Consider the following 288,358-nt stretch of genomic DNA (forward strand, 5'->3'; position numbering starts at 1 on the left):
GGAAAAACAGACTGGTTCCATATCAGGAAAGGAGTATGTCAAGGCTGTATGTTGTTACCCTGCTTATTTAAGTTATACGTAGAGTGCATCATGATAAATGCTGGGCTGTATGAAGCACAAACTGGAATCAAGATTGCCAGGAGAAATGTCAATAACTGGAGATAGGCAGATGACACCACCCTTATGGCAAAAAGTAAAGAACTAAAGAGCCTCTTGATGAAAGTGAAAGCTGCTGCTGCTGCTAAGTCGCTTCTGTAGACTCTCTGTGACCCCACAGACGGCAGCCCACAAGGCTCTTCCATCCCTGGGATTCTCCAGGCAAGAACACTGGAGTGGGTTGCCATTTCCTTCTCCAATGCATGAAAGTGAAAAGTGAAAGTGAAGTCGCTCAGTCATGTCCGACTCTTCACAACCCCATGGACTGCAGCCTACCAGGCTCCTCCGTTCATGGGATTTTCCAGGCAAGGGTACTGGAGTGGGTTGCCATTGCCTTCTCCGGAAAGTGAAAGAGGAGAGGTGAAAAAGTTGGCTTGAAGCTCAACATTCAGAAAACTAAGATCATGGCATCCAGTCCCATCACTTAATGGCAAATAGATGGAGAAACAATGGAAACAGTGACAGACTTTATTTTCTTGGGCTCCAAAATCACCACAGATGGTGACTGCAGCCATGAAATTAAAAATGTTTGCTCCTTGGAAGAAAAGCTATGACCAACCTAGACAACATATTCAAAAGCAGAGACATTACTTTGCCAACAATGGTCTGTCTAGTCAAAGCTATGGTTTTTCCAGTAATGTATGGATGTGAGAGTTGGACTATAAAGAAAGCTGCGTGCCCAAGAATTGATGCTTTTGAACTGTGGTGTTGGAGAAGACTCTTGAGAGTCCCTTGGACTGCAAGGAGATCCAACCAGTCAATCCTAAAGGAAATCAGTCCTGAATGTTCATTGGAAGGACTGATGGTGATGCTGAAACTCCAATACTTCGGCCATCTGATGAGAAGAACGGACTCATTTGAAAAGAACGTGATGATGGGAAAGATTGGAGACACGAGGACAAGAGGATGACAGAGGATGACATGGTTGGATGGCATCACCGACCGGATGGACATGAGTTTGAGCAAGCTCCAGGAGTTGGTGATGGACAGGGAAGCCTGGCCTGCTATAGTCCATGGGGTTGCAAAAAGTCGGACACGACCGAGTGACTGAACTGAACTGAACTGATAAAAGAGAAATAGAATCACAGATGCAGAAAACAAATTTATGGTTACCAGAGGGGAGAGAGGGAAGGATAAATTGGGAGACTGGGATTGACATATATACCCTACTGTATATAAAATAAATAACTAATAAAAACTTACTATATAGCACAGGGAACTCTACTCAATGCTATGTGTTGATCTATATGGGGAAAATATCTAAAAGAGAGTGGTTTTGAGTGGTTTCTTAAAAGGAACCAGCTATGTATAATTGATTCACTTTACTGTACACCTGAAACTAATATGCTGTTGTATTAAGTCAACTATACACCACTAAAAGTTAAAAAATATAACTTGCTCTAGAAGTAGGTTTATTGCCGGGGATTGTAAACTTCATTCAAGGTTCTCATATTATAGGATATGGTTTCTGTATGTATGTGAAATCCTAAATATATAAAATATCAAGCTAATTTTTTCCCTACCCGCAGTGCTCTGACAAGGTAGGGAAAGGAAACTGAGAAAGACCAAGTCATTTCTCAATGAAGATATACAGAAGTGGCCTGCAAATTTCCCCTGATCAGGATGGATGTGTGAGCTGCAATTCTCTCCTCTGGGGTACTCAGCTTGCTGAAATCATCCTGAATTATACAAGTTACCACCTCATATTCTGTTTCTCACCAAGGGGGAGACCATGGAAGAGTCATTTACAAAGCCTTGTTCTGAGTGTGATCCTTTCTGCGTGGATGTGTGCCGTCAAGTCAATCACGTGTTCCGCAGCAATAGAGTCTTTTCAGCTGGAGACTGGATCTGTGTTACGGAATTCTGGACTAAAAGTGTTTTGCACCTGGATGGACTGTGTACCCATATATCTCATAAATCTCTCAAACACTATAAGCCAGAGAACTGTGAACTCGAAATCTTTACTATGTCAAAATGACCTCAAAAAAAGAGGTGAATTTCTTTAAATCACAGATAGAACTTAAGATTTGGAAAGCAGAAAAGGACTCTGAGTTTTTAAACACTTGGTGCTGGCCTCGTATTTAAAATGGGAAAAGGTGAGCATCTTGCAGCCTTTGCCTCTTTCCGAGGGGAGGCCACAACATAGTCTCAAGGATTCAGAAAATGATGGGCAAATAACCTCAGGATTACTGCTGCAAACTAGAAATCCACTTGGTTATTCTGTGGCCTCCAGTAGGAAGGTCTTCTTTTCTTGGCTCGACTGTGTTCACCACCCTCAAGGGACATTTAGAGATAATGAGCAATTACAAGCTTTGGAAAGGCAGATTTATAGCCTGATAAACATCCAAGTAAAAACTGGCGGGTTCATTTATCCTGAGAGGGTGTATGATGTGGAACTCACCCCCTCCATGGTCAACAGGAATTCTTGCCGCATGCTCTAACGGTTAAAAGCAAAATCTCAGTTATCAAAAAAAATCCTTGACTTTATACATCTCTGCACAAGTAGTTGTGATCCCTTGATGCTCAGCTGTGTCCGACTCTTTGTGACCCCAGGGATTGTAGCCCACCAGGCTTCTCTGTTCACGGGGTTTTTCCTTAGGAAGCCTAAATATTTTACCAGATAAATACTTATAGCAGATAAAGACCTTTCAAAGTCCATCTTTATCTCCCTTGCTGGACATCAAAGTGTCTCATTTGCTGTGTCTGACCAGCAAGAGACCCTTCCTCTCCCTGCTGACCCCAGGGCAATGTTGGAAGGGGTTTTCAGATGTAAATGAAAACCTTTTTTATATGTTGAGCTATAGATATGTGGTAGTCTCTAGTCACAGGGTGATGAGACCTCTTCTTCCTTCTAGTAATATAATTCTTAAGTGTAGTTGCATGTTGTATTAAAATTCTTAGTCTGTGATTTTCTTTTCTATAGCACTTGTCTCCAACAATAGTTAATAACCCCCTTTTTCCAACTCCCAACTATTGCTATTACACTTCCGTCTCAGATGCTTGTAGATTTCACCTTTCAAACTCTCCCTTTCAGACTCTTCCTCTTTTATCTCTGTGTAAATATTTTCTTCTCCTTCCAGATTTCCCTTCTGGCCTTTGATTATGGAAATCACCATGAAGTCCTTTCCCTCTAACACTATGTCAGTCCCTTCTGTCCTTTTCCAGGGTGATTTTAAACAAAACTCTTGGGACTTCCCAGAGATTGAGACTTTGCCTTCCAATGTGGGTGGGGTGACGGTTGTGGGGTCTGAAAAGCTAAGATTCCACATGTCTTGTGGCAAAAAAAAAAAAAAAAAGAACATAAATAACAGAAACAATACTGTAACAAATTCAATAAAGACTTTTAAGATGGCCCATTTCAAAAAAAATCTTAAAATAACAAATAAGTAAAATAAGCAAGTGAAATTCTTTGAGGATTTTTGGACTGCCCATTTATAAACACCTTGGGATGCAGACCAATGTCAGAACTGGTTATGGTTAAACCTGTCAGGAGTGTGTTTCCCTTTTAGAGGTAGACTTCAGACAGGCAGTTTTTCTTGTAGATCCCTAAGGATATGTAATGAAAGTTTTATTTCTAGCTTATGATTCAAGATGAGGCCTTTTGGGCTTCCAGCTTTGGGAGAGAGTATTTCTTACCATTCTCCTTACTTTGGGTGGCCCTTGCTTTATTGACTATGCCAGAGCCTTTGACTGTGTGGATCACAATAAACTGTGGAAAATTCTTAAAGAGATGAGAATACCAGACCACCTGACCTGCCTCTTGAGAAATCTGTATGCAGGTCAGGAAGCAACAGTTAGAACTGGATATGGAACAATAGACTGGTTCCAAATAGGAAAAGGAGTACAGCAAGGCTGTATATTGTCACCCTGCTTATTTAACTTCTATGCAGAGTACATCATGAGAAACGCTGGGCTGGAAGAAGCACAAGCTGGAATCAAGATTGCTGGGAGAAATATCAATAACCTCAGATATGCAGATGACACCACCCTTATGGCAGAAAGTGAAGAGGAACTAAAAAGCTGCTTGATGAAAGTGAAAGTGGAGAGTGCAAAAGTTGACTTAAAGCTCAACATTCAGAAAATGAAGATCATGGCATCCGGACCCATCACTTCATGGGAAATAGATGGGGAAACAGTGGAAACAGTGACAGACTTTATTTTTTGGGGCTCCAAAATCACTGCAGATGGTGACTATAGCCATGAAATTAAAAGACGCTTACTCCTTGGAAGGAAAGTTATGACCAACCTAGATAGCATATTCAAAAGCAGAGATATTACTTTGCCAGCAAAGGTCCGTCTAGTCAAGGCTATGGTTTTTCCTGTGGTCATGTATGGATGTGAGAGTTGGACTGTGAAGAAGGCTGAGTGCCGAAGAATTGATGCTTTTGAACTATGCTGTTGGAGAAGGCTCTTAAGAGTCCCTTGGATTACAAGGAGATCCAACCAGTCCATTCTGAAGGAGATCAGCTCTGGGATTTCTTTTGAAGGAATGATGCTGAAGCTGAAACTCCAGTACTTTGGCCACCTCATGCGAAGAGTTGACTCACTGGAAAAGATTCTGGTCGTGGGAGGGATTGGGGGCAGGAGGAGAAGGAGATGACAGAGGATGACATGGCTGGATGGCATCACTGACTCAATGGACGTGAGTCTGAGTGAACTCCAGGAGTTGGTGATGGACAGGGAGGCCTGGCGTGCTGCGATTCATGGGGTCGCAAAGAGTCAAACATGACTGAGCGACTGAACTGAACTGGGCCTTGTTTCCTACACTTGCAAGGCTGTGATAAATCAAGGATTCATTTTCTAGGATTAAGTGAATGCTCTCAGATGTAAGGCTAGCTCAAGTTCCATTGCTCAGTGGGTGCCCACTTTCTCTTAGTTTCTGGTTGGAGTGTTACTCACTTTCCATCTAGTCCTTTGAGGCTTGGAAGATGATTTTAAAAATCTGTTATCTTGAATTTTCAGTTGGTTTCGGAGGAAGCATCAGTTGGTGACCCTTATTACCTGCCTACCTGCCCAGCTCACCATCTCATCAGAAATAATTCCTGACAAGATTTTCTGAAATTCAACCAAACTCTTGTCCAAAAAAAACCCACCTTGGTCATGATGTTAGGGGAAGCACAGTGATTGAAACTGCCTACCCTGGCCAGGCACCATAGTAATCATTTGCATGAGTTGTTTTATGACAGGAGATCCTGATAAGGAATACAGAACTAATAAGCCACCACCAACTGGAAGAGTTCGGGAAAGGTCGAAAGGAGACACCCCGTGTCCGTCCACTTCCCAGAATCCCTCTCGCTAGCATCGATCTTGGCTGAGCAATGCGTGCGCCACCAGGAAAGACTCTGAATTAGAATGATTGGCCAAAGACCACCCGGAAACTAATCCCATCGCCATAAAACCCGACACTGCGAGCCATGCGGCAGACCAGTTCTCCTGGGTTCCTTTACCCTACTGCTTTCCACCCGGGTGCCCTTTCCCAATAAAATCTCTTGCTTTGTCAGCACATGTGTCTCCTCGGATGATTCATTTCCGAGTGTTAGACCAGAGCCCAGTTTCGGGCCCTGGAAGGGGTCTCCCTTCCTGCAACAATGATGTCTTTTTAAAAAAAAAAAAAATTCATTGCTGTATTTGATTTGCCATCATTTTGTTTGGGATTTTTGCATATGTGTTCGTATGTGAGACTTGTCTAGAATTTACCTTTCTTGAATTGTCCATGCCTAGGAGAAGGCAATGGCACCCCACTCCAGTACTCTTGCCTGGAAAATCCCATGGACAGAGGAGACTGGTAGGCTGCAGTCCATAGGGTTGCTAAGAGTCGGACACGACTGAGTGACTTTACTTTCACTTTTCACTTGCATGCGTTGGAGAAGAAAATGGCAACCCACTCCAGTGTTCTTGCCTGGAGAATCCCAGGGACGGGGGAGGCTGGTGGGCTGCCGTCTATGAGGTCACACAGAGTCGGACACGACTGAATCGACTTAGCAGCAGCAGCGGCAGTATTTGTGTCAGTCATTTAGCCTCACAAAATGATTTGGAAATTGCTCCCACTTCTTTCATTCTTTCACAGATTTTGTGTAAGATTGAAGTAAAAATTTGATAGATGATTACTGTAAAACTGACATAGTACTTCTTTGTGAAAAGATTTTAAATGAGTGATTTTATTTATTGGATTTAGATCTTCTATTTCTTTTCCAGTCAGCTCTGTCTGATAATTCAATATTTTCTAAAATTTATCTTCTCACTTGTCTTAAAATTTGTTGGTCAAGAGTTTTTAAAACCTTGTGGTGTTTTCATCCGTAATGCATCTGTGGTTGTGTCCCCTTTTAAATTTCTAGAATTATTTATCCTTTCTCTTTTTCCTGGACAATCTTTCCAGTGGTTTATCCTTTTAATTAATCTTTTCATGTAGCTTACTTTTAGCTGAGTTGAATGCCACTATTATATATTTTTCTATTTTACTAATTCCTTCTGCTATCTTTGATATTTTCTTTTCTTTTTAACTTTTTTTTTTGGCATATAGTTGATTTAAAACATTGTGTTCGTTTCAGGTGTACAGCATATTTTCTTTTTTAAAAAATTCTTTTGGGTTTATTGTAGTTTTGTCTTTCCTTTCTTATTTTAGATGCTTAAAACCTACTTTTTCAAGTTCTTTGTTTTTCTAATAGACTTGCAGTTGGGCTATTGCTATTGCTATGTCGCTTCAGTCGTGTCCGACTCTGTGCCACCCTATAGTTGGCAGCCCACCAGGCTCCACCGTCCCTGGGATTCTCCAGGCAAGAACACTGGAGTGGGTTGCCATTTCCTTCTCCAATGCACGAAAGTGAAAAGTGAAAGTGAAGTCGCTCAGTCGTATCTGACTCTTAGTGACCCCCTGGACTGCAGCCTACCAGGCTCCTCGCCCGTGGGATTTTCTAGACAAGAGTACTGGAGTGGGGTGCCATTGCCTTCTCCGAGTTGGGCTATAAATTCCCTCTAAAAACCACTTTAGCTGTATACTTCAACTTTTGATCATTGGAAGCAGTATGTTTAAATGTTTATTCATTACCATTTTTATTTCTTTTTGTCATTGTGGGTTTTATCTTAATTACATTCTTGTCAACTAATGCATCTTGTATGGTGTTGTTCATTAAAAAATATATATATACATATATTTTATGATTTGGTGCCTGGGAATTTGTATAAGCATTTCATGTCTTCTCCAATTGTTAAGTACAAAGTTTTACATGTATCCATTAGGTCCAGCTTGCTAATTGTGTTGTTTAAATGTCCTATACTTATGCAATTTTTTTATTTTGTTCTGTTTTGTTTTGCCTACTTTAGGTATTGTGGGGGAGGACATAGTCTTTTCCTTCTACCCCTCTTGGTTCCTTGGCTGGGGCTCTGTAAATTAGACTAACAAAACACAGATTAACAAGAGAAAAAGAAATTAATTAACATGTGCATTATACCTGTTCCCTGGTAGCTCAGTGGTAAAGAATCTGCCTGCCAATGAAGAAGACACAAGAGATGACAGTTGATCCTTGGGTTGGGAAGATCCTCCGGAGGAGGAAATAGCAACCCATTCCAGTATTCTTGCCTGGAGAATTCCATGGACAGAGAAGCCTGGTGGGCTATCATCCGCAGGGTCGCAAAGAGTTGGGCATGACTGAGCATGCACCACTACATTATACATATATTTGGGAGCTTTCAGCGATGAATAACTTAAAAGGGTGATTAAAATTTGGGGTCTACGTACCTAACTTAGTAGGGGTAAAGGAAGGGGGAGAAAGGGCACTTATGGAAAGGCAAATGATTTTTTGGCAGGATAAATGCACCCTGGAAAATGAATAGAAACATGACAGCTTGTAACATGTCAGTCTAGGTGTGGTCGTCACTTTCTCTAAGGAGAGACGACTAAGAGTTACTCTATGAAGGGTGTTTATGACACTTGAGCTCTTTTGGGAAGCTCTGCTTTTAGACATACGAGTGATTGAAGAAACTCAAAAGCCTTCAGAACAAAATAATTCTTATGTCAAAGTGTCATATTTTGAGGTGACAAATCCTGATTCTCTTTACAATCAATCATTGAAAAAGATATTTTAAAATCTTTCACTGTGACGGTGTACTTGCCAATTTTGTAAGGTAGTTGTGCCTTCTTTTACAAAAAGATTTTATAAATCTTTATTTTTCCAACTACAATAGCAATACATAATTGTTATAAAAACTCTTCAAACAATACAGAAATATATAAAAGTTGAAACTGAGTATCCCCAGTATCTTCACACAATCATTTTAACCATCTGGTGTATAATTTTTCCATAATATTTTCAAGGTATGTCTATGTTTGTGTGTGTGTGTTTTCCTGGAAAGTGCTATTATTATTTTTTAATTGAAAGGCTACATTGGGATGATGTTTTAAAAGGAATGGCTATTGCCATTATTTCATAGAGAAAGGTAATTTTATTTTTAAATTAATTTTTATTGAAATTTAGTTGCTGTACAACACTGTTAGTTTCTATTCTACAGCAAAGTGAATCAGCTATACATATATTAACACATATAGCCCCTCCTTGAATTTTCTTCCCATTTAGGTCACCACATAGCACTGAGTAGAGAGCCCGGAGCTGTACATGCCTGACCATAACACTCTCATCCCCAGGCCATGGTTCTCCTCTATCAGCCCCTTTCCTTTCTCTTGGCCTCATAATTTCCACTGATGGCTTGCACTGCAGACACTTTGTGAATGGCCTGTTGACTTCTCTGATATTCTCTCACATTCTATTTCTGGTATAGGCAGTTTTGTTTCTTAGTGTCTGGGATCCTTTGACATCTAATGCTCTCCTGAAGTGACACACAACAGAAAATCCATTTTCCTATTCTCAAAGGCAGGGCTTCCCATTCCATCCATGGAGTCTCATAGTGACTTTAATTCTGAGTCACAGAACAATTTGTCCCAGAACACATAGTTTTGCTCAGTCACATCTTTTTACTAAGTTTGGTGGTGGACAGCACCCTGTCCTAGAAAGGGAAGGTGAGCTTAAAATTGTGCTATTGGAAAGAACTGATGAGGGGTTTTCAAATGAGAATAATATGTGACATAGCAACAATATGAGGCCAGAAAATTGCTGTATAAGAAAATGTACAAACTCTACAATAAAGATTAGGTACTAACATATACCTACATATATAACCACCTAAGTGGTTTCAAATGCATTATCTAATTCAATTTTCCAAATGTAAGAGCGCATTGTGTGGAGAATTTGTTTTGTGTTAAACTGGCTAAGTTGGAGCTATGTTTCCAGAATTTCCTTTCTGGTATGTAGCCCTGCATGGGTCATAATAGATTTACATATTAATTTTATCTTATCTGTAATTGTGAGTATAAATACATAACATTAAATTAACCATCTTAAACTTTTTTTTTTTTTTGCTGCAAAAAGCTTTATTGTTTCCATTTGCTCCAAGGCTTGAGAGAGGTTTCCAGTGTGTTAAATAGCTGCCCAGTGGCAGCAGAGAGGGGTTTAGGCACAAGCTCTGATGTTAGTGGGGCTCCTCAAAGGCCACTGGGCTCCAGGGGTTCCTGGTCGTGCTTGAGGGTGCTTTCAAAGAGATATTCACCCACTCCAGCCTGGGGAGCAGCCAGCCTGTGGAGGTTGGTCAGGTGGTAACTCATCAATTTCACCCCCTTGTCTAGGAAGTGGCTCTCCAGGAAGTCACAGAGGTGGGGGTCTGTGCGGGCAGAGTGTAGGCCATGCAGATTCAAAAGGCCTGGTTCGGGGTCTTCTTCATGAGAAGGATGGCTTCCATGGTGTCCTGGGTTTTACCCCACTTATCTTGAGATGGCTTTTGCATGTCCAGAAAGAGGGCACAGCTGCTGTGCTGGTCTTGTATTTTCAAGAGAAGCTCCATGCCCTTGAACTTCTCCTTGGCCAATTTGCACAAAAAAGTGGTCCACACCCTCCAGAGTCACATCGTCGTGGTTGAAATAGAAGCCCAGAGAGAGGTAGGTGTCGAAGGCCCTCAAATGAATGTTGACAGTGGCCTCACCTTGGTGGGATAATTCTGATGAATTTGGGAGCTCATGGTTGATCAGTAATAAGGAGTTAAGCTCAAAAAATGGTGTTGGCTGGTCCCAGTGATCTTGGACAGCTGAGTGGCTGATTTCAAATGTTGCGGCTAGAAAAAAGCTGGAGGGTGGTCGGAGGCTGGAGCAGGGGGCATCCCTGTGTCTGTTCTGACCAAGCACTGTTGAAGCAAGATATGAAGCAAGAGACAGACCTCTGAGTGCACCGCCCATCTTAAGCTTTTTTTAAGTGTACAGTTCAGCAGTGGTAAGTACAGATCTTCCGCCACTTATGATGGGCTTAACATCCCCGTAAACCCTAATCTAAATTGAAAATGCATTTAATACACCTAACCTAGTGAACATTCTATTATTAGCTTAGCCTAGTCTGCTTTAAAAGTGCTCAGACACTTAGCTTAGACTATAGTTGGACAAAATCATCTAACACAAAGCCTATTTTATAATAAAAATGTGCTGAATATCTCATGTACTTTATCGAAACTGTTATTGTACTGAAAGTGGAAAACAATGATCGTATGAATACAGTATGGTTGTAAGCATATTGCTTGTTTATTCTCATGATCCAGTGGTTGCTGCTGCGGGGTATTGTGAGATAGGAATGTAGTGCATATTGCCAGTCCAGGGGAAAGGTCAAAGTCCAAATTCGAAGTATGGTTTCTGTTGGATGCATATCACTTTGGCACCATTGTAAAGTTGAGAAATCATAAGTCAAACCATCATTAAGTTGGGGAACGTCTGTACATTCATCTTGTTGTACAACAGCTCTCTAGAACTTCCTCATCCTGTGAAACTGAAATTCTATTCCTTTTAAACACTAACCCTCCTCCCCTCCCCCAGTCCTTGGCAATTACTTTTCTACTTTCTATTTATATAACTTTGACTACTTGAGACATCTCATATGAGTGGACTCATACAGTATTTGTTCTTCTGTGACCAGAGTATATCATGTAGCTTAATGTCCTCAAGGTTTATCCATATTGTAGTATGTGATAGAATCTTTTTAAGGCTGCATAATGTTCCATTGTGTGTATATAAGACAGGTTATCCACTCACATATCAAAGGACATTTGAGTTGCTTGTCTACCTTTTGGCTCTTTTGAGTAGTGCTGCAACAAACACAAATGTGCAAACATTTCTATGGGAACTTGCTTTTGACTTTTTTTGTTATATATCCAAAAGTGCGATTGCTAGATCATGTGGTAGTTCTATTTTTAATTTTTTTGAGGAATCTCTGTACTGCTTCTGTAGTAGTTTGTACCATTTTACATTTCTAGCAGAGTTTTTGGAGAAGGCAATGGCACCCCACTCCAGTACTCTTGCCTGGAAAATCCCATGGACAGAGGAGCCTGGTAGGCTGCGGTCCATGGGGTCGCTAAGAGTCGGACACGACTGAGCGACTTCACTTTCACTTTTCACTTTCGTGCATTGGAGAAGGAAATGGCAGCCACTCCAGTGTTCTTGCCTGGAGAATCCCAGGGATGGCGGAGCCTGGTGGGCTGCCATTCATGGGGTCGCACAGAGTCAGACATGACTGAAGCGATTTAGCAGCAGCAGAGGCAGCAGCAGCAGAGTTTGAGGATTCCAATTTGTCTCTATCATTACCAATATTTGTTGTTTTCTGTTCTCTTGATGGTGGTCATCCTAACTGATTTGAGGTAATGTGCTTATTTTGGTTTTGATTTGCCAAAAGAGAATTTTTGTGTGTAATTTGGAAGGTAAAAGTATAGTAGCAGTCATATTTTTATACTCTGGCAGCCAGCACATGTAGAGTTACCAGTAAAATACAGGATGCCAAATTAAGTTTGAATTTCAGATAAACAGAAATAATTTTAGTATAAATATGTCCCCATGCTGCATGGAACATATTTATATTAAAAAGGGATTTGTATGTAATATTTGGCACATATTTATAACTAAAAAATTCGCTATTATTTGCTGTTTATCTGAACTCAAATTCAACTGGGCACTCTGTGTATTTTACTTGCTAAATCTGGCAACACTAAATTCAGGGCACCCAGTACTGTTGTAGGTCATACACATTGCGGAGGTTACATGGGTTTATTCTTTGATGTGGGAATAGGTCAAATTTGCAGAACCTCTGACAACTGCCATATCACTTCCTTCAATTTTGCTGATAGGTGTATACTTAGCTCAAGTGTTGAAAATTTCTTTCAGCTTCTCAGCTTGTATGTATGGGTAATATGACACATTTGGGAGAACCTCTATTTCTTTCATAAATGAGGTGTTTATGAAAGATCAAGTTTTTTGTGCAGAGAACAGTTTAAATACCCTCACATTCTTCAGGGGCAGTTGTAATACTACACACTCATATGACAGTGTAACTTCCAATCCTACACTGTCTTATCTTTATTTTGTATGAGAAAGAATGGTGGGAAATCAGAGTATTTTGGTGGTCATTCTTTCATTGGTTTGGCAGTGGGAGCTTGTTGTTTGTTGTTCTTTAGTCTCTAAGTCATGTTGGACTCTTTTTAGATCCCATGGACTGTAGCCCACCAGGCTCCTGTGTTCATGGGATTACCTAGGCAAGGGTACTGGAGTGGGTTGACATTTCCTTCTCCAGGGGATCTTTCCTACCCTGGGATCAAGCCCCCCATCTCCTGCATTGACAGGTGAGTTCTTTACCACTGAGCCATCTGGGAAGTCCCTGCTGCCCCCGGCAAGGAGGCAGTGCTAGCAACAGCTTATCTCTGCATGGAAGGACAGACAGTCCCTGACATATGTGTCCATTAGTGGATGAATGGAGAAAGAATATGTATCATATATAGCCAGTGGAATATTGAGGCAGCATTTTAAAAAGTGATAAAGGAGGTGGCTTATCCAGCAGGATATTCCTATCATTGATGCTGGAGGCTTGGAGACAGTGAAAGACCAGTGTTGGTTCCAGAAGGACTCGTGGATTTCCCTCAGCCTTAATGGTTCCTATATGTCCTTATTTCCCAATTTTATGCTTATCTCCTTTTCTAAACTGCTGAACTTGCAGACTTTGGGCCACAGCAGCATGTACAAAAGCAACAGACCCACTTAGATAGTCTAATCAGCTCCCACAACTGTATAAGATCAAATCTCTGAAATAAATCACCTGTCTATCTGTATATCTATATCTGCAGCTCTATCTCTATCTCCCTCTGGTAATTCTGCTTTTTTGAACAAAACCTGAATGATACAGACTGCAATGTGTTTGTATACATTTTTATATGAAGACACTGATCTTAAGATGTTAAGTATCTTGTTCAAGGTTATACAAATATCAAGTGGCAGAAAGAAGCAATATCTGATCTGGGTCTCTCTATCTCTAAAAACCATAGTCAGGCTAATCTATTTTAGGGAATACAGTGGGGCAGTGACACATATGTGGTATATTAATTGATTGATGAATGTCACATTCCAAACAAGCAAGGTAATTAATCTAATTCAGCACTAGTGATTAGGTCTCGTTAATACTATATTTAGTAAGTGAGCATCTAATTTCTTTTAAGAGACATAGATAAATTGGAGAAATTTTTAGAAGATCAACCAGAGAGGGCTTTAGAAGGAAGAAATGTTAATGAAATAATGCAAGCAATGAAGTATACAGCAAAGAATAGAAGTCCTGGTTGGAGCAAAAGGATCACAATACAGTTCACAGAACTGGGCAGAGAAAAGATTTAAATCCCAGAGCACTAATAAAGGATTTTTCAGAGGCTCAGGCTCCTTACACAACATCTGCCATTCTAGAGAGCTACAAAAGGTGGCTACCTTGTACAAATTATCAGCTGAATACTCAAGTGCCTTAAATTATTTCAAACAAGTAAAATGGCCAGCCCCAAGACCCAGTCCCACAACCTCTTTATTTTATCAGTTCTAAGATACATTCCCTCTTTTTCATATTTTTTTAAAATAGATTAATTTTAAGAGCAATTTTAGGGTCACAGAAAAGTTGAGGGGAAGGTACAGAAAGTTCCCACATGCCCCCTCTCCCTACACATGCAAGGCCTCTACCTCATTGTTTCCCACCAGAGTGGTATTTGTTACAAGTGATAAGCCTACATTTTCACATCATAATCACCCGAATACCATAACCTACCTTAGTGTTTATTCCCGGTATTGTACATTTTCTAGAGCAGTTTCAGAGCCCTCAACTCCTCTGTATTTCGTCTGCTCATTCTTCTCTCTTGCTGCTAAGTCGCTTGAGTCGTGTCCGACTCTGTGCAACCCCATAGACGGCAGCCCACCAGGCTCCCCCATCCCTGGGATTCTCTAGGCAAGAATACTGGAGTGGGTTGCCATTTCCTTCTCCAATGCATGAAAGTGAAAAGTCAAAGTGAAGTCACTCAGTCGTGTCCGACTTTTAGCGACCCCATGGACTGCAGCCTACCAGTCTCCTCCATCCATGGGATTTTCCAGTCAAGAGTCCTGGAGTGGGGTGCTATTGCCTTCTCCATTCTTCTCTCTTAGAAACTACCAAAACATGAAACCATGAAAACTTTTTCATGTTTTGTCATCTTGGAAACTAGAATGTGTCTTATTTTAAATTGTACTCCACGTTTCTCAGTGGAATATAAAATAATGGTGCCTCTTGCAATTGGTGATGTCTTATAATATGTTAAGTATAGTCGTTTTGTGATCTTGGGCAAATTAAACCATCTGTGCCTAAGTTTCCTTATCTCTCTCATATAAGGCTATTGTGAGGAGTAAATGAGAAAACCATATGAAGTGTTTGCAGTAGAGTAAATTATCTATTGTCACAATGATGCTGTAAGACAGACCACACCAAAAATTGGTGGCTTAAAGTAATAACCTATTATTATTTCAGCATAGTGGTTGTGGAAAGCCAGACTCCTCAAGGCTCACTCCTGCGTCTGTGGTGAGCCGTGGGTGAATTGGGAAATGGTGCTAATATCAGCTGGCCTATCTCACATTTTGAGCCTTGACTAGGACAGCTCTCTGCTTCGTGTGTTCATTCATCTTCTGGCTAGTAACCTGGGCTTGTTCTCCTGGTGGCAGTGGAGATCCAAGAGTAAGCACAGAAGTCGAGGCTCAGAGCTGGCACGTCACTATGCCTCTCGAAGTCTGTGGGGTAAAGTATGTCACAAAGCAAACCCACATTCCAAGAGGGAGGAGATAGACTCCACCTTGGGACCAGAGCTCCAAAGAGCTCCAAAGTCACATCACAAAGAGCGTGGATATGGGGTGGGGTAGAGAAACTGGGGCTGTTTGAGGGAACAATCTATAACAGTCAGAGCCTGGCACATGAAGTGAAGTGAAGTGAAGTTGCTCAGTTGTGTCTGACTCTTTTCGACCCCATGGACTATAGCCTATCAGGCTCCTCCATCCATGGGGTTTTCCAGGCAAGAGTACTGGAGTGGGGTGCCGTTTCCTTCTCCAGGGGATCTTCCCTACCCAGGGATTGAACCCGGGTCTCCCGCACTGTGGGCAGACGCTTTATCCTCTAAGCCATCAGGGAAGCCTGGCACATAGTGAGTGCTGAATAAATCATACCTGTCATTACAATCGTCTTCATTAATGAAGGACATCAATAATTATAAATTGACTTGAACTGATTTAGTCCAACTTGGTCAAAGGAGAGAGCACAAGTTTACCTTATGATGAGTGCTGGATGCAGCCCAGGCTGTTGATGTGCCCATCAGTCTCAGAAGCATGTTGTTGTTTGGTCGCTCAGTCAAGTTGACTCTGTGTGACCCCATGGACTATAGCCTCCCAGACTCCTCTGTCCATGGGATTCTCCAGGCAAGAATACTGGAGTGGGGTGCCATTTCCTTCTCCAGGGAATCTTCCCAACCTGGGATCAAACCCGTGTCTCCTGCATTGCAGGTGAATTCTTTACCACTGAGCCACATGGGAAGCCCCTCAGAAGCACGAGGTGTTGGAATATAAAAGATGGAATGATATTCAAGTCCAACTACTCTCTCTTTACTTCATTGTGGGCAAAAAGGAGCTCAAAGGAGATAATGCTCTGAGATGGCACAGCAGGAAAGCTTGGATGTCCAAGTCCCATACCAATGCTCTTTATCACAAAATGCTGCTTCCTTTCCAAGTATAATGGTGAGAAACAAAAAGTTCTATTTCTTTTTAAATCCACAAGAAAATAAAATGAGATAAATACAAAATGTGATAAAATAAGCTCTTAAACATACAATCACAAGTATATATTTGTTCTTTTTACCATTTGCAATGTAAGCTTTTTGTTAGAAATTGTGTTCTTTTTAATGATGTATAAATATCGTATAAATACAAAAATAATTTTCAATTTTAATGACAGTTATTTCCTATTTCATATATACGCAATAAGTAGATTTTTTATTGGACTTCAATAAAAGTGGGTAGCACATGAAATTCAGACACACTTTTAGTGGAGGAGGCAAGGATAAATTTTTCTTCATTTAGAGACAATGAAATGAACCATTTAGTATTTAAATACTTAGTAAATCTGATTTACCATTTCAAAGGACAAAGTCTATAAGAACACTTGAAATGACTGGTCATCAAAGATTCTGAAAATACCTTTTTGTTTAAAAATAAATTGGTTTAAAATTCACAAACCCAAAATAACACTAAAATGCTCAGCAAAATGCATTTATTACTTTGTCCCCTAATAAAAACCGCACACACCATACTTGTATTTGTGTGACTGTGTATATGTTACTTCCTTTACATATTCTCAAGTGTACATTAATCAGAGTTAATGGAGGGAACATTGGATTTGAATTCAAGAGACTCTGATGTGAAGTTGGAAGTTATAAAGCCCTGGTAGTCACATAAATTAGAGAAGCATATATTTTAAAGGTTTCTGTGAAGGAGTTGTGTGCGTAGAGACAAACAGAAGTTCCTTGTCACTCTATAAGATGTGTTTTGTTTTTGTTTTAATCTTAATTTTTTAAAAATTGTAGTAAAATAAACACGATAGAAAAAGTATCATCTTAACTGCGTTTGCGTGACTGTTCAGTGATATTAAGTACATTCACTTTGTTGGATCATCGCCATGATCCAACCATAGAACACTTGTCATCTTGCAAAACTGGAATTCTGTGCCCGTTAAACAACAATTCCCCTTTCCTGTTCTCCTAGGTCCTGGCAACTACCAGTTTGCTTTTTGTCTCTATAAATCTGACTATTCTGACTATTCATATAAGTGGAATCATACAGCATTTGTCCTTTTGTGACTGGCTTATTTCTTTTAGCATAATGCCCTCAAGGTTCCTTCATGTGGCATGTGTCAAAAATCCCTTCTTTTTTTTTTTTTTTTTTAAATTCAAGGCGGCGCCCAGGGGGCGGAGGGTCCGCGTCCCGCCCAGCTCCGCCTCTCCCGCTCCGCCCGGCCCGCAAAAATCCCTTCTTTTTAAAGCTGAATAATCTTCTATTGTGTATATTTATCACATTTTGTTTGTCCATTTGTGGACACTTGGGTTGTTTCCATCTTTCGGCTATTGAGAATACTAAATATTTTTATCTGTGACATATTAAGAGTATTCAAATTGATGTTATTCTCAGTCAATATATCCATTTTTCAATTCATTGTGATGAAACTTCCAATTCATTTTAGCAAATCTAGAGAGGCTTACAGACTGAAAACCACAATCACAGAAAACTAACCAATCTAATCACATGGACCACAGCCTTGTCTAACTCAATGAAACTATGAGCCATGCCATGTAGGGCCACCCAAGACAGACGGGTCATGGTGGAGAGTTCTGACAAAATGTGGTCCACTGGAGAAGGGAATGGCAAACCACTTCAATATTCTTGCCTTGAGAACCCCATGAATAGTATGAAAAGGCAAAGCTGGGGTACATATACACAATGGAGTATTACTCAGCCATTAAAAAGAATGCATTTGAATCAGTTCTAATGAGGTGGATGAAACGAGCCTATTATACAGAGTGAAGTAAGCCAGAAGGAAAAACACCAATACAGTATACTAACGCATATATATGGAATTTAGAAAGATGGTAACGATAACCCTGTATACGAGATAGCAAAAGAGACACTGATGTATAGAACAGGCTTATGGACTCTGTGGGAGAGGGAGAGGGTGGGAAGATTTGGGAGAATGGCATTGAAACATGTGAAATGTCATGTATGAAACGAGATGCCAGTCCAGGTTCAATGCACGATGCTGGATGCTTGGGGCTGGTGCACTGGGACGACCCAGAGGGATGGTATGGGGAGGGAGGAGGGAGGAGGGTTCAGGATGGGGAACACATGAGAAATAAAGGAATAAAAAATTAAAAAAAAAAAAAGCGCATATTATGTTTTTCTTGGTCCTGCACAGCACGGCACTATGTCAGACAGCCTATGGGAAGAATCCACAGCTTTTGTCTCAGATTTTCTGAATTTCCACAAAGATAACAAGACATTTTTTTTTCCCTTGAAGCCTCCTAATATAAGTAAAATGGGGTTGTTGTGCTCTATTATATCGTTGTCATTTTTTTTTAAATGTCGTTACCATGTTTGTTAGGGTGAATAAAATACACGTTTGAAACTTCCATCAAGAGACTTATGATTAAAAAAAGAAAGAAAGAAAAGGCAAAAAGAAAGGACACTGACAGATGAACTCCCCAGGTCGGTAGGTGAAAGATTGAAGGCAGGAGGAGAAGGGGCGACAGAGGGTGAGATGGTTGGATGGCATCACCGAATCAGTGGACATAAGTTTGAGTAAATTCTGGGAGTCAGTGATGGACAAGGAGGCCTGGCATGCTGCAGTCCATGGGGTCACAAAGAGTCAGACACGACTGAGCAACTGAACTGAACTGAACTGCTGCTGTTGCTGTTTAATCGCTAAGTCTCTCAAGATCAAGAAACACTTTTGGAAGCTTTCATATGCTCCCCAGAGCTGAAGAAATCTCTGTGGGTTGACTTAAGTCTTCTCTGCCAAGAAATAGCCTGCCACCTTCTCGGATGCTGCTTTACCACACAGGTGCTGCCCCTGGGTGTGGTGGTGACATCTTTATAAGTATCATTGCCAAAGTGTGCTGCACTGGCTGAGGTCCTTTTACCCTAGTGAAAAGTGAAGGTGTTTGTTATTCAGTCAGGTCCGACTCTTTGTGACCTCATGGACTGTAGCCTGAGGTTACAGGTTCTTCTTTCTGTGGGATTCTCCAGGCAAGAATACTGGAATAGGTAGCCATTCCCTGTGGTTCTCACTAAACCCATCCGTAATTTCTGTCATACCTCCTTTCTACTTTCCCAGCTGTGAAAGTGAAAGTCGCTCAGTCGTGTCCGACTCTTTGCGACCCCATGGACTATACAGTCCATGGAATTCTCTAGGCCAGAATACTGGTGTGGGTAGCCTTTGCCTTCTCCAGGGGATCTTCCCAACCCAGGGATCGAACCCAGGTCTCCTGCATCACAGGCAGATTCTTTACCAACTGAGCTCTCAGGGAAGCCCCTTGTCTGCCCCAATTCCTAACAGACATATACCAACAGTTGAGAGTATTTTCTTCTTTCAGAAGACCACACCTTCTATCCAGATTGGATTCTGGTTCTTCCACTACCTGTCTTCCAATCTAGTGCTAGACATATAATCTGTGACTCAATCTTTATGAAGTGCAACTTTCTATACGTAAAGTCAAATTTCTGTGGGTTTTTTTTTTTTTTTTGGAGAGAGAAGAAAAAATCCTTGGACTCATAAATTAAAAAAATATAATTTCAAGTGTATTATTTAAACTATGAGGTTCAGGAGCAAATTCTGAAACTCCAAAACCAGGATAATTTTTTGTTCTCTGTATTCTTGTAATCCTCCCCCTCAGGCAATGCATATGGTTGACTGCATAGCGGTAAGGTCAAAGGGAAGAAGAAAAATGGATCCAAGATTTTCACTCAGACCAGAAAGACCTGTAGGTAGCTACAGAAGGGGAAGGGCAGAGATGATGAGAAATTGTGCAGCTGGGAGTTTGAACTGGGTGACTGGGACTGGAGGTTGGGGAAGGCTGACAAATGCAACACGAGGATGCAGCACTTGTCGCTTCAGTGCAGTGAGGAAGGAAGTGGGAAGGAGAGCTGATGAGTGTATGTGTGGAGGGGGAGGGAGGGTGACTAAAAGTCATGTTGGTCTATGTCCATGCACACTGGATAAATTAGTTGATTAATCCTCATAACTATACAAAGCAGTATGAAAGCTGATGTTTGATTTCACATAAGGAGAATAAAAGGATTTTGAGTTAGAATTTTAAAACCCTAATTAAGGATTCTTACTTTGAAGCAGCTTAAGTATCCATTGATAAATGAATGGTTAAAGAAGATGTGGGACATATATACAGTGGAATACTACTCAGCCATAAAAAATGAAATAATGCCGTTTGCAGCAACATGGATGGACTTGGACTTGCTGTATAGCACAGGAAACTATATTCAATATCTTGTAACAACATAATGGAAAAGAATATAAAAATGAATACATGTATGTATATGTGTAAGTGAATTACTTTGCTGTACACCTGAAACTAACATAATATTGTAATCAACTATATTTCAATAAAAAATTTAAAAAATGAAGATAAAAGAAGAAAAGCATTCCTGTTTTGTATTCACAGAAGACAGTTCCAACACAGGGTTGTTCAGGAATAAAATAAATCAAGAAGGATGGATATTATTGATTCTTTAAAATGTGTTTATGGCTTCCTTATATTTCCATCTTTATTTATTCAGAGGATAAACCAAGAGACAGGAAGGGCTGAAGGAAAAAAGTTGCAACCTTTCTTTGGGTTAACTGGTGATCACCTGGTTTTGCCTCTTGATGCTGCTGCTCATCACAGGTTCCTATGGAGCTGCTCCTGCTGCTGCTAAGACCAAAATCTGCACTCTGGGTCCCAGCTCCTACTCCTATAGTCAGGGTGGACTCCCATCTGCCTCCTTCTTCCAACTTCTTGGTTCTCTGTATCCCTGCCTTGATAAATGGTTTTAGGGATGAAATTATATTCTGACAGTTAGTTCAATAACTAATGTATGCTTGGTATTTTAAGCTAACATTGTTATTTAGCTATCTATAAGATAATTTACAATAATGAACTTAGAATATTTACACATATAAGCCTATAAATTCTTACTAGTGCAATTATCTTTCTACTTTATAATTTTTACACAGACTGGTGCTTGTTAAAAATATTTTCAAACTACCTTGGAAAAAGAATTCAAGTCAGATCATTGTGTTAAAATTGTGAGAAGATGAGAGGAGGAAGAACAATAAGGAGTTTGAATCAAACCCCTCAGTTAAAAAATCTAAGGTTCAGCCACTTAGTGGTAGATGCTTGGTCTGTCTGTCCACATTTGTGCCCAAAGACCATGTGTTCTCATAGTAATCCTGTAAGTTCCTATGATACTATATATTGGCCCAGAAGTCCTTGAGCAAATTGCGTAATCAGAATTTCTTAGCTGGTAAAACATAGATAAAATAGTACCTAACACATAGAGTTGCTGGAGCATAAATAAGAAAATCTACATCAATTGCTTAAATAGTAAATGTTTTCATAAAGAACAGGACATGAAGAGTATGGATCCTGTGACTAGATTGTCCACATTCAAATTCTGGAAACACTACTTACTCTCTGGAAAGACAACTTCTCACAGGAATTTACAATTATTAAATTAGCCAGTCTATGTAAAATGCTTAGAAAAGGGCTGACCTGTAGTAAATATTTAGTAAATGTTAGCTACTACTATTCATACTATTAGCATTGTAATCTACCCCCCAGGGCGTTTTTGGATTGTTTTTAATGCCTATAATCTCTATTACATCACTGAAACAATGTTCATAAGGTTCCATTACCAGAAAATCTTGCAACCTTCCCCATGCAGTGAAAAGATACAATTAGAGAATAGAAAATAATTTGAGGAATTCTTGGTATGCCCATATGTTAATTTCTCATTATTTAGTTCATTACTTGCAATTAACAGCATTTTAATCACAAGTCTCTCAGTTTCAAGCTTGTCCTTCTGCATTTGGTAAATGTCTGTTATTTCTAATAGATATTTGTATCATTTCATTATTTTCCCCTATTTAATTTATTAATGTTCTTCACAAAATTGGTTCATTTCATAGAAGGCTCCTTAGAGTTTTATTAGTTGATGATTTCTTTGTTTTTGATAGTTGCTTTTTCATCCTTGGAGAAAGTTTCTACACTATTAATGGGAATCTAAATTGATCTTCTAACCTTCCTAGATGTCTAGGAACAAGCTTTTTGTAGAAGGATAGTGATTATAGAACCTTTCTCAATTTTGCTAGTCAGACACCTTGAAGAAATCAATTAGTAGGCAAATTATTAACTAATTGAGCATTTAGAGTGTTCTTACTTTTGAAAAATCAATTAGGCCTTTGCCCTTAGTTTTCCAGCATTACTTCATTATTAATTGTTTTAAACAGCAGTTCATCAGCTATGGACCAGATCAGTTGACAGTTGTTTTTTGTTTATATTCTGTGCTTAATTGATTAATACAATGAGCTGAAAACCTTTAACATCATTGATCATGTCACGGAATGCTGAGTAATTGGCTGGCAAAATGCGATTTTTTAAAATTAATGATTCGATGGTTCAAAGGTTCAATTCAACAGCAGATTGCAGTCAGCAAAAAGAGAAGATTTTCAGTATTTCTTCAACGTGGATGATCTGAATGATAGGCCCACCTCATTCTTGGAGCCAATACTATTTTTCTATCTTCATTAGTGATAATTTCTCATTCTATATAAAGCCTAGGAGGTTGCATTTATTATCTTAATGACACTATTTCATTATCACTGGGTAAACAGAGCTTCAATTCAAATTTTATAGAAATTGCCATTGCTGTCAGAGGTACATAAAAAGAAATAAATTTGTAGAATGCAATTCCGTGCTTTATAAGATCTTCAAATGAAGGCAGTAGTTGGAAGTGGGTCTCAATTCAGTAATTTACTCTTCTAGAAAGTCTTTCATGGAGCAAATATATTCAAACTTCTGGGTCCCTTATCTCTGCTCCCATGGCTATCTAGACATACTGTTTGCTTGTTATCACCATATCGGGCTTATTTGCCTGGCTGCCACACCAAAGACTACAAACCCTCAGAGGTCATGGACTCACCTAAGTGTTTTTGTATCTTTAGTGTGACTCCTGTTTTGAGAATAGAATGGCATAGAAACGGTTGATGAATTGAAAGGAAAACACACATACATACACACGGTTTTTCATACAGTTAGGGAAATATATTTTGGTTATGTGTGTAAAATTCATTATCATCATTATAAAAATATATCTATCTTTCCTGGACATATGAAAACAAAGTCCCTTGATCCGCCTGCAATGCAGGAGGCTCCTGTTTGATTCCTGGGTCGGGAAGATCTGCTGAAGAAGGCTACCCACTCCAGTGTTCTTGGCCTTCCCTGGTGGCTCAGCTGGTAAAGAATGTGCCTGCAACATAGGAGACCTGGGTTCGATCCGTGGGTTGGGAAGATCCCCTGGAGAAGGGAATGGCTACCCACTTTGGTATTCTGGCCTGGAGAATTCCATGGGCTGTGTAGTCCATGGGGTTGCAAAGAGTCAGACATAGCTGAGGGACTTTCACTTTCACTTTTTGATTTCCAAATTGTCACTGACTCAGTCAGGGTCTTAGCTGCTGCTGCTAAGTCGCTTCAGTTGTGTCTGACTCTGTGCGACCCAATGGATGGCAGCCCACCAGGCTCCCCCGTCCCTGGGATTCTCCAGGCAAGTGTGTTGTCAAACACTTTCTAAGCTAAAAATTTAAACCAATGTTCTCCAAAGTATATTTGGTAGAAAAAATGCCCCTAAGATATTTCTAATAAAAAATGGTCAAACAAATTTGGTGAAACACAACAAATTCATCTCTTTTGGGAATGTACAATGTGCATTAGAATATTAAAGGTCGTGAGAAGTTCAATCACAACTTTATAGATCCTAAGGTTTTTGACCCTAAAGCTTTCTTTCTTTTTTTTTTTGTGGAGCATTCATTAACATATCTAGAAACTAATGGTGTAGTTTGAGAAGTGCCACTTTAAACAATAACGTGAGTCAGAGAATGTGATTGCGGTTGTGCTTCAAAGTGGAAAAAAATGTGGTGAGGAAAGTCAGGATCTCAGCGACTGCTCACAGGCATTCTACACCACCAGTGTGGCAACTTTAATTATTTCACTTTCTATTGGTTGTTTTCTTTTCTACTGTTTCTCATTGCAGAAAACTCAGAAAACAGATAAAAGTAAAAAGGGAAAAGTCTTTATGGCTGTTTTGCTTAAAATATTTAATGCTCTAAATTTGGAAAGCAGTATGGAGTTTCCTCAAAAAACTAAAAACAAAGCTGTATGATCCAGCAATTCAACTTCTAGATATTTATTTAAAAAAAAAGATGAAAACACTAATTTGATAAGATCTATGTACCCTTATGTTCATTGCAGCACTATTTACTAGAACCAACTTATGGAAGCAACCTATATAAATCTCTCTCTCTCACACACAGACACACAGACACACACACACACACACACACACAAACAATGGAATATTATTCAGTCATAAAGAAGAATGGAATTTTGCCATTTGCCACAGCATGGATGAAGTTGGTGAGTATTATACTAAGTGAAATAAATCAGATAGAAAAAAATGAATACCATATGATCTCACTTGTAAGTGGAAACTAAGCAGAACAAAGGAACAAACAAAACAGAAAGAGACTCATAGATACAGACAACAAACTGGTGGTCACCACGTGGGGTGGAATGGTGGGGGGTTGGGGGGAGAAAGGTGAAGTAGGTGAAGGGGATTATGAAGTATAAACTTCTATGTATAAAGTAAATAAGTCAGGGATGTAACACAAACTCAGGGAATATAGTTAGCAACACTCTTAACAAGTCTGAATCGTGACAGATGGTAACTAGACTTTCTGTAGTGATCATTTCACAGTGTATAAAAATATCGAGTCACTATGCTGTACACCTAAAGCTAATATTTTATGCTAATCATGATTCAATAAAGACAATACCATACCTAAAAAATAATTGGGGAAACTTTGGTTTAAACGAAGTTAGACAAACATTTTCATGCCTTCTCAGAGCCTTACTATGATCCATAATATGAAAGGTGAACCTATTTACAAAACAGAAATAGAGTCACAGAGGTAGAAAACAAACCTACGGCTACCAATAAATTTGGGGGTGGGGTGGGGTGCTAAATTGGGAGACTGTGATTGACATATACACGCTACTATATACAATATGGATAGCAAATAAGAACCTACTGTATAGAACAAGGGGCTTTACGCAGTTTTCTTTTCTACATGGGGAAAGAATTTAAAAAAGAGTGGGTGTGTGTATATGTAAAACACCTGAAACTAAAACAGCCTTGGAAGTCAGCCATGTGCACCTGCTCGGTTGCTTCAGTCGTGTCCAACTGTTTGAGACCTTATGGACTGTAGCCCACCAGGCTCCTCTGTTTGTGGGATCCTCCAGGCAAGAATACTGGATTGGGTTGCCGTTCCCTCCTTCAGGAGATCTTCCTGACCCAGGGATTGAACCCATGTCTCCTGCATTGCTGGCAGATTCTTTACCACTGAGCCTCCTGGGAAGCCCAAATCAACTATACTGCAATAAAAATTAATTTTAATAAAGTTGGCTCTCCATTGGAGTTGTAGTATACAGCTCTAAAGGAAGAACTACTTCCTAAAGAGCTACATTGGACCACTAACTTTTAGGCATTTGGGGGCTAGTGTTGGTTGGGATTTACTGCCAATAGTGAGGAGACACATGAAAAGCCTTCATTGCTTGCTACCCAGTATCCCTCACTGAATGGAAGAGCACTAGCCCAGGATGGTCAAGGTCTCTGAGAGTTACCCACTTACTCTTGGAACCCATTTCTCAACTTCCCATAACTTATTAGAGCTGTCTTTATCTGAGGGCTCAGGGCACAAGGACCTAGAGAGATTAGAGCTAAAAATAACAAAAATACAATTAATATGCATTTGGGAAACAATTGCTCAGGCAAACCAGCACACACAGATAATGGATTCTGTCTGAAACTTCATTTTCCAAACTAAGGAACAATAATATGCATATTAACCCAGGTGAATGTCTAAACAGATTCTTGGCAGCCTATGATTAGATAAAGGAGCTCATGTATCCTGAATGCAATTTACGTAGTTAAAATTAAGCACTATCACAAAGGGAGGCATTTAAGTTCAACCTGAACAAATTGTTACTTTTATGATATGTTTTCTCCATCCTCTTACTTTTAATCTAAATACATTTTAAACTATATGTATCTTTATATTTGGGCTTCTACAGTGGTGCTAGTGGTAAAGAACCTGCCTGCCAATGCAGGAGATGTAAGAGATGCAGGTTTGAGGCCTGGATTGGAAAGATCCCCTGGAGGAGGGCATGGCCACCCACTCCAGTATTCTTCCTGGAGGATCCCACGGACAGAAGAGCCTGGGAGGCTACCGTCCATAGGGTTGCACAGAGCCAGACAAAACTGAAATTACTTGGCATGCACCCACACATCTTTATATTTAAGGTGGGCTTATTGTAGCAGACAGAGTTGGGAAGTGTTGGTCACTTAGAATTTTTCCTACTCACTTTCTTAATTCCAACTGACTTTGAGGTTTTGACATAATTTCATTTTCTTTCCAAAATGTTTATTAAATCTGAGTTTTAACTAAATTGTTCATGGGCTTCTCTAGTTGGAGAGCACTGGCTCTAGAGTGTCAGAGCTCTAGTAGTTGTAGGGTGCCCTGTTACACGTGGGGTCTTAGTTCCCTGACCAGCGATGGAACCTGCATCCCCTGCAATGGAAGGAGAATTCTTAACCACTGGACTACCGGGGAAGTCCCTTAATTGTTGATTGTTCAGGAGGCTTAGGGTAATCGATGCTTTTAATTTCTTCAAAACAAAACCGAGGAATCTGCAAAGAAAATGAAATCACATAACCTTATGTTCTCATGAATTCACAGTTTAGGAAAAATGCTACTGCCATTTAGAGATGCAGTAGTTGCTAGTAACATAAAACTACAAAGCTCTTCCTTAAACAAAAACAGTTGTGCATCTGATGAAAAATTATGTTTAAAGGAGAGGAACTTGGTTTCAAAACATGCTTAGTGAATAAATAAAAATCTGAACACATAATTTTGGAATGGAAAGAAAAGAGTGCTTCTTATGATTATAAATTTAAAAGCAAATGAATAGTAAAATTAAGAGGAATTATGGAAAAATGATAATAAATATTTTATTAAGGTAATGTATATTGTTAGCATTTTGCAGATGGGAGCAAGGTATAAATTTTCAAGAGAAGGACATTTCTTGTGAGAGATGGTCAGAAAGTTATTTTTTAAAACCTGATTTTTAAATAGGAATTATCATTTGCTAAGCACTCACTAAGTAACAAACATTAGCTAAATATTTCATGTGAATTTTTTCACTGAGAACTGTCATCAATATAGAAAAACGTATTTTCTTCATTTTGTTTTTAACGTGAAACATGAGTCAAAGAAGGCACAGCACAGTAGAGAGAATTAGGATTTAACACAGTTAGTGACCGGATCTCATCCATTTTGCAATAAAATGATCACAGTACTACCGTATCACACTGTATTCTTCCTTTTGCATCAATGAATGAATCAGAATGCTGTATTTGATTCTTTGCAAGGAAGAATTTTCCTTGCCACTAACATAATTCAAGACTTTTAATTCTTCATTTCTTAAAAAAGACATACTTCATCACTTAGAGTTCCCTTCTTTATGTCATCAATAAGGAACAGGATAGACTAAAGCTTTTTTTATCATGTGAAAGTATAATAATTCAAATCATAATCAATCTCTCCATTCTCTACTTAGCGTAGCCTGGATAAATGAAGTTGAAAAGTCTTTTGTGTATAAAATTGCTGTGAAGAATGCTACCTTCTGGGAACACAAATCCATACCTGGTGGGTGATATGGTCCAGGTGTCGTAGCCTCCATGATGGTAGTGGGCAGATGGGAAAGAGTCTGTATATTTTATTTTCTTCTTCTAATTCATAAGGGGAAAAAATTTAAAAAGAAACTAACTCAAATACAAAAATCATTTCTTTTATGTAGTTGTGTTTAATATATTGTCTCTCAATATTATTGTAATTTGAGGGGAAACCTTTCCCCCATAGAACCAGAAGTGTAAACACACACACACAGACATGAAACTAAGTACATGAAAGAGCTAGAATATAATTATAGATGACCTTCATTTAAAACTCACATTTTATATTCACGTTTATGCAGGTGAGGTTTAAAAACACAAAAAAGCCATTCAATTCAGAATTATGGTTTCCTCAGAAATTGCAGTATAATTCTAACTCACATTTATTCATATGTGAATAAAACATATGACCATTTCCAAAACCTCTGGGTACCATAACATATTTAAAAATACCAGCACAATTACCAGGCTGAAAAAGACTACTAACCAGGCATTTCCCCATAGAAAACCGTTTCGCACACCTACTCAGAATTATATATGTAGCCAAGGATTTAATATTGTAAATATGTGAAGAAATGAGTTATCCTTTCTTTGGGAGTCGTAACTTTGGGTTTTAAACTCCTATTTATTATTTCCAACGTGGCATCTCATTTATGTAATGTTGGGGTGGGTACTGAATGTAAGCTTTGACAATAAACTGGCTCACCTTCACTTCCTTGAAACCAACACAGAAGTGTGTACCTGTTTTAATGTGCGTTGTGTTTTCTGCATGCAAATGAAGTATTACTGAACAATTCCAACTTTGTTTTTAAAAAGTCAGCACAGTTCACCGTTTCCCTCATTCTCTGAGTCTGGAGAACATAAATAGTCATTCTAATTCTCGGGTAGACACCGAGTTACATATTCTATCAAGACTATGGAAATTCTATTTTTAAAAATTTGCATATTCCTTTTATATGAAGAACCTGAGCTATGAATCAACTCAAAATGGTATTTAAAGTTTTGACTAAAATTAACTGTAGCACTTAAAATAATTCTTAATATTTTAAGGAAAAAACTCTTGAAGCTGTTTGAAAAAAGGGTTATATTGAAGAAGAGAGAGGCAGAGAGAAAGAAAGATAATTAATAGGATATTTGAGAGTTGAATAACTAAATGAAAATATACAGATCTGCCAGAACCCAATGCGGTCAGAATAATATTAATCAAATCTTACCGACTCTTAGTTGAAATAATGAGAAAACATTCTTAGCCTGCTTGATCATGTTGGCATTTTAATTAAACTTTCTTGGATCCTAGAGAAAACAATAGTTTTTTTGTTGGAACTCTTTTTAAAGTGTTATCAAAAATACTTTTGAAGGCATTAACCAAGTAGTATAATTGGGGTCTTTATGTATAAAAACATGGCAGAACGTGATGCCATTGATTCTTAACTTTTTTTTTTTTTTTAAGCTGTTTATAAATCTGTAGGGCTTCCCTGGTGGTTCAGATGGTAAAGAATCTGCCTGCAATGCAGGAGATTTGGGTTCGATCCCTGGGTCAGGAAGATCCCCTGGAGAAGAAAACAGCATCCCACTTCAGTTTTCTTGCCTGGAGAATCCCACGGACAGAGGAGCCTGGTGGGCTACAGTCCAGGGGGTCACAGAGTTGGACAAGACTGAGTGACTAATACTTTCACGTTCCTCATAAATCTATAACTACAAGAAATCCGAACAATGAAATGCAGACTTAATTAGAACAAACTTCTCCCATTTTCAGAGATAATGTTACAGTTATTCTTCTGTAGCTTGTACCTAATAGAACAGTTCTGGTCTAGTGCAATAAAGATTTTCAGTAAACAAATAGTTGACAATTTAATATACTTATATAGCACACTTTGTGCCAAAGGTATCATTCTGAGTGCTTTGGAAATATTACCTCATTTAATCTTCATATCTACTTTATAATACAGGTACCATTTTTATTTCCATTTTAATGATGAGGACATGGAGATACAGAGAGGGAAAGCACTTTGTCCTGAATCATACAGGTAAATAGCTGCAGAGCTAGGATTTAAATCAGGTGATCTGATTTCAGAGTCTGTGTGCTCACCCCCTACACCAAATCCCCAACACTTTTCTAGATGCCTTTTGTAGCCTTAGTCCCATGATTCATTGTTATATGTATCTCATCTTACTTCATCCTCAGTGTAATTCTGCAAAGTAAGTATTATTAGCCTCATTTTACAGATGAGGAAAGTAAGGCCCAAGGGAATTGAATAACTTGTTTGAGTTTAAATTACTAAGAGGAAGGGTATAAACTCATTTCTATCTGAATCTGAAGTCTATGCTTTCCCGCAAAACTTTCTGATATACCAAAGTGGTATTTAGAGATTGAGGAATTTAATTCACCATCTTAACTTGAAGTTTTTTAATAAAATTGAGCACCAAACATTTACTGAATTTTTATGAAGAACATGTTAGGATTTTATGGGGTCAGAACCTTATATAATTTTGGATATCTTTTTCTTAAAATATAATTTTATTTATTTTTGGCTGTGCTGGGTCTTTATTTTTATTTATTTATTTTTCTTAATTTTATTTTATTTTTAAACTTTACATAATTGTATTAGTTTTGCCAAATATCAAAATGAATCCGCCACAGGTATACATGTGTTCCCCATATCACTGTGTGAGCTTTTCTCCAGCTGTCGCGAGTAGGGGCTGCTCTCCAGTTGCGGTGTGAAGGCTTCTCACTGTAGTGGCTTCTCTTGTGGAGCACAAGCTCTAGGAAGCAAAGGCTTCAGTGGCTGTGACTCGTGGACTCAATAGTTGCAGCTCCTGGGCTCCAGAGCACAGGCCCAGTAGTTGTAGTGCATGAGTTTTGTGGCTCCACGTCATACGAGATCTTCCCAGACCAGGGATCTAACCCCTGTCTCCTGCAATGGCAGGCAGATTCTTTATCACTGAGCCATCAGAGAAGCCCCAGGAGATCTTCTCAAGGATAAAGAATACAAATTCATACATGTAAAATTAGGTATGTAAGTGACTACTCATCATGAATGAGAAAAAAACCATCACAAATGATAATAACATCATTCCTTCATGCAGTCTCTTACTCTGACCTTTGCATTGATGTGCTGGGTGAGTTTGCACAGGGATCAAAAGGAGAATTTGTTCACTGGAAAGCTAGTACGAGACTGATTGTAGATGGAGATGATTGCAAATCATGCAATTATATCTCACGAAATACAAACTAGAAGGAGCCCACGTCAGATTTTCCCTAGCTAGATTTTTTTTTTTTCTTAAAGTCCATAGCTATTTCAACATTACCCTGTGTTATTAAGAGTATGTGCAATGGGAGAAGTCAAATTGGAGGGGTGGGGCCTCCCTTTTGCAAAATTCAGAAAAGCACATCACCATGAGAACATGTTGCTAGGGCCCCTTCTAGGGCCTCGTAGTGGATGTGTGCAAGTGAGGGCTTCTGAAGCAAGTTTCCTTAGCTTCACAGTAAATCCAACATCTTCTGGCACCCACTCAGTCATGCCACTCAAGAAACGTTGAACTTGCCAGCCTAAAGTAGTACTATTAAACCAGCAGCATAAATGTGTGGACACGGTGGGGTAGGAACGTAGGCAACAAGAGAGAGAAAACTGTTCCTCATTCTTGGTCAGATTATACAGTTGTAGAAATTTGGAGAAAATTCACAATGAATTACACTTAAAATTGAGAAAATAAGTCTTTGTATTGTGCTTTCCCACCAGTTCATAAAGAACATTGGTAGGTAGAAAGCCTGCTCAAGAATTTGATCTAGATCAAGATAGAAGATAACAACATTCCAAGCTTCTCAGAAAGCCTTCTAGAATTAAGAATGGTGAGTAAGGATAAAGCAGAAGTTACTGTAAAGGTCCCAATTTCTTATGAACAGGAAAAAACCATGGAACTTTTCAGCAAAATCACTAATTATATTGTTGTAATCAAAGTTATACATTATTTATGTTCTCTTGACAGTGATGGTCTAAAGTAACTTTCTCTTACTGAACTAAATATATAAGCCTTAAAAACTTTAATCATATAATGCACCAGCTACTTCTTTTGTTGGCTTCTGTGTGTACACGAAAAAAACATTTTTCTGTTAATCTATCTTTTGTCTAATTTGCAGGCCTCATAGACAAAACAGAAGATGGCAGAGGAAGAGCTTTTCCCCTAGATATGTGTTTACTTTGTCAGTGCTGAGCACCAATTACTGAGTGGCAGACATACTCATCATTTTAAATGGAGTAAAATCTGGATTTTGATAATTTTTTCTTACAGTTAATTTTTTAATACAAACTCATTCAATAATGCACCACTTGGTATAATAAAATGCAAGATTTAGGTGTAAAATTAGATAACTTTTGACAAATGTGTACTTTTATTTAACCACTATCTCACTCAAGATATTAAAAATTTCATCATGACAGAACACATTTTCTGTCTCTTTGTTTAGTTGATCCTTAGAAAGCCAGAGGCAACCACCATTTCAATTTCTGTTTCTGTTGATTCATTTTATCTGTTTTAGCATTTAATGTAAATGGTGTGTACAATTTCATGTTTTTTTTTTGCTAGATGTAATAATGTTTTTGAGATTAAATCATTTTACTTTGTGTAGTGTGTAGTTGTTTATATTGCTGAAAAACACATCTAAAATATATTTATTGTAGTTATGTAACCTTTCTCTTCTTGCTGAATATTTGGTTGTTTCCAGTTTGGGGCTATTATGAATAAAGCTGCTGTAAACATTCCCATACAATTCATTGTATGGACATATGTTTCCATTTTTCTATGGTAAATACCTAGGAGTGGAATTATTTGATCATACGGTTGGACCCATAGGTTTAACTTTATAAGAAACTTCCAAACAGTGTCCCAAAGTGATATTTTGTATGAGAATTCCAATTGCTGCTCATCTTTGCTGAAACTTGGAATTTCTATCTACTTTATTTTGGCCATTCTTCTGGGTGTAAATTAGTATTATATTTTGGTTTTAATGTTCATTTCCTTGATGATAAATGACATTGAGCCCCTTACCATGTGCTAATTGGCATTGTCTATTTTCTTTTATGATGTGTTTTTTCAGGTCTTTTGCCCACTTGAAAACAATTGAGCTAGTTGTCTTTTATTCAATACTAATCTATGGAAATTCTTAATACATTCTTGCATATAAGGCTTTGTCTGATATAAGTATTGTGCATATTTTCTCCCACTCTCTGTCTTTTTGTTTTTGTAAGGACATCTTTTAATAAAGAGAACTTATACATTCTGCTGACCTATGTGTTCTTTCAGACACTGTTGGGAGGATGAGTTTACACCATAAGGGGTTCTTGAAAGTGAAGGGCCAGGTTAGCAATCCCTTTTGCCCACACCTAACCCTGTCCTGGCTCCATTATTTATTGACAGTTCTCAGAGGAGACACATCATGCTGTTGGAGAATCTCTAAACTCTGTTTTTTCTGATAACATGCTTTTCATACTAACAAAAGGCTGTGTGTGTCTGTATGTGTCAGTCATTCAGTCGTGTCTGACTCTTTGTAGCCCTGTGAACTGTAGCCTGCCATGCTCCTCTGTCCATGGAATTCTCCAGACAAGAATACTGGAATGGGTAGCCATTCCTTCCTCCAGAGGATCTTCCCAACCCAGGGATCGAACCTGGTGCTCCTGCATTGCAGGCAGATTCTTTACCATCTGAGTTACCAGGGAAGCCCAATAAAAAGCCATATATTAATGTTATTTGATTGGCCAGAATGAGACTGGGGAAGAAGAAAGAGTCTTTCTTGCTGTGATGGCTCCTTCTGGATATCCTGTGTATGGAGATTGGGGGCGGGGTGCGGGCGGTCAAGGTATTTGAGCTCTCGTACGTGGACTATCCTTTCTTTACAAAGACCTGCAGTATGTTTTGGAGAAGGCACTGGCGACCCATTCCAGTACTCCTGCCTGGAAAATCCCATGGATGGAGGAGCCTGGTAGGCTGCAGTCCATGGGGTCGCTAAGAGTCGGACACTACTGAGCAACTTGACTTTCACTTTTCACTTTCATGCATTGGAGAAGGAAATGGCAACCCACTCCAGTGTTCTTGCCTGGAGAACCCCAGGGATGGGGGAGCCTGGTGGGCTGCTGTCTATGGCGTCGCACAGAGTTGGACATGACTGAAGCAACTTAGCAGCAGCAGTAGCAGCAGTATGTTAGGGGGCCCCATATCTGAGTCCTTTTAGTAAACAATTTCTTAGTTTCCTCTGGAGTTGTTCTTCCAGAAGTCTCAGGCATGAGCAATTTGAGGGTGATCGGCTATCATTATTATCATTAACCTGGAAGCTAAGACCATTGGTAAAGAAGATAATGGTGACCTCCTGCAAAAGATCCCGTGCATGTACTGCTACACTCAGTGCCCCCAACCCTGCAGCAGGCCACCACCAACCCACGCTTCTGCTGGAGACTCCTGGACACTCACAGGCAGGTCTGGGGTCACTGCTCCTTTCTCCTGGGTCCTGATGCACAAGGTTCTGTTTGTGCCCTCCAAGAGTTTATTTCCCAGTCCTGGCAGTGCTATGGTGGGGTTAATGGCGACCTCCTCCAAGAGGGCTTATGCCATACCCAAGTCTGCTGCACCCAGAGCCCCTGTCCCTTTGGCAGCCCACTGATGACCCATACCTCCACAGGAGATCTCAAACACAGTTCTGTCTCAGTATCTGTGAGGTCCATTCAGGTATGACCTAAATCAAATCCCTTACAATTATACAGTGGAAGTGAGAAATAGATTTAAGGGACTAGACATGATAGACAGAATGCCTGATGAACTATGGATGGAGGTTTGTGACATTGTACAGGAGACAGGGATAAAGACCATTCCCAAGAAAAAGAAAAGCAAAAAGGTGAAATGGCTGTCTGGAGGCCTTAAAAATAGCTGTGAAAAGAAGATAAGTGAAAAGCAAAGGAGAAAAGGAAAGATATACCCATTTGAAGGCAGAGTTCCAAAGAATAGCAAGGAGAGATAAGAAAGCCTTCCTCAGTGATCAGTGCAAAGAAATAGAGGAAAACAATAGAAAGACATACAGGAAAACAATGGGAAAGACTAGAGATCTCTTCAAGAAAATTAGAGATACCAAGGGAACATTTCATGCAAAGATGGGCTCAATAAAGGACAGAAAGGGTAGGGACCGAACAGAAGCAGTAGATATTAAGAAGAGTTGGCAAGAATACACAGAAGAACTGTACAAAAAAGATCTTCAAGATGCAGATAATCACAATGGCGTGATCACTCACCCAGAGCCAGACATCCTGGAATGTGAAGTCAAATGGGCCTTAGGAAGCATCACTACAAACAAAGCTAGTGGAGGTGATGGAATTCCAGTTGATCTATTTCAAATCCTAAAAGATGATGCTGTGAAAGTGATTCGCTCAATATGCCAGCAAATTTGGAAAACTCAGCAGTGGCCACAGGACTGGAAAAGGTCAGTTTTCATTCCAATTCCTAAGAAAGGCAATGCCAAAGAGTTCTCAAACTACCGCACAATTGCACTCATCTCAAATGCTAGTAAAGTGATGCTCAAAATTCTCCAAGTCAGGCTTCAACAATATGTGAATTGTGAACTTCCAGATGTTCAAGCTGGTTTTAGAAAAAGCAGAAGAACCAAAGACAAAATTGCCAATATCCGTTGGCTCATTGAAAAAGTAAGAGAGTTCCAGAAAAACATCTATTTCTGCTTTATTGACTATGCCAAAGCCTTTGACTGTGTGGATCACAATAAACTGTGGAAAATTCTGAAAGAGATGGGAATACCACCAGACCACCTGACCTGCCTCTTGAGAAAGCTGTATGCTGGTCAGGAAGCAACACTTAGAACTGGACGTGGAACAACACACTGGTTCCGAATAGGAAAAGGAGTACGTCAAGGCTGTCTATTGTCACCCTGCTTATTTAACTTCTATGCAGAGTACATCATGAGAAATGCTGGACTGGAAGAAGCACAAGCTGGAATCCAGATTGTCTGGAGAAATATCAATAACCTCAGATATGCAGATGACACCACCTGTATGGCAGAAAGCAAAGACGGACTAAAGAGACTCTTGATGAAAGTGAAAGAAGAGAGTGAAAAAGTTGGCTTAAAGATCAACATTCAGAAAACGAAGATTATGTCATTTGGTCCCATGACTTCATGGCAAATAGATGGGGAAACAGTGGAAACAGTGTCAGACTTTATTTTTTGGGCTCTGAAATCACTGCAGATGGTGACTGCAGCCATGAAATTAAAAGATGCTTACTCCTTAGAAGGAAAGTTATGACCAAACTAGACAGCATATTAAAAGCAGAGACATTACTTTGCCAACAAAGGTCCATCTAGTCAAGGCTATGTTTTTTCCAGTAGTCATGTTTGGATGTGAGAGTTGGACTGTACAGAAAGTTGAGCGCCAAAGAATTGATGCTTTTGAACTGTGGTGTTGGAGAAGACTCTTGAGAGTCCCTTGGACTGCAAGGAGATCCAACCAGTCCATCCTAAAGGAGATCAGTCCTGAATATTCATTGGAAGGACTGATGTTGAAGCTGAAACTCCAATACTTTGGCCACCTGATGTGAAGGGCTGACTCATTTGAAAAGACCCTGATTCTGGGAAAGATTGAGGGCAGGAGAAGAAGGGGACAAGAGAGGATGAGATGGTTGGATGGCATCAATGACTCAATGGACATGAGTTTGGGTAAACTCCCAAATGACTGGGAGGCCTGGTGTGCTACAGTCATGGGGTTGCAAAGAGTCAGACACAACTGAGTGACTGAACTGAACTGAAGACCATTGGAGGCATGAAATATCTCAATTAGATGAGGGGAGGGCTGAAAAATGGAAGGATGAATTGGCAAGGTAGGACTCGTTTGAATAATTTTCTGTCCCTAAAACACTGTCATTGTGTGTGTGTGTTTTAGTGGGAGCTGAAGAGAGCAGCTGCACACGCCTCCCCTACCCTCATTCTGACTTGGGTGCTGAGAATTCCAGTGTATTAGAGTGGGTCTTGGAAACCTTGCTGAAATGCCTCTGTATTCTGCTAGAATACTGTGGTCTCTCCTGGGTAGACAAGAAGCAGTCTCCTTGCTTTTTGCTTCTCTTTACTGTGTCTTAGCCCTATCACAGACAGGGGTATACCTTCTCTGTATTCCCAGCTTAGTCATCAGAGCAGGAAAGACAGGGTGGGCAGTTTGGAACACAGAGCAGAATTACAAAACTTCGACAGAAGAATAAGGGGGAAAAATGTCTCGTATCATAAACCATAGGAGGCAAAGGGAAAACTCGCCTGGCAAAGCTAATGGCATGGCTCACCTAAGCAACTCAGACATTTGGGAGAAATGAACACATGCATGCAAGCTCCAACGTGCATGAAAGGAGATTCCATTCCTCATTAGTGATGTTTTCTAGCTTTAATCTCTCATTTCACTTCAGATTCCTTTATTCTCATAGCTCCACTTTCCAGCAACCAATTTATATTTTTTCTGATAAATGTTCCTTTTTTAAGAGTAATTTGGTTTTGATGTTTAAGAATGTTCAACATTCTTCTAACTTCTAAGAGAAAAGAAGCTGCGTAAGAGTAACGAGCTGGAGGAAAATTCGGCGTGTTTCCTGCCTGGATCCTGTAATATGAGCACCAACTTGTTGGATTTAAACACTTCTTATTTTTTCTCTTTTATTTATGACAGCCCCTCACAAAGTTAGTCTGAATTTTAATGTATGCCCATATAGGGTAAAACAGAAAGGACGTAGTTTGGAATCCACATTCATACATGGTTTTGCCTAGAGAATGAATGTTTAGCTATGCTCAGTGTTCTCCAGGAAAATTTAAACAGAAATATAAAAAGAGATCTGAGAGGACACAGAATAAATCTGTGTATTGTGCTGATTAAAATCAGTGCATGTTGCAGGGCAAACAGTGGGCTATAATACATCTAGCATTTAAAATAACTTATGGTTTTGTTAATGTTTGCAGACAGAGTTTGGTCTCACCATATTTCAGCCTTGAATTCAGAAAAGAGTTGTTAAAATCATTCCCAAATTAATTGTGAGATTTTCTGTTCTTTTCTATTTGAAGGAGGATGCCGCTGCTTTGTTTGGTTTTCTCTGCAAAGCAGGCACTGCTAGCCACTGGACTAGCCTGTTTACTGAAGATGTTGGGTAAGATGAATAACTTTGTCCTGCTCTCATTATGAGAATTTTAGTGGGTTACATCATTAGAGATAATGGTAACTCTGCTTAATCCACTGTAGTACAGATTACAGACCAGGACGACATTCATTATTTTGTTTAATGATATGCTGTAGGAGTTATATCAGAACTACTCTGTAAAACCCTCTGCTCTTATCTGCTTTTTGTTAATATGCTTCTAGAATTAATTTTGCAGTTTATATACAGTCTTGCGGAGAAGGCAATGGCACCCCACTCCAGTACTCTTGCCTGGAAAATCCTATGGATGGAGGAGCCTGGTAGGCTGCAGTCCATGGGGTTGCTAGGAGTCGGACACGACTGAGCGACTTCACCTTTCACTTTTCACTTTCATGCATTGGAGAAGGAAATGGCAACCCACTGCAGTGTTCTTGCCTGGAGAATCCCAGGGACGGGGGAGCCTGTTGGGCTGCCATCTCTGGGGTCACACAGAGTCGGACACGACTGAAGCAACTTAGCAGCAGCAGCAGCAGCAGCATACAGTCTTGACTTAGAAAACTGTGGAGTTAGACACGTTTTCCAGGCTATGAGACAATCAGGATGTGTCCCAGTGATCTTGATACAGATCTGTTTAGATTTTCCAGGACACTTTATCATTTGCATCTCATCAGAGACTTTTGATATCTACTTTCAGTTGTTCTCAATGGACTCAAGAATAAAATCCTCCAATATTGGGGTACATAAGGTGAGTCCCCTCTATGATTTGGCCCCTGTGAGGTTCTTCACACATTTTAAAAATAAGATGCAAGTGTTTGTATATTTCAGAGCTAAGAAAGAAAAAAAATTAGACCTTCTTATCTGCTCTTTCATTCCTTTGACTTTCTATTCTGTGGGCCCAAATTAAATTCTGTTTGTATATCTTTAATGATACAAGCATTCAGGGCACAATGAAAAATAAAGGCCTTATTACTTCATAATACGTTTGGAATTCTGCATAATTACGTTTAGTTGATTAGTTGGCTACAGTAATTGCAGGACCATAGAGTGACTGAAATTAGAAATGAAAAAGACCCATTGGGTGTTATTATCCTTCTTCCTGTCAAGACAAGATTGTTTTCTAACATGCAGTGTGTGTGTGTGTGTGTGTGTGTGTGTGTGCACGCGCATGCTTGAGAATTCTCTTAGCTACACAAATACACAATGCGATACACTTGTTTAGCAAAAATTTTACAGGAACTGAGCACCAGACCAAGTAAAATAGAACTGATAAAGTGCTGAGTTAAAGAATAGAAAATGACCGTAATAGTAGTAGTAGTAGCAGGAAGGGGAGTAGTAAATACTTATATAACAACTATATACCATTGCTAATATAAGTATCAATTATTCCAGTCAGATATTATCACTCCGTTTTATATATAAAAAAATGGCATAAATAAGAACACATGATTTAAATCAGCACAAGGAATTCCTTGGTGGCTGGGACTTAGCTCTCATTGTTAGGGACTCAAGTTTGACTCCTGATTGGGGAACTAAAATCCTATAAGATGTGAGGTTCAACCAAGAAATAAAATAAAATAAACCAGGACAGATGATTTGCAAAAGATCCTACAGCCGTTAGTAGCAGAACCCATATTCAAACTCCGGTCAGCCAGGCTCTAAGCTCTGTGCTCCCCCCTCCCCGAGCCCCGCCTCCCACAGTGGAAGTGAGGGGAAAGGAATGACTTTAGCAGCAATAGCTCCTAGGTAGGTCCACTACCTAACTCAGGCAGAGAGTGAGAAACAGAGTGAAGTTGGATGACATCACCACGATGGCAGAGTAGGAGACTCCAGCCCCTGTCTCCCCACAAAGAACAATAATTAGGCAGCTACCCATGAATGAAAGTATCTCTGGGAAAAGTCTGGAGTCCACTTAAGAAACTTCAGTGTCACAATGGAGCAAAACACCCGGGAATAGCCACACAAATGGAGAAGGAAATGCCAACCCACTCTAGTATTCTTGGGGAATCCCATGGACAGAGGAGCCTGGTGGGCTACAGTCCATGAGGTTGCAAAGAGTCAAATACAACTGAGTGACCAAGCAACAACAACAACAGCCACACAAAAAAGGTAGAAAGAACAGTTCCACTTTGCCTGCACCATCCCATACCCAGACCGGCACCATGCAGTGCCAAGAGGAAACTCCCTGGACAGAGAGACCTCCCCTCACCAGGGTAAGCATCCAGCCTCCCCAGTTATTTGGGCACTGCCTGAAACCTGCTTTGGCTTTTCCATCCTCAAAGATTGGCAGACCGAGACATCTAGAGATGGATAGAACAAGGACAAAGGTCATCATTCACCGTTCAGTCACAGGGTGCGAGTGACTGCAGCTCCCAGGGGCCCGCTCTGCAGAGCACCCGGCAGTCTTCACCACTGAGGACTTCAGCAATCCCTGTGGATGCTGAGGGTCCCTTGCAGATTTCACCCCTGAGGGCTCCATGGGTTTTTGCATTTGTAGACTTCAGCTACTTGAGTCCCTCTCTGCCCTCACCTCCTGCTAGAGCCCCCTGTCAGCCAGTGCTGCCAGAGGGGCCCCTGGCTCTGGATCCTGGTATTTACTTTGCTGCAGTTAGCCAGCCACGGCTCTGCAGCGGTGTGTGTGTGCACAGTGCCAGTCCAGGCTCCCTGCAGCCAACCTTCACCATAACACGTGTGCCTGTGGCTAACCCCTACAGCCACACAGGTGCACATCAAGAGCCAGGCCCCCACGGCTGCTCATGAACCGGAAGCTGGCCTTGACTCCTGACATAAGACTTTCCTGCTGCATGCCTGAAGCGAACTCCTACAGCAAGAGACTTGCATGCTGTTGGCCCTGGCTATCATATGATCCCATTTCTGGGTATATATCCAAAGGAAATAAAATCATGGAAAGATATTTGTCTTCTTATATTCATTGCAGCATTATTCATGGTAGACAAGATACAGAACAATGTTAGTGTCCACTGATAGATGAGGGCATAAATAATATATATGTTCAGTTCAGTTCAGTTGCTCAGTTATGCCTGACTCTTTGCGACCCCATGAACTGCAGCATGCCAGGCCTGCCTGTCCATCACCAACTCCTGGAGTTAACCCAAACTCACATCCATTGAGTCATTGATGCCATCCAACCATCTCATCCTCTGTTGTCCCCTTCTCCTCCTGCCCCCAATCTTTCCTAGCATCAGGCTCTTTTCAAATGAGTCAGCCCTTCACATCAGGTGGCCAAAGTATTGGAGTTTCAGCTTCAACATCAGTCCTTCCAATGAACACCCAGGACTGATCTCCTTTAGGATGGACTGGTTGGATCTCCTTGCAGTCCAAGGGACTCTCAAGAGTCTTCTCCAACACCACAGTTCAAAAGCATCAATTCTTCGGCGCTCAGCTTTCTTTATAGTTTAACTCTCACATCCATACATGACTACTGGAAAAACCATAGACTTGACTGGATGGACCTTTGTTGGCAAAGTAATGTCTATGCTTTTTAATATGCTGTCTAGGTTGGTCACAACTTTCCATCCAAGGAGTAAGCATCTTTTAATTTCATGGCTGCAATCACCATCTGCTGTGATTTTGGAGCCCCCCAAAATAAAGTCAACCACTGTTTCCACTGTTTCCCCATCTATTTGCCATGAAGTCATGAGACCAGATGCCATGATCTTCGTTTTCTGAATGTTGAGCTTTAAGCCAACTTTTTCACTCTCCTCTTCCACTTTCATCAAGAGGCTCTTTAGTCCTTCTTTGGTTTCTGCCATACAGGTGGTGTCATCTGCATATCTGAGGTGATTGATATTTCTCCCGGCAATTTTGATTCCAGCTTGTGCTTCTTCCAGCCCAGAATTTCTCATGATGTACTCTACATATAAGTTAAATAAGCAGGGTGACAATATACAGCCTTGATGTACTCCTTTTCCTATTTGGAACCAGTCTGTTTTTCCATGTCCAGTTCTAACTGTTGCTTCCTGACCTGCATACAGCTTTCTCAAGAGGCAGGTCAGGTGGTCTGGTATTCCCATCTCTTTCAGAATTTTCCACAGTTTCTTGTGATCCACACAGTCAAAGGCTTTGGGTGTGTGTGTATATATACAGAGAGAGAGAGAGAAAGAGAGAGAGAGAGAGAGAGTATTATTCAGTCTTAAAAATGTAGGAAATCTTGGCAATTGCATCAGTGTGAATGAAACAGGAAGACATTATGTTAAATAAGCTAGAAACAAAAACAACTGTTGCATGAATTTATTTATATGTGGAAAAAAAATGGTCAAACTTGTAGTAACAGAGAGTAGACTGGTGGTTACTGGGAGATGTTGGTCAAAGGCTATAAACTTTCAGGTAGAAGTTAAATAAATTCTGGAGACCTACAGTATGGTGACTACAGAGTTAATAATAATACATTGTATACTTGAAATTTGCTAAGAGCAAGGATTTCAGATCTTCACCACACACACAATAGTAGGTATGGAATGATGGATATGTTGATTAGTTTGACTGTGGTTATTTTTTCACAACATATACCAGTACCAAGATGTCACATCATGTGGCTTAAATATATATACTCTTCATCAAAATAAATACATAGAAATTAGAAGAAATAAAGAGGAGAGTGAGGAGCACTTAACAAAGACTCGTTTTTGAACAAAGTTGAGTCAGGCTCCTTTCAGTATGCTTTTTCACTTGACTTTGTTCTGGGGATCTGTCCTTAGCCTGCTTAGCCCTGTTTTAGCAAGAGTTCTCCTGGGTCGGTTTAGCAAAAAATTCCCCACCTTTGATAACTTATCACATTTCTTATTTCCCACCCTCAATATCTTATTACCTTGGCTTACCTTCCCCAAGGATCCTGTCAAGTTGGACTAGCCTTAATGTTTCCTGTTATAAGTATCCATCCATTGCCCTCCACTCTGCATGTTGGGCTGTCTCTGGCTGGTCCTAGATTGGAAGCAGAGGAAATATTTGGGAAGACATCAGTTATTAATCAAGACCTGGCCACTTGGGGCTGATTGTTACAGATGTTTTTGTTTAGCTTCTTGGATTGTCCCTGGAGATAACCATTTGGCTTTCTCCAAATCTGACTTACAGCCAGCTGGCTTCCTGGGCTGTTTATTGTAGTAATAGATAAGGGGATTGACTCCTGGACTGATTGCTGAGGTGTGTGGGGTCAGAATTCTATTTTTATAGCTGGTCTGGCTGTTGTCCATTGGTATAGTCAGTCTCTCAGTAGTAGGTCTAAGGAGAAGGGAAGCAAGGGGTGGCTATTTGTGGGGGTGTAGATGGAGCTGGAATGTATCAGCTATGGTGTCTACACGCATTAGCATGAAATTTTCTTGGTCTGGGATGAAGCTAGAGGTGGAAAGAAAATGAGATCACATCACAGCTGGGAACTGGGGACCAGAGTTGGCAAGCCTTACATCTTCACATACCAGAACAGAATTCTAAGATGTCTTAGACTCACCTTTCAGTTGTAAGAAAGGAGTATTTTTTTTTTTCAAGGCTAGAGGGTAGAACATATTTTATTTAAGAATTTGTTAACCTTTTCAACAACTTTTAATATTCAGCCATGTCATATATCATCCTCCACTTCTACTCTTGTCCTGTAATCTGCAAATATAGGGAGTGGAACTGTGCATAAGTCTCAGCCAGAGTCTTTGGTAAAAATCATGATATTGAGGCCCCTCTCATGTTATCAGTAACTGATCTCTCTTGTACGTTAGCAACACTGTCCTAATCAAAATGGTACCTTCAGGTTATGGCCAGGTCCATAATTTATGGGGTCAAATGAAAAATGAAAAGACAAAGTCTTTGTTGAAAAAGCTAGGAAAAAATGTTAAAGGTGATAAAATAGGAAGTTTTTTCCTCACTTCCAGAGACTTTCTCTTGAACCTTTATGATGTTTTTTATTTTCCAGTTTATGTCATTGTAAGTAAGGGGAAATTGAAAAATTTAAAGTTCTAGCATAGATTTTGCCATTCATATTGTGCAATATCATTTATATTGTATAATATCAATTTTAAAAGTAGCTATAAGAGCATTAATCTCATGTGTAGAATCACTAAAATGACATCACATTTTGATTGAAGTATAGTTGATTTACAATGCTGTGTTGGTTTCAGGTGTACAGCAAAGTGATTCCGTTATACATATATATATATATTCAGATCCTTTCCCACTATAAGTTATTATAAGATACTGAATATAGTTCCCTGTGCTATACAGTAGATTCTAGTTATTTATCCATTTTATACATAGCAATGTATATCTGTTAATCCCATGCTCCTAATTTATCCCTCCTTCCCTGTTTACCCCTATGGTAACAATAAGGTTGTTTTCTATGTCTGTGAGTCTGTTTCTGTTTTGTAAATAAGTTCATTTGTATTATTTTTTTAGATTCCATATATAAGTGACATGGAAGCTGGGCATGCTGCCAGCCCATGGGGTCGCAAAGAGTCGGACATGACTGAGAGGCTGAACAACAGCAACAACAATAAGTGATGTATATAATATTTGTCTTTCCTTTCCTGACTTACTTCACTTAGTATGGTAATCTCTAGGTCCATCCATATTGCTGCAAATGGCTATATTTATCTTTTTATGCTGAATAATATTCCATTTGTGTATATATACACCACATTTTCTGTATCCATTCATTTATTGATGGACTTAGGTTCATTCCATGTCTCATAATTTGCTTCATAGCTCATGCTATGCTATGCTAAGTCACTTCAGTCGTGTCCGACTCTGTGCGAACCCACAGACGGCAGCCCACCAGACTCCCCCGTCCCTGGGATTCTCCAGGCAAGAACACTGGAGTGGGTTGCCATTTCCTTCTCCAATGCGTGAAAGTGAAAAGTGAAAGTGAAGTTGCTCAATTGTGTCCGACTGTTAGCCACCCCATGGACTGCATCATAGCTCATACATGGATATTAACAAAAGGAGCTAAACAATGAGAAGAACACTGTCTTCTAAATGATCCCATGAGATAATTCTGTTTGAGAGGTTAGTTTATGATGTCAGTGAGATACTGATACGGACTTCTTGAATTAACTATGGAAGACTGCAGAAAGTAGGAAACCCCATAGGAAGAGATAGTTCTAAAATTAGAAACAGTGGGCCATCTCTTAGTATGATGTCCTTTTTACTCAATGGGATATGAAGACTAAGGGAATTTTGAATAAATGTGAAAAAAAAGTCAAATTATAACCACTTCTTTATATTAATATTTCTTTCTAGATTCATTGTCAAAGATGTCATGCTAGATGTCACATTTCATTTTTGTTCACTTATTTAATATGCTTTTTGGTTTCCTTATGTTTTAACAGCCTTATTGAAGAATAATTTACATATCATAAAATGTTCCCATTATAACTACAATTTATTGATTTTTTAATAAATTTATAGAGTTGTGCAACCATCACCACAATCCAGCTTTTGAACATTTTCATCATCCCAAATACTTCCCTTGTGTCTAACTGCACTGCCACAATCCAATCCCAGGGAACCATTTATCTGCTTTCTGTGTCTATGAATTTGCTTCAAATATTATACAATATTTGAAGCCATTTGTGTCTAGCATTTTTCACTAAGCACACTGTTTTTGAGGCTCATTCACATTGTAGTATGTAAAAATAATCCATTCTTTTTTGTTAGTGACTAGTGTTTGATCATATGGATATACCACATCTTATTTGTCTATTTATCAATTGATATATATTTGAATTGTTTCCAGGTTTTTGGCTATTAAAAGTAATGCTGCTACGGTCATTTAAATCTTTGGGTGATATAAGTTTTCACATATCTCAGGTAAATACCTAGGGATAGAAGCACATCACATTGGTTTCCAAAGTTTCCAGATTGTTTTTCCACCAGCAAACATAGAAAATCCAGTTTTTTTTGTATCTTGGCTAATATTCAGTAGTATTTTTGATTACAGGCAATCTGTTTGCTCTGTACTAGTAGCTCATGTACTAGTACATGATGATTACTAGTACATGATGATTTGCTTTTCCCTGATGTTTACTGATGTTGAACACTTTTTCATGTGCTTGTCAATCATGTATGTATTTTTCTTTGCATCTATTCAAATAGTTTATCTAGTATTTTGGTGGATTGTTTGGCATCTTATTGAGTTTCAAAAATCTTTTTTAAAACCTGAATAAAAGTCTTTCATCATATATGTGTTACAAATATTTTATCCCAGTCTGTGTGTTTCCTTTTCATTATTTAGCTGCATATTTTGAATAAAGGTTTTAATTTTGGTGAAATTTATTTAAAAAATACTCAATTTATCAGTTTTTTTATTTTATATATTCTACTTCTGGGTGTCGTATCTAATCCAAAGCCATAAAGATTACCTTCTATGCTTTCCTCTAGAGCCTTTGTAGTTTTAGTGCTAACATTTATGTCTGTATTGCTTTCTTGGTGGCTCAGTGATAAAGAATCTTCCTGTAAAGCAGGAGACTTGAGTTTGATCCCTGGGTTGGGAAGATGCCCCAGTGTAGGAAATGACAATCCATTCCAGTATTCTTGCCTGGAAAGTTCTGTGAACAGAGGATCCTGGGGGGCTACAGTCCATGGGATCACAGAGTCCAATATGACTGAGCACGCATACATGTTTATGTCTGGGATCCATTCTGAGGTAGTTTTTGTGTATGGTATGACTATGAATCAAAGCTTATATTTTTAGCATGTGAATATCCAATTGTCTTAACACTTTTCTTTCTCGATTGATCTGCCCTGATAGCTTTGATTACTTGACCATAAATATGAGTATGAGAGTTCAGCTCCTTCTATATTACATTACATTATATTACATTTAGTCTCCTTTCTTCTGCATTAAGAATTCTAGTTCGTAAGGACAGAGAAGATAGCTGAATATCCCAAAGTACACTCATTCTTTATCCCGTACTATACTAACAGTTTTATAATAACAATACTTTTAAATTGAAGCATAGTTGATGTATCAACATTCAGAAAACGAAGATCATGGCATGTGGTCCCATCACTTCATGGGAAGTAGATGGGGAAACAGTGGAAACAGTGTCAGACTTTATTTTTCTGGGCTCCAAAATCACTACAGATGGTGACCGCAGCCATGAAATTAAAAGATGCTTACTCCTTGGAAGGAAAGTTATGACCAACCTAGATAGCATATTCAAAAGCAGAGACATTACTTTGCCAACAAAGGTTTGTCTAGACAAGGCTATGGCTTTTCCTGTGGTCATGTATGGATGTGAGAGTTGGACTGTGAAGAAGGCTGAGCACCGAAGAATTGATGCTTTTGAACTGTGGTGTTGGAGAAGACTCTTGAGAGTCCCTTGGACTGCAAGGAGATCCAACAGTCCATTCTGAAGGAGATCAGCCCTGGGATTTTTTTGGAAGGAATGATGCTAAAGCTGAAACTCCAGTACTTTGGCCACCTCATGCAAAGAGTTGACTCATTGGAAAAGACTCTGATGCTGGGAGGGATTGGGGGCAGGAGGAGAAGGGGAGGACAGAGGATGAGATGGCTGGATGGCATCACTGACTCGATGGACGTGAGTCTGAGTGAACTCCGGGAGTTGGTGATGGACAGGGAGGCCTGGTGTGCTGCGATTCATGGGGTTGCAAAGAGTCGGACACGACTGAGCGACTGATCTGATCTGATACAATATAGTGATTCACAGTTTTTAAAGGTTATACTTCACTTATAGTCATTGTAAAACATTGGCTATATTCCCTGTGCTGTGCAATATATCCTTTTAGCTCATTTTATACCTAGTAATTCATACTTCTTACTCACCTGTCCCTATATCAACTTCTATCCTTCCCTCTCCCCACTGGTAACCACCAGTTTGCTCTTTGTATCTCTGAGTCTATTTCTTTTTTGTTATATTCACTAGTTTGTTGTATTTTAGATTCCACATATAAGTGATATTATACAGTGTTTGTCTTTCTCCGTCTGACTTATTTTGCTTAGCATAGTACTTAGCACAAAAATAATAGTAGTAATATTAATGTACCAACACCAATATGATTTTATGTTTATTGTTTAAAGTGATGCACTAAAATGCTGACTGAAGGCTCTGGGGCAAGAGTGGAGCATCTTGATTATGGGCTTCACTTTGGTGTGATGTGGTTGCTGTGTTTCACTGAGAAACTCCCCCAATGCCCTGTCTATTGATCTTTCTGCTTGAGTTTCAGTTTACTCATAAAGGATTCTCCCATCTCCAGCCAAAAGGAAAAAGGGGCTGTAGCATAAAAAACATGTCCACATAGCCCTCCTTTTGAGTGCTGCGCTTCTTTCCTCTCTGAGCCTCAAGTATCTGAGTCCTAGGTCTCTCTGGAACATCTCCATATAATAGCTGCTGAAAAAGAATGCTAACACCTCTACTGCTTAATTGGCTCTAACCAGAGGTGTGCTGGAGCCTGCTTGAATCATCTCTCTAGAAATGGTGGGCTCATCTCATCCCAAGTCTGTGTTTGCTAACATTATAGTAGAAGCTTGAAACCACCCATGGTGGGAGTGTTTATGCCATGGGCTGGCTTCTATGTTTCTCTGTTTTGTGAAGTCTGTTACGACTTGTCCATTTGCTCTCTTCTTAAAATTTATTGCTGCTATCACTTTCCCCATTCCTTTTGACATTGTGAGCTTATCCCTACATTGTTATTTTATAGGATATTGAAAAGAAGCATGCATTGAGCACAAAGTAAATAAGTATTCACTGCACCATATTTAAAGTCTTTTTTAGTTTTAAAATGTTCTGTTTGACTTCTGCACACATGCAATTACATATGGGTAGTAGGTCCTGTCTTTTTGCTCCCTTAGATCTACTCTGTAGTTATTAAAGGTAAGTTTAAAAAAGTCATTTTATATTTTATGGAAGAGCACTGTGGAGAAAGATGTGAGGAGAAGGACTTCTTAACTAAGGGACAGGATGTATTTTGAGAGGTTAAATGTTAACTACCTCCAGAAGTGGGATTTTTCTCTTATTTCTAATTCTCTATTCTTTCTCATATATCTACAAAAATTCTTTTTTTTTTTAGAAATAAGTAAAAAGTAAAAGTTATTTTAAGTTAGATGGCATCACAGACTCAATGGACATGAATCTGAGCAAACTCCAGGAGACAGGGAAGGAAAAGGAAGCCTGGCATGCTGTAGTCCATGGGGTCACAAAGAGTTGGACACGACTGAGCGACTGAACAACAACAACAAAATTTTAAGTTCATAAACTCACACACACACAGACACACATTCAGAAGAAACTGACAAATGTTATCTTAGAATTATTTGGGGGTTTATTGAGCTCAGAAAGGCAGATGTAACATTAGAACATAACATGATTCTAAAAGGTTTAATTCCAAGGCATGTTTCTTATTTCTGGCCTGACCCTCATTCCTCACACATACATACTTGTGAAAGTTTCTAAAAGTAGAATATTGTAACTCGGATTGTGGTGGTAAGTGACAAGTTACAAACTGTTTTCACTTTGAGTTTCACATTTCTCAGAGTAAATAGAAGAAGACATTATTTCTCTTCCTTGCTGTTTGGTTGCTAAGTTGCGTCCGACTTTTTTGCAACCCTGTAGATTGTAGCCTGCCAGGCTCCTCTGTCCATGGGATTTCCCAAGCAAGAATATTGGAGTGAGTTGCCATTTCGTTCTCCAGGGGATCTTTCCAACCCAAGGATCGAACCTGCATCTCCTGCATTGGCAGGGGGTTTCTTTACCTGCTAAGCCACCTGAGATGCCCCATTTCTCTTCCTTGCCAGGTTAAAATTCCATGAACATTGAACACACATGTATACAGTAACACAAAAACTTTCCATGTGTCATTATAAATGCTTAGGGTGGCAATATCATTATCTCTTTTTTTTCTGTAGAAATGTGGGGTTTTGAAACTCAAGACTTCTTGTTCTGAGGAAAATTAGGAAGAAAAAAAAGCTGAAAGGGACCATTTAGTTTTCTGCTAATTCCAATTTTCTAGTCCCTGTCCCTTCTAGGGATGCCTAGTGTTTTAATTGTAGTAGAATTTTCTAAGCATTTCCTATTGGCTATAGTTCTAATGACTAGGCTGACAGCTTTCTCCTTACTTGTTAGTGTTAAGAGCACATTAAAGTACATTTGAACTGACTAAGAATGAGTAGCCAGAGTCTATTTTGAATGACAGCTTTCAAATGCTGACAAAGATATAAAACAGACACAGAAGCATGTAGGATTTGTAGAAGTCAGGGAGTACAGATCTGTATGTCATTTGTCCCTAGAGGACCCATCCCTGACATCACCCCAGAGGAACAGTCTTGGCATCCTTTCTAGACTACACTACTGACACCAAAAGCCAGACCATCAGCTACTGGGCAGCACTGGCCGGAAGCATATTGTGTTTAGAGGAATCTGGACAGTTAGCCAAGAATGCCACCAACTAGGAGCCTGACATATAGTAGGTTAAGAATAATAATTATCTTGTTTAAATGAGGTGGTTGGGGTGGCTACTTGTTCTCAGCAAATCTCTAAGGAGAGAAAAAATTAATTCACAGGGTTGAAGGAGTGGGACTAGGTACTACGATTAGGGTCCAAGTCCTGAGTGGGCCAGCAAGAGGCAAGGTAAGCAGGGAGGCTGTGTGATTCCACTGGGGACCTGCAGGCTCTAAAGAGGCTCGAAGTTTATTAAAATGACAGCTAAACATGGGCACGCTTGGCCTTGGGCAGGCTGACAATGCACACTTGTGCTGTGATTGCTATGATTAAAGGCATTGTCAGTATAAAGGCCTTGTGCTCTGTGCCAATGAGCAGCTGCTCTCTGCTTTTCCGGTGTCTTTGGGTTCCCTTTAGTGGCTCCCAATCTTAATCTTTTCTTTTTCCTCTGAGCTTTTAATTTTTCTATAAAGTCAATCTTAATCTAACTTCTTAATCAGGCTAGCTTCTCTTCTTTGAAATTACTTCCCTTTGACAGTATCTTAATAGTAACTAAGGCATCCATGCAGAAAATTAGAAATTCGTTGCCCACCCACTTCCCATATTCATCCCCCACGTAGTGGGTGGGCACTCTTGGCTGGAGCCTAAGGTTTTGAGAGAAGCATAGGGATGCCTTCAAAAAAGAAGAAGCTATCATAGTCACTGTTTCATTCTTGGAGTCCGTTTCCCCCTCCCCTCCCTCTGCTGCCTCGTCTTCCTCTTCTCCTCCTCCTTCTTCTGAAGTTATTAAGCAGCTACTAGGCAAGGGATTCTATGCTGGGTATTAGAGATACAAAAATCAGAACAATATATTTGTTTCTGTTCTAAAGAAAGACTCAGTCTGGGGAGAAAGCTGCTGAGACATAGGAATGAAAGATTTATGATTTGGAGTCAGAGAAACCGAGTTCCAATCTTGCTCTTGTACTTTCTGGCTGTAGATCCTTGGGAAAATTACATGCTGTAATAAACCTGTTTTCTCAGTTGTGAGATGGGGCACATTCTTATATGGTTGTTGTGTGAAGTTACATGATATAGAGTGGTGTCTTATACATATTAAGCACTTAAAAATGCTGGTTGTTTTTAAGGAGATAGGTCAAAGGTATAAATTATTAAATAATATAAAATTAATATTAAGTAAGTGAAAAATAATAACAATGAAAGAGCGACGATATATCAGTTATTTAAGAAAAATTTCAGGAAGGCACACAGTAACATACTTTTTTTTTTAATTGGTAATTTAGAGTTTAAAAATTCAAAACTAAATTAAGTGTCCTAAAAGCTCTCTTTGCAAGAGTCAATAATAATAATATGATTCTTCATTTCCTTTTTAACACTAAAACTCACTGTTACTTTTAAGTGTTGCCATATTTGAAGCATGTGAACAGAGAAGTACCCAAGACAGTGTGGATACAGGGAAAAAACATTAAAATCTGCAAAAGTGAAATATGTCAGAAGGTGACACCTTCTGGTAGGCTCTGTCTTACTTATCTCATATATGAGACAGCCCATTGAAAATGTCTTTCCTATAAAACTTGGTGTTGAAATTGAATACGTGATATTGCAATACGCAGAGTTCCAGAGAATCAAAAGTTTCTGGTCATAATGAAAAACAGGGGCCCATAGTAAGTATATGCAATGTTTCCAGTCTTAAACTGAAAACCAAGGGACTGTAATTCTAATGAGCAACTCCTCTTTATTCCCTATTTAATTTAAAAACACTAACTCTGAGGATGTACTCTTTGAAGGAAGGGTACATCCCTCATACTTTGTCATCTCTCCATTGAACCCAGTCAGGTGCTGAGCACCTGGAAATCCTAGAAGGACTCTTAGAGAAGAATTAGTCAAAAGGTCTTGCTTTACAAATGCCAAACTTGAAACTTTCAACAAATATCTTGGTTGATTGTAGCACTGAAAAGAGTACTTAGGAAAAAAAAGTCTCCAGAAGAATATTAGATGCAACATTTTTTGTTCTGGCCCATAGGAAGATTGGTGATAGAAAATCGGGTAGATTATCTCATTGCATATCAATACATTTAGACTATCGGTCCAGGTATATTTTCCAGCACATTTTGAAAAAAAGCTAGAATCTTTTTTATTGCATCCTGGATCTCGTTCACAATGACTGGAGTAAATGATGGAATAACATTTCCTACTCAAAGCTGAGAACAGATTCTTTGAGCTGAAATAACCTCAGTAAATCAATAGAATAATTATTAATATCTGCTTAGTATTTTATAGAGGAGAAGGCAATGGCACCCCATTCCAGTACTTTTGCCTGGAAAATCCCATGGATGGAGCAGCCTGGTAGGCTGCAGTCCATGGGGTCGCTAAGAGTCAGACGCGACTGAGCACTTCACTTTCACTTTTCACTTTCATGCATTGGAGAAGGAAGTGGCAACCCACTCCAGTGTTCTTGCCTGGAGAATCCCAGGGACGGGGAAGCCTGGTGGGCTGCTGTCTACGGGGTCGCACAGAGTCGGACACGACTGAGGTGACTTAGCAGTAGCAGCAGTATTTTATAGACTACTCATTTCTTCACTCAAGAAATGTTTATTTAGCATCTACTATGTTATATATTTTTTGTATATAGAAATTATATGTTCTGTATTTTTGAGCTTCCCTGGTAGCTCAGTCGGTAAAGAATCTGCCTGCAATGCAGGAGATTTGGGTCAGGAAGATCCCCTGGAGAAGGAAACAGCAACCCACTCCAGTATTCTTGCCTGGAGAATCCCGTGGACAGAGGAGCCTGGTTGGCTACAGTCTATGGGGTCGCAAGAGTTGGACACGACTTAGTGACTAAACCACCATGTTCTATATTTGGGCTTCCTAGGTGGCTTAAGAATCTGCCTGCTGATGCATTAGCCACAAGAGACTGGGGTTCAATTTCGGTTCAGTTTCTGGTCAGGAAGACCCCCTGGAGAAAGAAATGGCAACTCACTCCAGTATTCTTGCTTGGAGAATCCCATGGACAGGTGAGCCTGGCAAACTATAGTCTACCGAATCTCAAAAGAGTGAGACATGACTTAGCAACTAAACAACAACAACAATGTTCTGTATTTAGCTACTATATACTATACTTATTTGTATCAGAGAAATAATAACTTCAGTGTGTTGAGAAGTCCCCATGTCCTATGTTTTTTTCTGAGCTTCTTATTTCTCTTCAGTGGATCCTTAAGACACCCTTCCCACATAGCTAATATAACCTGCATATTATAGGTAGTAAAATTGAGGCATAATGAGATGAGGCATCTTGCTCAGTGACCACAGCTCATAAGTAATGGAGCTGATACTTAAACCCAGGTGTGTATTTGTCAGGCTCTAAGACTCTTTTGCTCCATGATAGCTCCCTTCCAGGGGCTCATAACACAGGGAAACATCAATCAAAAAAGCAATTCTGCTGTATTATGATAGGAACTAACACAGAGTTATGTGAAAATATATATGATTTATTTATTCTTTAAATGTGCGTGTGTTTTATTCACAATGCTGCAAATTCTCATGACTTTATAAATTATTTTAGTAGTTGTTACCCAAAATTAACATTCTCTTTTCAATCTCTTGCTATATTTTTTGGGGAGGAAACAAGTTTAGAGCAGGTTTAATTGACAAAATTATCAGAGTAATAAGTGAATGAGCTGAATAAGTGAATGACAAACACAGGGTTGTCAGTGTCAAAAAACTACCTTCTATGGCTTTTTGAAGTGCTCAGGGTCTTTGGTGCTATGAGATGGTACAAAGGGTTTACTCAGTCCTGTCTGGGGGAGTCCTGGCTGACAAAGTAGCTCTCGGATTAAGGTTTGCAGGATTAGAAACCCAGTTAGTGAATGAGCAGATGGAAGGAACCTCAGATTGTAGAGTCAGCATGCATAGACTCTCCCCAGGAGAGAAAAGCAGAGTTGATTTGGGGAAGAGCATGTCATTTGCTACAGCTGTTGACATGCAGTGGCTTTGATTTCCCGTGACATCATGCATAAAGAAGCAGCATAGTTGAGAGAAGTAAGAAAGTAATGTTGACTCTAGGAGAATTATATAAGATCTCATAAGAGAGACATTTGAACTTGGGGGATGAGTAAGAATTGGACAGATGGAGATGGAAACAAAAAAGCATTCCACATGTCAGGAATAACATTAGAGAGGGAATAAATAAATATTCAGTCTGTGAACTGAAATCCTGACTAACCACTCAGTTTGACCAGACTTGGGGAAATAAGACTGAGAAGGATGCTTTGCCAGGGAAAGCCTTGACTATGGGCGCAGGAATTTTATTTTACTTGTAGAAACCACTGGCAGAGAGACATGATCAAAATGGCTTTAAGATGTTTGAAGTTGATATGTAATTAATTTATAACAACCTTTAATATAAAAACCATTGTCAGAATAATTTTGGTAAAAACACTAAGACAAATAACAAAACTGTCTTTTGTTTTCCCTTTTTTCCAGTTTCTGACCAGCTTCAACTAAGGATTCATTTGATCCATAAGCAATTTTGGATGCAGGCAGATAAGGAATCTTGAAAAAAAATTTTAGGAGATGTTCCTAAGCTCACTCTGTTCTTACAGAGTATATTTGGATCTTCTGACTCCAAGCCCACGATCTCCTGAGTATTGTCATGGTAGGGACTGGCGTTTTACATTTCTTTGCCTTCTTCTTTAAATCATCTTGTTCTTCCCACAAAGAAATTGATACAAATCAGCAAGATCTGTTTCAGCATAAATGATAAAAGCTAATATAGGCATTATTATGGCATATTGAAATATGTTCTCTGTGAACGAGGTAAATTAATCCTAACAACTGCTCAAAGTAGGTATCTTTTCCACTTTACAGCTAAGGAAATTAAAGCACAGTCCCACGTACTTGCAGCTATTAAGGTTCAGAGCCTGGATTTGAACTCATGGTGCAGGGCTTGGGTGTGTAAACTTTTATCACCATGCCCAACTATTTTTCCAAGAGCAAGAGTTTTTTAGTGGGGGGTGGTTAATATAAATGTAAATGCAAAATAAACAACATTTTAAAGATAAGAGAATTATTTCTGGGCTTGACAGAACATATATAACAATACTTTGCAATAACAATCAGAATGTAAATCTCTTCAGTGATGTATTTGAAAGTAACAATTTAGATTTACAGGTTTTCCATGGGCTGTGAAGATAATCTTAGTAGCATCCTAGTCCTTTTATGAGCACCTTCTAGCTAACCTTGAGTTGTGCATGGTGAGAGCAAACAGAAGGCAATGGTTATAGGATCTATTCCCGCTGGTCTTAGCAGTCGGTAGCAAGTGTCTTAAATGCCTTCTTTACAAAATAAGGAAAGCAGAAATAATTTCTATTTGATTGTAAATAAAGGCAAGCGTAGTCTCTCTTTCTCTGATTTCTCTTTACGTATTATATCAACAGGTACTCACTGCTATAATATTTGCCACAGGCATCAGATCCAGCTTGTGGGACTGTTTTCCCAAAGTGACTGGCATAATCATCAGCAGGTCAAATCATGAGGTCTTAGGGTTTGGGCTTGTCCACTAACAGAAAATTTAATTTTGCTGATGGAGTACATTTGAGCCGCATCTGAGTAATTGTCTGTCTAATTTATGGTTTTAGAAAGATAAAAGGAGGCATCAAGATGAGAAAGAGAACAACTAAGATGATTCATGGAAAATGAATTTGAAAACATGTGGCAGAGCTCAGAAAGCTGGGAAAAGCGGTAGCTTTTCTTTTCCCATTAGCCAACCTTCTAATCCTCTCCCCCCTCCTTGTCTACCTTTTTCAAGAGAATCATCAGCGTGCAAGTTGAGGTTCTTTGTAGATGTCAAGATAGTTAATACAGGGCCAAAGTACTTAATGAGCTTAAAACCTACCTTTAGAAAGAGACTGCAAACCTCTGTTATATATAGGAAGCTAGAGTTTGTTTTTTTTTTTAAATGAAGGTGTTCATAGTCCAGGAAGTCAGAAGCTCCAAACAAAATGATCTCTGTAGTAGCTAGTATCCAATAAAAAGGAAGGATGGAAAATGCCATTAGAATTCTGATAGGAATTACATTGAATCTGTAGATTGCTTTGGGTAGTATGAATATTTTAACAATATTAATTTCCCAATCCATGAGCAATAAATATCTTTTCATCTATCTGTGTACTTCTTCAATTTCTTTTATCACCGTTGGTGGGCATGTAAATTGTTGCAGTCACTAAAGAAAACAGTATGGAGGTTCCTCAAAAAGTTAAAAATTAACCCACCATGTGATCCAGCAATTCCTCTTTGGGGTATCAATCCAAAGGAAATAAAAATACTAATTTGAAAAGATATTTGCACTCCTATGCTTATTGCAGCATTATTTACAGTAGTTAAACTATGGAAACAATAAATAAGTGCTTATTGATGGATGGGTGGATAAAGAAGATGTGGTATACATAAACAATAGAATACTACTCAGCCATTAAGAAACTGAAATTTTGCCATTTACAACAACATGGATGGAACTTGGAGGTAGTAAGCTCAGTGAAATCAGTCAGATAGAGAAAGACAAATACCACATGATTTTACTTAAATGTAGAATCTAAAAATCAAAACCAAAAAAAACAAAAAAACCAGGATTCATAGATGCAGAAGACAGATTGGTAGTTGTCAGAGGGAAGGGAGGTGGGGGTGGGGTGAAATGGATAAAGGGGGTAAGTACAAGCTTCCAGTTATAAAATGAAGGTAATGGGGATGTAAAGTACGACGTGAGGAATATAGGCAACAATGTTGTAATCACCTTGTGTGGTGACAGATGGTAAATAGACTTAATTCAGTGATCAGTCACAATGTCTACAAGTGTTGAGTCACTATGTTGTACATCTGAAACTGATAACATTATATGTTAATATATATATGTATATGACATACTATATATATATATATATAGGGCTTCCTAGTTGGTACTAGTGGTAAAGAACCCACCTGCCAATGCAGGAGATGTAGGAGATGTGTGTAAGACGTTTGATCCCCGTGTTGGGAAGATCCCCTGGAGTAGGAAATGGCAACCCCCTCCAGTATTCTTGCCTGGAAAACTCCATGGACAGAGGAGCCTGGTGGGCTACAGTCCATGGGGCTGCAAAGAGTTGGACATGACTGAGTGTGCACACACACACATTCACACACATACATATATATGGGAAAGTGACTTCCTTAGGTTTTTGGTTCAGTGATTCCCATAGTGGAAATCAGGTAGAGTCCCCCCACTGCACGTGGTTTTTTTTTCACCCATCAATGGGAATACACAATCCTACCCCAGGGGCTTAGCTTTCTCCTTCCCAAGCCATCATTTGTTTAGAAGAGTCTGGATTTTTCCAAGATGAAAAATATTGACATTCTAAGAATTCAGGTTCACAGAAAGAACAAGCATGGGCCCGAGGCTTGTCCTCCTGCCTAGGGGTGAAGAGCTAAAAATCACACACTCTTCACACATGGAAGATAAGCTTCAACTGTCATGATTTGGGACAAAGCCAACAGGTCTTATTTTCAAAGAATTCCCTATGACATTCGTCTTCAACTTTGAATTGAGCAAGTTGCTAAACCTTGCTAGCCTTTAATTTCTAAGTCTTTAAAAAGGCAGTAAGACTTATTGGTGTTCAGGATTGTTGTGAAAAGGAACTAAGTCTGCTTTGCGAAGTGGGTAAGATGAAGCCTGGTCTACATTTGGTGGTTCTACTCACCTTTCCTCATAAATACCTCATTTCATCATGAAGAATGAGAAGAGCTTTAGAACAGAGTGAAGAGGTTAAAGCTGTTATAGGCCTGGGCGCTGTGAACCCAAGTCCCATACATATTGCCAATGGTCATTGAAAGAATATCTCTATTTTTCCACACTCTTCTCCTTTCCCCAACTCTTCATAGTTTATGAACTTTTTGCACTTGTGTTAGGTGTTGGTGAAGAGAGAAAGAAGAAGAAAGGTAAATGGTCAATCCTTGATTTGGGAAACCTACTGTAGTCTTATCCAAAACTGATCTTGAGCTTCAGTCTATGTTTTGGAACAAGAGGTCCAAGTTGAAAGGGGAAACTCAAGTGCTAGAACCAATCTGATCTTACTCAGCCAACTATGACCTTTCCCTCTCTGTTGAAGTCCAGCTATCTGGCTATCTTCAAAAAAGTATTATTCTAATCTACTTAAAGCGTTTCCCAGTCTCCCCCTAAACCCCTGTCCCATCCAGGCTGGCACATAACATTGAACAGAGTTCCATGTGCTATACAGTAGGTTTTTGTTGGTTACACATCTTAAATATAGCAGTATATATATATATATCGCTGAGTCCCTTCACTGTTCATTTGAAACTATCACAACATTGTTAATTGGCTATCAGTTCAGTTCAGTTGCTCAGTCGTGTCTGACTATTTGTGACCCCATGAATCGCAGCACACCAGGCCTCCCTGTCCGTCACCAACTCCCGGAGTTCACTCAAACTCACATCCATTGAGTCGGTGACGCCATCCACCCATCTCATCCTCTGTCGTCTCCTTCTCCTCCTGCCCCTAATCCCTCCCAGCATCAGAGTCTTTTCCAATGAGTCAACTCTTCGCATGAGGTGGCCAAAGTATTGAAGCTTCAGCTTTAGCATCATTCCCTCCAAAGAACACCCAGGGCTGATCGCCTTCAGAATGGACTGGTTGGATCTCCTTGCAGTCCAAGGGACTCTCAGGAGTCTTCTCCAGCACCACAGTTCAAAAGCATCAATTCTTCGGCGCTCAGCTTTCTTCACAGTCCAACTCTCACATCCATACATGACCACTGGAAAAACCACAGCCTTGACTAGACGGGCCTGTGTTGGCAGAGTAATGTCTCTGCTTTTCAATATGCTACCTAGGTTGGTCAAAACTTTCCTTCCAAGGAGTAAGCGTCTTTTAATTTCATGGCTGTAGTCACCATCTACAGTGATTTTGGATACCCCGATACAAAAGGTTTTTGCTGTTAAAAAAAAAAAAAAAAGGCTTCCCAGGTGGCTTAGTGGTAAAGAACCCACGTGCCAATGCAGGAGACTTGGATTTGATCGCTGGATTGGGAAAATCTCCTGGAGGGGAAATGGCAACCCATTCCAGTATTCTTGCCTGGGAACGCCTATGGACAGAGGAGCCTGGTGGGCTACAGTCCATGGGGTTGCAAAAAAGTTGGACATGACTGAGCGATTGAACATGCACACACAATCTACTTAAATTTACCCAAGTATGGATTCCTTGTCTCTTTATAGAATCATTTAAATCATGGGAAATATGTTAAGCAGTTTTTTTAAGCATAGTGTTGATCCAACAAAATGGAGTGCCAGAACTATGGTTGTATATTGACCCTGGCAAGAGATATTTGTTCAAAATGTGCTGATGTTTTGAAATCTCCATTCTGGTTTGGAAACCCAGTTCCCTGTTTTTCAGTCAGGGTGGTACCACTTCATTTCAAGCATGCTGCGATCTCAAGAGTTTCCTTTACTCCAGTGTGTAACCCAGTGCCAGACGTATATCAACATGTATTTTCAGATTTGTTTCTCTCTTTGCCATTTTTACTTCTGTACAATGGAGAGAGAGGGGGAAAGTAGAAGAGATGATTTTAAAGAAAAGCCTAGAGGGGAAAGACTTTGGCCAGAAGTGGAATTTTCATGATCCTTTGCATAAGCTTTAGGTATATGCCTATTGGAAAATCCAATGAAGATAAATGCCTGTAAAAGGCTTAAAAATTAGAGAAATTTTGGGAAAAGCTTTCCTATTACAGGGGCTGCGTGGTAGAAATGTGTTGTGTCTTCTAGAGTAGTAATCAGCTGCATCTCCACATGGAATGGGAGTGCTGGAAAGGGGCAGCACTTGGAATAGAAACACCTGGACTCGAGTTCTGGCTTTGCTCACTTCTAAGGGTGCCTTTCCAGGCAAGTCTCTGGCCCGCTTCTTTGTTTATAAATGATTGCATCTTCCTAAATGGCCTTTAATATCATTTCTAGCTCAGAAGACTCTATGACCCTAACTGAGGCTTTCTCCAAACTCCATGAATAGGGCCTTTTGAGTTATCTGCTTTGTGATTCTGAATGGTCTCACTTCAGCTTGACCACTGTGTGGAAAGGGAGAAGAAAGGTCTGGAAAGGGACTCTGGGTAGTTAAATGTGACACCATCTGGGACAAAGAATAGTTGTACTACCAGCATTTCTGCTTCCTAAAAAAAAAAATACGATGTGTGGAAGTGGACAAGGGCAGAATAAGGGCGGGAGCCTCTGGAATGTTCACTTTATTTAGCTCCCCATGATTGGCAGCCAGCCGTGACATTATCACTCAGTGCATCTATGTTGCCATTCAAAACAGTTGTTGCAACTGCTCAACAGAGAACTGTGAGCCTGTGTAGCCTTGTCCTCTCTCTCTCCTAGGGGGTGGGGAGGATGTTCATACAACTTGCTTTGAAGAGTATTAGTGGTTAGAATCAAGGTCTGGTGGTGGTTGGTAGAATTTCTTTAACTCCTTATGTGGTCTCAATTTTAAGAAAAATGCATTCCTCCTTCTGATGTATATAGTGTATACATGTTGCCCAACAGATCATAACCTCGACACCAAGATATGACCACATTTTGGAAATGGGTCTTATAAGAAATCTACCAATAAGTAGCCAAAGAGGGGTGAGAGGTAGGAAATACATTCACATAGGGAAATAAACCTGGAGAAGCCAAGTAACCTTTGCGACGGGTACAGATTGTTACGGTACACTGCACCTCCTCTGGGGCTCAGCTAAATGTTTCAGAAGAGCGAAAGCATTGTTGACGCTGAAAAGCTACAGTAAGGAATCGGGATAAGAACAATTTTGTTCTCTAGTTCTCAGAGAAGAAAAGCATCCAGTGCACACCAGGAAAATAATTTTGGAAACTCACTTAATTGTGAAGGTGATGCTGAGCCAGCTTGTGGTTGGAGACAAAGGAATTATTGTTCGCTTCCCATAAATGCTTTCCCATGTGTAAAGTGAGGCTGATCCTAGCAGGTGACTTCAGAGATGTGGAAATATTTAACCACCAATGAATAAATCTTGAAAATGCTTAAAAAAATGCAAAGTATAACCTTTAAACTAAAATTGTGACTGTCACATTTTGAGACTGAAAGCTCAAAAAGTAGAGCTTGCTTATACCAACCACAAAGGCCAAGGACCTGTGGTTTCATTGGATTTCTCATCCCAAGAAAATATTTACACTTGGAGGAGACGATGTGTTTTTAACTATAAAAGCCATACATAGAATATTTGTGGAGAATGTTGCAAATAAAAATGTTTTTTTCCCCCTTAGCTTGGCAAAATTGACAGTTCTGCTTAAGGCATCAAAAAATGGGTAAAATAAAGAATCCTGCTCCTTTTAAATGGGTGAAGCTTTAAAATTCTTAGTGGGGAGGTATATGGGTGATTACCCTGAAGGAAAAAAGATCTTTGGTGAGCGTCCTGCTTTTTACTACCACAAAATTCCAGTCACTAGAATTTTTGGAAGCTCAGATGCATGAGAGGGAGAGAAAAGAAAACAAGATAGAATGAGAAAAGAAGCGTAGGCATAGCTCAACAGACCACAGGCAAAATGGAATAAATGAACATTGTAGGAAAATTAAGGCAATTTTGGGGAATTTAACAATATTTGCCATTCAATCATTGACAATCCAATTAAAAAAACTATGAAAACAATTATTGATTTAAGGATCAATTGGTTTGGAGAAAGAAAAATACCCCAGACGAAATGTTTGCCTTTTGCATTACCAATTATGCCATAAAATGAGGCATTTTTAGTAGAAGCCTCCAGGCTTCTAAATAACAGAGGCAGAAATAAAACAAAAGCTGTGAACTGGAGAAAGTGATCCAGAAAAGGATGTGGCAACACATGCTGGTATTTTGTCCTAACAAAAGCGATATCCAAACACATGAAAATAGAAGGGGCCAGGCCTCAGCCTTAATATTCCCTATTGCTTTTCTCACTTTTATAGTTTCTGAATGCCTCTCTAAAGAACATAAGGCCAACCCCATGAAAACTACATAAAGAACTTCTTAAGATATATTATTGGATTGATATTTAATTGTAGAAAATGTAGCAAATATTGCTTGGAGCATAGGTGAGTGATCCAAAGAATTCAGTGGGTTTTTTTTTTTTTATTACCCTGATGTGAATAAAAAAAAAAGTCACTGATGAAAAAATATCTCTGATGTGATCGCATACACACACACCTAATCCAGTTCCTGGTACAGAGCTCCTAAAGCCCTTGTAATTTCCTGAGTTTCCGGACCATCTTTTATTCTAAAGGAGTGACTCTTGGGGGGCTTCTGGGTGGGGGTTGATCATAAGAAAGACCCAATCATGAGTAGCAGCTTGGAATTTTCAGCCCTACCTTCCATTCTCTGGAGAGGAAATGGCCTGGAAGTGGAGATAATAATCGATCATGCTGGTGAGATGAAGCTTCCATAGAATCCCAACAAGTTTGGGGGCTTCCCTGGTGGCTCAGAAAATAAAGAATCTGCCTGCAATGTGGGAGACCCAGGTTTAATCCCTGGGTTGGGAAGATCCCCTGGAGAAGAGAATGGCTACCCACTCCAGTATTCTTGTTTGGAGAATTCCGTGGACAGAGATGCCTGGTGGGCTACGGTCCATGAGGTCACACAGAGTCAGACATGACTGAGTGACTAATATGAAGTTTGGAGAGCTTCCAGGTTGGTGAGCACATCCAAGCTGGGGTGGTGACACGCCAAACTCCACGGGGACAGAAATTCCTATACACGAGACTCTTCTGGACCTTACTCTACATATCTCTTCATCTGGCTGCTCATCTCTACCTTTGATCATACTCTTTATTATAGAGTACACCGACATAAAGAAAGTTTCTCTGAGTCTGTTACCTGCTCTAATAAACAATTAAGTGCAAGGAAGCGGGTGTGGGAACCCCAACTTAGTCAGGAGTACAGGTAACAACTTGGGGCTTACAACTGGCCTGTGAAGTGGAGGTAGTTGGTGGGACTGAGCACTTTGACTCATGGGGTCTGATGTTAACTCTAGGCAGATTGTCAGAACTGATTCATATTGGCAGACACCCAGCTGGCATCAGAGAATTAGTCAATGAGGGAAAACCTCACTTCTGATGTCAGAAGTCCTGTAAGAATCAAGGAAAAGTGCATTTTTTCTAGACAAGTGAGACATTCATTTTCATAGTGTTTCTTGGACTACACAGGGATTTGATTGGAATAACAAATGGCAAAAGGCCACAAGTCCAGTGAGAGAGGGGTGCCTAAGGTCCCATGCTAACTGGAGTTAGCGGAGGACAGTTTTCCATATGCCGATGTGACTTCTGTTCTGGCTCAATTCTTCAGTTGAATTTGTATAAACAAGAGCTGCTGCTGCTGCTAAGTCACTTCAGTCATGTCCGACTCTGTGTGACCCTATAGACGGCAGCCCACCAGGCTCCCCCGTCCCTGGGATTTTCCAGGCAAGAACACTGGAGTGGGGTGCCATTTCCTTCTCCAATGCATGAAAGTGAAAAGTGAAAGTGAAGTCACTCAATAGTGTCCAACTCTCAGCGAGCCCATGGACTGCAGCCTACCAGGCTCCTCCATCCATGGGATTTTCCAGGCAAGAGTCCTGGAGTGGGGTGCCATTGCCTTCTCTGATAAACAAGAGCAGATACTTGTAAAGGTGGGAGAATCCATTTCATAGAGGCCGTGACTAATGAGAGAAGCCATTCATTCACAAGTGTGAGCCGTGGAAACAAATTGCTCCTATACATCTCATAATTGTACATCTTCACACTTTCTCTGAGTCTGGAGGCTGGCCCCACCCCTCAGCCCCCTCCCACTGGCAAGTTACATTGACAGAGGGAATTAGCTTCTTTAATACGTTATATCTGAAAGATCCCTGCCCAACCCAGCTTGTTGCTATCTTTATAGCCTTCTGAATGTCAAACTGTTACCTTTTTTTTCTTTAGCATTTTATTTTGAAATAGTTGTTAAGATCCATAGGAAGCTGCTCAGAGATGTACAAGTTAGTCTGTGCCCCCTTCACCAAGTATCCTCCAATATTAATGTCTTATATAAGATATTCAGTTCAGTTCAGTTGCTCAGTCATGTCCGACTCTTTGCAACCCCATGAATCGCAGCATGCCAGGCCTCCCTGTCCATCACCAACTCTCGGAGTTGACTCAGACTCATGTCCATTGAGTCAGTGATGCCATTCAGCCATCTCATCCTCTGTCGTCCCCTTCTCCTCCTGCCCCCAATCCCTCCCAGCATCAGAGTCTTTTCCAATGAGTCAACTCTTCGCATGAGGTGGCCAAAGTATTGGAGTTTCAGCTTTAGCATCATTCCTTCCAAAGAAATCCCAGGGCTGATCTCCTTCAGAATGGACTGTTGGATCTCCTTGCAGTCCAAGGGACTCTCAAGAGTCTTCTCCAACACCACAGTTCAAAAGCATCAATTCTTCGGTGCTCAGCCTTCTTCACAGTCCAACTCTCACATCCATACATGACCACAGGAAAAACCATAGCCTTGACTAGATGGACCTTTGTTGGCAAAGTAATGTCTCTACTTTTCAATATGCTATCTAGGTTGGTCACAACTTTCCTTCCAAGGAGTAAGTGTCTTTTAATTTCATGGCTGCAGTCACCATCTGCAGTGATTTTGAAGCCCCAAAAAATAAAGTCTGACACTGTTTCCACTGTTTCCCCATCAGACATTATGGCACAGTATTAAAACCTGGGAACTGACATTGTACAAATTCCACGTCGTCAGTTAACACACGTGCTCTTCCTGAGTACGTGTGTAACTCTGTGCAGTAAACACCACCATAATTAGCTACTTTGCCTTTACCCCAAGGATCCCATCTGCCCCGTTATAGCCAGCCTCCCATCCCCAACCCCAGGCAGCCCCTAGTCTGTTCTGCATTGTGTAATTGTTATTTCACAGATGTGAAATAGTAACGGAATTCTACACTATTCAAATTGCTACCTTGAATACATAGCAATGTGTTACCCATGACTGTTCTTGATGAAGCATCAGCTGTGGGCCTGGCACTTTTCTTAGTGCTTCACATATGTTGCCTCACATATGCTCTCCCCTCACAACAGGGTTAAACTGAGAACCATCACCAGTTTACAGATGAGGAAAGTGTTATTCAGAGAGGTAAGTGCATCCAAGCCCTCACACCTATGAAACAGCCACGCCGTCCTTGCATGGGGCCCTTTGGTTGACACCCAAGCTCACATACCTCTACTACTCACTGTTCTAGAAAAGAGGGGTCTGCCGCGGTTTGAAAATACTCAGTACTCCAATTTCCTTCCCAATAAAAACCACCAAAGGGAAAGCTAATCAGCATATTCCTTACTGTCAGAGGTAAAATTATTGTTTGGGCATGGGTTTAAAACAGATGAAAATAATGGCCTAGATGGAGCTACACAAATTTCAGACCTTTGGATATCACTTTTAACATGGTTTCATTATTTTGCTGTAGCTTTGTGATTCTTGAGTTACCACTTAATTTATATGGACTCTTTCTTTTACTTAAAATTTTTATTAAGTTTAAAATTTATAAAGAAAAACTTATACCATGGTGGTATATAGAAAACTAGCACCATGTGTTATAAGAAGCATCATGTAGAAGGTACCTAGAAAAGTACATAATGAGAGCATGGCGATTTTATTAAGTTTTAGCTCCCTCCTTTTTCAGATTTCCTCCCTTCAAGTCCCTCTTCTCCCTCAAGCTCCATTCACTGTCTCCCATCAAGCTGCAAGGATAGAGAGGTTTTTTTTAACTGTTTTCCGAGGAGTGTCCTCAGGGTAAACATCTTGAAAAATGAATAGCGCTATGGTTCACTTCTGTCTTTCATGGTTTGAATCCTCCCCAGTTTCCACCGGAGAAGGCGAAGGCACCCCAACTCCAGTACTCTTGCCTGGAAAATCTCATGGATGGAGGAGCCTGGTGGGCTGCAGTCCATGGGGTCGAGAAGAGTCGGACACGACTGAGCGACTTCTCTTTCACTTTTCTCTTTCACGCATTGGAGAAGGAAATGGCAACCCACTGCAGTGTTCTTGCCTGGAGAATCCCAGGGACAGGGGAGCCTGGTGGGCTGCCGTCTATGGGGTCGCACAGAGTCGGACACAACTAAAGTGACTTAGCAGCAGCAGCAGCAGCAGCAGCAGCAGCAGCAGCAGTTTCCACCCACTTTTGCATCCTCTTCAGTTTCTTTAAAAAGTTGTTTCTCGTATTATGTTAAGACTTTGCAATTGGAATTTGTATAAGGATAATTCTGACAAATCCTACTCTGGTATGATCGGAAGCTAGAATTTTTGTTTTATCACGGTTAGATTTTTGTGTTTTTGCTTGCTGGTTTGTGTGTATATTGTTTGTCTCTTCCATGAATCTCTAAGCACAGGAAATGAATGTTATAAAAAGGGGTCCCCAGGAAAAATTCTCATTTGTCACAAGCTCCTTCTCACTGACCTTAACTATTTTGGCATGTTTTAACAGCCTCACCTTGATTTCAAGAGTATTATTAATATATTGCTTGTACTTTATGCATTTTGATTATATATGAAGGTTACAATGCAAGAAATCATTAGTCAGAATGAAGCAACATAGAACACAGGAAATGAGAATAGAATAATAATATTTTATAATCATTTAAAATGAGCAGAGTACATTTTAGCTCTAAACGTTATGAACAGAAATGTAAGCTGAGGGCTGGTAATGCCCAAGGAAGGGGATCCCAAATAAAAGGAACGTGGGTGCTGTATAATGTTGCCTTCTGGAAGGCAGTGAGGAGGGCTCCCTGACTTGTTCAGAAACTGAGATGCCCCATACTGTTAGTATACCACACTGGCTGGGGGATCTTTGTGCCAGCTACTCTAAGACCCAGAAGTTTCACAGGCAACTTTTTGGATGGAGTTCTCTAAGGAGTAGCCTTACTGTCTGCTCCTTGAACCTAAATCCTAAACCCACTTCAGCCAGTGGTCCCAGAGGACCACTTCCTTTCTCCCTTGATGACCTCACAGGCAAACGGACCAAAAGTGTCAGGTTATACTCTTTCCTCCTCTGTATCCATCTCCTTTCTCTTCTCTGAATCTATAAGGCATGCGGGTGGGGTTTGGGGTGAGTGTGTGTGTGTAAGTCACTCAGTTGTGCCCGACTCTTTGTGATTCCATGGACCGTAGCCTGCCAGGCTCCTCTGTCCATGGGATTTTTCCAGGCAAGAATATTGGAGTGGATTGCCATTCCCTTCTCCAGAATAGTACACCTAGGGAAACTATAAGTAACTCTCTACTTACTTTTTGATTCTTCTCTGAGTAATGCGGGATCAAAATCAGATGCTAATAAAATAAAGTTGGGAGCTTTAATTACTAGATTGAAAGATGATTCAAACCTTCATGGCATATTCAGGAACTGATTTGGTTGGACTGGTTCACTGCTTTCCACATAGGGTTTAGCATGGTTTCTGGCTCACTGTAAATAACGACTCTATGTTTGGTGAAGAGTCATTGAGTTTAAGGGAAAAATACACCAAATGAGCTTTGGTATATTAGCTTGCCTGGTTAAGGCAATTCCTGCTCTCAGAAAAGTTATAAATTGATGGAGAAGCCAGGCAGCTAAACACATTTTACAAGGAAATAACCACGAGTGTTACGATTAAAAGGTGCACAAAGTGCAAGGAACACAGGGCAGGCAGACCTAGCCTGTTTTGAGAAGTGTAAATTGCAACTTGCCAATTGAAGAGGAGTAAGAGGTGGTTTTCATATAAAGGCAGAAAAAGTTCCAGCAGAGAAAGCACCATCTTCCAAGAATCACTGTGGAGAAAGAGCAAGAAGCATGGTAGACTTGGAAAGCTGAACAAAGTTAAAAGAGCTTATGTGTGGAACAGTGATATGACTGTATGGGAAAGGGAGGTGGGAAGCAGGTCATGTGGGCTTTGCATAGATCAACAAGTTTGTACTTCTGGGACAGAGCACAATCTCCAAACAATTAATGTTTTAGAAAGATGGCTCAGGCTGCAGTAGAATCTGTTGGTAGGGAGCCCATTTGGAGGTTTCCAGGCTAGAGAGGATTTCCACTGACTTTGCACAAAGAGGCTGGAGGGATGAAGGGAATTTGACACGTCAGACATGTCAAGGAATTAGAGTCAACAATGTTTGGACGTGGGCTGCACGTGACAGAAAGGAGGAAGACAAGAGGAAAGAATAGTGTCCAGGCTCTGCAGTGGTGCTTGGTTGAGGATCCAAGAGAGAGGTCTGGGCAGGTTCCTTTTGACCATCCATCACATGCCACAGAGAAAGCTGTGCTTGCTCTCCAGCATAGCTTGTCTAAAATAACATGATCACTGAAATTGTTGTTTCCACTCTGATTTTACATTTTATTTGGCTAGATTCCACCCTTTGATGCCTCCTTTCCGGATTGTGGGCCTCCAATGCATCATTTTTTTCACTTTGGAAGGAAAATCCTTTTGAAGTTCCAAACCAATCCCTGAAGCAAGACAGACAATCAAAGATGTTCTCAAATGTGCAAACACTCATGGGATTTAGGTGGATTAGCTATAGTCTATCCTGAGGCATATGGCACACCTGTGCATTGCCACAGTTTAGAAATAAAGCCTGTTTATAATCATGGGGCTTCCCAGGTGGCTCAGTGGTAAAGAATCCGCCTGCCAGTGCAGGAGATGCAGGAGACACAGGTTCGCCCCCTCAGTCAGAGAGATCCCCTAGAGGAGGAAATGGTTACCTGCTCCAGTATTCTTGCCTGGAGAATCCCATGGACAGAGGAGCCTGGTGGGTATAGTCCATGAGGTCGCAGAGTTGGATACGACTGGGCACATGCTGCACGCACACACATTTGATCTTGAACAAGGCCTTATGACCTGAATATTCTCTTTCTGGTATTTAATGCCAGAGCCCAGGTTGAGAGCGAGCACCTCCTTGAATTTTGCATCCTGGGCACTTCACTTGCTTCATGCTAATTCCAGCTTTAACACATCTCCAAATAGTCCCTAAGAAGGTAAGTGAAGTTTAGATTATTTTGATGGAGAGGTGTTTTTAGGAAGATAATCTGAGTGGCTAAATCCAAGTTGGTGGAATAACAATTCTGGTGAATTTAAATCATGTCGATGGACAGACAGACTCCCTGGCAGCTGGGCTATGAATGATGTCCCGAGAAGTGCTGCTAATAGAATCTGACACCACAGCTATGGGTGTGTGCTGGAAGGCCCCCAAAAGGCGTTCTAAGAGCTCTGCCTCTACTGACTGCCTTTTGTTCTTAGTGCTTCTAAGCTCAGTGGTTGAGCTCTGAGTGATATTGAGTGGTTCATGTGATTACTTGCAAGCCATTGCTAGTACTGGCCTGTCAACACCTTGACGGGCAGACCATTTTTTTTTTTTTTTGATTTGTTTTGAAAATTACTCAATAGTAAATCCTTAATTATATAGCAGTATGGCTTTTTGAAATGTTGAGTGATACACTGCTGTTGTTTTATATTGCTTTCATGTTAAATCTTATGGCGTGTATGGCCTTCAATAAATAAATGCAAATGATGTAATTGAATCCCATTTGAGCCTGCCATTAATTATCTCACAGATCTATTCACTGCAGCACTGGTGATATGGGCCAACATTAAAGACAGGAGGAAAAAAATCCAGCAAAGTTCCTTTATTTGGAGGGGATGTATGATATATAAGAGGTACATATGAATCATGTATGTATGTAAGGACATGACATATATATATCATGTCTCTGTATATAGGGACACTATGTCTACATTCACTGATGCACATCTACATAAAACCACATGTGTAGATAGACATAAACATGGAAATAAATACTATAGTTATGGACACATATACATATATAGGTACAGATACAAGTATACACAGTGCAAATATATACACATCCTGTACATGAGTCTTTTGGTTGCAAGTAACAGGAAATTCAACCCAATAGGTCTAAACCATAAAGGGGATTTATTGGTTCTCAAAGGTTCAGTTTCTTCCATCTTTCCTCCAGATCCCAAAGCTAGCCCTCTTTATGTTGTTGAAATGGTTGCCAAGACCTTCCAAATTAGCAGGAAGAGCATGTCTTTTTAGATAGCTTCTATGAAAGACTGAGAAGCTTCTTTCTCAGAAACCCTGACATACGTTTTCTTATGTCTCATTGTTTGATTGGATTTCAAGCCCAACTCAGATCTAATCCCTGTAACCAATGAGATGTGAAGATGGCCTTAAATTAATTCCTGGAAATGGTGGGTTGTTGGGTGGGGTGCAGTGTCAGTGTCTCCACAAGCCGAATGGCTGCATAGGGGAAAGGTAGATACCCACAGGAAAATCAGATTCACTTACTGAGAGAACCCTGAGAACTGGCGGAGTTCTAGGTGGCCCAGATCAACAAACTGCCTCAACTGCAAGCGCACGCACGCGCACACACACAGACACACACACACCATAATTGTCAGAATCTTCACAATTGAAGATCTCTTTTATAACTGATTTGCTTTCTGCACTTCATGTTTTGACAGATTCTATCTGTGAAGAAACTGAGAGCATTGTTATAACTAATTCATCTTTGCATTTTCATGCATGAGAAGCTGGTATGACCACAATGCAATTCCAGCCTAAAGCAATAAAATGGATATTTTAGATAGCCTGAGAGACGCGCTAGAAAGTAAATGTACAATTGCAATTAGACATACTGAAATATTAAAATTGCTTGCTGACTCTCAGGAGTCCAGGGCCCTGCTTGGGATGCACTTTTGTAAAATATGCACCCTTAGATCAAGATTTGAGGAGATCTTTCTTGGCAAAGGCAGAAAATCAAGATGCATAATCCACTGCACACACAACTGTGCGTACAATTGCCCTGTGGTGTGCCTCATCCCACCCTGTCCTCCTTCACTTTCTGTCTCACCTGCTTTTTCCTCCCATGATAGGATATCACAACAGGATCCCCTGCTGGAAAAGAGTATTTTGAAGTCACCAAACTTTTTCCTTGAGCTTTTGTTGTTGTTGTTTAAAACATAGTCATTATTCAGTATTCAGAGAGTGTATTTATCAGTTTGTGTCTGATCTCAGTGGTTTAGCAAACATTTATTTTTAATTCACACCATAGTGCAAAGTGGGTTGCTTGTGGGGTTGGTATTGAGACCTGCTTCACTTGATGATACAGGGAACCAGGTGTCTTCTATTGAAGGAATACCTAGGACATCGAAGTTTTCCGGTGGAGCCTCCATATCCGGTGGCTGGATGAAGGATGATAATGACATATGGATAAAACGTGGATGGTTGTGTGGGCAGATTTCCTCCACCTAGCTTGGAAGCAATGCTGTTCTTTGTGCCCACATTCCACTGGCCAGGCCACGGTCATATAGCCACGTTTAACTGCAAGGGAGCTGACAAATGTGGTCTAATTGTGTGCCCAGATGGAAAAGGAACCAGGATTTGGCTAACCCATAGCAATCTCCGCTGCAGATAGAAAACTGCTTATGTAGAACCTCACTTTTCTCCTGACACAGCTACACAGGAACATGGTGAATGCCAGGGTTTTTGAATCTTGGTCTTTCAGATTGGGAGGGTCAAAGTCTGACTGATGGTGCTGAATCTCTACTGAGTAACAGCTTGTTAGCAAAGAAGAATTTCTGTGAGATCTACTTTTACCTCAGAGGGTACAGCATTTATAGTCTTTGAGCACTCCAGGATTTTTAGAAAGAGCACAGCTGCAGCCAAATCCATAATGGAAGTCATATATTCATTTCCCTTCAGTTTTGAATGTGGACAGAGGTCAGTGGCTGTCCTGAATGGCAGGATTTGGTGTGCTGTTGTTCCAAGGCGGGACACTGGGAAGGTGGTAGGATCTCAAAGGGATTATTATGTGGTTTTGAAAGTGAGTTGAACCCGAGGGCTCAAATTTACACCCTTAAAGGGTTCCTATGTCTCAAAAGCTGAGAGTTAGTGGACTGCAGGGGGCAATGGCAGGTGTAGAGACTGGATAGTGGCCGTATTAGCATCAGCTAGTAGGAATTAAAGGAGAAGGCAATGGCAACCCACTCTAGTACTCTTGCCTGGAAAATCCCATGGACGGAGGAGCCTGGTAGGCTGCAGTCCATGGGGTCGCGAAGAGTCGGACACGACTGAGAGACTTCACTTTCACTTTTCACTTTCATGCATTGGAGAAGGAAATGGCAACCCACTCCAGTTTTCTTGCCTGGAGAATCCCAGGGATGGGGTCGCACAGAGTCAGACATGACTGAAGTGACTTAGCAGCAGCAGTAGGGATTAAAATTGGGAGGTGGGAGGATGGGGACATCAAGCATTTAAAAAAATCATCATCATAAGACCTGAATTTTCTTATTTGGCCCTAAAATGGAGTGGAGTGGACTCAGTAACAAGTTAAATTGCCAGACAGTCTTGTTAGATGGGGCCATGAAATCAGAATTCTTTTGTATAAAGAAAACTAAGAAATAAGTTTTTTTTCTTACTGAAGACGGGGGCTGCAGATTCACCAGGAGGGTTTTAGTGCAGGGAGTGTTAGTGGAATGAGCTCTCTTTAAGGCGACAATACAGAGAGATTGTGGGAGGTATTGGAGAGGCAAAGGGTGGTTTGGAGAGGCTGCCAGTGGAGCAAAGGTACCCCTGGGGCCTGAAGACCCTTTGGGGGACCCATACTTATACTGAGACATGATTTGTCTTTTCCACTCTCATCTTTCTTTCCTCCATGAGTGTATAGAGGAATTTTCCAGAGGCAACGGATCAAATGAAAGCAGATATAAACATCCAACTGTCTTCTCTTAAGCCAGGCATAAAAGAGATTTGCAAAGATGCAAAACACTCTTCTCACTAAATATTCTTTGTTTATATGATTACTTTTCATAAAATATTTATGCTCACGTGCTTTTTATTGCTATTTAGATGAATTCATCAGTAAATATTTTAAAAATCTCAGTGTTAATTTCAAATAGAATAAATATTGATAAATACAAATCATATTTTAAAAAAGGCTCTTTAGGGCTTCAGTTCTTTTTAAGGATGTAAAGAGGTTCTGACATCAAGATACTTAAGAATGCTAGATTGCAGAATGCCACCAGAGCTGAGAAAAATTAGATCCTACCTTTTGTGGTCTAATAATTTCAGAGAATGTGGAGCACTGAGAAGGTAGATTTTTCTTTTTGGAGAAAAATCATTAGAAGCTAGGGGTTATGGTGTAGATGGCCATTGGTGGGATAAGTAAATGTTAGTAACACTTCACACAGCAATTTGTAAACCTAAAAAATTGCAATACTGCCATCTAGTGTTCTATAGTGAAAATATTTTAATATTTTTTTCCATTCAGCTCATGATTGCTTCAGACTGAAAGACTAGAGGGACTTTAATAGCATGCCCTGTGTTTTTTATGTTTATTTCACCAAACACATACCCTTTAAATGTCTTCCCTCATTTCCTTTGATAGTTAACCTCTTCTTTTTTCCTAGGATTAGGATAACTAGAGAGGATAGGATTTCAACCTAGCTATACTTTGATCCCATCTTATGTTACTGTCTTATACAGTGTAGGATGCATTATTGCTGTTTTGGAGGAACTGGGGGCTTCCCTGGTGACTCAGATGGTAAAGAATCTGCCTGCAATGCAGATCCAGGTTTGATCCCTGGTTTGGGAAGATCTCCTGGAGAAGGGAATGGCTACCTACTCCAGTATTCTTGCCTGGAGAATCCCATGGGTAGAGGAGCCTGGAGGCCTACAGTCCCTGGGGTTGCAAAGAGTCAGACATGACTGTGCGATTAATACTTGAACTGAAGAAATAACTTTCCTCACTTTGATTTTTCCTAACTCCTCTCTCCCCAGGCATTAAAAAACCCAACTTAATTTTGGATCGATTTTAGATGTACAGGAAAGGTGCATAGATAGTAGAGAATGTCCCTGTGTACCCTTCACCCAGCTTCCCCTATTGTCAGCATCCTCAGCTGGTCCACAAGCCGTGTCTGGCACAGTGGATGAGAAGTTCCACATGAGGCAGGCGACTGTGAAATTCCAGAAACAGAAGCTCGGGGGGCAGTGAGAGTGAGCTGAGGCACGAAATGGGTGACATATGAAAGATTAGGACTTGGCTTGTCATCAGACTTCTCAATCGCCACACCAGAAGCTAGAAAACCATAAACCAATGCTTTCAAAATTCTGAGTGAAAATTATCTGTGTCATAAAATTCCAGAGTAGCCAAACTGTGACATTAGAATAAAGATAATTGTACGACTATGGGGTTTCAAAAAACTATGCCTCTTATGCCCTTTGTTGGAGAAGGAAATGGCAACCCATTCCAGTATTCTTGCCTGGAGAATCCCAGAGACAGAGGAGCCTGGAGGGCTGCTGTTTATGGGGTCACACAGAGGTGGACACGACTGAAGCGACTTAGCAGCCGCAGCACCATGCCCTTTGTATCAGAAAGTTATTCAAGGGCTTGCTTCTCTAAAAAGGGAAAGGAAACAAAGAGGGAGAAATCCTAGAGCTGATGAAGGAGGCTGCAGACCAGGTACATCTGTGGCTGCCTAAGAAATAAACAATGCAGTGTGGAGCAGGAAAACAGAAGTGTCTGAACATAGATTCATAGCCCAGGCAGACTGTTTGGGGATAATTTAGTGACAAGTATACAGGCAGTTAAACATTAAAACCAGACAGTTGATGAACGTAGAGAAAATAAAAAGTTTCACATAAGTGTGGTATGCTACGTGGTTTACTTTGAGCCATACTTGGTCAAATTCATGCAAATAGTGAATATTTATTTAAACAGAAATAGTAATCTAACCACATTGGGGGGAATGCAGGAAGGGGAGAGAAAGAGAACACACACATGCTGGGATCTTCCACCCTTCTATCCAGAAGTCAATAGTTACTATGGAAAATGGAAAAACAAATTAAGAAGCACCAGTATCAGCCTATTGCTTAGACATACATACCTATGCTGAGCAGGCTTCAGTCGTGTAGCCTGAATCCCAGGCTCCTCTATCCATGGGATTCTCCAGGCAAGAATACTGGAGTGGGCTGCCATGCTTCCTCCAGGGGATCATCCACACCCAGGGATTGAACTTGCCTTTCTTATGCCTCCAGCATTGGCAGGCAGGTTCTTGACCACTAGCACCACCTGGGAAGCAGCATGAAAATAAAAACCAGCAGAAACAGCTAAGAATAGTTACCTCTAGGGCATGGGGATAAGGAATTGTGAGGAAATGGTCAAGGGAAAGTTCTAGGAGGATTAAAGAAAGAAAGTGAAGTCACTCAGTCATGTCTAACTCTTTGTGACCTTAAGGACTGTAGCCTACCAGGCTCTTCCGTCTATGGAATTTCCCAGGCATGAGTACTGGAATGGGTTGCCATTTCCTTCGCCAGGGCATCTTCTGTACTCGGGGATAGAACTTGGGTCTCCCGCATTGCGGGCAGACGCTTTATCAACTGAGCCACCAGGGAAGCCCAAAGTGAAAGTGAAAGTCGGTCAGTCATGTCTAACTCTTTGTGACCCCATGGACTATACAGTCGATGGAATTCTCTAGGCCAGAATACTGGAGTGGGTAGCCTTTCCCTTCTCCAGGGGATCTTCCCAACCCAGGGATCAAACCCAGGTCTCTTGCATTGCAGGCAGATTCTTTACCAGCTGAGCCACAAGGGTTTACGTGACTTTTAAAAGCAATGTCCATATATTTCATTAAAAGGGAAAAGATTAGAAAGACGGGTACCCTGCCAAAGCAGGGACTAGGTCTGTGCCCAGGCTGGCCCAACTCTGTTAAGAATCAGGGAGTGTCCAGAGAAGAAACTATAGACACTCCCCCTTAACACAGTGATTTGGCTTCCTATCAAGGCTGTGGCCATTCAAGCAAAGTCGTTTAATCAGGCTCCCTTCTTGTTTGCATATTCGCTCACAATCCGAGACTTCAGTAGGATGAGAGTTCACTTACTGTTTGCGCAACTGCGGGACTCTGCCTGAAAGGTGCCTCCCCGTTGCCCGAGTGTCCAGGTCGGCTGTCTCTGAAACATATGGCTTTCCCTGCAGGATTTGGATGGGGGGCAGCCACCTCAGCTTATCAAGTGGAAGGTAGGAGAAACTCCTTGCCCTCTCTAGGGCTGGGCTGGATGCCTTCTCATAGATTCTGTATGTCTGCGGAAGAATGTGGGGATAAGGAGGCAAAAAAAAAAAAAGAAGAAGAAGAAGAAGAAGGGAAAGCACTGTGCCTGCGTGCTAAGTTGCTTCAGTCATGTCCGATTCTGTGCGACCCCATGGACTCTAGCCCGCCAGGCTCCTCTGTCCATGGGGACTCTCCAGGCAAGAATACTGGAGTGGGTTGCTATGCCCTCCTCCAGATGATCTTTCTGACTCAGGAATCGAACCTGTGTCTCGTAGGCCTCCTGCATTGGCAGACGGGTTCTTACCACTAGCGCCACCTGGGAAGCCCCAGAATAGCACGGAAGAACCCATAATTGTATAAAGGAAACGACCCCTTTTCCCATAGAAGAGGCTCGCTTCCCATGTCCCTTTCCTTAGGCACAACGGTAGTGGTGGTGACGGGCTGAAGACCCAGCAACAGTTGTATTTTTGGTCAGTTTCAGCTTATCTGAGACATCAGTGTACATTGAACGAGTTGCTTTCATCATTTGTTTCTTGAACACATTGGCCATAACCTCCCTAAAAATAGTTGCTCCTGTTGGTTGGAAAATATTGACTAAGTACCTTCAAAGATTTCAAGAGACATCATTAAGGGATGTTTTTCAGTTGGGAGAGGTGCCCTGTTCTATTTCTATTGAGCACAAGGCGCCCCCCATTTCCTCAGTGGCTGAGAAGTAAAGAGAAGCAACTGTGAGAGGTTAAAGAGGATCCAGAATGAAGTTGGTCTCCATTTGCCTCCATGGAACTGCCAGGTAGAAGCCATCTTCCATGGAGACTCTGTGTTTTGATACACATATGCTCTGCTGGCTCAGATGGTAAAGAATGAGTGTGCAATGTGGGAGACCTGGCTTCGATCCCTGGGTTGGGAAGATCCCCTGGAGGAGGGCATGGCAACTGACTCCACTATTCTTGCCTGAAGAATCCCATGGACAGAGGAGCCTGGTGGGGCTGCAGTGCATGGGGTCGCAAAGAGTAGGACACGACTGAGCAACCAATACTTTCATACTTTCATGCTCTGATACAAGGCGTGCTCAAAAGGTCTGGGAATGTCCAGTTAAGCAAGATCCCACATCACTTTTCTCTCTCTCTCTAGTACCGTCTTCATCTTTTCCCAGATAATCTCCACTTGGTCAGCATGGGTGACTTGACAGGGATGACCCTCTAGGAGTAAAAATGAGAGCTATCACGTTGGCTGGCTTCCTTCTCAGAAGAGAGGTCGGACAGAGCTGAGAGGGGTTTGCAGAGTGCTGGAATGAAGTGAACAGAATCAGGTTCTAGAAGGAGCATAGCATGGAGACTAGGAAATCAGGCTGTGGAGACAGACTCCCTGGACCTGTGGTCCGTCTCTACCTTTTCCTAACTCTGTGTGACTTTGGGCAAGTACTCAACTTCTCTGTGCCTTCTCATGTAAATGGGGATAATGATGGTACCATCAGCCTTATATTGTTGCTGTGAGGTTTAAATACGATGATATATGTTAAATGCTGAATGATTAGCAAGTGATCCCTGAATGGTACTTACATTTAGATGGGGGTCAGTCACAAAGGGATTACTGAGAATGACTCATTTTAGAACTCTACAGTAAACTTGGCTGAAATGTGCAATCAGTTATCTAAGACAGCACAGTGGGTTTCAGTTCCCAGCTCCAGATACTGCTCTTTCAGGAGCCGGGGGTAAGCATACGGCTTCGTTCTGAGCTTCTCTCTTCACAGGGCTTCCGCATGGCCAGACCTCTTCTGTCTACACCTGGCTTGCTGCTGCCTTACTGTAAGCTCTTTATTTATGATCCCTAGCCTGCTATTATGCTGTTCACTGTCTAATAACAGCTTTCAGAAGGGAAACTGATCTTCCCTTCTCTTTCTGTCAATACACAGATGCCTTTTATATGTCTGCTTTCCTTTCTTTTCATACTGTTCATGGTGACCTGCCTCTTGAGAAACCTGTATGCAGGTCAGGAAGCAACAGTTAGAACTGGACATGGAACAACAGACTGGTTCCAAATAGGAAAACAAGTACGTCAAGGCTGTATATTGTCACCCTGCTTATTTAACTTATATGCAGAGTACATCATGAGAAACGCTGGACTGGAAGAAGCACAAGCTGGAATCAAGATTGCTGGGAGAAATATCAATAACCTCAGATATATGTTTCAATGCCATTCTCCTGTAAAGTTAAAAAATAAAATAAAAAAGAATAATTTATTCAAAAAAATAAAAAAAATAATAAAAATAAAAATACAACAACAAAAAATAACCTCAGATATGCCAATGACACCACCCGTATGGCAGAGAGTGAGAAAGAACTAAAGAGCCTCTTGATGAAAGTGAAAGAGGAGAGTGCAAAAGTTGGCTTAAAGCTCAACGTTCAGAAAACTAAGATCATGGCATCCGGACCCATCACTTCATGGCAAATAGATGGGGAAATGGTGGAAACAGTGGCTGACTTTATTTTTCTGGGCTCCAAAATCACTGCAGATGGTGATTGCAGCCATGAAATTAAAAGACACTTACTCCTTGGAAGGAAAGTTATGACCAACCTAGATAGCATATTAAAAAGCAGAGATATTACTTTGTCAACCAAGGTCCATCTAGTCAAGGCTATGGTTTTTCCAGTGGTCATGTATGGATGTGAGAGTTAAACTATAAAGAAAGCTGAGTGCCGAAGAATTGATGCTTTTGAACTGTGGTGTTGGAGAAGACTCTTGAGAGTCCCTTGGACTGCAAGGAGATCCAACCAGTCCATCCTAAAGAAGATCAGTTCTGGGTGTTGATTGGAAGGACTGATGTTGAAGCTGAAACTCCAATACTTTGGCCACCTGATGCAAAGAGCTGACTCATTTGAAAAGGACCCTGATGCTGGGAAAGATTGAGGGCAGGAGGAGAAGGGGACGACAGAGGATGAGATGGCTGGATGGCATCACTGACTCAATGGACATGAGTTTGAGTAAACTCTGGGAGTTGGTGATGGACAGGGAGGCCTGGCATGCTGCGATTCATGGGGTTGCAGAGTCGGGCATGACTGAGTGACTGAACTGACTGACTGACTTTCTTTTCTTACCTATTGTTTTATGCTGGGTTTGAATCCTAGCTTGAGCACTTGCTAGCTGAGTGACTTTGGACAAATAATTTATTTAAGTCTCAGGTTCCTTATTTGTAAAATTAAGAAAATGGTCATACCCACCCTGTAGCTTTGTTCTGAGAATTAAAGAGGTCTGCATATATGATTGGAGCACAAGAATGCCTGGTGCATAGTATCCACTAAATAAAAATAGCACTACTATACTATTACTACTAGTAATGATGATGAATGTTATTCTTTCTCCTCGTTTGATTCTGTCCTACTACGTCATCTGCTCCATTTACTGGGAATGGTCCTTTCTTCTTTGGACCCTAAATAAGAATACACTCTGTTCTTGCTCATTCTTGTCCAGTTACTGGGAGAGTTACTGTTTAGCTACCCCTTCCACCACTGTAGGGATAACACGTGCAGGATGTCAACACGTAGCTTTGTTAGATCAATGTGGCCTGGAATTTAAAAGCTGAAGTCACCTTGTCACTTTCTAATTTTGATAATCTTTGAACTTTTGAGCTTCCCTAGCCTCTGAAAGTTCACAGTTTTTGGAAGTCATGGACATTTAGCAGAACTGAGGACTGAGCAGCAACTGTAAAAAAAAAAAAAAATCTAGATTGGTTATTTATTCTAAAACATCATAATGTGTCTTTTTATATTGATTTTCAAAGCACATTGTCTGTGTAGGTATCTTTGTTTTCAGACACCCTCTCCTGAGTCTGGAGAGATAGCTATCATACTCCATGGCCCCCGCCATCCTCTACAGATCCATGCCCATCCCTACACAGAAATAGTGATATTTTGTCTGTTACTTGGAATGAAAGTCAATGTCAGGGTCTTTGTAAGTAGAGTAACCAGAAAGGGCAAAATAGGCCTTTCAGTCACTGGGCTTCCTAACGTACTGTTTGCTTGTGTATTTCACCAGACCTATGGCTCTTCCTTCTTTCTGTCCTTCTCCATGTCTCTTTCACCTTCATGTTGGCCACTTCCTTGGCTATGGTTTTTAAGAAGAGTTTAATGTTTATTAAACATTAACAACATGGAACAACAGACTGGTTCCAAATAGGAAAAGGAGTACATCAAGGCTGTATATTCTTACCCTGCTTATTTAACTTCTATGCATAGTACATCATGAGAAACGCTGGACTGGAAGAAACACAAGCTGGAATCAAGATTGCCAGGACAAATATCAATAACCTCAGATATGCAGATGACACCACCCTTATGGCAGAAAGTGAAGAGGAACTCAAAAGCCTCTTGATGAAAGTCAAAGTGGAGAGTGAAAAAGTTGGCTTAAAGCTCAACATTCAGAAAACAAAGATCATGGCATCTGGACCGATCACTTCATGGGAAATAGATGGGGAAACAGTGGAAACAGTGTCAGACTTTATTTTTGGGGGCTCCAAAATCACTGCAGATGGTGACTGCAGCCATGAAATTAAAAGAGGCTTACTCCTTGGAAGGAAAGTTATGACCAACCTAGATAGCATATTCAAAAGCAGAGACATTACTTTGCCAACAAAGGTTCGTCTAGTCAAGGCTATGGTTTTTCCTGTGGTCGTGTATGGATGTGAGAGTTGGACTGTGAAGAAGGCTGAGCGCCAAAGAATTGATGCTTTTGAACTGTGGTGTGGAGAAGAGTCTTGAGAGTCCCTTGGACTGCAAGGAGATCCAACCAGTCCATTCTGAAGGAGATCAGCCCTGGGATTTCTTTGGAAGGAATGATGCTAAAGCTGAAACTCTAGTACTTTGGCCACCTCATGTGAAGAGTTGACTCATTGGAAAAGACTTGGATGCTGGGAGGGATTGGGAGCAGGAGAAGAAGGGGACGACAGAGGATGAGATGGCTGGATGGCATCACTGACTTGATGGATGTGAGTCTGAGTGAACTCCGGGAGTTGGTGATGGACAGGGAGGCCTGGCGTGCTGCGATTCATGGGGTTGCAAAGAGTCGGACACGACTGAGCGACTGAACTGAACTGAACTGAATGTTTATTATACCAGAGTTGGCTTCATGGTGCCTAGAGCTTTTTGGAGAAAAGCATCATATAAATCTAATAAATAAATAATTAACAAGTGATATAAGCAGGAGGAAAATTATGTGTTTTAGGTGAGTTGTAAAGAACACTGTAAAACCTGTAAAAATGTATTTGTTAGACAAAGAGGCAGGGAAGAAAATGAAGATGATCATCATTTGTACAGAAGTGAATCTCATGCAATATTTTAAAGCACAAAACAACCCCCATGATTTTTAACCCTTTATGAAACTCTTTGCCTGTGTTTCTGGCTGCAGGGAACATGAGGCACAAAACAGCAGATAGCTCAGTGCCATTGTTTACTTCCTTGGTAAGCCACGAGGGCCTATGAAAGTAACTTTTAAGACCTGATTCTACAGCTCTTATGAGCTTGTAACTCCCAGTAATTTCAGGGAAGGCTCTAAAGGGGTGAGTGTACTCTGCAAAAATCCTATGGGTCCTGAGTAAAGTCTAAAACTACTCCACTAAGGTGTCCTGGTGGAATCCAAGTTTGTGGTTTATAAGGAGGTGAAGCCCTCAGTTTTATGAATACGATTACCAACCCTCCATGATGCCCTGGATATCAGTGTAATGTTTGGACTGTGATTTAACTTGGACTTTGACTTTATGTTGGCAGATATTGAGGCTGGCCTCAAAATTTGGCCTTCTATTTGCCTTGGTGTATCAAAGGTGAACTCCTGTAGTTGAGAAACTTGGGGTTCTTTTGTGCTTACAAAAGTGGGAGAATGAACAAATTCTTTGGTTTTAGGTCCAGTTTTAAGTGATTTTTTTTTTTTTTTTCAATTAATCAATTTTTGGCTGCTCTGGGTCTCACTGCTGTGAGCAGGCTTTCTCTAGTTACAGTGAGCTGAGCGGGGGCTACTCTCTAGTTTGCAGTGCGTGGCCTTTTCATTGCGGTGACTTCTCTTGTTGCAGAGCACGGGCTCTGCGGCACAAGCAAGACACGGACTCAGCAGTTGCAGCTCTCGGGCTTTGGAGTGGGGGCTCAGCAGTTTCGATGCACCAGCTTAGTTGTTCCCAGGCCTGTGGGATCTTCCCAGGGCAGGAATCAAACCCATGTTTCCTGGAATTCTTAAACACTGGGCCACCAGGGAGGGCCTATAGTGATTCTATCCAGGCTGTTTCTTCTCTGTACCTTTTAAAAACTGAATTCAACTATACAAACTGAGCTAGATGCCCATTTTTTCTACCTGCTGTAGATGTCAGCACAGGCCCCATATTTCTTTAGACCACTTCCTGTTTGCTTCCTCCACTCAACCAGTTTTGGCTGTGTATCTGGCTTCCTAATTTCTACTAAACTCCTTGGCGCAAACATTTCAGCTGGGGATTTGATCTTTTGGCTACCCTTGGTAGTCTTCTGGTACAGTGTTCACCAAACTGGTCTTCCCTTGGTATGAACCATCTAAGAAGGGAGTGGAAGCAGACTTAAAAGCATGGACATTTATAAAAAGGAGGAGGAGAGGTAAGAATTTATCCATGAAATTTCTCATACTTTGAAGTTGAGGTGAGAGAAACCATGCTTATTTTTTCCCCCAGTTTCAAATTTGAGATCCACAAAAACTCAGTAGTTGCCCCCATTTTTGATTGTACCATGAAATTATGTAGGTATCATCAAACGAGTATGGGCTTTGGCCGGGATGGTATTCAGATATTCATCAGCTGATACACTGACCAATCAGATGCTAACTTACAGTTTTTTACAAAAAATTGGCATAAACTGGACTCGCACCTACATTGACTAATGAGAGGAAATTCCAACCATCAGCCACTGGTATGGGACAGACTACTGGTAGCATCTTCATTGGCCATTAAGAGTAGAGGCCAGCTGTCAACAACTGACTTGACTAGCCTGGCACTCACTTAACTAGTCAGAGTGGGTACCAGCTGTAATCAACCACTGAGGCCACAATTTCATGTACTGATTGAATTTTAGCTTTAGGTGTATGAGTGGGACATATGAAGACCATATCAGACTATTTGTGAACTACTGGAGAGTTAATTCTCTTAATTTCTCCAAGCCTCAGATTTTTCACCTGCAAAATCCCATATGCTCATCTCTCTCTCTCTTTTTAAATTAAATTTCACTGGGTAAGATTTGGAGACCTTTTTCTTACATTGTGTGCTTCTCTGAATCTGGGTTGATTTCCCCAACTTTTTCTTTCAGATTACTGATTTGGGCATTAGATTTGTACATTCTATCTTTCAACGTCTCTATGAAGTATTTACAGCAATCATATTTTTAAATTTTAGGAACACATTCTTATTCTTTGATTGTCTAATTTCCAAGAAGTCATGTTTTATTTTTTGGATGTAATCATTCTTTAAATCTTTTTAAGAATGCTAGTTTAAAAATTGTCTTTTTTCCCTTTTTTGTATCACTTTGAAATCTTTGGGTTATTTGTTTATTTGGGTCCTCATCTTTCATGCTATTTGTCTTTGTCAAGTGGTTGGTGATCCTGGAATACCCATTTATGATTTTGAATGAAAGAATACATTGATAGAAGTAACTGAGTTAGGCTTCCTTTGAGGTTAAGTGGTTTTGTTCAACTGAAACAGTCCTGACCCTGTAAGAAGCAGGGTTCTGTGTAAGTGAGTGGGACCCATTGACAGTCAGTCTACTTATAAAGGACTATGTATGTGAAGGAAGGAAGCCAACGTTTAGATCTCAATAATGGCCAGATAATGAGGACTTTAAAAAAGAATGTTTTTGTTTGCCTTTTAAAACTGTTTTTATCAAGTCTTTCTTTTTTTTTTTTTATCATTTTAACTCAGGTATAATTGTCATACAGCACTGTATAAGTTTAAAGGGTACAGCTTAATGACTTGACTTACATATATTGTCAATTGATTACCACAATAAGAAAAAAAAGCTTAAAAGTTTTGATGCAAATTTCTAGGATCTACTCTCTTAGCAATTTTCAAATATGGCATACAACAAAGTTTACTCTAGTCATCATGTTGTACATTACCTTCTCAGTACTAATTTATCTTATAACCAAAAGTTTGTACCTTCTGACCACTTTAATCCAATTTCTCTTTCCCTCACCCCCCATCTCTGGAGGATATGAATCTGATTATTTTTCCTCTATGAGTTTGTTTTTTTCTGTTTCCTTAGATTCCACTGTGAGATCATACCATATTCATCTTTCTCTGCCTGATTGTTCACTTTTGACTTTTGTTTCCCATCTGTACTACCCTTCAAGTTCATATTTAGTTCTAGAGTTTATTCTGCCTTTCTGGACTGTCTCAGTACCCTTGATAGCAATCTTTTCCTGTCCCATATCTCACTTTTATTAAGCATATCTTGTAACTTCGAGGTGGGGGGAAGGCAGTACCAACTGCTCTGTTTGAAGGGTGGGTGAGGAACCAGTCAGGCCGGCAGCACGTTAGGTAATCCTTTAGTTAATTACTCTGATGATTCCTCTGAGTCTGTTCTGCTCTCTACAGTGGCTGACCCGTAGATTCTCTAGGGCAACCCCTCTTAATCCTTACCAGCCGTCATGTGTGTGTGTGTCTGTGTGTGTGTGTGTTGTAATCCTTTGCTTTAGTTTCTCAGACAATTCCATTCTAGTTACTTTGTTTTCCACACATTCTTTAGTCAATGTGGCATTCTTTAGGGGCTTTTTTGGTTTTCAGTTATGTCATGGATTTTTTTTTTTTTAATTGGTTGCCATTTCAGTGGGGTTGTGAGAGGGAGAGGAATTAAATATGTCCATTCCACTCCCCGTCTTGAACTGGAAGTCCTTATTAACATGCATTTATAAAACAAAAGTGTCCTATAAACCATACAGCGTTATTCAAAGTTTAGCAAATGAATTCCCCCATCTTCTTCTTACTCTTATCCTCCTCCTCGCTATCACTAACACATCCAGGCTCTGGAAATTTTCTAGTCTTATGCTTTTTAGGAAGAGGATGAGATAACATGGAATTGATGGCATTTCAGACAATGAGAGAAAGTGAAATATTGAGAGAGGTGAGGAAAGCCATAGTGGAGGATGGGTGCTATGCCCAAGAAGAGTGCCCGCCTCTGGGGTCAGCTGCTCTAAGCCATTTGTACTTTTCATTCTTTCTTACATCCCTTGATTCTGGACACACATTCTCCATGTACCAAGTTTCCTGGTAACAAGTTGGCTTCATGGGCAGTGATGAAAGGTATCCTCTGCCATTGCTGTTGGTACATGTCAGGTATTTGCTGATAGCAGTCTGCCTACTTATGTATTCTTTTCTATCAGCAAAGTTCTTGATACCGAATGAATGCTTATCACATATGTTTAGGAAAAAGCATTTTTATCTTTATGATGGAATTACTGCAAAATAATTGTAGAGTATTTAAAATATACAAACAAGCAAACAAATAAAAAATCAGCCAGAGAAGTGTCTTCAAATTTTGAGTACGTACTTCAATCTCTTTGTTTACATTCACAGATTTTCATACACTCATCTACTTTTGTTCATTCTAATAGGAACGTTCTATACATGGTTTTGGTTTCTGTAAGATACTTAAAAATATCCTGATAGAGTATAACACATTTGCCTCTTTTTCTCTCCTCTCTTTCTATACACATGGATGTTGCATAGAAAGCAAATGTGATATGTATATCTTTTTCAATTATGGTTTCCTCAGGGTATATACCCAATAGTGGGTTTGCTGGATCATATTGTAGTTTTATTCCTAATTTTTTCAGGAATTTCCATATTGTTCTCCATAGTGGCTATATCAATTTGCATTCCCACCAACAGTGCCAGAGGGTTCCCTTTTCTCCACACCTTTTTCAGCATTTACTGTTGGTATACTTTTTGATGGTGGCCAATCTGACTGGTGTGAGATGATACCTCATTGTGGTTTTGATGTGCATTTCTCTAATAATGAGTGATGTTGAACATCTTTTCATGTGTTTATGAGCCATCTGCATGTCTTCTTTGGAGGAATGTCTATTTAGGTCTTCTGCCCACTTTTTGATTGGGTTGTTTGTTTTTCTGCTGTTGAACTGCATGAGCTGCTTGTATTGCAGAAACCATCACAATATTGTAATTATCCCCTAATTAAAAATAAAAAGAAACAAAAAAGAAAACAAAACAAATGTGAGTCAATATGCATCTTTGAAGCTAAGAGAAAATTTGCTGTATCTCAGTAAATATGCTACATCTCCTGTTTGGAGTAGAGTTCTGTATCATGTCCTACATATCTGTACATAAATTAATTTGTCACCACCAAATTCATCAGTTAAGCTGGGACATTTGTTTATTTGGATAAATGTGTGCCAGCATCATACTGAAAAAAAGACTGTTCTTTCTTGGGCCTGCCCATCTGGCAGGGGTTGCTTTCCAGGTAAGTTCACTGGTGCAAAGCTTAAGTGATTCTTCAAGAATTATTGGGTCATCACATAGTGTCTGAGACAGAAACATGGGACTCATGCTAGACTGTGCCTCTTACCCTTCTTTATTTATTTATTTTTTTGTTCTATCTCTTTTAAACCCCCTGGTTACACCCGTCTTCCCCTTTACTGCTTCCTTTCTTTTAGTTCCAGAACTCACCATCTTTTGTCTTAAATTCTTCTTGCCTCCCTCCACTTTCCTCCAATCTCTCTAACACCCTGCTTCTAGCATGGTCTTTTAAAATTCTGACCACTTCATTCCATTTCTTTTTTTTTTAATGATTTTTTTTTTTTTTTTTGGTAAGAGAAGCTAAGTGGTCCTCAGTTTTTAGTTTTTACGTTTTGGTTGCCCCGTGAAGCATATAGGATCTTAATTCCCCAACCAGGGATCAAACCTGAGCCCCCTGCATTGGAAGTGTAGAGTCTTAACCACTGGACCTCCAGGGGAATCCCTCCATTTCTTGAGAGATAGCGTGAGCTCTGAAATCAAACAGACCAAGTTTGGACTCTAACTTCACCTCTTACCAGTTGTGTGATCTTTGGAGACAACTAAGCTTTGTACCTCATTTCCTCATGTGTAAAATGGGAATAGTAGGGATATCTGTCTTGGTTGTTGTAAATATGTTTATGAACATCAGCTGTTTAGATTTGCACTGGGCAAACTACATGTGTTCAATAAAATTTAACAATTATTTAATTGTCTTCTTGCCTTCTATAGAACTATTTCTGAATCCGTGCATGGCATTAAAAAAAAACAAAACTGTTTGTAATTTTACCTCTGACTACATCCCCAGTTTCATCTCTTGTTTCCTTTTCATTTGTATCTTATTCTTTGACCAAAATGAAGCACAAGTAATTCTTTAAATGTGCCATGACCTTCACGTACTGTTGCACGCACTGTTCCCTCTGCTTGAATGCATACCTGACTTCTGGCATGTGCAGAGACCAACAGAGGACAAAGATCCAGGCTTCTTAACTTCCAGCCTGGGTCTCCTTTCCTACTGCAGCATACTGCCTCTTTCGCCTTCATCCTTTATGCTACTCATCTGAGTATATTATGGGAGCTTGGTAGAGACAGTAAGGAGCTGGGAATGGCATATGGCAAAGGAAGCCTCCCAAAGAAGTTTTTAGTGCCTATAACAATCTATTGTATTAATTCTTTGGAACGACATGGATAATGTCTTTTTCCCTGAGCATTTGGACATAACTCCATGCTTTTAAGAATTTTTAATATCATGAGAGGGGCTTCTCCAGTGGCTCAGCGGTAAAGAAGCCACCTGCAATGCAGAAGCTGCAGGAGATGCGGGTTCCATCCCTGGGTGGGGAAGATCCCCTGGAGGGGAACATGACAACCCACTCCAGTATTCTTGCCTGGAGGATCCCATGGACAGAAGAGCCTGGTGGGCAACAGTCCAAAGGGTCGCAAAAAGTCAGACATGACTGAAGCAACTTAGCATGCATGCAATATCATGAGAAATATTGATATGGACTGATACGATATTAACATGGCTGTTACACTGAGTGCTGGTGTTTCAGATGGCAAGGGAGCAGTTGCAGCCCTGTTATTTTCCTTCTCCTTTGCTGTGTGGGATGCTGCCTCGAGCTGAGCAGATCTGTATTTTGTTTTGTTTGGTTGTTTTGAGCAGATCTGTATTGGCTTTGGATCTTTCTCAAGGTGCCTGCTCTTCCTTTCATTAGTGTGGATAATCAGAGTTTGATTGTAAAGTATGCCTAGGCCAAGTGCAAGGGCTTTTAAAATTGTCTGCTGTTTTAGATTATCCAGGCCACTGATCCTCCTTCCTTAGCATGGATAATTGAGAGTGGACTGGGCTGAAGAGTGCTAAGCAGAACCAATTGACAAAATAAATGAGATTTTAAAAATCCTTTACATTTTAATAATAGAAAAAAAACCAAGCTAGATTTTCTTCTCCTTTTTTTAATCAAAAAGAGTCTATTTTATATTTTGAAACAGTAAATGTTGATATATTTGGCTTTAAGTTGATTCAAAATAGGAGACTATTTCCTATGATGCACCAGTTTAAAATGTATACTAATCATAATAGGTACTTAATGGAGTTAGGGGAAAAATTGAAAATATAGGCAAGAGTTTGGATGGTTTCATATTCAATGTCAGATTCTCTTATAACCCTGTTTATGTTTCAATGTAGCAAGGAGTGGGTGGGAGTTACTTCAGATTCTGAAAAGCTCTCTCTTGAAAGTGGAGGCTATAATTCTTTGTCCCTAATGAGCAGTAACCATGCGGAGAAAGGCATTTCATGAGTGTTTGTGTAAGATTAACAGGATTCTGTTTTCTGGAAATATCTGATCTCATTTGCTTCTCATTTTCATCCTTTCATCTTTCCCCATGCATGTCTGCATGCAGAGAGAAATGTATTTACATGTCACTTGACTGGGAATTTAGAGGACATGTTCGCAAAGGAACGATGTTGTAAATAGGGATTGGTGTCACTGAATGCCCTTCAGGTGTGTAATGAGATAAATAGATTTTGGGGGTTGACCTGGGAATTTGGAACATAATGTAGGAAGCAATGGTGAGTTTCTGGGCAGGTGACTCATAAAGATGTTTTTTGAAACATGACCCATTTTTATGTTGGGAATTGCCAACCTAAGGCTTAAAGACTCCCATAACACCCATGAATAATCATTTAAATGCAGGCTTTGAGACTTGGGGAAAAAGTGCATTATTTACTCTAAAGACAATAATCTTCCTTTGGAGTTATTGTAGTCCATCATACAGATGCATACTGGGGGATCTTTGAAAGAGCAACATTTTCTCTTGATGGTCCATTCCTTCATATATCTTACAAATTATTATCCAGGTTTAGGTGGCAGGCTCTGGTTAGGAATGCACAGCAGCCATTCTGCACCAGAGCATAAGAGACTAAGGCTCTTTCACAGAGTGAAATATTACAAAGGGCCTTTGGTCACTGTCTATTGTGTTTGTGTGAAGAGCAAGACATGGGGAGGGAGGTGCTGTATCCTCTCATTCTTTAAAAAAAAAACAAAACACAACATGATTATATTTTAATATACAAGCAGGGAGGGAGGTGGGAGCAGGGTTCAGGATGCGGAACACGTGTACACCCATGGTGGATTCATGTTGATGTATGGCAAAACCAATACAATATTGTAAAGTAACTAGCCTCCAATTCAATAAATAAATTTTAAATAAAAAAAAATATACAAGCAAAATACAAAACACCATAGTAAATTACTGACAATAAAATACAGTATTTCATTTGCATTGCATGACAAACAGTTAACATCCTTAGCCATAAATGAATTCTTAGAAACTAGTAACAAAGACATTGTTATACCAAGGGGAATGAAAAAAAACAAAACAAAACACAACAGAAGACATGAAATAACACAAGTGACTCGTAAGGGTTAAGCATGTATAAAAATGACTGAGCTGAACAATAAAAGAAGAAAAGCAATTTCTTTGTAATATCATATTACCAAAGATTAAAAATCTAACATTTGTACAGTTTTAGGAAATATACCCACTTAAACACTAGGGAACAAGATTTATGAAGTCCTACTTATGTAATAGGGGAAAATCTGGTTTGGACCCAAACTATAAATTTTGGATATTCTTAGCCCTAGCAGTTCCAATTCATTGGAATTATTTCAACAAATTAGTTGGCTAAATTTACAATGTACATATAAACCATGTTTACTGCATAGAAAATTTGTAACTAGTATATAGATCTCCCCGCCCCCCCCCCCCCACCAATCCTCTGATTCTTTGTGGTGGCAAGAGCCTGTCGAATGTAGGCACACAATACACTCTTGTGGCTCAACTGATTAGATGAAGGGGAAACAGAAGAGTTCTCCACATAGAAACTATACAGCTGGGCCAGACATCCTCTAGGGGCATGCTAGTACATGCTGTGTGGCTCAAAGAAAGATCAGCTACAACTATACTAAGCCTACAATATGACTGACTTAGATGATGATTTTTCTCTTGGTTGTAGAGAAATTAGGCAAGAAGATCCCAAAGAGGTCTATCTCCAGGTTGTACTTGGAGGGTTCCTGGGGATGAATTAGTAATTAAAGTAAACTGAATGAATATTTATTTGAATTACGACTGCATAGTTCTTCCTAGATATTTATTTACTGTGGGTACTAGAGTCTGGAGGTTTAAAAGGTCAGTAGAACGATCATCTGAATCCAAGATTCTAGTGAAGTAGAGGCAAACACGTGACTATGACAGCATGTGACAACTCGAAAGCAGAAGAAACAAAATGCTAATGCTTTAGAATGTACCAGCATCACCTGGAGTTCTTGTTTCAAGATTTGGGGGCCTATACCAGATTATTTAATAGTGATATTTATAGATGGGGCCCAGGAATTTATGTTTTTTAAAAATAAATGCTCTGTGTGGTTGTGTTGTGGATGGTTGCTGATAATTCGAGAAATTCTGCCATCGGCTATGTTTTCTGAAGACAGGGTAAATGGTAGGACCTCAAGCCAGAGAGGTAGGTAGGGCCTTGTCATGATGCATATAAGGCTCCAAGCTAGGGAGTTGGTGTCATGATCTTGTGCTCTGGTTCTTGGGACCCACAAAATATTAAGCACAGGAAGTGCTACAGTCAAGTCCATATACTAGAAGAGTTTTGACATCAGAGTGGAGGAGGAGCTGAAGGAAGAAGACATGGAAGCAAAGGAACAGTTATTCGGCTATTGCAATAGATGAGGAAGATGGTATCAAAGGCCTGAATTTAGGTAGAGGGGAAAAAATGGAGAAAAAACCAGAAAGAGGTATCATTGAGAGAGAACCAAAAGGAAATATTTGTGAACATAATGTAGTGAAAGTCACTCAGTCATGTCCGACTCTTTGTGACCCCATGAGCTATACAGTCCACGGAATTCTCCAGGCCAGAATACTGAGGTGGGTAGCCTTTCCCTTCTCTGGGGATCTTCCCAACCCAGGGATCGAATCCAGGTCTCCCACATTGTAGGTGATTCTTCACAAACTGAGCCACAAGGAAAGCCCAAGAATACTGGAGTGGGTAGCCTATCCCTTCTCCAGCGGATCTTCCTGACCCAGGAATTGAACTGGGGTCTCCTGCATTGCAGACGGATTCTTTACCAACTGAGCTACCAGGGGAGCCCATGAATATAATGTATGATGTGAAGGAAATAGAAGGAAGACTAAGGTGACTCTTGTGATAACAGTTTAGGTAACTTTCTGGCTGATGATTCTATGAATAGAAATACAATACACTGGAGAAGGAGAGGGATTGGAATTTGCTTGGTAGATATATAATTTGGTAGATTCAATTTGGGGTTGAAATTTCCTTAAGGTATTTAAATGGAAATGTCTAGGAAGTGACTGGAAATTCATATCTCCATTTTGGATGGGATTTGCTGGTAGTTATCAGTGTGTAGCTGATAGTTAAGTCATAAAAGAAGAGAATCCTTGAGATAGAGTTATAGAGGGAAACAGAAAATGAGCAGGTTGCAAAGTCTGGATTAAGTGATGTAAAAGAATCAAAAGATTCAAAAGAGCCCACAAGGATGTGGCATTCTTCCAAAAGATGAGAACGATTAGAAAGAACTTGAAGTGTCGTCTAGACGAGTGATTTTATAACAGTTTTTAATGCAGCAGAACTCAGTTTTCAAGGAAAATCTAACTTAGAACTTTAATAAAACAGATCCAGATAGAGCATCTCTGGTTGAAGGGAAGAGAGGGAAAATGTATGCCTATCCACCCAGTGTTCCTTTCTTTACTGCTCCTTCCCCACTTGGCAACTCCAGACTCCTCGCCAGGGAACAGGGCCTTTAAAACATCAGTGTGCATTCCTTATTTTATAGAGGCTGGATGATGGATTACATGATCGTTGTCATGAAACTCATTTGAAACTCATTTGTGACTGAGGGAGAACATGATGTGATAAAGCCCACAAGAAACAAAGCAGCAAAAGGCAGCATGGAACTTGGAGCCTGCCCAACAGTGAAGACAACGCAGGGTTTTAAGGAACAGATGAGGGTGTGTGTGTGTGTGTGTGTGTGTGAACATTCTAAGTTCTAACATTCCAGGAAGGAGTTGCAAAGGTGGTAGATTTGTGAGTCCATGAAGACATTCAGGGATTCAGTTTCTTGCCCATTTAAGAGGCAGAGCTAAAGGTTTGTGCTGGGTTGGAGAAACAAAGAGAGTCTTTCCAGTTTCTACGAAATTGAGGCAGTTGTCATGGACATTGCATTGCAATTATAGTCCAGACTCCATCCAAATTCTGGTAGAAGTGGAACTTTAATGGTAAGATGAACTACAGAGTCAGTGAGGGGTAGCAGTGGCTTTCCTTTATGTAAGAGGGTCTTTGGGAGAGACAATCTAGTTGGGCAGTGAATTCTTGAAAATTTGTCAGAGTGAAATCTTGATGACTTGTCTTAAAATTCTATTTGCAAGACAAGTGTGCTTTCCTTATTAAAATGCATATCTATTTAAGAAGACCCTTTTGGAAGGTTACTGATGAAACACCACTTTATGCTGCCAACTGGCATACAGTAGAAACTATTTATAGCAACTGTAATCATTCTTTCACATGCAAACTCCAGAATACTCAGTATGAAGGGAGTTATTTTGAGGTATTAGTGGAAATCTGCCAAGACTGAAGACTGACCCAGTGATTCCTAGGAGACCTTGAGGAAATTCAATTAGGTTATGAGTCAAAGGAACCTCAAATTATTCCAGGTGGCATCTACCGCCATTGGAAAGTTCTGTTCTGGAATTGGCAACCTGCAACAAGTTCCAGGCTGGTCTCTCTTCTTAGTAAGACACTTATGGGATATAAATCCTCTTAAGTACATTTTATTGTACCAACTGTTTTCTTTAGAAAAAGCCTATCGGTTTGTTATTTAAAGTGGTCTATTTAATAGTGTCAATAAATTCTGAAGTTGGTGACTGGATATTGTTATTTTGGATGTTCTAACAGTCTTGGTTGTCTAAATTACTTGATTTTGGCTTGTTTGCTTGACCTTAGTTTTCATAACTTGGGGAAAATGCCTCCACCGCACAGAGTTGATACAGTGGTTCTACATATATGTGGTACAAATATGGAAAATATGTGAATATGTTAACAGTATTTGAATAATTGGATCAGGTCTATGTAACCCAGTGAAACAGATGAACAGTGAAAATTTTAGGCTAATCAGAAAGTTCAAGTGGAAATTCAATTTCTTATTAAAAAAATGTAACTTCTTACATTTATTATTTTGAGTATAATTATAACTGTGTAATAACTATCCAGAAGAGGACTGGAAGATTATACTGTAAAATTTTAATACAGAGAAGTAATATAATGTAGTAGTTACTGGAAACAGTGCTTCTATACTCCACTAGCTTAGGAAAAACAAGAGTTCAAATTTAATTTTCTTAAGAAATGTGGTCTTTGTTATTTAACCTTTTTAAGACTTACTTCCCTCAGGTGAATAATATCTATGTTTTGGAGGTTATTGGGAGTAGTACATGAAATAATTTAGGCAATTTCTTGGGCACAGGACCTGATATTTTTAAAATGGTGCACTAAATGTTGATAATTGTCATCATCATCTTCACTACCATCGTGACTACCACCACCATCATCACCATCATCATTATCATCACCATCAGATGATGGGTTAGTCTGGGTCCTCCAAGAAGCAGATGCCAGGATGGTACTGAACATGCAAGAACTGATTAGGGGAAATGCCCATGAGAGAAACTGGAGTGGGAGCCCAGAGAGTCTGGGATGCAGGAGTGAAGGAGTAAGGGAAGAAAGAAAGGAAGATTGTGTGATCACTTAAACATAAATGCAGTTCAAAGAAAGTTCACCAGGATCTTTGGGAGTCCTAGATCCAAAGTCGCCTGTCAGAAGATTCCCGCATCTTCTGTGCACACTTGCTAAGTCACTTTAGTTGTGTCCAACTCTTTGCGACCCTTTGGACTGTAGCCAGACAGGCTCCTCTGTCCATGGGGATTCTCCAGGTGAGAATACTGGAGTGGGTTGCCATGCCCTCCTCCAGGGGATCTTCCTAACCCAGGGATGGAACTTGTGTCTCCTGCATTGCAGGTGGATTCTTTACCTCTGAGCATCCAGGGACGCCCTCCCACATCTTCTAAATCCAGGATTTTTGTTATAGCCTTTCCATGCTCATCACTGGCTGGGACCAACCTGGGGAAGAGTGCCTCAGTGTCAGTTCCAGCACAGATGATGGATTTCAGAGCTCAGTCCTCAGTCACATATACTCCCTGAAGTTAGGGGTTTGTAAAATGTGTTCTTATGGCAGTCACAGTGGTGATTGATTAAAAAGAAATTTTCCCACTTTTGGGGTATTTTATTTTTAATATTTAGCATGCATTACTTAACATTTGGGAGAAGAAGTAAAAAAGAATTTAAATTATTTCCTTTTGCTCGGGTAACCTGAACTCTGAGATTTGCCCAGATCTCACAGTAATTCCCACCTTTTTACTTCGCTTGACTATTTTGGTACAGTTATGTTATTACTTCAACTGGATCTTTGCAGGAAAAGTTTTATTTTTGTGCTCCAACTTTATTTCTGTTTAGAAAACTGATTTGATTAAAGAGTTAAAGTTTAAGTGTTTGTAACAGGATTCAATTAAAATAGGTCATTCTTGGGGCTCTGAAAATGGTAACTGGCCTTGGGCAAATTGGAAGAAAAGTTATAAAATTCACTTGGATGCATCACAACATTTAACATCTTTAAGGAGGATGTTTTTGCCTAATAGATTCAATTTAGAAATATTTAGTGTAGGTCATCAGCTTAAGCATCTAAAAAATGTGGTTTTTTTTTTTTTCCTTTTAGTTATAGGTAGGAACAGGATACCTGGACTGTATAAAATAAACAATTTCTGGTGGGACCTTGAAGAAAGTCAATTAGTTTCTGTGACTTTACCAGTAGGTTAAAAAGGAGATTGTAATATTGGTGAATAATGTGCTTAGAGATGTTTGCATAAAAGATGCTTTGTCATTGTAAAGTATTATTGAATATTTATGCTCTACCAGACTGAGCCAAATGGCCCAGAGGAAAAAACAGTCAGATTTATGTAAACCTTGTTCAGTGTCCCAGATACTTCAGGATGGGTGCTCTATATATGAATGAATAAGTAAATGGTATAAACATTATTTTAAATTTTGAAAGTACATCAATATTATCTGGGGTGTTAGCCAATGTGCCTGACCTTTGACATTGAAATGAAATGTCTGTCTCCAGGTAACTATTTCAATCTCATAAATATTTTTAAAGCCAGAGGAATTGACAGCAAGTAATGTTTTCTTAGAATTTTGTGTCTGCAAATAAAGGTAAATTATATCTTTACCTAAAACCTACAAGAAATGATTGTCTCTCACCCCCAGAGTTGCTCTGAGAATTCCCAGACTGAAATTGCATATCTTATACTTCTTTTCTTTCCTTTCTTTTAAAAAGTGTTGTACTCACTGTCTGCACTGTAGATTTCTATCACTTTATTGTGATAAATTTGAGCCTCAAAGAAATAATAAAAAAAAAAATTAGCCGTAAACACTGCCCAAGGACTTAATGGATCTTACTGAGCTACGCAATGCAGATGTATTGGGACATAAATAGGTAATAGGAGATAAGAGGCACAGAAGCAATTTGTTTGGATTGGGTCACTGCTTAATCCAAATGGGTTCAGCACAAGAATTCATGAAACGTGACAGTGGGTCAAAAGGAACTTGCTGTGACATTTCAGACTCCCCTGCCTTTCCTAATTAACCATTTCAAGTATAACAAAACTTAGATCACATAAAGATTTAGTAAGACTCACCAGTACCAAGTATAGACCTGTCTGTGGGGGATGAATGGTTTTACTCATCTCAGGCAATGGACTATAACTCAATCACACCTCAAGCTGGGCTTTTAATTTCTATGATACATTGACTCTGAACAGCATTTTTCTAAAAGACAGAAACCATAGCAGAGTTAGCTTATGACATAGTCTGTCATTGAATGCATCTGAATATATTGCATGGATCTAAATATACCTTTGCAAGTTTAATGAGATATTTGAAAACATAAAAATCACCTGTAGAAAGAGCTTCCTAGGATGGGAATGATAATAATAATAATAGATGCCTTTTTAAAATAACTGTTATTTGTCACCATGCCAGACATTTTGCACATTTCCTATATAATCAATCGCTTTTTAAAGATCTTTGTCCTCACAGATTCAAAGAAATTGAATTGTCCAGGGTAAATTATTATGTGGGAATTTGATAATTTTTTAAAAAAAATGTAGACAAAAAATAATAAACCCATGTTCCTATTTAGACAGGTTGTCAGGAATTCTTGCCTCATGTATTTGTGGGCTTGGTATTCTTTAGATGGTACTATCTGGATGTGATCTACCTCTCTTTGGGTTAAGCTCTCCAAGTCTACGTACCCCCAGCTCTTCTCTCTTCTCCTGGGAAACGGGAACTAGGATTGAAACCCCAGAGTCATGTCCCAGTATGTACAGCATTGTACGATTCATAAATATTTGTTCATATGGTGAAAAAAGATGCAGCTGACTCTGAAGCTTGTGACTTTTTTTTCACTAGTTAAAAAAGGATACCTATAGCCCATTTTCATGAATGCCAGGTTTATATAGGTATTCTTAAAACATAAATCAAAATGGAATTCATTGAAATAAGACATTTGAATTTAACTGACAAGCAGAATTGATTTACCTGGCCCAATTCATGGAATAGATTTAAGGAGCCCATTATTTTGATTAGTTATGTTGTACAATGAAACCCTTTAATTCACGGTTGATAAGAAAATAATGAAAATCAAATGAGTGTTTCTACAATTCTTGGGTTGATTTGCTTCTGGAATTCAGCCAGAATTCCAAGAAGTGGAGGCATCTTGGGGTATTTTATGTCTCCCTTGATGTCACTAGGAAACCACGGATAAAGACACAGTGCTTTTTGTAATTTTCATGCATCAGAGGCAGGTAAGAGTTAAAGGGTTTATTTAAGTCTTGCAAAGGGTGTTTCTTCTGGGCAACAGTGGTTTGAATGTAGGGCACTTTTTGCATTTTAAGCACTGTCTGATCCCTTGTCCCATAGTTATATAATAAGAGAACTTTATTACTTTTAAAGGGAAACAGAAAAAGGGCCACTGGAAAAAAAAAATGCTTGCTTCTAGGGGAACAGCTTTTATAGTGCATTGTGTCCAGGAGCCATTCAGCTCTGTAGTTGTCAAGGAGGGCAGGAAGTCAAGGTGGGTTCCTAAAAGGACTGGTCACTCTGAGATCTTTTCTTAGGAGAGAGTGTAGCCTGGAGTCTTGGGTATAAATACTGTGTATCAACAGCAACAGGAAACACTGCCTCCCGACAAGTTTAAATGCCTCAACTCCCATAACGCATCCAAGACATTTTCTCAACAGCGTTGTCAAATAGGAAGACCCAGGTGTTAGTATCATTCTTATTTTGGTTTAAAAAACTGGGCCTAGAGAGGCAAAGAAAGGTTGAATGAATTCTCTAAGGTCACAAAGATAGCAAGGTGTTGGTGTTGTTTAGTTACTTCAGTCATGTTCAACTCTGTGTGCCCCATGGACTGTAGCCCGCCAGGCTCCCCTGTCCATGGGATTCTCCAGGCCAGAATACTGGAGTGGGTTGCCATTTCCTTCTCCAGGGCATCTTCCCGATCTAGGGATCGAACCCGAATCTCTTTCTTGGCAGGCAGATTCTGTACCACTGAGCCAACTGGGGTGAGGTGTAGAGATGAATTAATATATAGAAAATATGAATTGAAAAGCCATTGAATGTAGCCAGAGCACAGTCTTGGATGAGTTTATGCTGGCTTACAGTTTTAGTTTCCCTCAGTGCCAGCTCTCTGATTGTCTCCAAATCCTTAAACTCAAGGAAACCTCAGATTCTTCATGTCTAAAAGGGGTAGAACCAGAAGGTAGAGAGGACGTGCTGGGGCTCAGGACACGTTCTCACTCTCCCAAAACATGGCAGCTTGGAAACTGAAGCAGTTTGAGAAATGGGCAGAAAAAAGAAGGTCTCTCTGATCATCTGCCCCTGAAACAGCTCATAAATGCTTCATGTGAGAGGTGCTCTCCCCATTCGTGGAGGAAGGGAACACCCTTATCTCAGAAGACAGAGGGACACTGAGAAGAATCTGAATAAGCAGACCTTGCTAAGTTTCCCTCAACTTAGCACATATCCATTGACCTATTTTATTCCTTCACAACTGTCTACTCTTCATTGATCCATCATAAAAAAGACCATTTCATCTGGTCTTCATTTCCTTATGGTGGCTCCCATGTCATGTCAGAGTTAAATCAGATAAATTTGTATGCTTTTCTCCTGTTAATCTGTCTTTGTCAGTTTAATTTTCAGGCCCAGCCAGGGAACCTTAGAGGGTCAAGGAAGATTTTTCCCCTTCCCTACTCATGTAAAGTGCTTAGCAGAGTGCCTACCCCCTGTGAGGTCTTAATACATGATAGCTATTATTATCATCATCATGCTTTCTCCAGTACACCATTCCTGTCCTCCCAAATGGGGCTCAGATTAGCATAGTGACAATCAGAAGCTGAAGTCAGCCTCAATGAATGCAGTGCTCTGATGGATGAAAAGAACGGGAGAGGTTTTCTTTCAAAGACTGAGAAAAGTGTCTTTCACTAGAGGAAGAATTCTGTGCATAAGTGGCTGAATGCAAAGAGACTTAATTGAAAGATAAAAGAGTAATTGCGGTAGAATAGCAGAGGCAAAGGCAGTTAAGACAAAAAGCACGTGTTAAACAGGACTACAGTGAATGAAGAGGGTGTCAGGAGTCTTTGCAGCTGAAGACATTATGATCATCAGAAAATAAGCAACACAAGTCCAGGGTTGGAACCCAGAAGGTCAAGTCCTAGAGCCAGGGTTAAATTTCCTCTCACTCTTTCTTCCTAGAAGAATTTATCACTTTCCTGAATTACTAAGTCAGAAATTAACTTATAATCATGTTCTGTTATACATTATATTTGTGTAGCCTGAAAGTACATCTCTCGGGCACACTCGTAAAAGTGACTTCTTTCTTCCCCTCACTGTCCCTTTACACTTGCCATAGTGGGGGTGTTCTTCCTTTCTCTTTAGAAGAAAGCACAGGTGGGCTCTGTTTGTCTATTGGTCTTAAGGTTTGTTTTTTGACCATGCCACACAACACTTGGGGTCTCAGCTCCCTGACCAGGAGCTTCCCTTGTAAGTGGAAGCACTGGACCACCAGGGAAGTCCTTTAAATCTTATTGTGTAGCAGAAATTTTCATTTTTTAAAAATTGAAATATAGTTAATTTGCAATGTTGTATTAGTTTCTGGTACACAGCAAACTGATTTGGTTCTACATGTGCATACAGGCATTCCCTTTCACATTCTTTTCCATTAGTGTTTATTACAGGATATTGAATGCAGTTTCCTGTGCTCTACAGTACGCCCTTGCTGTTTATCTATTGTACTGGACATTTTCTAGGTGTCCATTGGGATCTACTCTTCACCTTGCCCTGCTCTTGGCTCTGGGAACCAACCTATACGTAAAGTGCTGTCCTTTGGCTTCATTTTGGACTTGATCAACAAGAAGCGTTAGCAGGAGATGGTAGAGTCCGTGTGGGAGGAGGGAGAAGACAAAATATTTATTCTTCCTGTTCCCCCCGCTGCTGGGTTGCATTGAGTTGGCTCTACCAAAGGCCTCCTCTCTTGCCAGTGGCCTTTAGCAAATCACTACTCTCTACAGGCTTTGGAGGCCTGTTCTGCCCCCAGGTCCTTCCGGGGTGCTGACAATAGGGAGGGAGCCTGGAGGAACTGCTCCCTCCCTGTCGCTTTCCCCAAACTCTGCTCACATACAGTAAACAGCCCTTGTGGGAAACTCTCCTCTGTTACCCAGTTTGAGTGCCATCTGTTTCTTGCTAGGACCTTGGCTAATTCCTGTGCCCACTTCATTTGCAATACATAGTCTCATTTTGGTATTTAGCATAATTAATCTATGAAATAGTTAAAACTCCAAATGGGATTTAAGGTTAAGTCTCTCTTAGCTCTATTGGAAAAGAGGATGTGGTCATCTACTTTTTTGGCCTGCTTCTCTTCTCAATCAATCAAACAATTGATTTCCAATTGTTTACCAAAGCTTCTGACCGGGTTGAGCCCGGTTGACCTGGTTGAAGGCAAGGCAATGAAAAGGAAAGTTCTGAAGTTGGTTTCGCAACATCTGATGTTGGCAGATATTTAGAGCTGAGTCTTTTTTTATGGATGTGTCTGTGGCTTCCAGAGACCCCATGCCAGGCAGTATCTGAGCACCCCAGATGCATGTGAAGCTGTCTCCCCAGCCCATCACTTTCTCTATTCAGCCTCAGCTCCCATCTGTTGAGGAAAAGTCTGTTTGAAAGCTACATTAAAGATGTTTGTTTTCAGGTTTTTCCCTTTTCTTAAGATAATTTTAATAACACATTTTTCCCTCAAAAATCATTCTGCTTTAGTTTATGTTTACGCCAAGATTTAGTTAGAATTTTAAATAAAGTCCAAGTGGATAGATTGGCTTATTCTTTGGTTGTTAAAAACCTTCCTCCCTTCCTTCCTCTCTCCTTCCCTCCCTCCCTCCCTTCCATCCTTTCCTTTTTTTTTTTAATTGTCAGAGAATGTAGCCTTCATGAATTCTATTATTTGTGAGTACTTCAAGGGTATTTGAAAATATTTTCTATTGTTGAATATCAGTCTTTGAAATACCCTTGAAGTACTCACAAATAATAGAATTCAGTGGCTCAGAGGGGTAAAGCATCTGCCTGCAGTGGGGGAGACCTGGGTTCGATCCCTGGGTTGGAAAGATCCCCTGGAGAAGGAAATGGCAACCTACTCCAGTATTCTTGCCTGGAAAATTCCATGGACTGAGAAGCCCTGTAGGCTATAGTCTATGGGGTCGCAAAGAGTCGGGACACGACTGAGTGACTTTACTTACTTACTTCATAAGTATAATATGTGCCTATATGTGTAAGGACTTCTATCCATAAGAGAATAAGCTTATAAACTATGTTAACCAAATTCTCGCTTTGTCAATTTCTGAGGGAGTTTCTCACTCTCTTAATTAAGTTTACAGCATATCCTTGCATTTGTAATAGATTTTTTTCTTGTATATTAAAAAAAAACTACATTAGATACACATAGATTCATAACTGCTATACAGTTTTGGTGGGTTACATAAGTTTTATTAACATGAGCTTATTATTCTTAGTCTTATTTGATTTTTAAATTTGTATTCATTTTTATTATATTAATATTACTATATATGTTTTATTTTTATCAATACTTTCATGTAAATATGCTTTTCCTATTCATATTTACCTTTGTTGAAACAGGACTATTTAATGGATGTATAATTTTTACAAATCCCAGTTATTGAAAATCCTAAAACATGATGCTGTTAAAGTGCTGCACTCAATATATCAGCAAATTTGGAAAACTCAGCAGGGGCCACAGGACTGGAAAAGTCAGTTTTTCTTCCAGTCCCAAAGAAGGGCAAGATTTGTTGGATCATGGAAAAACCAAATGTGTTCCAGAAAAACATCTACTTCTGCTGCATTGACTACACTAAAGGCCTTCATTTTGTGGATCACAACAAACTGGAAAATTCTTGAAGAGATGGGACTACCAGACCATCTTACCTGTCTCCTAAGAAACAGCTGTGTGGGTCTAGAAGCAACAGTTAGAACTGGATATGGAACAATGGACCGGTTCAAAATCAGGAAAGGAGTATGACAAGGCTATATATTGTCACCCTGCTCTTTAACTGATATGCAGGCTGCATCATGTGAAGTGCCAGGCTGGATGAATCACAAGCTGGAATGAAGATTTCTGCTAGAAATATCAAGCACCTCAGATATGCAGATGATACCACTCTAAGGGTAGAAAGTGAAGAGAAGCTAAAGAGACTCTTGATGAAGGTGAAAGAAGACAGTGAAAAAGCTGGCTTGAAACTCAACATTCAGAAAACTAACATCATGGGATCCAGTACCATTCAGTTCAGTTCAGTCAGTCAGTCGTGTCCGACTCTTTGTGACCCAATGAATCGCAGCACGCCAGGCCTCCCTGTCCATCACCAACTCCCGGAGTTCACTCAGACTCACGTCCATCGAGTCAGTGATGCCATCCAGCTATCTCATCCTCTGTCTGCCGGGGACCAGCCCTGGCTGATCCCGGGTATTCGAAGGAGAGACGGCGTAGGCGAGGACCAGGAAACAATTGCTTAATTAAACATTAATTAAGGATATAAAGAGTAATAGAATAAGGATAGCTCAGTGAGGAAATTCAGTGGAGAAAAGAGGCTGAAATAAGGATAGCTCAGTGAGGAAATTCAGTGGAGAAAAGAGGCTGAATAATTCAGCCAGAAGGTAAGAGAAAGAACGACATGGTGAGACCAAGTTTCGGTGAACAAGGCCCGCACTTTATTTTCCAAAGTAGTTTTTATACCTTAAGTTATGCATAGAGGATAGTGGGGGAAGGGGTAGAGTCAGGCAGCAAGCCAGGCTTTCTTCCTGCAAACTTATCATATGCAAAAGCTTAGGTGATTTGCATCATCTTCTGGCCCGGAAGCCTGTTAACATTTTAAGACCCTTTCTTCAGAAAACTTATTTTTCTCTAAAGGTGATTGGTCAGGAGCCATCCTCCAAAAGCATTAGATAAAGTTGCATTCCTACAGAGCAAAGGTGTGGTGGGCTATAACAAGAAAAAGAATTAACTCAAGGGTCCCAGGTTACAAACATTAAAGCTACTACTTACACCAATTATATTAATCAATACACTGCCAGGGACACAGCAGGTAAGGGATATGGAAACTTAGCAGCAATCATTGGCCCAACAAGTGAAAATCCCTTCACCAATACAATTTCTAATCAATCTTTTAACTACTCAAAAGAATCTGTGTTTAGACAGTTTAGAACATCTCCTGCCTCTCACAGTTGGGAGGCTCTGAACAATCACATGTGGCTGGAAAAACCTATTCAGGCAGGCTAGAGGATTTCCAAAGGAGTTTGTAGGTTAAACACTGTCATACCCAGGAATTATTAACTGGAGCTGTAAGCTAACTCTTTTTCAGAGAGAGGTAGTGGGGGACAGCCCCCCGTAAAGTCAGAGGTGTAGGTGAAAGCACAAAGCAGAAAGTAGGCAGACTCTGGTTTTGGGGCTAGATGCTCGAGAATTTCCAGGGGGACTCCTGAAGCTCAATCCCGCCTTTGCGTATGCCGAGCCTCCTTCCTCATGACCTTTGTCATGGGCGGGGTTCCTCACGCTGGCTCCCGGCAGTGATAGAATTCCAGTTGAGCTATTCCAGATCCTGAAAGATGATGCTGTGGAAAGTGCTGCACTCAATATGCAATATGCAATATGCACTCAATATGCAATATGCTGGCTCCCGGCATCTGTCGTCCCCTTCTCCTCTTGCCCCCAATCCCTCCCAGCATCAGAGTCTTTTCCAATGAGTCAACTCTTCACATGAGGTGGCCAAAGTACTGGAGTTTCAGCTTTAGCATCAGTCCTTCCAAAGAAATCCCAGGGCTGATCTCCTTCAGAATGGACTGGTTGGATCTTCTTGCAGTCCAAGGGACTCTCAAGATGGAACACCACAGTTCAAAAGCATCAATTCTTTGGTGCTCAGCCTTCTTCACAGTCCAACTCTCACATCCATACATGACCACAGGAAAAACCATAGCCTTGACTAGATGGACCTTTGTTGGCAAAGTAATGTCTCTGCTTTTTGAATATGCTATCTAGGTTGGTCATAACTTTCCTTCCAAGGAGTAAGCGTCTTTTAATTTCATGGCTGCAGTCACCATCTGCAGTGATTTTGGAGCCCAAAAAATAAAGTCTGACACTGTTTCCACTGTTTCCCCATCTATTTCCCATGAAGTGATGGGACCGGATGCCATGATCTTCGTTTTCTGAATGTTGGGCTTTAAGCCAACTTTTTTACTCTCCACTTTGACTTTCATCAAGAGGCTTTTGAGTTCCTCTTCACTTTCTGCCATAAGGGTGGTGTCATCTGCATATCTGAGGTTATTGATATTTCTCCTGGCAATCTTGATTCCAGCTTGTGTTTCTTCCAGTCCAGCGTTTCTCATGATGTACTCTGCATATAAGTTAAATAAGCAGGGTGACAATATACAGCCTTGACGTACTCCTTTTCCTATTTGGAACCAGACTGTTGTTCCATGTCCAGTTCTAACTGTTGCTTCCTGACCTGCATACATATTTCTCAAGAGGCGTATCAGGTGGTCTGGTATTCCCATCTCTTTCAGAATTTCCCACAGTTTCTTGTGATCCACACAAAGGCTTTGGCATAGTCAGTAAAGCAGAAATAGATGTTTTTCTGGAACTCTCTTGCTTTTTCCGTGATCCAGCGGATGTTGGCAATTTGATATCTGGTTCCTCTGCCTTTTCTAAAACCAGCTTGAACATCAGGAAGTTCACGGTTCACATATTGCTGAAGCCTGGCTTGGAGAATTTTGAGCATTACTTTACTAGTGTGTGAGATGAATGCAATTGTGCAGTAGTTTGAGCATTCTTTGGCATTGCCTTTCTTAGGGATTGGAATGAAAACTGACCTTTTCCAGTCCTGTGGCCACTGCTGAGTTTTCCAAATTTGCTGGCATATTGAGTGCAGCACTTTCACAGCATCATCTTTCAGGATTTGAAATAGCTCAACTGGAATGCCATCACCTCCACTAGCTTTGTTCGTAGTGATGCTTTCTAAGTCCCACTTGACTTCACATTCCAGGATGTCTGGCTCTAGGTCAGTGATCACACTATTGTGATTATCTGGGACATGAAGATCTTTTTTTACAGTTCTTCTGTGTATTCCTGCCACCTCTTCTTGATATCTTCTGCTTCTGTTAGGTCCATACCATTTCTGTCCTTTATCCAGCCTATCTTTTCATGAAATGTTCCCTTGGTATCTCTAATTTTCTTGAAGAGATCTCTAGTCTTTCCCATTCTGTTGTTTTGCTCTATTTCTTTGCATTGATCGCTGAGGAAGGCTTTCTTATCTCTTCTGAATATTCTTTGGAACTCTGCATTCAGTTGCTTATATCTTTCCTTTTCTCCTTTGCTTTTTGCTTCTCTTCCTTTCACAGCTATTTGTAAGGCCTCCCCAGACAGCCATTTTGCTTTTTTTGCATTTCTTTTCCATGGGGATGGTCTTGATCCCTGTCTCCTGTACAATGTCACGAACCGCATTCCATGGTTCATCAGGCACTCTATCTATCAGATCTAGGCTCTTAAATCTATTTCTCACTTCCACTGTATAAGGGATTTGATTTAGGTCATACCTGAATGGTCTAGTGGTTTTCCCTACTTTCTTCAATTTCAGTCTGAATTTGGCAATAAGGAGTTCGTGATCTGAGCCACAGTCAGCTCCTGGTCTTGTTTTTGTTGACTGTATAGAGCTTCTCCCTCTTTGGCTGCAAAGAATATAATCAATCTGATTTCGGTGTTGACCATCTGGTGATGTCAATGTGTAGAGTCTTCTTTTGTGTTGTTGGAAGAGGGTGTTTGCTATGACCAGTGCATTTTCTCGGCAAAACTCTATTAGTCTTTGCCCTGCTTCATTCCGTATTCCAAGGCCAAATTTGCCTGTTACTCCAAGTGTTTCTTGACACCCTACTTTTGCATTCCAGTCCCCTATAATGAAAAGGACATCTTTTTTGGGTGTTAGTTTTAAAAGGTCTTGTAGGTCTTCATAGAACCGTTCAACTTCAGCTTCTTCAGCATTACTGGTTGGGGCATAGACTTGGATTACTGTGATATTGAATGGTTTGCCTTGGAAACGAACAGAGATCTCTCTGTCGTTTTTGAGATTGCATCCAAGTACTGCATTTCGGACTCTTTTCTTGACCATGATGGCTACTCCATTTCTTCTGAGGGATTCCTGCCCACAGTAGTAGATATAATGGTCATCTGGGTTAAATTCACCCATTCCAGTCCATTTCAGTTCGCTGATTCCAGTAACATTACTTCATGGCAAATAGAAGGGGAAAAATTGGAAACAGTGACAGATTTTCTTTTTGTGGGCTCCAAAATCACTGTGGATAGTGACTACAGCCATGAAATTAAAAGATGCTTGCTTCTTGGAAGGAAACCCCTGACAAACCTAGACAGTATATTAAAAAGCAGAGACATCAGTTTGCTGACAAAGGTCCATATAGTGACAGCTATGGTGGTTTTTCTAGTAGTCATGTACGAATGTGAGGATTGAACAATTGCCAATACATTTCAACTTTTTTCTGCCATTTTATTATTTTATATATTCTAATGTGATAGTTTCTTTTTGCTCTGTACTCCCTCTCTTCTGTCCTTTTTCCCTTCTCAGTATAATTTTCTTCACTATTTTCCTCTTCCGTGTGTGTGTGTATGTGTGTACATGCTCAGTTGCTTAGGTGTCATGACTCTTTGCAATCCCCATGAACTGTAGCCTGCCAGGCTCCTCTGCCCATGGGATTTTCCAGGAAAGAATACTAGAGTGAGATGCCATTTCCTACTCCAGTGGATCTTCCTGACCCAGGGATTGAACCTGCATCTCTTGTGTCTCCTGTATTAGCAGGCAGGTTCTTTACCACTAATGCCATCTGGGAAGCCCCTTTTCCCATCTACTGCAGTGTATCCCAGCGGAGATGCTGTTAGCAGTTGATCTGGACATTCCTTGGCATGTGTGGTTACTCTGTACTTGGAAACCTCTTACTGGTCTTGTCACTAAATATTAGCAGCATCTGAGTCCCTGGGACCGGAGAAGGCAATGGCACCCCACTCCAGTACTCTTGCCTGGAAAATCCCATGGACGGAGGAGCCTGGTAGGTTGCAGTCCATGGGGTCGCTAAGAGTCGGGCATGACTGATCGACTTCACTTTCACTTTTCATTTTCATGCATTGGAGAAGGAAATGGCAACCCACTCCAGTATTATTGCCTGGAGAATCCCAGGGACAGAGGAGCCTAGTGGGCTGCTGTCTATGGGGTTGCACAGAGTCGGACACGACTGAAGCAACTTAGCAGCAGCAGCAGTCTCTGGGACAATCAAAAACACGCGTGCATGTTTCTGCCTGCTTCCTTCTGTTGTACACCCTCCTACCTTCGAACCAGTGCTGACTAGTTTGGGACCTACATCTACCATTTTCCTTCTCTTGTGGTTATCTTTATTTCTAACATAACTTTTAGATTTATTTTAGTAAAATATATGCATAGTACAAAAACAATACTGTGAGAGTTATAATGTTCTTGTGCTTAGACCCTCTGTCATATCTGACTCTTTGTGACCTTATGGACTGTAGCTTGCCAGGCTCCTCTGTCCATGGAATTCTCCAGGCCAGAATACTGGAGTGGGTTGCCATGCACTCCTCCAGGGAATCTTCCCAACCCAGGGATGGAACCCACGTATCCTGCGACTCCAGCATTGGCAGATGGATTCTTTACTACTGATCCACCTGGAAAGCCTGAAGAGTTATAATACTCAACAACAAAAAATGTGTTTTATATCACTTCTCTTTGCTTCTTGTTTGTTGTTGTTCAGACACTAAGTTGTGTTTAACTATTTGCAACCCTGTGAGCTGCATCATGCCAGGCTTCTCTGTGCTTCCCTATCTCTCTGAATTTGCTCAAATGCATGCTCAAATGGATGTCCACTGAGTCAGTGATGCTATCCAACCATTAGATCCTCTGTTGCCCCCTTCTTTTGGCCTCAATCTTTCTCAACATCAGGGTCTTTTCCAGTGAGTCAGCTCTTCACATCAGGTGGCCAAAGTATTGGAACTTCAGCTTCAGCATCAGTCCTTCCAATGAATTTCAGGATTGATTTCTTTAGAATTGACTGCTTTGATCTCCTTGCTGTCCAAGGAACTCTCAAGAGTCTTCTCCAACAGCACATTTCGAGAGCATCAATTCTTCGGTGTTCAGCCTTCTTTATGGTCCAACTCTAACATCCATACATGACTATTGGAAAAACTGAAGCTTTGACTAGACAGACCTTTGTTGGCAAAGTGATATCTTTGCTTTTTAATATGTTATCTAGGTTTGTCATAGCTTTTCTTCCAAGGAGAAAAATGTCTTTTAATTTAGTGGCTGCAGTCATGGTCTGCATTGAATTTGAAGCCCAACAAAATGAAATCTGACACTGTTTCCACATTTTCCCCATCTACTTGCCATGAAGTGATAGGACCAGATGTCATGATCTTAGTTTTTTGAATCTTGAGTTTTAAGTTGGCTTTTTCACTCTTCTCTTTCACATTCATCAAGAGGTTCTTTAGTTCCTCTTCACTTTCAGCCATTAAAGTGGTATCATTTGTATATCTGAGATTGTTGATATTTCACTCAGCAATCTTAATTCTAGCTTGTGCTTCATCTAGCCCAACATTTCACATTATCTACTCTGCATGTAAGTCAGCAGAGTGACAATAAACAGCCTTGACATACACCTTTCCAAATTTTGAACCAGTCTGTTGTTCTGTGTCCAGTTCTAACTGTTGCTTCTTGTCCTGTATACAGGTTTCTTAGGAGGCAGGTAATGTGGTCTTGTATTCCCATCTCTTTAAGAATATTCCATAGTTTGTTGTGATCCACACAGTCAAAGGCTTCAGTGTAGTCAATGAAGCAGAAGTAGAGTTTTTTTGGAATTTCCTTGCTTTTCCTATGGTCCAACGTATGTTGACAATTTGATCTCTGATTCCTCTGTCTTTTCTAAATCCAGCTTGTACATCTGAAAGTTCTCAGTTCACATATTCCTGAAGCCTGGCTTGAAGGATTTTGAGCATAATCTTGCTGTGAAATGAGTACAGTTGTATAGTAATTTGAACATTCCTTGGTATTACCTTTCTTTGAGATTGGAATGAAAATTGACCTTTTTCAGTCCTATGGCCACTGCTGAGTTTTCCAAATTTGATGGTATAATGCAAGCAGCACTTTAACAGCATCATCTTAAACAATTTTTTTAAATTTAAATTTATTTATTTTAATTGGAGGCTAATTACTTTACAATATTGTATTGGTTTTGCCATACATCAACATGAATCCACTACAGGTGTACACGTGTTCCCCATCCTGAACCCCCCTCCCACATCCCTCCCCGATGACCCCTCCCTCTGGGTCATCCCAGTGCACCAGCCCCAAGCATCCTGTATCCTGCATCGAACCTGGATTGGCAATTCGATTCTTATATGATATTATACATGTTTGAATGCCATTCTCCCAAATCATCCTCCCCTCTCCCTTTCCCACAGAGTCCAAATACTGTTCTATACATTGTGTCTTTTTTGCTGTCTCGTACACAGGGTTATCGTTACTATCTTTCTAAATTCCATATATATGCGTTAGTATACTGTATCGGTGTTTTTCTTTCTGGCTTACTTCACTCTGTATAATAGGCTCCAGTTTCATCCACCTCATTAGAACTGATTCAAATGTATTCTTTTTAATGGCTGAGTAATACTCCATTGTGTATATGTACCACTGCTTTCTTATCCATTCATCTGCTGATGGACATCTAGGTTGCTTCCATGTCCTGGCTATTATAAACAGTGCTGCGATGAACATTGGGGTACATATGTCTCTTTCAATTCTGGTTTCCTCAGTGTGTATGCCCAGCAGTGGGATTGCTGGGTCATAAGGCAGTTCTAGTTCCAGTTTTTTAAGGAATCTCCACACTCTTCTCCATAGTGGCTGTACTAATTTGCATTCCCACCAACAGTGTAAGAGGGTTCCCTTTTCTACACACCCTCTCCAGCATTTATTGCTTGTAGACTTTTGGATCCCAGCCATTCTGACTGGTGTGAAATGGTACCTCATTGTGGTTTTGATTTGCATTTCTCTGATAATGAGTGATGTTGAGCATCTTTTCATGTGTTTGTTAGCCATCTGTATGTCTTCTTTGGAGAAATGTCTATTTAGTTCTTTGGCCCATTTTTTGATTGGGTCATTTATTTTTCTGGAGTTGAGCTGTAGGAGTTGCTTGTATATTTTTGAGATTAGTTGTTTGTTAGTTGCTTCATTTGCTATTATTTTCTCCCATTCTGAAGGCTGTCTTTTCACCTTGCTTATAGTTTCCTTTGTTGTGCAGAAGCTTTTTAATTTTAATTAGGTCCCATTTGTTTATTTTTGCTTTTATTTCCAATATTCTGGGAGGTGGGTCATAGAGGATCCTGCTGTGATGTATGTCGGAGAGTGTTTTGCCTATGTTCTCCTCTAGGAGTTTTATAGTTTCTGGTCTTACGTTTAGATCTTTAATCCATTTTGAGTTCATTTTTGTGTATGGTGTTAGAAAGTGATCCAGTTTTCTTATGTCATCTCTTACCAATGCCAACATGAGGCACATGGACGCCAGCCTGTTGACAAGGGAGCTCTCATTCCTCCTCTGATTTAAAATCTCTCCTAGGCAGCGGGTTGTATAGCTCTTAGGATGTTGTCAGAATTCTGTCCGCAAGAAAAGTGAGCCCCACACCGCATTTCGCAATAGGTTCATGACGTGGTCATTCCTCTGGAGAATCATCAACATGCTGTTGTTTTTGTTGTTGACTTGCTACATTGTGTCCAACTCTGTGACCCCATGGACTATAGCGTGCCAGGCTCCTCTGTCCATGGGATCCTCCAGGCAAGAATACTGGAGTGGGTCACCATTTCCTTCTCCATAACAGCATCATCTTTTAAGATTTGAAATAGCTAAGCTGGAATTCCATCACCTCCACTAGCTTTTTTTGTAGTGATGCTTCCTAAGGCCCACTTGACTTCACACTCTAGTATGTCTGGTCTACGTGAATGATTACAGGATTGTGGTTATCTGGGTTATTAAGAGCTTTTTTTTTTTTGGTACGGTTCTTCTATGTATTCTTGCCATCTTTACTTAATCTTTTTTGTTTTTGTTAGGTCCTTGCCATTTTTGTTCTTTATTGTGCCCATCTTTGCATGAAATGTTTCGTTGGTATCTCTAATTTTCTTGAAGAGATCTCTATTCCTTCCCATTCTTTGTTTTCCACTATTCCTTTGGACTGGTCTCTTAACAAGTCTTTCTTATCTCTCCTTGATATTCTCTGTAACTCTGCATTCAATTGGGTATATCTTTCCCTTTCTCCTTTGCCTTTCGCTTTTCTTTTCTCAGTTATTTGTAAGGCCTCCTCAAACAACCACTTTGCCTTGTTCCAATTCTTTTTCTTGGGTATGGTTTTGGTCATCACCTCCTGTACAATGTTATGAACCTCCAGCCATAGTTCTTTAGGCACTGTGTCTACCAGATCTAGTCCCTTGAATCTATTCATCACCTCTATTGTATAATCATAATGGGTTTGATTTAGGTCATACCTGAATGGCTTATTTAACTAATATGCAGAGTGCATCATGTGAAATGCTGGGCTGGATGAAGCACAAGCTGGACTCAAGATTGCCAGGAGAAGTATCAATAACCTCAGATATGCAGATGACACCACCCTTATGGCAGAAAGTGAAGAAGAACTAAAGAGCTTCTTGATGAAGGTGAAAGAGGAGTGTGAAAAAGTTGGCTTAAAATTCAACATTCAGAAAACTAAGATCATGGTATCAGGTCCCATCACTTCATGGGAAATAGATGGGGAAACAGTGGAAACAGTGGCTGACTTTATTTTTGGGGCTCCAAAATCACTGCAGATGGTGACTGCAGCCATGAAATTAAAAGACACTTGCTCCTTGGAAGAAAAGCTATGACCCACCTACATAGCATATTAAAAAGCAGAGACATTACTTTGCCAACAAAAGCCCATCTAGTCAAAGCTATCATTTTTCCAGTAGTCATGTATGGATGTGAGAGTTGGACTATAAAGAAAGCTGAGCACAGAATTGATGCTTTTGAACTGTGGTGTTGGAGAAGACTCTTGAGAGTCCCTTGGACAGCAAGGAGATCCAACTCGTCAATCCTAAAGGAAATCAGTCCTGAATGTTCATTGGAAGGACTGATATTGAAGCTGAAACTCCAATACTTTGGCCACCTGATGCAAAGAACTGACTCCTTGGAAAAGACCCTGATGCTGGGAATGATTGAAGGTGGGAGAAGAAGGGATCAACAGAAGATGAGATGATTGGATGTTATCACTGACTCAATGGACATGAGTTTGAGTAGGCTCCGGAAGTTGGTGATGGACAGGGAAGCCTGGCGTGCTGCAGTCCATGGGGTCGCAAAGAGTCAGACGTGACTGAGTGACTGAACTGAACTGAATGGCCTACTGGTTTCCCTACTTTCTTCAGTTGAGCCTGAGTTTTGCAATAAGGAGCTGATGATCTGAGCCACAGTCAGCTCCAGGTCTTGTTTTTGTTGACTGTATAGAGCTTCTCCATCTTCAGCTGCAAAGAATATAATCAGTCTGATTTCAGAACCGACCATCTGGTGATGTCCATGTATAGAGGAAGAGGGTGTTTGCTGTGACCAGTGCATTCTCTTCAAAAAACTCGGTAAGCCCTTTCCCTGCTTCATTTTGTACTCCAAGGCCAAACTTGCCTATTATTCCAGGTATCTCTTGACTCCCTGCTTTTGCATTCCAGTCCCCTGTGATGAAAAGGACATCATTTTTTGGTGTTAGTTCTAGGAGATCTTGTTTATTTTACCCAAATCCAACACTTTTGAGATTTTTTAGTCTTTGTAGGTTTTACTTCTGTGTTTCTAAAGAGAATGCCCATATGGCTTTTATTTGATGTTCTAGTTGGAAATATAACATATTGACATTCTGTTATGTTAGATTAGATTTTTTTTTTCGGTCTTCCTTATGGTATCTGCTCACAAAGCAAACTTTCTCTTCCCCATTTTCCAATGTGGGTATTTGGATATTTAATCAATTTTGTTTAAATTATCATTTAGTTTTTGTATCACAAAAAATATTTACACAGTTTTATGTAAATATTGTGCACAAGTGAGTCTAACATCTTATGATTGTCTTTTCTTGCATGGTTTTTATTTTGCTTGAGAGTTAATACTTGTCTTTGTTGTTACTGGCTTCCTTTTTTGTGATTCACTAATTCATCTTCACACGCTCTACTAAAAATGTAAATTACTTCTGATGTGTTCAAGCATATCACATACTTCCTCCATTTCTTTTGTTTTTGTTTTCTTGAAGACATCCCTTCTGGATCACTCCATCCTCCTGTGCTGTGATAGTGAAATGTGGTATGGTGGTTTTTCTTATCGCTTTTGGGGCCCTCATCCCTTCTGGATTAGCTTCTGGCACAGGGCACTGTTTCTAGATCAAGGAATCTTTGCTCTTCACAACCTCAGTGTTTCACATAAAATAGTTACATCTAATATGCTTAATGAATGTTAGCTGTAAAAATAAACGTTTTCATTTGAAAACTCATCAGATCATAATTTATAAATGGCAATTACTTGAATTTTTTCCTCTTTCAAGTAAAGAATTTGCAGTCATTTACAAGCACAGAGATAGCTTTTCTGTATTTCTGTGAAGCAATGACACAGCAGATGTCAGTATTCCTATTTTATGTTACCCATGCCACACAAAATCATTTTACTTAATACTGTTTCCATGTGCCATTCTTGATATCCAAGAAACACAGATAAGTGAGTGAAACCTGGACTCTGCCTTGACAGAGTTCCAAGTACAAAGGATGCAAAAGATTTTTATTTTTTTAATGTTTAAATTGGAGGATAATTTCTTTACAATGTTGTGTTGGTTTCTGCCATACACGAATGTGAATCAACCATAAGTATACATGTGCCCCCTTCCCTCTTGAGCCTCCTTTCCTCCTCCCATCCCACCCCTTTAGGTCATTACCGGGTACCAGGCTGGGCTTCCTGTGCTACGCAGCAGCTTCCCACTAGCTATCTATTTTATACATGGTAGTGTATAAATATCCAGTGCTACCTTCTCAATTCATCCTTGCCCCTCCTTCCCCTGCTGTGTCCACAGGTCCATTTTCTATGTCTGTGTCTCCATTCCTTCCCTACAAATAGGTTCAGCAGAACCATTTTTCTAGATTCCATATATATGCATATACTGGAAGCAACCTAGATGTCCATCAGCATATGAATGGATAAAGATGTAGTTCGTGTATACAATGGAATATCAGTCAGAAAGAGAAAAGATACTTTTAATGACTCTGTGCTTTGTGTTATTTGTCCAGTGTGTACACTGAGGAGGGTGTGGTCATGGTGGAGAGTTAGAGTGTTACTGAGAAGAGGTTGTAAAGTAACATCATTTAGGGGTTTTGAAGGAAAAGTATATATACATACATACACATTCACACTCTTACTTAGCATTTACTTGACATGATTTCCTTTGTGCAGAAACTGAGGCCTATAGATCTGTGCCCTCACTAAGGGCATTGTCATGATGAAAGTGAAACTGACGTGATTCTGTTTATAATGATGACTTCTAAACCAGGAAGCTGAAGACCCCATAGGCCCAAGCATGCAGGTCCAGACACTGAATCTTCATCACAGGCAAGTTTACAAATATTACGAGTTAGAGTGCTTCCTACATGTGCACTCTGGCGTCAAGAGATGGTCACAGAAAGAAGAAAAGAGAGCAACTGGTCACTTTTTGTGTATATATTTACTTAGTATTTATGGTTTCTCTGGTGGCTCAGTGGTAAATAATCTGCCTGCAATGCAGGAGACACAGGATTGATTCCTGGGTCTGGAAGAACCTCTGGAGAAGGGAGTGATTACCTACTCTAGTATTCTTGCCTGGAAAATTCCATGGACAGAGGAAACTGGGGGGCTACAGTCCATGGGGTTGCAGAGTCAGACTCTTTCACTTTGTCAGACTAATACTTTGACTTTTTTCCCCTCACTATTGCATTGAGCCTGCTGCTGCTGCTGCTGCTAAGTCACTTCAGTCTTGTCCGACTCTGTGCGACCCCATAGACGGCAGCCCACCAGGCTCCCCCATCCCTGGGATTCTCCAGGAAAGAACACTGGAGTGGGTTGCCATTTCCTTCTCCAATGCAGGAAAGTGAAAGTGAAGTTGCTCAGTCGTGTCCGACCCTCAGTGACCCCATGGACTGCAGCCCACCTGGCTCCTCCGTCCATGGGATTTTCCAAGCAAGAGTACTGGAGTGGGGTACCAGTGCCTTCTCCTAGAAGAGGAGAAAACTAACACTCGCTGGATACATACTGCCTGCCACATGCCCTGCTAGACATGTTTGCTTTGACTCAGTTGACTTTGTGAGAACCCTACAAAGTGGATATTATCCTCTGATTTTTTACATACAGAGAAGTCAAGTAATGGGTAGAGATGGAACTGAAATTCTATGCCAGCTTTAGAACTTGTGCTCTTTCCATAATCCTTTGCAGCCTTAGAAGTTTCTGATGTTTAGTTTTTGTAGGTAATATTAATATTTTACATTTTTATGGCATTCCCTTCTATGTCCTCATACGGTAAGAATTTCAGAAACATTGTTATTTTCTTCCAAATTACTAAAAAAATACAGGAGTTTATAATTTCTTGCCAAAAACATTGCAGTAAACTGTTAACTGGTTTATGGACTTCTGGTGCCTTCTGTCTTCAATTCACCCTGGCAATTCCACTGAATTATGCATTTGCTTTTCCCTTATCAGAGCCACTGTCATAACTCCTACTCATCTTTCAACACCTGCCTTAAAAATGTTTTCTCATGGGCAAGTCTATCTGCCTCCCAGTGATAGAGTCACTCTTGAGTTCTTGTTTCTTGGTTCTCCTGTAGTGTTTTTCCATGATTTTAATACAGCGCTTACCTTAACATAGTCTAAGACTTTACTTGTCTGATATCACTCAGACTGTGAGGTCCTCAAAGGAAAGTGGATATTGCAATTATTATTTGAGAAATTAGAAAGGTGGAATGAAACATGACTTCATAAAAAAAGATTTCCTTTTGTGCAAGACTCATCTAAGTTGATTTTAATAATGGTAGGACTGGGGTATCATGTTTGATAGTCACAGTCATTAGTTAAATGATCTTGGAAAGTTATTCAATCTTTATACATTTATTCTTATTAATAATCATAGTACACCTAAGGGTTATTGTGAGGGTAAGAATAGGTTGGTTGATGTAAGTTGCTGGTATAGAAGAGAGACAGAGAGCTAATGCTCAGTAAATGGCTTGCCTTTACTATGAACAATAAAATGTATTACAATCTTTAAAAGCAATAGATAAAACATTTATAATTTACCTATCAAATAAAAATAGCTATAAAATAGCTATATACTCACCATATTTCTAGGACCCCTTCCCAGTACTGTCTTCTTATCTCTTTTCCCAAAGGTACCCACTAAGATGAATTTTGCATTTGTTCATTTCCTGCTTTTCTTTATGATTTTAGCATTTGGCACTGTATAGCTAAACAGTTTCTTATTTAACTTTACATATTTTGGACATTATATAAATGGAAATAACATTGTGTGTATTTTTCTTTCTTTTTTTTTTTTTTTTAACAGTTTGCTTCTTCCCTCTCAATGTTATATTTGGGAAATTTATGCATGTGGGTCCGTACAGAATTAGTTCATTTGTTTTTACTTTTTGTAGTCTTTCACTGTATGACTATTCTGTGATTTATTTTATTCCTTCATTGATTTATTGTCCTGACAAAGGAAATTGAGGCTGTTTCCAGTGAGAGTTTTTATTGTTGCAATCATGATTATATATGTGTCCAGGTCTATGTTTGTAGAAACGGGGTATATGATGGTATGTAAATTATGGGGTTTTGATACATGTACTTCTTCAGCTTTGCTAGATATTTCCTATTGTTCTCCTACCAGCAGTGTGTAAACATTCCTGCTTTGTAACAATTTCTCTGATGCTTGATATTATCCAGCTTTTAAATTTGTGCACCTGTGTGGTTGTCGAGTGGTATCTCATTGTGGCTTTTATTTGCATTTCCCTATTTTTTTTAATGATCTTCTATGTGTTTTTAAATGTTTACTAGCACTGTTTATCCTTCTGTGAATGAACTATTCATACATTTTGTCCATTTTTTATAGTCTTGTTGGCCTTTTATTAATAATTGGAATATCCAAAAACAAATGTGGATTTGTCTATTTTTTGCAATTTTTTGCCTACTTTTTTGCAGTCTATCCTGTCAGTTTTTGCTACATGTATTTTGACTCTGTTATTAGGTAAATAAATATTTACAGTTATAAATCCTCTGGATAGATTGGCCCCCTTTTATGTATGAAATGTCTTCCTTATACTTGGTAATGTTCTTGCTCTGAAATCTATAGTTATTCATAAAGCTACTTTGGTTTTCTTTGATTAGTGTTAGCATGGTATCTCTTTTCCATTCTGTCACTTTTAAGCTTCTTTGTCTTTATATTTTAAAAGGGTTTCTTTTAGGTACTATATAGCTGAGTCTGGTGTTTTTACCATTCTGATAAGATCTGCCATGGCAGTTCAACTGGGTCATTTAGACTCATTTACATTTAGTGATATTCATATAGTTAGGTTTAAATATACCATTGTGCTATTTGTTTTCTCTTTGTTCCATCTGTCTTTATTCTCTTTCCCCTCTTTTTATGTCTTTTTCAGATTAATTATTTTAAAAATAATTCTATTATATATTCTTTTGGCTTATTAGCTATAAGTCACATATTAATTTATTAGCTGTAACTCTTGTTTTTTCTTCATTAAGGCTTTTTCTCTAAATACCACTTAAGCTAGATATCAATGTTTTGATTTTTTTGTTATTTAGTTTTTAATATTTTCTGGTGACCACTATTATGCCTTCTTTACTCCCAAACTATTCAGATGTTCCTTTTCAGATTTCTGAAAGAATGAACTAATGTACTGTAGTTCAATCATTCTAACATGATTCATCAGGGATTTCCATCTGTATTTCTCCAATCCTTTGGAATTTATGGTCACTTTATTTATGAACCAATTTGTGCTCAACTTTCATAATGTTTCTGTCTGCATGAAAAGAATGTATATTTTAAAAATTGAAGCATTTATTATCATGCAGTGTCATATATATCAATCAGATCAAGCTTGTTAATATCTGCTATCCTAACTTTCTCTTGTTTCAATTGCTGAGAGAGGTGTTAGTATTAAGGTTATTCTAGGCACATAAAATGAGTAATTTTTTCTTATTTTTTGGAATAATTCCTATGTGTGGAGTTTTTTGGTTTTATTTTGTAAATGTTTGATAAAACTTGGGTAATTAAAATCTCTCATTATGGAGGTGGATTTGTCAACTTTACATTTAAGTCGTATCAATTTTTGCTTCACATATTTGGAAACTAGATTCTTAGATGCATGCAACAGTGTCGTCACTATGTGGTGACCCATGGTATCTCAAGTAATGCTGTTTTTCCCTCCTTGAAATCCTCTGCTTTTTTTTTTTTTTTTAGGGGAAGGAGGAATCTCTCCCTCTATATTTTGACTTTCTATTTTTAACATAGTCTTAGGTATGTTGGTAAACAGTATACCCCAGGATTTTAAAAAAAAATTACAGTCTGATGATCTTTGTCTTTTATCTGGGGAATTTAGTCCATTGACATATTCTTATAAGTGATCATTTATATCTTGTCATGCCACAACTTTATGTTTTTTTCCCTTTATCACTTCTATGTATTTTTAAAAATTATTTTCTTGTCCTCTTTTAAATTTATTTAGTTTTTCCTATTTAGCATAATGATTAAGAGCATGGGCTCTGGAATTCATCTCTTAGCTTTAGTACAAACTGAAATGGGAAATTTAATTAACCTCTTCATTTCTCAGTTTCCTTTCCTGAAAATGAGGCTAATAATGGCAGTTACTTAATAATTTTATTGTAAGGAGTTGACTCGATGGACGTAAGTCTGAGTGAACTCCGGGAGTTGGTGATGGACAGGGAGGCCTGGCATGCTGTGATTCATGGGGTCGCAAAAAGTCGGACATGACTGAGCGACTAAACTGAACTGAACTGAACTAAATATATATAAACTGATGAGAGTAGAGCCTGGCACAGACTTGCTATAGATGTGTTGGATTTATCTTTAAAACTATAAATTACATTTTTTCCTTAAGTGCTTACCTTAGAAATTTTAATTTGAATACTATATATATATATATATATATATAGTGGTGGTTTAGTGGCTAAGTTGTATCTGACTCTTGCAACCCCGTGGACTGCCAGGCTCCTCTGTCCAGGGGATTTTCCAGGCAAGAATACTGGAATGGGTTGCTATGTCCTTCTCCAATATATATCTATACATACATATATTTATAGTCTTTGGTCCAGGATTTTAATTCTATCTAGTTAATCTTTTTAATTCCCACAAAACAGACATTTTGTTATTGTTCTGCATGTTAATAGCTTGTTTAGATTATCCACATAATCTATATTTAATATATCCATATTTAATAGTATATTTGCAATGCCATATTTTCTCATGTTTACTAGTACTTAAATTCATTTTCAAGCTAATCAAAGTTAAAATAATAAAATAATTTGAAGAGTCAGAACAAAACTGTTTTAGAAACTATCGACCCCCTGTTCTCTTCCATGTACTTCTTTAGAGGAAACCTCTTTAAATTCTGTTGGTTAATCCTTTTGGCATTGACTTCTGTATCTTAAATGGCATGCTTATATTCTTAGGTTTTGAGTTGTTTGCCTGTTGTAGGCATAAGCTATTGACCTCTCCCCGTGAAAGATGAAGATTTACCCATCTGTCCACTTTCTCTCCCTCTCCCTTCTCAATTTCTCCACCCCCAACAAAATCCCAGTACTGTGGAGAATGGGAATCGTTGCTGAGTTGGTACAAAGCTTCACTTTGGCACAATAAAGGGAGTTCAACAATGTGAGTGCACTCTGTGCCACTCAACTGTCCTCCTTAAACATAGTTAAGGAGTTTACTTAAACAAAGTGAAGTGGCAAGCTTTATATTATGTGTATTTTACCCCAATTTAAAATATTATCAGAGAGTACACTGAAATGTTTACAGATTAAATGAAAAGCATGGGTGGGTTAGATATGAAACAAGATTAGGAAAGGTGGGAAACTGTGAAGCCCCATGTACATGTGTGGGACTTTGACGTACTATTCTGCCTACTTTTGTGCATGTTGGCAATTCAGTAGGAAATATTTTAAAATTTGAAGAATATCAAACTAAATGTTCTAGTAGATTAATATTCTTAAAGAAGTATTTCCCATAGCCTATGACATGCGCAAATTGTCCAGTTACTCCTTGAATTTGCTGCACAGCTACATCATTCTGGAGATTTATCCTGCTGAATTTTTCATTTCCTGGATCCTAGATCTTTCTCTTTCTTGGTTAACATCATTGTTTTAGAGAAATTTATCCTCTAGCAATATCCAATGAGAGATAAATTTTTTTTTTCCAATATCCTGTGAGAGCTTATATGTCTGCTAAAATCTTTCTCCATTCTCACTCTTAATTAATGGAGAGATGAGTTGTGGTTACAAATGTGCTCATGTTCAGTCACTCAGTTGAGGAGTAATTTCTCCCCCACAGGCTAGTTGCTTTGTTGTCTCTTTCTTAGGCAGAACTTGTTTCTTGTTTATTCTGGCCCAGTGTGTGGAGTCCTTGCATCATCAGACTTGTGTGAACGTCTTATCATCAGTTTCCCATCTTTGGTGAGCTTTAGAATTTTTTTTATTCCCTTGTCCCACAGGCCATTAAAATGGAAGCTCACAACATCTGGGCTTCTCAGATGCTCTGAAGACAAAATCCTGCATCACTACTCATTTATGCTTCAGAATTTCTCTCACTTTGATTTTGTGTTGCCTAACATCTTGCAAGATGGATGGCACATTTAACAATACATTTTCCATATTCTATCAGGCACTTGTTGTTTGAAGGAGAGCTCAATATGTAATCTGCCTGGAAACAGTAGTCTTGTTCCTCATAAAGAATGGTCAGAACTTTTAAAGATTAGGCATAATCACATCTTGAGAAAATGCCTGATGAAGAAATGAATTATTAATATCATTCATTCAGGAAAATTTACATTCAAGTACTAGTGAGTGGGCTTCCAAGGGGGCTCAGTGGTAAAGAATCCACCTGCCAATGCAGGAGATGCGGATTTGATCCCTGGGTCGGGAAGGTCCCCTGGAGTAGAAAATGGCAACCCACTCTAATATTCTTGCCTGGAAAATTCCATGGACAGAGGAACCTAGTGAGCTATGGTCCATGGGGTAACAGAGTTGGACATGACTGAGTGACTGAACACTGAGCACACTAATGAATACTGGCTACTATATATATATATATATATATATATAATTTTTTCCTTTTTAATTTATTTTCTTTTATTGAAGGATAATTGCTTTACAAAATTTTGTTGTTTTCTGTCAAACCTCAACATGAATCAGCCATAGGTATACATATATCCCCTCCCGGGATATATGTATATATATATACACATATATATGTATATATATATATATATATATATATATATATACCTTCCTCCCATCTCCCGCCCCATCCCACCCCTCTAGATTGATACAGAACCCCTGTTTGAGTTTCCTGAGCCATACAGCAAATTCCTGTTGGCGATCTATTTTACATATGATAATGTAAGTTTCCATGTTACTCTTTCCATACATCTCACCCTCTCCTCCCCTCTCCCCATGTCCATAAGTCTGTTCTCTGTCTGTTTTTCCATTGCTGCCCTGTAAATAAATTCTTCAGTACCATTTTCTTAGATTCCATATATATGCATTAGAATACAATACTTATCTTTCTCTTTCTGACTCCCTTCACTTTGTATAATAGGTTCTAGGTTCATCCACCTCATCAGAACTGACTCAAATGTGTTCCTTTTTATGGCTGAGTAATATTCTATTGTGTATATGTACCACAACTTCTTTATCCATTCATCTGTCTATGGACATCTAGGTTGCTTCCATGTTCTAGCTATTGTAAATAGTGCTGCAGTGAACAATTAGATACATGTATCTTTTTCAGTTTTGGTTTCCCCCAGGGTATATGCCTAGGAGTGGGATTTCTGGGTCATATGGTGGTTTTATTCCTAGTTTTTTAAGGACTCTCCATACCGTCTTCCATAGGGGCTGTATCAATTTACATTCCCACCAACAGTGCAAGAGTTCCCTTTTCTCCACACCCTCTCCAGCATTTATTGTTTGTAGACTTTTTGATGATGGCCATTCTGACCGGTGTGAGGTGATATCTCATTGTAGTTTTAATTTGAGATTCTTTAATAATGAGCGATGTTGAGCATCTTTTCAAGTGTTTGTTAGCCATCTGTATGTTTTCATTGGAGAAATGTCTGTTTAGATCTTTTTCCCACTTTTTGATTGGGTTATTTGTTTTTCTGACATTGAGTTGTATGAGCTGCTTGTATATTTTGGAAATTAATCCTTTGTCAGTTGTTTCATTTGCTATTGTTTTCTCCCATGTTGATGATTGTCTTTTCACCTTCCTTACAGTTTCTTTGTTGTGCAAAAGGTTTTAAGTTTAATCAGGTCCCACTTGTCTATTTCTGTTTTTATTTCCGTTACTCTAGGAGGTGGGTCATAGAGGATCTTGCTTTGATTTATGTCATCGAGTGTTCTGCATATGTTTTCCTCTAAGAGTTTTATAGTTTCTGGTCTTACATTTAGGTCTTTAATCCATTTTGAGTTTATCTTTGTGTATGATGTTAGGAAGTGTTATAATTTCATTCTTTTACATGTAGTTGTCCAATTTTCCCAGCACCATTTATTGAAGAGGCTATCTTTCCCCCATTGTATATTCTTGCCTCCTTTGTCAAAAATAAGGTACCCATAGGTGCATGGGTTTATTTCTGGGCTTTCTATCTTGTTCCATTGGTCCATATTTCTGTTTTTGTGCCAGTACCATACTGTCTCGATGACTGTAGTATACTCTGAAGTCAGGAAGGTTGATTGCTCCAGCTCCATTCTTCTTTCTCAAGACTGCTTTGGCTATTTGGGGTCTTTTGTGTTTCCATATAAATTGTGAAATTTTTTGTCCTAGTTCTGTGAAAAATGCCATTGGTAATTTGATACGGATCACGTTGAATCTGTAGATTGCATTTGGTAGTATAGTCATTTTCACAATATTGATTCTTCCTACCCAGGAACATGGAATATCTCTCCATCTGTTTATATTGTCTTTGATTTCTTTCATCAGCGTCTTATAATTTTCTGTGTACAGTTCTTTTGTCTCCTTAGGTGAGCTTATTCCTAGACATTTAATTCTTTTTGTTGCAATGATGAATGGAAAGTGAAAGAAAGTGAAGTTCCTCAGTCATGTCCGACTCTTTGTGACCACAAGGACTGTAGCCTACCAGGCTCCTCTGTCCATGGAATTTTCCAGGCAAGAGTGCTGGAGTGGGTTGACATTTCCTTCACCAGGGAATCTTCTGGACCCAGGGATTGAACCTGAGTCTCCTGCATTGCAGGCAGACGCATGGTGAATGGAATTGATTCCTTAATTTCTCTTTCTGATTTTTCATTGTTAGTATACTATATATATTTTTAAAAGGCCACTATACATATTTTCTTTTATCAAAATTTCAACTATAATGGTTAATTTTTGATTCACATTCTGGTTCTCATAAGAACAATGTTGCTTATACATGCTTCATCTAGTATACACCTAGAATAAACTACTCCACATAAGTGCATTTTCCTGCTGACATTGACCTCTTAAAATTGCAAAATTTATTGTAAGCACTTAAGGAGGACTGTGTTCCAAAATGCATGTCAAGTTATTCATTTCTAATGCTTCTTACATTGAGTAGCATGGGTGTCAGTTGACTCATCAGTCAGGCTTTATTACTAACAGCAGTGTGGTCCAGTGGAAGGACTTGAACTTCAGTATCAGACAGCTCTGAAACACATCTTGGTTCTGTGCATGCTAAGTTGCTTCAGTCACATTCAACTCTTTGTGACCCTATGGACTGTAGCCTGCCAGGCTCCTCTGTCTGTGGGATTCTCCAGGCAAGAATACTAGAGTGGGTTGCCATGCCCTCCTCCAGGGGATCTTCCCAACCTAGGGATCAAACCTGCAATTCTTGCAGCTCCTGCATTGCAGGTGGATTCTTTATCACTGAGCCACCAGAGAAGTCCCCATATCTTGGTTCTACCACTTAATGAAAAGTGTTGTCTTAGGTAAGTCACTTATTGGTGATATGTGAGGCCAGCTTGTACTGGCTCACCAGTGCCTACTGTTAAATTTTCATTAATTTTACAAACTGATTCTTTTTTAATGTGTATTTATTTGGCTGCATGAGGTCTTAGTTGCAGCACATAGGATTTTTGTTGTGGCATGTAGGATCTTTTGTTGCAGTGTATGGGTTCTTTATTGCAGTGCATGGGCTTCTCTCCAGTGGCTCTGAGCCTCTAGAATACACAGGCTAAGCAGTTGCAGTGCTCAGGTTTAGTTGCCTTGCAGCATGTGGAATCTTATTTCCCTGAGCAAGGATTGAACCCATGTTCCTTGCCATGTCCCATTCTTAACCACTGGATGACCAGGAAAATCCCTTATGAGCTGATTCTTAAATATATAGCCAGTATTAAAGATTCAATTACATAAACATAAATAAATAATTTATATTAAAAACAAAGATAATAAATATTCAAATCCTTATCTCCTAGTTATTTTAACATATTTTATTATTAGCTATGCCCTTGAGGCTCTTGTACATGTACAGAAGAAATACTGTCTAATGATGTGCCATTGTTCACCTTGCAACTCTGCCTTCAGTGCTATCCTGTGGGGTGCCTGAAATTGGTCATGTGTAAGTATTTACACCAGAGAAGGCAATGGCACCCCACTCCAGTACTCTCGCCTGGAAAATCCCATGATTGGAGGAGCCTGGTGGGCTGCAGTCCATGGGGTCGCTAAGAGTCAGACACGACTGAGTGACTTCACTTTCACTTTTCACTTTCATGCATTGGAGAAGGAAATGGCAACCCACTCCAGTGTTCTTGCCTGGAGAATCCCAGGGACAGGGGAGCCTGGTGGGCTGCCGTCTGTGGGGTCACACAGAGTCAGACACGACTGAAGTGACTTAGCAGCAAGTATTTACACCACAGAAATTGGCAAGTGCTACAAGTCAGCATTTGATTTATTGTTTTGTTGGTTGCTTGGACTTAAGAAAATGACAGGTAAAATATAAATAATGCAGAGTAAATGTATGTGTAGTATACCTGTAACTGTTACATTGTGAGTAGGACAAAAAAAATCAAGGGAATATTCTTCCAGTGTTTGAAAACTATTACCAACTTAGCAAGAAAATTGCTCATGTCACTGATGAACAAGTGAAATTCTGATATATTATTGTTTTTCCTTTCATTGTACCCGTTAATTTAAGCAAAGATACCAGTCAACAGTCACATGAGAACTACTCACATTTGTCAGGTTGTATATTGTAGATTGGCTCCCCATATAAGAGTTTGTCAAAAATCTAAACAAGTATTCTATGAGAATCAATGGGCTATAAGGAATATACAGTAAAGAGCATTGCATATTGTTATTTGGAAATTGTGTATTATATGTCCTTTATCCCAATATACCTCTATACCAGTATAATTTGTAATAAATATGTATACATAATGGTACATACATTTTTTAATATACAACCAGTTGTTAATATTTACCAGCAGACAACTGCCTAAACTGTCTGAGATTAAGCTCCTTCATTTATTGTAAATCAATTATTCAAACTATGAATACCATGCTTGACTGAAGTTATATTTTAGTATTCATACCTATTTCATTCTAAGATTGAATATCAGTATTCTTTTTCTTTTTCCCTCTTAACCCCATATATAGACATAACTTGAGAGCCATTGGGATGTATAAAGCTTTTTGCCTCTATATGATATGGCCCCAAAGTATAATAATCTGTAATATTCATAATTTCTTTGTATAGATCTTTAGTACCCTGCCTTTATATCAACTGTCATTTTTGCTATTGTCAGAGCTCCTTCTTTTAGCCATCTTCCTGTGTCCCCATGGTTCTCTCCTGTTAATTATAGCGCATGTTGTCTTTTTGTTGGTCTGGAGACTATGTCTAATCCTATCAGAATTGTGCACAAAATATGAGAAAGTTAATGCTAAATGTAGGCCTAAAAAACTTCCTATAATTGTTTTAGTCTATTTACTCTAGCTGTGACTTCCTTTCTTGCGTGAAAGTCATTTTGAACTATTTTAGGTATATAAAAATGGTTGTGGATAATGTAATCATCAGCCTCTTAGATACCTGTTAGCCAGCTTAAGGAGTGAAACATAAGAGATATAAAGGGCCCTCAGGCTCCTGCTTGTTTCCATTTCCCTGCCTTTTCTACCCAAAGGCAGCCACCAGCTTGACCTGATCATCTCCAGGCATAGTGTTATGTGTTTACCTCATATGTATATGTTCAGAAAATCCATCTTTAGTTTTATACATTTTGTATAAAATGATACAGTACTGTATATAATTTTTTAAAAATTAATAACCTTTATATTTTAGAGCAATTTTAGAGTTATAGAAAAATTGAGCACAAAGTACAGAATTGTCATGTATCCCATTCCCCCAATTTCCCCTACCTAGCATTAGTGTGGGTCGTTAGTTACAAATGGTGGGTGAATATTGACACATTATTATTCAATGAAGTTCACAGTGTGTGGATTTTGACAAATGTATAATGTCATGTACCCACTATTATAGTATCATACAGAATAGAGTCCACCCTTGAACAACATGGGGTTAGGGGAACAGACCCACTGCCCAGAGGAAAAGGCACGCATAATTTTAGTAGTTTCACTGCCATAAAAATCTCCTGTGCTCCATGTATTCATTCCTGTATATGTATTTCAAATCTTGATTTTTTTCTTTAGTTTAACATTATAGTTTTGAGGGTGTCTTAGCCCATTTGGACTGCTCTAACAAAAGACCGTAAACCAGGGGATTTGTAAGCAACACACATTTATCCCTCACGGTTCTCAGTGCTGTAAGTTGGGGTTAGGGTGCCAGCACGGCCAGGTGAGGACCCCCCTCCTCATTACAGGCTTCTTGTATCCTCATGAGCAGAGGAGGTAGGGAGTGCTGTGGGGTCTCTTTTTAGAAGCAGTAATCTCGCTTTTTGGAAGTTCCGTTGGGGAAGATGGCGGCGGCCGCGAGCACCCTTCTCTTCTTGCCGCCGGGGACTTCAGACTTAGTCTTCCCTGGAAGAGTGGGACTGCAGGTGCCCTGCGTCCCGGGAGCCCGAACCAACTTGGTTCCTCCATTACTGGTGGGGAAGGGCATATCCTCTTGTGTAGGACTTAGGCCCTCCCCGCCATCAGGATGAAGGAAAAAAAAAAAAGAAGCAGTAATCTCATTTATGAATGCTCCATTCTCCTGACTTAAGCTCCTCCCCATATCCTCACACTGGGTGTTAGGATTTCCACCTCTGAATTTGGGGGGACACAAACAGTCAGAGGAGAGTAGAAGGGTTATCTATGCTCTGATTCGTTCACTGTAACAACTTATTTGTGTTTCCTCTCTATGAATATACCTAAAGTTAATTATCTGTTCTGTTGGTAGGATATAGGTTGTTTCCAGGATTTTGCTGTGACAGAAAACTCTGCCTCAATAATCTCATATAATCTTTTTGTGAAAATATATGAGCACACTTTCAGGGTATGCCCTTAGAAGTGGAATTAAAGAGTCATGAGATTTTAAAAAATTAATCGTTTGTACCATAAAATGGATTCTAACTACCATTTTAGAAAAAATTTCTGTGTGAACAGATATTTCAAATCTAATGTAATCGTTGCTTTCTGTCCCTCTAATGTGTGATATTCTCTCTTACCTCTGGGCTTATTCTGATCCTAGCTCCTCTTTTTTTCTATTTTCACTCACCCCTACCTCCTAGCAGTTCACTTTGGTGAGTCAACATCTCCTCTAGAATTCAGTCTAGGAGTGTCTTCTCTAAGAATTTTCTGACTCTTGCCCACACCTGGATAAACACCTCTCCCTGGCTTTCTTGCAGGAACCATTACGTTGGCTGTTTTATAACTTCATGTAATTGACAAGGACAAGAATTGCAGCAGAGTTCACCCTGGTATCCACTAAGCTTAGCTTGGAGCCTGATACAGAGCATGTGTTGAATTAAGGGAGGAGTGAATAAATGAATGTAGGATACTTTTATCATCTCAAAAATGGCAGGAACTAACACCCTTCCCACAATCGCTGACTGGACCTTCTCAGGCTCCATGGTTAGATGACAGGAAGATGGAGTTCAGGTGTCAAGGGTCAAAGATAGAGTCCAGAGACCACTTTATGCACAGTGAGGACAAGGTGTGTCTGTCAGGGCCAGGAGAAATGTTCACAAGAAGGAGATGCTTTCAACTCAGACGCTCATAAGCTGAGCCCTGCCTCTGTCTACCAGCTGGGAGATCTTCAGATAATGAACCGTGAAAGCCTGCTATGCTGCGGCATTATGCAATAATTTTTCACTTGCCACCAGTCAGCTTCAGGGATCAAGGACAGCTGAACACATAACCCACTCATGCATGTTATTTTAAAGACATATTTTAAAGTTATCAATATGGTACATTGAGTTAATGAGGGATGTTCTTTTGGTGACAAATATTTACATTCCACATATGCCTCTTGATGTCAAGAGTGTAATGGTTTCATTTTCTTCGTTTTTCTCAGGAGGCTGGGATGCAGATGGAAAAGGCCCTTGTGTCTGGGACACATTCACCCATCAGGGAGGAGAGAGAGTTTTCAAGAACCAGACTGGTGATGTAGCTTGTGGCAGCTACACTCTGTGGGAGGAAGATTTGAAATGTATCAAACAGCTTGGATTGACTCATTACCGCTTCTCTCTTTCCTGGTCACGTCTGTTACCTGATGGGACGACAGGTTTCATCAACCAGAAAGGCAAGTGTTTCTTAAAAATAGAAGGTTGCAGCTTTAATTCAAGGTTATTGCTGCAGTCTGGCATAATTAATCCAGGATGCTATTCTGCAGTATAGCTTTGAGATTGCAAGTTTTTAGAGCGATTATGGGATAAATTTTTTGAAATGGGTTTCCATTAACTTTTCCAGTATTATTCTGGTTTCCCTCGACTGGAGATCTTTGTTGGGAGGGGTGGAAATAGATGGACAGGAAGTGGGTTGGAATAAGTGTTTTATTTATGTAAAATGTTACTTGAGTATTGACCTGAAGGTGAATTTCCAAAGGTTGTGCATAATCTGTTTTCAGTTGTGTTATGCTATGATAAGTCATGAAAAGCCCTGTAGAACTTGAGAAGATTCCGAGCATTTCAACTGGAGCTGAATTAGTGGAGTTAATTAGCTAGCACAGAGGTTGGCCCCAAAGGCCCTGGAATCTGTTCTCTTTGGATTAAGTGCCAGAGATTTCACTTACTATCTTTGTGAGCATCTCGTGGACCTCGCTTGGTGCCTCAGTTTCCCCATGAGGAGAAAGGGATACTGTAATAGCTCCTACTTCCAAGTGTTGTTGGAAGAGTAAATGAAACAGTCTTTTAAAGTGCTTTACACAGTAGCTGGTATAGCGTGAAAGCATTCAATAAGTGTTAGTTATTATTCTTCTTATGCCTTGTAATGAAAAAGACTGTTGCCCTATTTTGGAGAAGGTAATGGCAACCCACTCCAGTACTCTTGCCTGGAAAATCCCATGGACGGAGGAGTCTGGTAGGCTTCAGTCCATGGGGTCGCTAAGAGTCAGACATGACTGATCGACTTCCCTTTCACTTTTCACTTTCATGCATTGGAGAAGGAAATGGCAACCCACTCCAGTGTTCTTGCCTGGAGAATCCCAGGGATGGCAGAGCCTGGTAGGCTGCCGTCTATGGGGTTGCACAGAGTCGGACACGACTGAAGTGACTTAGCAGCATTGCCCTATTTGAAAGCCTATTATTTATGAAGCATTTTGCATATATTTTCTCTAAACCTCACAAATCAACGAGGAAGGTATAAGTATCACATTTTACAGAGGTGCATGTTCAAACCCAGATATTTTGTAAATTTGTATTTTTGGGTGGATCTGGAATTTAAGCCTAAGGTTTGGCTAACTCCTTCCACACAATGTGAGTTGGCAAACTATGACCTGAGACCTAAACTTGCTCTGATCCCTATTTGTATAAATAAAGTTTTATTTGTAGTACAACGGTACCCCTTCATTATGTGTAGTTGGAGGTTGCTTTCCCACTACTATGGTAGCATTGAATAGTTGGGGCAAAGACTGTACAGCCTGCAAAGCCTGAAATGTTTACCTCATGGTCCTTTATAGAAAAAGTTTTGTAACCCCTGCATGACAATGTAATGACTTCTTCATAAAGAACCTTTATTGCTCCTTTGTTCTGGATAAGATTTCCCATGACTTTTAGGGCTGGGACAGGGTGAGGCAAGGGGGTGCTTAATGTGCAGGATTTGGGAGGCGTGTTCTCTCAGCATCTTACAACTGCGAGGTTGCCTCACCACACCTGCACTTCAAAAAGACAGCATTGAAACGGAGAGGTTCTCCTTGATTAAGTTATCTGCTTTCCTGTACAAAACAACAACAACAGATGTAGTGAGAACAACCTGTGATAACAGCTCCTCGGTGGACTTGTGCGCTTGCTTTCAGTGTAGAGGTGGGGGAAACCTCTGCACCGTGAAATGGAAGCACCATCTATGGATGCACCACACCATGGCTTCCCCCAGATAAGAAAAATACAAGTTTAGCAGGCCCATGACTTGATTCTAAAGACATTAGGCCCTGTTTTTAACTGCTCTTGGTTAAAGGTTTCCTTTCTTGGCATCAGCGGCCAGTTTTATTTTTTGACTTTGAACAGGAGGTAATTTGTGGCTCAGTTTAAAAATTAACTTATAATTTTCCACCGTCTTAATCCATCATCTGTACCCTCTCTTTTCTTTGGCACCCTCATAACCTTCAAGGATTAAAAGCTACGAGTAATCTCTGAGTTTTCTCTTTTCTTTTCTTCTTACATCTAACTAGTTGCCAAATCTGATCCATTCTTCTTATGCCTCTTTAACTTCTTCCCCCTGCCCGCTCCAGTCATCTTCTCTCTCCCTGCCCTGGTTTAGATGTTTTTCATCCTCATCAAGGGCTTTTTGATATGCCCTTGATGGATATACCTACTCTCACTCTCTTTCTTTGTCCTTTAATCCTTCGTGCAAAATGCCACCACAGCAATTTTCCGAAAGCTTGGCCCAAGACATGCTGGCTTGCATCATCTCCTGCTAAAACAAAGCAACATAAAATTTTTTTAGTCATCTAAACTCCTTCATATATCATTTCAGGTTTTACTTGACTTAGTCTTGACTCACCTCTGAGGCATTCCGGGCTGAAATCCCCCCATGCATGTGGTCTATGCAATTCCTCCACACAATGCCCTAAGCACATAACCCACTACTTATTAAACATGCTATGTAATTTTCCACTTTTGAAGAAAAACTTTTAAGTTTTTCCTCCTGCCTGGAATGGCTTTTTAAAAAAAATTCCCAATTACACCTGTGAAATGTTTTGTATACTTTTCAGGTCTAGCACTGGTGGTTCAGATGATAAAGAATCTGCCTGCAGTGCGGGAGACCCGGGTTCGATCCCTGGATTGGGAAGATCCCTGGAGGAGAGCATGGCAACCCACTCCTATATTCTTGCCTGGAGAATCCCCATGGACAGAGGAGCCTGGTGGGCTACAGTCCATGGGGTTGCAAAGAGTCGGACACGACTAAAGGACTAAGGACAGCACACAGTGCAAGGTCTAGCACGAATGTGTTCTCTTCCCTAGAGTCCCCATTTCAGGACAAAAAATATTTTTTTTCTTTAAATTCTCATAGTGGTTTGAAAAACTCTTAAAATATTTCTTACATTCTACACTCTTGGCATTATTAAATCCCCTGCTTGATTGTGAACACTTTGTGTTTAATTCAACCCAGCAAACATACATCAAGTGTCTACTTTGTGTCAGGGACAGTGCTCCATACTCTTAACAGAAATATGAGAGAATCCCTGAAATTGTTTACAGGGTAATGGGCAGATAGGTCTGCCTTGTTTACTCCTGTGACCTAGTACAGTGCCCTGCAGGGAGGAATTCAGGAAACACTTAACTGAATTAGATCAATAACCATCATAAAGGTCACTCTAAGGGTAGTTAGTTAGTTGCACAGTCGTGTCTGACTCTTTGTGATCCCATGGACTGTAGCCCACCAGGCTCCTCTGTCTTTGGAATTCTACAGGCAAAAGTACTGGAGTGGGTTGCCATTGTAGTGGTTGACTTTTCTTGAGTATATAGTGTGTGCAGCTCCCTGTGCCAAGCACTGCACCTGCTTTTGCTGAGTCAATGCTCCTAACAGCCCTGTGAGTGAGGAGGGCTTTCCCTAAACAGAGGGAATCATGGTAATCTGAGGTGTAAGACTGGGCATAAATTTGCCAAGACAACAATTTTAGTTAGAGCTGAGTTCAACCTAGTTCTGTCTCATGTCAAAAACATAAGGTTCCAGAGACATTTACAACATGAAACCACTTGTATGCTTTGTGCTGGGCTTCCCTGGTGGCTGAGATGGTAAAGAATCTACCTGCAATGCAGGAGACCTGGGTTCAATCCCTGGGTTGGGAAGATCCCCTGGAGAAGGGCATGGCAACCCACTCTAGTATTCTTGCTTGGAGAATCCCATGGGCAGAGCAACGTGGAAGGCTACAGTCCATGGGGTCGCAAACAGTCGGATATGACTGAACGAATAACACACACACACACACACACACACACACACACACATGCTTTGTGCTACAATTTCCCTGATAGTAACATGAGGTGGAGGCACTACATTACTAAAACTCATGCCACTGCTCTAGCCTATGATTCTAGGAGTTTGGAGTTTTTACTAAGTTTCCATTTGGGTGGTAAACAACAACAACAAAAAACCCACCACCTTAATGTAGATCCATAATTCTTTATCTGAAATTCTAAAATCCAAAAGGTTCTGAATATTGAATCGTTTTTTACTAAGTTTAATTCTAAAACAAAGTAGGCAGCAAAAGCTGACCTGAGTTGATGGCAAAGTTTTAACATTATCTCAGTTTATTTTGCTTAGAATATTATCTGTTTTACTGCAGAAATATTAAGGGATACTGACCTATCCCTATTGGGGGTGTTAAACTTAATATACAATATTTACTGTTTCTTTTCTAAAAATCCTCAAATTCTGAAAACATGGCTGCCAAGATTTTCAGATAAAGGATTATGGACCTGTGGCAATACCTTAACATGTCTAGTTACTTAACACCAACTCCAGATACACAGAGGTTCATGGAGCTCACTGTAGATTAGATGTCCAAGAACAGAGCAGCAGAGAAGGTTGAGAGTGGTGGTGGAAGGGGGCTGGAGTCACTGGGGCCACCCAGACAATGTGAGGGATTCACTGGTGCAGTTCTCACTTGGGGATCACATTGTCTCAGCACTGAGCTTTTTATGTTTGGCACTAGCTTTTGTAAAGCCAAAGCTGATTAATATTACAGACTTTTCCATGAGCAAGAGGGCACTGGAGGTGCTTCCAGTAGGCAGAATTTCAATAAGTGGTTGCTCATTCTTGTGCAGTGATCTGTTGAAGCAGTTGGAACTGTTCTAACTCAGAAAGGCCATCATTTGTTTTTTCTGTTTAAACATTTTCTCAAAGAGCATGTAAAGAATTAGAGAATCCTTGTCACTGTCTTTTCCAAGAAACTCGAGTTTTTGTATTTGACTTCCTATTTTAAAGCTTAATGAGAGGACATTTGGAAATGTGTAAATAAAATCCCGTGTTCCCAAATTGGAAGAATATTTTATAAAGTGGAATTATTACATGGCTTTTCTCTTTCAAATGTCAAGTTTTTGAGGCTTAACAAGAAGAGATTGAGCTGGCAACTGAAATCACATATTTCTGTATTTCTCAACTGTTCAAGTGCATTTTCATATCTGCCACAAATGTAAGTTTCAAGTGATTAGCTGAAGACCCAATTATTGGAAATAGAAAGGGAAAAGGAAAAGGAATGGTTATGTAGAATTTCTTTCACACTTTAAGATTTAAAATATTAGCGCACTTAGAGGGATGGTAGTTAAGTAAACTAAAGGAGTATTTATTAATCTCCTACTCTATACTGGGCAGCGTGGTAGACTGAATGATGCCCCCTCAAAGATGTCCATGTCTTCATTCTTAGAAACTGAATATATTATCTTACATGATAAAAGGGACTTTATAGATGTGCTTAAGTTAAGGATCTTTAGATGGGGAGATTATCCTGGTTTATCTGGATAGGTGTCATCACACAGATCCTTAAAAAAGTAAGTAAGAGGATCATAGTCAGAGAGAGAAGGTATAAGAACTGAGGCAGAGGTCAGACAGGAAACAAGGAGTTTCAGTGCTGGCTCTGATGATGGAGGAAGAGGTCATGAGCCTCTAGAAGCTGGAAAAGGCAAGGAAATGGATTCTCTTTGCGAACTCCCAGAAGGAATGAAGCTCTGCTGACATCCTGATTTTAGCCCAGTGAGAACCATATTGGACATCTGATGCCTAGAACTGTAAGATAATAACTCGGTGTTGGTTTAAGCCACCAAGTTTGTAGTAATTTGTTACAGCAGCAATAGGAAACTAACAGAGAGACTATGCCAACAGAAATTGGTGGTTGGGTCTAAGGAGGAGTGAACCTAGAGAATTACATGTCTGACACAGGTAGGCACTAGGTCAAAGTTCATCCTTCATTAAGACATTTACAGTTTGACTAGAAGAATTTCAGGATAGTTATTTTATGAACTGAGACGTTATCTTCGAAAGTTTCAGCCGCATGCTCTTTTAAGGGAATTTTCCCATTTCTTTGTTCTATATAACCCTGTTCCGCTCTTGGCCACAGCTGACTGGATGGAGGAAAACTTATTTCCCTGTGACATATAAATTTTGTAACTTCATTAGAAAAGATAATCCTGTTCAACTGCCTCCCTGTCTCAGGGATGTTTGGAATTGAGGAGTTGAAGCCTGATTTGGTGGGTGGTTGGCCCTAAGGCTGTGAGGTAGTCTTGGCAGATAGGATGCCCATTTTGAGACCGTAACAAATTGGCTACACAAAGGAAACTGGTTTTTTGAGCAGGAGAGGAATGGAGTAGATGTGTTGAGGGAAGTTAAGGTAGGAGACATCAGTCTATTTTGAGAGGTTAAGATTTTCTCAGCTCCCAGCTTTAAGTTCCAGTTGTGATTATTTCCTGTCATTTGGTATCTGATATCTCTCTGTCATTTCAAATAATGGTCACTGCATTCCCTACCAGTCAGCCTCCTGCCTCTAATGCCACCTTTACATTTGAGTTAATCTGATTGGGCTTCTTTTCCCTATTTCCAAAAGACTTTGACTTAAACATGCTTCATATTTTCAAAGATCAAATAAGAAGGAATGGGTTTAATTAAAGCAAAGGTGATGGTAGTAACTGTGAAAGAAGGCTATGAAAGTTTTAATACTTACAATAACCCTGCCCTAAATATCAAGATGTAGAACAGGGTCCATTTGACTTCTTGGGGTTTCAGGTTGGTAACTGATGATCATTTAAAAATACATATTTATGTGGACTTCCCTGGCAGTCCAGTGGTTAAGACTTCTGCTTTCAATGCAGAGGGTTCAATCCCTGGTTTGGGAACTAAGAGCCTACATGCCATGCAACCAAGAAATGAAAAAAAAAAACAAACAAACCAAAAATACGTATTTATGGATAGAATGAGTTACCCTGAATTGTATGAGTTTGGTAAAGCTAGAGAACTCTCTGACTATTTGTTCTCAATGCTTAAATACTCCTGCGGTGACGCTATTACTATTCCTCTTTTAGAGATGAGGAGATGTGGGTGTAGAGAGGCAGTCATGTAATTTGTCCATGATCCCTTGTCTTAATTGTTTGACTCTGGAGCTCTGGTCTTCAATGCTTCACTCCATTTCATCATGGAAAGGTTTCACTGGAGTACTGAATAAACTGAATAATCCAGAAGTAAAGTTCTGGGATGATAAATATTAAGTATGCAATGCTTTGTTGCTCTGCCATGTTGATGAGTTAGAAAAAGTTTTACTTAAATTTTTTAAATCTTCAATTCAATTGCACATCATCATGTTGTTTGAGTTACATTGATTGCTATCATTAATGATTGCATCATATTAAATGATGCTTATAAATCATTGATTCCTCCAGAAATAAGAAAACCCATGATATTATGAGTCAGATCCAAAGTAGGTGATTATTAAGGCTAGGAAAACAGTATCACTCTGATTTTGGTTCGGAAACGTTAGTGTAAGAAGGGGAATGTCACAGTGGGAACAGCTCAGTCTTTATAGTGAGACAGACTGGCTTTAAATGTTGGCTTTGCTATCTGTAAACATTGTCACTTGAAATCTGGAACTCACTTTCTGAATCTCCATTTTTTCATATATTTATTGAAACTAAAAATGCCTACCTCTTGGACTTAGTGCAGGGATTAAACAAAATGTGTGACATCATGTATGTATAGTATGAATACAAAACACAAAAACTGATATTATTTTTATATTCAAAGCCAGTGGAAGGCATTGACTATGAAAACCTTAACACAGTCCAATATCAAGATGATTCCATCATACAGATCTTTGGATATTCCCTTTTACAAAGGAGGAAATATGGGCTTACAGAGGCCCAGAGATGGAATGGTGGAATGATCTTTTACAGAGAGAGGAAAGCTTTATAAACTTTGGTGAGTGTTAGTATTCCATGGCTGCTACAACAAATTATTACAAGCTTACTTGCTTAAAATCACACAAATTTACTACCTTAGAATTATGTGGGTTAGAAGTCTGACACAGGTCTCTCCAGAATAAATACCTCTGTGCTTACAGGCTGCATGTCTTTTACAAAGATCTAAGGGAGACTCGGTTTCTTAGTTCATTCAGGTTGTTAGCAGAATTCAGTTTCTTGTGGCTGTAGGACTGGAGTCTCCTTTTCTTTGATGACTGAGCTGAGGACCGTTTTCAGCCTCTATAGGCCACCTGCATTCCTCAGCTGCTGGCTCCCTTCTTCCATCTTCAAAACCAGCAATAGTTGGTTGAATCCCTCTCATGCAGCCACCTCTTGTGCCTCTTTTTTCTGTTGTTGTATCTTTTTGACCCACTCTTCTGCCATCCTCTTTCACTTCTAAGGACTCATGTGGCAGTGTGGGTCCACCTGAACAATCTAGAAACATCTTCCTAACTCAGGATCCTTAATCAGAATGATATCTGCAAAGTCCCTTTGAAGTAACATAAAAAGTAAAGTAACATATTCACATGATCTGGATTACAACTTGGACATCTTCTGGGTGGTGTAACTTATTATGTCCACCCAGTGAGTAATGGCATGCAAACGGGGCTTCCAAGTATGGAGTTGCTATGCATGACCCACATGATGTTCATGCTTGCAAAATAAGTGAGCTGTTATTAAAAATTACCCATTCTTACAGACAAACAGATAACCCAATGCCTTGCATAATTTGGCTTCTGCTTATGTTGCTTACCTCTCACTATTCTTATTCCCCTTCTGCTGAGCTATACATTCTCCTTATTGTGAATTTTCAGTTACCAGAAAGAGCCATATTGTTTTAAGAGAATGAATTTACAAATGATGGCCATGCCATAAATGATGGTAAAACTCTGACCCTCATAAAAAGTTCAGGCAGCCAAACCACAATTTCTGTATCAGTTGACCCAGAAAAGTCAGAATATGGTCAACAACTGCCCCTTCTTTGTTTTTGCTCCTCTGTCCTCTTTGAACTTAGGACCAATCAGAAAAAGGCAAATTTGCTTCCCAACCAAATTGCCCAAGATGCCCTGGTTCCAGTTAGCCCACCTCCAGCCTCCCTGTGCCAACAGCTTTCAGTCAAAAGGTACCTGGATCCTCCCCTCATTGTTTTTATTGTGAAACTTTCCTGCCTCCCTGATAGCCTTTGAGTATCTGCCAAATGCTAGTGATAATGGCTGGCTCCTTGTTGCAAACTTGGAATAAGCAGACTGTTCACATTTGGGAGGTCTTTGTTGATTTCCATTCTTCTTTTGGCCTTTTGCACATTTGTTTCCCTTTTTTCTCTTCCTGGATCTGTCCTCCTTGCCTTATGTGGGTCATTTGTATCCATCTTTTAAGGATCAGTTTAGATGTCGCTCATGACAACAATAACAATAATAATCATTATTAGAATCATAGTTAACTGTGCCAAGAACTGTTCCAAGCATGTTCAATTTATCAACTCATTAAACTCTCAGAACAATTACTGAAATAGGTTTCTATTATTGCTTACATTTTACAGACAAGAAAAGATAACTCAGAGAGATAAAGTAACTCTCCTGAGGTCACTGAACTAGTAGGTGAAGGTTTTGGGATAGAACTTAGGTAGCCTGTCACCATAGTTCACTTTTGAAACCATGCTGCTACTCTGCTTTCAGAGTAGATTTTCATATGCCCTCAGTTTGGGATGGGCACTTACCTTTAATAATAATACTGTATGATAATTATTTATGAATTTATTTGTAGTCCCTACTAACTTTATGGAAATAGATGGGGAAACAGTGGAAACAGTGTCAGACTTTATTTTTCTGGGCTCCAAAATCATTTCAGATGGTGACTGCAGCCATGAAATTAAAAGACGCTTACTCCTTGGAAGGAAAGTTATGACCAACCTAGATAGCATATTGAAAAGCAGAGACATTACTTTGCCAACAAAGGTTCGTCTAGTCAAGGCTATGGTTTTTCCTGTGGTCATGTATGGACGTGAGAGTTGGACTGTGAAGAAGGCTGAGTGCCGAAGAATTGATGCTTTTGAACTGTGGTGTTGGAGAAGACTCTTGAGAGTCCCTTGGACTGCAAGGAGATCCAACCAGTCCATTCTGAAGGAGATCAGCCCTGGGATTTCTTTGGAGGGAATGATGCTGAAGCTGAAACTCCAGTACTTTGGCCACCTCATGCGAAGAGTTGACTCATTGGAAAAGAGTCTGATGCTGGGAGGGATTGGGGGCAGGAGGAGAAGGGGACGACAGAGGATGAGATGGCTGGATGGCATCACTGACTCGATGGACGTGAGTCTGGGTGAACTCCGGGAATTGGTGATGGACAGGGAGGCCTGGCATGCTGTGATTCATGGGGTCGCAAAGAGTAGGACATGACTGAGCGACTGAACTGAATTAATATTTAAGGGGCTTCCCCGATGGCTCAATGTGTAAAGAATCTGCCTGCAAAGCAGGAGGCACAGGAGATGCAGGTTTTATCCCTGGGTTGGGAAGATCCCTGGAGAAGCAAATGGCAACCCACTCCAGTATTCTTGCCTGGGAAATCCCATGCAGAGAGGAGCCTTGGCAGGCTACAGTCCAAAGAGTCATAAACGGTAGGGCACTACTGAGCAACTAAACATGCCTGGTTACTACTACAATTAAAGTTTTCTTAGTACAAGGAGAGTGTTTATAATGTTTGTAATCAAGCATATAGTAGTGTCTCTGTAAATGCGTATTTGAGGAATGGACAAATTAATGATTGAATAAATGAAATGTACACAAAAGTCTCAATTATTATTTAAAATTGGAAGATAATAACTTTAAGAAGAGGTAAAGGGACCCTGCTTCTATGCAAACTTTGAATGCAACACAAGTTCTGCATATGAATTTACAATTATTATTCAGGAAATTATCTCTCAAAACAGGAATGCTTCTCTCCTCTTTGCTTAGTTTCTTTCCAAACTCTTATTTTTTTTAAATTAAATTTTTAAAATTGTTTTAAGTGTTTACTGGAGTGTAAGTGTAAAAGCATTAGTTGCTTAGTCATGTGTGACTCTTTGTGACCCCACGGACTGTAGCCCAACAGGCTCCTCTGTCCATTGGTATTCTCCAGGCAAGTATACGGGAGTAAGTAGCCTTTTCCAGGGGATCTTCACAACCCAGTCATTGAACCTGGATCTCCTGCATTGCAGGCACAGCCATCAGGAAATAGTTGCTTTGCAATGTTTTCTTAGTTTCTACTGTACAGGAAAGTGAATCAGCTATACGTATACATATATCTCCTCTTTTTCCCTCCATACTCTTACACATATAATCATGTGCTGTGCTGTGCTTAGTCACTCAATCATGTCTGACTCTTTGTGACCCCATGGACTGTAGCCCACCAGTCTCCTCTGTTCATGGAATTCTCCAGGCAAGAATACTGGAGTGGGTTGCCATTCTCTTCTCCAGGGGATCTTCCCAACCCAAGGATCGAACCTGGGTGTCCTGCATTGCAGCCAGATTCCTTACCATGTGAGCCAACAGGGAAGCCCAGGTATTTCTATGGATTATGTCAGAACTTTAGAGCAAACTGTCCAATGGAAAGTTCTTTAATGTGTCAAACCCCTAGTTCTGTCTTTGTAACTCACACCCTGGGACTGACGCTGAGCCCTTGTCCATGTTCAATGAGTCTCTTTTCTTAGACTTGTAAGACTCACCTGTTTGGAGAAGCACCAAGGCAGTCATTGCATTCATCTTCTTTACTTTATGTTGAATATTGTTGAAATCTATTCATTCACTCAAGAGCTATTTATTGAGTCTCTACTAGGTTTCTGCTATTGTCCCAGGATTTGGGGGATCCAGAGGTAAATTAGACAAGGCTCATGACCTAACCGAAGCAGAAGATATTAAGAAGAGGTGGCAAGAATACACAGAAGAACTATACAAAAAGATTTTAATGACCCAGATAATGATAGGTCATACGCTCACACGACGGTGTGATCACTAGAGCCAGACATCTTGGAGTGCAGTCAAGTGGGCCTTAGGAAGCATCACTACCAACAAAGCTAGTGGAAGTGATGGAATTCCAGCTGAGCTATTTCAAATCCTAAAAGATGATGCTGTGAAAGTGCTGCACTCAATAGGCCAGCAAATTTGGAAAACACAGCAGTGGCCACAGGACTGGAAAAGGTCAGTTTTCATTCCAGCCCCAAAGAAAGGCAGTGCCAAAGAATGTTCAAACTATCACACAATTGCACTCATTTCACATGGTAGCAAAGTAATGATCAAAATTTTCCAAGCCAAGCTTCAATAGTACGTGAACTGAGAACTTCCAGATGTTCAAGCTGGATTGAGAAAAGGCAGAGAAACCAGAGATCAAATTGCCAACATCTGTTGGATCACTGAAAAAGCAAGAGAGTTCCAGAAAAACATCTACTTTTGCTTCATTGACTATGCTAAAGCCTTTGACTATGTGGATCACAACAAACTGTGGAAAATTCTTCAAGTGATGGAAATGCCAGACCACCTTATCTGTTTCCTGAGAAACCTGTATGCAGATCAAGAAACAACAGTTAGAACAGGACATGAAACAATGGACTGGTTCAAAATTGGGAAAGGAGTACGTCAAGGCTTTTTATTGTAACCCTGGTTATTTAACTTTAATGCAGAGTACATCATGTGAAATGCTGGGCTAGGTGAGGCACAAACTGGAATCAAGATTGCTGGGAGAAGTATCAATAACCTTAGATATGCAGATGACACCGCTCTTATGGCAGAAAGCTAAGAGGAACTAAAGAGCCTCTTGATGAAGGTGAAAGAGAAGAGGAGAAAGCTAGCTTAAAACTCAACATTCAAAAAATGAAGATCACAGCATCTGGTCCTATCTCTTCATGGCAAATAGATGGGGAAACAATGGAAACAGTGACAGACTTTATTTTTTGGGGCTCCAAAATAACTGCAGATGGTGACCACAGTCATTAAATTAAAAGACGCTTCTTGGAAGAAAAGCTATGACCAACCTAGACAGTGTATTAAAAAGCAGAGACATCACTTTGCGACTAAGGTTTATCTAGTCAAAGCTATGGCTTTTCTAGTAGTCATGTATGGATGTGAGAGTTGGACCATAAAGAAGGTTGAGCACCACTGAAGAATTGATGTTTTCAAACAGTGGTGTTGGAGAAGACTCTTGAGAGTCCCTTGTACTGCAAGGGGATCAAACCAGTCAATCCTAAAGGAAATCAATCCTGAATATTCATTTTAAAGAGTGAGGCTGAAGCTGAAGCCCTAATACTTTGGCTACCTGATGCAAAGAGTTGACTCACTGGAATAGACTCTGATGTTGGGAAAGATTGAAGGCAGAAGGAGAAGGGTATGACAGAGGATGAGATGGTTGGATGGCATCACCGACTTGATGGACAAGAGTTTGAGCAAGCTTCAAGAGATGGTGAAGGACATGGAAGCCTGGTGTGCTGCAGTCCATGTGGCGGCAAAAAGTTGGACATGACTGAGCGACTGAACAACAACAATAACAATTCTAGTGGAATTGAGCGAAAAGTCAAACATGCAAACAAGCAGAGAATAATTTCTTTTAAAAATATGAATATGTAACTTTAAAATTTTAATTGAAGTATAGTTGATTTACAATGCAATGTTAGTTTCAGATGTATGGCAAAGTGATTCAGTTACATATACATATATGTGTTATATATGTATATAAGAATATATATATGTGTTTTATATATATATATATAAATATATATAGATTCTTTTTCAGATTCTTTTTCCTCAGAGACTATTTTTCCCTGGACTCTACAGTAGGTCCTTTTTGGTTATTTATTTTATATAGAGTAGTATGTATATGTTCGGAGAAGGCAATGGCAACTCCAGTATTCTTGCCTGGAGAATCCCAGGGATGGAGGAGCCTGGTGGGCTGCCATCTATGGGGTCACACAGAGTCAGACATGACTGATACGACTTAGCAGCAGCAGCAGCAGTATGTATATGTTAATCCCAAACTCCAAATTTATCCCCCCACCCAATAAATAAAATAATTTCAGTAAGTGTCCCATTGGCACAAAGTTACGTGATAGCAACCTGTCCAAATGAATCCCTTTCAGAATGTAACAGCTTCCATAATTGTGTCACCCCATCACATTCTTTTGTCTCTGATCAGCCAGTCTTCCTTGGACTTCATGTTTTCTTCCAACCTTTAATTGATTATAGGTAGGAAGTTATGAACCTTATTTTGGATTAAAGTTTTTTAGGAAATTGTTATTCCTGATCCTCTCCCAATCCTTATTTATTGTCAGCATAATGAAGATGACTTTTCTTCTCATACTTTCTTTTATTTTTCTCCTAGGAATCGACTATTATAACAAGATCATTGACGATTTGTTAGCAAATGGGGTCAGACCCATCGTGACCCTCTACCACTTTGACTTGCCTCAGGCCTTGGAAGACCAAGGAGGTTGGCTCTCAGAGGCAATCATCGAATCCTTCGACAAATATGCCCGGTTTTGCTTCAGTACGTTTGGGGATCGAGTCAAGCAGTGGATCACCATAAATGAGCCTAATATTTTTGCTGTGATGGCATATGAGTTTGGTGTATTTCCTCCTGGTGTATCTAACGTTGGAACTAAGGCTTATCAGGCAGCTCATAATTTGATTAAAGCTCATGCCAGATCCTGGCACAGCTATGATTCCTTATTCCGAAAAGAGCAGAAGGGCATGGTATCTCTATCAATTTTTGCTGGCTGGGCAGAACCAGCAGACCCCTACTCAGCATCTGACCAGGAAGCAGTTAAAAGAGCCATGGCATTCCAATTGGACTTCTTTGCTAAACCCATATTTATTGATGGCGATTATCCTGAAGTTGTCAAGTCTCAGGTTGCCCTCATGAGTAAAAAGCAGGGCTACTCATCATCACGGCTTCCAGAATTTACAGAAGAAGAGAAGAGGATGATCAAAGGCACTGCTGATTTCTTTGCTGTGCAGTATTACACAACTCGCTTAGTCAAGAACCAGGAGAACAGGAAAGGAGAACTGGGTTTACTCCAGGATGTGGAGGTTGAAGTTTTTCCAGACCCATCTTGGATAAGTTTGAATTGGGTCTGTGTGGTGCCGTGGGGAATACGTAAGCTACTGAAATACATTAAGGTAAATGCACTGTTTGTTTGCATCCCTGTGTACCCAAACGTGGGAAGATGGGAAGATGGGCCTATGTCTATGTATATAAAGACCTGAACAATGAATGCTTTAAGCAATGGCATATACATTTGTTGGCCTGGGAAGAAGTGATTAGGATTCAAGTCAATGAAGGATAATTAGCTGATAGTAGTGTTAGTTGCTCAGTTGCCAACTCTGTGACCCCATGGACTGTATGTAGCCTGCCGGGCTTCTCTGTCCATAGAATTCTCCAGGCAAGAATACTGGAGTGGGGTTGCCATTCCCTTCTCCAGGGATTCTTCCTGACCCAGAGATCAAATCTGGGTCTCCTGCATTACAGGCAGATTCTTTACGGTCTGAGCCACCAGGGATAAAGGGCTTCAAAGCCATGATTAGACTTAGGATTTGCTGTTAAATTCAGTTGTAGCTACAGTAGTACCTTGGACATATTTTTCAGGCTGGGGTCACAATTGAGTTACTAAAAGGCAAAATAGGGATTTGAAATAGCTGAATCCTTTCTGGATCTCTGTTACACTGAATGGCATCTAGGTAGCTGAAATGAAAATTTTAAATTATCAGTTTTTTAGGATTCCCACTGTCGGGTGGAGAGGGGTAGAAGGCAATGGCACCCCACTCCAGTACTCTTGCCTGGAAAATCCCATGGATGGAGGAGCCTGGTGGGCTGCAGTCCATGGGGTCACTAGGAGTCAGACATGACTGAGCGACTTCACTTTCACTTTTCACTTTCATGCATTGGAGAAGGAAATGGCAACCCACTCCAGTGTTCTTGCCTGGAGAATCCCAGGGACAGGGGAGCCTGGTGGGCTGCTGTCTATGGGGTTGCACAGAGTTGGACACGACTGAAGCAACTTAGCAGCAGCAGCAGCTGCAGCTATCGGGGGGATAGAGAACATAGCTACTGGGGAGAGGGGGACCAAGGGGTTAAGGAGCAATGACAATCAGCAGATGTTGATGGAAGAAAGATATTTCTGTCTTCTCATTATAACAAGAGTCATTTGACTGTCTTCATGGATATTTGCACAGTTTTTCTTTTCCATTGTTAGTTATAAAAGGTCAGTGCGCGGAAAATTAAGTTAATAGGGTCAGTGCAATTTGATGAAAACTAGTTTTGGGGTTGTAGCTTAGAGAAGATAGAGGGTATCTGATTTTATGAGTCTTTTTTTTTTTTTACATCTGTTTGGAATAAAACTTCTGCTTTCTCATTCCAGGATATGTATAATAACCCTGTAATTTACATCACTGAGAATGGGTTTCCCCAGGGTGACCCCACATCTTTTGATGACACTCAGCGCTGGGAGTATTTCAGACAGACATTTCAGGAACTGTTCAAAGGTACCATTTGAAATGATGAAAGATCAATTGTGCAAACTTGATATGATTTTCCCATGTGCCTATTTGCATTCAGCAAAGACCAATGATTTTGAAAGCTGAAATTCATGTAAATCAGTGTAAAGCTATGTAATTAACAGAGGGGGGAGAAAAAAGTATTTAGGAAAGAGGAAGGTGAGAATTTTGGCCTAGCTTCAACCTGCTGAAATTTAATCAAGTAAAAAGCGACAGTCTTCAGCATTTTGTGACTCCTGGGTGAAGGTGACATGAATACAAGGAGTGGTGGCTGTTGGGAGAGAGCATTAGTTATTACACGTAGATCCGCACTGACCAGCTAGAGCATGCTTATTTGCATATTTTAATATCCTAACTATCAAGAAACGAATTGGCAGAATTCTTAAAGGACCAAAATCAAGCATTTGTGTAATAAACTTTCAAGTGGTATGTGTCTTCAATCAATGCATGTTTCATTTAAAGTGTAACCAAACAGCAGACATTCTTTTTGCCATATAGAATCTGTGAATTTTATTTCAAGACAATATTGTTATTCTGGCAACTCCTTTTACCCAAAGGAATTCTTTTCATATTTGAAAACAAATGTGAAGGAATAATCTTTAGCTGGTAACACATATTTCTGCCTCAGTTAATTTCTCCCTTTTAGCTACCACTTGGAACACTGTTGCTTCATAAATTTAATTTCTCCTCCCTCTAAAGAAATCATATCATAGCAACAAAATTCAATGAAAATGAGACTTTAATTTCCTATTTTTTAAAACCATGATAGGCAGTTATTTCTCCTCATTCTGTTTGAGAGGTCCTGGAATTATTCTTTCCAAACTAAATCAGTAATATACTGGAATCAGTGAGAAGGAATTCTGGAAAGTGACACAAAGTGGTTTCTTTCCAAAACCTCAAATATATTGACTCAATTCCTCACCCAGCCCTGGGGTTTATTGACAGAGGGCAATTGGATTTCTTCAATTTTACACAAGCAAAATCATTCTTTTGTGTTACACACAAAAAAGATTCATCCTCTGTGTGGGAATTCACTGTCTGATAAGAAAAGGAAATCTCTAGTTTTCTGAGATTCTTCCCCATTTCTCCCTGTAAATGACCCTGCTGCTGCTATTTAATCATTAAGTCATGTACGACTCTGCGACCCCATGGACTATAGCGCGCCAAACTCTTCTGTTCATGGAGTTTCCCAGGCAAGAATACTGGAGTGGGTTATAAATGACCCTGCTCATAGTTAATACACCAACGTTCCCAACTTCACCTCAAGAGACAAGTAGGCTAGTTATCATCATCAGATTTATGGATGCCCTAGGGACCCCAAAGAACTTGTTCAAAACTGTTCTGTGTATTTTAGGGAAAAAAGAGAAAAAGTAGACATTGTCTTTCTTCATTCCCATCTTGGTGCTCTGTTTAGTGCTAACGTATAAGGACATTTCTTTGTTCTCTGAAGTCATTTTTAGTACTTTGTACAGTGCCTTAGATCTTTAACACTAAAAATTCACCAGTGGACCCTCAAACTAAGATAAGATAGAAAAGTAACTGAAGGCAAGAGAAGAAAATGTGAGAAGATTTGGGTTGGTGAGGGATAGGAGAGAAGATAAGGTTAGGAACAAAATCCTGCTTTTGAAATTATTGAATTCCTATTGTACTGTTGAATTAACGTAAAAAGTATGAACTTAAACCATTAATTATTCACAGCATCTACATTCTCTTCTGATTCTTAATATTATGACTTCTATTCTTTGTAATTAACAAATAATATTGTATTTTTTGAAAATATAGTTTTTCAAAATGTGTAGAAATCTACACATTGACCAGAAACACTATATTAAGTGTATCTATTCTGGACTGGATATAGTGATAGCTATTTTTCATATGTTGTTGTAATGAACACCAGTTATCTCTTCTGCAGTGAAACTCTTTTCTAATAACTAGTCCCTTTTCTTTCTAGGAAGTACCCACCTTGCCCCTATTCTTAGACTTATCATAGAGATAGTTATGTAAGCAGAATAAACAACTGCTCTTTGTCAACAGATAATTGATTGATCTAGATGTAGGCACATGACAGTGAGGTGGATCAATCCCAATTCTTCCCTGGGATTTAGAATTTAGACCAATCAGTTTGCTTGTCTCATAGTATGGATTGGCAAGGTGATGTAACTTTGTGGGCCATTGGTGGCTATGCCTTTCCATGTAAAGCTTAGGGGTAGTGAGAAGATGGGTGGGGAACAGCTACCAGTGCCCCCAGGGAAATGGAGACAAGAAACCAGGGAGAGATCAGGGGGATAGTTGTGCTTCTAATTCCAGTTTGTCTCAGACTCAGCTGCAAATATGTTTTTGAGAGACATTACTTTTACTTATAATTAAGTGCTCTTTCTGGTTCACCTGATTCTGATTGGATTTCTATCACTTGGAACAAAAAGAGTCTTAATTGATGCCATCACATTATTTTATTTTCAAGACAGTGAGATGAGGTCATTGCTGCTATCTTACAGATGAGAAAACTGAGTTTCAAAGAGGCTAAGTCATTTGCTCGAGATCACAAAGTTACTAAGTAATATTTGCTGGAACAAGGCAGAATGTGTACAGTATTATTATTACTACCACTATTTTGGTGTTTGATAGGATCCCTGAGTCCAGGGCTTTCTGACTCAGAGCACTTGCTTGTCCCACCACACTTCTAGAAACTTTGCCTCACGTTTGGGTGCCCTGGGCTTGCGTAAATTCTTTGAAAGTGTTTCATGCTGCCTCTGCAGGAGCCAGCAGGTCCTATGACCTTGGGCAAAGCTCAGATGCCCCATATCCTGCGTCTCAGCAGAGGAAGGGAGCTGAGGTAACTGATCAATTTGCTGAGACTCCTCCAAGGTAATGCCGATGATCTTGACTGGCGAGCACTTGACTGGAAAGAACCACCCTGTGAGCAATTAAAAGCAATAACAAGCCCAGGAAGGTATTTGTGGGAAGCACGGTGGGAGAGAGGCCACCAGAACCCAGGGAGTCAGATGGATGATGGCTTTGTGATTCTCAGGAACAAAGCCTTCCCTCCCACATCGTGCATATGGACAGGCACATAATGACACTATGGTTGGATCAATGGCGTCTGCCTGAAGGCCTTACTAATCTCGTCAGGTAAAATCCCACAGCAATTAATTGAGCTGTAAAAAGAAAGCTAATGTTTCTATTTCCTTATGAGAAAAGGAGGAAAAAAAAAAAAGAGGAAAATGTCATTTCAGGAAAAAAAAAGGGAGAAATCAGTGAATGCCTTTTTAATCACTGCATTATTTAAATGCCTTTAAACAGGTTTTGTTTTAATTAATGTAGATACGGATAAGGGAAAAGCAACACAGTGGAGATACAAAAACTTGAAATGATATATAACTGGGCTTGTATTCCAGGTCCAGTTATTCAGCAAGGGGCACATGACCCAACCCCCCAAACTCTCAGTCTGTTCATCTATAAAAATGGGATAATACTTTCCCTGGCAGAGTTGTAAAAATTTCATTTAATAAGCTATTGTGCTAAACACCCTAAGCAATTGCCTGGCACATAGTAAGCCCTCAACCAATGGTAATAACTGTTATCATTGCCAAATGTGCACTTTTAAGTATATATCTATCACCCCAGGTTATTTTCCTTATTATTTAAAAAATAGAATCTCGGGACATTAAAAAAAATTCCTATCCGCCTTCATGTCTCTAAGTTATGACAGAACGTCCCCTGCCATGTCTGAAATTTTTCCATCATTTTTTCTGGGAAACTTCCTAATGAATGCTGGTAGCATTGGCCCTCTGGCTATTTACGATTGAATCCTATGGAGGACCTAGCAGCCAGGACCTCCCTCCATTCATTACTTCCTTTGGAGAGGTTGCCACATTAAGTGAAATATCAAATAATTGGCAGCAGAAACAACTATCAAACAACTGGGTAGCTGGAATTGTTCTGTCACAGGGATTTTCGTAAAAACTCAAGAAGCAGTGATTTTCAAAGCATTAGGCTTTTCTCACATGATTTGAATCTTTATTATATTCATAAAATTTACACCAATCTTGGCTGCTCTGGTGCCAGCAGGCAAGTGTAAGTCTATATATTGTTATTGTTCAGTTACTCAGTTGTGTCTGACCCTTTGTGACCCCATGGACTGTAGCACGCCAGTCTTCCGTGTCCTTCACTATCTCCCAGAGTTTGCTCAAACTCATGTCCATTGAGTCAGTGATGCCATCCAACCATCTCATCCTCTGTTGTACCCTTCTCCTCCTGCTTTCAATCTTTCCCAGCATCAGGGTCTTTTCCAATGAGTTGGCTCTTCGCATCAGGTGGCCAAAGTATTAGAGCTTCAGCTTCAGCACCAGTCCTTCCAATGAATATTCAGGGTTAATTTTCTTTAGGATTGACTAGTTTGATCTCTTTGCCCCTTGCTCTGGAGAGTCCGTCTCCAACGGACTCTCAAGAGTCTTCTCCAACACCATAGTTTGAGAGCATCAATTCTTTGGTGGCACTCAGCCTTCTTTATGGTCCAACTGTCACATTCATACATGACTACTGGAAAAATCATAGCTTTGACTATATGGACCTTTATTGGCAAAGTGATGTCTCTGCTTTTTAATACATTGTCTAGGTTTGTCATAGCTTTTCTTCTAAGGAGCAAGTGTCTTTTAATTTCTTATATATAATGTCTATATATAGCACACATAAATGAAAGTGAAAGTCACTCAGTTCTGTTCAACTCTTTGCGACCCCATGGACTATACAGTCCATGGAATTCTCCAGGCCAGAATACTGGAGTGGGTAGCCTTTGCCTTCTCCAGGGGATTTTCCTAACCCAGGGATTGAACCCAGGTCTCCCGCCTTGCAAGAGGATTCTTTACCAACTGAGCCACAAGGGAAGCCCAAGAACACATAAAGGGATACCTTAATAATCTGGATGTTGAGGAGGTGAGAACGTGTGAGAAACCAGGCAAGTTATTCTCAATGGGTGATACTTGACCCATGATGTAAACTCTCCTAAAAGAGGATTTCAGTTGAGTTCAACCTGTTCCTCACACCTACCGAACCTGTGCCTCCCCGTGGCTTGGCTCTCAGTCTTTCCTCAGCTGAAATGTCATGGTCTTCACCTTACTCCTGGCCCAGTCCTGTTGTTTGGAGAAGATCAGCTAGCTTGAAGTCAGGCAAGATACAGGTTTGAAACTTGGTTCTTCCACTTCATGCTCAGTGATTTTGGGGGGAGTTCTTAAACAAACAACACTTCAGTCATTTAATCTTTAAATGGGGATAATAAAAATATCTGTCTTCTAAAGCATGGTGAAAAATGAACACGATAATGCTTATAAAGCCTAAATACAGAGTCTGGCATGTTATGAAAGATTCCATAAATAACAGTTAATTTTGGGAGGGGGATATCTCTGCACCCTTTGAGAGTTGGAGCTGTGTCTTTTTTATAATTATATCTTCAGCCCCGAGCACTGTTTCTGTCATGAAGTAGCTTTCTACACGTTTGTCGAATTTGGTTGTGTCTTTCAAAGAAGAGTGAGTCAATGGATAATGAGAAATAAATGATGAAATGAAATGATTGGGAACTGTATTTCCTTTTCTTAAAGAAATATACCCCACATGGGAAAAAAATGCAGCCTTCTGGAAAGTTTCTGAGCCAGCCTAACTTTCCAGTGAGATCCATGCCTGAGTTAGCACAGCGGTAGATGATTGCAGAGAAGGTTTGTTAATGACCAGCTTTAGGCTTTTAATGACAAAACCCCTCAGCAAGATGTCATCGAAGTTATTGAAGACTTCACTGAAAGTGTTGAAGCTGATGCATTGTAACAAGAAGGTTATAAATCTTGCAGCTTGGGTATACCACCAAGATAGGATGCTGAGCTCAGAATCACCCTGCTGTTGTCTGTCAGCATTCTCCTCCCTCCCTTCCAATGGAGAGCTGGGAAGCGAGAAATACATCCATTTCCCAAAGTGGTGCAGACCTGGCAGCCACCTGCCTATGTCAATTTAAATTGCAGAGGCCCATTTAACTGGACAAAATGTGTTAAGCACCTGTGTTTTTCTAAATGTGCGTTAAAAAATATCCTAAGAATTAAGGAAAGCGCTCAAAGTTTGACACATTGACCTTTTGGAAAAACGAACCAATTAAAAATCCATTGCAAGCTCAGAATAGAGACTCAATTACCTGAATATAGAGTCCCACTTCATGTTTGTTTTATTGCTTCTCAAGATAAACCTTTGTCAACTCAGCCCCATGGAGCAGTTCATCTCATAGCTCATGGAGAACTCACAGCTTTGGGTACGTGGAGGCTGGGTTGTCAGATGCACTTGGTACTGTTGTTCCCGGCAGGACTGAATTGAGCCTGTGAAGAGGAGTCAAGGCCAGAATAGAAAAGGAAGAATGAGATTCAAAGGCTGTTCACAGAATTGTTTGAGCATGCTAGTGTACAGACTTGTGGAATTTGAAAAGTCATGAAGAAAACAATTTCCAATGTATTTGTATCCCACCAACCTACAAGGCTACAGGGCTTCCCTGGTGACTCATAGGTAAAGAATCTGCCTGAAATGCAGAAGATGCAGGGTTGCTACCTGGACTGGGAAGATCCCCTGGAGAAAGAAATGACAACCCACTCCAGTGTTCTTGCCTGGAAAATCTCATGGACAAAGGAGCCTGGAAGGCTGCAGTCCATGGGATCACAAGAGTTGGATATGACTTAAGGACTAAACCACCACCAACCTACATACTCAGACTACACATCAACTCAGACAACCAGAGATTATAGAGTAAACCTTGAAGAGAAACATGGCAGATGATTGTCCTCTGTTGCTTCTCCCCTTCTGTTCAGTAGCATGCTTGTCGTCCCTCTCCCATATGAAGGGTGGAAGAGTAGAAAGTCTGCAGAGTCTGAAAAGAGAAGACTAAGTCTTGTGTTCTAGGGGTGTGCCTTTGGGGAAGTCCTCATTAGGACTCTCTGAATGTCAACTTCCTCATCTGTTAAATGAGACTGATGCTGATTGCCATTCTGCCTAACTCATAGTCAGTTGTGAAAATAAATTTATGTATTCGTATTCCCAGAACACCTTAAAATGTTAGATATTAGTTTTATATTTGATGTAGTTACTTTATACCTTTAAGGATATCAACCACTCTGGACAAAATACATAATCTGGACCTTCGTGCTCTACACTGCAAAGGGAAGGGTTTGGTGCTTATTATCCATATCCTGTCTCAGAATCTATGGTTTTTATTTTCTTGCATGTTTCTGAAGGGCTATGATAGTGGGATCAGTTCAGGGGTTTGAGAGAATGTGTTCTACGACCAAGTGACTGGTGCAGTGCTTGGCAGAGTTCAAAATCACTCACTCACACAGACACAGACACAGACACACACACACACACACACACTGCCGTTGTTGATCACACTGCCGTTGTTCATCAGACTTAACCCAAGTGAGACCATACTGATATGATGAGGGACATACACGACCCCGGCACACCCACTTTGAGACATAGAACCTGGTACATCTGCTTCCTGGGAGCAGGTTTCAAGGAGTTTCCCTGTGAGCAGCAGCTCAGTCACACATCAGAGAATCTGCCCTTGTGCTTCCTGATTAGAAACCATTCTTTATCTTCTATTTCCATAGCATTCTCTGCCCCTACAGAAAAGTCCCTTGGACTTCTTTTTAATTCAGTTCCAATTGCTTCAAGGGGATGATTACTTAAGGTTCTCCACTACCCCATACCTAGTGAATTTTATACTACTATACAATCTTTAAAATTTTTTATTTAGATGATTCTAAACTCACCCTCCATTGTTAGGGCAGTCTGTCCAGTAGTTTTTGTACTGATGTACCAGCAAACAGAAGTTCAGTTGCATCTTTACAACTGTAAAAGATCTGTAGAATAAAGTATAATTTGTTTGAAGAAGACTTATCTTTCCAAAATAAGGAATAGAGTCAATAGAATCTCAAAAAGGGGGACAAAAGGAAGGATTTGGTAATACTTTTAAAATGAAAACCCAGTGGCTCAAGCAGTAAAGAATCTGCTTGCAATGCAGGAGACACAGGAGATGTGAGTTCTATCCCTGAGTTGGGAAGATCCCCTTGAGGAGAATGTAGCAAGCCACTCTAGTGTTCTTACCTGGAGAATTCTATGGACAGAGTCTGGTGGGCTACTACAGTCTATAGGGTCTCAGAGTCAGACATGACTGAGCACACACATGCTTTAAATGAAACATAACTGAGATATAACAGTGTTTAAGGTGTATACCACGTTGATTTGATACACTTATATATTATAGTATCATTATAACCTTAGTGTTAGCTAACACCTCTATTATGTTACAGAATTATCATTTCCTTTTTTTTTTGGTAGTAGAAACAATTAAGATCTAGTCTCTTAACAACTTTAAGGTTTATAATACTGTATTGTTGACTATAATCATTATACTGTGCATTTGTTCCTCAGAACTTATTTATCTTTTAGTTCGCAGTTTGTATCCTTAAGCAACATCTCTCTTAACTCCCAGACTCTGGTAACCACCATTCTACTCTCTGTTTTTACAAGTTTGTCTTTTTTAGATTCCATAAGAAAGTGATTTTATACAATATTTGTATTTTTCTAACTTTTCACTTAGCATCATGCCCTCAAATTCCATCCATGTTGTTACAAATGGCAGGATTTCTTTTCCTTCTTCTCATAGTTCATTATGTGTGTGTGTGTGTGCGTGTGTGTGTGTGTGTGTGTGTATACCACAACTTCACTATTATTCATTCATCTGTTGATCATTTTCTGATGGACATTTAGGTTGTCTCCATATCTTGGTTATTGTGAATAATGCTGCAACAAACAAATAAACATAGGAGTTCATATATCTCTTGGCTATCATCAAGAAAACAGGAGATAAGTATTGGGGAGGATGTGGGGATAAGAGAACTCTTGTACACTGTTGGTAGGAATGTAAATTGATTCAGCCACTATGGAAAACAGTAGGAAGGTTCCTGAAAAAGTTAAAAATAGAACTCCCATATGATCCAGCAAAATCCACTTCAGAGTGTATATCCAAAGGAAATGGAAATGAGTTTGAAGAGATGATGACTTTTTCACCTGTTCAGGGAGAGAGCAATGCTGGAATATTCAGGTGCTGAGCGGAGTCTTGGAAGTGGGAGAAGGTGCAAGTCTCAGGTTTTCCCCGGGGCCCAGGTGATGTGGACCTCCATGTGTCTGCCTGCATTAGCTCTTGTTTCCTGATCTGCAAAATAACCTGATTACTACCTGGCTTCTTAGTTATCTAAGAACGTACTTTGGAACATGGTGAGTAGAATTTCTTAGTGTGACTGGCAGGGGATGTTTTGGTAACTGTGTTAAGACGCATTCCGTTGGACAGCTGTGGGCTCTTGGAAAGAAGAGAGAGAAGTGCATGGCCAGGTGTTAGCCATTCCTACTCAGGGAACTTTTGGAGTTTTCCAAATCTTGGAAGAGGATATTCCTCACTATGAATTATTATTCTGACATTATGTCTTGCAAATCAAAGTCTTGTGAGTTCAACAGTGGGTATTAACTCTGGATACACTGAGAAAATGAGTCTCTGGATTTGCAGCATTGCTAATTAGACCTTAAACAGTGTTAATCTCACCTATGGTCTGGTCTTATTTGTTTATAACTTCAACATATGGTGGACAGTTGCTCTATATTTATTATATAACTTTGAGATTGCTTATGCTGGACATGTGCTCTATAGTGATGTAAATATGGTTTCTAACAACTTTCCCAGGCTTGTAATTGGATAAATTATTGATTAACTACATTATATATATATATATATATATATATATATATATATATATATATTCCAATAGAGAGCTTGACACTGTATGTAAGAAAATCAACAATATTATGAAAGAAATATTAAACATTGATACTGTAAGTGATTCATAGGATCCTTGCACAACCATAGTCATGTAACAATTAAATATTTGTTAAAAAAGATGATTGAATAGATAGAACTTGAGAAACACTGATTCTTGAAGACAGTGCCTACTATAATCCTTGAAGGAAGAAAGCCATTTTTAGAAGAAAATGGAAGTTTTAAAAGGTATAAACACTCAGAGGCAGGAATAGTATGTAGTAAACTTTTAGTCACCATTTTTTTTACAGACAGATTTCTGACCAGAATACAGTTTTGGAGTTTTGAGCTCCATACTTAGCATTCTGTAAATGCTCAGTAAATATTTAATGAGTGACTAGGAGATTGAGTCTAGATTAGTAGGAGAAATGAATTACTCCTGGGAATTACAATGAAGTATTAGATTTATTCCACCATTTTGTCTTTTAAGAAAATTTTAAAGAAATGATAGATTGTTTTTACTGTTATTAAGACAATTTTCATGCATTGGTATTATGCATGGGTGCTAATTATACCCCTTTGATATTAAACTTGAGTTTGTTGTGACAGTAATTGAAATCTATGCTAAATTTTTTTTGACCTTTCTTTTCTATAAGTACACTTCACCTCACTGTGCCTCAGTTTCTTCATTTGAAGAACAAAAGGGGTGAACTAGCTATTCATTTGGGATCCTTTCAGTTTAAGAATTATGTGACCCTCCAAATATTCTTTCTAGGCGTGTATGTCAAGTATCATATTTTATAAGAACTCTTGGTAATTTCTTCGGCTATAAAATTAAGTCTAAGGAATTATAATTAATAGTCTTTTAAAAAGAACTTTCTTCATTCTTCTTATCCAGCTACTTAATTTGAAATGTGAGCACCTTTTTTATCTGGACATAAAATTAGCCCTTGCTCTTCAATGAACTGTTTCTATTGATATTGATTCAGTTCCAGGTAACATTTTCTTGACCTTCAGTCTGGGTGTTTCCTCTTTTATTCATTCATATTGAAAATGAACCTTACTTTACTTCCCCTGAGAAAGTTATCCCTTGGAGTTCAGAATCAGAAGGGTCACCTCAGATTCAAGTTTAACAAAGTTACTGTGGAGGGTATAAAATCTCAGAGAGGAAATTGAATGAGCAAATCAGTTCAAAGCATTAGAGTAAAATTCCCAACTGAACAGCTCCACGGCAGTTACAATCACGAGCAGTGAAATCACCTTTCAAAACACGATCATGGCAAGCACCACCTAATCTATCAAGTTTTAAGACAGTTAAGTATGATTTTCAAGCTTCACTATAAATGTGTAATTTAATTCAGTTAGGCAGTGCAGTAATTTTAACTTTCTTTAAATTTTACTTGAGCATGAAACTTTTGTCTCTGGGCAAGATCCTGAACTAGAAGGAAGGATCAAATTTCAGAATTACCTTCCCACCATAATTGTGTGCTACTTCATATATGTGAAGTCTGTTTTTCTATTCTGAACTTTTGAGCAAAGAGCTAACTCCGGTCAGGGATCCTCTGACCCCAAGTTACTGTTTAGGTAGGATTTTCTTCAACATGATGGAAATATCAGTGTGGTGCTAGAGATGAAAATAGTTTCTTTTGGAATAGAAAGTAACTCGTAAGGCTTATCTGGAAATGCTATGTGCAGAGGAGGGGAGGAAGGCCAGCCTCTTTGATGAGGGTCATCTCAGAACTGCCAAGTCTCCTGGGTGTGAATGGGATTAGCTAATGAAACAGTATCATGGCCAGAGATGATCCCCCCCCACCCTTCCAGAGTTCAGCCACTTTCCCCCCTTTTTTGTGAAATTCCATTATGGGAGTTACTGCCTGTTTTAGAGATAAGTGAAACCATTATGGGTGGAGGAACAAGGCATTTGAACCCAGAAGAATTTTAATTGGTGCTTGTGAATACAGGTGAACGAGAAGCCATAAATGTCTCAGGTGAAATTGTGAATATTTGGGATGCAAAAGTAGATGATGGGAGAAGGGATGTATCACATCTGTTGATGAAATAATTCTTTTCTTCCATCACAAATTGAATTCATTTCCTTTATAGATGTAAATTCAGCCTAAAGACTTTAAATAATTTTAAATGTTCTTTTATGAAAGTGAAAGTCACTCAGTCATGTCTGACTCTTTGTGACCCCATGGACTGTAGCCTGCCAGGCTCCTCTGTCCATGGAATTCTCCAGGCAAGAATACTGGAGTGGGTAGCCATACCCTTCTGCAGGGAATCTTCCCAACCCAGGGCTCAAACCCAGGTCTCTCACATTGCAGGTGGATTCTTTACCATCTGAGTCAAGTCAAATATGTTTCACAGTTAAATATGTGTGGATTAACATAGAAATTGGGTCATTGCATAAAATGTGAGTAAATGAATGTATATTAAGTATATACATTTATTGGTAAATCATTTTGTTCTGTGGCTGAGGCTATGCTAATTTAGTCCAAAGATGTTTGAGCTATATTCTTGAGGTTTTGAATGAGCAGTTGGCCTTTTATTTAAAAAAAATCTACAAAAATATTTCATGCGTAGAGTTTTCTGCCATTATGAATACATGGTAGCAATCTCAAGAATGGTTCAGAAAAATTCTTCAGCATGTCTGGAAAAATGAACAATCTGACCCACTGACTATGCTTAAGTTTTATGCATACAAGCAATAAATTTTATGAATACTTTTATGAAATACCTTGTTTGAAATAGTGAAAGAGCATATTCCTTAAAGACACAGTTCTGCCCTCAAAACCTGGCTCTGACACTCTTTCCTGTTGTGTACCCTTGGACAAGTTATTCTAACTCTTATGAATTTCAGTTCATCATCTGTGAAATTTTATTTTTGGTGAGGATTAATGATATACTTCATATCCTAGAAAAATGCTTGGCACATAACTCCCCCAAATCATAATGAATGCAGTGAATTCTTTTTACCCAGCATCTATTAACCAGGATTTTAGAAAAACTGTGACTTCCTGCACAGTCATCAAGCACTGATAATTTATGCTTTTCTTGATGACCCTGAAATGCATTCTGAATAATTAGAGAAAGATTAAATTATAATCAGTTTAGTTTCAGTGTTAAGTGTATTTTAATTTATTCTCATTCTTTAAAAATTTGTAATCCTTCTGCATGTGGTAACAATTAACGGAAAATATTTGATTAGCTGGAGCACTCTATTTCCTGACTATATAACTAATAATGAATTTATTGTATGTTGCTGGAACCCAAACTCTTTATGGATCAACTGGGCATTTGCTGTGTGGGTTCACTTCTCACAGGCCTTATATCCATTCTCAAAATCAGTGTGTTGATGTTACTCCCTAGTGGAAATTCTAGAACTAACCTTTAAATATTCTCAAACAATAGTCTGAGTCTACACAAGGCCCTTTGTGTGTTTTTGATCACAAGCTCATAATACTGGTCATCCAATCTGATTTTGTGCAGATGAGTAACTAAATCTTCTCACATGGAGGACTGTCTGTTCTTTTTCTATGGATTTCTAGAGATGGGCACCTCAACTGACATTAGTATTCAACCTGTCTTGGTGTTTCATCAGCCTTTACTTTTATCCAATTATGTTTTAGGCTTATCTTCACCTGACTTTTTTAGGCTACATAACCCTCCTACAGACATGAAATTAAAAGACGCTTACTCCTTGGAAGGAAAGTTATGACCAACCTAGATAGCATATCAAAAAGCAGAGACATTACTTTGCCAACAAAAGTCCATCTAGTCAAGGCTATGGTTTTTCCAGTAGTCATGTATGGATGTGAGAGTTGGACAATAAAGAAAGCTCAGCACCGAAGAATTGATGCTTTTGAACTGTGGTGTTGGAGAAGACTCTTGAGAGTCCCTTGGACTGCAAGGAGATCCAACCAGTCCATTCTAAAGGAGATCAGTCCTGAGTGTTCTTTGGAAGGAATGATGCTAAAGCTGAAACTCCAGTACTTTGGCCACCTCATGCGAAGAGTTGACTCATTGGAAAAGACTCTGATGCTGGGAGGGATTGCGGGCAGGAGGAAAAGGGGACGACAGAGGATGAGATGGCTGGATGGCATCACCGACTTGATGGATGTGAGTCTGAGTGAACTCCGGGAGATGGTGATGGACAGGAAGGCCTGGTGTGCTGCAGTTCATGGGGTTGCAAAGAGTCGAACATGACTGAGCAACTGAACTGAACTGAACTGAACCTTCCTGATGAAAACTTTACTGTGCATTTAATCATTTTTGTGGTTCTTTGAATTTTTCACATTTCTTCCATTTATATCTTCCCCCATGTAATGTCATGTGCTGCTTTAAAAGATGGCCTAACAACTGTCTTGTGTTAGAAATAAAGTCTTTAAGAATTTATCAATGTATTGTTTCTTTGTGATCTTGGTAAGGTAGGTTTTCAAGCAAGCAGAATGATTTTAGAGGTTTAGTTGATCACCATAGAACATAATGTTCATCTGTCCTCCTCTGTCTGGCCTCATACTGCCTTCCTTTAAATATCTGCCTTGCCCTGAAATTCCCCCTTCCAATCGACAGTCTTTTTTCTCCCACAGTATCCTCCACATCCCAGCTGACACTCCCAGGGCTTAGTGAGTACAGTGGCGGCTGCAGAAGGTGGTAGATTGTTTCCTTTAAATAAGGAACGAGGACAGGGTAGCTGGTGAAGAGATAATTTTGTTTTCCAAGATCAGGCAACTCTTGGCCCTGGTGGAAAGCCAGGACTGGTGAAGGTGCTCCTGTCAAAGTGTAGGATCTTCCTTGATGACGTCTGGGTACATGCCGGGTGAAGACAGGGAGCCTGGGTGCATAACCAGGAAGCAACAGTTAGCACTCTAACCCTGCGCTGTCTCTGAGACTACTCTCACTAGGCAACATTTTTTCCTTGTTATATAGACATGTATTAAAAGCAGGCAATTTGATTGGAATGCTGTCATTGTTTCTCTAGCCACAGCAGTTATATCTCTTTGACTATTGCAAACATGTTTCATGTTTGACAAACCATACTTACATGACTGGGCTATGTTGAATCTTCTGGGAGCGACAATTTTGAACTTTGGTATATTAGAATGATCAACTACAATGTTTTATTGAGGAGACTTCTTTAAGAATATGTGAAATCTTCAGAAGAACAGTATCAGATCTCCTTGTCAGAACAAATAAATTTATCTTAATATAAAAAGTTAAAGCTGAAGAAATATTTTCACTAGATTTTTGTACCAATAAATGTGGTATTGAGTATCTGTATATTGGTCAGTAGTTGAGGGAAATTTATATTATGTTTCTTATTCTTTAATTTAGAATTTTTCCGTTCAAGTATAATTGACATATAACATTATATTAGTCCCAGGTATACAATATAATGATTTAATATTTGTATATATTGTGAAAATGAGTCTATTATTTTTAAAATTTTGACATTCCTAATGCTGGATTCTCTTATAAATATGGGTAATTGCATTCAATCTGAGTCATTCATTGCTTTCATTTTATTTAAGGGAGATTTGCTTCTTTAGAAAATCATCTTCTTTTTGTATTTCTATTTTAAAAAGTGTTTTTGAATAATATAAACACTGTTAAATCTTGGTTATTCAGAGAATAATGGTAGGGAGGACAGTTAGATGTCAGTTTAACTTTTTGAGAGGTATTAATTTTTGTCAATTATTGAAGATAGGCCATTTTATTACATTCAGGTTCTTGATGAAAAGAAATGCCAGCTAGCAAGTCAGAAACAGGAGGGAAAGGGAGACTACAAATGTTCTGAACATAGATGTTGACTAGAAAGCTTGAAAACTGGCCCATAGCTTTCTGACATCAGGGTTAAAGGGGATTCACCATTCGTTATATAAGTAGTGTTCAGATTGTGTGCTCTGGAGCCTTGGGTTCTGTGGAGATATCTCTGGGGACTCTGTTAGGTCGCATGGAGAGAAGGTGAGAAATTAGGGCTCTGGGGCACCTCAGCTTTCATTGGGTATATATATATTAGAAATCCATAAAAATTTTCATTTGAAAGGAAGACTCTGTTGCTAAAAAAAGAAAAAGTGGAAAGCCACTGACTAATAGGGATCTCATTATCAGAGGGGAAGAAGCATAGTAGCTCCTTTGGGGAAATGAAGCCTCACTTCTTTTCTCTTTCACTTAAAAAAAAAAAAGATATTTCAAGCATATAGAAAAAAATACAAGTATCCATACAACTATGACCTAGATTTAACAAATATTAATATTTTGCCACATATATTTTACATGAAAAAAATATGATTGACCCAGGTGAGGCATTTCTGTGCCCTTCCTAAATTGCCTTTCTTCCATACCTCACCTGGGATAACCCTGATCCTGAAAATGATAGACATCAAATTGCACATTAGATGTACATTTTGCTACAAAATGCATGGACCCATAACCTATTTGTACATTGTTTGTACATCTTAGTATTTGTATAAGTGGTGTCACAATAGCTGCTTTCAACATTACATTTCTTAAGGTTTATCCGTGTTGATACTTTTAGCTTTTTTTTTTTTTTTGATACTTTTAGCTTGAATTCATCTTTTAAATGGCACTATGATATTCTGATATGTGATCAGACCATATTTAATGTCCATTTGCTTGTTGATAGATCTTTGGGGTCAAAATGATGGATTTTTTCTCACTTTTATAAACAGTGCTGCACTGAATATCGTTGAGTAGCTCATATTTTTTTAAAAAATTAATTTATTTTTGGAGTAGCTCATATGTGTGAAAGGCATTTCCTACATGAGGGTTTATGAAGCAGTCCCACATTTAGCCCCTGTGGTATCGTTGTACCATATAGAATGAGGCTCCCTTCCCTCAAAACATTTTTTGGAAAACTTTGATCACAAAGACTAAACAAATATACAGTGGCTTTCTGTCAAGGGTGTTTTCTAGAGCTGTGCGAAGTACAATCTGCATAATCATAAGCAGCAGTCTTGAATGTTGGGGATGCTCTAGGTATGAAAATCTGTAGGGTATACAGAGTTTGGGTGAGTTCATGCGTTTGACAGGTTAGCAACTGGAATCTAAATAGATTCGTGCTTGATATTTACTTAAGGTAATTCCAACTAAAGGTAGGGGCTGGGGAATTGTATCTTCTTTGGAGATTTTTGTTGTTGTTATTCAGTCACCAAGTCGTGTCCAATTCTTCATGACCATGGACTGCTGCATGCCAGGCTTCCTGGTCCCTTACCATCGCCTGGAGTTTGCCCAAGTTCATGTCCAGTGAATTGGTGATGCCATCCAACCATTTCATCCTCTATAACCTTCTTCTCCTCTTTGGAGATAATATGTTGAAAATGGAGAGCACCAGGAAGATGTACAAGGCTTTTGCTGGACTGGTGGTTGGGCCAAGCGATAGTGTGAGGAGTCATTATCCGTATTTCCCCCTTTCCAGAATAATGCCCTCAAGCCCCTTCTGTGTAAACACATATAAAGTGCAGGCTTCATCTGCCAAGTCAAATGTATGCTACTAAGGAAGGCAAGTTGTGCAGGGAAGGTGTATCTGTGGCTGCTCCTGGAAAGGAAGTTTGACTTGTATTGGGCTGAAGGTACCAAGCTGTGAACCTCCCACTGGGGCTGGTGCTACAAGTGTCAATACATTGCAATGCATTCATTTAAAGTCCCTTTGGTTCTCACTAGGTAGCTTTGCCTGGAGAGGAAAACAGCCCCACAACAGGTAGTGTGATGTCCCCTCTGTTATTGATGGGAGTTTAGTAGGGGAGGAATTCTGCAGCTTTGGAAACCTTGCAAGTGTATTATTTGCTTTGCAAAGTCCTTGTAATTATTCTTTTTTCCTTTTTAAAAAAAATTAATTAGAGGCTAATTAACAGTATTGTGATGGTTTTTGCCGTACATCAACATGAATCAGCCATAGGTACACACATATCTGCAGAAGGCAATGGCACCCCACTCTAGTACTCTTGCCTGGAAAATCCCATGGATGGAGGAGCCTGGTGCGCTGCAGTCCATGGGGTCGCTAGGAGTCGGACATGACTGAGCGACTTCAGTTTCACTTTTCACTTTCATGCATTGGAGAAGGAAATGGCAACCCACTGCAGTGTTCTTGCCTGGAGAATCCCAGGGACGGGGGAGCCTGGTGGGCTGCTATCTATGGGGTCGCACAGAGTCGGACACGACTGACGTGACTTAGCAGCAGCAGCATACACATATCTTCTCCCTCTTGAACCCCTCTCCCACCTCCCTCCCATCCCAGACTCTGTGTTGTCACAGAGTGCTGGCTTTGGGTTCCCTATGTCTTACATCAGATTCCCACTGGCTATCTATTTTACATATGGTTATGTATATTTCAGCTCTATTCTCTCAAATCATCCCACCCTCTCCTTCCCCCACTGTGTCCCGAAGTCTCTTTGTCTGTGTCTCCTTTGCTGCCCTGCAAATAGGTTCATCAGTACCGTCTTTCTAGATTCCATATATTTGCATTAATATATGATATTTATCTTTCTCCTTCTGACTTACTTCACTCTGTGGAGAAAAGGGAAACCTCCTACACTGTTGGTGGGAATGCAAATTGATGCAGCCACTAGGGAGAACAGATTCCTTAAAAAACAAGGAATAAAACTACCATATAACCCAGCAACTCCACTACTGGGCATATACCCTGAGGAAACCATAAATGAAAAAGATCCTTGTACCCCAGTGCTCATGGCAGCACTAGAAAATCCCATGGATGGAGGAGCCTGGTAGGCTGCAGTCCATGGGGTCACTAAGAGTTGGACATGACTGAACGACTTCACTTTCACATTTCACTTTCATGCATTGGAGAAGGAAATGGCAACCCACTCCAGTGTTCTTGCCTGGAGAATCCCAGGGACGGGGGAGCCTGGTGGGCTGCCATCTATGGGGTCGCTAAGAGTCAGACAAGACTGAAGCGACTTAGCAGCAGCAGCAGCAGCAGGCATGGAAGCAACCTATGATGTTCATCAACAGATGAATGGATATGGAAGTTATGGGACACATACACAATGGAATATTACTCAGCTGAAAAAGCTAATGTATTTGAGTCAGTTCTAATGAAGTGGTTGAACCTAGAGCCTATTACACAAAGTCTTTGTAATTAGATGTTGCTACAAGAAAGTCTAGCAGGAAACTTTAGGTGCCTAGAGTTTGTCTCCTCGTGACCCTGCCCCAGGTAACAGTTTAACCAATGATCTGGGTAAAGAGCTGAGTGAATTCATTTCGAATGTCATCAAAAAGATGACAAAAATCTCACTAGGAGAGAACAAAAACATGCTGCTCCTTTTGTGATGGTTTGTTTCTTTTTATCAAGTAGGTCTTAGCTTAAATTTCACCTTCTCACAGAGGTTTTGCCTGTGCGTCTAACATATGGCCTCCCATTTCCAATCAATTTTTACCTGTTTCTTCATCTGAAATTGTATTTCTTAATTGTTAACTGGTTTCTTGATGCATTGTCCTAGACCGTGAGCTGAATGACAGGAGGCAGAGGGCTTCTCTGCTCATTTCTGGCACCCCAGGACATAGGATAATTCCTGGTACATAATAGCATTGGAGAAGGAAATGGCAACCCACTCTAGTGTTCTTGCCTGGAAAATTCCACGGACAGAGGAGCCTGATGGACTATAGTCCATGGGGTCGCAAAGAGTTGGGCATGAGTGAATGACTGAGCACATACACACATAATAGGAACTTAATAAATTTCAGCTGATTGAAAGAAAGTTGTGGGAGCCATTGAAAAATATTAGGCAATACAATGACGTGATCAGATTTCTGATTTAGAAATGAAACTTGGAAGAAGTCAAGCTAGAAACTTGATAGAAATTGTTGAATATACTCCATGGAAGCAAACACGTATATTTTAGTCATTTAAAACTTTGCTTTGCTATGTAAGTGTCAGATTACCTGATTATAAGATATAATAGCATCACACTCAGTTTATATCTGGAATATTATCTTTTATCCATGGCGCCATTAAGCATTAACATTAATAATCTAAATCATACCCAGAAGAGAACACCCAGGATAATCTCATTTAGGTAGAGGCCTGTAGTTTTTGTTAAAGTTGTTGAAGAGCTATCATGCAAAAGACTAAAAAGACTCATTTTGTGTTGTTGGGGAGGGCAGAGCTCAGGCCAGTGGGGACCCATTACAAGAAAGCAAGTTTCAGTTCAAAATAAGCCAGAGCTTTCTAACAATTAGTGGGGCTTAGGAAGGGAATGGATGTCCTCAGGAGGTCATTAGATACCTGTCAATAGATGGCATGGAAGCAGATGCCAGATGCCCATCTGTCAAAGACACGGTTCAGAGGATGTCTGCTCATGTGGGATGGTCATTCCACAAGTGTGTGAAATCACCTAATATTTACTGAGTACCTATGGTGTGCCTGTTTCTGTGGGGGATACAGAAATATATAAGGCACAGCTGCTGTCTGGACGTGATCACCTTCCAGTCCTGAATTCCATGAGTCTCAGGGAGTTTTAGCCAAAGCTCTGATGTAGTTCTCACAAACTCCACATTAGAGCAGTCTGAAGTTATGAGGTCTCAAAACACTGCCAACCTACCAGTGACACTTAACTTTATGCCCAGCAGGGAAGAACATGGTTCAGAAAACCACTTCATAGCCAACTTCTACTTTTGTACCCCAGATGAAGGAAATTGAAGTCTGTGTGACATATAACATCGTGTAAATTTAATGTGTACAACATGTTGATGTGATACATTTATATATTGTATTATGGTTGCCATGGTAGTGATAATTAGCACCTCTATCATCTCACATAACTATTTCTTTTAAGTTTTTGGAAAAATTAAGATCTAGTAGCTTTGCTTTCATGACATGAAAGATTATAACATATAAAAAAGAGTTTCTTTTCTTTGGTTCACATCTCTTCCGGTCTTTAAAGTTAATATGAATTCCGAGCTCAGGATGATGTGTGTTGGCTTTATTTAATCAAACTCTGTCAAGATAAATATTTTTGCATTAGAATTGGATCTCAGGAATTCTCATTGATGGTAAAAACATGAATTATAAAGTAGAGACTTTGCAGAATTATAAGTAAGCACACTTAATTCTTTAAAGTCAAGTCTGCCCCAATCAATCAGAATGTGTTTGACTTGGAAACCTCCTTCAGTGCACTAGAGAACATTAATAAGTAAATGTCTGGTTGGAACAGTTTGGTAGGTTAGATTTGGATATCCCATTGTGCATCTAACATTTTGGTCTGAATTCTCTGGACTATGCCAAAGACGTGACCTTGGCTGTTGTGTGGATCCAGGCTTTCGGTTCTTCATACACTTCAGAAAGGAGTGATAGAATATCATTGACATGTTTCCTGTAGTCCCTTGGTCCTCACGGTATCACACTGACCTAAATGATGAACATACTTCTTCAGGGTACTTATAACATTGGAAGCCACTCTGACCCTGCGTAGATTACAGCCCCAGATTTTTAATGTTTGCTTTCATTTCTGCATTAGTAAATACGCAAGATACTTGGGCAGCCTTTAAAAATATTCCTTTGCCATATAGTTTTGGGACCTCGTTAATTCCTCTACTGGCCCATGTCCCTTTCTATGTGTCTCCTTTCCATTTGTTGACCTTGAAATTAATCCAGTTTTAAGTTATGTTTTCCAAATGTAGTTTAGACTAATGTGCTGTGAGTAAGGGCTATAGTACTGAGGGAGTGAGTGATGGAGCCACTAAGAATGTTCAGTCAACAAGGCCTAAAGTTTCCATTTAGGCTGACATGCCAGTATTTTGAAAGGATCTTAGATGGAAAAGCAAAAAAAATCTGGGAAATTGAAAAAATTAATATGGAAGTTTGCATATTCTGACATTACTCTTTCTTTAATACTCTAATTTTTGCTGTATACAGAGCAAACATTTGGAGTACTACTTCTCAATCTTGGCTGCACGTTGAAATAGCCTGGAAGGTTTGAAAAATACTTGGTTCTATCTGGGCTCTCCCCTGTCCTCCCCTAGGAATTACAATTTATTTTTTCCATGTTTTTTGAGATATAATTGACATTTAATATTGTGTAATTTTAAGGTGTACAAGGTGATGTTTATATGTGTGTATATATTCAGCAAAATGATTACCACAATACAGTTAATTAACCCTTCCATCACTTCATATAATTGTCCTTTTTGTGTGTTTGTGGTGAGAACATTTAAGATCTACTGTTGTAGCAACGTTCAAATATACAATAGTGTTATTAACAAGAGTCACCTTGCTATACATTAAATCCCCAGAATTTATTCATCTTATAACAGGAAGTTTGTGCCCTTTGACCAAACTTCCTTTTCCCGTCCGGCCCCACCCTCTTCTTGGCCCCTGGCAACTAACATTCTATTCTGTTTCTACGAGTTAGGCTTTTTTTAGATTCCACAGGTAACTGAGAGCTTGATAGTAATTGTCTTTCTTTGTCTTTCTTGTTCCACTTAGCATAATGGCCTCAAGGTCCATTCATGTTGCAAATGGCAGGATTTTCTTCTTTCTCATGGTTGAATAATATTATATTGTAAGTATATATAAATAATAGTGTGTGTGTATACATATATATATGTATACTCTCTATATATACATGCTCAGTGCTCAGTCATGTCCGACTCTTTACAACAGTATGAATCGTGGCATGCCAAGCTCCTCTGTCCCTGGTGTTCTCCAGGTAAGAATACTGGAATGGGTTGTCATGCCTTCCTCCAGGGGATCTTCCCAACCCACAGGTCGAACCCTTATCTGTTGGTCTCCTGCATTGGTGGGAATGCACTAGGACCACGTGGGAAGCCTATATATATATATATATATATATATATATATATATATTAGTATGTGTATATATGTATACTCAATATATGTGCAAGTTCAGTCACTCAGTTGTATCCTACTCTTTGCGACCCAATGGACTGTAGCCAGGCCTCTGTTCATGGGATTTCCCAGGCAAGAATACTGGAGTGGGTTGCCATTTTCTCCTCTAGGGGATCTTCCCAACCCAGGGATTGAACTTGTGTCTCCTGAGTATCCTGCCTCGGCAGGAGGATTCTTTACCACTGAGCCACCTGGGAAGCCCCATACTCTATATATACAGTGCACATATATACACATACATTATGTTATCTGTATCTTTATCACATATTCTTAATCTACTCAATTTTGTAGACAGGTTATTTCCATTTCTAGGCTACTGTGAATAATGCTTCAATAAACATGAGAGGGCAGAAACAGATTCTAATTTAAATGCAGGGGGTGTGACCTGGGCATTAGGGATTTTACAAGTTCCCCAGGAGACTCTAATGTGCAGATAATGCTGAGAATCACTGATTTAGGGGCTTTGATCTCCTTATATTAAAGAGAAATCTAAAAATTTCCATGTTATTATTTGTGGAGCATCGTTTGCATAGAACATAGACTCTCTGCGGATCTGAGAATTTAAAAAGACCTAGTTTCTAAGAGACACTTTAGACCAGTGTTCTTATTTATGCTGAGCTATTGTGAAATGGTAGGATTTTTTGAAAAATACTCAGGAAAAGTTTTATACAGGTGTAATGTTTTCAGAGCCTTCCTGACAGGTAATGTTCGAAAGTGCATTTCTGTTGCTCTTGCATGTAAGTAGCAATGTGAATTCCTCTAAAACTCTCCTCTTCTTTTCCTTTAAATTATAATTTTTTAAAAATTTGCTCATTTATTTTTGGCTGAGCTGGGTCTTCATTTCTACACGGGCTTTTCTGTAGTTGCAGTGAAGAGGGGCTACCCTCCAGTTGTGGTGTGCGTGCTTCTTATTGCCGTGGTTTCTCTTGTTGAAGAGCACAGGCTCTAGGGCTCTTAGGCTTCGGTATGCTGTGCTCTTAGGCAAGGCTTCAGTATGCTGTGCTCTTAGGCACGTGGGCTCAGTAGTTGTGGTTCCTGGGCTCTAGAGCACAGGCTCAATAGTTGTGGCTCACGAGCTTAGTTGCTCCACGGCAGGTGGGATCTTCCTGGATCAGGGATCAAACCTTTGTCTCCTGCATTGGCAGGCAGATTCTTTACCGCTGAGCCACCAGAGAAGACCCTGTTTTTGAAATTAAGAGTTTGATCTGTATTCTTCTGGATGTTACTTGTGGAAGTGAAGTCTCTGTTTCTTTGTAGGTGATCAAGCATCCACAAGAATGCTTATGAGAATAGCTGTTTATCTTGAGTTATGTAATCCATGCTTCCTGTCTTTTCTTTATTTAGCCTGCCAATAAGCTATTTGCAACAATTGTTTCATTTTTTATTAAGCTCACAAAAATTTTATGCTATTATATCTTTGAGAGTTAGGTGTGTCTCATCTGTACTATAGCCTCTGAGTGTTCTAATTTTTACAGAATCTGTTCTCCAAGTCTTTAGTTCTTGTCTTATACTTAAATCTTCTTGCCCTTCTGTGAGATTTGAACAGATTTCCGATCGTGTCTCCCACTGTACTAATCTGATTTGTGGTCATGCTTGGCTGTCTGATCTCTACCACCATGCTGGTTTTGGCTCAGTAGCTTCAAGTGTTCTTTCCTGCTCTCACGACTACTTACTTTAGTTTCACAGATACAAGAAACCCTCATATAATTTTGAGACAAAAGGGCAGAAACATTTTAAACATGCCTACTTTTCTTAAAATAAGCCTCTTTTAGAGTAAGACATTTTCTATAGTTTTTAGGAGTGTTTCTTATGAGAGACAGTAGCTTTTCAAGGGTCTAATTGTTTTCCTCCTCATTTGGGTGGAATCCAGTCCGTGGTCTTCATGCTGGGTGTCCATCTTCCACAGGGCTGTTCTGTATTTACTTCTCATCTACCCCTGTCTACCTTCTGTTCTTCCTTCAGTCTGGTGCCATCTGCCCCCTCTCTACAGCAGATAAACCAGAGACCTAACATTTTTTTGCAAATCCTTATGGTTTCCAGAATTAATGCAGATTTTATTTATTGTATATTTTGAAATGTTTATAGGAATATGGCAATTGAGAGAATTGGATACTTGGGCTTACACTGACCCTTTACCTAAAATCATGATAAATCACCGGGAAATAATTTTTTGATTCAACTTCTGTTTATGTCCTTAAAATATAATTCTAGATGCAAAATTGAGTCAAAAAGTATGCACTTTTAAAAATGTTTAAATATATATTTTCAAATTGACTTCTAGAAATTAATTTTTTTCTTGATACTTATTAAGATTCCCATTTTGCCACATGTTCACCAATAGTAGATATTGTGTTTAAAGTGCACATATACCCACAACATACAGCTTGCTAAGTTGATATGATGTTTACATTTGCATGTATATTTCTCTTGTTTTCACCTACATTCATTTAATTTTAGAGAAGATAATGTTTTATGTACTTATCTGAATTTCTTCTGTAAGGTGTCTGTTCAATCAAGTCTTCTAAAAGTTTTATTGTGGTTTTCACATTTAGCATATGTTTTAAGAAAATAATAGCCATTATAATAGCTGATTGTCATTTCCAGTAACAGTCCCCAGAAAGTACATAGAGAATGAAGATTTTAAAATTTGGGACAGCAATCCCACTACTGGGCATACACACCAAAGAAACCAGAATTGAAAGAGACACGTGTACCCCAATGTTCATTGCAGCACTGTTTATATTAGCCTGGACATGGAAGCAACCTAGATGTCCATCAGCAGATGAATGGATAAGAAAGCTGTGGTACATATATACAATGGAATATTACTCAGCCATTAAAAAGAATACATTTGAATCAGTTCTAATGAGGTGGATGAAACTGGAGCCTATTATACAGAGTGAAGTAAGCCAGAAAGAAAAACACCAATACAGTATACTAACGCGTATATATGGAATTTAGAAAGATGGTAACGGTAACCCTGTATGCGAGACAGCAAAAGAGACACAGATGTATAGAACAGCCTTTTGGACTCTGTGGGAGAAGGTGAGGCTGGGATTATTTGGGAGAATGGCATTGAAACATGTATATTATCATATGTGAAATGAATCACCAGTCCAGGTTTGATGCATGATACAGGGTGCTCAGGGCTGGTGCACTGGGATGACCCAGAGGGATGGCATGGGGAGGGAGGTGGAAGGGAGGTTCAGGATGGGGAACACATGTACACTCGTGGCGGATTCAGGTCAACATATGGCAAAACCACTACAATATTGTAAAGTAATTAGCCCCAATTAAAGTAAATAAATTTATATTAAAAAATAAATAAATAAAATAAAATATGGGATAGTGTTCAATTTTCTTTATTTTAAACTTTCATTATATTCCATTCATTCCATTCTATTCCATCCATTCATTATATTCTTAGATGCAATGTTACATGTTTTTTAAAGCTTAAAATGAGATTTTAAAATGTAATTATATTAGTGACATCCTATGAAAGTGTCCAAAAGAGGGTAAAGTGAGGGGGAGAGAGAAGGAGAAGGAGAGGTTTACCCATGGACTATGATACCATAGTTCCATGAAGCATATTTTACAAAGCAGAGTTTAGAAATTTTCCTTTTCTGTTTATGCTAATCGGACACTTTGGTATCATTTTACTGTAACTTCTTTTGCCTTCAGTGTTAACAAATCAAGTGACATACCCACTAGCCTCCTTGTGCTGCAGAGATTGCTACATTATCGACACCCATTGTGAACTTAGTGATGATGATGAAGAAAAACACGCTGCTTGTTACATTCCAGTTAAACCCAAAGTTAATTTTATTTAATTAATTTTAATTAATTAATTTATTTTTAAATTAATTTTTATTAATTAATTAATTAATTTTATTTAATTTAAGATTCCTTAAATCTAGGCAAAATTTTAGTTTAATTTCACAGATATATCTCATATTGAAGGCAAACTTAAATATATTGCATTATCTTTTTCTGGCTGTTTATGATTTATGTCCCTTCTGAGTAAAAATATGCTTGTATGATTTTGCTATTGTGATAAATTGAAGATGTGATACTACAGACTAGGATTTGGCACAACAAACACTCTGAAAATTAAAGTTTCTGTTAATACTCAAGATACTTCTTTAGTTGTCACTGCACTTTTTAGTCAACAATCAAGATGTCTCACTATAAAAGATATAAAAGTCCTTCAGTTTTCTGGAAAACAATAATTTTCCAAGCCTCATTTTTATTTCCCTTGGTTATTTTATGACAAGGCCTTTATTTCCGTGATGTGCCTTGTCCTTTTCCTCATTTACCCTTCTGTGTTCACTGCTATTCTTCTACCCTTAATGGTTTTCTATTTCAAAAATAGGCAAACTGTAAGGCTTGAGGCTCAGTTCAGCCCAGCATGGAATAGGTTTGTGTAAATAAGAGAATTATGTTATATGCTGTTCAATCTTAAGGAATAAAAATGACTTTCACTGGACTGAAAAGAAGCATCACTATGTTTTAAAATTATAGGCTTTTAGAGCTGAGAGGAACCATGGAAATCGTTGAGTCCAACCTTCTTGTTTTATGGATTAAAAGCAATTGTGCAATCATTCTGTCATAGGTAAACTGCTACCTTTTCTCATGGACTTGCTTCATATAGCCTGCCTATCTTATTTTCTCAGATTAGGTCGAGTCAGAATTAGGCTCTGGTATATAAGAGGTACATAAGAGGCTCCCCAGGTAGAGCTTGTTGTAAAGAACCTGCCTGCCATTGCAGGAGACATAAGAGATGCAGGTTTGATCCCTGGGTCGGGAAGATCCCCTGGAGGAGGGCATGGCAACCCACTCCAATATACTTGCCTGGAGAATCCCATGGACAGAGGAGCCTGGCGGGCTACGGTCCATGGGGTCGCAAAGATTCAGACATGACTGAAGCGACTTAGCACACATGCGTAGTACATAAGTTTGAGGTTAAGCAGATATAGGTTTAAACCAATTCTTCATCTTTCAGCTCTGAACTCATTTCACTCTGCTGAGTTTCAGTTTTCTCATCTATAAAATGGGGCAATTACAATCAACCACATGAAGTCATTAAAAGGACTGAATTATGTCGTATTTATAGAATGTTTACTTCAGTGCCCAGTACAAAGTAAGTTTCTAAGATATGGGATTACTTTTATTGACATCTTTTTTTTGGCCCATCTCCTCATTTAGACTGTGGATTCTCAATACCACTGTGTCTTGTTCATCTCTACATCCCCAATGCCTTGGCACAGCATTCTGTTCGGTGGCAACTCCTAGCTTCCCGTGACTTAAGCTCCAAATCATGGAGCCATTTTTGTCTCCTCTCTTCTTTTTGTGTCCTCTTAGCCAATAAATCTCCTAACATCTAGTTTTAAGCCACTGTCTCTTTGCCTGAACTAATGAACCAGGCTCTTACCTGGTTTCTCATTTCTCTATCTTATAGAAGCCAGAGTTATACTTTTAAAGTGTAAATCAGATCATATGAATAATCTGCTTAGAGCTCTTCAGTGGCTTTCCACATCACACCGAATAATGGTGAAAACAGTTAACTGATTGACAGTCTCCTACACAGCCACCTTATTCAGACTGTTGGCTCTCATCTCCCATTACTCTCTCTGCCTCATTCTACTCCAGCCACACTTGCCTTCTTCCTATTTTTCAACACTCCAGACTCATGACTGCCCAAGTTAGGTTCAGCATCATATTTTTAAAGAAAGGTGGTTGCTAACATATCCACATATAGTGTGTGCATTACCAGTTAGCTCCTGTGGGGCTTCCCCAGTGGCTCAGCAATGAAGAACCTGCCTGCAATGCAGGAGATGCAGGAGATAAGGCTTGGATCCTTGGGTCGGGAAGATCCCCTGAAGGAGGGTGTTGCAACCCATTCCAGTATTCTTGCTTGGAGAATCCCATGGTCAGGGGAAACCTAGGTTGCAAACAGATACGACTGAAGTGACTGAGTGTGTGCACGCACGCACACACACACAGAGTTTCTGTAACCATCAGAGGTATTTTAAATGGGTAATTTACTTTGTCTCCTTGCTTTCATACAGGAATGGATAGGGTTTAAAACAAAATTAACATATACAATTAGATTAGTAACAAAAGTGTAAAATTAAAGGAAGATAACTCTTGAGGAATCTAAGCCTGGCTGGGAAACCAATCAACATAATCACAAGGAAGATGGCAGCATGCTTGTGATAAAGTCATAGGAGTTGTGCTCTGACTAGTTCGTTTCTTCTCTGGATGTAGCCACACTTTCATTATGGCTTTGGTCAGCCTTGTTCTGTACCAGGGTTGGGGAGAGACCTAATCTGAGGAAATAAGATAGGCAGGCTCTATGAAGTGGGTCCTTGAGTCCATGACAGGATGATTGCACGATCGCTTTTAGTCCATAAAACAAGAACATTTCTGCAGCTGTCTTTGCTCACCCGTGTTTACCCAGTGATGCTTTTCTAGCTCACTGAGCACTGGGCATGCCTTTTGCTCCCCCTGTGTTCTGCCCACTTCATACTGTGTGGTTCTCCCTTCGGTCTATTTTGGCAGTAACAGGAGGAATTCTCTCCAGGATCTGCATTCCCACGGCATGAGATATCTCTAGGCCTAAATGCAAGGGGAGGGGCAGGAGAATTAGATGGAAGGGGATAGTGGGAAGGATGAGGGGAGGAGTGGCTACTGCCACTCAAAGCCAGATAATTTGGCTTTGCTTTGTCCTTGCTGGGCTCCAACCCTGCAGTTTGAACGCTTGGTACTTGTTAACACTCACAGTTGTAAGGGACTCTATTTTTTGCAGACCTTGAATATTTTCCCCCCTCAGGGAAAACTGGATTCTCAAGAGTAAAATGAATTATCTACTTGGCTAATTAGCTGGGACATAACAGAATTCTCGGGAGGATCATCCCAACTGAGAATTTCTGTAACGTATGCTTGTTTTTGCAGAGTCAATTTCTTCTCCTTTGGTAGCCTGCCTGTCCAATAGTTCATGCCTCACAGAGAGGGAAAAAATTGTCAAGTAGGCAAAACTTCATTTTCTTTCCTGCACCTATCTGCCTTCCTGTTCTTGCTCTGCCTTGTGGCTTCTGGTGCTCACTGCTAACCTAAGGCACTCAATCCTCTCAGTTTGACTTGGTTCTTGCATTTGCTTGCTCTGCCAGTTTCCTGCTGCAGGAGATGAAATGCATTGTCCCCCCTACCTCGACCTTTAACTCCCACACAGACTGACACCCCCTGTACACTCTTCTTGCCATGTACCAGGCAAAATACCACAATTGACAATCAGTGAATACACCAATATCCTGATTAAGTATTAACAACTTAAAATGGTTTTATAGCTTACTCTTTCCTAGTAGGGGTTTCCCAGGCAGCTCAGTGGTAAGAATCTGTCTGCCAATGCAGGAGACGCAGGTTCAATCTCTGCCTTGGGAAGATCCCCTTGAGTAGGAAGTGAACCCAGTCCAGTATTCTTGCCTGGGAAATCCCATGGGCAGAGGAGCCTGGTGGGCTATAGTCCATGTCAGACATGACTAAGCAACTGAGCACGCATACACACACTTTCCTACATAGGCTACATCTTCTGATATTGTCCCACAGTTTCTCTGAGCAGTTCATTTGGTTCCCATTACAACTCTCTAGTTTTGGAAAGAATGGTTCCACCCTAGCTTCAGAGAAGACCAAGAGCTCTAATTAGTTAAAGTCCGTAAGAGAATCTCATTCCTGAGACCCTCTGATTGGAACATGGAAAAGGATGTTACCCAAACAGAGATAAAGCGATGCAGGAAGATATTGACTGGCATTTCTAAAAGATGGTTTCAGTCCCTTCCATTGGAGTAGTTACAGGAGCAGCTTCATCTTTCTCTTGCGGTGTGAGAAGAGGAGGCTGGAAGTTCTGGCTGTTGTGTTACATTCACAAGGGTAGAGCCTGGAGCTCTGGGGGCACCAGGGGAATCCTGAATTTGAAACAGATATTATGGATGCCAAAACAGACAGATAGAGAGAACCCAGATCCTTGGAGCATAGAATAGTAGAGATAAAGATTTTGGAGAGTAGACTGGAATTCTCTCATTTGCTGTGTTACCCAATGTCTCCTAAAAAGTCTTTCCTACAGTTCAATGAAGGGGACCACACTGACTTCAGAAATTTTTTGGCAGTTAAACGAAATAATGTGCCAAAGCTGTGCACTGGGCTGTGAGCTGTGCCTGTTGCATGGCCCACTCAGAAAGCAGGGTTTCCTGTGGTCATCATATCATAATATGTAGATATATAATATCACACTGTACATCTTAAAGTTATGCAATGGTCTATATCAATTGTATTTCAACAAAGCTGGGAAAACATGGCATTTCCTTCTCTCCTCCAAAACAGCTAGAGACAATCTAATTGAGTGATTATGGGTTTGGAGTTAGGGAAGACTGCTTGGTTTCAAATTCTGTGGTCTCTCCACTTTGAGGATTCATGGGAAGGGCAAAGTAATGAGACTGTTTCTCAGTTTCTTCATCTGTAAAATGGGGGTAATAATAAAAGCATGTACTTCATGCAGTTCCTGAGAGAATCAGTGAGGTAAAGCAGGGGCAGGGGGACCAGATACACTGGGACTAGAAGTTGGGGTGTGTTGTGTGTTAAGTTGCTTCCATAGTGTCCAACTCTTTGTGACCCAGTGGACAGTAGTCTGCCAGGCTCCTATGTCCATGGGATTCTCCAGGCAAGAATACTGGAGTGAGTTACCATGTCATCCTCCAGGGGATCTTCCTGACCCAGGAATCGAACCTGCATCTCTTATGGCTCCTGCATTGGCAGATGGGTTCTTTACCACGAGTGCTACCTGGGAAGCTGCCTGTGAAGAGGGTGGGGGGCAGAGGTCAAAGGCTGGTTGCAGTCTATGTCTCATTGAGGAAGAGTCTTGTGAGGGCTGGCTTGGAGGAGATGAGCATAGAAACAGCTGCCAGCCAGCAGGGAGATCCAGCATAGAATCTCTGAGCTGGGATCTGGCCAGCCACAGCCCAGGGGCAGAAAGGCGGGTGCCAACGGGATTAGAACGACATGGCTGAGCAGAAAGAAGTCACTGAGGGAGAGAGGAAACCTCCATGAACAGGTTAAGTATTTAGTGGCGTTGGCTTCTGCTTTGATGGAAATTGGAGTCCTTGTAAGGTTTTGCACAGAGCATGGACAGAATTTGATGTCTGTTCTCTTTGGGTCCCTGACTCCTTCAAGTCCCAATCTGAATTGCATGGCTTCAGAACCACTTCCATAGCTGTCTGACTTTGTGCATGTATTGGCAGCTCTACGACCTGTTTTAGAACACCTCAGAAAAACAGATCCAATAGGATGTGTGTGTGTGTTGGAAGGAAGGGTGGACATAGAGAGACAGATTTATTTTGAGGAGGAACTGGCTTACATGACTATAGGGACTTGAACCCATGCAAAATCCAGATTGGGACTTGGACCAATGATCTGTTAACTGAGATCACACACTTCATGAGGTCTCAGGACCTCATGAAGCTCAGATTCTTGATGTCTTATCACAGAAAGAATTCAGTGAGAGACAAAATGATAGGTAAGAAGTAGATTTATTCAGAGAGAAACGCCCTCCACAGAGTTGTGGGCCATCTCAGAAGGTCAGCGTGGCCCCAGGGTATGCAGCTGTCACTTTTTATAGGAATGGGTAATTTCATAGGCTAATGAGTGGGAGGAGTATTCCAGCTATTTGGGGAAAGGGGTGGAGATTTCTAGGAACTGGGCCTCCACCCGCTTTTTGACCTTAAAGGTTGGCCTGGTGGATGTGTCATTTAGCTTGCTGATATGTTACGATGAGTGTATGTCCAGGCTGAATGTCTTGTGGAAGTCAACTCGTCAGCCATCCTGGATCTGTTTGGTTCTCTTCAGGTTATGTTATGATGTGTGGCTACGTCACTCTTTTGAAGACTATACCCTGCCCTTTCCCTCCTGTTTCAGTTCATCTAGACCAGGGTCAAGTGAGATATCTTACAACACTATACTGAGTTAATATGTATGATTTCTTATGTAAAATAATATATCTAGATTTGGATTAGTTATTATAATATGTAATTATATAAATATGATATTTCAATATGCATATCATATTATAGTCTGGGATATTTACATCTGCTATGGAAGATATTTTATAATGTTCATACTACATTATACAAAAGAAGTGGGATTCCCAACAGGAGAAAAACAGTGGTCCATTTTATCACAGATGGCATGTACAGGCTTAAAGATATTTTGTTTTGAAACTTGTCCCATCTGGGGGTTTTAAAGTAGACTATGCTTGTAGCTGAGCACTATAGAGTGAGCTCACAGTAGGTGCTCAATACATATTGCATAATAGTATACATAAATGGTGGGATCAAATGCTGGTTAGAAATGAACCTCAGGGTACTGAGAGCTGCTGGTGATGGATGTCTCCTTGGCTCATTGCATGTGGTCTCTTCAGGATAGGTAGGGGATCTGGTCTATTTTATAGTTTTTGGGTCCCCATGGCACACCATTTAACCACTCTCTAATTCCTGTATTCATAGCAGGTTTATTCTTCAAGTAACTGTTTCAAATCCTCATAGCTTAATTGTTTTCAGGCAAGAGAGAAAAATCCCAGCTCAATTATTCTTACCAGTGAGAACTTGGACAAGTAGTTTCCCTTCTTTTAAGACTGGATTTTCTTTTCTGAAGTAGGGCTGATGTAGAGATAGATGAAGATTGGTGAATGCCAGGGGCTGGGAGGAAGAGGGGAAGGGGAGAAACTGCTTAATAAAAGTGGAGTTTCCCTTTGGGGTGATGAAAATATTTTGAGACTAAATAGAGGTGGTGGTTGTTCAACATTGTAAATGTACTAAATGCTTCTTCACTTTAAAATGGTTAATTTTACATTATGTGAAACTCACTTCAGTAGAAACACTGGAGATGAAAATAATATACCCTTCATTGGGTTATAATGAGACTACAGATACTTAGTACAATAGCTGGTATTCAGCACCTGGTAACCAACCGAAGAATGTCAACCTCTCCTTCCTCTTTCTTTTCGTGTTCTTCTCCATCATCATTGTTCTCATCATCATAGCCCTTCTAGAACCAATTCCTTCTCAGACAAAATGCTAATTTATGTCCAAGTCACTCAAAGGGGAATACTGAGAGATAAGGCTAGAAGATTAGGATGTCTAATCTTGGTGCCCACCTGCGGTATCCAGAATGTATTTCAAAGGCATCTGGGAGCCACTGAAGATCCTTGAGCTGGACAGTGAAATGAATCAGACTGTGCTTTGAGTCCATCAGCCTGGGAGCCACATGTATAATGATTTGGAAGGATGAAGCTTAAAGAGTGGGACACAGTTAGCAGGTTACTCTCTACAGGGTCCTTAGACTTCACATCCTTATTTCCTCCTCAATCACATTGGATTTGGCTGGCTACATAGCAAACACTTAATAAATACTTGTAGATTAGTTATTTTACACTTGTTTAATGCCTTCCTTTGAAGTACTTCCAGTGGAGATTACTTCTACAAATCACATAATGCAAGATAAAATACCCCATATATCTGTCAGTTTTCTCTAAGACTGTTTTCTAAGTATTATATGTGCACAGTTCATGGACTGGGTGTTCAGTTGCTGGAAAAATAGAAATCTCCCCATTAGTCATGCCTCTGCAAATTTCACATTTTATATTCCAGGTTTTGTGGTGAGTGATATTTAAAGCCTTATTTTTTGCTGGCTATTGTATCACTACAACTGGATATAGCTTGTGGACATTTTGTGATCTGAGCTCTAAGGGAAATGATGATGTTCCATTTGTTATCACTTTGAGGGAAACACAAAAAGACCTTAAAGTGAGAAACAGAGCTTAATTAGCACGTTGGTGATTTATATTACCCAGTGTGAAATCTCCACTGGCACCAAAAGAAAGATCAAAACAAAAGGCATCTTTTTGGATTTAAACAATTTTTTGGTCTTACTCAGGATCCACACCTTATTTCCATGTGTCTAATCAGCAAAACCCACAATGAACATCATTGTCTCAAAGTTCTCACATGTCACATCACCAGGAAAGGTGCTTATTGATTAATCTCTGAGGACTAATGTCCTGTATCATTTTATGAATGTTTATACTTTAACTTATGTAATGCAAAGGCTTCTAAATATTATAGGGTTTTAGAACCCAAAAGGACTGTTGAAATTTTCTGAATTAGCTTTACTATATATTAGTTAATTAATTAATTAATACATAGCTTTACTATTTATTGAGAAAATGGTAATAAAACATGTAGAAAGTGATTCTATGCTGATTTATATTTTATTTGGTTCATAATCTATATATATTATAAAATATTTGTATACCACTAAATCAGAATGGATAAATAATTCAACTTATAGACTATGTACATCAGATACATCTCTTTCAGTTACAGAGAGATATTGGTTTCAGTTACAGAAAAACTTAATAGAAATAAGGGGATTTACTTGCTCAAGTGACTGAAAGGTCCAAGGATAGTTTTTCAAATTAATTGGACTTAGAGGCTTAAAGAGATCTGTTTCTTCTCCACCTCTTGGCTCTGCTTTTTTGTGGACTGTCTTCAACTCCCAGGCTCTCTCCATGTGGTGGTTGCTAGCAGACTCAGGCTTGCATCCTATAGGTTCAAGATTAAAGGGAGGAGAATGACATCCTCCTGTTTCTCTAGCCAATGCTTAGCTTATCTCTGATCACAGAACTTGAATCAGGAGTTCACCAGTGGGCCAGAATCACTATGACTTCAGTTTGGGAAAATGTCGACTGGCCAGAAATAGATCTTGTGTTCAGACCTGGATCTAGGAGATAGGGCCAGTCCCATCTGAAGCATGTGCACTGAATATCGACAGTATTTCTCCAGAAAAAGTGAGGTTTTCTTACCAGTGGCTGGTGGGTGATAGATGAAAGGTAGTCTCGGCAAAACTAACAGGTACTGTAAGAAGTTCATGGTGGATTCCTGGCTACCTTGCAGTAAGAACAGGATGGGAGGTAAGAGATATCAGGAGGAACCCTCTCCAAAGGGCTGAAAATGTACGCAATCAGAACACTTTATATATACCAACTCTTTAAAAGAGGATGTCATCTCTGCAAAAGGAAGTGACTTACCATAGAATCACAATTTAAAAGGTAGAGTCAGGCTGACACCATTCTAATGCTCTACCTGCAGACCAGGCTACTTCTTAATCATATACATGATTTTAAAAGTCAGATTTTGCAAATGATTTTTTTACTTAATTTCAAAACTTTGGAAAACTCAAGAGCTAGTGAATACCACTTTAGGATAGAACTATTAAACTTTTCTGTGTTGAATTGTTTTGAATTTAATACTATAAAAGGAGACTATATGATTAAGCTCTATTTAATCAGTCTCTTGTGATGGAATTTTTTTAATATGGAAAATTTTCACTGGAGTGTTTCCAAAATTTAAACTGTATGCGTTTGCAAATTCCTCGATGAGTTATCACCAGAATTACATTATTATCACACAAAAGGCAACAGTTTGAGGGCAAGGGGCTTTTCAGGCTTCCTTAGAGCCCTTTAGTCCGCTTTCCTTTATCAACTGGCTTTCAGTCTTCTGTGTGACAGTTTCCCCAAGAGTTACCTCGTTCGGGTGCTCATGGGAGAGCTCTTGTCATACTTGTCATACTCTACACAGTCACCTGGCCCAGGAGACCTTTCTTAGTTTTGATGTCTTCCTGCCGGCTTCAGTCCAGACCATGGACAGGCCCACTCACCCCATTAGCTCTTGCACAGGGTGCCCTCATTTAATGAATGGCCCTTTCAGAAGTGCTTAAATTCCTCTATCTTCTGGCATCTGGTCTACACATAGGAATTTTCTATATCTTTGCTTTGGTAAACTGTGGTGATGCAGGCTGCTCCCCAACCAGCAGCCTTGTCTTTCTTACCTCTACCATCCTGCTCTTGCCTTTGCCTTTAGTCCCGAGCAAAGAAAGAGTCATCAGTTCCTGACTTACCAGGGGTGAGGGAGAACATTTGGATCCCATCAGAATCATACAAAGGGATGATAGGTCTAAGAAGAGAGGATGCTTGCTTTTCTGTGAACTGTAATAAGATGACATCTTTCCCTTTTGGTTCTACTCGTATCTACTGGGTCTGGTGGAGTGATGGTAGTGATTGTGATCATGGGTGATGAACTGAAGCCTTGAATGAAGCCAGCTCCGTGGGGAAGGGGCTGATAATGCTTACAGGCATCTTTAAACTGCTCTGTCCTAGCTTTCTAGTAGTTCAAGTTTCACATAACAGCCAAGTCATATAATGTCATTTCTTTCCTCAAAACACTGATGACTTCCCATCTCACTTAGGATTAGACCCAGTGTCCTTGTTGTGGCCTCTAAGACCCTACCTGACAGTCTTCACTTCTCTCCCTCCTGCTCCACTCTCCCTCTGCACATTCCAGTCTAGCCTGGTCTTCTTGTTCCTTTATGTGTCGATGCTTTCACCTAAGAACCTTGTACTTGCTGTTTCATTAGTCTGGAATGCTCTTATTACATACTCTCAGATTTGTTCCTTTCTTTTGTAAATCTTGTCTCAAATATCACCTTATTAGTGAGGTTTTCCTTGACCATTCTATATAAAATAGAGTCTTCTGACAGTCTCAGGTCTTACCCTGATATAATTTTCCTTATATCACCTATCACCAGTTGATGTATACATGCCTGCACCAGTTTATTGACAGCTCTCTCCCAGGGACTCTCTCTGCTTGGTTCATTGTTCCACCCCTGCAGCCAGGGCAGTGAGGGAGCTCTCAGTAAATATTTGTTGACTTAATAAGTGAATGCCTAATGAATTAATTAGGATGTATAAGATAAGATTGAGACAAAATAAAGAAATGTACTTTGATGTTTCAGCTGACTGGTTTTAACTAAATGCAAATTTCAAATCCCTAGCTGAAAAGCCAACTCCTCTCTTAATTTTGACACGATAGTTTTGACTGTTTCCATTTTCGTGAAGAATAACCTGTACAAATGTAGAGAAGCCCTATGGGCATTTGGCACTGTATGTTCATTTCTTCTTTGCCAGTGGGGAAAGTTTTTGCATCCCACATTTTCATTCCCACACTCTCATGTGATAGAAGTTATAAGACCAGACTAGGTAATTGGGAAGGTCTCTTTCTGCTCTAAAATATACACCTTTTGCCTTTCTTTCCCTTCTTTTCCATTCTGCTTGCACTTTAGAGTGGCTGCTGTTCCTCCACTCATAGCTTGCAAGTAAGGCTGTTCTGGTCCATGATTTGGAAGATGGGTCTTGACTGTCTTTCAAATGTGAGCTCATCAGTGGCTGTGAAGGATGCTAATTTAGGAATATTATTCAGGTGATGTGGATATGCAGTTATTGTTCAGAGTAGGGCTCTGCTTGAGGCTATCCATTTCCAACTGTAGAGCTATGTAGAGTGCAGCATTTTAAAGGCCATTAAAAATGGCTTCTCTCTCGTTAGTCAGGTAGATTTGCTGGTGTGATTTTATACTTAGTTTCTGAAGCTGTTGACAAGAAACATTTCTTTTTCTATAAACACTTCTCACCAGAATTTTCAAATTCATTCTTGGCATAGGATTTGAGTCCCACTTTTGCCTGAAATCAATACAGTTACATTTTTTTGGTTAATGTCTATGTGTGTGTGTGTGTGTGTGTGTTTTCTCCTTTTAATTCATGCAGGTGGGAGAGAGGATTTTGTGGCGAGATTGACAGAATGTGTTGTGTACATTCCCAGCAAAGAAAAGAATGTAAAACAAAAGCCCAACTTGGAAGGAGAAAGTTTGTTTAGAACTGGAATTAACCTGTCTTGAACATGATGAATGCCATACTTTACAACAGTTTGTTATAGAATTGATTTCTTTCCATATGTTTCTGGTGGTTTAATTTGATTGGCATAACAAAATATTGCTATTTGACATGAGAGAAGTTATTTTTAATGCACAGGACCGTAGGTGTAAATTTTATTTGTGTTAATAATGTTGAATAGACTGTATTTATGTGTTGGGTTTATTTCTGGCTACTGTGCTACTACATAATTTGATTGTCCAATGTTCAGACATGGATTTAAAGCTCTATACAGCTGGGAATCAGCTGGTCACATTGTATTTGCTTCTGCTGTGGGATCAGGAAAATGACCGTACTACAGAAAAGAAGCTATTTCAGGGTTTTCTTCTCTTTTTTAGAGTACAAAGTTATTTCCGAAGAAACTTGATAATTAAGAGTAATTTAACTCTTTACCTAAGTCTGAATGACAAATTTGCAGGTAAACAGTTCTTACTTTTCCACTCAGCAGCTGCTTATATGTATCAAAAGATGTGACATACTTTTTCTTATTTTTCCTTTAAACAAATCAGCATAGTATTTGTACGCTTTTAAAAGAGATTAAATTAAAAACATAAAAGACATTGAATACCAATAATTGGCTTTTACCACATTATGAAGTTATTATTTTTAATGCTTACCTTGACAACTATAATTTTCAGTAAGTAATAATCGGGTATTCAAGCCATAAAATGGTTACTGGGTTAATGTTGTTTCAATAGTACCAAGCATATTATTTTCATGTATACTAAAATGGACTTCAGATTTTGCAGACAATAAAATTATTTGATCAGGTTTGCACAGCTTCAGTGACGATTACAGTTAATTCATGCAGAACTTCAATTTACTTTTTAGTCTTCTACTTAGGCTAACAGTTGTCCAGCTCCAGTGGCATTAAGATCATGAAGACTTTTGCATTCATCTACTTGAACTTTAATATGAAGTCTTCATAAAATAAACTACCTGTGACTCAGAAATATAAGTTCTTGCCCTGGCTTATTTTATTACCATTTTATTCTCTGGGCCTTATTATATGCATGTCTAATTTGACACCAAAACACGGTGGTTTGGCTAAATAGAATAGAGGTTAAATTGATTGGAATCTTTCAATCTTAAAGAATTAAATATTCATGGTAATAAAGCAAACATACCAGTATTCGATTTTTCATAAGGAATGACAGAAATTTACTCAAGAACATAAATCAGCAAGCAAATATCTATTGAATATTTGAATGATACTGGCAGATATGAAAGTATATAGAACCTGTCTTCAAGGAGCATAAAATCAAATTGATAAGATAATTAATACATAGGTAGAAGAAAAGTCACTTAGCAACACAGTGATACAAACTAATAATCAAGTAGATTTTGCTGCCAAATGAGGGCTGGTAGCAAACACCACATTTTGCCTTAGTAATGTTACTTACTCAAGCCTGAGTAATCAAGCTGAAATGAATTTATCCTCTCTCCTATCACTTTTTAATATTGCATCCTTTGGAATAAAGTGGGCTTTTCCCACACAAGTAAACAAGTGCAATAAATAATACCAGCTGACATTGATTGAGATGGTTTTTATGTGTTGAGCACAAGGGTGTCATCACATTTGAGAGCTCCAGATCCACTGAAATGGGTCCCAAGATCCTCATTTTACAAGTGGAGAAACTGAGAGCAGAAAACCTTGCTGGAGGGCACAGCTGGGTCAGACCTGGGATTTGACTCTGAGCAGCCAGGAAGCAACAGTTAGAACTGGACATGGAACAACAGACTGGTTCCAAATAGGAAAAGGAGTACGTCAAGGCTGTATATTGTCACCCTGCTTATTTAACTTCTATGCAGAGTACATCATGAGAAACGCTGGACTGGAAGAAACACAAGCTGGAATCAAGATTGCCAGGAGAAATATCAATAACCTCAGATATGCAGATGACACCACCCTTATGGCAGAAAGTGAAGAGGAACTCAAAAGCCTCTTGATGAAAGTCAAAGTGGAGAGTGAAAAAGTTGGCTTAAAGTTCAACATTCAGAAAACGAAGATCATGGCATCTGGTCCCATCACTTCATGGGAAATAGATGGGGAAACAGTGAAAACAGTGTCAGACTTTATTTTTGGGGGCTCCAAAATCACTGCAGATGGTGACTGCAGCCATGAATTAAAAGATGCTTACTCCTTGGAAGGAAGGTTATGACCAACCTAGATAGCATATTGAAAAGCAGAGACATTACTTTGCCAACAAAGGTCCGTCTAGTCAAGGCTATGGTTTTTCCAGTAGTCATGTATGGATATGAGAGTTGGACTGTGAAGAAGGCTGAGTGCCAGAGAATTGATGCTTTTGAACTGTGGTGTTGGAGAAGACTCTTGAGAGTCCCTTGGACTGCAAGGAGATCCAACCAGTCCATTCTGAAGGAGATCAGCCCTGGGATTTCTTTGGAAGAAATGATGCTGAAGCTGAAACTCCAGTACTTTGGCCACTTCATGCAAAGAGTTGACTCATTGGAAAAGACTCTGATGCTGGGAGGGATTGGGGGCAGGAGGAGAAGGGGACGACGGAGGATGAGATGGCTGGATGGCATCACTGACTCAATGGACATGAGTCTGAATGAACTCCGGGAGTTGGTGATGGACAGGGAGGCCTGGCGTGCTGCGATTCATCGGGTCGCAAAGAGTCTGACATGACTGAGCGACTGAACTGAACTGAAGCCCAGGCTGAGCTGCTTCTCCAATAGCTCAGCAGTAAAGAAGCTGCCTGCAATGCAGGCGACACAGGAAATGAGGGTTCCATCCCTGGGTTGGAAAGATTCCCCTGCAGGAGGAAATAGCAACCCACTCCAGTACTCTTGCCTGGAGAATCCCATGAGGGATTGGTGGGCTACAGACCATGGGGTTGCAAAGAGTTGGACATGACTAAGCAACTGAGCACACAGCACAGCCCAGGCTGAGAGTGTGTGGCTGCGGCACTGCACCATCTGCTCTCTAGGACCCCTGAATCTGGGGTGCATGGAGAGAGATCTTGCTACAGAGAGCTAGCTTCTCCTTGCAGGTTCGCTTTCACGGCACTCCAGTTAATCCACAGAAAGCTCATTTATGAAACCGGCTCTGAGTAATTGGCTAATGGGTTTTTGGTGAGCAGGGTCCTCCAGAGGACTGTTTCCACAGCTTGATGCATGGGGCAGTCAAGCCTGGGGTTGTTAATCCCACTCCAGGACAGCACAGCCCAGTGCACTAAAGCTGCTGGAAAATTGTTCCCTACTGAAGATGCAAATTGGATCAACAGAGCCTGGCTCTGGCTTCTGAAAGTCAATGCTGGCAACCTGGCAAGGAAGGCCTGGATATTTGTGCTGGTAGACTCAAGAAATTGGTGGCAGAGGGAGTGGAGCGATGGCTGTCAACTTTCCTATGTGGATTGAAACAATGAGGACCTGTGTCTGGATTTTCTCCTAGTTCACAGGCTTTGAAAAAACCATGGTTTCTGTTGAGGGACATGAAGATGGTCCCTGACTTACTGCTGTGTAGTTCTGTTCGCTGAGGCACAAGACCCGTTCATAGGGGAGATGGCAACAGGTAGATTTTTGTCCCAATTGATACCACTTATTACTGACACTTCTTCGTGCCTCATTTGCTTCAGCTGTAAAATGGAGCTAGCGCATGGAACTCTGCTCAATGTTATGTGGCAGTCTGGATGGGTGGGGAGTTTAGGGAGAATGCATATGTATGACTTGAGTCCCTTCGCTGTTGACCTGAAACTATCACAGCATTGTGAATTATTGGTTATACCCCAATACAAAGTAAAAATTGAAAAAAAAAACGGAGCTAACAATAATACCTACTGGGTGAAATTGTCATGAGAATTAAATGAGTTATGAAGTTAAATATTAAATATGAAGTTAAAAACATTTAAAAATTAAATATGAAGTTTTCAGAAGAGGGTCTGGGCATTCGACATACATTCCCTATCGTCATTATTATTTTGCTACTATTATTGCATGGATCAGACTTTGCAGTGGAGAGAAAATGAGACTTAGAAAGGGTTTGATTCTAGTTCTTCCCTCTGCTATTGTGGGAGCTTGAGGAAATCACTTGATCTCTCTGTTTAGGGCTCTCATCTGAGATGAGGATGGATAAGACTAACCTGATAGGGTTGTTTAAAGAAATGATAAAACACTATCGTCAGTTTTATTTTATACTGTAAAGCCTCAGGTGCATTATAATGTTTAATTCTCCAAACGTGATTCTTCCCTTAAATTCTTCTTTTTTAGAAAATTGATTTCTAATTCGTATACCATACAATTCACTTGCTTTACATGCACAGTTCAGTGCATATGGAATCTTAGTTCCCCGACCAGGGATTGAATCCATCCCCCCCGCATTGGAAGCAAGGAGTCTTAACAGCTGGACCACCAGGGAAGTCCCAAATTCTCTTTCTTTTTTAAATCCAATTGACACAGCTATAGAACTGGGAGTCATATTAAACCCTTCATTTCAATGAACTGACTGTAAGATTTGATTCTTTCTTAATATCTCTAGTATCATGCCCCTCCCTCTGAGCCATTGCAATTTCCTCAAATAGAAGGCTTTAGCAGCCACCTCCCTGGCCTCCCAGACTCCAGTCTTTGGTCTACTACCAAAATGATTGTCCTAAAGTGCAATTCATTCTTCCCATTCTCCTACTTTAAAATCCCTAGTGGTTTCTCATTGCCTTCAGCATAAAATTCCAATTTATTAGCATGGCGAGCAAGGGCTCTCGTGACATGGCTTTTTACATACTTTTTACATACTCCCCCGGGTCATTCTTGCCCTTTTGTCTTTATTGATGCCTTGTGTCACATCAAATTAGATATAGCTCCCCAGAACGCATCCATGTCTTTTTCTTGTGCTTTCTGGCCTTTTCCTCCCCATTATATTCTATCTGCCCTTCAAGGTTATTCATTCTAGCATCAGCTAGTCTAAAGAAACCTTATCTGACATCGTTGTGCTGATGCCTTGAGTTAACAGTTCTTCTTTTATGCCCCCACCATGCCCAGTGTTTGCCCTGATTGCGTCTATCCCAATTACTCCTTTATGTATTTCTCTTCCTTAAAAGAAAGAGAAACACTTGAGGATTAGTATCTCATCATATTTGTTTCTGTATTCCCATTGGCTTAAAAAAAAATCCAATGAATTGAAAGATAGAATTTGAATGAAAGAATAAATATTATGCCCAATGAAGATAAGATAATGTAATTGTCCTTTAAGAATCATCTCCAAGTTGCTATCCACTTGACTCTACCAGAGATTTACAAAGATCATCCTTGATGTGTATTATTAGATGCATGACCTTGGGGCAAATGACACAGCATCTCTAAGTCATTTTTCTCATTTTGTAAAGTGGGAATAATGAGTATCTACCTTATATAATGGTATTGTTGGAAAGAGTAAATTAAATATGCATATAAAACTTTAAAATGTGCTTGGAATTCAGTAAACGGGAATTACTACTATCTTATTAGCTCCAAATGCAAGTGAATTCACCCCATCCTTCATTCAAGAAAGTTGCTCTTAGAGGTAGTCGTTGAAAGTTTAGGTGAAAGAGGTGGTCCATAGGTTTTCTTGACCTCAGTGAAGTAGCTAAAATAAGAGTGGACTTATTATCATCTAAACAAAAACACCATCAAGAGAAACAATGGAGTTAAAAAACTTGTAGAATTCTGGCATACGTATGAGAAAAACAAAAATCTGTTGACCCCATTCTCTTTTGGTTTGATGATTTTCTTTGCCATGCAGTTCACAGTAAAAGGTTTTCCATTCCCAATGCACATGCTCTACTCTTTCTCTGTTTCTGCTGATGTCTCTTAGGACTTTTTTTTTTTTTTTTTAATACTCAGAACCAGCGAAGGTTAACTGACACTCAAGAGACAGCAAGGTCAAATGAAGAGATACGGGTTAGACTGGTCCTTGCCAGTCACATGCTTGGTATCAGGCACCTGTCTGTTATGGCCACCTACACGGCTTTGATCAGCAGTCTTTCAAAGCATAAGTAAAATGGAGAAAAAATGGATACCTTCCTAAGCAGGAATGTAAATGTTCATTAAGATGAATCAGGAAAAAGGCAGGATAGGATCTTGGGAAGAACATGAGTTTTGGAGGTAGATAGCTGGGTTTTAATCCTTTCTCTGTTACTTGTTGTCTTGATCACCTTAAACATGTTTACTTTCTTTGAGATTCATTTCCTGTGTCTATATAATGGACAGAATAGCATCCGTCTTTAAGAATTGTTGTGAACAGCATGGTTTTTAGCAATAAATCATAGCTGTTCCTTTTCCTATGTGTCTAGACAGTATCAGGTGTCATCTTTGGTAATCCTTTGCTCTTCTGGATTCTGAAAAGGCTTGAAAGCTAATGTCCTGACTACATATTTGTGAATCGTTCTTGAGAGTCTGGAGATAAAAGCAGTTTAGAGATGCCACTGATTGTAGAAAGTAAATGTTTGTTCCTGCCCTCCTGACTCCTTCCCTCTTTCCCTCCCTTTCTCTTGCCTCTTCCTTTTTTCTTTGCCTCTTCTATCATTTATTCTCATTCTCCCTCCCTTCTTCCTTTTGTGTATTTCTCTCACCAGGATCTCCTGCATTGCAGGTGGATTCTTTACCAACTGAGCTATGAGGGAAGTCCATGAAGTAACAACACCTGGTCCAAGAAGCTCATATACTGATGGCATCATCACACCTCTAGGAAGACACAATTACTTTTTTTCATATGTCTCCAGGTTTACCACATAATCTCATAGTGAAGTATTTGTATCAGCTACCACTGTCGGTCCTACATTCTTCACATTGATGTTTGTATGATATAATACTTCTATGATGTAAATCCAGTGATATCATTCCCCATGGGTTCAAGGGGAATAAGATACGATCTTAGAAAGATGTGACCATGCTAACACTCTGCAAAGTGATTAGGCTAAGCCATCTTACATGAAATCCATTTCTAAAATCCTAAAATGTCTCAAGTGTACTATTTTAGGGTAGAGGAATAAGAGTTTTGAATTTCATGTAGACTTTTGGTTTGTCCTACCAGTGTTTCTTCATATTCTCTGGCCAGTTCTTTTTGGATCTGTCTTCCCAATGATACCATCATTTCTTTTTTTAAAAATTTATTTATTTCTGGCTGTGCTGGGCCTTCGTTGCTGAGCGTGGGCTTTCTCCAGTTGTGGTGAGCAAGGGCTACTGTCTTGCGGTGCGTGGGCTTCTCATTGCAGTGGCTTCTCTTGTTGCAGAGCTTGGGCTCTGGAGTACAGGCTCGATAGTTATGGCACATGGGCTTAGTCTCTCAATGGCATGTGGAATCTTCCCAGACCAGGGATCGAACCTGTGTCCCATGCACTGGCAGGCAGATTCTTAATCACGGGACCACCAGGGAAGCCCTGTTATTTCTTGAGGGCAGAAACTATGTACTGTTGATCTTTGAATCTCTATACCTGACCTGGATTCTGACACATAAGAGCTGCTCAGTCGATATTTGTTGAGTGAATAATGAACAAGCTGGACTTCTCAAATGTTTGGATCAAATGTGATTCCTGTGGAATCACAGGACTCACTTTGTGAAGGGAAACTGTTCATGTCTCCTCTGCCCTGGCCATTGCTGATGAAGGAAGCCCTACCTCAATTCATGTCATATGTTCTTCTGTGCATGATTAAACTGCTGCTTTTCTTTTCAGACAGACTAGAGGGTTCTATGGACAGTAATGTCGGAGTCCCCAAAATTTTAAGAGAGCTATTTCATGGCTTTCACTGCGAGGTCTATAAGAAGTTTTATTTTCTGAATAAGTATCGATCACAGCTTATAAAATACTGCAAACCTATATAATTAAAAAGAATGAGACCAGTCATTGGTGGGCAGTACATGGCTAGGTGTAAGAGAAGACAAATTCTTCAGGTTCCTGGGTTTTATAATTGTACTTGCTAGGGAAGCTTATTAAAGCCTTGCAGGTGCAATGTTTCATCACAGAGTAGTGAACCTTTGAAAGATATGCATAATAAACAGAGTTTGAAATATGTTTTTATTCCAGGCCATATGGTCCTGTCTGGAGCTTTCCTGGATCTTTGGGTCAGTTCATTGTTGAAAGATGGGCTCGCAAGCACCCACCTCTCGGAGCAGCTGTCAGAGCCCTATCAGAACGAATCTGCTTTTGCATGATTATTTATTTTATGTGAAATGAACCCAGCCTTGCTCAGGAGCTGAAATGTGCTGAGCAAAGTCTCTTCCCTGAACAGCTTGTGGCCACATCACCAAGCAGTGTCCTTCCTTGTCCTTAAAAAGCAGACTAGCGAGACTTGTGCAGTAGGCCACGACAGGCAGTCTGGGTGTACCCACCTGAGCTTGAACTTGGTGCCGATATGAAAACGTACATGGTAGCATTTTAAAGACATGTCACTGTCTTGTCTTCCCAACTCTCTGTTGCTCACTTTCCTGTATCTTTGAACTCTGTGCAATTACAGTGGTCATCAAATGCAAGCACTTGAAATGTTTTTCTGGTATTATTGTGGTGAGGAGAAGGCTAATGCTTACTTTCTTTTCCTTTGCCATTAACAAAAGGAGATATTAACTCCTCTGAGAATGGCATTTTAAGGGGTTGTTGTTGTTTAGTTGCTAAGTTGTATTTGACTCTTTAGCGACCCCATGGACTATAGCGTGCTAGAGAAGAACTCCTCTGTCCATGGAGTTCTTCAGACAAGAATATTGGAATGACTTGCCATTTCCTCCTCCAGAGGATGTTCCTGACCCAGGGATTGAAATCGCATCTCTTGCATTGGCAGGTGGATTATTTACAACTGAGCCCCAGGGAAGCCCTTTTAAGGGGTACTTAGTATAATTTGTTCAATATATATTGTATAGGTATAGGAATACCAGTAACTGACAAGAGACATGTTCCTGAAGTCAAGTGATCATAGGAAAATATTTCAGCATACAAAATGCCAAATGAGTTGATCAGATTGTAAGGAGATATTTCTTCCTTTTTATTTGGATAAGCTGAACTTGGAGTTGAAATTTGCCATCTTGGTCAAGAAGATACTCTTGCCCTCTTGAGAATGACCTTTTGTCTACTCTTACCTTGCAAACGTTTTGTTCAGTGTTCTATATCTATTTGTAGTCATTCACTCATTTAAGTGATATTCACTAGAAAATTATCCTTCTCCAGCCACTCTGCTAGGTTTTGGAAATATAAAATCTATGTGCTGCCTGCCCTCATGGAGCTCTGAGTCTGGAGTAGAAGATAGCGCTGAACAAATAGTTATGTCCATGTCTTATTCATGTTACAAAAGGGAAATGAATGGTGTTGAGTGAATGCACATAGCAGAGAGATTAATGAGGTCTTTGCTCTTCTACTTCACCTCCAGGGCAAAGGTCTGCATTAGATTCCTCCTCCCAACCCCCAGTGAGAATCACTCTGCCTAAAATAGTAACTTGTAGAGAGTAGATGCTCTACAGTATATTTTGTGGATTTAAGAAAGGATTGACAAATTACAATTCTAAAGCCCCGAATCAGTTTTAGAGCAAAACTATACATTTTTTTTCTTTTGCTGTCACAGTTTTATCATTTTTTATTTACCTATTTTTCTACCTCTAGAGCCACAGGTTTGCCTTGGAAACAAACAGAGATCATCCTGTCATTTTTTTAGATTACATCTAAGTACTGCATTTCGGACTCTTTTCTTGACTATAATGGCTACTCCATTTCTTCTAAGGGATTCCTGCCCACAGTAGTAGATAAAATGTCATCTGAGTTAAATTCACCCATTCCAGTCCATTTTAGTTTGTGATTCCTACAATGTCCACATTCACTCTTGCCATCTCCTGTTTGACCACTTCCAATTTTTCTTGATTCATGGACCTAACATTCCAGGTTCCTATGCAATATTGCTCTTTATAGCATCGGACTTTGCTTCTATCACCAGTCACATCCACAACTGGCTGTTATTTTTGCTTTGGCTCCATATCTTCATTCTTTCTGGAGTTATTTCTCCACTGATCTCCTGTAGCATATTGAGCATCTACTGACCTGGGGAGTTCCCCTTTCAGTATCCTATCATTTTGCCTTTTCATACTGTTCATGGGGTTCTCGAGGCAAGAATACTGAAGTGGTTTGCCATTCCCTTCTCCAGTGGACCACATTCTGTCAGATCTCTCCACCATGACCCGCCCATCTTGGGTGGCCCCACATGGCATGGCTTAGTTTTATTGAGTTAGACAAGGCTGTGATCCATGTGATCAGATTGGCTAGTTGTCTGTGACTGTGGTTTCAGTCTGTCTGCCCTCTGATGCCCTCTCTCAGTGCCTACCATCTAACTCGGGTTTCTCTTTTTTTTTTTTTTGGGGGTTTCTCTTACTGTGGACGTGGGGTACCTCTTCACAGCTGCTCCAGTAAAGCGCAGCCGCTGCTCCTTACCTTGGACGTGGGGTATGTCCTCTCGGCCGCCGCTCCCGTGCCGCTCAACTGCCGCTTCACCTCTTTATTGCTTTGTCAGTCAAGGTCAGCTTCTATTGCTTACAAGTAAGAAAGAACCTCGGAGAAGGCAATGGCAACTCATTCCTGTGTTCTTGCCTGGAGAATCCCAGGGACGGAGGAGCCTGGTGGGCTGCCGTCTGTGGGGTCGCACAGAGTCGGACACGACTGAAGCGACTTAGCAGCAGCAGCAGCAGCAAGAAAGAATCTGACTGGTAGCATTTGATAAGTCTGGCTAGTCTTTGAGCTCTCAGCTCTGGTTCATTCCAAGAAACTGTTTCCATTTCCCTCTGTCCTGTTCTCCCACCCTTCCTGACTAAGACAGATCTTCCACTATAGCTTATTGTCAAGACTTAGGACAGTAGTTCTATTTTTAGTTTTCTGAGAAGCCTCCATACTGTTTTCCACAGTGGCTGCACCAAGATACATTCCCACAAACAATGAAAGAGTGTTCCCTTTTATCCACATTCTTGCTGCCATATGACCCAGCAATTCCACTCCTGGGTATATATCAGAAAAAAACGAAAACCACTAATTTGGAAAGATACATGCACCCCAGTGGTCATAGCAACATTATTTATAATTGCCAAAGAATTACCAAAGTATGGAATCAATCTAGTGTCCATTAATTGATGAATGGAAGGAGAAGATGTGGTATATAAAACACACACACACACACACACACAATGGAATACTACTTAGCCATAAGAAAGAAGGAAATTTTGCCATTTATAGCAACATGGATGGACTCGGAGGGCATTATACTAAGTGAAATAATTCAGACAGAGACAAATATATAATATATTTATATGTGGAATCTAATAGTACAACAAGCCAGTGAATATAACAAAAAAGAAACAAGACTCACAGACATATAGGGAACAAATGATCGGTTAGCAGTGGTGAGGGAGGGGCAGTGTAAGAGTGGGGGAGTGGGAGGTACAAACTATTGGGTGTAAGATCGGCTCCAGGATGTATTGTACAACGCGGGAAATAGAGCCAGTATTTGTAACATCTGTAAATGGAAAGTATCCTTTAAAAAGTATATACAAATTTAAAAATTAAAAAAAAAAAAGAAACTTGGCATTTTAAACAAAACAAGCACAGACTCAGTATAGTGTCATAGTTCCATTGGTATCTTGCCTGAGTCCCAATCTCAACTCCCCTAGTTACTTGATATTTGAATTTTGCAAAGGTTACCAAACTTCTCTGTGCATCACTTCCCTTCTCTGTAAAATGAAGACAATGGTGATATCCATCTAACTCACAGGTTTACTGTAAAGATTAAGTGAATTAATGCATATCTGAAACCCTTACAGTGGTACCCAAGTGCTCAATAAATGTTAGCTAATGTGCTGGTCTTTCCCATAGTTCCCATGTCTTTCCTTTCATAATGCTTTTCACAGATTGTAATTAAAGGCTCACAGGGTGGTAATTTGATTAAGATATGTCTTCCATATAGCTTGTTAAGCTCTTTAAAAAGAGAGGCTGATTATTTTGTTCACTCTTATGGTCCCAATTCCTAACACAATATATATTTATTGAATAAATGTGGGATGGATGTGTTGTTGCTATCTAATCACTAAGTCGGGTCAGACTGCAACCCACTAGGCTCCTCTGTCCATGGGATTGTCCAGGCAAGAATACTGGAGTGGGTTGCCATTTCCTACTCCACGGGATCTTCCCAACCCAGGATCAAACCTGCATCTCCTGCGGCTCCTGCATTGGCAGGTGGGTTGTTTACCACTGAGCAACTGAAAAAGCCCCAAGGATGGATATGGATCCCTGAAATCTAAAGTGATGCTGTTCCTACCTCCAAGTGTACTGATGCAGGGAGGCTTCAGCAACATCCAGTGTTTCTGGAAGCCTCACCCTAAGGCCCCTGTCTTTAGTGATTTATTTTTCGTGACCCACAACTGACCCTTTCCACCAGGCACAAACCCGGCCCCAGATGCTGCACTTCCCTTGATGCCCTGCTTTCTCTGGTTCTCAGCACTGAACAGTTTTGTGCTGACTCTATATGCTCTGAAAGCTGTTTGGAGCCAGGTGGGAGGAAGAGAAAAAACAGATTTCATTCATTGCCCTTCCAGACTCTGAGAAAAATAACAAGAATAACAGTACCAACAAGTAGTGTATATTGAATATTTACTATAAACTAGGCATTATGCATACAGCTTTATATTGATTTAATACCCACCACAATCCTTGGAAGAAGATGCTATAATCCTCATTTTACAGAAAGGGAAAGTAAATCCCAGAAAGAAAGAAAAGAAGGAAGGAAGAGAGAAAGTGAGGGAGTGGAACATGGAAGGCAGCTTTTCTAATAGAAGACAATTTTATGTGCTGAGAACTTTGGTTCTTACAACAATTTACGTACTGTAGCGGAGGTAACTGTAAAGGTAATATTGATGGAGAAGCTACAGAAGGTGACTCCAAATGTGTACCTATCCACCCATCAACTTTATAAATAAATAAAAATACAGCTTGAAATGATACCTTTCATCTGCTTGCTATTTACTTCCACCCCCACCCTAATCTAATCTAAGTAATAGGAAAAATGCAGATAATTAAGAAATCTTTAAGCTCATTTCTGGTTAATTGTCATTTTCCTATAAAATATTTATAAATCAGCCTTTGCTTTTCAAAGACTGTTTTTTCAGAAAGTCATAGTTTTTGCTTTGAAGAGTTCCCGTGTGCAGGTGGGGCCTCCAGCTTCAGGATTATTTGGGCATTTTCACAGATGCTGTCCGGCCACTGATACTCACCTGGAGTTGTTGGGGGTGGGAGGGGACGGCTTATTATGCATTTTCTATGTTTAGATCTTCCTGATGTTGTTTTATTTTATTTTTTTGAAGAAAGGGGAAGCGGCTGGTGTGCCAGTTCTCTCAGGAACTGTTTAACAGCTAAAACTGTCCTCCAGTTGTAGTGCTCTTGTGCACATCCACCACACTCTGAGAGACACATTTTCAAAGTTAGCATGTGGGACGAATGCCAGAAAATCTGCTTTGAATTGTGTCCCGGGAAGGCTTACTCTTTCCAGTTTTGTGGGCCTTGAGAGGGATTCTCATAAGCACTCAGCAGAATCAGGTGGGTGGTTTGGGACTTGGAACCCAGTTGGCATCTACCCCAGAGAGTCTGGTGTGTCTGTTTCCTGTCCCTGCTGAAACAAATTACTACAAACTTGGTGGCTTAAACAGCATAAATGTCTTCTCTTAGAGGTCTGGACGGAGAAGTCAATGGCACCCCACTCCAGTACTCTTGCCTGGAAAATCCCATGGATGGAGGGGCCTGGTGGGCTGCAGTCCACGGGGTCGCTAGGAATCGGACACGGCTGAGCAACTTCATTTTATTTTTTCACTTTCATGCATTGGAGAAGGAAATGGCAACCCACTCCAGTGTTCTTGCCTGGAGAATCCCAGGGACGGGGAGCCTGGTGGGCTGCCGTCTGTGGGGTCGCATAGAGTTGGACACGACCGAAGTGACTTAGCAGCAGCAGCAGCAGCAGCAGCAGCAGTAGTAGAGGTCTGGAGGCCAGAAGTCTGAAATGAAGGTTTATCACTAACGTCAGCAACTTCTGGAGGTTCTGAGGGAGAATCGGTACCATGCCTCTCTTGCATTGGCAGGCAGATTCATTACCACTAGCGCCACCTGGGAAACCCCTGGGTACAAGCCACTCTACCAGCTTCTCTACTGGTGGCTGCCTTGGCGTTCCTTGGCTTGCAGGAGATCCCTCGAGTCTCTGCTTCTCTTCACATTGCCTTTTTCCTTGTATAACTTCTCTGTTTCTCTTTTAAGGGCACTTGTCACTGTATTTAGGACTCACCATTATGCATGATAGAGGCTTCCCAGGTGGCTCAGTGGAAGGGATCCACCTGCAAATACAGGAGAGCCAGGAGACATGGCTTCAATCCCTGAGTTGGGAAGATCTCCTGGAATAGGAAGTGGCAACCCACGCCAGTATTCTTGCCTGGAAAATTCCATGGACAGAGGCACCTGGTGGGGCACAGTCCATGGGATCGCAGAGTCGAACATGTCTGAGCATGCACAGACACATTATGCATGATGATCTCATCTTGAGCTCCTTCATTTACATTTGCAAAGGCCCTTTTTTCCAAATAAGGACACACTCATGGGCTTTGGATGCACACATCTTTTGTATGAGCATACAATCAACCCATCCCATGTGGTGAATTGAGATGGTTTCCCACAGTCTGCTGGGATAAGGCTAGGTATGGACTAAGCAGTGGGATGAATAGGCATTTGACGCTCCTAAGCATGCAGCATTTTCCCCTGTCTCACAATGGTCCTCCATGTCTGAAAGCTATGGCCCACGCATGGCTGTGTCTCTGCAAAGAGCTCCTCCAGCTATGACTGTTGAGGAGAGGGGCCGATGAAGATTGTCTAACATATGCCTCTAGAGGATGGCTCTGGGGTTGGAAGCTGGGTTTCAAAAATTGTAGTTGCCCACCAGAGCTTATCCTAGGTTTATGAGCCTCAAACTTGATTAAATATAAAAATTCACTCAGGGAATTTATTAAGAACAGAAATTTTCCATCCTCAACCTATATTAGTTTGCTAAGAGCTGCTGTAACAAAATGCTACAGACTGGGCACCTTGAACAACAGAAATTTGTTTTCTCACAGTTCTGGAAGTTGGAAGTTCAAAGTTCAGATATAAGCAGGTATGACTTCTCCTGAGTTCTCTGTTTGGCTTTTGGATAAGTGCTTTCTCACTGTGTCCTCTCTGGCTTTTCCTTTGTGGTCATGCACCCCTGGTGACTCTCTCTCTTCTTATAAGGACATCAGTCATATTGCTTGACATTTTCTGAACCACCAGGTGACTTGTGATTTTCCAGTGACCGGTTTCCTTCTGGCTCACCCTTACCCTGAAGTTTTAGTCTTTTGGGATCTTAGCTTTCTGTGTGTGAGTTCTCAAACTACAATTCTTTGACACCTATTCTTACTCCAGAAAAGAGAAAAAGTTTCTGATTTTCTAACATTGGAAAATTTCATCATGCAAAAGTAGCTGCCATGCCCACCAATCTCAGTTCTCACTTCCTGCTTTGTCCTGGTAAGTCCCTATGAAACTGTCAGCTTTCAATTGTTTTGAAGATTTGTTAAAAAAAATTTATCCAGCATGTTTACTTATTTTCACTACTTTCTTGGGTAGCGTAGTCTACCATTACTTGACACATGAAAATCTAGAAGCCTATAATTTTTCTCCTCATCCATTCTTGGGCTTTATCTCTCTTTTTTTTTTCCCCTGTGACGTTGCTGTCTTTTGCACTGCTGTGGACCTGTCCACTGATTCTTTTCCTGGCAGCTTCATTCTGTGGATTAGTTTGTTTTGTAGCTTGATAGCTGTGTCACATTCATGGATGTCTTATAGAAGTCCTAGGCAATCTTGAAAACAAAGATTATCTCTTTATAAACTGTGGGGAAATAAATCCCATTGATTCTGAGTGCCCGATTTCTAGCCCTTTGTAACATGAGAAACACAGGCATGGGCTTCCCAGGTGGCTCAGCAGGTAGAAGAATCTGCCTGGCCAATTCAGGAGACCCGGGTTCTATCCCTGGATTGGGAAGATCCTCTGGAGAAGGAAATGGCAACCCACTCCAGTATTCTTGCCTGGGAAATCCCCTGGACAGAGGAGCCTGGCGAGCTACAGTCCATGGGGTCACAAAGAGTTGAACACGACTTAGCAAATAAACAGCAACAGCAGCAGTTCAGTTCAGTCGCTCAGGCAAGTCTGACTCTTTGTGACCCCATGGACTGCAGCAGGCCAGGCCTCCTGGCCCATCGCCAACTCCCGGAGCTTACTCAAACTCATGTCCCTTGAACCTGTGGTGCCATCCAACCATCTCATCCTCTGTCATCCCCTTCTCTTCTTGCCTTCAATCTTTCTCAGGATTAGGGTCTTTTTCAGTAAGTCAGTTCTTCCCATCAGGTGGCCAAAGTGTTGGAGTTTCAGCTTTAGCATCAGTCCTTCCAATGAATATTCAGGACTGATTTCTTTTAGGATGGACTGGTTGGATCTCCTTGCAGTCCAAGGGACTCTCAAGAGTCTTCTCCAACACCACAGTTCAAAAGCATCAATTCTTTGGCACTCAGCTTTCTTCATAGTCCAACTCTCACATCCATACATGACTGTTGGAAAAACCGTAGCTTTGTCTGATGGACCTTTGTTGGCAAAATAATGTCTCTGCTTTTTAATATGCTGTCTAGGTTGGTCATATTTTTCTTCCAAGGAGCAAGGGTCTTTTAATTTCATGGCTGCAGTCACCATCTGCAGTGATTTTGGAGCCCCCCAAAATAAAGTCTGTCACTGTTTCCACGGTTTCCCCATCTATTTCCCATGAAGTGATGGGACCAGATGCCATGATCTTAGTTTTTTGAATGTTGAGTTTTAAGCCTACTTTTTCACTCTCCTCATCCACTTTCATCAAGAATCTCTTTAGTTCTTCTTTGCTTTCTGCCATAAGGGTGATGTCATCTGCACATGTGAGGTTATTGATATTTCTCCCAGCAATCTTGATTCCAGCTTGTATTTCATCCAGCCCAGCATTTCTCATGATGTACTCTGCATATAAGTTAAATAAGCAGGGTGACAATATATAGCCTCGACGTACTCCTTTCCTGATTTGGAACTGGTTTGTTGTTCCATGTCCAGTTCTAACTGTTGCTTCCTGACCTGCATACAGGTTTCTCAAGAGGCAGGTCAGGTGGTCTGGTATTCCCGTCTCTTTCAGAATTTTCCACAGTTTGTTGTGATCCACATAGTCAAAGGCTTTGGTGTAGTCAATAAAGCAGTAGATGTTTTTCTCAAACTCTCTTGCTTTTTTGATGATCCAACGGATGTTGGCAATTTAATCTCTGGTTCCTCTGCCTTTTCTAAATCTAGCTTGAACAACTGGAAGTTCATGGTTCATGTACTGCTGAAGCCTGGCTTGGAAAATTTTGAGCATTACTTTCAGTTCAGTTCACTTCAGTCCAGTTCAGTCGCTCAGTCATGTTCAACTCTTTGTGACCCCATGAACCACAGCATGCCAGGCCTCCCTGTCCATCACCAACTCCTGGAGCCCACCCAAACCCATGTCTATCGAGTCAGTGACGCCATCCAACCATCTCATCCTCTGTCATCCCCTTTTCCTCCTGCCCTCAATCTTTCCCAGCATCAGGGTCTTTTCCAATGAGTCAGCTCTTCACATCAGGTGGCCAAAGTATTGGAGTTTCAGCTTCAACATCAGTCCTTCCAATGAACACGCAGGACTGATCTCCTTTAGAATGGACTGGTTGGATCTCCTTGCAGTCCAAGGGACTCTCAAGAGTCTTCTCCAACACCACAGTTCAAAAGCATTAATTCTTCGGCACTCAGCATTTTTAAAGTCCAACTCTCACATCTATACATGCTTTACTAGCATATGAGATGAGTGCAATTGTGCAGTAGTTTGAGCATTCTTTGGCATTGCCTTTCTTTGGCATTGGAAAGAAAACTGACCTTTTCCAGTCCTGTGGCCACGGCTGTGTTTTCCAAATTTGCTGGCATATTGAGTGCAGCACTTTACCAGCATCATCATTTAGGATTTGAAATAGCTAAACTGGAATTACATCACCTCCACTAGCTTTATTGGTAGGATGCTTCCTAAGGCCCACTTGACTTTGCATTCCAGAATGTCTGGCTCTAGGTTGGTGACCACACCATCGTGATTATCTGGGTGATGAAGATCTTTTTTGTAGAGTTCTTCTGTGTATTCTTGCCACCTCTTCTTAATATCTTCTGCTTCTGTTAGGTCCCTTACCATTTCTGTCCTTTATTGAGCCCATCTTTGCATGAAATGTTCCCTTGGTATCTCTAATTTTCTTGATGAGATCTCCAGACTTTCCCATTCTATTGTTTTCCTCTATTTCTTTGCATTGATCACTGAGGAAGAATTTTTTATCTCTCCTTTCTATTCTCTCTGCTGTGTACAGCAGCAGTACACAGGCATAATATTGGCACCACTTAGGTCAGTAAATTGAGAAGAATCTGCACAATACCATAAAATGATCAGCTTCTAAAATAGGTGTGTGTGTGTAGTAAAGAATTTGATTTTGCCCAAAGAGTAGATTGCACTTTGTCCTCAGCTTCTGGGTGAAAAATCTATTGCTATATGACAGAATGTCTTTGTTTAGGGTGAGGGCTAGTCTCACTAGAAGACCGACTGTGTGCCTGAGTGGGGGGCTTTGGGGGTCACACGGTGTCACTTGACCTAGGGACTAAGTTCATTCCCATGAACAATCAGTCGGTCATGCCAGTATGTTAATAACACAGTTACAGTGAAAACTCTGGACACTGACGCTCAGGTGAGCCTCTCTGGTTGGCAGCCCTCCGTGTGTGTTGTCACATGTCAGCACCAAGAGGACAAGTTGTCCTGACTCCTAGGGAAAAAGACAATGAAAACTTTCTGTTTGAAGCCCATCGGTTTCTGCTCTGTGTGCCTCTTCCTTTGGCTTATATTAATATGTATCCTTTGCTGAATAAACCACAGCCTTGACTATAAGAGGTTTGTGTGAGTTCTGGAGAGTTCTTGTAGCAACTTACTGAACCTGAGCGTGGTTTTGGAACACTTTGAACTTGAAGTTGTGTCAGCAGAGAGAGCAGTCTGGCGAAGGACTGCCTCCTCAACCTTTTCATTTTGGTCAACACTGGGCAGTGAGTGTGTGTGTGCATGCATGTGTGTGTGTGTGTGTGTATGCATATTATAACACTGGAGTTATAATGAGAACAGCCAGAGGCTATAATATATTAATAAACCTTAGATATTTTTCTCCTTGCCTCTTTTTTAAATTGGGGTATAGTTATTTTACAATATTGTGTTAGTTTCTGCTGTACAATGCAGTGAATCAGCTACATGTATACATATGTCCCTTCCCTCTTGAGCCTCCCCTACATCCCACCCATCTGGGTCATCACAGAGCATTGAGCTGAGCTCCCTGCGCTATGCAGCAGGTTCCCATCAGTTATCTGTTTTATACATGGCAGTGCATATACATCAATCCCAGTCTCCCAACTCATCCCCGCCTCACTGGTGTCCACCCATCGTTCTCTACATCCATGTCTCTATTCCTGCCCTGCAAATAGGTTCACCTATACCATTTTTCAGCTTCTATATATATAAGTGTTCTTACCTGGAGAATCCCAGGGACGGGAGCGCCTGGTGGACTGCCGTCTGTGGGGTTGCACAGAGTCGGACACGACTGAAGCGACTTAGCAGCAGCAGCATATGTGTGTTAATATATGGTATTTGTTTTTCTTTTCCTGACTTCCTTCACTCTGTACGACACACTCTCAGTCCATCCCCATCTCTGTAAATGACTCAACGTCATCCCAATGCTATGAGATAAGAAATCCTTTCATCTTTATATTCAACCTGCTGACTGTGACACCTTTCCTACTGGTCTTTTAGTTCAAAATCAAACTCTGGTTATTCTGGGATGGGTGTCTTGTTCACATCCCCATGTACTCGGTACTCATCTGCAGTTCTTGTCAGTCTGTGTTTACTTGGCCTGAAACTCTGCTTAAAGAAAGAGAGTGGATTCACAGGAGTGTTTTTTTCCTGCATAGATTTGGGACTTCATAAATCACAGTGGCAAGAAATGCGACGATGGTTTCTTTCTGTTCTTGAGGAGATTGGAACAGGAGAGGCATGCAGGTTCCAGTACGGTTTTGTAATTTTTCCCAGTGGTAGCACCATGAGAAGGATTCCAGCAGGGTAGCTCCTCAGCCCTAACTAGGTAATTCTCTACTTGAGCGTTCCTGCAATGAAAACGCAGAGATATCCACCAGTGTCACTTGGGCCGTTTAGTGCCTGCTGCGGAACTCCTGGCAGATAACGATGAAATTGTCAAGATTTCCTTTTTGTTCCCTTCCAAGCAGGCAGGGCATCGTTTTTATCCCCCAGTTTAGTACATGAATCAATCCTTTTGTACTTGATTGGTGGGACTGTGCATGCTTTCAGAAACTGTCTGGCTTCATACCTGGCAGACTGGCTTGTTGAGCAGTAGTTCTACAAATGAGAATGAAAAAGTGCTGATTTTCATATGTTCCCACATTGAATTATAAAGTAGTCAAAAAAGATTGCTATATTCTTGCCTGGTGTTTGGTTTTGGTCGTTTTCATTCTTAGATATACTCCATCCAGAAATTAAATATAAAAAGATTATTTAAAAAAATTTTTTTTTTAAATTTTATTTTATTTTTAAACTTTACATAATTGTATTAGTTTTGCCAAATATCAAAATGAATCCATTGGTATTTGCAGATTGTGGTTGATAGGGGAGGAGACACATGTGGCAAGGTGGACAGGTAGAAGGAAAAGGAATGCCTAGTAAATGTTTTAATTCCTGTAAAGCTTGCTGTGCTTGAATGGTATATATTTCATTTTCCAACAATACTTCTTTGCAAAGGAATCTGTCCAGTTTGGTTTAATTCCTGCCTTGAGAACATTCACAGGGCGCTTTCTAGGTAAAGCCCCTTGCATTCCTCCATGTATAAAGGCCAAGGGGTTATGCATCAGTTAACCTGTTGGAAAATTTTTGTCAAAGGAATATCTATAGTAAAAACAATTTCATTTGTCTATGGAATATCCACAGTGAAAAAAAAATTCCAAGATTTGGAGATCAACACGTGTTCATGGGTATAGTACTTTCGAGAGACCAGAAAAATACAGAAATATAACAGGAAAAATTAAAGGTAGATCTTACTTTGCTGAAGTTAGAAGAGTCATTTGGGTTGACTGTCATTTTGCATCAAAATAAAAATCTGAACAATTACTTAGTTCTTAACTGAAAAAAAAAAAAAGAAAGAAAGCAATCCCTGGTAAAATTAAAATTTGATTTATTATATAAATGCTCATTTTCATCTGACTTATTTAGGAAGAAATTGTGTTAGTAGCTCAATCGTGTCCAACCTGTTGCAACCCTATGGACTGTAGCCCGCCAGGCTCCTCTGTCTGTGGGATTCTCCAGGCAAGAATACTGGAGTGGGTTGCCATTTCCTTCTCCAAACTTATTTAGGAATACGTCTATCTTATAAAGAAAACCTGCCCTTTAATTTCTGCACAGTAAAACAAATATTAGTGAATCCCACAGATAAGGTTTGGTTGCTATTGTTTTAAGAAAAGAAAATGCTCAATGCAAAGATTCATATAACCAAAAAAAAAAAAAAGATTCATATAACCTAAGAGTTTTCCAAACTTAAGATGCCAATTAAAAATGAACTTAATTCCCTGACTAAAAGATAGAAATTAGTGTACTTAAAGAATTCTCCACCCTTTGGTATCTTACTATGGAGTCCATAGATGGGCTCTGGAGCATCCACAGATGAAATTATATAGGATATTTTGCTTGTACATATGTGCATTTGGAGCGGAGGTGGTCTAGTTCTTTGGCACCACTCTGAGAATGCCCTAACATTTCTGTACCTTCTTCCTGCTGCTGCTGCTAAGTCGCTTCAGTCGTGTCCGACTCTGTGTGACCCCATAGATGGCAGCCCACCAGGCTCCCCCGTCCCTGGGATTCTCCAGGCAAGAACACTGGAGTGGGTTGCCATTTCCTTCTTCAATGCATGAAAGTGAAAAGTGAAAGTGAAGTCACTCAGTCTTGCCCGACTCTATGAGACCCCATAGACGGCAGCCCACCAGGGTCCCCCGTCCTTGGGATTCTCCAGGCAAGAACACGAGTGGGTTGCCATTTCCTTCTCCAATGCATGAAAGTGAAAAGTGAAAGTGAAGTCGCTCAGTCTTGCCCAACTCTATGCGATCCCATAGACGGCAGCCCACCAGGGTCCCCTGTCCCTGGGATTCTCCAGGCAAGAACACGAATGGGTTGCCATTTCCTTCTCCAATGCATGAAAGTGAAAAGTGAAAGTGAAGTCACTGAGTCGTGTCCGACCCTCAGCGATTCCATGGACTACAGCCCACCAGGCTCCTCTGTCCATGGGATTTTCCAGGCAGGAGTACTGGAGTGGGGTGCCATTGCCTTCTCCGTCTGTATCGTCTTAGTCTGGGGTAAAAGCACGGCCAGAACCCTGTGCTGGTCCTTTTCATTTTGGAGGTTCTACTTCCAGAATTATAAAATATATATTAATTTGGTCATAAGGACACAAAGTAAGAGCTGGGGCCTCCTCAGCTATGATATCACTCTTTTCCAGTTTATCAATGAGCTTTCTAGATTATCTTGGAGGTGAATTTAGAAGCTAGTAGTGTTTTTACTGAGTGCAGTTCTAGGGTACTAAGGAGAAACTCTGTATATGTGTGTTTCATATCTAAAAAATAGTAGTTATTGAAAAGACATTTATTGAGTAAATGGATGAATGAATAAAATGCATTTCAAAATGAGTGAATAACCAATTATTTATTTTAATTTTTAATTTTTAAAAGTTACTATATTTAAAAAAATATTTAATTTTATTTATTTACTTATTTTTGGCTGCACTGGGTCTTTGTTGCTTTACCCAGGCCCTCCCAGCTTCAGCAAGCAGGCTCAAGAGTCCAGGCTCGGTAGTTGTGGCACATGGGCTTATTAATCGTCGCTTTCCAGCATGTGGAATCCTCCTGGGCCAGGGATCGAACCTGAGCCCCCTGCATTGCACCACCCTGCAGGTGGTCTCCTATCCACTGTGCTACCAGGGAAGTCCCCAAATGTTTAGACTTATGTAATTTAACTTTTTTTAGTGTCATAATTTCTTTATTCATTTATTTACCCTTTTAATAAAAATTGGGTCTTTTATATACTTGGACTTGGCTGAAATTCAGAGTTTAAAGAGCACCCCATATGATGCAGGGGGGCTGACAAATAACAAGGCGTGTAATCTAACATCCTAAATGAAGCCCGTGCTTGTTTAAAATAGGAAATTGGAAAAGAGGATTGAAACAAGGCTTCTTCTGTTTCCACTGTGATCTTCAGCAGGAGAAGGCTACCAACTCATACTAGTCATCAATGATTTTGTCTATGTTTCCATAAAATCTTTGAGTAATTGATAAATTTTTGTTTTTGTAATTTTAGCTATCCAACTTGACAAAGTCAATCTTCAAGTATACTGTGCCTGGTCTCTCCTGGATAACTTTGAGTGGAACCAGGGATACAGCAGCCGGTTTGGTCTCTTCCATGTTGATTTTGAAGATCCAGCAAGACCCCGAGTCCCTTACACATCAGCCAAGGAGTATGCTAAGATCATCCGAAACAATGGCCTAGAGGGGCCTCCATAGAAAACATAGCTGGGTAATTTCACCTGGAGAAGGACTCTGCCCTCGGAAACGGAATCTGCTTTGGTGATCCTGCAGACATCCTCAAGTTGCCTTTGTAATCAGTGTGTCCTACCAGCTGATCTGTGATCATGAAGTCTGAATATGTAGTGCCTGGAAATTATTTAATGATGGCTTTTACTCTGTTTGTATTTGATCAATGAGGCTTTTGAATAAGTAGAAAACCACTGTAATTAATTTTTGTATTAAGAAATCAGATGGACTTGGTAGTTTCAATTTAAATCCTTAGATTTTTTTTTTCTAGAAAGAGTAATGCAAAATTAATAAATAGGGTGTGCTCATGATTTGCAGCTCTAAGAACAGATCGCTTAATTTAAGAAGGCTTGTTTATGAAACTATTTTTTTTTTGTTTACATAAACTGTTATTTGCCTTAGCAGGTCCACTGTCCATAACTTTCTGCTGTTTAATCTAGTATAGATATCAAAATTAAAAGTTAGTCACATTATCAGAGAACTTCAGGAGAGAGTTCTGCAGCTGAAAAGAAAAAGAACTGGCAGAGTACTTGAAATTGTATTTGAAGATTTGGAAAACTTATGAATAGATGACTTGATAGAGCTGATGAAGCATTTTAAAAAATTAATAAAGGGCACATGAAAAAAGTCACATTATATCTTTATACATTCTGTTCACCAAAAGAATTAATTAATAACCTACTTAATAAAGTTGATTGGTTCATGTGTTTGGCATATAGCTATACATGAGCAAGTACATGTCTCTCATGCCTGATAAACTTTTGGAAAATAATAAATGAATAACACAGACCAGAATGTGAATAGCAAAAGAAGTATTTGAGCATTGTCATTTAATAGCAATTGTATTCCTACGCTATTAGTTAGTTCAGTCGCTCAGTTGTGTCCGACTCTGCGATGCCATGGACTTCCCTGTATATCACCAACTCCCGGAGCTTGCTCAAACTCATGTCCATCGAGTCGGTGATGCCATCCAACCATCTCATCCTCTGTTGTCCCCTTCTCCTCCTGCCTTCAATCTATCTTAGCATCAGGGTCTTTCCCAATAAGTCAGTTCTTCACATCAAGTGGCCAAAGTATTGGAGTTTCAGTTTCAGCATCAGTCCTTCCAATGAATATTTAGGACTAATTTCCTTTATGATTGACTGGTTTGATCTCTTTTCAGTCCAAAATACTCTCAAAAGTCTTCTCCATCACGACAGTTAAAAAGCGTCAATTTGTCGGCATTCAGCTTTCTTTATAGTCCAACTCTCAAATACATAGATGACTACTGGAAAAACCATGGCTTTGACTAGATGGACCTTTTTTGGTAAAGTAATGTCTCTGCTTTTTCATATGCTGTCTAGGTTGGTCATAGCTTTTGTTCCAAGGAGCAAGCGTCTTTTAATTTCATGGCTGCAGTCACCATCTGCAGTGATTTTGGAGCCCCCCAAAATAAGGCTCTCACTGTTTCCATTGCTCCCCATATGTTTGCCATGAAGTGATGGGACTGGATGCCATGATCTGAGTTTTTTGAATGCTGAGTTTTAAGCCAGTTTTTTCACTCTCTTCTTTCACTTTCATCAAGAGGCTCTTTAGTTCCTCTTAGCTTTCTGCCATAAGGGTGGTGTCATCTGCATATCTGAGGTTATTGATATTTCTCCCAGTAATCTTGATTCCAACTTGTGCTTCATCCAGCCTGGTATTATGCATGATGTACTCTGAATATAAGTTAAATAAGCAGGGTGACAATATATAGCCTTGAAGTACTCCTTTCCCAATTTGGAACCAGTCTATTGTTCCATGTCCAGTTCTAACTGTTGCTTCTTCACCTGCATACAGATTTCTCAGGAGGCAGGTAACATGGTCTGGTATTCCTAGCTCTTGAATATTTTTCCACAGTTTGTCCTGATCTACATTGTCAAAGACTTTGGCATAATAGTGACACCACATTAAAAACAAAAGAATGAGCAGGGTATGGTCTCTACTTCTGGGTATTTTTAAAAATTGAGGATCCATTAGAACATTGATGACAACCAGAAAATAAATATGAGTTAACTGACTAACATGAGCATAAGCAAAGGAGGGTATAGTTTGTTGCCTTGGTGTTTGAATTGTCTGAGATATATGTGAGGTTGGTTGGACTTGGATATTTTACTCAGCTTCCTCAGTAAAGCCTGAAGGAGATGTAGGGCCCCCTCTGGACTTCATGGCTTCACTCCAGTGAATCTTTTACATATGTACAGTTTGTGCCTTCATATCCATGTTCAAGTAATACTTACTAAACATTCATGTATCAGGCCTGAAGTGGTGAGATAAGTATTATCATCCCATTTTGCAGACTGAGAAACTGAGGCCACACCAATGGTCCTCTTCCTTAAGCCACATCAATGTTTACTAGCCCTGGCTCTTCCCTGGCATCAGCTCTGTTTCTGTCCAGCACAGTCTAGATCAGTTCAGTTCAGTTGCTCAGTCGTGTCCAACTCTTTGCGACCCCATGAACTGCAGCACGCCAGGCTTCCCTGTCCATCACCAATTCCCGGAGTTTACTCAAACTCATGTCCATTGAGCCGGTGATGCCATCCAACCATCTCATCCTCTGTCGTCCCCTTCTCCTCCCGCCTTCAATCCTTCCAGCATCAGGGTCTTTTCCAATGAGTCAGTTCTTTGCATCAGGTGGCCATCACTCTAGATCAGGGTATCATAGAAGTCGTCTCTGCATTTTTTTTAAAAAAAAAAGTAAAAAAGAAACAAATGTGTGGAGTTACTTTATGCAGGAAGAAATGGGAAAGTTGGTTTTCTGTACTCTCCATCTGCTTCCTTGAGGAAATGGCAGATATTTTGTGATTCTCCTAGGGCTTGAGGCCTGAGCAGATGTCCTGTCATTTTTAAAAAACACTATGGTCACTGCTATATTTAAAATGTATAACCAACAAGGACCTACTACTGTATAACCACATGGAACTCTGCTCTACGTTATGCGGTAGCCTGCATGCAAGGAGGGGTTTGGGGGAGAATGGATACATGTGTATGTATGGCTGAGTCCCTTTGCTGTTCATCTGAAACTACCACAGCATTGTTAAGTGGCTATACTCCAATACAAAATAAAAAGTTAATAACAACAAAACACTGTGGTCAATTTCTGGACTGTTTTCATGTTCATAATCAGGAAATTATTTATATCAAAGTACATTCTCTCAGTAACTTTGGTCAGAGCGAGAAAGAAATGGTCGTAGTAGTTCAATAAATGTGGATGCGCTAGGGAAAATTATATTAAGATTAAAATGGTTTACATAGGAAATTCTATTACATCTTTGCCACTGGTTTGTTATTTTTATTGTTCAATGAGACATAATCTCACAATTTGTGTTCATTTAGACAGCAGGTTTCCAAATCTTATTTTATTCCTCTCTTATCCAGCCTGTCTTTTTCATTTTTACCATGTATCTTATTTACAATTTATGTGCCTTCCTTATATTATCTTGCAAGATAACTGAGCTTTCCTTTTAATTAGGACGTCGCTTTGAATATTACTTATCCTACAGGACATATTTATAAGTTTTACAACAATACAGATGAGCATTGTATTTTCGTTACCAAAACCAGAAAATTGTTCCTCGCACTGTGATAAAATGATCTGTTACTTTCGGTCTGCCAGGTGAAACAAACAATCTAGCTGCCATGGCCATGTAGCCTGGCAGTGTGGTAGCCTCCACAGATTTCTGCTGTATTTGAAAGGCCAGCTCTTTGTCCCAGAGATGGATCAACCAGTGTTTCCCTCATTAGCCCTGTAAATAAAAATTACAATAGGTTAAAGAGAGGGGAAAAAAAATCCCCCAGCACAAACCCTAACAGCCTTGGTAATATTTTAATTAATGTTATTTTAAAATTGCTTGTATTAGCATTTGGGAACAAAATTGATTGGCTTTTGCCTGTCAGAGAAACAGAACTTGGATTCTTTAGATGGAAAAACAGGAGTTGTTAATTATACTTACAAATCCATAGATACTGGACTTCAGATGTCTTGAAGGTCATCTGAGGCTTGTTAAGCACATGTTTTATGTCTGTTTTATCTAAGGAGAAACTTGAATATCACAATGATGGATTGGATCCACTTGTATTTCTCTTTACCCTCCTTTTTTGATTTTTTTTTTTTAAAGAGATTGTGAACACATTATTAGCATCCTGGGGATCACTTTTAGAGTTTTTTTTTTTTTTTTGATAGTTTTAGGGTAATTCATTTCTGAGTTCCTAAAAACATGCAGAAAGTTTTAGTATGTCCTTTTCATTTTGTTATATGGGGCTTGTTTTAACATTCCTGTGAACACCAGGAAATGTCCACTTAAGTCCTTTATTGAATGAGCAGTACAAGTTCTCATTAAGAAACCCATAAACTAAGACACTTGCAACCTTGGTATTTGGCAGCAGAGTGCCAGTCAGGCTTTTGTGGTCTGGGAATTTGTATTTGGCCTGTAGGTTTTAATTATTTTTGTGAATGAGAGAATAATGAATACATTTGTAATATATTGAAAAAATTCCCCAGCACTAGCTGACCAAAAAGTAGATTTATATGGTAATCCTTAAACACCAACTCTATTGCTCAGTGCTAGGCAGAAAGAAAACAGAAGATTGAGCTTCATTATTGAGAGAGCAGAATAAATCAAAGCTGATGGAATTAATACTGTTTAATTACTAGCAGTGTTCCCTACCTGGAGAACACATACTCATCACTGATCATGATATTTTAGGCTCTAGTTGTCCTGGGAGGGATACAGTACAGAGCACAAAGCATGATGAGCCGCAAAGAATGAAATTAGAAGACATTTTGGTGTAGAGGCACTCATGGTGGCCTTATAGTTATGGGTTGTGGCAGCAGGAAGGGAGAAGAAACCTTATAGATGGTGGCAATAGGTGAGAGCATTGCTTTGCTAGCGTGTGAGATGAGTGCAATTGTGCAGTAGTTTGAGCATTCTTTGGCACAAACTACTGCATAATTGCACTCATCTCACATGCTGGCAAAGTAACGCTCCGAATTTTCCAAGCCAGGCTTTAACAGTATGTGAACCGTGAATTTCCAGATGTTCAAGCTGGATTTAAGGCAGAGGAACCAGAGATCAAATTGCCAAATCCACTGGTTCATTGAAAAAGCAAGAGAGTTCTAGAAAAACATCTACTTTTGCTTTATTGACTATGCCAAAGCCTTTGACTGTGGAATACTACAAACTGTGGAAAATTCTGAAAGAGATGAGAATACCAGACCACCTGACCTGCCTCCTGAGAAATCTGTATACAGGTCAAGAAGCAACAGTTAAAACTGGACATGGAACAACAGACTGGTTCTAAATAGGGAAAGGAGTATGTCAAGGCTGTATATTGTCACCCTGCTTACTTAACTTATATGCAACGTAAATCATGCAAAATGCTGGGCTGGAGGAAGCACAAGCTGGAATCAAGATTGCAGGGAGAAATATCAATAACCTCAGATAGGCAGATGACACTACCCTTATGGCAGAAAGCTAAGAGGAACTAAAGAGCCTCTTGATGAAAGTGAAAGGAGAGTGAAAAAATTAGCGTAAAGCTAAATATTCAAAAAACTAAGATCATGGCATCCAATCCCATCATTTCATGGCAAATAGATGGGGAAACAGTGGAAACAGTGAGAGACTTTATTTTGGGGGGCTCCAAAATCACTGCAGATGGTGACTGCAGCCATGAAATTAAAAGACACTTGCTCCTTGGATGAAAAGCTATGACCAACCTAGGCAGCATATTAAAAAACAGAGACTTTACTTTACCAAAAAAGGTCCATCTAGTCAAAGCTATGTTTTTTCCAATAGTCATGTATGGATGCAAGGGTTGGAACTATAAAGAAAGCTGAGTGCTGAAGAATTGATGCTTTTGAACTATGGTGTTGGAGAAGGACTGCAAGGAGATCCACCAGTCTGTCCTAAAGGCAATTAGTCCTGAATATTCACTGGAAGGACTGATGCTGAAGCTGAAACTCCAATACTTTGGCCACCTGATGCGAAGAACCAATTCATTGGAAAAGAGCCTGATGCTGGGAAAGATTGAAGGCAGAAGGAGAAGGGGATGTCTACCGGAGCTACACAAACTCTTGACCATCGCATTATCGACACAATGGTCAAGAGTTTGTGTAGGCTGCGGTAGTTGGTGATAGGGAAGTGTGACGTGCTGCAGTCCATGTGATCACAAAAAGTAGGACATGACTGAGCAATTGAACTGAACTGAACTGAGTAGGTGAGATGGGGAGACGGCAGAAGCTCTGGGTTAGATTCCCAATTGTGAGAGTTAATGTCTCTTGTGGAGAGTAAATGGAGCCCAGTTTTCCAGGATTTCCCAAGGTCTCTAGGTAACACCTGACCCATAACTGGTTTATGTGACCTTGCTTGAGTGGTGGTATTGGTCCCTGATACCAGGCCAATATGGGCTTCTCGGGTGGCTCAGTGGTAAAGAACTCACCTGCCAATGCAAGAGACGTGAGTTTGACCCCTAGATTGGGAAGATACCCTAGAGTAGGAAATCGCAACCTGCTCCAATATTCTTGCCTAGAAAATTCCATGGACAGAGAAGCCTGGCAGGCTACTGTCCATGGGGTCACAAAAAGTCAAACATAACTTAGAGAGTGAGCACACACAGAAACACCAGGTCAATAGAGTGTAATCATTAAGAATCTTTAAGAACCAATTCACCTGCATTTAAATCCTATCTCTGACATGGGAGACCTGGGTTCAATCCCTACATAGGGAAGATCCCCTGAAGAAGGGGATGACAACTCACTCTAGTATTCCTGTCTGAAAAATTCTACAGACAAAGGAGCCTGGTGGGCTACAGTCCATATTGTTGTGAAGAGTCAGACACGACTGAGTGACTAGCACTTTCACTTTCTGATATGTGACATGAAGTACGTTACTGAGTGTCCCTGAGCCTCAGTTTCCCTATCTGTAAAATGGGCTCATCCTAAGGCTGTTGTGAAGGTTAAACTGATAGATGTCGCATGTTCAGAGATGTTGGACATGATGAGTGTGAGCCATTATGTTTACTTCCTCTTTGCAGGAACCTTTCCTGGTTTCTGCAAAGGTTTTTACTCTGGAAACTTGTGATTCATTGTCTCACCAATTTTTGTGACAGCATTTTTCTCCTGTGACCTCAATTCTCTGACAGAACTATGAAGAATTGTTCATTTTCAGTTTGTTTGGCTTTCTTCTTGTCCTTAGAACCGGAGCAACGACTTACAAGCTCCTTACACATTGGACTGGCAACTGAAAGTTGCCATTACTTTTATAGTAATTAGAAGTGGTTTCCAGCAGCCTAATCAGTACATATTTATCAAACTAAACTGTGCAATGCATTGTAGAGATGCAAGACTCAGAAACTCATGGTCTGGTTTGGGAACTAGAAGAGAGACATGAAATGATGACAAATGATGCTGGGTGAATTTTCCAGATGCTAAGAGGGGGAGGAAATCAACCCTGAGTATTCATTGGAAGGACTGATGCTTAAGCTGACGCTCCGATACTTTAGCCACCTGATGCAAAGAGCTGACTCATTGGAAAAGACTCTGATGCTAGGCATGATTGAGGGCAGGAGGAGAAGGGGGTAACAGAGGATGAGATGATTGGATGGCATCATCAACTCAATGGACATGAGTTTGAACAAACTCTGGGAGATAGTGAAGGGCAGGGAAGCCTGGCATGCTGCAGTCTATGGGGTCGCAAAGAGTTGGACATGACTGAGCGACTGAATAACAACACCACCAAAGAGGGGAGAGAGTTCTCTGCTAGGTAGGGTGGTCAGATATGACTCCATCAGATCAGATCAGTCGCTCAGTTGTGTCTGACTCTTTGTGACCCCATGAATCACAGCATGCCAGGCCTCCCTGTCCATCACCAACTCCCGGAGTTCACTCAGACTCACATCCATCGAGTCAGCGATGCCATCTAGCCATCTCATCCTCTGTCGTCCCCTTCTCCTCCTGCCCCCAATCCCTCCCAGCATCAGAGTCTTTTCCAATGAGTCAACTCTTCGCATGAGGTGGCCAAAGTACTGGAGTTTCAGCTTTAGCATCATTCCTTCCACAGAAATCCCAGGGCTGATCTCCTTCAGAATGGACTGGTTGGATCTCCTTGCAGTCCAAGGGACTCTCAAGAGTCTTCTCCAACACCACAGTTCAAAAGCATCAATTCTTCGGCGCTCAGCCTTCTTCACAGTCCAACTCTCACATCCATACATGACCACTGGAAAAACCATAGCCTTGACTAGACGAACCTTTGTTGGCAAAGTAATGTCTCTGCTTTTGAATATGCTATCTAGGTTGGTCATAACTTTCCTTCCAAGGAGTAAGCATCTTTTAATTTCATGGCTGCAGTCACCATCTGTAGTGATTTTGGAGCCCCCCCAAATAAAGTCTGACACTGTTTCCACTGTTTGCCCATCTATTTCCCATGAAGTGGTGGGACCGGATGCCATGATCTTTGTTTTCTGAATGTTGAGCTTTAAGCCAACTTTTTCACTCTCCACTTTGACTTTCATCAAGAGGTTTTTGAGTTCCTCTTCACTTTCTGCCATAAGGGTGGTGTCATCTGCATATCTGAGGTTATTGATATTTCTCCCAGCAATCTTGATTCCAGCTTGTGTTTCTTCCAGCCCAGCATTTCTCATGATGTACTCTGCATATAAGTTAAATAAACAGGGTGACAATATACAGCCTTGACGAACTCCTTTTTCTATTTGGAACCAGTCTGTTGTTCCATGTCCAGTTCTAACTGTTGCTTTCTGACCTGCATACAAATTTCTCAAGAGGCAGATCAGGTGTTCTGGTATTCCTATCTCTTTCAGAATTTTCCACAGTTTATTGTGATCCACACAAAGGCTTTGGCATAGTCAATAAAGTAGAAATAGATGTTTTTCTGGAACTCTCTTGCTTTTTCCATGATCCAGCGGATGTTGGCAATTTGATCTCTGGTTCATCTGCCTTTTCTAAAACCAGCTTGAACATCAGGAAGTTCACGGTTCACATATTGCTGAAGCCTGGCTTGGAGAATTTTGAGCATTACTTTACTCGCGTGTGAGATGAGTGCAATTGTGCGGTAGTTTGAGCATTTTTTGGCATTGCCTTTCTTTGGGATTGGAATGAAAACTGACCTTTTCCAGTCCTGTGGCCACTGCTGAGTTTTCCAAATTTGCGGGCATATTGAGTGCAGCACTTTCACAGCATCATCTTTCAGGATTTGGAATAGCTCAAGTGGAATTCCATCACCTCCACTAGCTTTGTTCGTAGTGATGCTTTCTAAGTCCCACTTGACTTCACATTCCAGGATGTCTGGCTCTAGGTCCGTGATCACACCATAGTGATTATCTGGGTCGTGAAGATCTTTTTTGTACAGTTCTTCTGTGTATTCTTGCCATCTCTTCTTAATATCTTCTGCTTCTGTTAGGTTCATACCATTTCTGTCCTTTATCAAGCTCATCTTTGCATGAAATGTTCCTTTGGTATCTCTGATTTTCTTGAAGAGATCCCTAGTCTTTCCCATTCTGTTGTTTTCCTCTATTTCTTTGCATTGATCGCTGAAGAAGGCTTTCTTATCTCGCTATTCTTTGGAACTCTGCATTCAGATGCTTATATCTTTCCTTTTCTCCTTTGCTTTTCGCTTCTCTTCTTTTCACAGCTATTTGTAAGGCCTCCCCAGACAACCATTTTGCTTTTTTGCATTTCTTTTCTATGGGAATGGGCCTGTCTCCTGTACAATGTTACGAACCTCATTCCATAGTTCATCAGGCCCTCTATCTATCAGATCTAGGCCCTTAAATCTATTTCTCACTTCCACTGTATAATCATAAGGGATTTGATTTAGGTCATACCTGAATGGTCTAGTGGTTTTCCCTACTTTCTTCAATTTAAGTCTGAATTTGACAATAAGGAGTTCATGGTCTGAGCCACAGTCAGCTCCTGGTCTTGTTTTCGCTGATTGTATAGAACTTCTCCATCTTGGCTGCAAAGAATATAATCAGTCTGATTTCCGTGTTGACCATCTGGTGATGTCCATGTGTAGAGTCTTCTCTTGTGTTGTTGGAAGAGGGTGTTTGTTATGACCAGTGCATTTTCTTGGCAAAACTCTATTAGCCTTTGCCCTGCTTCATTCCGTATTCCAAGGCCAAATTTGCCTGTTACTCCAGGTGTTTCTTGACTTCCTACTTTTGCATTCCAGTCCCCTATAATGAAAAGGACGTCTTTTTTGGGTGTTAGTTCTAAAAGGTCTTGTAGGTCTGGAGGAGCTACCCCACACCCCTAAGCCCGAGGCCAAGGGCGGTGGCGGGGAGGAGCAACCCCATGTCCAAGGAGCCATGGCTGCGAGGGCGCAGGAGGGCCTAGAGGAGCTATCCCACGTTGAAGGTCAGGAAGGGCGGCGGTGAGGAGATACCCCTCGTCCAAGGTAAGGAGCAATGGCTGCGCTTTGCTGGAGCAGCCGTGAAGAGATACCCCACGCCCAAGGTAAGAGAAACCCAAGTAAGATGGTAGGTGTTGCAAGAGGGCATCAGAGGGCAAACACACTGAAACCATACTCACAGAAAACTAGTCAATCTAATCACACTAGGACCACAGCCTTGTCTAACTCAATGAAACTAAGCCATGCCCGTGGGGCAACCCAAGACGTGCGGGTCATGGTGGAGAGATTTGACAGAATGTGGTCCACTGGAGAAGGGAATGGCAAACCACTTCAGTATTCTTGCCTTGAGAACCCCATGAACAGTATGAAAAGAACAGTATGACTCCATAGGCAAGGGAAAATAATGTAATATAAAAATAATATATTAAAAATATGAAAGTGGAAAGCATAAATTTTGCTGGGGGTAGGAGGCAGGGTCTAGGCCAGTTCTCCTTAGGAGAACAGGTGGGCAGATTGGGACCGATTCATTATCTCTGTCACAATAATGTTTTTGTTTGCCCTTCTTGATGGCAATCAACTTTGAGGTCTTAATATTTCTAGTATGTAGTGTGATATCTGGCATAACTAAGCAACTTATAACTGTGTATTAAACATTTGACCTCTGATTTTTCTTTCCCTCATCTGTATTTAAGAATTAAAATAAAACTACCTATTGGGAATTCCCTGGCAGTCCAGTGGTTAGGACTTCAAGAGTCTACTGCAGGGGGCACTGTTTCTATCTCTGGTAGAGGAACCAAGATCCCAAGCACAAAAAACCCACCATAAAACTAACACAAAAAAGTCCTACTTTATAGGACTATAGTGAGAATTTATTTATTTATTTATTTTGCCACCCTGCATGGTATGTGGGATTTTAATTCCCTGACCAGGGATTGAACTTGTATCCTTCATATTGCAAGTGCTCAGTCTTAACCACTGGGCTGCCAGGGAAATCCTCATAGTGAAAATTTAGATGAAATCGTACAGTTAACATAACTTAGAACACTCTCCACTCAGTGATAATTACAGTGTCCTTTAAAGGGTAGATATTACCGTTTTTTTCTATTAATATTAGTGCAAAGACTCGAAAATTAGGGAATTAATTTCAGGCAGTCACCTCTTGCTACATGCTCACTTTGCTTCCTTATCCCTTTCATTGGTACTAAAGCAGTGATTTGGTGAAGGGCATCCATTGGCAGATCTAAGAAAGCAGCAGCTCGTCCTTTTGGCTATGGAGGGTTATTTTTTTCTGGACTAGAGTTCCAATCCAGTACTCCATTCCTCCATTAATTTTCCAGATCCACCCTGCCCAGGGGATGGAGGGCTGCCTTCCAGAGAATGACTTGCCTTTCTAAAGCTGCTGCCCGCTGAGTGAAGATTTGGGAACCATCCTGCTTCCCAGAATCACTGCAGATGGTGATTGCAGCCATGAAATTAAAAGATGCTTACTCCTTGGAAGGAAAGTTATGACCAACCTAGACAGCATATTAAAAAGCAGAGACATTACATTGCCAACAAAGGTCCATCTAGTCAAGGCTATGGTTTTTCCATTCGTCACGTATGGATGTGAGAGTTGGACTATAAAGAAAGCTGAGTGCTGAAGAATTGATGCTTTTGAACTATGGTGTTGGAGAAGACTCTTGAGAGTCCCTTGGACTGCAAGGAGATCCAACTAGTCCATCCTAAGGGAGATCAGTCCTAGGTGTTCATTGGAAGGACTGATGTTGAAGCTGAAACTCCAACACTTTGGCCACCTGATGTGAAGAGCTGACTCATTGGAAAAGACCCCGATGCTGGGAAAGATTGAGGGCAGGAGGAGAAGGGGAGACAGAGGATGAGATGGTTGGATGGCATCATTGACTCGATGGACACGGGTTTGGGTGGACTCCGGGAGTTGGTGATGGACAGGAAGGCCTGATGCGCTGTGGTTCATTGGGTCACAAAGAGTCGGACACAACTGAGCAACTGAACTGAACTGAACTGCTTCCCAGGTGGCTCAGCTAGTAAAGAATCCGCCTGCAATATGGGAGACCTGGGTTCGGTCCTTGGGTCCTGGAGAAAGGAACAGCTATCCACTCCAATAGACCTGGAGAATTCCATAGATGGAAGAGCCTCGTGGGCTACAATCCATGGCGTCAGAAAGAGTCAGACACAACTGAACAATTAACACTTTCACTGCTTCAAATATGATTCTTTATTGGGCTCCATGACCCTTTTGTGGGTAGTGTTCACATGTCAGGCAGAACCGAAAACATTTTATCTGCATAGCCACAAAGAAGACTGGTGTAGAAATCATACTTGTTTTCCACTCTCTCTCTCTTTTTCCTCCCCATAAATGACAATACATGGCTCTTAGCACTTTAATAGACTATGAATTGATTCGTGTGCAAGATGGAATTAGTGAAGGGGTTTGATTGAGAATAATTTTTTTTTCTATTTTCTGTATTTCATTTTACAGTAGAATGGGCTCTGAACACCTTCCAGATTCTCTTCCTTCTGATCACACTGTCTATTATAATTCTGCCCGATGGCAAACTTCTCCTTATTGACTCTCAATTACATTTAATCCTGTTAGGATCACTTTTTATTGAAAGGCATGCATTGTGATGGCATTGACGGGAGTCCAGAAGCCAAGATGCCCAGCTAGAGGAAAATAAACTCTTGGAGTTTCCTAATGCTTGTCATTTTCATGCTGGGCCCAGCTGTGTAGCCTCTTGAAGGATGTAGTGGATTGGGGTGTTCAGTACCGATAATGGTGGGTTCCTGGGTGGTGTGGAAAACTCTCCACCATAATCTTTTGAGCCCAGTGGACTAAGAACCAAAGGCCATTTTGTGCTAAGATAGTATAATTCTATTAGTGAAAGGCCCTTGCAGGGGGAAATTGCCTGTGCTAAAATCTGTGCACAAATTAAAATAACTGGGCTAAGGGGGGAAATATCTCTATAAAAGGCTTTATAACTCTAGTGGATAATAATATCCTTGTCACATTCGGAGTTGGGGACCTAAAGATACAGGAGCTTTTTTTAAACAACATACGGGCCTTCTCTACTAAACTTTAGATTGGACAATACATCCATTCTTGGGTGCTTATTTGACAAATTTGAATGCTATGCCAAAGCGTACTTTTGTTCTTATCAAGAAAAAGGAAGAACAGAAATCTCTGAATATTATTGCTGGTTGTTGACACTTATAAGATGTATGTCATCTAAAAGCCCTATTTTGGCTAAATGTTTTGTGTCTGTAAGTTCCCTGTAATTTGCATGGGATTTTTTTTTTTTTTTTTGGCAAGGAGTATTGTTAATATTTCTGTTTTGATATGGCTTGTAAAATTTATTTAAATGCACACCTCTGTTTGGAATAGCTTCATTACGAAGGGGTGAATTGGGAAAAAGAAAAAGCTGTCAGCACAAATGCTGTTCCTTTTCCAGGGTGACAGAAATTGAAAGTCCAAAGGACTATAGCAGTTGAATAGCTAACTCCATGTATCACAGGGTTGTCTGCACGGCAGGCCCTCCTCACTGATTGGATGACAGCTGCAGATTTAAAGTTTATGCTACATTTCTCTAATTCTATGACAAAGACAATGTGAGCAACAGACTGTCACATTTTTGAAAATTATGTCATGTAAGTAAATACACAGTTCATAATTCTATAAAAGGATGAAGGCAACATTTATTCTGGAATTAACCTATAACAAAACAGATAATTCTTTGAGCTCTCGCAATGGACTACAGTATCTACTCCTGGTACATCTTTCCCCTAAATTATTGCAAAATTAAGATAGTAACCAACTGGTTTTACTCACTCCTGCCCTTCTGTCTCCTTTCATTCTCTTCCTCCTCCCGACCTCCCTTTTTTCCTTCCCTCCTTTTCTCCCTTTCACATTTTTTTCCTATCTCATTCTCTTCTTAACTCTCCATCATCTACTCACTTATTCACTCACCCACTTGTTCACTTAGTCCTTCTCTTATCCTTTCATGAGACATGTATTAAGAACCTATTTTAGCTCAGGCATGGTATGACTACATTTCGATCAAGACACATACAGCTTTGGTCCTCATGAAGCTTACAATTTGTGTAGAAATGGTTCTGGATTCCCCAAAGAAAGACCTACTGCTTAGGCACCCACCAGAGATGTGCCCTCCCCCTCCTATTTAAAAATTAAGCTTGGTATATGATACTTGGGGTAACGTGTTGGAGCAGTCATCATGGGAAATAAAATCTTGCTGGACATCTTAAACTTATTTAAAAGTTTTGATTTTCTTCTTAATTTCAAAATCCATATGGTGTTGGAAGAGACACCATTATCCTGTCAGAGCTTAGGGCCTCTAAAAGTCTTAATTGAGAACATGTGGGGAACAAGTAATTAGATAGTGACATTGAACAAGTAATTAGAAGTGTGATGAGGACAGTAAAGGAGAAGCACAGAGTGCTATGGAGCATGTGACGGGGGGCCTAACCTCTCTTCTATTTTCTTGATGAAATCTAAGACATGCACATTTCAAACTACAATGGCATCAAGCCTTTGAGGTTTATGTTTACAGTGCGCCTGCAGTGGGTAAGGGGTGGAGAGAAGTAATCACTCTTACTGACTGCCTCTGAATTGGATAAAAGCACAGTTCTGGGCAGACTAAGAAGGTATTGAAGACCCTTGAGAAAGGATTTGCAGGGCTAGGACAAGATTTTTTACCCTGACAAAACTGAATGGTTGAAGGACTTGACTTCAAAAAGTAAAAATCATTTTCTTTATCTCCAAATGGTAAGGAAAAAGGTAAAGGACGCATCACTGGCATTGCATGGATAAACTTTAAACATTCTGCTCCTCGCGGCTTTGAGGTCTTTTGGAGGCATAATAGAAAATCTGTTGACATAAAGACTAATTCCTGGGGTGGCTTTACAATAAACCGGAAGTAGGGAGAAGGCAATGGCACCCCATTCCAGTACTCTTGCCTGGAGAATCCCACAGACGGAGGAGCCTGGTAGGCTGCAGTCCATGGGGTCGCTAAGAGTCAGACACGACTGAGCGACTTCACTTTCACTTTTCACTTTCACGCATTGGAGAAGGAAATGGCAACCCACTCCAGTGTTCTTGCCTGGAGAATCTCAGGGACTGGGGAGCCTGGTGGGCTGCTGTCTATGGGGTCGCACAGAGTCAGACACGACTGAAGCGACTTAGCAGCAGCAGCAGCAGGAACATATTATATGGTCCTTACGATGTCTGATGGAAAATTGTATGGGAATCATAGGAAGAACGCAGTGCAGTCTATTGATAGGCTACAAATCAGACTTTACAGAAAAATTGGGTGAGAGCAATTCTGTGGTGTTTCTGGAAGTTCCAGTTTCTGTGGCTTTTGGTAATCTGTCATTTTTGGAGGGGAATCAGAGCTGCCGGTTTTCTCAGTTCCAATTCTGGCTGGATGGATGAAGTCTTTCGGTCAAGAGTGGCTGTACTCCTTCAAGAGTAATAGAGTCTCAGGAAAAAATGCTATAGTTTAAGTATTTAATTCTGTAAACAAAAGAAAAACAGGAAACCAGATATCTTCCTATGAAGCAACCCATTCCTGTTAGGGAATCCCACTCATCATTTTTATTTTCTGGCATATTTCCCCACTGTACAGTCCTTATTATTCAAATTTATTAAGGCTTAAAAAATGTAGACCTTAAACAAAAAAAAACCTTTCTGTTCCCATAAGCTTAAAACTGAGGACGTGTATTATATTGATTGTTCACTTCCTAAGATGCTTTATCTTTAGTCTCATCTGAGCTCCACCAGTGTGAGCTGTTCTAAAAGAAATAGACTATGCTGAGCCCTGGTGAAAATTTGAATGTCGATGTGTCCTCGAAGCATACCTATGAGATATACTGAGAGCACAGCAAAATTGAGAATCCCCAATGTGGGGTATCCAGAAATCCTTTATTTGGCCATTAAACTGTTCATAGAGCTTATCACTTTCAAGTGGTGACAGAAAATCATTGAGAAAGCTCCTTCCTGTCCAGCAATGACAAAGAAAACATCCTGGAGTATCAATTGTCCTGGTGGTGGTTGTTCTGAGCTCTGGGCACATGCAAAGTGGCTTGCCAGGCAGCCCTGAAGGTTTTACTTGAAAATGATTTTCCCTAAAGTTTTTGGGGTATGGGTTTACTTGTGTTTTAATAATTAATATTGGAAGATTTCCCTTATGAGGCTGAATTGTCCTTCTATAATGCTTCTAAGGGAGAATCATAGATAAGGGAAGAAAGCATACTAAAAAGAGTCCAAGACTGAAGGACTAGCAGGAGATCACTGAGGGCGTTCTTTAGTTCTCAGAAGAGTGAAACATCAGCAGCTGAAAGATGCAGATCCTAGTTGATAGCCTGGCTTCCAGAGCCAGACAGACAGGGCTGAATTCCTTGCTCCACACTTTCTAGTTCTCTGAGCTTGGCTGGGCAAATTAACTTTTCAGAACCTCAGTTTCCTCATTTAAAAAATTAGCTGAAAAATATTTCCTTCCTTACAGATAATTTGAACATTAGTTGAGAGAATGTTTGTTAATCCCAATTAGATTGTATGTTTCTTTAGGTAAAAGAATAAGGACTTTACAGAGCTAGTTTAAAAATCCTGTATGAGCAGCTAGTGTATGCTGGTCGCGTCTTTCTCCAGTGTGTTACCCCATCCCACTGTGGTCAGCTTCATGTTCACAATGCAGTTAACACTTAAATATATTTTCTTAAGTATATACTTGAATATACTTTCAATAAATTTATTGAATAAAAGTGACCTACTTAGTGTGACTCAACCTTTCTTCACCTCTCACACCCTCCTTAAAATAATGGGACTTTTAATTTAGACAACCTATTATTAAAAAGATGGAATGATAAAAAGTCTTCACAGTCTCCCATGTCATACTTTTTCCTAGGGACATGCTTGATTAAAATTTGACACAAGGGAAGTTTTTTTTTTTTTTTCTTGTACAGGATGAAATATATGCAAAAGACCATGACTATGTTACTATCATAGTTTGTATTCTTGAAGTTTGGATCTAATTTTTGATTTAGGCATTTTGCCCCCAATGAAATATTATATGTTATAATGTAGCAGCTAATAAGATCTGATACAGTGACTTTAAATTGAATTTCATTAAAAAAATAAGAGCATAAAATGTCTTCCTAATAGTCTTAATTAGGGAAAATGGAAGATCATAGTATTTCTATATTAATGCACCAACTTAGATAATTGGGATAATATGAAATGTGCAGTGAGAAAAATAGGAATTTTGAAAGCCAAGGGAAAAATAACCCACTACTTTCCAGTTTCTAGGGTTTTTTGTTTTGGACCAAGGAAGCTCACCAGATGTCAAACACAATGTCTGAAAGTAATTATTCTTTTTCATGCATACGAGTCAGTATCGTACTACCGCAGCCCTTGTTTCGTAGTGACTACTTCCCTGGGAAAGGCATTGTTCCCAGCTCACTGCTTCACAACTGCCTCTCGTCTCTTGATTAGGACATTGTATGAAAACAGTGCATTCGTTGCAGGGGTTCTCACTAATCTCTCTCCTTTCATCCGAGCCTTCCCGTTTTTCAGAGAGCTCTGCCTTTGCATTTTTAATTGAACGCTTCTCAAAGTTGATATTCATGAATTCTGCTTTCCCGAAATCTCTGTTCACACCTCACTATGAAGGTCTTATCTGTCTCTTTTATATTTCAGTCTGGTTGGAGAGTAAAATTAGTTGTGATTTCCTAATTGGAAGCTACATGGGGCATCCACATGATGATAACTGTACTGAGAACTCAATCTACCCAAGCACTCTGAAACAGAAGGTCGCCATTTTGTAAAACCATAGAAAATGCTACCAGGCATTTTACAGAATTGTCAATCAGGATAGAATGGACACTAATTGCTTCTCCCACAGCTGTTAACATTCCTCTTCAGTGGCCAAGCAACCCTTAAGACAGGAACAAACTCTTTTAGACGTCTGAAAATTTCCTACAAACTGAAGTACAGGTTTCCAAGGTGACTTCTGTGCCCAGCTGTCCATTGATTAACATGAATGAAGAGCTAACATTTCTGAACAAATAGTATTTTAGAGAGAATTATCTGATTCTCCCGAAAGGATGTAGTGATCAGACAAATAAATTTCTAGTTCATAATTTTGGGGAGTGTTTGTGTTATTATGGTATTATATTTTACTTTTAACAGTGTTCTCCAAAGTTGATATAAAAAGTGAGCATATCAAAGGATGGATAAATCAACCCAATAGGGTCCATACTCATAACGAGTTATTAAGACTTTCTTCTATATTTTTATCTAAAAATTAAAAAAAATGTCTTTGTTAGTATTTAAAGTAAAAATTTGCAGTAGGAAAAAGAAAATTGCAGTAGGACATGTTTATAGTTCATAAATAGATATATTGTGATTGCATGCTCTGAAAATTTTTACTAATGGGAGTGTGTTAGTTATCTATATTGGTGTATAACAATTATTCCATAACATAACATCTTAAAACAGCAAGCATTTACAATCTCACAGTTTTTATGGGTCAGGAATCTGGGTGTAATTTAGCTGGCTGCCTGTAGCTCAAGGTCTCTTATGAATTTGAAATAAAGCTGTTAACTAGGGCTGTGGTCACATTTTAGGTTGAACTAGAGGAGATTCTGTTTTAGGTTCACTCACCTATTTTATTGGTAAAATTCAGTCCCTGTCAGACTGTTTGAAGGCTTAAGTCCTTCATCGGATGTTAGCTGGAGGCCTTTCTCCTTTCCTTGCCTTTTAATAGGGTAGCTCACAGAACGTCAGCTGACTTTCCTTAGAGAAGACGAATGAGAGAGGTAGAGAAAGTATCCAAGTCAGAAGCCAGGCTCTTTTACAACTTAATCTGAGAGGAGGCATTCTATCAATTTTTCCATATTCTGTTTACTGAAATTCCAAGTTCTATTCAGTGCTCTGTGCTTAGTTTACTACTGAGTCATGTCTGACTCTTTGTGACTCTTTCGACTGTAACCCGCCAGGCTCCTCTGTTCATGGGATTCTTCAGGCAAGAAAACTGGAGTGGGTTGCCATGCCTTCCTGCAGGGGATCTTACCAACCCAGGGTTCGAACGTGTGTCTCCAGTATCTCCTGCACTGGCAGGTGGTTCTTTACCACTGTTCAGTAGAATAAAATATGATAGAATCAAGTCAAACAGAAATGAGTTGCTGTATCTAGCAACTCAACAGGAGCAGGTTATTTGCTTGCTTGCTTGCTTTACTTCAGTTGTATCTGACTCTTTGCAACCCCATGGACTGTAGCCCACCAGGCTCATCTGTCCATGGGATTTCCCCAGCAAAAGCACTGGAGTGGGTTGCTATATAAGGATTTACATACAAGGAGGTAGAGATATGGGGGAACTGCCTTAGAGACTACTTACCACAGAGCACGTGATAAAAAATTCTGGAGCCTTTTTGTAGAATACAGGTCTGTAGATTCTTTTGTAAAAATTCAGGTTGCAAACAGTTTAGGTGGCATCAGCCAAATATGATCAGCACTGTATATTCATCTTTTTACTCTTTAAAAATATAAAATTTTTCTTAGCTTGAGGGTCATACAAAAGTAGACCATGAAGCAGATTATTCCTTCTGACTATTGTTTGCTAGGATGTACTCTAGTAGACTTTGAGATAGATTTTGGCTCAAAACTCAAGATTTCTAATAATTAAAGCTATCCAATGATAGATGGACAGGAAAGCCTGGCGTGCTGCAGTCCATGGGGTCACAAAGAGTCGATGGGCTCACAAAGAGTCGGACATGACTGAGTGACTGAACTGAACTGAACTGAATTATAGAAAGGTTTTGCTCAAAAAATTGGATGAATCACATACTCACTGAGTTCTTTAGACAGAGTTAAACAGTTGTCTCTCACTAGGTTAAGAGAGGTAGGGATTGGGAGGAAAAGCAAGGAAAATGGATCAGTTCAGCCCTTACAAAAGTCAGAACATTAGTTTAACAATAAAAGAGCTCCTGATTGAATAAAGTTGGAAATGATATGTAGTCTTTACAATTTTGAGAGAAATACAAAGTTTTAGCACATCAAAGTCTCTGGGAAGTAAAGAAACTTGTGTTTTTCTGTTTCCTTTGAAATTATTTGACCCAAGAATCTCCTATCCCCTTTAATTTTAATAATATTTGTTACTTTTATTCCATAGAACAAACCTAGGAAACATAAGATTAAATGACTTATACTATCTCTTCCAACTTTTTAATTTTATTTTTAAATTTTCATTTATCTTTATTTTTTATTGAAGTATAGTTGATGTACAATATTGTATATATTACAGGTATACTATGTAGTGATTCATAATTTTTATAGGTTTTATTACATTTATAGTTATTATAAAATATTGGCTATTATAAATAAACATCATATAATAGTCTTATAGCTTATTTTATACCCGATAATTTGTACTTCTTAATTCCCTACCCCCACATTGCTCCTCCTCTCTTCCTTCTCCCCACTGGTTGCTACTAGTTTATTCTATATCTGTGAATCTGCTTCTTTTCTGTTATATTCACTAGGTACATTTGCCAGTTTTATTATATTCACTATATTTGCTAGTTTTGTATGTCTTAGACTTTGCATGTAAGTGATATTATACAATGTTAGTCTTTATCTGTCTTATTTCTGTCTCATTTATTTGACTTATTTCACTTAGCATAATGTTTTCCAAATCCATCCATGTTGCTGCAAGTGACAAACTTTCATTCTTCCATTGTGTGTGTGTGTATCTCTATTGATATCTATCTATCTATATATGTACCACATCTTCTCTATCCATTCATCTGTTGATGCACACTTAGGTTGCTCTCATATCTTCCTCCAACTTTTTTAGTTCATGATTATATACATTGTTAAGATTTTTTTTTTAGCTTATAGTTTTATGTATATCTGTCTTCCTAAAAGGTTTAGGTCATTTTAACATTTATCAACTCCTTATATCAGGCCTGGTCCTCTTGTTAGGCATGGAAAGGTAAAAATAGCATAGCTCTTGTCCTCAAAAAACATTAATTTCTTCTAAGCTCTGAACTTTAGCACAGTGCTTTTCACACAGAAGCTACTTCGGAAAGGTTTGTTCAATGGATGAAGATTGAATAAAATCTTTTGAGCCATCTGGGATTATGGACATAGAAAAACTCAATAAATGTATACGAAATTAATCAATGAATTCTGGTTGAAAAATAACAGTGCATTCAGTTATTTTGATGTTGCCATACACCTGCCATATATGTTCCTGAACAATCAAACTATGTTTATTACCATTATAAATTAAGATGCTTAAAGGAAACTTGGACTCCAGAAATTTGGATTCATATTAGAAACTGCCACTTTAAAAATAACTCTTGCAGATTCAGTTGACGTCTTTTCTACTAGATGGTTTGATACGACTGTGGCTTTCATCTTTGTATAATAGAGTATTATCTGGTTACAACACATAATTCAATTAACATTATCCTTTAAATTTCTCTATCCTTTGTCGATATGCTTAAATTTATGCCTCTTTATCCTTGCCTCTCCCATTTCAACCTTAGAAACTACTGTCATTAATCTATATCTTTTGAGGTTATCATTCCACTTTAGCTAGGAACCATTTCATTCTTATCATCCACAGTGCATCATCTGGGCTGTTCTTCTCTATCCTGCATATTGCCATCAATATTCCATCCTTATATATTTTTAATCTCAGTCAAGAATATTGTATCATCTTCAATTCTGGTCAGATAAAATAAACGTTCCATTGGGTATGTAAATGATCCTCTAAGCCAGATAAATTAGGAGGTTTTGCTTTCAGTGTTGAAAAAAGATCTTTATCCTTAAATCAGACATTAGGGAAACAAACGGAATGTTACATGCTGGCATATTTTAAATGCTAATTTTTTACTTCCCCATGAAGGAAAAAAAAATGGCATAGGCAACTCAAGATTTGCTCTGGAAAATAAAGTTTTTTCATTTATTTACCAAAAAATAAGAAAAGGAGGATCAGGAGCATTTAGGGAAACTTTTATTCTTTGCCTATCTCTCCAGCTGTCAGGTTATAATAGCATTGGCCTTTGTTGCTGGGCTGGAAGCAAATGGATGCCCCTCAAATTAGCCTGGGAAATCAAATTTCATAATGTTTTAACTGGAAGTAATCTAAAATTATACCTGATCCAACTCTGTTTTTATAGTTGAGGAAGCTGGGAGGAAATACAGTTGAGGAAGCTAAAGGAAATTACATGTATTATTAAAGGTCACATAATTCTCAAGACTAGACTGGAGGCCAAGGTTTGTGGCTCCCAACTCAGTGCTCTTTCTACACTCTGCACATTGACTAAAACAAAGCAAAATGATGAGTTTGTTGCAAAACTTTCCATCAGCAAGTCAGAAAACTTAAGATGAAAGGAGCAATGTCTTCCAAGTTGCTCACAGACTGGGGGATTTTTATGGGGTAAATGCAGAAGTCATTTTTTTTTTTCAGTTTATTGGCTGCCTGGAGGTCTTCTTCCCTATTGGATCAAGGACTCTGAGTCAGGGGAACAAGGAAATCTACTGAGATGGCATGGACATACTTGGCTTTTGGGGAGTGGCTGACATCCTCTGCTGATTTTGAGAAGAGCTGTAAGTTCCTGTGCATGTGTCCTCAGTTGAGACCCCATGAACTGTATCTCACCAGGCTTCTCTGTGTCTGGAATTTTCCAGGCAAGAATACTGGAGTGAGTTGCCATTTCCTACTACAGAGGATCTTCCCTACCCAGGGATCAAACCCAGGTCTCCTGTGTCTCCTGCATTTGGCAGGCAGATTCTTTACCACTGAGCCACCTGGGAAGCCCTTTTGACAGTAAAGAATCCTCCTGCAATGTGGGATACCTGGGTTCTATCCCTGGGTTGGGAAGATCCCCTGGAGGAGGGCATGGCAACCCACTCCAGTATTCTTGTCTGGAGAATGCCCATGGACAGAGGAGCCTGGTAGGCTACGGTTCATGAGGTCGCATAGAGTTGGACCCAACTGAGTGGCTAAGAACAACACACAGGGTTAGCTTAAGCTTCCATTGTACACCTGCACTGACCATCTCCATTTTGTCCCTGACATAACTGACTTCGTTAGTTTGGTTCTGTATACTTCATCATATCATACTTCATCAACTTTGATTAATATTTAAGTGAAGACTTCATGAGCAAATCAGAACCCTGAACAATAGGAAATATTTTTATAGTCTGGTCCCTGCATTTCTCACTAGCCTTCTCTCTGGTCCTTCTCATAGAATGCACAAAAGATTTTCTTTGTTTAGGGATTTTTGCAGTCCTCCCCACCACCCCACTTTTATAACTGTGTCTCTGTGTGAAATGCCCTTCTGCTTTTTTCCTGTCTGGCTAATTATTTCTATGTTCGGTTTGGGATATAGAGGAAAAAGTCATATATATTTCACCAGATTTTCCAGTTTTCCTGAAGAAAATGGTATGCAGTACCATGTACCTACAGAATAACCTTCCAATACAGCAATTGGTTCCATTAAAATAACCCCTCTTAGCCCTAAGAGGAGACTGTACAAATATTCCAAAGACAGGGTCTATAGTTGGTAGGCAATAGAGTGCAAGCCAGCTCTTCTTTTTAAACGTTATGCCCAGAGAGATCTTTGAAATTTATAAACAGATGGATTCTTTTTGCTTGATTCACTAATGTTTTACAATTAACTAATTAACAGGTTTATTGCCAAAATTAGCAATAAAAAGTGTTTGGGAGCTTCGACCAAAGCAGTCTTTTGCAATTACATAGATACCAAAACAATCTGCATGATAGTTTGAGGCTAAACGTTGCTCAAATCAGAATTTCACCTGCTGTTTTCAAATAAAAGTTGACAAATACAAAAATGAACCCTGCAGATTTCCACACTCCTTTCATATACACCAGTTTCTGCCTTAATTAATAATAATTACAGGTAACACAAACTATAGTTGGAAGGTCTAAATGGACCCAGATTGCTTTCAAGTGTGCAAAATTGCTTAACCAACACAGTGCTGCAGGACTATTAAGAAGCATTTTTATGTGAAGTCCATCTGCTCTCTAGCTGGCAGGACCTTATTTGACCTCTTCATCTTCATCTCCTACTGTTCCTCACCACCAGCCAGGTCAGTGTCCTGTGTTGTGAGTCATCGTTGCATGGCTCCTCAGATCCCACCCCTCATCACTCTCCAGCACATCCCAACCTTTGGCTGTATTGAAATCCTTGTATTTCCTTGAACATGCCACGCTCTGTCTTTTGCTCCATGTGAACTGTTTTTCTGCTTTGGGTACCTTCTGGGCTCTTTGTGATTTAGTTTGGGCATCACCTCTTTGGGGATGTATTCCCTATCAACCCCTTATTCCTGACTTTGGAAGGTGGAATTAGATTTAGGAGGGGAAGGAAGGCAGGCTATCTTCTCTTTTTTTTTGATGTCCTTTCACTGAACTGTAAGCAATTTACAGCAAAGCAGTACTGGAAATTTTTAAAATTTGATTTTTAAAATAATTCTAGATAGATAAATATCTATTGGAAGAAGGAAAGAAAGAAAGGAGAAAAGAGTGAGGGGGAATAAAGGGTGGGAGGAAAGAAAGTGGGGAAGGAAAGAAAGAAGAAAAGGAAGGAAGGAAGAAAGAAAAAAGAGACAGCCACGTTTTTGTTTATTCCCAGGCATTGTGTTTAGAATACTCCCTGTGTGGAATTTCTCAGTTCATCTCTTAAAATCCCCATGAAAGCTTCAGTTTGTACTATACCACTTCTTCTTACATTTTTGTAAGCTTTGTTTTAGACTTTTATTTTTTCTGGCATGAAAAAAATCTGCTTCATCAATTAGGTTATAAACTTCATGGTGGCAGAAATGGAACCTCAGTATTCAAAAGGACTTCGTGAAATGTGACCTATTCTAAGGTCACATTCTAAATGTGATCTAGTTTTTCCCATTGTGAGAATCCCATTAGTCACAGTTCTGGTACTTCTGAAAATTCTCCTGAAGCTTTTTTAGTGCCTAACTCTTGATAAACACTCTCTGCACATGATTAATCAATGAAACATTCTTTGTGCTTAATAAGATTAAATAGTACCCTTATTATTTTATTGATTTATTACATTAATTTCTTTTATATTTATACTGTGCCATGTTCCCCAAAATACACACAATGGGATAAGAATCAGTTATGGTGTCTTAACCTTATGGTATGCTGAGCAGTGAGTTAAAGTATAGCTTATGTGCCTTTATTTCCTGATTTTCTAGCCTCAGCTCAGCTGACACTTCCTCCTGGAAGCCTTCCCTGACTTCACCATGAGTTAGGTAGTCCTGGATATTCCAAAGCACCACTGTGGATAAATTCATCATAGCGCTTAGCCTTTGAATAACAATTATCTTGTCCCCTGATTTCACTTCCCTTGTCCACCAGGCATCCACCACCTGGTAGGCAATGACAGCATCTTTATCTTCATGTGGTCACTAACACAGGGCCTAGGACATGGCATTCCTCTCCTGACCCATCCTCTGTTCTGCATTAGGAGATCGCTAGGGACAAGTCTGCATGTACACGCCCCTGCAGAAAAGCCTCTAAAGTCTCCTTTTTTGTAGCAGAAAGTACAAGCTTTTTAAATGTCATTTTTTTATATGGCTCAGTCTACCTCCCTATCTCATCTGTACCTTTATACTTCTGTTCCAGGCTTCCTCTGAATCTTTCAGGGCTTACATGTCCATTTACCCCTGCATTACTTACATTTTGCATGAAAAAAGCAATCTTTCTTTCCACTGGGCTCTTCCATCTGAATATTTCTCTTCTTAGAAATGCCCTGTCCTTTCTTAAAGATTCAGCTCCAACCTCACCTACTCTTTGGTATTCTGAAAGCACATAGCCATCATTCAAATAATATTTCAGTAAGCACCTACTAAGAGATGGAGAACAGGGAGCCAGAGACTCATCATGTGAGCATGGAATTTCTTGACTTGGTTCACTTCATTCATCCCCTTAGGCAGGAATCCTGATTGTTTTGGCTTTGTATTTTTAACTTTGGCTTTGTATTTCGAACAAAGCACAGTCTCTGGCCAATGATGACAGTTTGAATGAAATCATTTTCTGGCATTTCTTGGTTGTTGATTCTTTATCAATCCAAAGTCAATATTACATTTTAACAACTAGTCATTTTACATACCATTTATGAAAATGTAAATGACTGTAGGTAGAACTTCCAGAAATAATTTTTTTCAGAGAGCTACATTAGAAAACTTTATGTCTTAATTCTAGAAGCTGAGACATCTTAATGCTACCATCTCTTTAATCTGTTCATTTAGAATTCTGTTCTTTCGCTTTTGTGCTTTCCTGTAGTTAATTTTTGCATTAACGTTGTCTTTGGCATTGTATTAGATATAATGCTTTAATTTTTTGGTATAATGTATGGAGAATTAGGTATACAACTTCTCTACTGATAATGGTAATACTGATAATGACAGTTTTAATGTTCAAACTCCCTGCATATTTTATTAAAATGCATTTTATTATTTCATCCCAGTTTCTTCAGGAAGCTGAGCAGGCATTATTTAAGCAACTTTATAAGAAATACAAAGCTTATTAACTATCATCTTTTTGTTGTTGTTGAACAGTAACCTATTGTTGTGCTGTTCATGGAGGAAAAATATGCAGTATAGAAAGATATAGAAAGAAGTGACATTCAGTCTGTACATATGATAAAATTCAGTTAACACATATAGAGTCTTACCAAAGCAAGCATCACAGTCAGTTAAATCCACATCCAAGATGCAGAGCAATTTCCAAGAAATCAAACCAGGAGCAATGAATTCTGCTAGGTTTTCCCTCCTCTTCTCTTCTCCCCTGGGAGCGCACATCCAAACAGTTGTATTTACCCAGAGTGGAATCACTCTTATCTGATCTCTACTTAATCACACTGCTGGCTTAGAGCTTTTCTGGATTGATTTATTGCTTTAATTGGCACTCTCCCTTCCTTCTCTAAAACATATGTGCTGACAACTCATACTGACTAAAAGCTCATGGCACTTTGAATACTCAGAGTCAGTAGTCCACATTTTCTAACGTATATTTAATTTTTGATGAAATATACATGTAGAAGAATATTTGAAACACTTATGACTCTTTTGAAAAAGGATAATAAGATAAATTCCTGGGTACCCATCCTCTAGGTTAAAAAACCAGAATGTATGTGCCCCTCCCTCACAGCGTCCCTCTACTACTCTTCTTCCCCTTGCACTCTCTAAACAGTAGTCAACCTTCAGATTTTCTCTAAATTACGCTCTAAATTTCCTCTGTGATTTTATACGTACCCCTGAAAATATATTATTTTATTTTTATTTATATGTAAGTAAAATACTATGATTCTATATTGATATATCTTCTGTGACATACTTATTTGGCTAAATATTATTTCCTTTCCGTTGTTTTATTTTTTTTCCTTTTGTATGTTTGGATGCTATGTGCTCAATGTATTTTTTGTTTTGTTACCCAAACACTCTTAACACATTTATTTAACCACCCCCACCACTTGATTGTCCTACAAGATATTCAAGGGCCTTAAATATTTTAAATTTAATCACCTCTTTTTCCAATTTAAATCTTAATATTATTCTGTATTTTAATTCTCTCCTATTTTCCCCCAACATTTAACATTTCTTAAACTTTTCTGGATGGGCAGTGTTGATTAAAATTTACCCACATTTCTCATCTTTTTAAAATCTTTTTGTCTCAGATACTCTATCTGTGATTGTTTTTCTTCTCTTTAAACTATATGCCATAGATTTAACTCCAAGGAGAAGCTAGGCTGAGCTTCTCATATATTATTTGTCTGAGAATGTCATTACCTTCTTTCTTGAACAATAGTTCAATTTTTTTCTCATAATATTAAAGATATTATTCCAATACTATCTGGCTTTCATTGTTGTCAATAAATCATAAATTGGTCTAATATCCATTTCTTGGTAGGTAATTTATGTTTTAAGATGTGCTCTTTTCATTTTTTGTGTTCTTCAGGATTATTATTATGATTGAGGTATCTATTTCTTTTTTACTTATTCCCCTTGGGATTTATTGTAGCTCCTAGTCCTGAATGTTGATATCTTTAAATAGTTCTGGAAAATTCTCAACAATTTTTGAACATTGACTTTTCTTTATTTTCTATTATCTCTGTGGCAGAGACAAAGCTTTGAACATTCCAGACAGAATACTCTTAGCTTGTCTGCTGCTGCTGCTGCTAAGTCGTGTCTGACTCTGTGCGACCCCATAGACGGCAGCCCACCAGGGTCCCCTGTCCCTGGGATTCTCCAGGCAAGAACACTGGAATGGGTTGCCATTTCCTTCTCCAATGCATGAAAGTGAAAAGTGAGGTGAAGTCGCTCAGTCGTGTCCGACCCTCAGCAACCCCATGGACTGCAGCCCACCAGGCTCCTCCATCCATGGGATTTTCCAGGTAAGAGTACTGGAGTGGGGTGCCACTTAGCTTGTCTAGCTTTCTTTAAATCTAGTAAAGACTATATGGTGGAGATGTGGACAGTGGAATGTGGGTGGAAGGGATGCTGGTTCCTCTCAAGTTTGGCAAGCATACAAGTGGTACACCTGGTTATCAACTTGTGTGGCCGGAGGAGTGACCTCCTCAGGATAAAATATGTATATGGATTCATGGGAAGATGTGAATATTCTACACAGGTGATCAGACTTCTGGAAGGAAAAGGATTAGAGAACTAGTGATGAAGTGATCTGGCATAGAGAGACACATAGGTTAATACATGGGAATTGATGCTAAGTGTAAAGATCTTTATAAGACATTAACGTAATGCACTGTTGGTGCATTCAATAGGTAATAGACTGTCCTCCATGAAAGAGGTACTGACTTAGCTGGTTGTCCTTGGCCACCTAGCTTATATCCAATGACCGATTAAAACAGATATATGAACATCCAATCATTTTAGCCCAGCATGTGAACATTTTCTTGGGCCATTTTAGTTCCAGAGTTCCATGTGGGATAGACTGAGGCTTTCATGGGACTCCATCATATCTCAGTTTTTCCCTCTGTTTAACTCTCCTGTCTTTCCTTTTTTTCCCACAATTGTCGATTCAAAGAACATTCCTCAATAATCATCTTGTGTATTAAACTCCCATTGAAATTCCTTTCTAGAGAACCCAACCTGTGACAATGTTATAAAAATGGGATTTGTTCAAGAGAGATATGGTCAGTTTACAAGCACAGTAGAAGAGAACATCAAGAATCTATTCAAAAACTTGCAGAGTTGGGAAAGCCAAAATATCTAAAAGTGGCAACTAGCAAAACCTATCAACAGATAAAATGACCCAGGATAAATACACATTATATATAGCTTTTTTTCCTTTCACTGCTTATTACAAAAGCCTTAAAATATCTGCCATTAAACTGAGAGAGAAAAAGAAGTATATGGGACATATGGGACAAGAAAACAAAGAGATAAATCATATCCGAAAAAATGTCTCTAAGGTTACCTCTGATATCATTACTGACATGTGTAACTGACTGAAAGCAGGTAGATCAGAAACTTAATAATTTTTTAGGAAACCTATTTGGACAAAGAAACTATTAGCTTGTTTTTTTAGAAAGCATATGACTTTTCCAATTTAAATCAACATTTGGGTTCCAACTTTCCATGAACAGAAAATGGGTTGTGAAATCTGTTATTGACTTCAAAGAGTTATTGACTCCAAAAACCCACTTTAGATGTGGCTGCTGCTGCTAAGTCACTTTAGTCATGTTCAACTCTGTGCGACCCCATAGACGGCAGCCCACGAGGCTTCCCAGTCCCTGGGATTCTCCAGGAAAGAACACTGGAGTGGGTTGCCATTGCCTTCTCCAATGTGTGAAAGTGAAAAGTAAAGTCGCTCAGTCGTGTCCGACCCTTAGCGACCCAATGGACTGCAGCCTACCAGGCTCCTCCGTCCATGGAATTTTCCAGGCAAGAGTACTGGAGTGGGTTGCCATTTCCTTCTCCATTAGACTTGGCAAAGGATAGTAAGTAAAAAGGAATAACTTTATAGAGTAACACCAGTGGGGCATAAAACCTGTGGAAAAGGATTCTTCCAAAAGAAAAAATCTGGCTTTATTGAGGAAAATCTCTCGAGTAAGGAGCATGCATGCGGTCTGCCCATTGGACTTCAGTGAATATTATATTATGTTATATTACATTATATGTCTTCTCTTCATTTCCTTTCAGAATGGGAATATTTATTGCCATTATTTTTTCCTCTTTCACCATTATTGATTTTTTTTGGATGGAACATAATGCTTACTTTTTAGTTCACAGATGTCATGAAAACAGAGGCCAGGTTTAAAGAGATTAATATGATTATCAAAATCCAAGGATTTTGAGGTAAAGATAGTAACTAGATGGGACTTTGGGTTGAGACTGAGTGTGTTCTCTGTGTGGGTAGAAGAATGGAATGGTTTGATGACTAAAGGGGAAACAGAGGCAGAGACAATGCTGTGCATTTACCTTATAACTGTTGATTATTTTGTGACCTTCTAGCTTTCTCTTCTGCTTTGGCAGAAACTGTGGAGACCACTCATGGAGATGGAAGATCCACAGTACCCCTGGGGCTCTGCAGGGGAGAATGTTTCCCTGAACAGCTGCCTGATTCACACTGGACTTTATGTGAATGAGACATACACTTGTTTGTTAAGCCACTAAAAGGTGGCTATGTCATAGACTAGCCTATTTTGACAAATGCATCCTCTATCTGGACCACTAATTAGGTTTATACTGGACATTTCCCCTCTATTCTCTATGACTCTAAGCCCTTTTTATGTTTCCAATCATTTTTCTCTCTGGATGTATTCTAGATAACTTATTTGGATCTGTCTTTCAGCTCATTAACACTCATGTCAGTTGTCTCCAATTTGCTGTTGAATTTACCCATTGTATTTTTAATTTTAATTAATTTATTTTCATGTCTAGGAGTGTAATTTAGGTCTTTCCAAATCGATTTAGTTGCTCTTTATAATCTCCTTCTGTTTTACTTTCAAGCTTCTCTTTTATTTCTTTAAACATACTGAATTTGTATATTTTATACTCGGCATCTGATATTAGAATTACTGAAGACTTCCAGTTCTAACTTGCCATCTCTTTGTTCCTGCTGGCTGTCACTTTTGCATTTTGTGATTTTGGGCTGTGGTCTGCTCATTTCCCTTGGCACTTTATCTGTGAGAATTTCTTGAGGCCTAAGTAATAGTTGGATTCCTCCAAACTACATTTGTGTTTGTTCAGGCTTTTCAACGGAGAAGGCAATGGCACCCCACTCCAGTACTCTTGCCTGGAAAATCCCATGGATGGAGGAGACTGGTAGGCTGCAGTCCATGGGGTCTCTAAGAGTCGGACATGACTAAGCGACTTCACTTTCACTTTTCACTTTCATGTATTAGAGAAGGAAATGGCAAAGTGTTCTTTCCTGGAGAATCCCAAGGAGTGGGAAGCCTGGTGGGCTGCCGTCTATGGGGTTGCACAGAGTCGGACACAACTGAAGCAGCTTAGCAGCAGCAACAGCAGGCTATTCAGTAACATTACTGACACAGGATGATTTGGGAATTTATTATTATTCAGTGGGAGCATGGATTTGGATTGTAAACTTCTATAATGATGGTATATTGGCAACAAATTCTTGAATGAGATTTTTTTCTCTCTCTTGACTCAGCATAGAATCAATAAATGTGATGAATCAATAATGAAATTTTCCTTGTGTCCCTTTTTATCTTGAGTAGGCAGTCCTTGGAAGCTGAACCTAGTGAAGTTTGTCTTCACAGTTTCCATCCTTGGGTAAATCCTAGATTTTAACTCCAGTTCTCTGTACCTTTCATAGCATAAAAGTGGAGTTCAGGAACTCCAGGGTCTACCAAAACCTCTACATGTAATCTGATTTTGGTATCTTTTATCTTTCAAGGTTCCTGTTTCCACTTTTACCTTGACCTCTGTGAGTTACTTCCTTTATGCCAACTCAGCAGTTCTTTTTAAAAGACTGAATATATATATACCTTATCCAACACTTTAGCTATTTTAGTCCGGAAGGTTGTTCAGAAAGATCTAGTCTACCATACGGCTAAAATAGAAACCATTATAGGCTATCCTCTAGAACTACACTCATGCACAGGCACCAGTCAGGTGGTATGCTTAGTAATATTAGAGATGTCTGTTACCAAACTGGCTTACTACAGACTTTTTTTAGTATAACTAATTAATTTATAGAAATATTATCCTAACTGATTAAAAAATTAAGTAAAAGCTTTTGTCCATCATGAAATAATAATGGCAAGTCTCAATAAAGATGAGCTGTTTAAAAACAGTTAAATTAAACCTAGGAAAAATAACAGTAAAAGATTTGGAAAAAAATTGGAAGACTCCAGAAAGATTCTATACTCAGATTATTTCACAAGTGTCTTTAAGTTCTTGTTTCACTTTCACGAAATAAAAATGGAAATTAATGCTGTATTATAGGTATGATTTATGCAAGAAAGATGGCTGGGAAGCCACCTGAGAGAATTTTACTTGAACAGAAGTTATTAGATTCACACGCAAAAATTAGTGGATAAAAATATTTTAAGTATATATGTAACATCTTTTGTAATTCCTATATCTAATATACTTTTTCCATAAACAGGTCCTGAGTGTGGGAGAAAAGAGAAGGTGATGGCACCCCACTCCAGTACTGTTGCCTGGAAAATCCCATGGACAGAGGAGCCTGGTAGGCTGCAGTCCATGGGGTCGCTAAGAGTCGGACATGACTAAGCGACTTCACTTTCACTTTTCACTTTCATGCATTGGAGAAGGAAATGGCAACCCACTCCAGTGTTCTTGCCTGGAGAATCCCAGGGATGGGGGAGCCTCGTGGGCTGCCATCTCTGGGGTCGCACAGAGTTGGACACGACTGAAGCGACTTAGCAGCAGCAGCAGCAATCTTAAACCCTCATATGCATATTAATTAACACACTTTGGTACTAGACTATGTGTGTAGCAAAGTTTTTTGAAGGTTTATTTTTTTATTCCCCAATTTTGCCTGTTTAGTTCTCAGTTGTGTCTGACTCTTGCAACTGCATGAACTGTATGTAGCTTGCCAGGCTCCTCTGTCCATGGGATTTTCCAGGCAAGAATACTGGAGTGGAATACCTAAAGCAATTATTAAATAAAATAATTTAACAGATCTTATTGCCAAAATTTGAAGATTTATAACATCCAATTTTAGTGAGTAGAGAAGTCACTTTTTCCCCTCTTCATTGAGGTATAATTGATTATAAACATTATACATATTTAAGATGAATAATAAAATGATCTGATACACATATACTTTGTGCAATGATTGCCACAGTCAATTTAATTAACACATTCATCATCTCACATCATTCCTTTTTTTGTGTATGAGTGTTGAGTACATGGAAGGCTCTCAGCAAATTTCATTACACTTAGCAAATTTCAAGTATTATGAACTGTAGTCACCAGACAACAATTTTTAATTGGCTGTTTCATATCCTTCATTGTTAAAAAAAATTGTTGAGACAGTTTCTCTGTTTATTTCTAAGCACTTGGTTTTTGGTTACTACTTTTTACTTTCCTCATAGTTTCTATCTTCTAGAGCCTTTCCTTCATTTTTATTCTCTTGTTTTAGGTCTATCTTTTCACAGTTAAATGTGGCATTGATGTATTTTACATGACAAAAGTATACTTCTTATCCTCAGAGGAATTTTGTCTTTGACTTTAGAAAAAGCATTAACTTTTTTTGCTTTACGATTTTTATCAGTTTTCTGCTTTGTACCATTGAGTTTGTTAGAGTATTCCATACCCTATTTAATTTAAAGTCACATAACAACTGTTTTCTTATAATATCACATTATCATTTACTCCACTTGGTATCACTTGAGCTTAATCTAGTTATATCTCGTTCTAAACCACTGGCTTTGTTTATTTTCTTTCATAGCCAAACTAAATGCAGTCCAAACAACATACTTTTCTTAATCTAAAATGTGAGAATTTGGAACTAGTTTTTCTCTTTCTAGTCAAGCCATAGTCTAGGATGACTTTAGTTCAGCCATTCAGTTTCCCCTTTAGCATGGTCACTAGAGTATTAGCTCCAAGATGACATTTTCTATCTTTTTCATCTTCGGACTTCAACATTTTCTAATGTGCCATCATGTAGTAGGCACTATATTTATTTAATTTAAATGTCCCTTTTTCTTCTTCTTCCAACTCAAAACTTCTCATAGAGCTCTTCTCCAACCACATTAACCTAATGGTCATCTCCTAGGATGATCTGGCTTGTGGCATAGGGTATGTGTAACAGAATTTCATAAAATTCTTAACAGTATTGTTCTTCCATAAGACACAGTTCCCAAAAGATGAAATGCTATAAATAAAAGAAATACAAATTAAAATAAAAATATGTTCAACTTCCTAAATTCCCAGATACAAGGGAAGATAATATTCAGTGCTGGCAAGGTTGCCGTGAAAGAACAAGTTCATAGGCTACAATTTTCAGACAGAAACTGGCCAATATGGTCTAAGAGACACTGATGTATAGAACAGTCTTATGGACTCTGTGGGAGAGGGAGAGGGTGGGAAGATTTGGGAGAATGACATTGAAACATGTAAAATATCATGTAGGAAACGAGTTGCCAGTCCAGGTTCGATGCACAATACTGGATGCTTGGGGCTAGCGCACTGGGACGACCCAGAGGGATGGTATGGGGAGGGAGGAGGGAGGAGGGTTCAGGATGGGGAACACATGTATACCTGTGGTGGATTCATTTTGATATTTGGCAAAACTAATACAATTATGTAAAGTTTAAAAATAAAATAAAATTTAAAAAAAATAAATAAAACTTAAAAAAAAATTCTTATGTTTGAATCACCAATTCCATTTCTTAAATGAAGAAAAAGATTTACCTGTGAAGACTGACATAGTTTTATTTGTAAGATTAAAAGGAATAAACCGCCTGAAATTCCAATAATATTAAAATTATTATATATCTGTAGTAATTCTTGTTAATAGAATATTATACAGCCATTAAAATTGTTTTAAATAATTTATAATAATGTATAAAAGTTATGTTTTTCTTAGGCTGACTTCCCATGATGCAGAATCTGAGATGAAGGCTTTTTGAATCTTTAGGATGGGTTTTCCTGGGGGTGGCTTGCAGAGCAAAAGAGAAGGAAGAGGGAGAACCAGAACAAGAATGTGTTTTCATGTTGTCCTTGGCTGATGAACTCAAACCCTTCTGGACCTTCAGAGGGGTTTGTGAAAGACATCTCAGAACCATCTTCTTCAGGGCTTAGAAGAGGATTTATCCACTGGCTCCTGACTGTCATTGATCAAGGCTGGCCTCATGGGCACACCTCCAGGTTGTGCATAGGGTTCCCATGAGTGTCTCTAGGGAATGAGAAATGCCTTCAGGCTGGAAGCAAAAGTCTGTGGGAGGCATTCACCAGCTGCATTAGGGCATACAGGTATCTGCCTCTTCGGTAGTACTTGAATAAATAGAGAGATTGGAAAGATTGTGTCATAATGTACAAGATGTGCTTATTACCCTGTTGTAGTGTTGGGAGAGAAATATAAGATCTAAAGTTACATGTTCAGTAGGATCTCAATGAATAGGTGCATTCACTAATAATCAGTTGGGTGCATTCACTAATCTATTGGGCCTGAGAGATCCTGGGTTCTGTGAAGCAAAGAATAGGACAAAACTCTTTTCCTTTCAGAAGCATACTTTTCAGGGCAGAAGGAACATTTCAGGGTGGGGGAGTTACAGACAATAAACAAAATTTGGAATCAGGTCAAGGTTAGAAATGATGAGGTATAAAACAAATAATGCAATATTAAAAATGCTTATAAAGATTCAGTTAAAAATATACCAAAATCATATTAGTGGCAGTCCCTGAGTGGTAGAACTTATTCCATAACATTTCTGTATTTTCCAAATTTCCTATAGTGGGCATAGATTTCTCTCAGTTACTGCAAAAAACACAGTAAAGTACTATTCATCATGCAAAATGCTAGGCTGGATGAATCACAAGCTGGAATCAAGATTGCTGGGAGAAATATCAATAACCTCAGATAGGCAGATGATACCACCCTTTGGCAGAAAGTAAAGAAGAACTAAAGAGTCTCTTGATAAAGGTAAAAGAAGAGAGTGAACAGGCTGGCTTAAACCTCAGCATTCAAAAAACAAAGATCAAGGCATCCGGTTCCAACACTTCATGCAAATAGATGGGGAAATAGGAAACAATGACAGACTTAATTTTCTTGGGCTCCAAAATCACTGCAGATGGTGATTGCAGTCACGAAGTTAAAAGACGCTTGCTCCTTGGAAGAAAAGCTAGGACCAACCTAGACAGCATATTAAAAAGCAGAGACATTACTTTACCAAAAAAGGTCCTTCTAGTCAAAGCTATATTTTTTCCAGTAGTCATGTATGGATATGAGAGTTGGACTGTGAAGAAAGCTGAGCGCCGAAGAATTGATGCTTTTGAACTGTGGTGTTTGAGAAGACTCTTGAGAGTCCCTTGAACTGCATGGAGATCCAACCAGTCCATCCTAAAGGAAATCAGTCCTGAATATTCATTGAAAGGATTGATGCTGAAACTGAAACTCCAATACTTTGGCCATCTGATATGAAGAACCAATTCATTGGAAAGGACCCTGATGCTGAGAAAGGTTGAAGGCAGGAGGAGAAGGGGACAACAGAGGATGAGATGGTTGGGTGGCATCACCAACTCAATGGACATGAGTTTGAGCAACCCCTGGGAGATGGTGAAGGACAGGGAAGCCTGGCGTGCTGCAGTTCATAGGGTTGCAAAGAGTCAGACACGACTGAGACACTGAACAACAATAACAAAAAGTACTATTAAAAATTATTAACAAAAGAATAAAGTCATCTCCCATCACCTAGGTGGTTCCTGGAAGTCACCCCATAGCCCATTCTGTACTCGATCTTCCTTCTGATAGCTTTGGGCTTTGGATTCCCTTTCCGCTTATTTTTCACAGCGTTTCTGAAATTTCATATAGGGGAAACAGATGTACGGGTCTGTGTGGGTGGGTATGTGTGTAAATGAAAAGAAAATTGCTGAAAACAAGGACATTTCCAAAATTGCCATGCCCTTAACAAGAATTTGGTGAGCCAGTGCTCCTGAAATATAACTTACCCACTCGCTACTTGTTAACAAGGCCAGCCATCCATGAAGTTGATTTCCTTTTTCGGGTTTGGGTGTCTGACCATTTTAATGAATGGATTGGGAGTACAGTCTAATACTGTAGGCAACATAACCAGCAACTGTTTAAGTTTGGGATAAATTATGGGTAGACCTAGGTTTTCAATTGTCAAGGTGCCTACTTAACATTGCGATGGGCAACTCAACGTTGCTTTTCTGTTCCCCATTACATGGTATTGCCAGAAACACAGATCTATAAGGGGCTGTGCCGCTGACCATCTGCTTGGTACTCAGGTCTCCAAATGGCCCCAAAAGGTGGTGGCTGTTTGCAAAGCTCAGACGTTTGAATTACATTAAGCATCCGTCTGAATTTTGTTTGGCTGACCTCTAAAGAATGGCAGAGGAGACCAATGCAGACGTCAAGTGCCCAGCAAAGGTACCTTCTGGGACAGTCTTGCTCCCGTCCCGGATGCCAGTGTGACCAATTCAGCAATTGTGCCTTTCCCCAGGATAAAATGAATATTATGTCAGTGAAGCCAGAATCAGAGAGTGATGATCTGAGAATCAGTGAGAAGGAAGACGCTGACCTTGGAGAGGTTTAAGAATGCCTTACGAATAGCTATCCGGAACATAATTAAAGGCATTTTAACATCATAAGCCTTGAAGAATGCGAACCATCACCACAGCACACTGGGGAGTAAAAGATATTGCTTTTATAGCTGCAGAGCTTATGGTCAGAAGTGATATGAAATATTAGAAATGTGACAGTTTTATAATAATTTTATTCTTGCTCATTGTGATAATTTTCATTTGCAGCTTTTTACCTTTGAATATCTTGAATTGCATTAAGCCTTTCTCACTCCATCCTTGTCCTGTAATATTAGAAGCTGAGGTTTTCATCTGAGGAATTACAGTAAATGCTACAGGCACAAGCAAACAGATAATGGTGTTTATGATGCCTGTTATTTGAAGAATTAAAAGTTCTGAGTGAATCTGTCTCACAGTTAATAAAAGCAATAGAGCCCTGAGTGAAATATTGCCTCTTCGTTCTTTTTATAGTGTCACTATCTCTTCTTGTATCCTGTTCCTTCTCTCAGCTGCTTTTATTTTGGGTGTGAGAAGGGGAGGCAGGATGCTTTCTGTCAAATAATTTACTCTGCTTGGTTTCTTTTTTCTTTGTTTATATTTTTCTTCCCATTATCTTGTGCATTTTCTTTTCTGAACAGAAGAATATGAATAATGTGAATATAATCACTCAGGTTAGAATTAGCACTAGAGATCATGTGGTTTAAATACATAAATATTTCCATTTCTCAGACAAGGAAATAGAATCAAAGGGTGCAATAGCAGCAGAGCTAGGACTACTGTTTCCTGACACCACAAAAACAATAGCTAGTATTCACTGAGCATTGGCTAGAGGGCAGGAAAACTCTCAGCATTCTCATGCATTAACTCTTGTGTATGTGTTCCAATAAAACTTTATTTATATAAAAAAACAGGTAGTAAGCCAGATTTCAGCTATGGGAAGTAGTTTCTTTGTGCTGTGCTAAGTTGCTTCAGTTGTGTCTGACTCTTGTGACCCTATAGACTATAGTCCTCCAGGATCCTCTGTCCATGGGATTCTCCAGACAAGAATACTGGCGTGGGCTGCTATGCCCTCCTCCGGGGGATCTCCCGACCCAGGGATCAAACCCACATCTCTTACGTCTCCTTCATCGGCAGGCATGTTCTTGACCACTAGTGCCACCTGGACAGCTCCGTGGGTGTTAGTTTGCCAACCTCTAATTCTTTTGAGCTTCAGCCTGATTTTATAAGATAGGTCCTGCTATTATTGTCACCTCCATTTTACAGAAGAGTAAATTGAGGCACAGAATGACTAGGCAGTGTACCCAAAGTTGAATACTCAGTGAGTGCTTCCACGGGAAGAAAGTTGTTTGACCTGGACCTCCATCCTCTGCTGCACACAACTATCTGAAAATCTCCACATTCTTTCCTTTCCTTTCTTTCCCTGGGATATTTCCTTGGAGGAAAAATATCCATGTTAGTGTGTAGAATCTTACACACAAGTATGTACTGTGGACTTATTTGGGATGATGAGTTTTACAATTTGTTCTCTTTCTATGGTTGGCAGTGCTGTTTAGCTCTGTGTTTGGTCTTTTGTGGTGAATGCAAAAGAAGCAGTGGATAAGGTGCTTGCCTTTGAAAAGGTGAAAAATTTAGTTGTGAAGCCAAAGAAATTAAAATCAGATAAAAATTTACTGAATAATTACTACATGCCAGTCCAAAATCTTCTTTAACTTATGATCAAGTCAAGATTCAAAAGGCTATTCATTAGCTTATTTGTTCAGAAGTCCCAGGATACCCGACAAGCAATCTCTGTCAGCATATTTCTGTCAAGTTTTGTAAAAGAACTGTGATTATTTGACAGTTATGATTTTTAAAAACTTCTTAACAATTTTCCCCCAATATGCTTTCATTTTAAGTTTTTTTAAATAAAAAATAAGTTGATAGCATGGTACTGCTTCAGACATGCCATTAATTAATGAAAGACTTGATCCCCACACCTCAAGGGACCATGCCCAACCATCTGTTGATGGCCGGCAGATTGCTTCCCTTTCACCTGAGTGAAAATCTTTGTTACAATGCAAGTTCATAAATTGGCTGTTCATAAGTGAGGGGATTTCTAGACTATAATTACAGGTGATACAAAAGATGACAAAAATATTTGAAATAAAATTCTGTGTTTCAGGAATAGAGAATCTAGTTACAGAGAGGAGGCATGATGCACTTCTGAGACTCCTCCCAATTATTCTATGAATTCATACAAGGGTTAGCTTCCTTTCTTATAAGTGAAGTCGTTCACAATCTGTCCATAAGTGAGCTGGTAATTATCAGATGATATAGATGTGCACCATTTGATTGCAGAGAAAGAGGTAACTTCTTGGGTGTCAGGCAGAAGAATGTATTTGAGCTGAACCCTAAAAGTTGAGTAAGATTTAGGAAGGTAGGTAGGATTGAGGAAACAGATTGGCCAATCCATTTCAAGGTCAAAATCCATTATGGAGTGAATCACAGCTGGAGCAAACTCAGGCTTTCCTTCCCCTGCCCCTGCCCCATCCCTCTGCATTTGCTGTGAGATGGTGATGGTTGTTCGATTGCTCTGTCGTGTCTGACTCTTTGCGACCCCATGGACTGCAGCATGCCAGGCTTCCCTGTCCTTCACCATCTCCTGGAGTTTGCTTAAACTCATATTCACTGAGTCGATGATGCCATCCAACCATCTCATCCTCTTTTGCCCCCTTCTCCTCCTGCCCTCAATCTGTCTCAGCATCAGGGTCTTTTTCAATGAGTTGGCTCTTCACATCAGGTGGCCAAAGTATTGGAGCTTCAGCTTTAGCATCAGTCCTTCCAATGAATATTCAGGGTTGATTTACTTTAGGATAGACTGGTTTGATCTCCTTGCTGTCCAAGGGGACTCCCAGGAGTCTTCTCCAGGACCCATGGGAAAGGAGCAGTGACCCCACAGAGTCTGAGCCAGACTTGCTGATATGATTGTCCAGATGAAAGCACACCTTAGAGCCATAGCATTGTTACAGGCAATGCTTACAGTCCTTAAAGGCGGGAATGGCTGCTTTCCTTTGCCATTTTGATACCTCTTCATTTGATAGGCAGATCTTGGCAGAGCCTGCCATTCTAGTGACTCCTGGTTTCCTGGTTAATTATTTTTCAATCTCTCAGTGTATTATAAGGTAGGCGACTCAGGCCAGGACCCACCCTCTGGATTTCCTCCTCATTCCTGGTCTCATTCTCTCTTCTCTGTATCCTGCCACCTCTCTTCCATCCCTATCCACATAGATTTGACAGCATATAATTGCCCCAGAATTTAGAGTTACAGGAAGAGAGCAGGAGTCTTAGACCCTGCCTAGGTCTCAAGACAAAAGCAAACTTGCTCCAGTTCTGCCATGTAACAGAGTAAAGTAGGAGGAGGATCTGTGCTCTATTAATTTAGTGTTCTTTTATTCTAAACATCCTGCTTCTGTATTTTGCATAAATGTCTCCTGGGAACCTAATGGGGAAATAAGGATATTTGTTAGACTAAGACTTAATGTGTCTTAATTCCTTGACTATCAAATCTTTACTCTTACTCCCTAAAATGAATATAACTGTTTATCCTGGAAGAGGACATCTCAGGTTGAACCTTGTGCCAATAGATTTAAAACTATTAGATAACTTAATTTTTGTGGTAGTCTTAAAATAATTATGTTCTTTACATTCTATTTCTGATAAATTTGATACTTTATTTCCTAAGTGATGGAGATTAGATGTTTTAATAGCTCTGATTCTGTTAGTCACTGGACTATGCACACGTGTGTGTACATACAAATCTCACCCAGTGAACATGGTAATGCCATGTTGATTTTTATGGTGTCTAATCATTGCACAACTTGACCTATGTGATTTCAGTTTTAAAGGGATCCTACTTTAGGCCAAACTCATAAAAACTAAGTTGTATAACTCAAAGTTGGAAGAGTAGACGCCAACCAAACAGCATCTAGACCATGTTTCTCAAATTATGGTCTGTGATCTGGTCTACCAGGTGTATCAGAGCCACCTGGAACTCATGTCAAATAAGCAGATTCACCTACTTTAGCCCCGACCCACTCAGTTTGGGATAAGATATAAGAATCTATGGGCTTCCCTAGTGTTTCAGGGGTAAAGAATCTGCCTGCTATGCAGGAGATGGGGGTTTGGTCCCTGTGTCAGGAAGGTCCCCTGGAGGTCCTCCTCCAGGGGAGGTCAACAATAGAGATCAATAATGGCAACCAATACCAGTATTCTTGCCTGGATAATCCCATGGACAGAGGAGCCTGGTGGGCTATAGACCATAGGGTCGCAAAGAGTTGGACACCACTCAAGCGACTTAGCACATAGAATCTATATTTTAATACACTCCTTAATGTGATTATTATGACCACACAAATTTGAGAACCAATTATTCTAGGCTCTGTTTGTGTTGATGCTGCACATATAGAAGTCTCGATGCTGTCAAGACATGAGATTTTTCACAGCTCGCTAAACTGCAGTCCTGACTCCGCCCTTGAGCTGTGCTCTGTGGTGAGAAACCTGTCTAGTCTAGTCTCATTGGACAACTCTTTCTACAAGTTTCTTCACTGTGTCTACCATATCTGCAATCTGACCATTTGTTTGAAGGTGATGGGATATGAGAGTGGCAGTTTTAATAAAGTCTCCAAGCATTAATTCCTTAAATTCAGCAGATTTAAAGGCAAGTCCACAGTCTACATGAGAATGTGTAGCAATTTATGCATTGCAAGTAACTAGCAGAGTGCACAACTGCGGCAAATATTTAAGCAAATTAGAAGACTTTGAGGCTTTTTGATAAGTCCTGGAATAACCCTGGTGAGTCAATCTAAATTCTTGTCCAGTGTCTCATTTCCCAGGGAGTGGTTGGTTTATTTGACAGGAAAATGCCAGATATGTTTTAGTTTTTCACCGTGTTTTCTGTCACCATTATCAGAATCGATTTGAAACCATAGCTAAAAGCTAAGCCAACACTTTATGTAGTTTGGCCAAGATAATAAGATGTCTGCTTTCTGCTATGTTGATTCTTGAACATATTGAAAATTGATTCACAGTACCTTCTATCATCCAGCTTTATTTTATTCATACAAAAATGCAGTGCTTTGGAAGGTAACAAGCAGATGACCAGCAATTTTCAGAAACCACACTTTATTAAATGATATAATGTGTTTCAAGTATTCAACACAAAGCCTGATGCATGGCATAATTGAATTAAATAATAGTACAGAAAAAAAATGTAGATTAACCCTACTTTATTTCTCTATAATATAAGGTGGCAACTCAACAAGACAGTAAGGTACAAATAAACACATTTGGATAAGAATTTCAGCACTAATCTATCCACATGAAAGTTTCAAAAAGCAAATAATGGTTCCTAAAAAGATTGATGCCTAACAATACTACGAGCCTACTTCTTCCTTTCCTGAGAAGCCCACAATCCAAGCCTGTAAAAATGAAGAATGTCAGTTCCTTGCTAGCCTGGCCTCTCTAGCTGTTGTGGCATTGGCATGGGACTCCAATACTAACCAGTGGAATCTGAGACCAAAACTGATAAGGACATTTGTTAAAGATGTTCCATTCTAATGGAAGAGAAGGACAAACAGGGACCATTTTTCTTGGTTTACATATTTTTGTGTGTGAAGATGTGATGTTTGGGGCTATGGCAGCTATATTTACACCATGAGGACAGGTCCAACAGCATTACAGAGAAGCTGACACAGAATCCTGTTATTGGTGAGCTACTGAATGAACCCCAGAGCCACTCGAATTCCTTTTTCTGTGAGACAAACAAACCTTTATTTCAAAACCTCCTAGGTTCTGATTATTTTGTTTCTTGAAATCAAAAGTATGCTCTCAGATACACGTTTATAACAGCTATACTTTCCATTTAGAATGAAAGCTCCATGAAGACAGGGATCAAGTCTACTTCACTCCAGATTACAGTGACTTTAATACAATGGAAGTTTATTTCTGTCTTACACAAAGTCTGAGCTACTATGATGGTTGTGTGATGTTGTCATGTGAACAGGCTCCTTTAATGCTGTTGCTCTGCCTTCCCTAAGATGCTGCCTTCCCTAAGGTGCTGCCTTCATCCAAAAAGTCAAGAGGGCTCCTTGGGATGTCTACATTCCAGCCAGCAGTAAGGCAGGAAGGAAAGAGGAGACAGTGCCCTATTCTTTTAAAGACAGCACTCAGAGGCTGCACCATCACTTGGCTTATTATCCTATTGGTCAGAACTTAACCTACGAGGCACAGATACAGAGATAGCTGAGAAAGAAGTTGTTACTCTGTGTAGCCAGGTGCCCAGATAAAAATTCCACTATTATGTTGAAATAAAAAGTGAGTCTTGGGACACAAAGAGCAATTTCTTTCATAACATCACAAAAGAGAACAGCAAGTGTGAATAGATTTGAAATATGTTAAAAAAAAAAGCTACACAAAACAATGAGATCTTGGTTTATGCCATTCACTTTATTAAGCCCTTTTACAAAATTATCTCATCCACTGTTCATAACACCATAGTAATGTTATAACATAGCTAGTGTTATTATCCCTACTTTGCAGATGTAGACAAAGAAACTCAGAGTTTGAGCAAGTTGCCCAGGGTCCTACACTGAATAACTGATGTAACTTGTTTTTAAATCAGAGTTCAGGCTCTGATGTTAAGATCTGTCTGGCTCACTGCCGCCTGTCCCTGCCCAACAGCCTTGCCCTAACCTTACATTCTGTGTTATGTTTACTCCCTCTTTATATTTTTCTTGTGAATTCCAAAGGCTTACATTTTCTGCTGATTACTTTTGTTCCAGTTTTTTGCTTCTCTCGTCTTACTCTCTACCCTTTGTCTTTATAGCACCAACCCCCAGATGGTACAGATTTCTTTCTCTCCTTATTTGTTCCCTAAGGCCAGTTATTAAGGAATTGTCTTCCCACTCCAAACTGACCCTTCTCTTTTCCCTCATGTGATGCAGCCACTGGGACTCTACAACCACCTATCTGCTTTGCCCACTGCTCTTTGCTAAGTCTTGCTGAAAAGAAACACTAGAGGGACACTGTGAGCAAGACTGGAGGGGAGAAGGTACCTGTTCCTGTTTTTTCCTTCTTGCTTTATTCAATCTCCAGTTCCTGCCCTTATTACTTAGGGGGTGCTTCTTCACCCCAGCAGCTGAAAGCACATTGAAGTTTTTCAAACTTTTGTAGGACCAGTCCCATCACATCCCCTAAGAAACACCAGCTTCAGCCATGCAGCACACCCTCCTGGGAAGTCCGAGTTGAGTTTCAGCCTTATGGGGTCTTTGTTCTGTTTTGATGATGCTTATCTGTCCCCTTAGTTTTCTCAGCCCTATGGGTGGTAGCTACATGGTGCAATGGCTACCTTCCTAACACTTCACAGTTGTTAAGTTATGCTAAGTCAGTTTTGGTTTAACTTTTTTCCTTCTCGATTATTTATTGGCTTAGTTTAATTTTTCTGATTAGACCTATGTTTCCATTTTCAGGAAAAAGAAGCTTCATAGACAGTCCTTGATTGAGGGCAGGATTCCATTCCTATGTCTCCATGCAGAGGTGGGGCCACTCTAGGGAACAGAGTGGAAAGTTGGACATAGGGAGTGAAGGGTGTCCTTTTTGTACATTCCTCTTAGACCAGAGTGGGGCTTCCCAGGTGGCACAGTGGTCAAGGACCCACCTGCCAATGCAGGAGACATGGGTTTAATACCTAGCTTGGGAAGATCCCCTGGAGGAGGAAATGGCAACCCACTCCAGTATTCTTGCCTGGAAAATTCCATGGCAGAGGACCCTGGAAGGCTACAGTCCACGGGGTTGCAAAGAGTCGGACACGACTGAGCACAAAGGCACACAGACCTCAGAAGCAAGCCGGGTTTTTTTCTGACTGAGTTGCGGTCACACTTACGCTCTAGTGAACTCAGAAGCACTTCAAACCTGAAAGCACCTTTGTTTTCAAGTATTTCTCTGAGGAAGAAAAATCTGACTGACTCTACTCACTCAGTGGAAAGGAAAACCGAGGTGGAGCAAGGAAGCTGGGCAAGCTTTCCGGTTAGACTGAAGCCAGGACAAGAATCGTCTGATATTTGGACAGTTTTCTTCTAACCCCTCCTAGATAGGGGATGGGGAGGGATGGTGGTGGCAGGAAAATTGACCACTGAGAGCAAGGTTGTTCCTCTTCTTTGACCTTTCTTACTGGCAAGTACAACCCTTCATTTTCCTGGCCTGCTGGTCTGGTACTTTCCACAGGCAAAAAAATTCACTTCAGAGAAAGAAAATAAAGTGAGATCAAAGGCTTGTATAATAATTTCACTTCTCAGGGAGGAGAGAAAAACCTCGTCTAGCAGCCTGCTTCTCAGGAGTTATCCGAACCACCCTGTCTCTGTGGTCCACAGTGATTTGGAAGCAGCAGCGTGCTGTTGGCACTTCTTTCTGCAGTCACTGATGACACCAGCGGTGGCTTAGGCAGCCAAGATAAATACCCACTTGGAGGATCCAGGAGGTGAGAGTAAGCCATGGGACTCCCACCACGACCATGGGAACTGCACATCTAGGTTCTTTCATGTTGTGGAGAATCGGAGCCCGTGTTTATTTGGTGCAAAGGACTTATTTGGATATTGCTGGCCAAATGGCTGTGTTTGAGCCTGTCACCAGGTGATGCTTCTTTGATGATGGCCAGCACTACGGCCACCACGGCTCGGTAACTGACTGACTGCGTCTCTAAGCAACTGTGTTTTCTTTTTCTTTTCTTTTTTGATAAGAGCTGATCTTGCGCAAAAGAGGCTGGATGATATGATAAGTTGCTTTGAAGATGGAGTGATATTTAATATTTTGAGTGACTGCTTCTTGTTGAAGCAATTGGGTTCTTCAAGGACATGCTATACATGTTGAAAATGAGATGACTGGGGCTGCCACAGGATAATCGACTGTGAAATAAGCCTGTAGGAAAGGACAATTACTCCTGGGGCCTCAAATGCAAGAAAGGCCTCCCGAGGCAGAAAGGGGAGGGTCCTGTCGGATACTAGTCAGGAGTGAAAATGACAGTTGCTTCCCTGCTCAGCATGGGCTGGAGTCTGCACTACAAACCCACTGCCTGCATTACAGAGATGTGGTACAGCCCAGTCAACCAACAGTTGTTCCTGGTATGAGTGACCATTGTAAACAACCCACTTGTCCATCCTAACATTTACTAATTATCCAGAAACCAGTTGTCAACCTACTGTACCAGGTGTATACATAGGTACAAGAAACAAGGGAGCGCACAGTATTACGCTCTTTAAGCACACAGTTAAGCAGCAAAGGAGAGAAAGAGAGAATGCACTGATATTTATTAAAGCTATAATTATACTTGTATATAAACTATGTATGCATGCATGCATGCTAAGTTACTTCAATTGTGTGACCCTATGGTTATATAGGGTCTCTTTGTGACCCTACGGACTGTAGCCTGCCAGGTTCCTCTGTCCATGGGGTTTCTCCAGGCAAGAATACTGGAGTGAATGGCCATGCCCTTCTCCAGGGGATCTTCCCAAGCCAGGGATCGAACCTGTGTCTCTCATGTCTCCCGCATTGGCAGATGGGTTCTTTACCCACTAGCACCATCTGGGAAGCCCAAAGTACATATTATAGGCCAGAAATTACTATCTTTTTAATCTCCTCAACCGTTTTACAAAATAAGTGTCATGTCCATTTTACAGAAGATAAAACTGAGACTTGGAGCGGTGAAATAACTAGCTGGTAGAGCACAACGTTGAGATTCAGCCTAGGCTGCCCACGTGTGTGCCCACTGCCCGGCGGTGCAGTGGGGAGCAGCTTGGAAGGTAACTGTGACGGGGACTCTGTTCTCTCACAGCCACGTATCTCGAAAGCCTCATGACTAATGTGGCCATTTTTATTTCTTTCTTTTAATGGAGAAACTTTTTTTTTTTTTCTTTTCCTAAACTAATCAAGGATTCTAAAAGCTGCTCAGGAGGTTTTAGTGAGAGGTACATACTGAAGTCACATCAAATTAAATGCACAATTACAATGACAGTTCGCCAATACCCAAACCCGAGGCACCATATTGAACAAACCCCATAGAAATTTAAGCCAACGCTTGACCTAAAACTGCAGCTGATATTTGAAATGCCAAATGAATTCAAGAAATCCTGTGGATGGCTCCAGGATTCAGCAGGCTACAGGGTGAGATGACAACTGTAGGCAGTCCTTCTGAGCTGAGGGACGCTTTTTCCTTATCAGTATTTCATTGTTCCCTACTGATAAATGCCCTTATCAGTCATAAAACAGTTTCCTTAAAACACACACACACACACACTCACGCATGCACACATGCCCACACACACACACACATACTCCAAAGCAGGAAAGATATTTTCTTTAAAAAGATTTTTGTCATCAATAAAATCTCTGAGTAATATTTAGTACATGTTATAAAATAAATTTTTCATTTGTTTCTGTTAGTTTCTCTGTGTTCAGTCTGTTTAATTCATCCTGGAAAAATTTCTCAAGCCATCACTTTTACTATCAGCACTTTAATCCTGTAACAGGTTTTCTGAATGCTGTGGTTTGGATCACTCAAACCACCAACTTCCTTCTAGTTGAAGTTAAAAAGGTGAAAACTACATTAAAATTACATTTCCTAGAATTCTTTATGGATGTTGTTGTTGTTCATTTGCTAAGTTGTGTCTGATTCTTTGTGACCCCATGGATTGCAGCATGCCAGGCTTCCCTGTCCTTCACTATCTCTCAGAGTTTGCTCAAACTCATGTCCACGGAGTCGGTGATGCCATCCAACCATTTCATCCTCTGTCACTCCTTCTGTTCTTACCCTCAATCTGTCCCAGCATCGGGGTCTTTTCCAATGAGTGGTGGCTCAGATGGTAAAGAATTTGCCTGCAATACAGAAGACCTGGGTTCCATCCCTGGGTTAGAAAGATCTCCTGGAGAAGGGAATGACTACCCACTCCAGTATTCTTGCTTGGAGAATTCCATGGACAGAGGCAACTGGGAGGCTAACAGTCCATGGGGTCGCAAAGAGTCGGACACAAATGAGCGACTAATACGTCTTTATGGATAGGGCTTTGGGTTTGAATTAGGGGCTACCAATGAGTGATTTTCTGTGGTATTTGGAAGGTGCTATCTTCCTGACCTTCTTGGACAAGAGCCTGGACTGGTGGGTATTTCTGCAGAAGCTTTCCATTGGCCACCACCACCTTCTGGGGGCATTTGGAGGCAATCATGGTGTTCCAGCTTCCTGATTCTGGCACAGCTCTAGGGGTCTCAGATATACTAGCTCTCCTGATGTCTGATTCTGTGTAGATTGGGAGATGTTCCCAGAGGTACAGTCCATCAGCTCCAAGTATCCTATAAACTCCCAACTCTCTAAGTTAAACCACTTCTTGACTAAGACACCTAGGGTGGTTTGTGTTTCTGGATTGAACCCCTGCTGATACTGAAGTCTGGAAAGATAATCTGGGATCACTTGCATGTGGCCACTGTATGTCTCCAGCTAATTTTTTGGTCTTAACTTCAAATTTACCATCTACCAATTGTCACATTGTGATTTCCTCTTTCCATGCCTTTGTTCATCTCATTTTCTCTGCTTGGGATGTCCTTTCATTCTGTTTTCAAATCTCAGTTCGAAGGTCATGTTCCCCAAGAGCTTTCTCTCCTAGAATTAGGGCTAAGTGAGATATTTGTATGTTAGGTAAATTTATTCTTTGAGTTTTGATTAAACACTGGTCCAGGCATATGGAAATGAAAGACATCCCTGGCTTTTAGGGACTTTCAGTCTAGAGTGGGAGATAAATGGGTAAATATATAACACAGAGACATACAACTACACTAGCAATATTGAATCTCTCTCAGAGGTTGGTACAGTGTTGGTGCTTCTAAACGTCTGCTAATGTGGTTTGATATGACATATGTGGGTGAATTATATATAGTGAAATTCACATGACAGTACTTGATGCCGTGGAAGAAACACTGTCGGTTCCACTTTATGGATTCAAAGTGCACATTTCATCTCACGAGCACTAGTATAATGATTTGCTTGCAGCTTTGATCCCTGAAAGCCACTATGATTTCTTGTGGAAAGAGAATATTCCAGTTCTTTCCTTTCTACACAAAATTCGACATTCCCTGAATTAATTTCTTTCAGAAGACATCCCATGAAGCTCCATTTGAATATTTCTTAATGTACCCAGTTAATTCCAGAATTAAAGCCTCTCTCTCACCCAGCTGAGAAAGGAAAAATATTAATAAATTGAGATTATTGCTTACGTTTTGTTTAGTGGAATTAAACATATATTCATGAACAGTTTAAAATTAAATATTAAAACAAAAATCAAAAAGGAAACTGATAAAGGACAATTTAAAAAAATTCTGTCTTGTCTGCCTAGGAACATGGCTACCTGCCAGACTGAGTCACCATCTAACACATATACAGTTCAGAGTGACTTACAGTCTAATTTCTTTAGGGCTTCCACCTGTGCTCAATTAATGACCTGCAGAACTTGAAACCTACTTTCTTTGAATCATTCTTTTTGTTTCTTATTGGGTAACACTCTTTGCCTGAAAAAATGGAATGTTTTGGCCATGTCCCTTGTGTGTGGCAGCTGTCTCCTCCACCCCAGTTGTACCAGTTTAACTCTTTCTTTCTCCATAACAATGCTGGCTTGTTCTCTAGTCCCTCTTTTCCTTAGTTCTTCCAACTTGACAACCCTCCTTAGGGCCACCAGATGGCTCCAGTTTAATTTTTAACCATAACATCAAGCATCCCATTTTATCCCGTCTGCTCATGGTCCTATATCCTGGATTCCTCATTTTGCCTTTTTGCAAAGCTGTGTCCTGCTACTCTAAACTGGACACTACTCTCTTGTTTAGCGAGATACCAGGATGGTTCAAATCTGCATGTTTTCTTTTTTGTGTTCCTTGGAGTGATACGTTAAAGTCCCAATCTCTGCAACCTGGTCCCTTTGTTTAAAAATAGGGTATTTGCAGAAGTAAGCAAGTTAAAGATGCGGTCATATTTAATTCAGGTGGGCCCTAAACTAATATGACTGCGTCCTTAGGAGAAGGGAAAACAGCCACATAGGGAGGATGCCTTGTGAAGACAGAGATACGCAGACATGTAGGAGAGAGGCCATGTGAAGATGGAGGCAAAGACTGGAATAATGGTGTTACAAACCATAGAACCCCCGGAGCTAGCAGAAGTTTAAAGAAGCAAGGAAGGGTGCTTCCCTAGAGTCTTTCGAGAGAGCATGGCCATGCCAGCACCTTGTTTTTGGATTTCTAGCTTCTGGAACTGTGAGAGAATACATTTGTCTTATCTTAAGCCACCCAGTCTGTGTTAATTTGTTACTGCAGGCGTAGGAAACTAATATAGAAACTCAAACAAGATGCGGCCCAGTTGGCCCTGTGGTTGGGCACTGAACATCAAGAAAAGCAGAAACCATCTGTTCCAGCTCTCTGTTTGGAAATACTTTCTTACATTTTAATACCACATTAAAGTTCACGGAACAGTTTCTACATATATTATCCTCACCAGTCCATGAGTTTGGAATTCCCCCTCATTTTGCAGATGAGGCAACAGCTGAGGATGGATGTTAACTGTCTTGATCAAAGTGACACATCTGGTAGGTGGTGGAGTCCAGCTTATTCTTGGCTTTTTTGACAAAACCCCAGGGCACTTTCTACTACCCCATCCTGCCTACTTGATGTAGTGAAAAAGTCCCTTGAATACACCTTCTTCCAACCCTCTTCACTGTCTATGTGACTGCTGCTGGACAGGTGATCTCAGGACTGAAATTCAGAAACTCAGCTTAATCAGATCAGTGAAAGTAAGTGCCAGGCTGATGGAATATAGCTCAAATACCATCTACCCCTCTCCATCTTGCTCCTTCCACCAATGAGGTCACAGCACCAGTCTGCTATTGGCCTGCTCCTGCTTAAGCTCATGATAGTGTTCCCCAGGCAGCCAGATTGAGCATTTAAACGTGAAAAATTACATGACTCTAGTTACTTACAGAACCTTCCACAGTGTACAAAACAATACTTAGCTTGAACTACAGGGTCCTGCCAAGTCCTCTGATTTCCTCTCACATCTCTCTCGCCCCTTGTTCACTGTGTTCCAGCCTCACTGGTCTCCTTTTTCCTCTTGAACATGTCAGGGTCATTCCCACTACTGACCTTCGCCCTAGCTCTTTTCTATGCCTGAGCTTTCAAGTTGTGATTCAGATATTTCCTCTTTAGGGAAGTGAAAGGGAAAGGGAAAGTGTTAGTCACTCAGTCATGTCCGATACTTTGAGATCCCATGGACAGAAGCCCATCAGGCTCTTCTGTCCATGGGATTTCCCAGGCAAGAATACTGGAGTGGGGTGCCATCTCCTCCTCAAGGGGCATCTTCCTGACCCAGGGATTGAACCCGGGTCTCCTGCATTGCAGACAGATTCTTTTCTGTCTGAGCCACCAAGGAAGCTCCCCTGTTTAGGGAGGCTTTTCCTAAATTCTATCCAAGCTTATCGTCCCTACCTTAGACTTTCTCTACTTCTCTTGTTTTCTTTTCTTTTTTTGAAGTACAGTTGATTTATAACCTCGTGTTAGTTTCAGGTATACAACATCGTGATTCAGTTATATATGCTCTTTTGGGATTTTTTTCCTTCATAGGTTATTACAAAATACTCAGTATAGTTCCCTGTGGCTTCCCTTGTGGCTCAGCTGGTAAAGAATCCACCCGCAATGCAGGAGACCTGGGTTCAATCCCTGGGTTGGGAAGATCCCCTAGCGAAGGGAAAGGCTACCCACTCCAGTATTCTTGCCTGGAGAATTCCATGAACAGATGATCCTGGCAAGCTACAGTCCATGGGGTTGCAAAAAGTTGGACATGACTAAGTGACTAAGCACAGCACAGCACTGCATCTTCTTTATTCATTCATCTGTCAACGGATGTTTAGGTTGTTTTATTTTCATCATAGAAATGGTAACTATTTCAAACAATCTCATTTACTAATTTATTTCCTTGCTCTATTACCTGCCTCCCTTACAAGTCTCTAAGATTCATGACTGCCAAACATTGTCTTTTTCTATGCTGTATATCCAGAACACAAAAGACTGCCTGATAGATAGTAAATACTCAGTACCGGTTTATTGAATGAACACCAAATGTAATAAGTAATAATAACCAAATGTTACAGAGTTTACTATGCTTCACATACTGATGTAGTGCTTACACGAACCATCTTGTTCACAGCAACCCAATGAGTTAGAAATGATTCTTCATCTCCATATTAGAGATGAGACCCCGAGGCTGAGAATAAAGGACGTGCACAAGGTCATACAGCTTGTGAGTATCAAAACTCAAATCCAGGTGTGCGAATGACTAGTTTATTCTCTTGTACTCCCTGCTTGGAGTATGCACAAACTTGCGAGGCTTATTTCACGGCGTCAAGGACTATTTCAGAAAGCAAATGTTAGGTTTTAAGGCAACGATTTTTTCTTTTTTTATGGGAGTCATCCGGCTCAGTACTCATATCCAGAACCCCAGTTTAGTATGTGGAGTCAGGTAAGTAGCCCTATTCTTGGCAGTACCATTGTTTTTAGGGCTCCATCCTGATGTCATTTACTTTGTGCTTTATGGATTGGGGGGGGACACTTTCCAGACAAATCAATGGCTCCCTTGACAGCAAAGAATTCTTAGAAACAAAGAGGTCATGGTAGAATATTGTTCAATGCTTCCCTCCTCTTCATATGGCTCCCATTAATTTCTCCTCCTGCGTTAGCAAAGCTGGCTGGGACACAGGCTCCATTTAGCAAAACGATGAAACACAAACGTTTATTGAGCCTGTGCTTCGAATCAACAGGGTTTTCCTCAGATTGAGTTGCCGCCAATTATCCTCCATGCAATTATGGCGATCCCAGAAGCAAGCAGATGGGGAAGAGTTTTGTTTTCAAATGGAGGAGAAACCAATATGTAGGAAGAAAAGGCAGCTTGTTCATTTGAACAGACTCCAGGTGGCTGGTCGCCAAAAGGCAGAGAGCTGGGGAGCCAGGTCTGGCCCTGGATCAGTCCGGCTGCCCACAGACCAGAGGAACCAGCGAGGCGACAGGCTCTGCCCCCCACATCACACTTGTCTGCCGGCGGCCAGCTTGGCTGGGAGAGTGGAGGCTGAGGGAGAGGCAGCCCACAGAGGTCTTTGCGGGTCAGACATCCGACCTTGATGCCGCTGGAACATCAAGTCCTGCTATTTTGTTGTCGTTCAACAGTAACATGTTGATGTGTTTTATTAGAGAAGAAAATTCAAGAAAAGACGTGCAAAAGCCCAAGCCATATGGCAAACCTCCTGGGAAAGCTTTGATCATTTGGAGTTTCACAAAACTTAGAAGATATTTCCCCTTTCTGAAAGATCACATTGTCCTAAACTTCTTGCTGGACTCTGCCTCTTGAGGGTACCATTCACAAGAGAACTAAGGACACTGTTGAGTGATTACTGTAATTATTTCTGTCTGGGTTTTTATTTACAATTACATAGGGTGCCTAGAGCTACATTAAAAAGTGTCAATATTGTCAGTTCCTTGATCATCAATGCTTAGAGGGGATTTGTTCCCCCTTTGACCAGAAGGGACTACACTCAAACTGAAACAAATCCAGGTCACATGACATGAAATGTGGGAATGATTTACTCAGTACATTAATAGAGGTGAAAAAAAGGATAATTAAATGTGGGAAATTTCTCTGCAAACATCAGCCCAACCTATCAGTCAAAGAAAGGTAGTTTGAATTTTAGTTATCATCCACATAGCAAATAAGGACTTGTGATCCTGTTTCAAAAGAATCGGCTTCCCAGGTGGCACAGTAGTAAAGAATCTGCCTGCCAATACAGGAGACTCAGGTTTGATCCCTGGATCAAGAAGATATCCTGGAGGAGGAAATGACAATAAACTCCAATATTCTTGCCTGGAGAATTCCAGGGACAGAGAGTTTGGCAGGTACAGTCCATGAGGCTGCAAAGAGTTAGACATGAGTGAACACACAAGAAAAATAATAAGATCCTGTTTCAAAGAGTAGCTTATTTTTCTAGATTAAGTAGATAAGAAAACATTTTATATGACCTTAGTTTTAATCCCTGTTCAGCCACATATAGCTGTGTAGCTTTGGTCAAGTCATTTATATTGTCTGGGACTCAGTTTCTTCCTCTAGATGAAGGTAGGACTCTCAAATTCTGGGGTGAGTTTCACTCATGGATCCTCAAGTGTGCATTTTTGACTAGAGGAAAAAAATAGCCTGATAAACTTTGAGCTTTTTAAAAGGTGGATTCAGTCTGTAAGCACCTAAATAATATTACCAGAGAGCATGCTGATGGTTTCACAAATGATCACAACAATTGCACATCTTTCACCTGACTGAATATCATGGCGAAATGCAGGGGTATGTGAAACCAATTCTGCCCATACCACATGTATGAGATGGATGGTGTCTATTTTGAGGGTAAGGGGAAAAAAGCCCAGGAAACCTCTTAGAGGCAGGAAGCAATTTTGGAAGTGCTGCAAAAGACAGTGATATTGTTCTTGGTTTAATAGGTGATCTGCCCCATGAAATAAAGCTGCAGGGCCACGTTTGTCTTGGTTAATAATGTCAGCGGAATGAGGAGGTTTAGCTGTAATAACAGTAATAACTGTGTCGATGTAACTGCTGGGGCTGAATTTCCATCTGCAGCCTCATAATATATGACCTTTGTTATGCCTCTACCTGTTGATTTTTTAAAGCAAAATTGGCCTGTCTGTTCTGCTCAGGGAATGGAGGCTGAAATAGTCCATTTTCCCTGGATAAATCAAGGTCTTGTGGGTGGTGATTTAATCTCACAAGTGTCTTTTAGGGCTTGATTAAAATTGCAGAGAAAAGAAGTCAGACATTAACAAATACATTGTTACTCTGATAGTGAATCAGGTGGGTTTAAAGCTAGACTGGACATTTTTATTTACTTCTTGTCTTTCCTTTCATCACCTTCCTTTTTTTTTTTTTCATAAAACAAATACTGATACCTGTATTATCTTCTATGCTGTCTTCCCTGCCCTCCCCTGATAGAGTTAACCATTCCCTACTCTTGGGATGTATTTTCTTATTACACTTGTCATGCGTGTGCTCAGTCATTTAGTCGTGGCCTGCTCTTTGTGGTCCCATGGACTGTAGCCGGCCAGGCTCCTCGGCCCATGGAGTTTTTGAGGCAAGGATACTGGAGTGGGTTGCCATTTCCTCCTCCAGGGGATCCTCCCCACCCAGGGATCGAACCCATGTCTCTGGTGTCGTCTGCATTGGCATGTGATTTCTTTACCACTAGTGCCACCTGGGAAGCCCTACACTTGTCATGAAAGTGAAAGGCACTCAGTCATGTCCGACTCTTTTTGACCCCATGGACTGTAGCCTGATAGGCTCCTCTGTCCATGGAATTCTCCAGGCCAGAATGCTGGAGTGGGTAGCCATTCCCTTCTCCAGTGGATCTTCCTAACCCAGGGATTGAACCCAGGAGTCCTGCATTGCAGGTAGATTCTTACTATCTGAGCCACCAGAGAAGCCCAAAAGAAAGGCAGCTACCAGGTGTAACTCTAATGCATCCTCACATTGCAAGTGCAGTGTCTTAACCACTGCACCACCAGGGAAGTCCCAGCACTTGTAATTCATTTGTTAATCCATCTTGTCTTCATCCCTGGCCCGTGGGTTCTTTGAGGGTGAGGTGAGGTCTTGCTCATCTCTGGATCTCTAAGATTCACCATGAGACCTTATACAATATTTTATAGAAGTGCAATGTAATATTCTGCCAAATACATTTTCCCCTCCAAGTGTTTTCACACAATGTGAAGTCACTTAGTTCTTCCAGTCATCTCATGCAGTGGTCAGGAGAGGTAATGGAGTAGAAGCAGCTGAGATTAAGTGAAGTGTGTTGATTGGAAACTGGCTGAATGGTTCAAGATTTTCCAACTAATTAGTAATGAACACAGGGTCAGAGCTCTTGTTTTCTGACTAGCCTTGAGCTTGGGCCAGCCTGTGCGAGATGGGTAACTCGTGGCATATACATGGTAACAGATACCTTTCTCATTGTTGTTTTCTGTCTAACACACCCAGGCTAATACACCACTTGTATTTATTTTTCTTTCTAATCCATCTTCATTTCCCTCTATTAACATTATTGTTATTTTTAAAAATCTTTTTCCATTTTTTTCCTCTTACTACCATTTTCTTTTATACTCTTTCATCTCTTTTGCCTCACTGGAGGCCTTCAGGCTGTGACACAGGCTGAAGCCTATTGATTATTGTTCAGTCACTTAGTCACGTCCAGCTCTTTGTGATCCCATGGACTGTAGCATGCCAGGCTTTCCTGTCCTTCACTACCCCCTGCAGTTTGCTCAAACTCATACTGTGCATTGAGTCAGTAATTTTATCTAACCATCTCATCCTCTGCCACCCCCTTCTTCTCCTGCCCTCAATCTTTCTTTGCATCAGGGTATTTTCCAATAAGTCAGCTCTTCAAATCAGGTGGCCAAAGTACTGGAACTTTAGCTTCAGCAACAGTACTTCTAATGAATATTCAGGGTTGACTTCCTCTAAGATTGGCTGGTTTGATCCATCCAAGGGACTCTCAAGAGTCTTCTCCAGCAGCAAAATTTGAAAGCATCAGTTCTTCGGTGCTCAACCTTCTTTATGGTCCAACTCTCACATCCATACATGACTACTGGAAAAACTGTTGCTTAGCTTAGAAAATGTTAAGACTTCCCCTGGCAGGTCTAATAGATCTGTCCTTCGCAAACTTAAGTTCTTGGAATTGGGAGTTCTAGAAGCCCCAGTGTAACCATATTGCACTAAATATGAATGCCAATATACTTGATAACCTAAGGAGGATATGATTACAGAAGGGGATGGATGGTAAATGCCATGATTTCAGAGGACACTTAGCTCATAACGGGGCACATGGAGACATGGGCACAGGAGGAGAAACTTTGGATGGTTCTTGAAGGATCCAACTGAGCTCTGGAGTCAGCCAGCTTGGGTTTCAATCTTGCCTCCAGCACTGATTGGTTGAATGCACTCGGGCAAAGTATAATTTCCAAGTCTTAGTTTTTCCACCTGTAAAAGGGGGATGATGGCAATATAACCATACTGTTGAATATTAAAAAAAAAGATAATGTAAGTAAAGGGCATAGATCACTGCCTGACTCATGATCAGTGTTCATATAGATTAATTATTATTCTTAAAATGTTTATTAGACTGGTGCACTAAGCGCAGGGGGCAGCGGCTGCACTTTGCTGGAGCAGCCGTGAAGAGATACCCCACAGCCAAGGTAAGAGAAAGCCAAGTAATGGACAGTAGGTGTTGCAAGAGGGCATCAGAGTGCAGACACACTGAAACCATACTCACAGAAAACTAGTCAATCTAATCACACTAGGACCACAGCCTTATCTAACTCAATGAAACTAAGCCATACCCTGTGGGGCCACCCAAGACGGGCGGGTCATGGTGGAGACGTCTGACAGAATGTGGTCCACTGGAGAAGGGAATGGCAAACCACTTCATTACTCTTGCCTTGAGAACCCCATGAACAGTATGAAAAGGCAAAATGATAGGATACTGAAAGAGGAACTCCCCAGGTCAGTAGGTGCCCAATATGCTACTGGAGATCAGTGGAGAAATAACTCCAGAAAGAATGAAGGGATGGAGCCAAAGCAAAAACAATACCCAGCTGTGGATGTGACTGGTGATAGAAGCAAGGTCCGATGCTCTAAAGAGCAATATTGCATAGGAACCTGGAATGTCAGGTCCATGAATCAAGGCAAATTGGAAGTGGTCAAACAAGAGATGGCAAGAGTGAATGTCAACATTCTAAGAATCAGTGAACTAAAATGGACTGGAATGGGTGAATTTAACTCAGATTACCATTATATCTACTACTGCGGGCAGGAATCCCTCAGAAGAAATGGAGTAGCCATCATGGTCAACAAAAGAGTCCAAAATGCAGTACTTGGATGCAATCTCAAAAACGACAGAATGATCTCTGTTCATTTCCAAGGCAAACCATGCAATATCACAGTAATCCAAGTCTATGCCCCTACCAGTAACACTGAAGAAGCTGAAGTTGAACAGCTCTATGAAGACCTACAAGACCTTTTAGAACTAACACCCAAAAAAGATATCCTTTCATTATAGGGGACTGGAATGCAAAAGTAGGAAGTCAAGAAACACCTGGAGTAACAAGCAAATTTGGTCTTGGAATACGGAATGAAGCAGGGCAAAGACTAATAGAGTTTTGCCAAGAAAATGCACTGGTCATAGCAAACACCCTCTTCCAAAAACACAAGAGAAGACTCTACACATGGACATCACCAGATGGTCAACACGGAAATCAGACTGATTATATTCTTTGCTGCCAAAGATGGAGAAGCTCTATACAGTCAACCAAAACAAGACCAGGAGCTGACTGTGGCTCTGATCGTGAACTCCTTATTACCAAATTCACTTAAATTGAAGAAAGTAGGGAAACCACTAGACCATTCAGGTATGACCTAAATCAAATCCCTTATGATTATACAGTGGAAGTGAGAAATAGATTTAAGGGCCTAGATCTGATAGATAGAGTGCCTGATGAACTATGGAATGAAGTGACATTGTACAGGAGACAGGGATCAAGACCATCCCCATGGAAAAGAAATGCAAAAAAGCAAAATGGCTGTCTGGGGAGGCCTTACAAATAGCTGTGAAAAGAAGAGAAGCGAAAACAAAGGAGAAAAGGAAAGATATAAGCATCTGAATGCAGAGTTCCAAAGAATAGCAAGGAGAGATAAGAAAGCCTTCCTTAGTGATCAATGCAAAGAAATAGAGGAAAACAACAGAATGGGAAAGACTAGAGATCTCTTCAAGAAAATTAGAGATACCAAGGGAAGATTTCATGCAAAGATGGGCTCGATAAAGGACAGAAATTGTATGGACCTAACAGAAGCAGAAGATATTAAGAAGAGGTGGCAAGAATACACAGAACTGTACAAAAAGATCTTCATGACCCAGATAATCACAATGGTGTGATCACTGACCTAGAGCCAGACATCATGGAATGTGAAGTCAAGTGGGCCTTAGAAAGCATCATTACGAACAAAGCTAGTGGAGGTGATGGAATTCCAGTTGAGCTATTTCAAATCCTGAAAGATGATGCTGTGAAAGTGCTGCACTCAATATGCCAGCAAACTTGGAAAACTCAGCAGTGGCCACAGGACTGGAAAAGGTCAGTTTTCATTCCAATCCCAAAGAAAGGCAATGCCAGTGAATGCTCAAACTACTGCACAATTGCATTCATCTCACACGCTAGTAAAGTAATGCTCAAAATTCTCCAAGCCAGGCTTCAGCAATACGTGAACCGTGAACTTCCTGATGTTCAAGCTGGTTTTAGAAAAGGCAAGGGAACCAGAGATAAAACTGCCAATATCTGCTGGATCATGGAAAAAGCAAGAGAGTTCCAGAAAAACATCTATTTCTGCTTTATTGACTATGCCAAAGCCATTGACTGTGTGGATCACAATAAACCGTGGAAAATTCAAGAGATGGGAATACCAGACCACCTGACCTGCCTCTTAAGAAATCTGTATGCAGGTCAGGAAGCAACAGTTAGAACCGGACATGGAACAACAGGCTGGTTCCAAATAGGAAAAGGAGTACATCACGGCTGTATATTGTCACCCTGCTTATTTAACTTATATGCAGAGTACATCTTGAGAAATGCTGGACTGCAAGAAGCACAAGCTGGACTCAAGATTGCTGGGAGAAATATCAATCACCTCAGATATGCCTTATGGCAGAAAGTGAAGAGGAACTAAAAAGCCTCTTGATGAAAGTGAAAGTGGAGAGTGAAAAAGTTGGCTTAAAGCTCAACATTCAGAAAACGAAGATCATGGCATCTGATCCCATCACTTCATGGCAAATAGATGGGGAAACAGTGGAAACAGTGTCAGACTTTATTTTTTTGGGCTCCAAAATCACTGCAGATGGCGACTGCAGCCATGAAATGAAAAGACGCTTACTCCTTGGAAGGAAAGTTATGACCAACCTAGATAGATTCAAAAGCAGAGATATTACTTTGCTAACAAAGGTCCGTCTAGTCAAGGCTATGGTTTTTCCTGTGGTCATGTATGGATGTGAGAGTTGGACTGTGAAGAAGGCTGAGTGCCAAAGAATTGATGCTTTTGAACTGTGGTGTTGGAGAAGACTCTTGAGAGTCCCTTGGACTGAAAGGAGATCCAACCAGTCCATTCTGAAGGAGATCAGCCCTGGGATTTCTTTGGAAAGAATGATGCCAAAGCTGAAACTCCAGTACTTTGGCCACCTCATGTGAAGAGTTGACTCATTGGAAAAGACTCTGATACTGGGAGGGATTGGGGGCAGGAGCAGAAGGTGACGACAGAGGATGAGATGGCTGGATGGCATCACTGACTCGATGGACGTGAGTCTGAGTAAACTCCGGGAGTTGGTGGGACAGGGAGGCCTGGTATGCTGCGATTCATGGGGTCGCAGAGAGTCAGACATGACTGAGTGACTGAACTGAACTGAACTGAAAATGTTTATTTATATTAATTTTTGTTGCACATATAGGTGCAGGTCCACTATAGAGTGGAACACAATATTTGCCCAAGTATGAATTTCTGTAACAAAACATAGACCCTCAAGGAAGCTTTGAACCTTGATAATAGGCAGCTTCAGGCAATCTCCAGACCTGGACGTTCCTCTGATTTAATGGACACTGGCTCCATGGGATGGTTTATAAGCAGAGGCCAGGATGGGCAAATGACAGCTCTTGAAGATTCTGAAAGGAGACTGCAGAGTTTCTGAGCCCTAACTGGAGCGTTAACTAGGTTTTCAGGAAGAAGGCAGTCATGCTGAATAATTTCTATTGGCTGTAACAGATACTTTCCACAAAACTACGTACAGCAGTCCTTCTTTTCAAGACAAAGTAGTGAGCAGCAGAAGCTTGAGCTCAATGGTCCCCTCCTTGGTTCCTTTTAGAGTCTCTCATATTGGGAATCTCAAACACCCAGTTCTCTCTAGCTGCTCTAACTGATGCCATCTTCCTCACTATTGTGCTAACCCACCTGTGCTTGTCCTAGTTCTAAACCCTCTCTGTCCTTTTCATTCTACACCTCTGTCCCGGCCTCCAACTTTACTTCCCATTCCCAAGAGGGGTGAGCAAATCCAGTAAATGAATTTGTGATAGGTAACCAATGAGCAATACTGCAAGCCACAGGCTGTGTTTTCAAGGAAATAGACTCGATTCCTGTTATTTGTGGTAGTTACGTTCCATAAAGTTGCTGTGAACATTGAGTTAGAGGATATTGAACCATTACTCCCAGGGGAAAAACAGTTAGGTCCTTGTGAGTCTCAGGTCACATTTTTGTCAGCCGTTCAGTACATAAACTTGTTTTATGTGTGTCTCTGTCTAAAGACCCCCTTATTTAGTATCTATTGTTGATTCATTAACATTGAACTCAAGGCCAAGAGCACTATAACTCATGCGTGAGTGAAGCTGGTCTAACACATTCTTTCCCACATCATAGCTTTCTTGCGCTTCAGAACACTAGACAGAATTTTAGTACTACACTCTGGGGCCATTTTCAGTGGCGAAATCACCAACTGAAAGCACAAAAAAATGTGAAAAGGATGGCACTAAGTAGATTCTGAAAAGGACACTCATTTACAGGATGAGAGCTAAAGCAGAAAGCAGAGCATGCCTTGCTGGACCTCAGCTGGGAGCACGCATGTCCAGTAGCTCAAAATTTTTGGTCACTCTGCCCATGTCTGCAAATGACCACAAAAGCTTGGCAAGTATTGATTTTGTCCAACAAACTTTAGCAAGTAGGTAAATTCACAAATATGGAGTCTGCAAATACTCAAGGTTGGTTCTATTTGCATTTTCACAGAGCTCAGACTACAAAAGAGCATCCTTTCTAGAATGTAAAGACTAAACATCCCCCAGGGGTTCAAGAACATCTTACTGTCAAGTGAATAATGGTCTTCAGTCTACAACCTGTGTGCACATCTACTTGACAGTGTGGTTAAGGGTACAGGGTTTGGCATCAGTCATACTGGCCTCCCCATGATTAGCTATGCAGTTTCAGGCTGCTCAACATTCTTGAATCATGGTTCATCTATGAAATAGAACTTACTGGAAACTTATACTAATATTTACATTAATCCCTCAGAAAGTTTTTGGAAAAAGACTGAAGAGTACATCTAAAGGGCTACCAGAGCATCAAATCTGGATGTATCATAAGAATTAGATTAATTTGCCAATTATATTTTTCTCCTACCTTTGGATATCTTTTCTTCAATAGTTATCTAAATCTGATCTATACTTCAAAGCTCAACTAAAGTTTCTTCTCCATAACTTTACTCCAGAATCCTTTTGGCTGGTCCCATATTCTCTGAAATTATAGCATTGACTATTCATATCCCTTGCTATCATATGCCTAATACCTTATGGAATTATATTATCATTTATGTTATTGTGTATTTTTACCTTATTTTCTCTGTGAGGTATACATAAAACACATTTGAATATCCACAATGTGCGATGCTCCATGCAATGGTCTCTGGGGTCTTTAAAGACCTCCCAGCCTAGAAATCTTTCTTATTAGTTTCATATTTGCTTTGTGCTTTCTCATGGCTCTCTTATGCATTTTGCCTCATTTATTTTTCCATATTTATTTCTCTTTACAAGGTGGGCAGGGCCATGTTCAATGTTTCCATTTTATAGATGGACAGGCTGATCTCAGAGAAGTAAAATAAGTCTTCAGTCACATGGCAACCGAAGTGAAGTGTTGTTGTTGATGATGATGATAACACATTACTTCCAGGGTGATTCTTGTTGGTACCCTGATGTTTGTGTGAATTCTTTTGAGCAATGAACTTCAATTTCCCTGAGAAAGAGTTTGAAACATTCTTCTCTGTTCCAGGTTAGCCACCAGCTGATATGGTGGTGGCTAGTTTATCATGGTTCTAGTTGATCACCACCCCCTGATAAGACAGTTATCACTCCAGAAGGAGGATCTGCCAAAGATGCCAGCCAAAAGCTGATGGTAACTGTTTGAAATTCCAATTCTGATGCTGATTTTAGCTGTAAAACAACTCCAACATCATGGAGTTGGACCATCACACATAAAGAAAGAAGGAGGCGGGAGAAAGAGAGCAGAGAGCAGGAGACACAGCAGGAAACAGTTATGATGTAAAATACTTGTATCCGATGCTTCTGGTCATCCCTTTTGGAGTTCACATTGACAGGGCTTTCTCTGTCTCTGTGTTCAGAGTTCTGTACTCTTCTAATATCAGACATTTAAACCTTTGTTCCAATTTAGGTCAGAATCACTCAAGCAGAACCCTGAGTTAATGTGTAAATTTCTCCCTAGGGTAGCCTTCATTTTGGAATAAAAGGCTTAGTCCCATCTTTAAAGAATTTCAGGTTTTAGTGAGCAGGTTTGGAGGTATGAGTTAGCAAGGAGAATTTTCCAAGTATTATTCAAAGAAAGTACAAATATCAATAGACTATTGATATTCTCTGGTTTGTCCTTTTTGCGTCTCAATGTTTGTGATAGTCTGTATTATTATTCAACCATCTGTCTCTTAGTCTGTTGTTTGTAAAGGAGGTGAGTGGGGAAAAGACTGTTCTCCTGGGTCTCTTTTAGTCCTGACATTCTAGGATTCCAGACTCCTCTTTCCTGCTCATTATTCTTTTCAAACTCTTGACATCTTTGTGTTCATATTGTTATTAATTTTAAGTCATTACACAGATGGGTTGAATAAAAACAGACAATTCTCTGTCTTTGCCCCTTCAACCCTTCCCCCATGTCCACTCCTTGTATCCATTGTTGATCAATGTCCTGAAGTATCAGTCTGGAGCAATATCTCTTGATGTCTCCTTCACAACACTTTTGGAAAGGTGAGACATTAGTTCATTATCCACTCCCTCTGCATTTCTCTTCCCAATTTTAAATTAGTAAGATATTAAATGTCCAGTTTGTCTATTGGTTACCTTTGTAAATTTATGTATGTGTGCGTGCTAAGTTGCTTCAGTCCTGTCTGGCTCTTTGAGACCCTATGGACTGTAGCCTGCCAGGCTCCTCTGTCCATGGGATTCTCCAGGCAAGAATACTGGAGTGGGTTGACATGCCCTTCTCCAGGGGATCTTCCTGACCCAGGGATTGAACCTGCATCTCCTGAGGGTCCTGACTTGCAGAAGGATTCTTTATACTGCTGAGCCACCAGGGAAGCCCAGATTTACATAATGTGCTTAAATTGTTACTTCTTGGTCCATCTACTCTAGTGAGATAGAGATCTTATTTTTTTTTTAAGATGCCACTGGAAGAGACTTTTCCCTACTGGGGTCTTGGTAAAAGATTCAGCCTTGTTTTTGCACCTTAAGAGAAACACATCCAGGAAAACTACCTGCCACCAGGTTGCAGATAAAAACTTTGGGACTAAGATGCATTGGAATCCAATATCATAGAAGGTTTAGTAAAGTTAAAACTGATAAACTCAGTGTCAAAAAAATCAACATGATAAACAGTAATTGGGAAAATCGCTCACTTAAAAAAGAAACACTATCCAACAATTAGCCAAATTAGCACCTCTATTGATTCTCCGAAGTATTTTCTCCCATTTAACCTGCTCAGATCAATTAGCTTGGCATCTGCCTCCAACTTCATATATCAATATAACTGTTTTCTCCCCAGCCTAACTGCTACTTAGGAGATAATGGGAGGGATGGACCATTTTACAAGACAATAACACAGTTCCTGGAGAAATAAATCGAGAGGCTTATTTATTTGGAAATCAGATTTATTTGGAAATCAGATTTATTTCCAAAGAAAGTGGTACATCCCTCCCATGGTGCCTAATACACCAGTGGTTAAACAATTAAGTTTATTTTTGGATACAAAGTTAATTACTTTGAAAAGTCAGTGAGACTACCATTGACAAATACTACCCGTAAAACCCTCAGAAATAAAAAGGCAGTCACTCAGAACTGCTAAAATGGCAGCATTTGACATTTGTTATTGCAGGAATTATGGTCTTCCTGTGAAGTTACCTGATCGTTCTCATCTTAATTGAACCTCAGCAGGGCAGGCTTTCGAAGTTACCTGGAGGTGGAGACTGAGAACCCCTCTATTTTCCTTGTTAGACCCAGTGAGTATTCCCCAAATGCCTCCATTAGCTGTCAAGCACCATTCTCTCAATTCTTAAATCCTTTGATTTTAAATTCTATTTAGGATTGAGGCTGGCCCTAAATGTCAAAGAGCACCATCATGATGGCCAAAAGTGAATTGAAACGTGGTTTGCTTTCTGCAAAATGTAGCTCAGAATGTAGTTAGAAGCCAAAGATCACAAACAATAGGCAGGTAGTTGAACACATGTACTGTACAGTATAAGGCTTATATGGCCCCTAAAAAAAACTCTGTGAATAATATTTAATGCTAATGGAACTGCTGCAATATATAATTAAGTGTAAAAAGGCAGAAAACCAAACTGTCCTATTTCTCTAAAACAGGTGCATAAAGCTGTTCTTTAAAATGGCTCCCCTTAGTTCCACTGGTGAGGTGGAGGGAGAGAGACTTAGGTTACATTTATCTCAGGAAAGTACATTTATGAATGGTTTCAATTTTTTCCTTATATTTTTATACAGTATAAGTGAGAAATAGATTTAAGGGCCTAGATCTGATAGATAGAGTGCCTGATGAACTATGGAATGAGGTTTGTGACACTGTACAGGAGACAGGGATCAAGACCATCCCCATGGAAAAGAAATGCAAAAAAGCAAAATGGCTGTCTGGGGAGGCCTTACAAATAGCTGTGAAAAGAAGAGAAGTGAAAAGCAAAGGAGAAAAGGAAAGAAATAAGCATCTGAATGCAGAGTTCCAAAGAATAGCAAGAAGAGATAAGAAAGCCTTCCTCAGCGATCAATGCAAAGAAATAGAGGAAAACAACAGAATGGGAAAGACTAGACATCTCTTCAAGAAAATTAGAGATACCAAGGGAAGATTTCATGCAAAGATGGGCTCAGTAAAGGACAGAAATTGTATGGACCTAACAGAAGCAGAAGATATTAAGAAGAGGTGGCAAGAATACACAGAAGAACTGTACGAAAAAGATCTTCATGATCCAGATAATCACGATGATGTGATCACTGACCTAGAGCCAGACATCATGGAATGTGAAGTCAAGTGGGCCTTAGAAAGCATCACTATGAACGAAGCTAGTGGAGGTGATGGCATTCCAGTTGAGCTATTTCAAATCCTGAGAGATGATGTTGTGAAAGTGCTGCACTCAATATGCCAGCAAATTTGGAAAACTCAGCAGTGGCCACAGGACTGGAAAAGGTCAGTTTTCATTCCAATCCCAAAGAAAGGCAATGCCAAAGAATGCTCAAACTACTGCACAATTGCACTCATCTCACACGCTAGTAAAGTAATGCTCAAAATTCTCCAAGCCAGGCTTCAGCAATATGTGAACCGTGAACTGCCCAGTATTCAAGCTGGTTTTAGAAAAGGCAGATGAACCAGAGATCAAATTGCCAACATCCGCTGGATCATGGAAAAAGCAAAAGAGTTCCAGAAAAACATCTATTTCTGCTTTATTGACTATGCCAAAGCCTTTGACTGTGTGGATCACAATAAACTTTGGAAAATTCTGAAAGAGATGGGAATACTAGACCACCTGACCTGCCTCTTGAGAAATCTATATGCAGGTCAGGAAGCAACAGTTAGAACTGGACATTGAACAACAGACTGGTTCCAAATAGGAAAAGGAGTACATCACGGCTGTATATTATCACCCTGCTTATCTAACTTATATGCAGAGTACAACATAAGAAACGCTGGACTGGAAGAAGCACAAGCTGGAATCAAGATTGCCGGGAGAAATATCAATAACCTCAGATATGCAGATGACACCACCCTTATGGCAGAAAGTGAAGAGGAACTAAAAAGCCTCTTGATGAAAATGAAAGTGGAGAGTGAAAAAGTTGGCTTAAAGTTCAACATTCAGAAAACGAAGATCATGGCATCCGGTCCCATCACTTCATGGGAAATAGATGGAGAAACAGTGGAAACAGTGTCAGACTTTATTTTTTGGGCTCCAAAATCACTGCAGATGGCGACTGCAGCCATGAAATGAAAAGACGCTTACTCCTTGGAAGGAAAGTTATGACCAACCTAGACAGCATATTGAAAAGCAGAGACATTACTTTGCCAACAAAGGTCCGTCTAGTCAAGGCTATGGTTTTTCCTGTGGTCATGTATGGATGTGAGAGTTGGACTGTGAAGAAGGCTGAGCGCCGAAGAATTGATGCTTTTGAACTGTGGTGTTGGAGAAGACTCTTGAGAGTCCCTTGGACTGCAAGGAGATCCAACCAGTCCATTCTGAAGGAGATCAGCCCTGGGATTTCTTTGGAAGGACTGATGCTAAAGCTGAAACTCCAGTACTTTGGCCACCTCATGCGAAGAGTTGACTCATTGGAAAAGACTCTGATGCTGGGAGGGATTGGGGGCAGGAGCAGAAGGTGACGACAGAGGATGAGATGGCTGGATGGCATCACTGACTCGATGGACGTTGAGTCTGAGTAAACTCCGGGAGTTGGTGATGGACAGGGAGGCCTGGTGTGCTGCAATTCATGGGGTCACAAAGAGTCAGACACGACTCAGCGACTGAACTGAACTGAACTGAATGTGTTTCTATTAATCCCAAACTTCTACGTTATTCCCCCTTCCCACCTTTCCCCTTTGGTAACCGTAAGTTTGTTTTCTACATCAGTGAGTCTGCTTCTTTTTTGTAAATAAGTTCATTTGTATCATTCTTTTTTAGATTCCACACATAAGTGATATGATATTTGTTTTTCTCTGACTTTCTTCACTTAGTATGGTAATCTTTCGGTCTATCCATGTTGCTGCCACTTCATTATTTCGTTCTTTTTTATGGCCAAGTAATATTCCATTGTGTACATGTACCACGTGGTCTTTATCCACTCATCTGTCAAAGGACATCTAAGTTGTTTTCATGTCTTGCCTATTGTAAACAGTGCTGCAATGAACATTGTACATACTCTTTTCATATTGTGTTTTCTAAGTGATGTTGGGACAGTTAGAGGCCCAGCAGGAGACAGAGGGCATATCCACAGGGGATCATGATGATGGTGTCCTGAGGGAGCTCTTTACAAAAATGGAAAAGACTTAAAGGAAACGAACAAGGATAGTGGATCTAGGGAAAATGCCAGTTGTAGGAAAGCCTGTAAAAAAGTAGCCACGTCTGTCTTGGTCCATGGGATTTTCCAAGAGAGAATACTGGAGTGCGTTGTGGTGCCCTCCTCCAGGGGATCTTCCCAACCCAGGGATCAAGCCCAGGCCTCCCACATTGCAGGAGGATTCTTTACTGTCTGAGCCACCAGGGAAGCCTGTGTTCTAGGTACAGGGAAGTACTATGTTCCAGGGACTGCTACGGAAGTACTACGCTCCTGTGATAGGCCTGCAATGGAATACTACAGCACAATAATCTGTGGTGAACTCAACAACAGAGATGAACCCCAAAATAATTAAATCGAACAAAAGGATTCATACCCTGTGATTCCATTTGTATGAAATTCTATTTAAGGTAAAACTAATCTGTACTGACGAAGACAGATCTGTGTGGCCTGGGGCTGGGAAGGCAAGGGTGGAAGGCAAGTGTGTGCATAAGTGCTCAGTCACTTCAGTCATGTCTGACTCTGTGCGACCCTACGGACTGTAGCCTGCCAGGCTCCTCTGTCATATAACCTTCCGCGGTGATGGAATGCTTTCCGAATTCTTGACTGTGGTACTGGTTACACAAGTGTATGCGTTTAAAAAATGCATTGAACAGTACAAGTAAAAGTGGTTCTATGACAGGCAAATAAAAGTTGATAAAAAGAAGGAGAGAGAGAGACAGGGAGAGACCGAAGAAGAAGGAAAAAGAGAGAGAGAAAGAGAGAGTGAGGGAAGAAGGAAGGAAGCCACATCTAACAATCGTTCCAGCAGAAAGGAAACTAGGGAAGTAAAATGAAAATCTCTCCCTTCCTACTGTCTCTCATAGATACGGTAGCTACCCAGAAGCCAGAGAACGAGGGGTTCTGTCAGGCAGGCCTTAGAGGTCAGCCTTTTGGAGCCCAGAGCAGAATGGGGAGAGAGAGAGAGATCGTAGGAACAACTGTTGCATATAGAGCACAGAGCATTTTCACTCCATGTGAGGTCCTTGAAGAACCACTGGGGAGAAAAATGTTAGGTGGGAAAATAGCTCTTGGTTAAATGACTTGCAAATGGGACCATCGACAACACAGGGCAAATTGATGGAGGGACCCTGTCGATACTGGAAAGCACAGTGTGAGGTTGTAAAAGAGTCATCCCTGCCCGGAGAATGAAAAGTCCAGGCACTGCAGTTGGAACCTTCTTTCTCAAGTGGTTATACACTCACCTGCTGAACCCTCTGTCTGACAGTCCCAGGTGACATGGGCACATGGATGTGCCCCTCGTTCTGGATGTCACAATCAAAGATTAAGGGCTACTTTGCATAGCCCAGTGTCCCTCAGTGATTCATTAGGTGTCTGAGATCCTTCTCTGTGCATTTATTTAGTATTTTATTTACCTGCTGTCACAAAGTTAGGGGGATTTATACTTGAATTCAATGGATGACTGAAATGTGACATCATATATAATTTTTAATGCCAAATAGCAATAAAAATTTATGAAGTTACGGCACACTTTCATGGTTAGAGAGAGAAAATGTAAAGTATAATTTTTTGCATCTTTGGAAAGATTTGGTTTAATCAGAATACTTATGTATGTCTATAAAATAGAAATGCACTGATGCTACTGCATTATGTAGGACTTCCTTCCTCTTCGTTAAATGGCCTCAGGGTGTTCTTATTATTGTTTTTCAGGTTTTGTCTAATTTTTTTTGTTATTTATCGTCTTTCTGTCAAGCTAGTGTTTGTTCAATAACTGAGCCTAATCTAGAGGAAGTAGGAAAATTAAATTTCCATACTTGTTAGAATTGTGTGTAAACAAAAGGTAAATAGACACTAAGAGACTAAAAGACACACATTTTGATGAATAAACATTGTAACAATGATTTTGCCTTTTCCTGGACTTTTCTTCTCTTTTTAAGAAAGATTTTCAGATAAGCTCTGGGTTTTTAAATCCCCTTTCAGTTCTATATTTCTGTGTTTCCATTTCATCTCATACTATATCTCAGGTTTACTAGTTTCTTATGTTTATTACCTACTTTAAGCAGTCATTTTTTAAGTTTATTTTCCTCAATAAGTGATTCCTGCTTCCATGTGGGCTTTGAGGATGTAGAGAAAAAGCCTGAGATCTAAGCACGCCCCAGCTGATTTTACAGGTTTAGTTATAATTATGTTCCAACAGGCATTCCTGCCGGTTGGTTTTCACTCTTCCAACATGAGCACTTTCTTATCTGTGGAATCTTCATAGTTGACCCTTTCTATATTTCTCCTGCTTGATAATCCTGTTTTTATTTATGGCAAATGAGACCATAAATTTTTTTAAAAGGTGTTCTTGGATTAAAAATTCTGAACCTGGTGTTTGGATAATATAAATCCTTAACAAGGTAGATATCATGGTATCCGTTTTACTATGAAAGAAACTGAGGTCTTGGAGAGATTTCTTCACTTCCTCCAGATATTTCTGCTAGTCAGTGGAGACTAATTAGAAGACTTATATACAGTGTTTTTTCCTTTTATTCGTTCAATACTTTTATCCAAATAAAAATGTTTCTGGATCTGTTTTAAGGCCTTGGAGATACAGAGATGACCAAGTGCCCTGATGTCTAACAGTTTACATTCTAGTGGGAAGGGCAGCGGACTGGGCAATTAACCAGAATAAACCAGAAAAACATCAGGTAGGGATAAGTCACTTATCTGTCTTTCCCCATTGGAAGGTAAACTTGAGAACAAAGACTGTCATTCCACCACTGTATTCCATAATACTTGGAAGAGTTCTCAAGACAGAGTAAGGGTTCAATCAATATTTTCAATTAATGAAACATGTTACCAAGTAATAGAATGTGCCTGGTAGAAAATAAACTGAAGATGTGATCAGGAGGAACTATGGGATTCTTTCAGATTGGCTAGTCAGGGAGTGCTTCACTGAAGCGTTCAACATTAGAGCTGAGGTCTGACTGAGAAGAGGAAGCCAGTCATGTAAATATCTGGACGAAGAACATTCTATACAGACATGAACAGCTAGTGAAAAGGCCCTGAGGTAGGACTAGGCTTGCTGAATTTTAGTAATAGAAAAAGGTGAGTGTGTTGAAGCATAAGAAAAAGATGGGTAAGAGAAGAGGCCAGTGCAATGAGCAAGGCAAGGTCATGTGAGAGCCAGGAGGCCCCCGGGTGGAATTTGGGTTTTACTTTAAATGTAATGGAAGTCATTGGAAGGTTTTAGCTTCCCTGGTGGCTCAGATGGTTAAAAAAAAAAAAAAAAAAAAATCTGCCTGCAATGCAGGAGACCTGGGTTCAATCTCTGGATCATGTCGGGAAGATTGCTTGGAGAAGCAAATGGCTTCTACAGTATTCTTGCCTGGAGATTTCCACGGACAGAGGAGTCTGGTGGGCTACAGTCTATTGGGTTGCAAATTGATGACATGACTGAGTGACCTAACACTAACAAACAGGGAACCAGGAGAATAACAACCTTTTGCAACAGTCCAGGCAAAGAAGTGGTGCAAGTTTAGATCAGAGGATAGTGGTGAAAATGGAGGGAGGAGCCAGTGTTACTCATTGACAGACTGCTTGTTGATGGTTGGAATATGGGAGGGTGGTGGATATTGAAGAAAATGGACAAATCAAGCATGACTCAACTTTGTGACCTTGGATTTTTGGAAAATAGGGGTGATGTTTCTTCAGATATGAAAGACTGAGACCAAAAGCCGCATGAGTTTGCTAGGGCTGCCTTAACAAAGTACTGCACACCAAGTGCCTTAAAGAGCAGAAGCTTATTGTCTGGAGACTAGAAGTGCTAGGTCAAGGTCGGAAATGATGGGTCCTTCTGAGGGCTGCAAAGAATTGGTTCTGTGCCTCTCTCCTGACTTCTGGTGGTTTGCTGACAATCCTTGGCTTGTAGGTGCATCATCCTCATCTCTATGTGTATGTCCACATGGTGAGCAGGTTAGGGGCAGGGAAGAGATCTCACAGTTTCTCTTTGGACTATGTTAACTAAGGTTTGACTCTTCAGTTCCATAGTGATGTCAGTTTCTGTAGGAGAGCAGAGAAAGAAGGGGCAGATCACAGCCGGCAGGGTTTCATGGAAAAGTGTCTCGAGGACAGGTAGAATTTTGGCAACATTAAATCCCAGATTCTCTGGGACTCCCTTGCCATTGGGTAAGTAAACAGATTAGAAATGTACTGTAACCACAGAGAAGTGTCTATACTTTTTCCTTTCACAGAGGGGAAGATTGCTGAGGAATCACGACACTTACGTTTCCAACAGTGCTTCAGCCATTTCCAGATGGAGCTGACATCCCCCCAGGAGGAAATGCTGACTTACAAACATCCCTTACTTACCAGTGAGACCGCCCCTCCTACAGTCTTGTTAAAGGAGCAGGTCTCTTCTGCTATTGGTTTAGTCAAGCCCCTGTCCAGGAATATGAAATGAGGATAATGGGGAAAACAAACCCCCTGTATTGGGAAGGACTCCCAGCTCCAGCATGGGGTAGATAGGATTTAAGGGACTGGCTAAGAATTATAGTCTGATTATGCCATTTCTCTGACTAAAGACATTTAAGTGCTGCCCATTGCTAGTAGACAACAGCACCGCTCCACCCCCACCCCCTGCCCAGTCCTAAACTTTGCCTAGAAAAGCTTGCATGTGCTGGTCTTGCTAATTCTTTCTCTTCTGTGAATTCTAGCCTCACTGGTTTTTCTTTTAGTTCCCCCACCTTCCCCACACAGCTTACTCCCTTTTGCATCAGGGACTTCCAATGCACCTCTTCCCAGGTGGCTCAGAGATAAAAGATCTGCCTGCCAATGCAGGAGACACAGGACACTCAGGACAGTCCCTGCGTTGGAAAGATCCCCTGGAGAAGGAAATGGCAATCCATTTCAGTATTCTTGCCTGGAAAATCCCACGGACAGAGAAGCCTGGTGGGCTACAGTTCGTGGGGTCACAAAGAGTCGGACATGACTGAGCACACCGGCACACACTTTGAATGCACTTCCCTGGTGTCCCCTGTAAATCTGAGTTTTCTTACTCTCCCTTTAGGCTTCCCAGTTGGCGCTTATGGTAAAGAATCCACCTGCCAGTAAAGGAGATGCCAGAAACGCGGGTTGATTCCTGGAGTAGGAACTGGCACCCGACTCCAGTATTCTTGCCTGGAAAATTCTTGCCATGGCCGAGGAGCCTGGCGGGCTACTGTCCATGGGGTTGCGAAGAGTCAGACGCGACTCAGTATACACACAGTAGCCTCCTTCTACTCCAACTTATTAATTCCACGTAGCCTCCAGATGACTGAAGTACCTGAGTTTTCAGGGCACCTCAGAAACCTGTTTCATCCTCATTTACAGGCTACACTCGTCTACTGCTTCTTTTTGTAATATCTTTCAAAGAAGTAGGTAGGTTTTTAACAAAACGTTATTCATTTGTAATGCAAGCAAATTGAGGATATTCCCTGCATCACCACTAGGGGGAGGGCTGCACTGCCCAAGTTTACTTCCGAACTTCATTATAGGTTATTTGATGGAATCAAGTACAAAAGAGAAAGTTCAGGGCATATGCCCAGCTGCAGTGTGGAAGTGGGCAATGAAGGCAATACTTGTGCTAGAGGAGAATAAAATAGGACAACACAAGACAAAAATCCAGGCGAAATGGTTGACAATTACTGATGTTGAAGAGATGCGGCACTGGGTGCTACGGACTTAATACTGACTGCATTTGAGAGGAGAAAATGGCTTTGTAGAGGGCACTGCTAGGGAATTTGGTGCTTAGGGGCTCTTTGCTTATTATCCCTCGTTGCCCCCACTATGCAAGAACTGGAGATAATCAAGTAGAAGCCTCAAATGGGAATTTTACAAGACTCTTGCTAGATAATCAGCAGATTTGAATTTTATTGTAGACAAGTCAAAAGTGGGAGCTAAAAGCTTGAGTTGTGGTATCTCTGACTCTCAGTCCCCGGTCTGTCACCTACTTATTGGGTTATCATGGACAAGTGACATTACTTCTATAGGCCTTGGTTTCCTCATCTGCAAGTTGACAATAATGTTGGTCCTGGGAGGGTTACTGTGAGAATTATTAGCAATTCAAACAATAGTGTGCTTGTTATGTGTCTGGTGTTAGTCTAAGTCCTTTATGTAGGAATCCTTTGGTGCTCAGGGAAACCTGTGACATAGGTACTATTGTTATTATGATTAGTGTGATCCTTATTTCAGAGCTGAAGAATCTGAGGCATAGAGGAGTTTAGAAATATGCCTAAGGTCACACAGCCACAGTCAGGATTTAAACCCACCAGCTGCTTAAAACAACTCCTGGCTTACATCAGATGCTTAGAAAGGGTGAGTTGTTCTTCTACGTCTTGGGAAGCCCCTGCCTGGCTGTAGTTGTGCAGGAACTAGACATCTGTTTTTCATAACCTGATTTTGCATGAGGGGAGCTGGGGAGGGAAAGAAGGGTGGTGGGGGAAACGCTCAGTGCCTGGTGGGTTCGACTTTGTGGACTATTTTTTGTTGATTTGTGAGAGTACTCTGGATGTCAGGGTTCCCAGCAGCACTTGCGTGGACCTGGCTGGGTGATGCTTCTCTTCATTTCTGTGTGAAACATGGCATGGTGTCTCTCCCCATGTGAGGCCTGAGAGGGGGCAGTGCTGTTTCGGGACCCCTCAGCCCCTTGGCTCACTATGTAGGGAGGATGGACATTCTGATTCAGACCCCTACGTGGACATCTTTGATCTTACTGAGGACCCTGGAGGAAGCAGAAATGGGAGAAGCTTCTAGAATAGGTTTTCAATTCAGGGGCTGGAGTAAAGCAAGAAAACACTTCAGAGGGCATGTCACACTGCCAGGAGACCTCAAGAAAGAATCAAGAGAGACTTTAGGGGAAGGAACGTGAAATACCTTTAACATGTAGGTCAGGTCATCAGGCATCCAAGAATGATTACTCTCAAAGGGAACACATTCACACTTAGTCTGTTATGTCCAGGGTTAAGGGAGAAATAGGGATCTATTTCCTTTCAGCTAAACAATTCTCTCTACATTATAAAAAGGATATGTCTGATGTATTGTATAGTATTTATTCCCTGGGACATCCACCCCCACATCTCTCAGAAATCTGCATCTTTGTACCACAGTTTGATTGATGTGAAAGGAAGAGGCTGTAGACAGGCACTGAGTTATAATTCAGGTTCAATTTATGGCTCCATCTTGAAGCAAAATGGTAGTCAACACAAGTTTTAAAAATATACTTTCTTAGGAAACTTAGTTCCATTCTACCGGATTTGCTTCATGAATAGAGACCGCAGTAATAAGTGCTATTGAAACCCAATATTTGTATGTTGTATAACTGAGCGCTGTGTCCAGCACATAGAAGCAGAAATGCATGCTTGACGCCTCTACGTATCCACAGAATGGATATATATTGAAGCTCCTGGAGGGCAGGGCAGCCTCTACTTATCTGGTTTTATGTGCTACCCAGACCTCTGCTGGGGATAGAAAGCTACTCCATTGATGCTGTTTAAAGATACTGGTTCTGATGATTTCTCCCTGTTCAATCACCAGAACGCACAATTGGAAAATATATCTAACTCTCCTAAGAACTAATGACCCCATGAGACGGGAAGGATTTAGATTCCTCTGCTAGAGATACGGATCAGAAGGACTGGTAACCAGCCTCAGAGATTAGAGAGATGTCAACGTGTACAGTGGTTGCTACAAATTAACATTATTTCCATCAAATTTATTACTGTCTGGTCAAGGTTAATAAATTTGTAGTTCATTTCTCATCAGCGAATTAAAGATGTAGAACAATAAATGATCATTTCTGCCACCTTCTTTGGAAGATATAATCACAATAATTGATTTTGGAAGGTGACAAGAAATAGAGATGGTGAGGAAATTGTATGAAGCATGGTGGGAGTGAGCTGCCACGAAGATGAGTTTGTAAATATTCTTTCAGATTGAAATGACTCTACTGGGGAAGGCGTTTTAAAATGCATGGAGGGGAGGAAGGGAGGGGATATATGTATACATATAGCTGATTCACTTTGTTGTACAGCAGAAACTAATGCAACACGGTAAAGCAGTTATAGTCCAATTTTAAAAAAGGAAAAAAAAAAAATCACTCCTCCCCCAGTGTTGCGCAACGGCTCACTGTTACTAAGAGTGGATAAACAGGAAGTGATGCTCCCAAGTTTGAAAAGCTTTATTAGAGATATACAGATGATTGGTAAAAGTTTTATCCAAAATGCTTAGAGGGTTTCACTCAACTTCACGTGTTTTCCCAGAGTGGTTTTTAAAATGATAAAGCTCCAGTCCTAAGTACAATGATAATACCTAACGTGGACCAAGGGCTTAGATTTGTGAAAGGGGACAAGTGTGATTGAGAAATTAGCCAGACTTGATAACTTTGTTGTTTTGATTTGTATAACACTAGGCAGGTGGATTTGCAGCTCTGAAATGAAGTGACCAATTTTCCATTGGATGCTGAAAGGTCAAGCCTTGGGGAAAGGCAGTTTGCTCTTTTCTGCTCTAAAGTTTGGAGCAAAGGAAGGCTTGGCTATGGGACAAGGGTACAGTTTAAAATAGGGTCAGGAGATATACATAAAGAGTAATATAGATAATTAGATAGTAATATAGATATAGTAATATAGCAATGTAGGTAAAAAAGTAATAATGGGTTTCAGCCACAAAAATTTTAATATTGCTTTGCTTTCCCTGGATTTTATTTTCTTGAATGGAACTTTCTATTTAAAAATAGGATTTTAGCTGTTTATTAAAGATAATTAAGCTTGGAGTATAGACTAGTATAATATAAAGAACATAGGATTAACTGTAGACCTTAATGACCAAATAGTTATATGAAAGTGAAAATCAAGTCAAAATCTTTCTGGGGCAGAATTATTTTATTTATAAAATGTAGAAATGATGATGATGGTGGTGGTGTCACACACAGGAGTTAGATGATGTCCAGTGTGCTGTTTAGTGCTGGACTCTCTGTCTATACTGTAAATCATGCATATTATTGTCAGTTGGGAACCTGGCGGCAGTGCTCTGTGACTGTTTTGCCTGGACATCTGACAGTCAGTGACTGCAACTCCAGAGGCATCTCCATGGCAGCACGAAGCCCCTGCGATATGTTAGAGAAACAGTAACACACCACATCTTAATTTATGATTAAAAGTACAAACACAACATCACAGACAGAGATGGTTTTGATAGAGATGCTTAAGACAAGTTAAACAGTTATTTGATCCACTGAACTAGACATTGCTGGGAGGAAAAGAAAAAATGTATTCACGTCTGAAGAGGCACCTTGACAGTGATTGGAGAGAAGAGAGAATAAAAGAAAAGGAGACATAGAGAAAGGAAGAATAGGATGGGAAGGAGGAAGGAAAAGACAGGAGGAAGGAAAGGAAAAAGGGCAGGAAGGAACAAAGCCATGAAGGGAGAGAGGACGCTGACAGACTCAGCGTTGCAGTGATCGAGAGAACAGCTTAAAACACATGTGACGCTAAGCTCTGTCTCCTACTTTGGGACTTTGGGAGATGACTTAGCCTCTCTGAGTCTCAATATTCTCATCTGTAAAGTGTGTCTAATAATGCTTTTTGTCTCCATTTTCCTTACCAGTGAGGCTGTAAGGTGACACAGTGAGGCACTTTGCTCAGTGCCGGGTCAAGTCTCTACAAGCTGCAGCTGTTACCATCATTGTGGTCATGGTGGAGAGGACTAAATTGTACAATGTATCTGAAATTCGTTAAAACCATCCCTGGCACCTGCTAAGCAGCAAACTGTAGAAAGCAAAGGAATATAATTGTGTTTATGGAGACTGTTAATAATGACCTCTATTCGTTGAGCCCTGTGCTGTCACCATGACGACCTGGCAAGCCTGTGTCATCACTTTCTTTTGTGGGTGAAAAAAACTAATGCTGGGAGGTTACCTGACCCAAAACTATGATGCAGAAGAGGCACATATTCCAAGGTGTTATTCTGTCCAGTGAGACAAATTCAAACTCTTTCTTCTACAGCATTGCTAGACATTACCTTTGACCCGTTGAGAGCTTATTTATTTATTGTTTACAGTAACTCTGAGAAGTGAGTATTCTGATTTT

At 40.1% G+C, this 288,358-nt stretch overlaps 1 protein-coding gene, 1 long non-coding RNA gene and 1 pseudogene across 3 annotated transcripts; 2 read left to right on the top strand and 1 right to left on the bottom strand.

Moving 5' to 3' along the window:
• Positions 1 to 9,589: 9,589 nt before the first annotated feature.
• LOC133250078 (ferritin light chain-like) lies at positions 9,590 to 10,316 on the bottom strand (annotated as a pseudogene).
• Positions 10,317 to 24,760: 14,444 nt separating this feature from the next.
• LOC133250079 (uncharacterized) lies at positions 24,761 to 33,355 on the top strand. Its single transcript, XR_009737220.1, has 5 exons — positions 24,761 to 24,777; positions 28,039 to 28,127; positions 30,103 to 30,180; positions 31,894 to 32,003; positions 32,292 to 33,355. It is a non-coding gene; the product is annotated as an uncharacterized LOC133250079 (long non-coding RNA).
• A 43,243-nt stretch (positions 33,356 to 76,598) lies between these two features.
• LOC133249404 (cytosolic beta-glucosidase) lies at positions 76,599 to 211,908 on the top strand. Of its 2 annotated transcripts, none has more exons than XM_061419790.1 (5): positions 76,599 to 76,779; positions 129,900 to 130,127; positions 144,325 to 145,121; positions 146,360 to 146,483; positions 208,573 to 211,908. In XM_061419790.1, exons 1-5 carry the CDS (start codon positions 76,722 to 76,724, stop codon positions 208,773 to 208,775), a joined length of 1,410 nt encoding a protein of 469 aa, XP_061275774.1. In that variant the 5' UTR covers positions 76,599 to 76,721; the 3' UTR covers positions 208,776 to 211,908. The 2 variants fall into 2 exon arrangements, with proteins under 2 accessions (XP_061275774.1, XP_061275773.1); XM_061419789.1 differs by lacking the exon at positions 208,573 to 211,908 and adding an exon at positions 195,440 to 196,396 and having other exon boundaries at positions 76,614 to 76,779.
• Positions 211,909 to 288,358: the final 76,450 nt, after the last annotated feature.

Source organism: Bos javanicus, chromosome 6, assembly GCF_032452875.1.
Source record: "Bos javanicus breed banteng chromosome 6, ARS-OSU_banteng_1.0, whole genome shotgun sequence".
NCBI lineage: Eukaryota > Metazoa > Chordata > Mammalia > Artiodactyla > Bovidae > Bos > Bos javanicus.

What these genes read in the sequence shown, in the direction of transcription:
- LOC133249404 (XM_061419789.1), top strand. Translation starts at nt 76,722, where the DNA reads ATGGCTTTCCCTGCAGGATTTGGATGGGGGGCAGCCACCTCAGCTTAT. An exon ending in AGGTTTCATCAACCAGAAAG is followed by an intron (nt 130,128 to 144,324) that starts GCAAGTGTTTCT and finishes TTTTTCTCCTAG; the next exon opens with GAATCGACTATTATAACAAG. An exon ending in AGCTACTGAAATACATTAAG is followed by an intron (nt 145,122 to 146,359) that starts GTAAATGCACTG and finishes TTCTCATTCCAG; the next exon opens with GATATGTATAATAACCCTGT.